A 288,358-nucleotide genomic window follows, 5' to 3' on the forward strand; every position below is an offset into this window, starting at 1 on the left:
CAGCACCTGTAGTAATGGGAGGGTTACACTATTACAGCAGTTCTCAACCACCAACATGTGCTGCATTTTGCACTAACTGTAGTTTCCAAGTTGTCTAGTTTCCAAGTTGTCTTCAAAGACAGGCCCGAGTAGGGCACATTTCAGTAATCTAGTTGGGAATAATGACAGGAGTTGCCATTGCTGAGGCTACAACTGTCACAACAGCTGAAGCTGGGCAAGGTCCCACTCACCACCAACCATGTATTCCATTGCTGCTATAGCAGTAGCTGTGGGTCCATTATGACTTTCAGACATGGATCTGCTTCTTCAAGAAGAGTGCAGCCTCACTCAGAGAACCTAGAGTTCTGGATAAATATCAACTCAAATTTGCTGGGATTCAGTTTCAACGTATTGCATTCTATCTGGATTCTGACAGCCTCCAGATAGAAGACAAAATTACCACTGCATCTCCTGCCTGGCCTGGGGATAAGTACCATCTACACATTAATGAAAACTCACCCTGAACCAGTGGGTGATTTCCCCCAGTGGCACCATATAGATGCTAAATAACAACAGGGAGAGTGCCAAGCCCTGCAGCATTCCACAGTGCAGATGTGGGCTCAAACATTCCTCCCCCAGTCATATCAAACGAAACCACCAACTCAGGAAGGAGTGGAAGCCCTGCAACCACAGAATCTCCTGCTCCTGTTCTTCCAACAGTCTAGACCAAAGTTTTTCTTTTTCTTTTAAATAAAGTTTATTAAAAGGTTTTACAAAGATTTTAAAAACTATAGAAACGAAGAAATAAAAAAAGATTATAAAAGGGTAAGAGAAAAAAGTGAAAAAATAAAAAAGACATCTAAAGAGGCGACTTCAGATCTTCTCTGCAGCACTTACAAACATAGCAATTACGATCTCCACCCTCCCCTGTTGCACATCATAGTTCCCTTCTACCCATAAACAAATCTTTGAAATCAATAAATCCCAAAATCAGCAGTTCATTTTTATCCATTTTCAATAAAAAAGCCTATAAAGGATTAGATCATCACCGGTTGAGAAGAATACTATGATCAATGGTATCAAGTGCCACTGAAACCTAAAATGACCAGGACAGCCCTTTGCGTTCTGATGGGGGTCATCCATAAGTGACCAATGTAGTTTCTAAATTTTGACTCCCAGTGACCCAGAAAATAAATTTCTTCCAAAATCCTTAAATGTTTTTTAAGAAAGGAAGGTTGGAGACTAGACAGGTGTATTTTGGATCCCTTTCAGTTACACACAGAATGTCAGATGTAACTTCATTCCTAACAAAAGTCCTTCAAGCTTTTACTTAATTATTGCTATCAAAGAAAAGCCAATGCCTACATTTAGAAGGTGCTCCTTACTCTTTAGCTGAAATCTGCTTCTATATCATTTTCATCCATTAGTTGCATTCTTGCCTTCTGGTTCAATATAGACAAACTCCTTTAACAACCTTCAAAAGTTAAAGGTTAAATACAATACTATCTGAATTAAAGTTTAAAAGTGAAATCCAATACTACTGAATTACGAGTCATGAATAATGAGATTAGGTTTTGCACTATACCAAACTATATCAATTTCCCTGCACTATTTCCAGTTTCATAATGTCCTTGACAAACTGGTTTTTCCATGCTTTTTGTGATGCTCAGTATAAACCTGTCCTGCTGCAACCTAAATCTTTTTGCTTCTCACTCCATAAAAACCCCTCTCTCATTTCAACCAAATCCGTTGACGTTCAGATCTCCCCATACTCAGCCATCAGGGAATGACTGGAGATAGCAGGTTGGGGAGAGTTGTCGCCATTTATTTATTTATTTATTATTCAAATTTCTATTACAGCCCATCTCCCCCCACGCACGACACCCTGCAGGAACAAGAATGCTTTCTTCGTATCGGCCCCTACAGCACCGCGGAGCCGACTCTGGCGATAGATGCAGAGGCGGAGGACAGTGGAAACGTATCACCAGCTTCACCCCTGTTACCCTGGTCCTCTTGCTTCTTTACGCCCACCCACGATACTCAACCGCAAGGCCTAGCCAGGACCAGCAGCAAGCAAAGTATTCGCTGTTGGCGCTGTTCCCGGAGAAGTTTGGCTTCCGCGCCAACACCAGCCCGCGTGAATCTTTAATCCAAACAGGGGAAGTCCCACAGAAGGGCTGGTGTTTAACTTGCGCGATACTGGCGGTGGCAAGATTGCTTGGCTAATGCTACCCATCCTCACCTTTTCGAAACAGACATCCGGTTTAAGAATGCTAACAAACTTAAGCCTGGTTATCGGTCGAGATTCATTCCGGTGGCAGACAAACATGCACTTGCAAAACTGAGGGTAATACCACCCCCCGCTTCCCACCCCCCTTCATCTTTTGTTTTGGATAGCTGCTGCCAGAGAAAGAAACCCGAGACCCAGGGAGCCTGCAGCTGTTCGCTGCCTCTGGTCTTTAAAGACCCAGGGGCGATGCAACTCACGTGGATTGCGCAAATGTACACCGATAGCCGGGAACCCGAGCACAAAATTACGCAAGGACTCGAGCAGAGGCCTCAGCTGAATACAAATCCCGGCATGCCAAGCGGATTCCTCGGTCGCTATTGGTCGCTGCCTCCCCTCCCTCTCGACTCACGTTACTCTAGCCGGCTATTTCAGCTCAGGCCCGGGCTTGGGAGGTTGTGGGGTGGTGGCTTAGTTCAGTCAGGATCTATGGCAGCGGTGTCAGTTGTCAGGGTAGCTCAGCGCGGGCGCCGGGGCTTGCTCCTCCGAGGGGCCTTCCGAGTCCAGCCGAGCAGGGGCTGTCGGTCCGGGGCACCGGCGAGGCAGCAGCAGCAGCAGCACGCGGTGGAATTGCCCTCTGAGCAGGTGAGGCGGACGAGCAGAGAGGAAGGACTTGCCTTCCAAACGGTCCGGGCGAGTGGCCAGCGCTGCCTTTCTAAGCCCATGCACTCGGCTGGAAGCCTTGCTGAGTCGCGGGTTGCTCCTCTGGGGTGTGACATGGGAATACCTTTGACCCTAAAGCGCGCAAATTACCTAATCCTGGGACAGCGGTATATTCCGAAAGCGGATCAAGTGGGGAGGAATTTGGCTGGATTCCCACAACACGCCGAGTCACCGTGTGGGTTTGCTTCTTTCTGAGTTAGCGGGTTGTGTGAACGAGGGCTGTAGCTGGGCTCCAAAAATGCGGACAAGCATTAAATGGCAGCAAAGAGGGCAGGGAAACCGTGACCTCTTTGCAGTCCAGATATAGTAGCTCTAGTGTGAACCGTGGTAACTGCAATTATTCAAGAAATGGTAGTTAAGCGAACAGTGGCATAATATGGTATGAATATTAAATTATTACACTTGTATGCCACCCAACTCTCAACAACTCAACTTGTATGCTGCCCAACTCTCAACTGCTCTGGGTGGCTCACCACAATGAAACAAATTGTTGTTGTTTATTCGTTCAGTCGCTTCTGACTCTTCATGACTTCATGGACCAGGCCACGCCAGAGCTTTCTGTCAGTCGTCAACTCCCCCAGGGAGGAGTCCGTCACCTCTAGAATATCATCCATCCATCTTGCCCTTGGTCGCCCCCTCTTCCTTTTGCCTTCCACTTTCCCTAGCATCATCATCTTCTCCAATATCAATAAAACATAAAAGATAAACCGTGGCAAGCATGATGAAGCACGGGATTTCACTCTCCCTTGCCAAAGGCCTGGGATAAGAGCCAGTCTTCACGGGTCTTCTAAACAACAGCAGGGTGGAGGCCATCTGGATCTTGGAGGGAACCTCGTTTTAGAGGGCAGGCACTCTAAAACAAGTGCTTTCAGAGAAAAGGAGTGCTTTCAGGGTCCTGAGAGATGTCATTGTTGGAACCCGGAGTGCACCAACCCTGCAGTATGGAATTGGCCAGGCAGATGTTATGAGAGACAGGTGGTCCCTCAAGGAACCAGACCCTATATCACGTATACCAGAATATACCATGCTTTTTCACCTAGAAACATTACTCCTAATTCTACAATGGGGGGGGGGCGGTGAGAGTACCTTTTTTAAAAAGTAGTCTTCACTTGCATAGGAGTGCTTTCTTCTTACTCTATATAAGCCAAGTCTTGGCACGCAGAATGGATTCAGAACTAAAATCCCTGTGAATTAGCAAAAGCATGTAAAAGAAGAATTTGAGGATTATCAAAACCAAGTACTTACATGATATCATTTGCCTAGGTGGTACTTAATGCAAAAGTTCTGTATGAAATGTGAGGACGTACATTTCCTGAGGCTAGGGTTGCCACTTTGTATAGGTTAAAATATAGAAAACAACTGAAACAAAAAAAAAAATCTGCCAACGTAATTTTATCATTCTTGTGATTAAAACTAACTTGATTCCCTTTGCAATTCTCCTAATTGCCAACCAGTTGAAATTAGATAAGAATTGAAACCAAATACTTCTCAAGGGTAGTGGGTTGAAAAAGGCTACTCAGAATAGCATATTTAACTATTTGAATAATATTAAAAATGATTTATCAGGCACAGTAAATTTGATTTTTTTTCCCTTGAGATCTTCTGTGATGGTAATTGCAGCTAAGGTTTTGGGCTGAAGTAGTAAATGTGCTGAATGAACTGTAATATTTGTATTTTTTTTTAAATTGGCATTAAGTTGATCTCAACTTCTCATATTTTGGCCTGAAGGTAAGTGTCATGTTCGCCGTTTCAATGTCTTTGATACATCGTAACGTTTCGCATGTCATTAGCTGGATGCGTGTTTCATCTTTCTTGGGAGGATGGGAGTATTTATCTTTTGGCTTTGCTCTGGAATGTATTTGCATTATCTACTGCGTTCAAGGTTACTTTCCCAGGCTAGCAGCTCTGACGATTGCTAGCACCTGTGCCGGGCGGGGCTGTTACGAGGGAGGCGGGATACGTTTGCACCAAGGGTTTAAGTTTGTATTTGGCGCGCTTTTGCTCATTCTCAGCTTTCTCTGTATTTGTCCTAAGTTCCTAAATAAATCAGATTTCATATAGCAGCCTCTTGTGAGTCTGAGTATTTGGGCTGGGGCAATCATTACATAAAGCTGAGAATCTAAGATCCCAACTCCGCTGGCCCCTGTCCAGGAAAAGACAAGTTGTCTAACCCTGTGAGGGAGAGCGCCAGCGATGACCGAACCCGACATCATGATGATGGAAGAAGGGGAGCCGGACCCGACCGTGAAGCGACCCAACCGACCGTCCCAAGTGGGGGAGCTGTCAGCCATCCTAGAAGAGGCGAGCTCCGAGTCGGAGGGTGAAGCCGGGGGCATGAAAACTGCCCCGGAGACTACCGTAACCACCCCGGGTGAGCTGGTCACCTGGGATGAGACCCAAGGGGATGTCTCGGTGGCGGGGGGTCCATCCTGGAGGCAGAGGTACCCCTTATCCCCCACAGTGGTTCAGGTGCAGCCCAAAGAAGGCTCCCCCACCCCGGATCACATCCGGGTGCTGGAGTCAAAAATGGACTCGTTGGAAACCATACTGAAGCAGCTGAGTCTAGACGTGACCTCGTTGAGAGAAAGGCTCAAGCCAACGGCATTCGACCCCTTCGTCCCATGGGCAGTCTCCGGAGCGGACGCGCGAGGGGGACCAGACGGTCCAGATGGAAATAGCATCATCGCCTGTGCGGCCGCCCCCGGGCCCTGCACCGCCACTAGCCCGGGAAGCGCAAACCCCTGTAGCCCCGGTGGTGGGGCGCAGCCCGGTGGGGGGCGGGATGAGAGACTTCCCTGTCAAGTTTGATGGGGATCCGACCAAACTCTCATTTTTCCTGACGAATGCTAAAGCCTACATGGAGGAATGGGGGTCGCTTTTTCAATCGGAAAAGGCAAAGATCATCACCATTGCCACCAAACTGAAAGGGAGGGTGGCAGACTGGTATGTCCAGATGTGCCAGTCGGAAGCGCCTGAACTGGAGAAATTCAACGAGTTCCTCTGGGCGTTGAGGCAACACTTTGAGGATCCCCTGGCGAAAGAGAGGGCAAAGCGAGCTCTGAAAGAACTTAAGCAGGGGTCAAGATCCGTGGCTGATTACGCGCTAGAGTTCAAAGCGCTTGCTGGGAAGGTGGATGACTGGTCCCAAGCCACCATCATCGAGTTATTCAAGGATGGCCTGAACACAGAGGTGCTGCGCTGGTCCTTGGGGAGAGACGACCCCTACACGCTGTACGAGTGGATCCAGCTTGCGGGAAGGGCTGAGCATGCCCATGAGATCTTCGCCCATCGAAGGACCGCCAAATCGGGGCGGGAGGCGAAGCCCAGTCGCCCACCGAGCACCGGGGGGCGACCCGGGCAACGACCCTGGGACGAGGAGCGAGAGAAGCGGTATGCAAAAGGCCAGTGTCTGCGATGTGGTAAGGAGGGGCATCGAGTGGCGGCGTGCCCGAAGGCAAAGGGAGAGGAACGGCTCGGCAAGCCGCCGACGAAGTCCCCTGCCCTGCCGAGGAAGCAGAAAGCCACGGTGGCTGAAAGTGAGGGAGATGACGTGATGTTCTACGAGGATGAGGGTGAGCCCGAACTACTGCAGCCAGCGGGAAACGCCAGCCACCTGCTTTAAAGGGCGCCGCAGGGCAGGTGGTGGAAGAAGGGCGCGAGCCTTCATCGGTGAGTGGCAGTTACCGCATTCTCACGGTGAAGTTGAAGTTGGGCTCCTGATCCAAGACTGTAGAAGTATGGGCCATGATTGATTCGGGGTGTTCCCGGTGTCTAATGCACCCCGATGTGGTAGCGGCTCTGGAGCTACCTACTTTCCCTTTACAGCGACCCATCGCCTTTACACAGCTGGATGGGTCCATGGCAGGGGGTAAACCGGTCACCCATTTCACAGGGCGGGTAGCCTTACAGCTGGGCAACCATCGGGAAGGTTTGTCTTTTGTCGTGGCTCCAGTAGGGGGTCCCCTGGTGGTGTTGGGGGTGCCCTGGTTGGTTCAGCAAAATCCCCAAATAAACTGGGTCTACCGGACTATCACGTTTAGGGATGGGTTTTACCAAGCGACAGAAGGGAAGGGTACCCCAGAGGAGATGGTGGGGGTTGCGGCAGCTGCGACTCCGCATTGCCCGGCCCCTCCTCTGGAAGGCTTGCCGCCGGAGTACCGGATGTTTGCTGATGTGTTTGGCGAAAAGGAAGCGGATCAATTGCCCCCTCATCGTAAAACGGATTGTGCCATTGAGCTGGTGCCCAACACCCAATTGCCCAAGCCAAAGATTTATTCCATGACGCAAAAGGAACTGACTCTCTTGAGAGACTTTGTGGACAAAAATTTGGCGCGCGGATTCATTGAGCCAGCGAATTCACCGGTGGGGGCGCCGGTTCTTTTCCGCCCAAAAAAGGATGGGACATTGAGACTTTGTACCGATTTCCGCGGATTAAATGCCGTCTCAATTTCCAATAAATATCCCCTGCCATTGATCAAGGACGTGTTGTCACATCTGGCTAAGGGAAAAATCTTCTCTAAACTCGATTTAAGAGAAGCCTATTATCGTGTACGAATCAAGGAGGGCGATGAGTGGAAAACTGCCTTCAATTGCCCGTTGGGTGCATTCCAGTATAAGGTGTTACCTTTTGGTCTGGCTGGGGCCCCTGGGGTATTTATGCAATTGATCAATGAAGTACTGCATGAGCATCTGTTTAAGGGGGTATTGGTGTATTTGGATGATGTATTGATTTATACTGAAACCATGGAAGAGCATGTCTCTCTGGTGAAAAGGGTGCTGAGTAAACTCAGATCAGCAGAATTGTATGCCAAACTGTCTAAATGTGCATTTCACCAGACACAAATTGACTATTTGGGGTATAGAATTTCAGATAAAGGCATTGAAATGGACCCTGCTAAGGTGCAAGCTATCATGGACTGGGAAAGTCCCCGCACCCGCAGGCAACTTCAAAGTTTCCTGGGGTTCAGTAACTACTACAGATTATTCATAAGGGGATTCGCTGAAATTGCCTTGCCACTAACCAAATTGCTCCGAACCAAGGGTTTGGGAGACACTCGAAGAGTAAAGAATCCAGGGGCGCTGTTGCGCTGGACGCCTGCTTGTCAAACGGCGTTTGAGCGGCTCAAGGCAGCTTTTATCAAAGAGCCCATTTTGCAACACCCCGATCCCTCGAAACCTTTTGTGGTTCAGGCTGATGCCTCCGATTATTCCATTGGGGCATTGTTGATGCAACAAGACGGGACAGGATGCCTCAAGCCATGTGCCTACCTGTCCCGCAAATTCTCCGAGACTGAGCGGCGTTGGCATGTATGGGAGAAAGAGGCATTCGCAGTAAAAGCCGCGTTAGAAGCTTGGCGGCATCTGTTAGAGGGGGCGAATCATCCCTTTGAGGTGTGGACTGACCATAAAAATTTGGAGGCTCTTAGCACCCCTCGAAAACTGAGCCCAAAACAAGTCCGTTGGGCTCAATTTTTTAATCGGTTCAACTTTCAATTGAAGTTTATTCCGGGGAAAAAGAATTTCCTGGCTGATGCATTGTCAAGGCAACCTCAGGACTCTGGGGCAGCGCCAGAAGTGGTTAGCACCCTGTGGACGGCGCCCCAATTAGGTATGCAGGCTGTGATGCGTAGCCAAACGCGCGCGCAGCAGCCACCCGCTGCAGACGCCGCCCAGCCGAGCGCTTTGTCAATTCCTTCCCAGTTGCAACAAAAGTTTCTAAAAGAGCTGAAAACAGATACTTGGCTGCTGGCAAATAAAGACAATGTTACTTTTGCCCAAGGCTTCGCTTGGAAATCTGACCGCCTCTACGTCCCTGAAAGCCTAAGAAAAGAGGTGTTGTTACGTTCACACGATGACAAACTAGCGGGTCACTTCGGGTTTGTGAAAACCCTACACCTCGTTCGGAGGCAGTTCTGGTGGCCCACATTACGCAAAGATGTCAAGGACTATATTGCCTCCTGCACTGTTTGTGCAATGTCTAAGCGCAAGGGGGGGAAGCCTCAGGGGCTGCTGCAGCCGGTGGCTGCCCCATCTTGCCCCTGGGATGAAATTTCCATGGACTTTATTGTTGAATTACCACCCAGTCAACGCAAGACTGTCATTTGGGTGGTCAAAGACTATTTCTCAAAACAAGCCCACTTCATTCCTTGCGTGTCCATTCCGTCGGCACGTCAATTGGCTCGCCTCTTTCTGGTACACGTGTACAGATTACACGGATGTCCATCCCGCTTGATTTCGGACAGGGGCACACAATTTACTTCGCAATTTTGGCGGGCGTTCCTCAAACTCTTAGGAACGAAGCAAGCCCTGTCCACGGCGTGGCATCCACAGACGGACGGGGCCACAGAGGCTTTAAATTCTACTCTGGAGCAGTATCTTCGAGCTTTTGTGAATTACCAACAGGACAACTGGGTAGACCTCCTCCCTTTTGCAGAAGTGGCTTACAACAATGCGGTTCATCAAAGCACCGGTCAAACCCCTTTTCGTGTTGCCCAAGGCAGAGACTTTGTACCTATCCCGGATTTACCGCAACCTCCAGGCGGCTCAACCACCCCGGGTGATTGGGCAACGCAACTAGCAGACTCCTGGCCAGTGATTCAAAAGGCATTAGTTGATGCACAATTGGATTACAAACATTATGCTGATCGGAAGCGTGCCCTTCAGCCGGCGTTTCAAGTCGGAGACTCGGTTTACCTTTCCACTAAGTTCATTAAGTCCTCACAACCGTCTAAGAAACTGGCTCCTAAATTTGTGGGTCCTTTCCCCATTACCGCTCAAATTAACCCTGTGACTTTTAAACTTGACTTGCCTCATAATCTCAAACGCTTACACCCTGTTTTTCATTGCAGTTTGCTCAAACCGACTATTCGTTCTGACCGCTGGCATCACCAACCTCCACCTCCAACCCCCATCATGATTGATGGTCAGCAACACTTTGAAGTTAAAGAAATTTTAGATTCTAGATGCCTTCGCAATACTCTGCAATACTTAGTTCGCTGGAAGCATTTCCCTCATCCGGAGTGGGTCGCTGCACCAGATGTGGCTTCTCCTGTCCTAGTGGCCCGTTTCCACTCTGCTTATCCCACTAAGCCGGGTCCCTAGGTGTATTTTTGGGGAGGCGGTATGTCATGTTCGCCGTTTCAATGTCTTTGATACATCGTAATGTTTCGCATGTCATTAGCTGGATGCGTGTTTCATCTTTCTTGGGAGGATGGGAGTATTTATCTTTTGGCTTTGCTCTGGAATGTATTTGCATTATCTACTGCGTTCAAGGTTACTTTCCCAGGCTAGCAGCTCTGATGATTGCTAGCACCTGTGCCGGGCGGGGCTGTTACGAGGGAGGCGGGATACGTTTGCACCAAGGGTTTAAGTTTGTATTTGGCGCGCTTTTGCTCATTCTCAGCTTTCTCTGTATTTGTCCTAAGTTCCTAAATAAATCAGATTTCATATAGCAGCCTCTTGTGAGTCTGAGTATTTGGGCTGGGGCAATCATTACAGTAAGATGGTATCTCTCTGAAGTAATTGTACAAGGGTGCTGATGCATAATTATTTCTAATCCTCCCAGAACCTTTCACTGAAGCATTCAGGGTTAAACAGTGTGTACATTTCCTTGGAACAAGTTGGAAGTTTGGATTTCAGGTCCCATGTCCAAACAAAATAAAATCAATTGTAGGTCAAAGCAGGACTGTCCACAGCAAACTTCAGTGACACAGCAATTTGTACACAGGGATATCATAACACTGTAGTATCCTAACCTCTGATGCAAACTTTCAAAGAAACTTTTTAGGTGAACTATGACAGAAAAATTCAGCTCTGCATAGTTCAGCTTCTAACATGCGTCATGTGCTAGTATAAATTAAGGATGTGCGGAGGTAATTAAAGGAGGTGAAAGTTAAGCATTTAGCATGGCTACAGTTTAAAACCTACAAGCTGTTGCAGACTTTATACTTATGTGCAGAATATGGGAAATCAGACAATATCAATCTATTTCCTAAGTATAATTGAGATTTGATGAAATGGGGCTCATGAAATGCTGTGATGGAAGGCTACAACTTATTCAGAAAAGAATTGATGTATTATATGTGAAAATCTATACCAAAAAATAAATGGAGAAATTTTAAGAATTGAACTAGTTATAGTTTCTCAGATCATCAAAAATTTGTAGATATGAGGGATTGGTGCCTCAGCTAACCTTGGCTCCTCTTTAAAAGAGACACACCTGTTTATCACTTGGATGGGAGACCACCAGAAAATCTCAGGACATTAGGCTAAACTGTAATTTTTTTTAAAAATCCCAGAAGGTGGTTCCAAAATGCTGTCAAAAAACTAAATGGATAGGTCAATGAATTCACTAGGAGTTGTGCATGACTCAATAAACTTTTTATTTAATATGTCTTGGGAGGCCATCTTCTCCAACCATGGAATGCTTGTTATTTTTCTGACATGTCTTTCAAGAATGAAGGACAAATGAATGGATTTACTAATCATCAATTTATTTATTTATTTATTGGAAGAATGGTAATTGAGAAGTGGCAATGCATTGCTAGAATTCAAATACAAATATCAGCAGTTAGAAAATGAAATATGCAAGTTTAGGACTCCAGGTACTTGTCTTGGGCACTGTAATCATGAAAAGGTTTCTGGATATGTAGAAAATAAGCATTTATCAATGTATATGATGCTCAATCCCCCCAAAGGTTCTAAGCAGCTTACAAATAATACAAAGGGTTAAATAAAAACAATGAAAAAATAAAAACCGTAAGACATAACAAAATTCAAACAGCCACAAAACCTTTATAATCACACTAAGGGAAAAAAATCATAGTAGCACCAATCACTGACTGCAAGATGAGAATGCACCATGCTATCAACTCCCAAATGCTTTCTGTAACAGCCAGGTCTTGGCAGCTTTCCTAAGTGCCAATAGGGTTGGTGCTGATCTGACCTTAGGTAGAGCATTGGTCCAAAGGAGAGGGCAGCGAGAGGAAAGGCATTTCTTCATGGTCCCTGATGATAGCAGTCCTTCAAGGATGGGTGTATTAGAATACAAACTCTAGAAACCGCAGCTAGCATGACCTATGGATTGAAGGTGCAAAGGAGGAACAGAGAGTGGCAATTGCTTTAATTTCCTGCCTATGCCTTTCTAAGGGCTCTGGCTGACCATTATTGGGTTTGGTCAAGGGTGTGCAGTGACTTTGGTGCCTTATGCGACCCCCAGAGTTTTTCCAAAGTTGCTCATGACTTTTGCTTTTTAACATGACAGAATAGGACAGTTATTAAATGAGGATGCTCAAATTAACTGTACATAAATTGAACTTAAATTTAGTTTTTCTTCTGGTTCTATCCTGCTCAGCTTTTAGAGTGCATGCATCTGAATGCCATTCAAACACTAAATGTGGCCACTGACTCTCAGACTAGAAGATCTTCAAGAGGTACAACTACATGATTATAATACTCATCTGTATAGTTTTAACAAGGTTGTTAAATCTTCCTGAATTATAGACTCAAGTGCATTAACTTCATAAATTCCATTACATGTGAGAAGTAAATGTCTGCATTTAAATCTTGATGGAAACTTCCTAGGGTTTAGGGGAGGGGAGGGCAGAGGAGTGATTCTCATATGAAATCTCAAAAGAATATTGATAAGAGGAACATATTGGAGATAGAACTTCATTCTAAAGATCTTAGCCTCTCCTGAAGAAAGAATTCCAGTGGTAGCTGATTCTGCTTGACATAGTTAGACATCTTAACTCTCTCTTCCCCCTGCATACATGCATACATATATAGATACATACTCATGTCACTTGTTAGAACATCATGAACCTAAGAGTACTTTGAATTGACAAATAGTTGTATATTATAGGTATATTTAGTTGTCTTGCCTTAGGGCCAGACAATTATTTTTATCCCATAATTTCTTGGATTATTTTTCTCTGTGATGTTGGTCTGTATTTAGTGCTGGTGAAAAGACGAAGATACTCAATGGTTCAGAATAAACAATAGTCCAGAAGACTATTAGATTTTACAAGTCCAAAAAACCTAGAGCGCACCTCAAGTATATGGCCTGTGTTAGATCTTGCCACTTGGACTTTATTTTTTACTCCTATTTTTATAGTTATTTATTAATGGTATTTATGTTTTTATATATTGCATTTGTATTTTGTATTTATTGTTTTAATTGATTACTTCCATTGTAAACCGCCAAGAGTCCCTCTGGTGGGAGGAGATGGGCGGTGACAAATTTGATTGATAAATAAATAAATAAATAAATAAAATGCCTGGGAGCAGAGAGTGGTCTAGTCTGATGAACCTTGTTAAGGCAATCCAAAGAATTGGAGCAGCCAGCTACAAGATCCTCACTTGTGTTTTCACCAGACATACCTCCTAAAGATTTTAATGCCTAGATAATAAAGATATATTTAAGCAATTCATGCCTTACTTTGCTCTACCAGTTCTTGTGTTGATACTGACAATCTGGGTTATCATGTAGAATGCTATGGCTTTTAGAATGCAAAGGAGCAGGCAAATACATTGGGCACTCCAAACTGAGTTACGTGCCTTCATTTAATTATATTCCCCATCCCTTCCCATTTCTACATTCAATAGAATCAAAACATTTTCAGTGAAATCTCAAAAGTGAAAAATAACTTTATTTGTAACACAGGCAATTGCAGTCCCAAGAAGAACACGCTTCTTATCTGAACATGCTGCCCCTTTTTCTGCTTTCCTGACTGATAGCTTTGGACGCCACCATAACTACTTGAGAATCTCCCTAACTGAGAAATGCAACCTCAGATGTAAGTCTACTCTCAATAGAAGTTCAGTTATAAAATGCAAAGTTTTGTTCTTATAACATCTTATTAGTCGACGTATGTTTAGCAACATATATGTTCAACTAATATGTTGAGAGCCAGTTTGGTCTAGTGGCTAAGGCAACAGCCTAGAAACCAGGAGACTGTGAGTTCTAGTCCTGCCTTAGGCGTGAAAGCCGGCTGGGTGACCTTGGACCAGTCACACTCTCTCAGCCCAACTCACCTCACAGGGTTGTTGTTGTGGGGAAAGTAGGAAAAGGAATGGGTATTAGGTATGTTCACTGCCTTGAGTTATTTATAAAAATAATAAATAGTAAATAAATAAAATTAAATAAACTGTTGTAAAGACTTGTTTGTGCAATGCCACACACTGCAACCCCAAAAGTGCATTTGTTTCATTGGTGCTGTTTCACATGCTAATGGAAGCTGTCTGGGCCAATGTCTCATAGACCAAGTTGCCATTCCTTTCCTGCAGATTTAATTAGATTGTGAAACTAGAAACAAAGATACTGAATGCAATAAATGAGCAATTATGTCAAAACATATTCTAGTCCAACTTGTTTGGACAATACATCTTCTTTCCCCTGGAGCAGTTGGGAACCTGAAAGATTATCACTTCCATTACTAAACCAAAACATAAGCTGGATTTGAATAAGTGTTGGCACTTTTAGGAATTGTCTCCTTCTCTTCTGTTTTGGTTATGGAACACAGAAAAGTATGTAGATAACAAGAACAGCACCTTAAAGACTACTTTTTATCACATAAACGTCTTGGAACTACAGTCCAATTTGTCAGAAGCACGTAATGAAGTTACTGCAGTGTTTCCCAACCTGGGCGCCCTACAGAAGGGCTACAGTTAAGGTCCCAGCATTCTCAGCCGTGGCCATGCTTCCTGTAGAATCCAGGGAGCTGAAGCCTCCACATCTCAAGACCCTCCAGGAGCTAGTTTCCTCCTGGGACTGTAGCATTTAATGTGGCCTATAGCATATGGAGATGTGTGGGTGATTTTTCATTCATAGTCACATCTCTGTGGTTTCTTACAGATCATGGGAAAGGAAAGTACATTAAGAAGAGTGGGAAAGCAAAATATTGTAACCTTACTTGGAAATTAAGTTTGCTTCTCATAAGGTAATTGGGAAACAGACATGTCTTAAAACTCTTGACTGCATGTTTCAGGTCAGTATTGTATGCCAGAGGAAGGAGTTCAGCTAACTCCCAAATCCGAGTTGTTGAGCACCCAGGAAATCATCACTCTTGCCAAACTCTTTGTGAAAGAAGGTGTGGACAAGATCCGTTTGACCGGAGGAGAGCCCCTCATCCGGCCTGATGTGGTGGACATCATAGGTATGCTTGTTATAGATACTTTATGTCACACTGTGGGAGATTGTTACAGGTAGTACTTTGAGAATTCAATTAGATCTGTAGGTTTGCCTGCTGTACAAGAACACTTGATAGCCAAGATCAGTGTGCATCTTATGATCCCTGGAATACCATGTATACTTGCAGATAAGCTAAGAATTTTAGGTGTCAAAATGCACCTAAAAAATCAGGTTTGGCTTATCTGTGAGTATACACCATAATACTTTTTAAAAGTACCTTTATTTCCTGTATATACTTGCAGATAATCCCATCTGCAGATAAGCAGACCCTTGAATTTTTAACCAAAATACTATGAAAATTGTGGGTTGGCTTATCTACAGGTGGCGCATTTTTCATGGTAGTTTGGTTAAAAAATTGGAGGGTTGACTTATCTGCAGATGGGTTTATACATGAGTATATACAGTATATTGATACCTTCATCTTGATTATAGGTGGTGGTTCAAATAAGGCATTTCTTAAAATCTGCAGATCACCAAATTTAGAGAAGTAGGTACAGATTTCCATAATTACATGTAGGATGCCCCAAATCTTATAATATTATATATGTAAGTGCCATGTTATTTTTTTCTCCTCCCTGTACTGTTTACCTGTCCTTACACTTTAATACAGTTTTCTCTCTTGCTAATCCTTTGTCACCACTGCATTTTCTCAGCTCAGCTGCGCAAGTTAGAAGGGTTGAAAACCATCTCTGTCACAACCAATGGGATCAATTTAGCCAGACTCTTACCCCGGCTGAAGGAGGCTGGCCTGGATGCCATTAATATCAGCTTGGACACATTGGTGCCAGCTAAATTTGAATTCATTGTCCGTCGAAAAGGTATATTGAAGTCTTCTATAATAGCATGTTGATTTTTTTTCTTTCATTGTGCCGTATATGGAACTTACTGTATGATATGGAATGAAGAGCTCAGAACTAGTGAGAGAGCAAATATGCTAGCTGATCATTTGATCTCAAATTTGGAAGTTTTTTTTTTTTTTCATTACTACTCAGCATGTAGGGATGAATATGCATTATTTAAGCATGGAGTTAAAGGAAGGACAGGAAGCTCTGGCGTGGGCTGGTCCATAAAGTCATGAAGAGTCAGAAGCGACTAGACAAATAAACAACAACAAAGCATGGGGTTACTCTTTCTTATATGGCATCAATTTAATATATTGGTGTGTATTTATATTTTTAATAGAGGTATGAGGTAATTAGTGTTGTATTAGAGGTAATACAACACTTCTGATTTTATTCCAAAAAGGTACTTCAGAGTATACAAGGGCATGATCATAGCACCTACCTGCAGCTCTTTAAAACAGCTGCACCTTGTCCTATTTTCGGCTATGTGTGGAATATGCTCATTTATTTTTCATACCCAGAGCAGCACTATATAGAACAGGACTTCTCAAATGTCATGGTATCATGACCACCTAAAACAATAAATGAATTTGTGCAATATCCTCCACCCTCCATGAATAATAGTAATAATTTTGGGGAATTGGATTGGAGAAAAAAGAAAAGTAAGATTGCCACTTTTAATATATACATTTTAATCTATATATAAAGTGAAATAACAATAGAACCTAAAAACTTTTAAAGATGAAACTGTTTCACTGGAAATGCACCCAAAATGTAAAACATTTTAATGGGAAGAATGAGTTTACTTTTGCATAATTCCTGAAATCTGAATTTTATCTTCAAGACAGCACTCTTGTATCTTGTTCTGAATTTAGCTTTGGTCAATATTTGTTCTTTATAGCAACAACTGTAGAAAACCCTGACTTACATGAACAGGACGTTCCATATGGAATCGCTGTTTTCATAACCTCCTTGCTTAAACTCATGGTACACATTTTGTACATTAATCCAAATTTCAGAAAGTGATTGTCAGGAATTTTATTTTCAAAGAACCATCAGAAGAAGCATCAGCGAATGTCCTCGCTAGCAGCAAGCGTACCGGCTATCAGTTTAGCATCCATTAAAATAAATACATATACTAATCTTGACTAATGTGTCCACTTCTGCAAACACTCCAAAGAATAAGACATACCACTACAATGCTGTGTTGGTAGAGACATAGAATTGTTTCTGAGAGAAACTGAACCCAACTATTCTGTTACATGATCAAAAAAGTGTCAGTACTCTTTATGAATGAAAATTCTTCCTGATCATTCACTGAGTGGTTTAAGAGGCTCCCATTATCCTGGAGAGCCAGTCTGGTGTAGTGGTTAAGACACCAGGCTAGAGACCGGGAGATCTAGTCCCATTTTAGGCACGAAGCCAGCTGCGTGACCTTGGGCCAGCCACTGTCTCTCAACCCTAAGGAGCCAGTTTGGTCTAGTGGTTAAGGTGCTGGGCTAGAAACCAGGAGTCTGTGGGTTCTAGTCCTGCCTTAGGCATGAAAGCCGGCTGGGTGACCTTGGGCCAGTCCCTCTCTCTCAGGCCAACTCACCTCACAGGGTTGATGTTGTGGGGAAAATAGGAGGAGGAAGGAGTATTAGGTCTGTTTGCCGCCTTGAGTTATTTATAAAAATGATAAAGGTGGGATAAAAATTGATTGAATGAATGAATGCAAACCAGTTCCAAAATCTTGCCATGAAAACTGCAGGGACTTGTCCAGGCAGTCACCAGGAGTCAACACTGATGTGAAAGCACATACACACATACATTTTAGTGGAGCTCCCCCTTTCTCATGGTGGTCATAATTCAGATGACTTATTCTTAGTATACAGATTTATACAATTATATCAACTATTGTTTGGTACAGTTCAACATTATGACCAATGTTGAACTGTAAGCCTCCTTTAAAAGGCAAATGTTTCTACTTTTTTTTAATAACAGCACAGAATATATTGACCAGATTCACACACAACAGAAAGCCTTAAGTATTTGCTTTCTTTTGGTTTAGCATAATAAACCATAATTAAAAATCTTGCAGTGCTACCTAAAATAGGGATTAGAAATCTCGAGCTCCTCAGAGAATATAGGATTGATTGATTGATTGATTATTTCTGACCGTTAGTCATGTTCAGTAAGATTAATAAAGAACATCAAGAACATCCATTTCAAACTTTAGGCCAGGCTCAGCAATAAACCTCCACTGTTCCAGATTGGCTATTCTTTTCCCAGGCTGTTGTACATTTGTACAGTAGTTCTGCCTGGTCTGAAAAGTGTGCTGGATTCTGCCTGTTTCCCATTTCAACCCTTACAGTCTACAGGGGTATAGGGGTCATAACTCCATCGCACCAGTGAGAGTATCTAAATTTAAAAGTTTATTGTATGAACTCTAATAGTGCAAGGGACGTGGTGGTGCTGCAGGTTAAACCGCTGAGCTGCTGAGCTTGCCAATTGGAAGGTCGGTGGTTCAAATCCACGTGACGGGGTGAGCTCCCGTTGCTAGTCCCAGCTCCTGCCAACCTAGCAGTTCGAAACATGCAAATGTGAGTAGATTAATAGGTACCGCTTCAGCAGGCACGTAACGGCATTCTGTTTAGTCATGCCAGCCACATGACCACGGAAGTGTCTACGCACAAACCCGGCTCTTCGGCTTTGAAATGGAGATGAGCACCGCCCCCTAGAGTCAGACACGACTGGACTTAATGTCAAGGGAAACCTTTACCTTTACCTAATAGCGCACTCTTGCTGAGATTTCAGTAGCATGAGGATTGCGCTCAATTAAATGCATCAATTAAATGTTGTTGTTTATTGGTTTAGTCACTTCCGACTCTTCGTGACTTCATGGACCAGCCCACGCCAGAGCTTCCTGTCGGTCATCAACACCCCCAGCTCCCCCAGGGATGAGTCCATCACCTCTAGAATATCATCCATCCATCTTGCCCTTGGTCGGCCCCTCTTCCTTTTGCCTTCCACTCTCCCTAGCATCAGCATCTTCTCCAGGGTGTCCTGTCTTCTCATTATGTGGCCAAAGTAGTTCAGTTTTGCCTTTAATATCATTCCCTCAAGTGAGTAGTCTGGCTTTATTTCCTGGAGGATGGACTGGTTTGATCTTCTTGAAGTCCAAGGCACTCTCACAATTTTCCTCCAACACCACAGTTCAAAAGCATCGATCTTCCTTCTCTCAGCCTTCCTTATGGTCCAGCTCTCGCAGCCATATGTTACTACGGGGAACACCATTGCTTTAACTATGTGGACCTTTGTTGTCAGTGTGATGTCTCTGCTCTTGACTATTTTATCAAGATTTGTCATTGCTCTTCTCCCAAGGATTAAGCGTCTTCTGATTTCCTGACTGCAGTCAGCATCTGCAGTAATCTTTGCACCTAGAAATACAAAGTCTTTCACTGCCTCTACATTTTCTCCCTCTATTTGCCAGTTATCAATCAAGCTGGTTGCCATAATCTTGGTTTTTTTGAGGTTTAGCTGCAAGCCAGCTTTTGCACTTCAATTAAATGTACTAGACTCTAATAAAATTCCATCATTGAGTATCAGGTGGGATGTTATTATTAGACATTAAATCATAGGTCTCAGTTGGTTTTAAATTCTAATGAATTACTTTAACAGTTGATTAATTAAATTAAATTAAATTTTATTGATTAAAGGTTGATTACTAAATAAATACATTCTAATTTAGAAATAGTAAAGCCATATATTTTAGATGTTAGACTATTTTCTGACCCAAATGGTTTATTTGAAGCAGTTTAATTGTTTTTAAAAATACATATACCACTTCTTTCCTCAGCCACATAAGCAAGTTTCAGCTGGCAGTGAAATAAATTCAGATAGATTCTCATTGCCACTGGAACTCTCTGTGTTTCACTTCCAGTTAATATTAAAGGTGTACATTTTAGGAACAAAAATAGCTTTGTTTTGGGGATGATGCTAGATCAGTAGGTCATAAAAAACTCCCATACAAATATACACTTACAATTTCAATTCTTTTAAGAATGAGCAAGTTTGATAACTCTGTAAGATCGCCAGAATTTCAGAACATCAGAATAATCTATGCTGATACAATTTTATAGAAAAATAAAATAGCTTTGCTACCACCACTGTTCCCGTAAAGGGATATTTCCCCCCCCCTAAATATCAGATAGCACTTCTTACATTTAACTAATGTTTACATATATTATTTGTGACAACATCTAACCTCACAGGATGAGGTTTATATTGGACAGTTTCTTCATTCACCTTTCTGTTGTGCAGAAAGCCATGCTGGCTTGTTAATCTAGCAGCCACAGCTCCAAGTCATTTGGATGATGCTGGGTTGAGGCAGCTGGATCAAGGGCACACTCTTGCCTTTGAGTTCTACTCTCTGTTGCAGCTCTTCTCCCTGGAAAGATTGGCTACTTCTTCACGTAGACAACTTGTGAGCATCTTTGCTGGCATAGCTCCTAATTGGTAGCTTTGGGATATTTCAAGGAGAGCTGGAGAAATGTGTTGCCTATAGTTTTTTACTTCCTTTAGAATAATTTGACTGGTTGCTTCCCCTTCCCTTTATGACCAAACATATAAGTTACAGCAGCCGTTCTGTCAGCTGAGGAACTGACCTGACATAGGTAAGGAAGAGTTCAGATTTTCAGAAACAAGTAACACAATTGTATTAGTGCATCTGGTAAAATAAAGGTATCTTGTACATAGGTATCTTTGAAGGCATTCAAAGGTTAAACTGAATTGTTGGTGATTACTGTGATTATGGGGTGGGGTGGCTTTATAATTTGTAAACGTTTCCAGTAAAAGCAACAGAAAAATGGATATGTAAAATGCAGCACTGCATGTAAATGTGACATCTTAAGACACAGATTGTCTTCTGTCTCATTGAGCAGTAATAAGATTCAGTTACGCTGTATAAAATGTTGGAAAATGCCTTTCCTCCCACTTTTGTAAGAGTACAAATGGTGCTGCCAAAGTGTGGGGCTGGAGATGGGGCTGGAATATTTAGTTGTGAATTAATATGCACAGTGCACACAGTTTATGTGGAAGATAATTAAAGGAGAGTTAATGTACATTCTGTTTTCAAGTACAAGTCTTAAACGTTTTTAAACTTTGCACGTTTCTCTTTGTGAAAGCATCCTTTGCTTTTTGCTAATAATCTTACTGATGACAGGCAGCATAGAGACAAGATAAATATTGCTTAACAGAATCAATTATATGGACTCCAAAATTGAAAGCAAACATTTGAGACCATGTTAATAATCCCAGTTTGGAATGGCTGTAATCTGTTCATTGTAGGGGAAATGCCCATCTGCAGCCACTAGGTGGCGATACAATGTCAGTTAAAACCAATGGAGGCATAGGAAGAAAAAACAGCCAATAAACTTTAATCAGCTCAAGATGTTTGCACATTTCCCTCTGTGTTATATTTAATTGTTTCTAAATATGGATTGTGCTACATATGAGAATCTCTGAATACGTGGAGGAACCTTATCCTTGCATATTTAAATATTTAAATATATTTGATTATATATCAAATTTTAGAAAACTTTATTGCAGGAAGATAAAGCTTTGAATGAATCCAGCAGGATTGTCTGCAACTGCACTACAGTGCAGTCAGTTCAGAGTGATGCCTGGGGAAGTTTATAGAGTAACTAATGTTTCAGACTGTTCATCGTTGCTAGTCAAGGAACTAAATCTGATCCTGTAAAATGAGAGGGCATTAAGTAAGTTGACTCCAAACCATTAACCTTGTTTCAGCAAGCAGTGCTCGTTCAACAAAGCGTTGATGATGATCATGAGCTTAAAAAGGGAATTAAATAAATTAATGAAAGCAGAAACATCCATCAGTGGCTACTTTTGGTGGTATATATACTACTTCCAGAACAGCACAGTTCTAAAATACATGTATTGCATATTTATTTATGTATGTATGTACTGTATTTATTTATTTCTCAAATTTGTGTGCTGCCCAACTCCCAGTGATTCAGAGCTTAGTATTCATTGCTTGTATATTCAGTATTTATTGCTTAGGCTTCTGGGCCACTTCAGTCATAACCAACTCTACGTAGCAAATATTCCACTTTTGCAACAAAGCTTAACACAACATGCAACGGTATTAATAATCAATGTCCTAATGCATGACTGAAACAATCTCCTGTATAAATAGTCACCACTGTAGGGGCCATTTCCATTCCAATCCCTGCATGCTTTCTTGATACCATTCCTGAACTCCAGAAAGGTGGAACCACTCTAATCTCAAGTGGAATGCTGTTCCATATGAGAAGGGAGCACCAGAGAAGGCCTGGATTCAAGGCTTCTGGCAGTGACGTTCTCTCAGAGTAGGGATTTGGATGGACAGATACTGCTGGGAATAGGCAGTCCTAAAGCAGGCAGGTATCGTGGTGTATGGGCTCCCTGTTGCCACTATAGAAACATTAGATAGGTGTTTGGTTTGATATCAGCAACTTTCCTTATATGTACTTAGTCCTTTATATGTGCCGGGTACGTTTATCCTAGAACAGTATTGATGCTTCTTTTGGTTAGTATTTTCTTGATTCTAAAACATTGCCTGATATTCCTAAAGTTGCACAGAAGTCCTTTCCAATTTCCTTCCAAGTCTTTCTGTAAGCAGGATGGATTTCTGACAATAACTCTAGAGTTTTCACTGTACGTTATGCACCCAGATGTCTTGTTTAGTCTGCAAACTTATTTTATTAGAGTAAACGTTGCAGCTGAAGTCAGAGGTTTTCAGAGAAGCAGGATAAAGAAATAACAAACAAGTTTTGACATCAAACAATTAAGGTAGTCCGTGTTATTTAATCCTCATGACTTTTGCCTGCCCATCCCACTCTTCTTTCATGGAATAACAGTGTATTTTTCTTCCCCAAATATTTGGGATTACATAAAGTATATTCCTCTTGAGTAAACATCTCTTATATGAACTTGACCGAAGAGATGGTGAAATAGAAAATTTGTGAAAAGACTTGATTTGGGTTTCCCTGTACAATTGAAAATACACTCAGCACAATGTTATGCAGGTCTAAAGCCCATTGTGACTGTACTCCTATATAAAAGTATTTAGAATTGTTATTTAAGCACAATCTGTCACAATATTTCATTTGTTTTATATAGAAAGAGAAGCTTTACTTAAATGTGTTTGACTGAATCATGAGTTCAACTTTAAAAGAATGCAGGAATAGATTTACAGTATTGGTATTAGATTCAGTATATGTGTATTTATAAAACTTTTTGTTCAACTTTTTCTAAATATTTACACTGATATTTTAGGATTCCACAAGGTAATGGAAGGAATTCACAAAGCTCTTGACCTTGGATATAATCCTGTTAAGGTGAGAATATTCCTTATTAGTAATCTTGAACTACATGGTGTTTATTCATTCTATTACATAAATGTGCAAGTGTAGTTTTGGCATACTTATTTCACATCTTGTATGTTCTATTTTCTATGTTCTATTATTTATTAAATAAATAAATGCAGTGCTGTCACTTATTTGTTTCTTGTCTCACCACTCTGGAATAAAAAATGGTGAAGAATAGATGTCTCCAGGTATTGCTGATTAGGAATTATGGAAAATTACATGTCACCCAAGACATATGGAGATCATCAGGTTGGGAAGGCTGGTGCCTCAGTCCCAATAATTAGTTTATGAAATAATTTCCCAATACACAAAGTTTTTTTTATTATACTTTAAAGGAAAAGTAGGGAATAATTGTCTGTTCAATAATAACAGACAGCACAATATCTAGATGGGCACATTGTGCTGTCATCCCGATGAAATGACCCTGCGTCCCTTGGGCTCATTCATTCACTTTATTTTTAGGTGAACTGTGTGGTTATGAGAGGACTCAATGAAGATGAGCTGCTGGATTTTGTTTCTCTTACAGAAAAGCAGCCCCTGGATGTGCGCTTTATAGAATACATGCCTTTTGATGGTGAGTTATTGAGATTACACTTGGCTTCAAAGACTGAGTAAATGGGAAAGTGGGCAGTTTCCCATTCCTATGGAAGATGGTGATGGAAAATCAACTTAGAGCATATTTCAGCTGTCTTCAGCTTCTGTTGTCCCTTGGAAAAGGGACATTTACAAGGTGAAAGTATCGGCATTGCTGGTGTTTTTCTTTTAATTAACGTTGCATGTCTCTGATCTGACAGTTTCACTGTAACAAAACACAACTAGTTTATTCCAGGTATTCCTACATTTATACCTTAAGTTTAATTAATAATACTATTACTGATATGCTGCACAAATCACATTGAAAAACAAAAGGAATTGCAGTGGAATCGGATTTTCACAGACTTCTGCTCCTTCCACTGCCAGCCACTGCTTCTTATCTGCCTGCCGTTGCATCTTAACTGTTCTCTAGCCACTTAGCACTCTGTTGCTCCTGATGAAAATGTTGCTATAGTTAAAAACATGTCTTTTGTATTATAGACTTAAACCCCTCCCACAGTCATTACCAGCCTTATTTGAACAGTGACATTTGTGCCCCTTTTACTTTAGGCAACAAGTGGAACTTCAAGAAAATGGTGAGCTACAAGGAAATGCTGGATACAATCAAACAAAGATGGCCAGACTTGAGAAAGTTGCCCTGCGAAGAAGCCTCTAGCACTGCCAAGGTGGTTATTAGCATGATCAAAGGATCACTAACCAGAGAGAGCTTCTTGGTCAGCTGCTTCAGTGCTAGCTTGATTGGCTATCAGGAAAGGAGAGAGATGATAAGGGTTCTGTTGTCCTGGTAGAGCCTCCCTGTGCACTTTTGACAATTATGCTAATTGTGGTATTGGCTAGATGCTGTGCCTATCACAGTAGCATAGCTGTAGTTGATTAAAAAAGGGAAAGAAGTGTTAGAAGGAAGTGTTGTTGGAGATAACAAGTATACATCTGTCAAGATGAATTTTACCAGGGAAGTAAAGGGAACTACAGCTGTATTGCTGTGATAGGAATTTTTTTAATGGCACCTTTCTTATCTAGATACGAAAATCATAAGATTAAACATACACATTACATGTTCACACGATAGATATATTTCATGACTCTGTCTGGCCATAGGGAATGCCCCCCCTTTTTTAAAATATTGTATTATTTAATTGTATACCACAATACATACTGCAGTGGTAAAAAGAACCCCGGGTTAGAAATAAAAATAATAATAGAAAAGAAAGAGAGAACATACATGCACGCGTACACAGAGAAGTAACCAAACTTATTGGGACTAGAAATAGTGCTTTGTAAGCTGTTATTGCCTCAGTTTCCAGAGTAAGTTTATGCATAATTACCTTCATAGACTTACACTTATCCCATGACAATTACCTTCATAGGTAATTGCCATGGGATAAGTGTCTGGTGTTAATCTACTTACTACACAAAAAGTATTCTGTGCTTGCTTTTTATGTAGATTATGCATGAGGTATAGTGTCTGGGAACTTTGGTCACTTTGCAGTTGTATCCATGACAACTGCTGTTGTGTTTATAATATAAATGTGTTCCATAACACATGTGATTTGTACATGATTTGCATAATGTTTTTTACAGAAAAGTATGCACCACATAATTTTAAAATAGCCTTCATCTAAACACATATCATTAAAATGTCATGGGTTTTTCCATGTTGCATGGAAGACGTTTGTAGAAACAAGTTTAACAGGAAATTGTTAGTAAGAAGATAAGAATCCTTGTAATGCTAGTGTCTGCTCTATCATAAATGTCCTTACATATTGAAGGAATAGTTCAACCCCAGATTCAAGAATTTGTTTCCAGTATAGTATTGATCCCATGCCTATTTCTGTTGGTGACTTCTAACCTAATGATGGCATTCCCTTCTGTAAAATCATTTACAGAATTTCTTGCCAGTGTCCTACACTTTCCCCATAACATACCTAATTCACTGCTATTAGGGGTATGCAAAATTATTTGAACTGTACTGAATTTGAAACACTCAATTTTCAAGAGTGAAACAGCTATTTTGAGTGTAAAATGGGTTTTGAGCTTGAGGTATTTCTAAAATACTCAGAACTAGCCAATTTCATCACTGTCTGATTGTATTTAGGCACGCTGGGGTTGCCCTCTGCTGCCACAGGTGAAAACAACTATTAGATTGGTCCACCCTATGGGCTTTCAGAGGGAGCTTGGGGTCTTTCCTGAGGATCTGATGGGTGGTTTGATGGAACCATCGATCACTTTCTGGAATGAATATGTGTCAAAGGAGTTGGACTGGATTGCTCCTATGTAGCTTCTCACTGAGCATCAATCCCAGGGAACTCCTTGGTTCTCTGAGGAACTTTGGGAGGTGAAATGCCAGAAGAGATGCCAAAAGTACTATTGGAAGAAGATATAGAGTGACTCCAACTGAGCATGAGTAAAAACACATATTAGAGATTGCATCATGGTGATAAGGTTAGCACTCTTACTTCAACTGCAGATAGCTGTTCAGAGAATCTCTTTAAGGGGCCTTGTTCCTTGCTAGGCAGGGATGAGCCGCAGGATAATTTGGAGGGCTGCATCTGGTGGATAAGGTTACTTGGAGTTGCTTGGAGCTGTACTCCAACTGTGCAGGTCCTACTGAGGTGACAGAAGCAAGGTCTTACAGTTTGAGCCAGTAATTGCTGAGGATCCTCAAGTCTGCTAACCCAATTGCCTGTTTATTGGGGGCTACTCCTGGCTGGTTAAAGCCACTTGGGAGATGAAGTATGGTTGAATCCATGCAGTAATACTTGCTTTGCTGAGAGAGAGGGTGGTACAGCTTGCCTTGAAGGAGGTGATGCTTTACCTACTCCTCAAGAAGCCTTTGCTGGACTGGACAGGCTTGGACAATTGTCATCCAGTTTCCAACCTTCCCTTCTTGGAGAAGATTCTTGAGAAAGTGGTCATGCTACAGCTTCAGAGAGCCCTGGAGAATACAGATTATCTAGAATCTTTTATGCACGGTTTTATACTGGGACATAGTACTGAGATGGCATTGGTCACACTTGTCTCTGACTTTTGTTAGAGCTGGGAGAGAGGTAGTGCAACCATCATGGTTCTCTTTGATATCTCAGCATCTTTCAGTACTATCAACCATGATATTCTTCAGGACACCTATGGAGATTAGGAGTGGTAGATACAGTGTTCCAGTAGTTCTCTTCTTTGTGGTTGGGTCCAGTCTGCCTGTCCTGTACATTACAGCAGATTTGGTATGTTCTGGGCCCCACTGACTAAATAGTGTCACCTGATGGGACCAGGAAGTGGGCCTTCTTTGTCATAGCACCTGCCTTCTAGAATATCCCGAGATTTGTATGGACCCCACTCTGACTTTATTCAGATGAACCCTCAAAATCTGACTCTTCCCCCAGGATGTCAGCTAGAGTGGGTGGCAGACCTCTTGTAGTGACAATTAGTTTGTCAGAATTGGAGTTAATTCTTCCAGACATCTGCTTTTTGTATTGTTTGCAGTTTATTGTTTTAAATTTATCTATATGCTACCCAGAGTAATGATGGAGTCAGGCAGCCTATAAATTTAAGTAATGTATTTAATAAATAAATTTCACATTGGAAACAGCTGTTTTGTGCTTGAGGCAAAGTGTTTTGAATTTGAAAGAATTTGAATTCAAAATATTTTGCACACCCAAATTTCTGTCTTTACTATTAGGAATAAAGTAGAAATGATGTGATTTAACTTCACTTCCATATTTTTTTCCATTTTTCTTCCATGCATGGCTTTTAACAGGCATATAAGGTACCGCATTTTCAGGGGCAAGTCAGCTTCATCACTTCCATGTCAGAGCATTTCTGTGGATCCTGCAATCGACTGAGGATCACAGCTGACGGGAACTTGAAGGTAGCCCTGCTGCTTTGTCTGTTTGATCATGGAACCAATTACCCAGGGAAATAGTAGCCTTCACTGGATGTTTTCAGGCAAAAGCTGCCCACCCATCTGTCAGGAATGCTTTAATTTGGACTCCTGTACTAAGCAAGGGGGTGGACTAGTGGCCGAAACAGCTCAACTTGGTGAATATATGGCTATTTATTTGACATGGACAGAGCTCATAAAGAGTTGGCATTGCATTCAGAACAGGTTTAAACACTCTTGGATAAATACTTCCTAAACAGAAGTAGTAAATTATACAACAATTCCTGTTCTGTTTACTACTTGAAGCAAAAGGTGTTTTTGCTGTTCCTGAAATTTTGTTTTTCCTTTCTTCTCTAATGCAGTGTATTCAAATATGAAAACTAGTGGGAAGTCAGCATGTTTTAGTCTTTTATGTGAAAATGTCTTGTAAGGGACAATTGGCAAACTTTTCCAAACCAGGAGTCATGGGGTAGGGACCTTAAGAAGGCTTGTGCTGTCCCCCATTTCCCTAATGCCCAGCTCCATCACAGAGCTTGTGTGCTCTCTTAAATCAGACACGTGGGGTACAGACCAAGTAGTGGGATGGGAGGAGAGAGCTGGGAGAGGATGATCAATCTCTCCTGTCGCATCAAAAGTTGTTGCTTGTAATTAGTTCAGACTTGAAGTTCCAATTCTCACAATTGGTGACAGCAAACATTGTATTAATATCTGTTGACACTAAGTTGGAAAAGTTCATTAGCTTAAATGACTTACAGAGCTTGATGTTAACGTCTTTGAAATATGCAAGCCAGTACTTTGGGTCATGCTAGGACAGCCTTGAACTAAAGCACCAGCAGGTGGCAACACTTAGCTGATCTTTGCTGATCTCAGAAAGACAAAGCAAAATTGGATGTAGTAACTGGACAGGAGACCATCAGGAAATCCTGGTGCTGTAGGCTAGACTGAGACATTTACAAAAAAAAAAAAAAGCCAGAAAGAGGCAGTGGCAAGCCACTTCTGCTTTATTTCCAAGAAAAATACAAGGACATGCTGCAAGGAGTCAAGAATCTTTCCCCAACAGCCTTAGGTGACATGAAGCAGCATGCAGTAAGTAAGTGGAGTATTGGGGAATGATAACATATTCTATTCTTAGTCTGAACTTAATCATAGAAAACTAGCAGGCTGCCAGTAGAGGCAAAGAGTAACACGGTTCTTTATCTTCCTTCTGCCAATTCACAAAAGAAAGCTAGCAGTCTGTACAGGTGGGAGCCAGCTAATAACATCTGTTATTTAAATTTACAGTGCTGGACCATTTACTGAACTAGGGCTTTTCGGTTACCTAATAGCCAGGTTGTTGTTGTTGTTTGTATACTTCCATAGCTGCCAGGGACTCCCAATGGTTTACAAAAAAACAGTGATTAAAACATCCATTGCACAATTAAGAATTATACAGTTAAAATATCAGTGGTAAAAATTAGGAATTTAAAATTACATACCTAATCCTAGAAACTTGATGGAGCTATCATCATCCAAGGCAACAAAAAGATACAATACACTAAATCTCCCTGCTGGGCATGAAACTCATGGCTCTAGTGGAGAAATGCCATTGGGTTTTGCCACAGGTACATTTGTCTCAAATGTACAGCCTCCAAAGCCGTCTTTGCCATTCTGGTAACCTTCAGGTGCATTGTGTCTATAGCTCCCAGGCTGTAAAGGTGATGGGGGAGAGATGTACTTTCAGACTTGCAAGATTCTGTTAATGTAACCTTATAATTGAGTCCCTTTTGGGAGATGGGCAGTGATAAATTTGACAAATAAATAATAAAGTAGAATTAGTTCATCTGGGTGTGCTTCTTGTCTGGACAACCTTCCAAGGCTGACACCTACTGTTATCTCTGGTAGTCTGGAGTGGAATGGAAGTCTTACCTAAAATTGGCCTCTTGTCTTCAGTGAGAAGTGCTGCTGTATGGCTGCTTTCCACCTTCAGATGAGGTGGGAGTTGCCTGGTTGCCTCTTCAAGATAATGACGATGAAGGCTGGCATCTTGTACAGTCATTGCCAATTAATGTAAGTTGCAAAGCTTTGTTGGAGCAGCCAGCCTTTTCTTTTGAAAGATAATCTGGAATTAAAAAGTTTTGAGGGTTTTATTAACTTTTCTGTAGGGCTTCACCCACATAAATTGATGCAGAGTGCTGTTACATCATCCTATCAGCTCATCTTCTATTCCCATTTCAGGTCTGCCTTTTTGGAAGTTCAGAAGTGTCCTTGCGGGATCACTTACGATTTAATGCCTCAGAAGAGGAGTTGATTCAGATTATTGGAGCAGCTGTTGGCAGGAAAAAGAAACAACATGCAGGTATACCATCTTGTGGGGTTTTACTTTTTCTCCAAGGTCCATAGCTTGAGCTGGACCCACAGTTTAAGAGTAAGCGCAAAAGTCCTAAAGCGAAATCAAATGTTATGATTTAAGGATTTGTAAAATGCTTCCAAATCAAAATCGATCAAGCCCCAAACATCCCAGCTCTTGAATTCAAACAGGTTATTCTAACCTTACTGGTAGAGTTCCAGTTCTGTTCTGATTCATCCAGAAAGTGTCCCAGGCTCAAAACAGAGTTATTTTGATCCCAGAAGACTTCTGGAGAGGTCTGAACAAAACCGGCACACTCAGTAGCAACAGAAAAGCTGTTTCGTGCTTGAAACATTTTAAATTCAAAAGAATTTGCACCCTACTATGACGGTTCTGCTGTTCTTTATGCTGACAAGAATCAGGAAGTATTGATTTCCATTCCTTGCAATCTTCTTATGTTCTCCAAATATGTTACCCAGTTTGTTCAGAGTTCATTTTAAGGATGTGTATGGGACAGAAGGGAGGAAAGGAGCCACAAACACTGGCCCTGCCAACTTTGACATGATGTTACTGAAGTCCTGGGCTGTCTAAAAATCTAAACAGAGTTTTGCCCCTAGCCACCAAAACCTTTCCTGCCATTGTTTTACAGCCTGAGTCCTTTGATTACATGTCATAATTGGTATTTTACTTTTGGGTTAAGTCCTTCAAAGTATGTTACAGGCTGCTGTTTTTCATTTCTCGTGTGAATTGTTTTCATAGCCTGGTTTTGCTTTGTTCAAGTTACATTTCTGTTTCCCCATTCATAAATACCACTTCAAGAGATGATTGCTTAATACTTAGAATGCCAGCATCCATACCATCATCAGCATTTTTTTTTCATTATTTCCATTGATATGAAATCCGGCAGTATTAGTAATTTTTGTATGTTCGTTACTTTCTTCCCAGGGATGTTCAACATTTCCCAAATGAAGAACAGGCCAATGATCCTCATTGGTGGGTGACCAATCAGTACGTAAGAAGTACTTAAGTTATGCAAGATGGTTCATGACCATTAAACAAAGACTAAACATTTGATCTTCTAAATAAGAAGTAGAAATGTGTGCACATTTTCTTTTTAAAAACATTTGAGGAATCTCTCTTGGGGCATGCACATCAAACTAATGCTGGATATGCATCTTGCTAATCCAGCAATGTGGAAGTTTCTGAGCTTCTATTCTCCAGTCTGTAGGTGAGAATTTTATTATGTAGATGTTCCTTGTTCTCTCTGTACTTAAAGCCACTTGAAGACCTGGTGTATTGCCAGAATTAGAAGGTTGGGATATAGATAATTTGGGAAATGGGAACAATTAACTACTAGCACTTCCACAGCATGGGAGAACCATGTGGTAAACCATACATTTGGAGGCTTGCCTGTAATTGAATAAGACGTTTGTGGGGGAGAGGAAAGGAAACTAGATGTAAAGACAGGATCCTTCCAGCTGGTTTTGGAATGGGAAGCTGGCTGCCTACACACAGCTATGTAGCTGGGACTTAAATTAAGTCTGGTAAGCCCATGCATTCTGCACCTTGGGAAAAGTGACCACTGGCTTTCTCTCTACAAACAGCACAATCTTTGTGACCAGGGTAGAACCAGCTTTGTTGTGATTCACAAACTAGTGCAGGAACGTATAGAACAACTCAGGCAGCTTCCCAATCTAGTTTCAAGCCAATTGCAAAGTTCCATGAAGCCAGCTCTCATGTGAATCAGTAGGGCATAGATAGAAAGTCCAAGTCATGGTCCAAGAGAGGGTTGCAGTGAATGCTATGGAAAGAACGAATTACTCCGTTCTCCCTCTCTTGCTTTTCTTGAATGCTTCAGCGGGTTTTTTTTTTTTAAAAAAAATACAGTCTAATCTCAGTGTTTTCTTTTGACATGCTCCTTCACATAGACTCATTGGTAGTGTGGAAGGGTTGACAGATTGCAGAAACAAAGAGGTTGCATTTAAGACTTCTATGGAATAAGGCATCAGTGCAAAAAACATTCTAAAAGCCAGCTGAAAACTGAATTATAGTCTGAAACTCCGTGTGGACTTAATCTAGTTGCCATTTGTCTTCATCTGCTTTCATGCAGTCAAAAGCACGTAGTCTGTTTATGGAAGCAGTGTCTCCTGCCAGTCTTGGTATGGATCTTGCTTCTCATACTATTAAAGTAGTAAACCTTCACCATTACATTGCCACAAATTTCCCTCTAGTTATCTAATGGTAGGAAAGCAAAGCATTGGCACTCATTTAATAAGGATGTGCTGTCGGGATTACACCTCTGCAATTCTCACTCAAAGGCCATGTTGGCCAGGAATTTTGGGAACTGCAGTCCCAACACTTTGGGAGAATGCCGGGTTTTGCTTAACTTAAAGTTTACCCCCAGATCTGCAGAGGAAGACAGACTTTCACTGAATATGTTATAGGGTGTTTGTGGCAAGCATCAAACATCTGTGGTCTCTGATAGAATGCATGGGGAATCTCAGGTGCACAAAAAGAGACCAAGAGGGCGTGTTTCAGAAATTGCTTTGAGTTCAGCAGACAGAAATGTTGTGCAGGAATGCTGTGTTGCTTTTCAAAGCATCCCACTATGAATGCAGCTGAAAACTACATAGGATCTTAGAGATCAGTAGAATCAATTAAAAACATACTCTGATATAATAGGGATGAATAATATCCACAATACCCTGGCATCTATAAAACCTCAAAATTAAATATACTTTTGAATTAAATTAAAATGGCTAAAATCTCACATGCTTTCCAAATCTCATGATAGTTCATGGTCTCACTTGAAAACTTGGGGATGAGATTACCAAAATCTCACATGATTTCAATCACAGAGAGAGACGGATCAAGACCCACTTCCACGCCACAGCGCACAGCAATCATGTCATTTTGTCCCACGGCTGTCAAAAAGATTATTAAGCCCCTGTGGTATAAGGAGCAGCCAGATCTAAATAAGTTCAGTTCTAAGCAACTACTGGAATGTGAGAACTTTTTCCTATTATGCAGCTCTTCTTCTACCCACCCATTTAAGGTAACCAATGAGACTTTCCATGGACGATTTGAAGGTGTGCGTGGATGATTGTTGTGTACTGGTGCACTCTCACTTCTTCCAGCATTAATGTTGCCCAATTAGGAACTAAAATGGAAATTAAAGCTGTCAGCTTTCCAGATTAATGTAGGGTTTGTTCCTTTCAATTGGTTCTTAGGGCTGGGAGAAGAAGTCCCCAAAGCCTACATGGGGTTTGTTGTCCAGTATCTCTGGAGCAGCTAGCTACACAAATCCACAGTGTGAAGATAATGGAGAGAAAGTAGACTTGCTAAATTCTGATCTGTCAGAGAGTATAATGTTCCCAGATGGGCACCACATTGTTGAACTGGGCAAGGAGAAAAAAAGTGACATGCACAGCAGAGACTTAATAGGCTGCACTGATTCCAGACAATGGTTTTGTCTGTCTTTGATCAGGGTAGGCTAATGTGCCCCCTCTGCCTTAGCTCCAGCAATTGACAGTTGTAAGAAAGGTTCCTGCATCCCAAAAAGGAGAACCACAGCCGTGAATGGGTGAGAGATAGAGCACTCCTGTGTTTCTGAAGAAGAAAGACATTCTGCTGCATCATAAACAAACCTTGGCACCCTTAAGAAGTCATCTGAAAGTTATGGCAGATGTGTGCATTGAGCAGCATTGTTTCTTTCTTAGTCTCTTAGCTACTGGAAATAAAATAGAATTGCTAGGGGGACACCCCCCTCCCAAATAAAAGTCTCACTGCAAACCAAAAGAGGGGGGGCACCAAAACTTTGTGAAGGTACAAATCATTAAAGAGAGATTTGGCTACCTCTTTACACCTCCCTTTCCTTTTTCCTCTCTTGTATATAAAAAGCCTGGCTTCCATTATGTTTAATAGTCTCCTTTTAACTTGGTCCTTGGCACTGGGCTCTAGCATGGCCACAGCCAAGGGATTAATGAGCGGGGGCTGATTCCCAGTAGACTTGGAACTGAAACTGGCCCAAACCAAGATAACCCAGATCAAGGAGGGAATATGAGCTCTTGGCAGAGCTGTGCCAGGCATGACATGCCTCTTGTTAACATGGCCAGAGCTGGCAACTGCACCGAACTGCTTTAGCTTCAGGGTCTGAGAATGTGAAAGTAGTATAATCTACTCTGGAAGTTCTGGCTGTATCTCACAACCAGGAGGTCACAACTTGGTGTATCCATACTGTAAAGGCTCACAGTGTCAGGATAAACATTACCGTACTTACTTCAGACTTGATTTAATGAAATACAGTTTTGAGTCTGGCAATACGACCCACTCTTACACTTCCAGAGGGGGTCGGGGATGGAAGTGAGTGTTTGGGTGGACCAGAGTGCATCTTTTATAACGATTGCATCCGTAATGATGATATATAGAGCCTGCACAATTTTGTATATTCAGTGGGCCTTTTTAGTTTTTAAAGTCAAACTTACCTCAAGAGCAGAACACCCCTCCCCACTGTATGGGGCACAAGCCATTTTTGAAAGTCAGGAGACTTGGCCTTTTGATCATAGATGTAACCAGTTGAGAGGGACTTCAAAATTCATTTAGTTTAACTCCCACCTCAGTGAAGGGGATATATGTAAGTAAAATATCCCTGACAGATGACCACTTTAAGCTTTTGTTTAAAAACCACTAGGAAAGGAAGGCAGTTTGTTCAACTGTTGAGTAGCTCTTTACTATTAGTAAATGTCTTAATATTTAGCCAAAATCTGCTTCTTTTTAACTTCCCATTATTCTTAGTACTGTCCTCAAGAACAGTGTGGTAGTATCGTATATGTCTGCTGTAATTTCAGCTATTTAAAAGCTGTTCTCATGTTTCCCTTAATTTTCTGTTCTCTAGGCTATACATATCTCCCTCTTTCAGCCATTCTTTATATGTCATTTCCTGTTGGGTAATATCTGGGTGTACTTTTAGAATCTCTATAATCTATAGCCATAGAGTTCTAGCCTATCTGTGCAGGGAATTTTTAGTTCGGGGGGATTCTGTGGTCATTAATGACTCTGAAGTTGCTTTCTAGGGATTGTACAGAAATGTTTCAAATTAGAAATGCTCCATTGTTTTGAGTTCAAAGGTGCTTGTTCCAACCATCCAGGAACTCAAAATTATTCCAAAATGGACAGAATAATCCATCTTGAACTTGGAACAGGATGTTTTAATTTGAAATATTAAGCACACCCTCTACTGCTTTCTAATTAATTAATACATCTCAGATACTTCTGATAGATTCCACTACTTTCATTTTTAAAGGGCAAGTTAATACTGCTCAGGATTACAGAGGAAGGATTTGGGTGGTGGGGAATAGTATGTCCTCTCAGATTCTAAATCAATAAGAGATTGGGTTTTGTGTGGGCAGAAAGGGAACAGACTCGTCACTCTAATTTCTGTATTTTGTTTTTATGGTTGTATAGTTTATGATTTTATAGTTAGTAGTTTTATTGTTGTGAGCCACCCAGAGCTGTGTTTAAGATGGGCAGCCATACAAATATTTTAAATAAATAATCATTGCTACATATGATTGAGCCCTGTCTTCTGATTTTCAATTAGAGTAGAGGATAAGCTGCAAGCTTTTTAGAATGGCTTCAGAAGCCCTAATTCCATCAAGACATAGATCGGCATCTGTATAATTCCTATCCTTGATTGCTTATATGGTTTGAGTTTCTGGAATAGGTGGAATTCTGGAATTGGATCACTGTTGCCTTTGGCAGTTACTATCATTGGATCTATAAACTGGACACATCCATTGCCAGCTTTGCCTTTCATGTTCTTTGGATTATTCCCATGTTGTGTGTATACAAATTGCATTTGAAGTACCCAAGATTTTTCAAATGCAGATTGCCATGTATTATGGAGAGTTGTTATTCAAGAATCAGTGTCAAGTCCTGTCCAAGCCCAGAATTAACATAGTCATTTAAATTGTGGGCAGCTACTTTCTAATAACTGATAAGAATCCTGGAAAATTTAAGAAAAGTTCCTTATTGAGAAGGGTATGTATGTGTTTATTTTTCTCGCTGTGCTTTACAGGAATTTGTAGAACTCTGCATAAAATCAACAGTAGTTTTTCTCTTCTAACAAGCTAAACATCAACTTTTGTTTTTGTTTCCCCAGAGGCAACATCAAGGTCATTCCCACTGCTCCAAGATGCCCTGCAGGACCAAGCAAATTTGAATGATTGGGGCCTCAGACAAGGCCACTGCCTGACTCTGAAAGAAAGTTTATCCAAACAGATGGGGAAAAAGTTTAAAACAAATTTGTTTACAGGATTCCATGCCTTGCCAGGATCTTGCTCAGCACGACAGCTTGCATCAAGGATTCCACAAGCTCAGCTCAGTAGCAACTGCTTTCTCCAGAAAAGTTTGAGCTCCAACTTGAATGAAAAGTGCCTTTGGACAGGATCTCCTCTCTCCAAGCAGGCTTCCGGTGTGATTGGAGACATTCATTCTGGGATGGTAAGCCAAGCCCAGAAGAGTTGGAGATCTCTTTCTACTTCCAAATTTTTTGCTGCCTCTGATTGTTTAACCCACATTGACCGAGAAGGCCGGGCATCAATGGTAGATATTGGAGGAAAGCCAGACTCCGAAAGGATTGCAGTGGCTTGTGCTGTGGTCCGTTTGGGTGTGAAGGCATTTAATTTGGTGCAGCAGAACCAAATAAAAAAAGGTGACGTGCTGGCAGTGGCCCAGATAGCCGGAATCCAGGGAGCCAAGCTGACAAGCCAGCTCATTCCACTGTGCCATAATGTCCCACTGAGTCTGGTTGAGGTTGGTCTTACTCTGGATGCAGAAAAACATGCCATTGTCATTCGGGCTCTGTGCCGCACCCATGGAAAAACTGGGGTGGAGATGGAAGCTTTGATGGCTGCCAGTCTTGCTGCTTTGACAGTGTATGATATGTGCAAAGCAGTGAGCCATGACATAATCATTGAAGATGTAAAACTCCTCAGCAAGCAAGGAGGCCAGAGGGGTGACTTTAAGCGAGACTGATTCCAAACTTAAAGTTTTTAATCAAGAGATCAACACATTATGCTCTGGGTACAACTTTAGCCACATCATCTTCAGAATTAGGAACCAGGATTCTGACCGTTAACCCTGATAAATCATAACCTGAGTTATTTGTCTTGTTTTGGCTGTATAACATAGGCTAAGGACTACTCTTTTGCCTGCCTTCTTCCATGTAGCAACTGGCCTTTTTGCCTGTAGGTTCTAAGTGCTCACACTGCTACAATTTGTAGTAGTTGCTAAGGGTACTTGAGGTTAGCACTTTATTCTGATTTTGTGCAAGGTTACGGTCTTCAGTATTCACAGTATTCCATCTCCTTTCAATTGCACTAAAGTATTCACACAGCAGGATTTCAGCATGAATCTCCTGTTTAAGAATATTCAGACCCAGAATTCTCAGATGAATTACGATTTTAATACCATATGGTATCCTAACACTGGAAAATATGAACTGTGAGTCACCTTGATCACTCCCTATGTAGACCAAAGATGATTTTGAATAGTGAGAATAGTTTCAATTTGTCTTTAAAAATGGAAGGTAAATATTTGTTGGTTGGAAATAGTTGCAAACTAGTCTCCATACTGTCAAAAATATAGGTTCCCAATAGTGCTAAGCACAATTCCTTGCACAATTAACCTTGTTTTCTGGCAGAAAATGTATGTCTTTTTTTTTTGCCTTTGAGTCAGACTTGACTCCTGATGACTACACAGACTAGTCCATGCAGTTTTCTAGGCAACATTTTTGGAAGCGGTTTACCATTGCTTACTTCCTAGGGCTAGCTATTACTTAATTTTCTTCTAATCTTCCAGATTATTTTTTGGAAATCATCTTCTTTCATCTAAATTATTTTTCAAAGCTCATAGACTTCTTTCTGTTCCCTAAGGGGAAAAAAGATGACATTTTCTGTAAGAATACCAAGTACTGAAATCACCACAATAACTTTCTACAAACAATTATCTATCCTATCCATAGTGACTCAGTGGGCCCCACTGTATGGAAGGGAAGTGTTCTCAAAACTCCTATCGGTCTTCGTACCCTGACCCTGCCTCCTGCTCTTGGAATAGTGGCTTATTAGTTCCAGCTACCATCTATCATTTAGGAAAGAACTGCATCTTCCTGCCTAATCCCAGTGTGTAGGAGAGAGAAGGTTCCTGTCAATCCTGTCACTTCCTGACAATCACTAGGTAAAAGTGAAAAAAAAAATACTGCTCCGTCTTGGAGAGAGAGAGAGTAGAAACATGTGACTAAGAGTGTCAGCTCTCCTTTGGAGATAAACCAATCATACAAGATACAGACAAAATTAAACATTATTTTTAAAAAGAAAGACAACATTGCAGAAAAACGTTTAGCTTTAAATATTGAATACAAGTGATCTATGTTGGAAAAGATAAATTACAGTTGTTTATTCGTTTAGTTGCTTCCGACCCATCGTGACTTCATGGACCAGCCCACGCCAGAGCTTCCTGTCGGTCGTCAACACCCCCAGCTCCCCCAGGGACGAGTCCGTCACCTCTAGAATATCATCCATCCACCTTGCCCTTGGTCAGCCCCTCTTCCTTTTGCCTTCCACTCTCCCTAGCATCAGCATCTTCTCCAGGGTGTCCTGTCTTCTCATTATGTGGCCAAAGTATTTCACTTGTGCCTTTAATATCATTCCCTCAAGTGAGCAGTCTGGATTTATTTCCTGGAGGATGGACTGGTTTGATCTTCTTGCAGTCCAAGGCACTCTCAGAATTTTCCTCCAACCCCACAGTTCCAAAGCATCGATCTTCCTTCTCTCAGCCTTCCTTATGGTCCAGCTCTCGCAGCCATATTTTACTACAGGGAATACCATTGCTTTAACTATGCGGTTATGCGGACCTTTGTTGTCAGTGTGATGTCTCTGCTCTTAATTATTTTATGGAGATTTGTCATTGCTCTTGTCCCAAGGATTAAACGTCTTCTGATTTCCTGACTGCAGTCAGCATCTGCAGTAATCTTTGACCTAGAAATACAAAGTCTTTCACTGCTTCTACATTTTCTCCCTCTATTTGCCAGTTATCAATCAAGCTGGCTGCCATAAACTTGGATTTTTGAGGTTTAGCTGCAAGCCAGCTTTTGCACTTTCTTCTTTCACCTTCATCATAAGGCTCCTCAGTTCCTCTTTGCTTTCAGCCATCAAAGTGGTATCTTCTGCATATCTGAGATTGTTAATGTTTCCTCCAGCGATTTTAACTCCAGCCTTGGATTCCTCAAGCCCAGCATGTCTCATGATGTGTTCTGCATACAGGTTGAATAGGTAGGGTGAGAGTATACAGCCCTGCCGTACTCCTTTCCCAATTTTAAACCAGTCCGTTGTTCCGTGGTCTGTTCTTACTGTTGCTACTTGGTCGTTATACAGATTCTTCAGGAGGCAGACAAGATGACTTGGTATCCCCATACCACTAAGAACTTGCCACAATTTGTTATGGTCCACACAGTCAAAGGCTTTAGAATAGTCAATAAAACAGAAATAGATGTTTTCTGAAACTCCCTGGCTTTTTCCATGATCCAGCGGATATTGGCAATTTGGTCCCTAGTTCCTCTGCCTTTTCTAAACCCAGCTTGCACATCTGGCAATTCTCGCTCCATGAATTGCTGAAGTCTACCTTGCAGGATCTTGAGCATTACTTTACTGGCATGTGAAATGAGTGCCACTGTTCGATAGTTTGAACATTCTTTAGTGTTTCCCTTTTTTGGTATGGGGATATAAGTTGATTTTTTCCAATCTGATGGCCATTCTTGTGTTTTCCAAATTTGCTGGCATATAGCATGCATTACCTTGACAGCATCATCTTGCAAGATTTTGAACAGTTCAGCTGGGATGCCGTCGTCTCCTGCTGCCTTGTTATTAGCAATGCTTCTTAAGGCCCATTCAACCTCACTCTTCAGGATGTCTGGCTCTAGCTCACTGACCACACCGTCAAAGCTATCCCCGATATTGTTATCCTTCCTATAGAGGTCTTCCGTATATTCTTGCCACCTTTTCTTGATCTCTCCTTCTTCTGATAGGTCCTTGCCATCTTTGTTTTTGATCATACCCATTTTGGCCTGGAATTTGCCTCCAATGTTTCTAATTTTCTGGAAGAGGTCTCTTGTCCTTCCTATTCTATTGTCTTCTTCCACTTCTGCGCATTGCTTGTTTAAAAAGAATTCCTTATCTCTTCTGGCTAACCTCTGGAATTTTGCATTTAATTGGGCATATCTCCCCCTATCACTGTTGCTTTTTGCTTTCCTTCTTTCTTGGGCTACTTCTAGTGTTTCAGCAGACAGCCATTTTGCCTTCTTGGTTTTCTCTTTCTTTGGGATGTATTTTGTTGCCGCCTCCTGAACAATGTTGCGAACTTCTGTCCAGAGTTCTTCTGGGACCCTATCTACTAAGTCCAGTCCCTTAAATCTATTCTTCACCTCCACTGCATATTCCTTAGGAATATTAGTGAGCTCATATCCAGCTGATCTGTGGGTCTTCCCTAATCTCTTTAGTCTGATCCTAAATTGTGCAAGAAGAAGTTTGTGATTGGAACTACAGTCAGCTCCAGGTCTTGTTTTTACCAACTGTATAGATGTCCGCCACCTTTGGCTGCAAAGGATGTAGTCAATCTGATTTCGGTGTTGTCCATCTGGTGAAGTCCATGTATAAAGCCGTCTCTTAGGTTGTTGGAAGAGAGTGTTTGTTATGCAGAGTGAGGTGTCTTGGCAAAATTCTATCAGCCTATGTCCTGCTTTGTTTTGTTCTCCCAGGCCATGCTTACCTGTAATTCCAGGTGTCATTTGACTGCCCACCTTAGTGTTCCAGTCTCCCGTGATGAAAATAACATCTCTTTTTGGCGTGTTGTCCAGTAGGTGCTGCGAATCCTCATAGAACTGCTCTACTTCAGCTTCTTCAGCATCTGTGGTTGGGGCATATATTTGGATTACTGTGATGTTAGATGGCTTGCCCTGAATTCGAACTGAGATCATTCTATCATTTTTTGGATTGTATCCAAGCACTGCTTTAGCGGCTCTACTATTAATTATGAAGGCTACTCCATTTCTTCTGTGGTCCTCTTGTCCACAGTAGTAGATCTGGTGGTCATTTGATGTGAAGTGGCCCATTCCAGTCCATTTCAGTTCACTGACGCCCAAAATGTCTATCTTTAATCTTGACATCTCACTAATAACCACATCCAATTTGCCCTGGCTCATAGATCTTACGTTCCAGGTTCCAATGGCGTGTTGATCCTTAGATCATCGGATTCGCCGTTCACCACCAGCACCGTCGGCCTCTAGCTGTCTTTTCGGCTTTGAGCTAGCTGCGCCATCACGTCTGGGGCTAGTTGAACTCATCCTCTGTTCCTTCCCAGTAGCATTTTGACCATCTTCCAACCTGGGGGTCTCATCTTCCGATGGTATACCGACATATCTCTGGTTGTACTGATCCATTTAGTTTTCATGGCAAGAATACTGGGGTGGGTTGCCATTGCCTTCCTCAGGGATCGCATTTAGTCTGACCTCTCTGTCATGACCTTCCCGTCTTGGGTGGCCCTTCACGGTTTAGCTCATGGCATCATTGAGGTGCTCAAGCTCCAGCACCACAACAAGGTAACAATCCTTTGCTGAAGTAAATTACAGAGTTGCTCTAATACAAAAATCCAGCAACTACAAAAGAAGGGAATAAGGAAAGGATCCAATGGAACATATAAAAGTAAATGTATAGATTCCAGTGGGTAATAAGATGGCCTGCTGAAATAAGGTTAAACTGGTTTTAAAAGGTCAACAGCACAAGTTTCCTGAAAGATTGGTTTGAAATGAGAGAGAAATACAATATCCTTAAACTATGCAGGGACATAAAAAGGATTGCAACATAAATAATACAGGTTAAACTTTGCACAGTTATAAGTAAGCATTATTAAACTTTTCTAGAGAATAGACTGCTTGAATCAGATTCCCTTTTTGGAAATTCCTTTCTTCCAGGAAATTTCCCTTTAATTAGAGGCTGGAGGAAAACGTTGGTAGTTCTATTACCTCCACCTCAGCACATCATCTTCCTTTCTTTTTTCCTGGAGTTCTTCCTGCAGTTTTCCCAAAGTACAAAGCCACCACCACCTCCTGGAGCAAAAGGGTCTAGGGCAAATCTCCCTTTTGCTTATGTGCAGAAGCTCATGCCCAAGAGAAAATGTGCCCTGGGTATGTCTAAGCCTGATGGGCATGAGGGGCTGGGAAACTCTGAATGTCAGACTTTGATGCCTTCCTTTTGTAACACAATAAATAAATCACCCACCCACCCATCCTAAACTTCTGGATGTTCAAGCCCATTGTATCCTTCACATTCACATTAACATTGAAGTGGGTGTAATTCTTAGTAAGTAATGCACTGGGATTGAAACAAGTAGGACAAAGTATCTTCACTAAGTTTCTTACCACAAGATGCATTTTTATTTTCTAGTCCATTTTTTCCTGCCTAGGAAACTTTCAGGTGCAAGAGCCTTTAGAGACTAACCAAAGTATTTTAATTCTGAGCATTGTTGCTTTAAAACTCATTAATAGCATTTTAAAGGAAAGTGATATTTTTTCCTACTCTCCTACATATGCTGTGCTTGAGGGTCACTTTTGCTAACACTTCTCCAAGCCCTCCCCCCACTGTATGTGCTCAGCGTGCATTTGCATAGCGAATATTCCTTCAAGTAAACAGAAAAAGAACTTACAGCTTTTCTGGACTACAGTATCTGAATGAGAGACCAGGGTTGATAGAATATTGAAAAAACAGTGGCACCAAAAGACAGTTCTGCATAACCCTACTGAATGTTGGAATTTCTCAGATTAAATGACCCTTAACATTACAGGTGACTTTCAAGCAGGTTTTTTTTCATGTAACTTATAAATCAAAGGAAGCAGGTGGTGGTCAATTGTTGTTCGTGCTATACAGTAATTTATTATCAGGTATTAAATCAAAATCAAATTTAAAACAAATCAAATGCTGCACATGAGGTGATACTTGGAACCTAACCATTTTCAGCCAGATGTGATAAAACCTGCTCCGTGCATGAGCAGCCTGGGCAAAAGCTTGCTTGTTCATCTGCTCTAATGCGTTGCACTTCAATCAAGTCCAAAAGACGATCACAAAGAAACAGGGTCTACGTTTTACTTACTGTGCTTAAAAGATAATAATTAGAAAGCGACTCCTTTCCATGTTTTTTTATAAATCGGAATAATTATCACAATTCCCCACTCTTGGAATTGAGGGGAATGCTTTATAAAGGTAAATAGGCCCAGAGTGGCATCCACCACTCTATCCTGGTCTTCATTGCTTCGGCTGGGATAAAAATCAGTGCCTGGTGCTTGGTCGAGGGTAGAAGGTGTATGGGAGAATTCTCCCACTGGTAATGTGGCTTAGTAACTGTCATATAAACAAATCCAAGGGCGGACTGCTCTGTCTGCTCTAAAGAGATGGGGTTCTCTCCAGTACACCAAAAGTGCATAGCACCTTTGCTATGTTAATGTGAATGTGAAGGATACAATGGGATTTCCAGGAGGAAATCCAGAATGTAACAACTTTGAATTACCTTTAAATAGGTTTCATATTTGGAAGCATAGTTGCCTGTTGCCTTTTTTTTTCTTAATAAATCTAATCCAAGGTCAGAGAAAATTTTACCTTCACTGTTCATCTCCAGTGCTGATTGCCACTGGAGAGATTGGATAGTACAGGTAGTCCTCAAGTTATGACCATTTTGCATCAGGAGAACGGAGTATGCTGTTTGGAGTACAGCACAAACAGCCTCAGGAAGAAGGCCTGGCATGGCCAGCAGCTGCCTCGTGTAGGGCCAGGCCAGGCGCACCTTGTTAGCAGTGGGAGGAAGACAGCTAAGGTCAGCTGGGGTGGCACTCCTTGGCGGTCGCAGCCCTGGGGCTGAAGTTGAGGCCTGAGGGCAATGGCAGCCAGCTGAGACTGCTAAAGGCCCTGGGCCTACTTCAGCCCCAGCACCACCATTGCTGCTGAAGAGTACCACTGTGCAGGGCAGCCAAAAGGGCAGAGATGGAGGGGAGGTAGGTGGGTGGAGTTCAAGAGGAGGCAGTCCCTTACCAAGGTTCAGGGCTGGGAGAGACCAAGCTGGGAATGGCTTGTATTGGGGTGGATCCCCACCTAATGATCGGTGAGATTCGGTTAACAGTGGCAACAGAGAGTGCTGGGATTGCCATTGCTAAGCAATGCGGTCACATGAAGTTTTGCCTAATGACTGCATTGCTTAGTGATGAAAATTCCAGTCCCAATTACTGTTGTAACTCGAGGACTACCTATAATACGCTGTGTCAGCCTTCCCAGATAGACCAGACAGGAAACACAACCAGATGAGCTAATTCTACTTTACTGTAAAGCTACATTAACAGAATCTTGCAAGTGTCAAAGTACAAATCTCCTGACATCTCTTTTACAGCCTGATAAGTTAGGGAGGTTCCTTTCTGAGTTTCTTTCTCTGCCCATTATGCAGCTGCAGGCTATGCCCTTTCCAATCTGTTCATTCCTTACACAGCATGTCTTCCTCCTGTCTCCCAAGGTCATTCCCACATATCATTACACAATGTCAGAAGTTTTTAAATGGAGCCAATTAGTTGACAGTTCGGCAGCAATCTCAAGATTGAGAGTTGGCTCCCCATCCTGCTCTTTGGCATATAATTTAGAAACATGGTCTTTCTATACAGCTGTGAAGATGGGACAGTCTTGACGTGTCTAATCTCATGGAAAGACCATCTGGTGAGCATTCACCAGAGTAAGGAAGGATTCTCTCTACAACAGAAATTAATCCCAAATGCATTGGTTGCCTTGTTTCTGATTATTAAAAGGTTTATAAGATTTCTTTTGCTGCAGCAACTCAGATGTCATGATGGACATTGGTTCAGTTCAATTTGATATTTCTGAAAGGCCTTAAAAAAGCCCCCCCCCCTTTTTTTTTTTCTATTTCAGAAATCATAGTCAAACGGTTGGTTATGTCTTCACACACACTTCTGTCAGTTTCTTGATTTGGAAGTCATCAACAGAGGACATAGGTGGGGGAGAACCATTTAAAATGAACATATTCTAGTCCGAAATGACACCTCTTCCTGGTTTCCTTCCCTTTTGATTTTTAGAGTGTATTGCAAATGCCTTACAAAAGAAAGCAAACTTTAGGGAAGAATGCCCCAAGTTTGGGAAAAAGAATGAAAAAGGTACAGCCCATGGGGACTGGAAATAGGGGAAAAGTTTGCAGGATGCAGTTTGCTTTTTCTTGCACCTAGACTTTTCAAGCTATTTCCAAATAAAAACAGTTACAATAGGTGTCCCCCTCTCCGCAATAGTTCATGTAGTTCATATTTACACCAAACAGCATTCCAGGATTAAATTCTCCTTAAGTTTATCTGTTCTAATGTGTGTAAATATAAAATCAGTTACGTTACTTAGTAAGAGCAACAGTTCAAGTTTATTCTTGACAAGAGGGCCTTAATCTCACGCTGATTGCTGTGGTTGCCCCTTGTTTCTTCAACTGCAGGGGTTAGTTACATGACGCCATTTGATGGAGCCTCCTGACCACCAACAGACTTTTTTGTAAATGAACATAATTTGAGAGATGCATGTGCTTCTGTGATATCTCACAATATTTTGGTTAGTTAAAATACTTTGTTTTAAAATTAATATTCATATTTTGGCCCTTAGGACATCATATAAAATGGTTCCTGCAACCTCAAAAGATTGCTGACCCCAGCTGTTGATGTCTCTTTACAGTTGCTCCTTTTAATGCATGTTTCTGTGCATCTGGGTAATTTTCGCTGTAAGATTTTAGCTTTAATCTGAATGTGACCGTGATTTTTTTTAATTTGTTCAAATTTCAGTTCTGTGTGAGCACAGAAAACAAAATGGTTATAGGCAAAGACCCAATGTATATTCCATGTTATTCCATCTGTCTTTATGAATTGAATGAAGCAAGTGATGATTTGCCCTTATCACAGAAGTGAAATGAATCATTGCTGCTTCACGCTCCATTTTTCCTACATGTTCTGTATATGGTGGGAAGTAATAACCCATTTTTTCTATAAGTGCACTTGATAACAAGCATAGGGAAATGTGTAAGTATGAAGCAGATCATTAGATTTTGGTTCCTTCCTGTGGTGCCAGAGAATGTCAAGTGTCCTGAGATCACTGAATCTTTTAGAAGTCTCTGATGACATGAGAAATTGTTCTGCACACATTCCTGTGATATGAATGAGATAAACAAGAATGCAACTGTTCGAAAGATGTTTTACATGGTTCCTCTGCAGCAGTACCATATTCCAGCATTGCAGAAAGATAGTCTGCCTTAAGAGTGTCCAGGCACTGTTAAAATCTTAATACATTTACCTTGAGTTGCTTGATTATTGTACTTTCAGTCATTAAGTCTGTAATTCAAGGTAAGCAGCACAGGAGAGTGGATACTGAAACCAAAAATGTATCTTTTCTGGAGTTTGGTTTTTCATTCATAAATGTGGTGACATAATGTCTTCTAAAAGGGCTTCAGAATTAACTTTATTTTATTAGAAGAAAGCTCAGAATTTAAATTGATTCCATATACATTGTGTTGGCTTCTGAAAGATCTGTGCACTAAGTGATAACAGGGTATTTAGGCTTGTTTTAAAAAATTATAAATTGCTGGGTGAATAGATTAGATTTCCTTCTTGTGGTTTGGGGAAGGTAGTCCTAATTCCTATTTGTCTTGCTTATTCAAACAGAGTTGTTAAAGATACATTTTGATGTTTTCATTAAATGTCGGTATAATAATTCTTGGATCTACGCACAAACTGGTATGGTTTCTAGGTAATGGAAAGTTTATACATATTTGCTGAGGTTGTACTGAGGATGTTCTATTTTAAAAAAAAATAAACAACACTTACAAACAGTTGAAGGGTACGTGGATTTATTTATTAGAATATGCACTTTTTGCAGACAAGGGGTACATGCAGGAATGGTGGAGAATTCTCAGGTTTCACAATATTCCAATTTGCTGAATAAAATCAGGCAAAATATTAATTGAAGGGAGTTAATGATGTGGGGTATGAAAAATGAACTAATGATTGGTGAGTTAAAATATTTGAGGTTAGAGGAGATAATGTCAGAGGAAGTTTGTTTTACAAGTAAAAAAGTAACTGCTTTTGGAATAAAAGAAGACCCCAAGAGCCAGAGAAGAAGAAACAGCAAAGTGCAGTTCTATTTGTATAAGATATTTAAAAATGTCTATCCTTTTGGACGCTTATTTTAGGAAACAGGAAGTGTGTTAGTGTATTTTAGGGAATGGGAAAGGCATTGATAAATCTGTATTTAACTAATTACAGCAAGAGGAATGGCCTAAAAAATCTTTTCAGTGAAATCAAAATTGTAATATTACAAAATCTATAAATACTTTCATTTGGCTTTGTTCTATATGCATGTAAATTACTTGGGAATCTATTTTTCCCTGTTCTACTGCTGGTGCTAATATATCAGAGGAGGAGGAACAACAGAAAGAGAACCACCACCACCATACCGTGTCCACAAGATGACATGGATCGGGGTGTTAAAATTCCAAGGTTTCCTAAAAAACCATGAGATGGAAACTTTTAAACTGATGTTAGTATTGTTGATGGAACACTAGGACAGCTTCTAGAAGGTTTTTTAAAGAAGATACAGGCATTTCTCTCTGCTACTATTGATTCAAAGCTAGAAGGAGGCCTACTGCTTCCTTGTGTCTTTTGTATAGTGGTTATCTTTTTAAAACTTGGGGAAACAAGGGTTCTGCTTCTGCTACTACAATAGCTATTTCATCCCCCTTTACAGAACTCTGGGTTGGTGTCATTTGCTTTAGAAAAACAAATGCCTTCCCCTCAAGAGTTAAGCTTTAATAATCTCTGCTTCTGCAGCCAAGTCATGGTACTGAAGAGAAATATTATATCTGTGTGTGGCATTGACTGCTGGCGGAAATCAGTGCTGGAAGGAAAATTGTAGGGCATCCTTCACAGAATCTAAGTAATAAACAGTTGAGTAGAGGTGATAACTCTTGCTACCCACAAAGTCTCATGTCTCCTATTGTGGCTGGCAATTCAAGAGACACTCCATATTGTCCAAATTTAATTCCACTTGTGGTCAGTGGAAAACGCAAAATGCTGCCAGAGCCTCCATGCTTTGGGGTTCACAGAGAATTCATGCAAAGCTCAGTTACTCTTATTAGCAGAAAATGCCAGAGCCAGGGCAAAGCATACAATGGTTCTAGTCTGGTGTGGTGGGTGAAGCCAGTAGTAGAAAGATTGAGCTAAAAATGGGATGAATTAGCTGTGAAGATCTAGTGGTTAAGGTAATGGGCTAGAAACCAGGAGACAGAGAGTTCTAGTCCTGCCTGAGGCATGAAAGCCGGCTGGGTGACCTTGGGCCAGTCTCCCTCTCTCAGCCCAACTCACCTCACAGGGTGGTGGTTGTGGGGAAAAGAGGAGGAGGAAGGAGTATTAGCTATGTTCGCTGCCTTGAGTTATTGATAAAAATAATAAAGGTGAGATAGAAAATAAATATTTAAAAATCCAGGAAAAAATATCCCATATGTTCAATTCCAGCAAGGTGGAATGACTCTGAGTTTGGAAGATAATTGTGTTTGGGGTTTTTTTTGCTCTGGATGGGGTCATACTCCCCTGTACAGAAGAGTGCATAATCTAAGAGTCATCCTAGGTCCCAGCTGCTGACTGAGGAGCAGATGACAGCTGTGTTCAGGAGGGCCAATGCACCATTCATTCATTCATTCATTCATTCATATTTGTATAACCACCCATCTCACAAGAGAGTGACAATTCCATCTTGTGTGCCAGTTGCATCTAATTCTGGCTTGGGAAGCACTTCTCACAGTCACACATGCTCTAATCACCTCTCAGTCAGACTGTTGCCATACACTCTACATGGGGCTGCCCTTGAATTCCACTTAGAAGCTACAGCTGGTCCAGAATGCACTGGCTTGAGTATTTATAGGCATGCTTCACACATGTAACACCACTACTTTGAGAGCTCCACTGGTAACCAGTTAGCTTCTTGATAAAATCCAACACGCTGTTTGTCATCTTTAAAGCCCTACCTCTCTCAGGACCAGAGTATTGCTAAGACCACTTACTCCCAAGGGCATCTGCCTATCCAATAAGATCTCGAAGGGAGGGCTTCCTCTGTGCCCCCACACCTAGGGAACCCCACACCTAGAGCTTTCTTTGTAACTGCCCCCTTTACTGGACAGCATTTCCCCTCAACTCAGATTGTCCCCATTAAGTCAGGCCTGTTTGACAAGACATTTGGGGTGGTTATGAGCACACATATCTAAAGCAGGTTTGTATTTTCTTCGTTTAGATTATTGCTTCTGGTGTGGTATTAAATAAGTGGATTTATTTTGTTACAGTTTTTGGTTTTGATCTCTGTTACTGTAATTGAGAGTGCAAGCTGCTTAGAGTTGTATATGACTGAAGCAGCATCTAAGCCTTAGTAAGAAATTGAGTAAGTAAAGACAAGATCAGTTTAGAATGCTGCCAACTCCTCTTATCAACGGGGTCCGTAGCATGCCCCCTCTGCATGATCAGGTGGGGCGGGCTGATGATACAGGGAAGAGGTGGTCCCTCAGGTAACCCGGTCCCATGCCATGTAGGGATTTAAAGGTGATAACCAACACCTTGAATTGGGCCTGGAAGCAAACTGGTATCCAATGCAGCTCACGTAGCAAAGGTGTTATGTGCGCCCTTCTAGGGGTGCCGAAAATAGCCCGCACAGCCGCATTCTGGACCAGCTGAAGCTTCTGGATACTCTTCAAGAGTAGCCCCATGTAGAGCACATTGCAGTAGTCTATATGGGAGATAACAAGGGCATGAGTGACTGTCCGAAGGGCTTCCCGATCCAGGAAATGGCGTAACTGGTGCACAACATGAAGCTGTGCAAAGGCCCTTCTGGCCACGGCTGTTACCTGCTCTTCGAGCAGGAGTCGTGAGTCCAGGAGAACCCCCAGATTACGCACTGAGTCTGTCTGGGGCAGTGCAACCCCATCCAGAACTACAGATGACAAAGTCCCGGATACGGAAGAACCCTTAATCCACAGCCACTCCGTCTTCCCAAAATTCTTACTGGCAACTTGCCCTAATCTTACTCCACAAGGTTGGAGAAGGCTGTTCTTCAGCATATTAATTCCCTTATCTGAGGGTGGTTCTTTCGAAACACAGTCCTGATTGAGCATACTTTTTCTTCAAGCTTATCTCTTCCCCACCCTCCCAATGCATTTTGGGGACTGTTGCATTAACTGAAAGTGTCAATCTACCCTATATGCAATAACGTTGTTGTGAAATGAAAAACAAATAACAAATAAGTTTAGTGAATATTATTAGAGTTTATTGCTTAAATATATTTGGCTCCACTAACAAAATAACTCATTGAAATAAACAGGGGCAACATCTTTTTTTTTCTTTTTTAGTATTACATTATATTCTTACAAAAGGTGCAGATAAAAAGGATTCTACAAGGTTTGTACATTTAATTCAGGTATAGAATTAAGTTGACCAACAAATGAGGAGACACCACAGCATTAGAGGAGTGTGACTTGATATCCACACAAAGAATAAGGAGCCCTTTACTGGTTGTGGATGGGGACACTCCAAAGACAGATATTTAAGGCAGATCAGTTCACTTCTAAAAGGGTGGGATTCTTCCACTTATTCCTGTGCTCACAGAGGAGAGAAGAATGGTACCCTCTGTAGCCACTTTCAAACATGAACTATTAAGTAAGCCAAAATCACTCACTTGGATAAGAATCCATCTCAAGTGCTTGATCTAATCTTACATCCTTGCCTGGAACAGGGACAAGAGGAGAGGGAAAGAAATTGCATATTTTGAAGATGTTTCTTCAAAAGTTTTTTTTAAAAAGGTAGGGAAAGGGGCTGCCACTTTGCTAATTCCTTCCCAGTTTGGCTTTGAGGCTTAAACATCACCAAGACACTGGTCTGTTGCAAGTGTCCTTTATGCGGGACTAACATTGCCTCACACTTTGGATCTGATTGGCAATCCATTTGTGGGCGTCATACACTACGGAAACAGAATATAAGCCATTCCGAGCAAAGAAACTTGCCTTTCTGGAGATGCATGGCCCACTTGTGGTATAAGTATAAAAGGGAACATGCCCAGCCCTTGTCTGCTCTGTCCACGGAGTACCAAGACATCACTCAGTTTGCTCATAATGCCCTGGTGCAGTCTCAATAGTCATGGCTGCAACGTGGTGTACAGACACACACAAAAGCAAACTAAAACATGGCAAAATAAATAGGTTTACAGGTTTCCCTTAAAAACATTCCTAAAACTGTATTTTAATTAAAACTTAAAAAAAAATTAAACAAGACTGCATACATCATGTACATAACAGAACTGTACAAACGCTCTCCTTTCTCTTCAAACCTCACAGGATATAAAATTCCCAGCTGCAATTTGGGTTTCACCCTGGAAAGCAAAAGCAGAGCTACAGAAAACAGCTGTCTGGCTTTGAGATCCCCCAGGATGACATCCTTCCACCCTTTTACTCTGTCTCAGATGCAGCACTAGTGACCATATTTCCAAAGGACATGGAAATATCTTAGTAATGAGAAGTACCTCTTTAAGTCACACTGCTACAGCTATTTAGGGTGAGGGAGACTTAAACTGCCTTTATTATTCCTTAAAGAACTTGGAATGCTTTGCATGGCTGGTACGTTGCTCTTTAAAAAAAAAAGAAAACGCTGCATTGGATCACAATAGATGAATTGGGGTCAGATCTGACAAGCAGAGTGGGCTTACTAGCCAGAATTGGTAACTTACTTCTATCACTGCTATTCAGCAATGCATTCAAAAGCACCCATTTCTGCTAGAAGTGCATCTTCCAGTAATTATTTTCCTACACTGCAGGCATCCTATATGATTTGCACTTTGAACAACCCTAACTCCCTTTCTCATTTAATTTTTTAAACATTTAACCCTTGGACTGCAGTAGATGTAGCCCCCTTAGAAACAGCCAGATTGCATAAATAGTCGAGAGAATGTGGAGGAGAAAGGACAAACCTAACACCAAAAAGCCTGAGAAAGGGATCTAGGCTCTGGGAATATAAATGTATCATTGTGTGAAAATTGTCTGATTCATATCAAACAGGATCTCCACAAAAGGCTTAATCTTGTTCTTGGGCCACCCCAATTAAGTCAGGCAATATAACATTTAAAAGGTTAGCCCAACTTTGTTTGGCCTCTACAGCTTGGCTTCTTAGGCAGAAAGCGACTGCTGTCCTATCTGACAGTCAAATGAGCTGCTGTGAGAACTTTAGCAAGATGTGGGAAAGCAAAAAAGGCACTTGGCATCTCCTCTTTTGCTTAGGACACCACGGGAGCCATCACATTTGAACTTGCTCTGGATGTTTTGATGTAGGAACTGTTCCCCCTCAGCCCTGTGTGGGTATTTTTTCAGAGTGAACGTTCTCAGGTTCCTTCTTGAGAGAGAATAAACTGAGCATAACATGTTACAGCTGTTGTCTACATTAACACAGAAGCCAAGGTCCGGTCCGCCTTCTGACTCCTGGGGGAGGGGGAGAAAACTGGATGAAGAAACAGACTTCTCCGCTTCAAGTTGCATGTGGCACATGCACACAGTTCAAGCATATGCATGCAGTACATCTGTGCAATTCGAGTGGACTCCTATAGGCCCCGGTTGCTGACCTTGCAGTGCAGAGTTTCTCTACTGGGGGTACCCTTTAATGAACTGCCAAATATCAACAAAGAAGGAAAAACACAACAGAGCCTGGCTGAAGAACCTCCAACAATGTACAGTAAAAAAATGGATTTAAGTGGATGCAGGTCTGCTGTTGCAATTTTATTTTATTTATTTATTTTCAATCCATCCATGCTATTCTTCTAGGCCTCAAGCACCCACGAGATGGCATCTTTCTGTGATTCACAAATGTCAGCAATAGCTTCACTCAGCTGAAGAAAATCCCCGGGCATCTAGGAGACAAGGGCCAATGGTCCACACCACTTATCTTCACAAGAGGAAGAGAGGCTGTGCATTGGGGCAGGGTGTGGGGGTAAATAAACTCCAATGTTATCAATAGGTCTCACCTCTGAGAAAACCTGGTTTGAAATAGAATCCTTCTCTTTTTCTTTTCTAACTCCTATTTTGGATCATGGAATTCAGCTCCAGCTTTTTTTTCTTTTCTTTTTTTAAATCTCTGACAATCTGAAATAGATGTTAGAGGTCGTGGGAAGTTGCTGCTAAATTCCATCAACTGTTCATGGGAGTTGACATTTCCCAAGTAAAGGAATGACTCAAAATATGGTGAGCCCTTGTTACAAATGAAATGATTGTTATCGTAAGTGTAATTCTATTTTATATTATTTTTAGATATGCACCACAGAACCTATACTAAACTGGCCTGGACTGCAAGATACTGCAATGAAAAGGATTTTCTTTCTGCAAGGTACAGAATTGAAATCACTGAGCCTTACAAATCTCTGATCCAGACGGCTGCAGATTTTACAGGATAGGTGAAAAGATACTCCAGGACTTTTATCTTGTGGAACCAATGATAGAAATACTAGTAATTAAAAAAAAATCAGGCATTACATAGCAGAGGTTGGGGACAAAAATCAAATTTCTGACTCTTTCCAACTATTGCAGGAACTTTCTTGATGGCCTTATTTCAGAAAAAAAAGCCCATTTGTTTATCTGAACACAGAATCTCCCTGTTCCTGCTCCAAGTGCCTCCAATTGGCACTCTCCTCAGTCTCCTGCAGGGTCCACTAGTCCTGATAGGCACCCTAGCTGAAAGGAAGGAGATTTCTAATATTACCCAAGGTATTACAGGGCACAGTATTTTTCTTAAGTGTCTTCCAGACATCAGGATTACTTGCCCACCATCTAAATTGGGGGATGCCTGTGTCAGGAATGGCCACCTGAGAAGGTCATGCTTACCCAAACCTGTAGTCAAGCCTATCTTCTCTTTATCCTGGTTCCTTACTGAAGTAACAATGGAGACCATGGCTACATTATTAGCACACTTACATAAGCATGGATCAGATTATACTTTATGGGAAAGAATGAAGTATAGTCACAGATGAAGATTTTGAACAGGAGTACATCTTGTATGTGGTATGTAATCTCTATAAGGTATTTGGGAGTACTGAGTGATATAACTCAATGTTTACTGTTTTGAAGAATGCGTAATCTTGAGATTTGGGGGTTACAGCAAGGAAAATGGGCTTGCCTCTTCCTATGGCATGTACTGCTTCAGTCTCCCTTGGATGGCACAGTGCAACATACAGTACATGGCGTAATGCTACATCTATACCAAAGGGAGCAGCCAGAAGCTTGATGTAGCATTCACATTTTTCTTTAACATTTCTAGCTGGTCATCCTGGAGAATCCCAAAAATACAACCCCGTAAATCTTCAGTAAGATTTAGGACCAAATCAGTCAGGGAAGGAGAGGAGGGGAGGGGAATTGGGTCAGTTTGTCGTGCGATGAAGGATCATCTTCTAAATCAGTGTTTCTTAAACTTTTTTCTCTCAGGACCCCTTCCCACTTTTAAAAATTATGGAGGACCCCAAAAGAGCTTCTGTTTGTATGGGTTATGTTTATCCAAATCTACCATATTACAAATTTGCATTGCTGCTGCTACCACTTTTCACAATTGTTTGATGGGATTTTAATATTGTATTATTTTTCAACATAGCCTGGCAAATAATTTTGATTTTGCAGACCCCTGAGAGGACCACACTTCAAGAAACACTGCTCTAAACAATATTTCCAAAAAAAGAAGCCCTACAACAGAGATTTTATGTAGAGGCAAATTATCTTCCCTATGCATGTAATGCAAAAATGCGGTATTCTGGAATGTCATGAACAGGGAAATTCAGAACCAGGGCACACAAAAATAAGGTAATTATTTTCAAAGATTTGAGCACTTTTGTTTAGGGTTTCCAACATTCAGCCCGATATTTATCAGGGAATCATGCAATATTGCTTATAGAAGTCTGGTTAGACAGTGCTTGAGAGAGAGGAATTTTCTACTTTAGAGAAATAAACTTGAATCTACACAGCTTTTTCATATCAATAAAAGCAAGTAATCAATGTGATAATTGGAGCATTTTTTATAATCCCTGGAATTCTATGGACTTTGCACTCACATAAAAGCTTTTTCAGAAGTCATCTTAAACTTTGCCTCCATGTTTCTCACACTCAAGCTTACGCCATCTCTTTTCCTGAGGTCCAGTTGAGAACTGATGAATAACTGCTCAATTCATAAGGTTAAAAAAAAACTTCCTATACTGCATAGTTCTATTAATGTACAACCATGTAAAAACAATGAAACAGGAAAGTATTATTTGGCTCTCTCTATATGCATGTTTCTGTTTTGGCTGTGCATGTCCGACAATTTATTATTACATGATAAACTACTTGTTTATTTGTTTATTGCCATTGCAAGAGTTGTTTTCAAATGCACTGAGTAATCAATCTTTGGGTCTGCCATATATTTTAATTCTTTCTTTATCAATTCCTTCATTCAAATCCTTGAATGTTCCAGTCATCTACTGATGCATTGTGCTATTTTTACAATAACGTAACATTGTAAAGATGTTGTTGTTGGAACGGTTGTAGTTTCCAAGAAGGCCAGTCTATTAGAATGAAAAACTTCCATCCCAGTTGAGTCATGGCTTCCAATAAATGACAGGATTCTCCTTTTCAACTATCAGACAAACCATTTGTGTATTTTTTTAGTTCCTGTATCTTATTAGTTCAAATAATCCATGTTACTGTGCTATCAAAATAATGCAGTTTTACAAATGGATATACTGCTATGCCCCAAACCCTTTCCTACCGCATTGCTTAGCAATGATAACTGATCAGGTTCAGGTTAATGATGATCACTGTTAGAGTATGGTTCCTCCTATTTTCTCACAACTTGGTATAAAGACTCAGCACACTTCCAAACGTTCAAGTGATTAGTGGAAAAAAGTGAGTTTCCCAAACATTTTATGCATCTCAGACACAGAGCAGCTCTAGCTACTTCCTCTGACGCAACGTCACTTGCTTGGCATAGACCACTAAATACCTTCAGACCAATGTTCTGTATCTCACAGTCAACGGCCTTTTGGAAATCCAGTGGAAGAACAGAACTGCAACTCTCTAATACCACTCACTAATTCACTCCTGAAGGCAAGTCAAACCAAGAATGGCAGGAGAATTCAGAACCATCCTGAGACTGTCTTGCATTTTCTCAGCAAGTTGGAGATTTTTTTTTTAAATGTGTACACTTTGGCACATGATCCCCCCACCCACCCCAAGTAACTGGTGCAAAAAGCCCCCAAGATTTCTGTTCCATCAAAAGGGCCCACGTGAAGTTGTAGTGGAAGCAAGAAGCAATTCCATCAATCAAAAGGAAGGTTTTGGAGACAAATCCTTTGGGCACTAGAGAGGCACTTTTACCACCATTCCAGTTTATGTCAGTATGGAAGTGAGCAAGAGAGGAAATAGGTTCATCCTGGGAAAAAAGCCATTGGCACTAGTTACGCTTCCTGAAGAGAGATTTCAGACAGTCTCACCACCTTGTTTGACTCTTGGTTGCAGCAGTTATCACGGTTTTGCCATTTTCTACAATCTGCACATCATCCATATTTAATAATTGAGCTTCGTTACTGCTCGTTCCCGGCTTGTCTCCAGATTTTGGTTCCCTGAACGCTTACGGTTACGTTTGAGCTTCGATAAGTCTTTGTCAAAAACTTCACCTGATCTCAGTGCTGACACAAGATCATCAAACTCTCCTCCTCCTTCCTCAGAGACACTGCCAGCCTTTGCTTTCTTCTGACGCCGCTCTTTCTCTCTCTGTTCTTTAAGCTGTAAAGAAATACATACAGATTTAATAGATATACTGTAGATTTAATATTGTGGCCAGCTGGGAAATGCACTAATAAAGGCAATGAACAAAGCTAATTAATAATAATTTTAAAAGACATTCTTAAGTAGCTGTTTGTTGGGGCCTCATCCTAGATTCAGCTACTCATTGGGATAATTCAAAACTTCAACAATACAAGAAACTAAATATAACTTCTCGGGGATCACCTAAAAAGCTACCTAGTCCAGCATCCCGTTTCTAACAGTAGCTAGCCAGATATATCTAAAGATGATAGCTGTCTTATGTTCTTTGTGTCCTTTGTTTGGATTTTATGGAGTTTTTTTTTTTCCCTTTCCCCTGCTGTTCTAAGAATCGTGCTATTTATTTATGTAAAACATTTTTAACCTGTTCTTCCACTGAAGAAGCTCCCAGAGTGACTTACAAAGAACAGGAATAAGACAGACTTTGCTCCCTGGGGTTTACAGTCCTAAACTTAACTTTTAGCTGCTTTTTCTGTTTGTTAGCCACCCTGTGGGTTTTGTAAATAAATCTAAGTAACACTGGATTCATAACATTACATTCAGAACGTGGGGCATCTTTAAATGATGGGCCTGGAATGAAAGTATGCAAAAAGTGGAACTGGAAAAAGACCTTTGGTAAAAATGACTTAGCCTGCAAACCACATCTGTATCAACAACTGTTTCATTAAAGCCAGCAAGACAACTCTGGATTGAATATAAACAATTTGTGAATTATTCTGGAAACTACTTAAAAGATCCTGTGAGGTGAAGTGATTAGGCTGCCAAACTAAGTCCACAGGTATCTAGATTTGTATCTCCTTTCAGACTCATCTGGAGCATTTTTTTCTAACTTATCTCATGCACATGCTGGGGAGATAAAGGAATGGATCCTGAACACAAACCGAATGCTAGAACAATCAGTAATCAGAAGTGCAACTCTCTAGTAACAATATATTAGACATTCTGATGCCAGAAATAATGTGCAGTACATACAAGTTTAAAGATGTAGTTGAAGGAGAAATCAAATAGGAAGTTATGAACCACAGAAATAGAATTCAGTATCTTTTGGCAAAGAATAATTTTAATCATAATGATACTATTATAACAAAGTAATAATTATGGAAGCATTTTCCATATTTCCCATTACAAAATGCTGAATCCTTCCTGAGAACCTTTTCTCTGCCGACTTCTAAGTTCTTAAGAAAGAGAAACTTGTATTTTCCCTACTATCTGCAGGATAACCTTAGGTGGGCAAACATTCCCTAAATGAAATGTCTAAAAGATGCATGGACCCAGAGCACTCCGGACAAAAGTTAGGCTGGAGAAATGTGCAGTACTTAAAGAAGGTAACACATAGAAGAAGCCAAGAGAAGCCATGATGAAAGCCAGCTTGTGAACTGGCATATGCACACATACACTGAGAGATAATACATCCTTTTGTTCACACTGCCCTTAACTTCCCAAGACATTCTGGAAGTCATTTTTCTGGAAAAACAAACCCTATTTTTTATTCCAACTTTTGAGTCCTCACCATAACTTCCATGCGTGCCCTGCGCTCCTCCTCTTCTTTCTTCTTCCTCATATTCTCCAGATCTTGCTTAGCTTCTGTAAATGATTGCAGGAAGGTGTCAAAGATGCCAAAAAATTCATCTGGCTGCATCCTTCCCTCACTCTCTCCAAAATGCTTCAGTGCTTTGGCATACTGTTGAAGAAAGGAAGAAAAAATTCTGGCAATTAGAACTGGAAGGAAAAGAATAAATGTGTATTAAGAAAAAATAGTATCGTCTGCTAGCGGAAGTGTTCAATAGCATACAGACTATAAATTTTGTATTTTGTTTCTCTCTTGCAGACTCTTTCAAAATTTAAAAACCAAGCACCTGAAATCCTTCGTAATCAACAAGGATAAATGAGAAATTTGTTCCATCCAAATTGTTATGTGGATTTATTATATCCTCAGTCTTGGAACTGACCAAAGATTGGAATGTACCTGTTCATCAAACTCTGCACTTTTCTAAATTTTGTGATACACTAGCAACTTAAAAATATTCCCTAGAAGTATTCTACCCATTTACATTGGGTAAAACCATATACAAAAGCTTGCATTTTTAATGTGCATTTTTCCTAGATTAGGGAAAACTGCATAGGAAAATGCATACCTTAAGAAAAGCTTCCAGAAAAAAAAGTTCATACTTCACAAAGCTGAGATGTTAAGCATTATCAAATGGACAAATCTGCATACACCTAGACTGCTGTGGAGCAGCTCGGGGCCTTACTTAGCAGGACACATAAATAATTCAGAACTGGTAGTAATACCACTTTTTAATGCATTAGACAAAAAGTGGAGGCACCACAAGGAATGGGTTTAATCTGCTATAAGAAATCTTGAAGCAATTAATCATGAGGATTTAGCAGTTTTGTTAATTTCTGTTTTCTGCCATATTCACACAAAATGATGAAACAGAATGCCAGAGAATCCTGGTTTGTTATGCATACTTTCCAATTATTCCTGTTTGTTCTTCTAGTGGGTGAGCAGCTAGACAAACCAGAAACTCTCTGGCAACAAAAGCCTCAAAATTAATTCCTAGTCAATTGCTCCATATACGCAAAGGATCATAAATTCTGGCTTGATGGAAAACTGACAACCCAGGACTGTCCATTCAGATACCATTTATTTTTGCTGAGCTCCTAGCTGTCTTGGCTGATCTTACAGGGAAGGAGTGACAGGGCAGCATGATGCAGACCAGTGAGCACAACTCTTTTCTCTTTCTGACATGCATAGAACCCACAAAGATACAACCACATCAACATCATCAATGGAAATTGGTGAGGAATTTAGCAGCTTAGGTATCATCCCACTTTGGGATTGCTTTTAAAATGAAACATTTTAATCTCAATGAGGAAACAGTGGAGGTGGTGGCCAACACAGGTTGTATCTGAATTTTCTCCGAACGCTTTCCCTTCCAGATACAAACCTACAAAGCCATTATGGAATTTTTGTAATTCAGCCACAGCCCAGATCTAAATCTCAAAACCAAAATATAATCTTATGCCTCACACCAACAGTCATTAACAAACAGCCATATTGTTTTGTCTGTTTGATAGGAATAGTAAACCTATGAAAGAATGAAGGCTGTTAGAGTTTGGATGGGAAACAACAGGCTTCAGTTTTTATAATTTCTAAAGAAAAATTAGATTTATTACCATTATAAATCAGTGGTTATTCAAGCAATATTTAAAAATGAAACCTCAATTAAGGCACAGTTTACTCAGTGAGTAATTTAGCAGCACTATTTTTGAAGAAATGCTACTAAATGGGTGATTACTCATGGATAATATATACCTTTAGATCTTTAACAGTTTGAATGTTGACCTCTGCCTGGCACTGAGGCTATAGAAATGAGGTGTTCAGTGATCTTCCAATGTAAGCTGAGAAAGAAAGCCCCATCTCACAAATTCTATTAGATCTTCAATGGCTTCTATGACAAAATCACCCACTGGCAGGTTCTGCCAACGCTGGGGTTAGTGACCCTGTTCTTCCTACTGCAGTGCAATTCTGTAGCTCAGAAGGCCTGCTAAATTCTGGTCCCCCTTTTTTGTCAATTCACTTCTGTTAACCCTACCAATCCAAAAAGAGTTTCTCTGTTGTTCAGGTCTGGATACAATAATAGAGTCTTTCTGCATGCATGGCCCTTGGTTCCTCTCCTTGCTGTTCCATATCTTGTTGTCTGATTCTTTCTCTACAGCGATTTCATTTTCCCCAGTACACAGTAAAAACACTTTGGGAATTACTAAGATGGCCATCAAACCCTGACCCTAAATTGTATAGCTGGGTAATGTGGATGACATGCCCCTTTACTTTGTAACCCAAGAGATATAAATGTATTTTTGTTAAAATAAATATTTTTTTTCTCCAAGCTATCACTCCTTCATCTTATGACATAATAGGCCTGTAGAGTTCAGTGCCAGCAACCCTCCTACCACCAAACTTTCCAGTGAATTCCTCTTTTTGCCAAAGCAAATAGTTTAGACAGTTGTTCATTTTGTAAAGTTGTTTCAACTGAGGTAGAAAGAGGAACAGCAGCACTCAATTGCTGCTACTCCTGCCAATGAAATTAAGCAGCTACAGAAATGCCATTAGGAAAGGAAGTTTTTTAAAAAATGGGGGAAGAGGTCTTCTCAAACCAGAAAGAAAACGCAATTATGGAAAATGTGCCAGAGTGCAGAACTGTTACTTGAAGTGGTAAAGAAAAATGATGACAAAATTTAAAGAAACTTTATTGAGTTGAAAAATATATTAATTGCAAGAATTTGGTTATTTTTTTAAGTCCATTCCTTCCCATATTTCTTCTTACTTTAGGTATCTATCTATCTATCTATCTATCTATCTATCTATCTATCTATCTATCTATCTATCTATCTATGTTGTAGAGGATTATTTCAGTCCTTTTGGTTCTCTCAATTTAATGGCTATTGCAAGCAGAATACTTCCCAGAATGCATGAATTCAGCTGCCTTGGAGCATGCACTGGAAAATCCAAGAGGAAGGCAACAGTTTCATCTAGCAGTTGTGCACTGATTGGGTTCTTTTGTCAAAACTGTTTTGACATACTGTATGCTCAGATCAGGAGTCAGTGCTCATTGACCATATCACAGTAACGATGTTATGCCAAAGGTGGACTGAAATTTGCACATTAAAGAAATGTAAATTGGTTGCATAATAACACAATCACACCAAAGCTGCCTGATGATCTGAGATCTTACAGTTCTACCCCATGTTCTAATCACACTGCTTTGGCTATGTACCTTAGCTTTCAGTTGAAGAGAAGGGATTTGTCACTAAGTAGTACTACTTGGAAAGGGAGCTGGGGGCACATGGACAAGCAGGATTAACAGCTGCACAGAGTTTCCAAATGTGTACAGCTGAACATGCCCAGAATCCCTTCTCAGACCTTCATGCTCAACCCACAGAAGGTGTGGGGGAAAAGAGCCAATGTGTAAGACTATGAAGGGCTGGGGCTTATGTGCAAAAGTTGGCTACCTTGTTTAGTTTTAGTCCTGAGTAGGGGGAGCTAATCTGTAGTTGGTCTGCAGATAACTGAGAGATTTCAATGTGCCCCAAGAACAAGGCAATTTTTCCATCCCAGTTTTAAACCAAATTTTCAAAAATATACTACCCTACCATTTAGGCCTTGGCATTTATTTTGCCAGATCCACATACAGAAAGAGATGTAATTCCACTCGTAATGCTTCTTTATTAGCCCAATGACCAAGCTTTGTGTTAAGTGCCGTTTCCACTGATAAAATCACATCTGTTGTGAGTGTTCTACAGTATATAGTTTGACTTCCATCTTTATTGGCTAGTTGCAAATGTTTCAGTGGCAGAGATAATGCTCACGCATTCACAAACAGAGACTCCACTGGGACTGGAAGAGATCAGGGCCCAGAGAAATACATCTGGATTGGTATAACATCCACCTAATATTCTGAAAATGGAGAGGAAAAAGAAAAAGTTAAAAATAAACTAGTCCTAAGAACTAGCCTAGATTCTGTTAGAGATAGAAAATTCCAGTTCCTGGGTCCAAAGGCAGCTCAGTGTTTCAGGAGGAGTAAAAGCTGTGCACTCTTCCAAAGAAGCTCAAAATAAGCTCCTTCAAGAACAGTAAATGTGTGCATGCTACTAAAAAGCATTAGGGAGTAAGAGATGATTGGACATGTTATAGTAATTAGTATTAAACATCTCTTATTGAGAGCATTATGCTGGCAAATCTGTACTCAACCACTTCCAGGAATGAATGGCTTTGCTGTGCAGATACTTTTTAATCAGCTTAGCAGAAACAGGAACTTGATTTTCCTTCCCTAGTATGATTGAATTCTATTTTGGATTAAAATAACTCTCTACTTTCTTAATCTATACAACTCCAGAAAACAAACTGCACAATGTGTTGGAAAGACTGATAGCAAGGGGAAAGACTTTATGTTGAATCAACACCAATAAATAGAAAACCTTTACATGGTATTTTATGATTTGTTATGAGAAATGGGTCTTAACATCCATAAAACTACTGTACTATGAGGCACAATCCTTAGTGTGTCAAAGAAATGTATTTCTCCCCTCTTCTATGGACAATATTAAAGGTCTATATAAAGTTCAAAACAGAGTGATGGTTCCTGCATCATAGGAAAATGAAGTACAGAGACCAAGTTCTCCAGGTGTAGTTAGGAGTAAAAAACAGTCTGTATCTCCATCTGTGATATGCTAAAAAGAAACAGATACAAAACTGCAGGTCATGGCTCAATAGTGGATCCCAAGGCAGTTGAAATCTGGCTAGGGAGATTTCTAGCTTAAGGATGATCTCTTTCTTCCCAGTTACCTTGGAAACTCAATTCAGTCAACAGGTAACATTCCCACGAAAGCCAGGCCTTTTCCAGAGACTGTACATTTTGGCTTCTGTCCTTCACTATTCCTTTTGGCTTGTCAGTTATATATTTCACTGCTGCAGGCTACCCAGTCCAGAAAGAAACAGAAGTTTAAAAAGCAAGAAGAAAGGTCCTGTTAATGAAGAGAAACCAGATAAAAAGTGAAGGGTCTGGGAAGCAACGTCCTACATAACACTAGGGTTCAAGTTAATACTGTATTAGCCCAGAGCTCCAAGGCAGACTTTTGACAGCTTGAAATAACAGGCTTGTTTTTTTAAGATAAAAGACAATTCTGAGTACAGCCAGATGAAATACAATGCGTATTTCATTTTTATAACATTTCTATTTCCTCATTTTCAAATGAAGAGTCTCTTTCCTGTTTGTACTGACCTTGTGATTGTTACACTGAGAGGCAAACTGTGTCAAAAACAGACCCACTGGAGAAGAGACAGCTATGACATAACTTTCTGAAACAACAGAGAGGGAGAAAGATTCTGTCCTGTCCCAGAATACAACATAACAGGACTGGATTTAGCAGCTGGCTAATCATGCTGCATTGGTAATTCAAACTGGGGGCCATGTACAGTAGCAGCAGCATCTGAGAGCACAACTGGGTGGACCACTGGTTTACTTGAAATTGCCCAGAGTCTGGAACGTTCATCTCATGGTGGGAGGATACAGTCATGGTTCAGGGGTATGTAAACCAAGCTTGAAACCTATCACTTTAATGGAACAAACCACCTTATGAGAACAGAAGCAAAGAAGCAGTAGACAGTGAAGAACTGACATCTGTGTATGCTACTGGCATTAACAGACTTGTTGCCCTCCTTTATTTTGTTTTCAGAATCATTTGTCTTATTTGTCTGTTTCTTCTTTGTTCTCTTTTCCATCTGAGATGTGTCTTCTTAGACTTAGCATAACCCAACCCTTGCTACATAAATACAAATCCTGTCTGCATATCTTGTCCTGATTCTCATTCTTCTCTTACGTGCTTTGTGGCTGACAAAATGTATTGCTCACATGGGTGGTAGGTCTTTTTGAGGGGAATCCTTGGTTGATGAATAGCCCAGACTATGTCTATCTCCTCCCTCCCAAGATAAAGGTATCTCTACCAAGAATTGCATCTAGGCACAGGAATCTAAGAACAACAATTAAAGCTGGCTGGTCCTATTAACCCGCAGTACTTCCCTTAAAGGAGCGGGAAATGCTTCCAATTTCAGCCACCGCTGAACTGTGGTAGGATTACAATGGCTTGGAAGGAGTTTCCGGCAGTAAGAAAGGATGAGGTGGCCTAAATTCTGATCTGAGGTGAGAAAAGGCTAGCCCCCACAGGAACTGGGGCAAAATTAGGGTTGCCAGGCTATTATACTAACACTGTAACTTATGAAGAAAGACTTCTGAATTGTAAGCTTGAGGGTAGGAATTATTGTGTTTTTACTTTTCTTTAAGCTACACTGGATACTTCTCAGACTAAAAAACAGAGTGTAAATGATGTAAATCAACGTATCAATCCGTAATAAGCTAAATCTAGATAAGAGCCACACATCAAATGACACATACCAAGAATAACAGGACAGAGAATAGATGGCCAATACTTCTTATTTGTACCTGTTTGATCTGTGATGGTGCAGTCTGAAGGAATCATGCTACACTGTGAGACAATTAGGGGTCTTCAGACTGGGACTGAAATTGTTTCCTGTATCACTTGCCAAGAACAGGACATTTCACACGTTACAAACAATACTCTTCCCCTCTGCTCTAATATATAAAGCGACCAACATCATACTAAACATCACAAAATGAAATAACTGAATAATACTAATAGGGTTCCCATCTTTTTTTTAAAGCTGCTAACATAAACAAGAAAAAAGGAACGGTACACTTACTTTGTTTAACAGCGGTTATGACATTAGCAAAGAAGGAAAGATTTGCCATTCTTACACCTTATTTACATTATGATTTGTTCTTCAAGCATTTTCATGCCTTTGTAACTTTTCTTTCTAGGTTTCCTCCTCACCCTAGGGACTTAAGGGCATTGTGCCAACTTCTAGTCAGGAGCAAATAATAGTCTATTCTCTCGGTTACATTAAAAGCTGCCTTTGGGGACATGATATGCAAGAGTTCAGAAGGAAGGGTCCTGTTTTGATTGGGGTAATATGCTAGGAAGTTGGCATTTGTTCCTGCTTTCCTTGGAATGAGAACAATACAGATCACACCAATAATTTATATATCACATATCCTTTACTTTTAATCCTTTATTTACTCATCAGATGCAGCCTAAAACAGGCTTATTTGGATATTCTGGTTACATATTGGCTAGTCGGACCAGCACCACCACTCCCTGAGGAGTGGAGAAGACTTAGACAAGGAAAGTGTAAATGGAGTATGTATTTAGGTTGAAGTATGACAGCAGAACCCTTTTTAAAAACTTAGCGTATAACTGAACTTCATCACCAGAAGTGTTTTGTTTGTTTGTTACAAATGGTAACATTTCATTCACGTGTGTGTTTGATGAAATCAACATTTTAGATCAATATTGCACAGCAGGAGTCTGAAACTCTGCATTACTGTAACTCCCCCAAGAATAAATAAAACTAGATTTAATTGGGGTTAAGGTTGGGCAAGAAATAAATGTATAACTTATTTTTAACCATTACATATTAATCCATATGTCAAGTAAAACAATGACAGAACCGTAGTTTTATAAAATAAAAATGTTTCATTGGAAATAAGCACACCCCCCCCAAAAAAAAGTCCAATAAAATTTAAAACCATTTTTTTAAAAAAACTGGAAGGTAAGAGTTTGCTCATTTTTGCATAATTCCTGAAATCTTAGTTTTTATTTCAGACAGCCACACTCATTCAACAAAGTCAGGAGAAAAAAAAAGAAAAGGATGCTTTCATGCCTTATATTAGTTTCTCTTAAACTGCTCTTAAAATGCTGGAGCTTATAAAACACCGGCAGGCTGTAAGATGTTCCTGGCATTATTTCTCCCTTTTCAGTTGCACTGAGATAACAGTCACATCCCACTGTATTTCCCTTACCACCTGATACTTGAGTCCTTTAAATCCCTCCCTCTAGTCTTGCAATTTCATCCTCACTATACTAAGGCATTTCCCCCCCCACCCCCTTATCATGAGGCAAAGTGTTAAAAAAAAAGTAGACTCAGGCTTCGTGCAGGGCTCTGGAATTGTCACATTACTTTGCAGTCAACCTCTTGCAAGGAAGGCACTGCCTGGTGACCCTCCATTCACTCTCTTATGAACCCCTTTGGAGGTCACAATCCACATTTCTAGAAATGCTATGGATTTTCCTGGTGAGAAATAATACTGTACTTTAGCAACCACAGCAAAGTTTACATTTTAAGTCAACTTTCAGTGAAGCTGCCTGTTACTTATCAATTCTGTTCTTTATATAGCATGAAACCACTTAAAAGGGCAATTCCACTTCAAATATGATGGCCTATACATTATAGCTGTATTTTATTTCTCTTTGGTTGTGCTCTAGGCGTATATAGCAGTGTTCACAAGATATTCTTCAGACCATCACTCTGAAGAGCTTCTACTTTGATTTGTCCCAATTTGGAGGTCACACAGTTCAGTTCAGGGCTGAATCCAAAGCATCACCAGACAATCCACATTCTCAGTGACTGTCATTAGAAATGGACAAGGAGAATAGGAAAAGACTTGTGTTTAATGTCTTGAAAAGAGATGTTTGTGAAACTGAAAGTCCAGCTTAAGTAATTCCACGGCCTAGTGAAAAACTGATGTATGTACTATGTACCATCCCTTTAAAAGGAAAACACCAGAGTCCTTCTATAGGCATTACCCTGTGTTATGAGTTACTGAACCATGAAATACTGATTTTTTAAAAGTCATTTTAGAAGTATTTCTTACCTTATCCCTTGCATCATTCAGAAGGTCTTCCAGCTCAGAAAAACTAAAACTGGCTACTGTGATAAAGTCGCTCATGACTGGGACAAACCTATCACCTGGTTCCCGCATACGTCTCTTCTGATAATCTAGCTCCTAAGGAAAGAGAAAGATTGGAACAGCTAACTGGTAGGTAACAAGAGAGGCAACACTTTTTCTAAGTCACCACTTAGAGGTTGGAAGAAACACCGAAAAATGGTGACTGAACCCATTTTAAACATCATTGCCATATCCAAACCAAGTCAATGTGGTTTAACTAGAGTTATTGCAAACCACAATCGGCTAGGTTCACGCATCACACCAAACCAGAAGTGGATTCATTTTGTATGATTGGAAACTTCTTTCTTTTGCCTCAGAAGCTGCAGAGGCACGTCCTGTGATGCAGTGAATTTCTCAACAGCAGGATTAAACCGTTTTGTTCCTTTAAGGAGGCTTCCAGGTAGTCTTAAGGACAGTAATGGGTGTGTTCTGCACCACAGAAATTTAGTGCATCCATTTCCACCTGAAGTTTGTATTTGTAACCAAAAAAATTGCATCACTGAAGATCAGCCATCTTGCCACCACAAATGTTCAGTCTCCTGCAAGTTATGGGTTGCCTGTACTTGCAACTAAATCATAAACTGTGATCTGCAATCCATACTGGATAGATTTACATGAGATGCTAAGCCAAAATTAAGCAAATCACATTTCAGCTTAGCATGATGCATGATGGCAATGAAAAAGGTCTGGGAAGACTCAAGCCAAGAATGATCAGGATATCACCAGAAAAGCTACCAACAACCTTAGACCATTACATTATACCTATGATTATAAGGTAATGGCAAATCCTAATTTATCCTCTGCTAACAATCAATCGCAAAATAAATCATTTGGAAGGGATAAGGATAACACTTAAGGGGTAACTTCTGGAACACCAGAAAGCTTGCTACCATGCAATATAGTTTTACTTTTCTTTCCAATTTTAACAATATAAAAGGCCCTATCCTAATATGATTTAGGATGTCTGAATCTTTCTAAAAAACTTGCAAATGTTCTGAATGACCTCAGGAGGTCAGTCAAGGACAATTTCAAATGGAGTTTGCTATCTGCTTCCTTTCAAGGCTGTTGCTTCCCAGCAAAGTTTAGTAAGCTTACCATGCAAGTTCTAACCTCTGCATAGCCTTCACTCACTTAGAACAGAATACTGATTCTCTACCCCCCACCATCAAATTAGAATAATAATTCATTAGATTTTGGTTAACTTTTCTTATTATGAGATTACAGTTGCTGCTCTTGTTACATTTTTTTCGCATCAAAATGAAGGTTTTGAGAAAAACTTTTTGCCAGAGGGACTTTTTGCTTAGGACTCTGTTGTGAATCTGGAAATTGTGCTCACAATTCAAGTTTGACACAGTTTGACTGCAGACTAAGGGAGAACTGGATTGAACCTCACTCAATCTCATCCATCCCCCAGAGTTTTATTTACCCCACAAGATTTTAAGGCGATCTCTTTGTGTATGGTCCTTGAGAAAATAGAACAGAGATTTATATAGAAGCATAAAAATCTTACCATATTTAGGGCAGGAAATTGAGAAAATTGTGGAACAAAGAGGAAGCTGCCTTATAACTTTAACAACTTCGTTCATCTAACTCACTACTGCCTACCTTGATTAACAATGGTTATGGATATTAAGACATATGCCCATCCCACTTCGACCAAGAGATCCTGGAGTTTGGATTTGGATCCATCTGCACCTCTTTAACCAAGCAACAGGACTTCCTCCCCCAATGTTACAACAGTATTTTGTTAGGTATCTTTATTTGTATGTATGTATGTATGTATGTATGTATGTAAGTATCTTTGCCTCTTTTTCCTATTCCCCTGTTCTTTTCTAAGCTGAGGCAGCAAACTCCTTTGACAACCCATAAACACTGATGGTTTTTTTTTACAATAATGGCTTATTTACTGCTTTCAGTTTTAACTAGAATAAGCACCTTTGGAGGGCACTGTTTAGGACATTGTTTACTCTATACTTTGCTTTGAGGAAAAATTTAAGAAATCAACGTTATAGAGAGTGCCCAAGTTAAGATGTGTGTTTAAAAATCTTGCTTTCTACTGTTAGTCTGAAAGTTTTACAGCAAAGCCAGTCCCATAAAAGTTAAAATGCCATTGGCAAAAGAGCTGATGCCTTGGCAGCAGTCCTCATAAAGAGCAGTGAGGGTTTACAGCTTTCCATTTTGATTTACTTTGCCTTGCTGGCTGTAGTCTGTGAAGTTTCTCAAAGCTCAGCTCACATCTCATTTTTAAATGGTGCTGCCAACCCTGGGAAGCGACGGATTACAAAGTGCCTCTGTGAGCAGCTGACTGTGAACCTATTTTTAGTCTGATGTTTGTAAGAAGGGGCCTTGAAGAACCCTCCCCACTGTCAGTGCCAGGACTGTGGCGAGAACATGTTGGAATGTAGTCAACAGTTGCACCTTTTTTTCTCTTTTCCTGTCGTCTCCTCCCAACAACAGCCTTCTATTGTTGTTACAGTGCTACATTTTTACATATCCCTCCCCGCAAAGTGAAATGAATAAGCTACACAGGGAGATGCTGGCTGCCAAGTTTTAAAATAATAATAAAGTGATATGGGAGGGAAAGGAACTGGTGCATGAATGGGGAAAAAGCACTTGGCCAAGAAGAGGAAGGAGAAGGTACCGCAAGGACATTGGGCAAGTTGAGAGCAAGTGGTTTACTGCTCAAGAATTGCATCCTGCAATCTCTTGCTTTCACAAAGCAGCCATCACGGAGTTACTGGGACACACAGGGCTTTCTTATCAAGCTAAAAATTCTGCCTGTTCTAGAAGATGGGGTCTGGCAAAGTGAACTTGTCAGGCAGTACACCGAGTGTTTGAGAACTACCTTCTCAGGCTTAGCAAGGAAACTGACCAAGTGTTTGCCACTGCTTGAATCCCTATGAAATTTGGCTTTAAAATTATATTAAAACACACATTGAGGATTGATGCATGTGTCTCCCATACACATACCTTTTCTGAGGACTTATGAGTCAAGGGGAGATCTAATCTGTAGCATGAAGAACAGCAACAGGGCAAAGGGTGTTACTTAAACTTGGCAGTAGAATTTGGAGTGGATTCCCAAATTTACTCTGAATGTATGTTACAAAGAAGGCTGGATGTGTCTAACAGGGACTAAAGATGGTTGGATAATCTGTGATACTGTAGGTTTTTCACCCTTCAGGAGCAGCAAGGAATTGATGCCACTTCCAGCATACCAAAAAGCTAGCACAATCAAGGGACTCCTCTCACCTAGACGAGTCCTTACTTGTATGGTCAAAAAATTGCTAAATATCTTTTTGTCTAACAATAAGGACCGAAATGACCACTTGCAGGTAAACAGAAGAGCAGCAAATAAAAACGAAAATGATTTAATTCAATCAGCTGAGATCTTGCAGATTAATCTACTAGAGAAGGGAGTGAAAACAAGGGAGTGTCATAATTTTCCCATCTACCCACTCTTCCTAAATGACCTCATGTGGGAGCATGGTATTTACAGGTCTAAGGGGGAAAAGTGCTATTCTGTGCCTGGAATATATCCTATGTCTACTAACACAAGCACTACCAATGGCTAGTTCACCCATTATATGGTGACTAGGTATATGTTACAATCCTGTGTTAAAACCATTCCTTGTAAATGAAACATGCAGTAAACATATAGTAAAGCTTGGCATTAACATCTCACTATTCTCCAGAGGGCTGCGCCAACTCTCTTAAGGAAATGACTGAAAACAGTCCTAGTGTTTGCAAACAAGTATCTCAGTAAGAGAAAACAGATGAAATGATATGCCTCTAAAATGCTCTTGCTTGCTGCGAATATTTAATCTTAGGAGGATGTTTGATATTGCAGACTAATTCAGCTGTCCCAAGTCACAGGTGGGAGGCAAAGACAGCCTAAGGAAGGCCACACAGAAAGCCCATGACAGAGATAAGGTGAGAAAGGAGATGTTACTGGCTCTAGCTCCTATCCCCGGTTCACCCATCTGCAATACCCTGAGGAATCCTGGTATGACTAAGTCTTTCTGCTTCCAAAAGCTGGTTGGCTCCATTCCTTACGAGTTCCGTGTGATTCTGCAGACATTACCCCAAAGCCTATAAAACTAAAGCAGAAAATAGAAGGACTATTCAAAGTCTGAGCTACTCCCTAAAAGACAGGCTTGCAATATTCCAAGGCCTTATTTTTTAAAACAAGCTATAAAGGATTTTTTTTTCCATTCAATTTGCATGCAAGAATTAGAGAAAGGCCAGAAATGGAGTGAAATGCCATGGCTCATTCATAAAACAGTATTTGCACGCAGAAAGGGAGGCAAAAGACTCCTGCCTTACAACCTGAATAAATGCCAGTAATCTCTGGACTGATCTTAGACAGCTCCCTACAATCTATGCATCTACTGTATATCACATACAAGGTTTGGTTAGGACATTAAAAGGGCAGAGGGCATTCTAGGGGAAAAAAAGAATCATGCTTAAAGGCTTTGAGTAGGATGCAGCTGTGTTTACTGCCTAATGTAACAACTAGTTTAAAACTATACAGTAATCTTCCCTGGTTGCGGGGCCCTCTAGGGATGTTGGACTTCAGTAATTCCCACCTGGAGAATTAAAGATCAAGGCATCTGGAGAGCACTGGGTTGGGGAAGGTTGTTATAGCATTGTGGCTGTCTCCTTTCAGGCTTGCTCTGCCCGTTCCCTCCCTATTTGGGAATCATTCTGGCAGGTAATAAATGCCTTAATACTTAGGCTACACCCCACCTGAGTAGACCTATCTACAGAGGCCACATCTAACACCTGCTCAGAGACTAAAAGTCTCTGAAAGAAGAAAAAAGTATTCAACATTTGAATTAACACTGTTTGTCAAACTCCCATTCCCCTGCTCTCAGCCCCAGATCAAACAAACTTCCCTGCACATCTGTTAATATCGTCACACCGGCTTTTACAAGAGACATTGGGTGTGTGTGGGGGGGTGATGGTCTCAGAGAAACAGGCTTTGCTTGACAAAGAAAGAAAAGCTCCTTCTTCTCTCACCAAAACACCCTCTGCTCCAGATCCCTGGTGGGACATTTTTAAAAGAGTGTGTTTCGAAATTATGACATACTTACAGCTTCAACAGCTTTCAACCCAGTCTTTATGTTATTAACTTCCTTCTCCAACTCCACTAGGCTGCAAGGAGACAGAGAGAGAGAGTGGCTTAAAACAAAAGTGCAGTGTTACAGGAGAAGTAGAGGAACTGCTGAAGTACAGAAGACGATCGGTCCTTCCAGTCTAATATTTTTCCCCCAGCACCAGCCACACAGCAGATGCTAAGAGAACAGAGGAAGGTGTCCATTCTGCTGTTCACTGGCTTTTAAGAGAAAGTTTCAGACTTTAGACTCTTCAAAAGTTTGCAATTTGGCCTCAGGGTATCTGCAATAGAGGAGGCAGGCTACCAGAGCTGTGAACACAACTAAGCCTTTTCATCTGACCAGCTTAAACGAAGTGCAGGAGTCCTTGTTTGCTATTAGCTGGTGTTCTTATGTTTACTAAGCAGATTCTATTTTGATGAGTTTCTAAAAATAAAAATAGCTATGTTGCCAGTCACTCTAAGCATCTATTGTGGAAAGGCATGATAGAAACGTTATTCATTAATTGCTAATTGCTTAAAACACAAAAGAAGGTAGCTCCAGGAGATCCATCTGACTCAGATCATAAACATTACTTATACCAACAATTAACTATTTTTAGGGCTATGCATGCTCTGAAAATGATTTAGAAGAGATGTTTCTAAATGCACAGGATAGGCACAGCATCTCTTTAAACAGCTTTTCAGCCTTCTGTGTGAGTCTAAAAAGAGACACAGCTGCTTTAAAGGACAACTCATTAAAGCTGCTGCCACCTTATTTAACTGTTTAAAGCAGATGCTCTCAGAGAAAGTAACATTCAACTATCTCTGGATTGAGGCTAGATAGCATGGACATACTGCAAATGTTTTCATCAGCTTTACAGTTCCCCACTGTTTCTAGCCCCTACTTCAAGTATTGATTTTATCTTTACTTTCCTCCATGACTTAAAATCAAAATAATTATGTGTTCCATTTAGGATTAACTGACCAAGATAGGCTAAATTGGTTAAACCATCCACTTTGGGGTCAGATTTCAGTATGGCAAATGTTTGTTCTGGGGATGAATGGAACTTACACTGACTCTTAGAATGGAAGCCCTGTGGGAGAAACTTTTCATCTTTAAAGAGTCCAGCACTGTTGTTAGTATATGTTAGATTTTTGAATGGAAAAATAAGTAGATAAAATAACAACAGAAGATACTGTTGGTCATCCCATAAAGTTTAGAAAGTAAATACAACAAGATTCAGTACCAACTATAGATATTTTCCCCCAGACAAGTCCTGCTTGGACTTAATTCTGGCTACTATTTAATCTCCCCCATAGATCTACTGAAGTGATTATTTTTCCCCAACAGGAACTAAAGCAGAATTGTTTTTCATCCTTAGTCTACCTATGCACCTACTGGACCTTAATATATTTTTGTGATAGGTGAAAACCTTTTGATTTTTTCCTGGTTTAAATGTACTTCATCTGGGTTATGTTACACTTCTCCTTTATGTTTGTTAACTTAATACATTTTGATCATTAAATCTTTTTCTAGAAGTAGAAGGGCTACAATTTAGCATACAAAATGAAATCAAATTAATGCATTGAATACAATCACTGTATATCAGATACCTAATTGAATGCATGAGCTAAAACCCAAACTGCATGTGTAATATGCACTATTCAAAACATCAGCATCTTCAAAATAAGTCAATGAGGAAATAGTACAGTTCTCTACATGTTCTTTAGCCCCTCTGAAATCACTAGAATTTATTGACCTTCAAATCTTTAAGATTTACTTTCAGATACAGTTGTATAGAGCCACAGTGTGAATCAAACAGCCTCTTCAAATCAGTGAAAAAGGATTACTGGAACAGAAACTTACAAAATTTAAGATATTTCTTACTAACTTGACTGATTGCTGTTTTTTAAAAAAAAATCAAAAAAAATCCTGACTTTCAGTTTTATCAATGGTCATATATTTTCTGTTTTTTTCTACAGAATCCAAGTGATCAAAAACTATTATAAGCACAATTAGAAAGTTATTATGTGAACCCTCTGATATTATTATAAGAGCTTGGTTCTTCTTTTATTCATAATTCTACAATATTTTGAGCATTAAAGATTACAAGACATATTAAAAATACATTGAGATAGAAGTACAATTTTGATCCTTATTCACATGACAAACTTATACTTTGGGACATTCCCACATTAAAAAAGGCAAGTAAAATGCACTCTCTCTCTTTCTTTGGGGTTCATGGGCTAATAAGAATATTAATACTTATTGAATATTTAATTATTAAATATTAAAAATATAAATTAATTTATTGCCAATCAAGTTTTTACGGCCCATCTAGTCTTGGGCTATCATCCTAGGCCACTTCCTGTTTAGAATCAAATACTCTGAAACAGAGTATTTATTCTCAGTAATACTCAAGAGCATTTTTGACGGATAACTATGATATCTGCTTCCATATATCCCCTTTACTTAGAATGCTGATCTATAAATTATAAACACATCTCAACATAATTATTCATCAAGAGACTGCCATTACCCAGCTGTATCACCACTTACTTGACTTTTGCTGCTTCTGGAAGATATTGCAGTTCAGACTGTATGTCAAGGATATCTAGGTAATTCTTTTCAAAGATCATAATCAAGTAATGTAATAATGTAATATTTCTAAGAAAAAAACAGGAAAGAATGAGACTGGAAGCAAGATCATAAGGGTTATTTATTTATTTATTTTATTGATCAAATTTAGCCATCGCCCATCTCCCCCAAAATTACCATGCTATATCTGAAAAGCTTAAAATGAAATCAGACTCTTATTATCAGCATATGTATTTTTAAAATAAAATTGCTGTAATTTTCTCTCTCCTAACAGCTACCTCCCCAGGCCTACTCAGGCTGAGTAGTCCTCAGTCTAAAGAGTTCCAGTATATTTCAGCTCTGATTGCCATTTTATTGTTTTGATAGGTAGGTATTGTTTCTTTTTGTATTTGTTGGCTTGATTCCTCTTCCTTTTTTGGATACCACCCAGACTCACTTTATCTGAGTTGGGCAGCCATGTAAATGCTTTTATTAATTGAATTTAATATTTTACAAAGCCCATCTTTTCCCTTACAGTAAGAGTGAGGAATGTTTTGTCCTTCAGATGCATAGTACAGTATGATGACTGCCAGCACCCTTCACATTCTGAGATTTCAACAACATCTGGTGGACTAGATGTTCCCCACCTCTGCCCTGAAGGCTCAAATGATTATTTGCAAATGACTCAACACTGAACAAAAGTCTCCCAGCAAAACATCCCAGGCTTCCAAGAAGGCTACTCAATGACTACCTTGTTTTGTTTGTGTATGTATTTCCCAAACAAAGAGTCTTCCATTTGCCCAGGTCCCTGAGACATTATTTTTCATCTGGGGATGGAAGTGCCTATCTTATGAGCCCCATTCTTCAACTGTGAAAGTGGGACAGCATGTCTACAATTTGGAAGGGCAGGGAAGAGGTGCTGACAATCTGGATTAGAAAAATTAACATTCCTAATAGCCATCTAGAGAAGCTCACCGCCCTCCCTTCTTTTAAAGTAACTTTTTTTTTATGCTACAGAAAAACAACAGGTTCACTCCTACTGATATAGAAGGATGGCACATATATTTATGGATGCCCTCAGAATGAAAAACAAAGCATTCTCTTTCTAACGACCAAAGGTCATTGGATAGAAGGACTGTGGAATAAAACAGTTACAGAAATCAAGTACAGTCAGTAGTTTCTTGCAGCAGCAAAGACAGTTTCAAAAGAAAGTGCTGGCTACTGACTATACAGAGATAAATAATCCACCTCTTAGATTTTAAAGATTTATCATTCCCTGAAGATGAGTTGGGTTTTTTTTTTTTACTCCCATGTGTGCGCTAAAAAACTTCAGCTCAAAATTGTTCACATACCACCAATAATTTTAGCCTTGCAGAGATTTTTCTTTCAGCTTTAAAAACATTGCTGCCTTTTACTTCTTCAGTCTGGAGTAACTGTTGTTATTTTCAAGACTGGCAGAATTATCCTTTTGTGCAAGGCTATTTTCTCTGTTTCAAGCTTGAACCAAAATGAATTATGTAGAATGCCACCTCTTTTGATGTCAAAACTTTCCAGATGCACATGCTTACGTATGATGTACAAAATTAATAAGCTGTCTTTTAATTGTTTTTATATTATGAAAACTCCCTTGAGAATTTTTAGCAAAGTACAGTGTAGAATACTTATCATTAGTAAGTGAACCTACTTATCTATGCTAGATTTGGTGTCCGCAATTTTATTCAGGCTGGAAACCTTAAAGCCATATGCATTTCCTCTTTGTCCCTTGTTCATGTAATTGCCAAAGGCCAACACAACCTCCAACAGCTGCTTCAGGCGCTTGCTGCGGATGAGCTCTCTGGAGGCCAGGAGAATAGCTGAAAGAGACAAGAGGTACCCTTAGACTGACATACTGGAATGATGATTGTTTGAAAGGGGCGATGTGGGGGTGGGATCTCTCTAACTATGTGTATTACATTTTTCTAAACCCAAAGCTCCTCTCTCACTTTTCAACATAGGAAGTGCAATACTGTGTGGAAATATACCACTGAACATGTTTATTTGGGAGGTTCTAGTTTTGCAGAAAAGCTTCTGGGTTATGCAAGAATGTTACCAAAGAGATTTTGCATTACAAATCAGAATGCATAGAGCAGAAGGGGGAATCCGCACTCCCTGCCTGCTCCATCACCAACCCCCTCGCTAATACTAGGAAATGAGATTGTTGAGGAAGGAAGGGTTGGGACAAGCTTTCCTCTGCAGTAATCTTGATGCATCCCCAGGCCTGTTGTGCTCCATCCAGCCCACCAAAGAGCTGGGATCCTGCCAAAGAGGCAGAAAACTGAGGCTGCTCAATTTGGAACACAAATCACAGTGGCATCAATTTTCTTTTGCTTAAGCTTGCACAGAATGCTTCACTGCACAGTGTCCCTTGGGCAGGATGACACCCTCTGACACATGAAATGTGTTACTGTTTGTAAAGAATATAACTTACCTTCCACTTTTGGCTTAGCTTCAGCAAGCCTCTCTGGAAACTTCTTCTTAAAGAATAATGCTTGAAGTCTTTGTTGGTAGTGGTCAATCCTGGAAAGAAGGGAGCAAGAGATTTAAGCTGCATTTCAATATGTCTTTCAGCAAAACAGAATACCTGTAAGATCAATCCACTTTTATTCATAATCTGTTTTATTACTAGAGCAACTGAAATCCATGAATATGAGAAAAAAATGTTATCAGCTGCTTCGCTTGGTGACAAGGTCTTGCTAAAAAGGGTCAATCCTTAATCTCATAACAGTCATGCATTTCTATTCCCCTGAAGAACAAGGTATTGAGACATCGAATACGGGGGAAAAAGAGAAGGAAGAAGCTTCCAGTTCAATAAAAGAAATATTTGCCTAGTACATTTCCAGTATTTTATACGGGCCACTCTTAGGGCCTAACTAACTTGAGCCTCAAGCTTCCAATTCCATTGCACAACGGAGCAAGTCATACAAGGACAGAGCCTGTTACTTAAATACATTATAACATTCATTATATCATTTAAATAGAAAAGGCAGGTGATTGAATTTCATTGACAAATAAAGATACTTAATAAGAGAAGTTTTAAACTACAATGATATTATTTGAAATATTGTGTTGTATCAGCCTTCTCCAACCTGGTATTCTCAATGTATTAGGGTAACTTCCATAATTGCAAGTTAGCAAGGTCGTGATGTCTAGGAATTATGAGGGCTGTACTCTTATATATAATTTACATTGCAATATTCCCTCCCTTTCTTTCTTCTTCTCATTCTCCATCACATGCAAACAGACCTAAGTGTGTGTGTGTGTGTGTGTATATATGCACCTGCTCATTTCATAGAGGAAACGATCTGCTCGTGCCATTCGGTCAATCTCATGCTTATGTTCTTCCAACAGGTCAACATCACTCTTCTCCGGAACAAACTTTAGTAGCTGGAACCGCAAGGGTGTTTTATTTAAAAAAAACAACAATACGCACAACATGAAGCAACCAACGAGGCAAAGAGATAGAAAGCACATACATGAGCTAAAAGATTCATCTGAGAGAAAGTGCTGCTCCGAATCCTGATATAATAGTATTTTTGAAGCAATGCAGCTGCAGCTATCAAAATAACCTTCCTGAAACTTTTGGTTGATTCTTTGTCTTCCCACTGTGACTTTGTTATATACTTTGTAATTCCATGTAGGATTTCTCACTTCCAGCCACTATTTGCTGTGTATGTTGTTGATACTTAATAAAGAACTTCTTTGACAAATAAGGCCGTTCAGAGTGCAGCACTGTAAATAAAGCACTAAAAGCGTTGGTCCCGTTCCTCCTCCAGTACAAAGTTCTGTCTATTCTCCCCTCTATCCCCTCCAGGACATTTCTAAAATGACTGCTTCAGAAAGATAATGAACAATGTCTATATGACTAGATACATAGGGTGCTCCATCCATGCATTTATGGGTTGAACTCAAATCACAGTTCATTCATTCAGCAACAGATTTTTGACCTATCTAGTAGGACTAATGCTTTGGCCTGACGCATCCAGTTGCCGCAACTACCGGAGTCAACTGCCAGCAAAATATGCTGGAAGATCAGCCTGGTTTATTTGCTTGTTTACCAATTCATTAATTATCCTAAGAAGTAGCTTAAGTGTTACTGGGCCATAGATGAGGTCATGGTAATGAAAGAAGTCCTAGCTGCCACCCAAAAGTGAAAAACTGTGAACAGGTAAATACAAGTTAATTAAAATTAACCATCTCTGGCCTCAGACCTTGGCAACGGAAATTAAAAAAACCCAGTATCACTGGGAAGTAGCTGAACTTCAATCCATTAGAAAGTGTAACATGTGCCCCACTTCTTAAACATACTATATGTATTAGCCAGCCGCTAAATCCAAGAATGTCCCCATCATCCCTAATTATTGCTTTGTTAAAGGTACACACACACACACACACACACACACACGGCTGTGCATTGTTTTGGATTTTAAAAGATGCTTCGGAGCATGGGGGCACATAGCACCTGTTAGCAACTCCTTAAAGCAGTTCAGCTGCCCTTCAGGACTTGCACGTGATCCTGGGAAAAGACCAGTTAGGTCTAAAGAGCTGCCGACAGGTGCAATGTTCATGCCTCAGTGTGCTCTGAAGCACCGTTTTCCTTTCAAATTCAAAGCACTCTCCATTCCTCATACAAATAATCCTGTCTCATGAATATACTCCATGCGATAAATGTGTGACACTTCAAGTCACTTTCTGATTTAAAAGGTTTTATACCCATTCTCTAATTGTCCTTGGAATACCCAAGGCATTTCAGTAGAACCCAAGGGATTCTTTAGTAGTAAATAGTGGTACATTTAAAACAGCACAGTGTTTTAAGTGGTCAAGACTGCAACAGCAAATTAACAGGAGAGATGAAATACATATGAATGCATTCCCCCAGACAAGACATCTGAGGAATGGAAAGGGAATAAGAATAACTAGTGTTTTTTAAAAAAAAATATCCTGCCTTTATTATTTTTATAAATAACTCAAGGCGGCAAACGTACCTAATACTCCTTCCTCCTCTTTCCCCCACAACAACAACCCTGTGAGGTGAGTTGGGCTGAGAGAGATGAACTGGCCCAAGATCACCCAGCCGGCTTTTATGCCTAAGGCAGAACTAGAACTCAGTCTCCTGGTTCCCTTAACCACTAGACCAACTCCCATTGCCTTAACCACTAGACCAAACTGGCTCAAAATGGTGTTGCTGTAGAAGATCCAGTTTCAAGTTCACCTTCACTATGGAAGCTCACTAAATGGTTTGAGTCAGCCTTTCAACCCAACATTTCACAAGGTGGTTATGGGAAAAATATGAGGAGGGGTCTAATATCCTTACCCTTGCTCAAACTTATAACCTTATATCATGCTCCATGGACTTGGGCACCCTCCAGATATGTGTGCTTTGAGAATCCCAGAATTTTTAATAATATGCACAAATTTGGAGAGCATCCAGCTTGAAGAAGGATGCATTATACCATCTGGAAATACATGTCCCAGACTATTGGTCCCTTATTGCTGTATGATGTCAACTTAATTGTCAAACTTGTCTTCCCTATATATGTATGTGAGAAGGAGAGTATTCCAGTCATGGACTCACATCTGCAGAATATTATGATCCCTGAGGTCAGAGAAGTTGGTTATCTTCATAATATATTAACGCCAATTTCAGCAAGATGAACTAATTTTTTAAAAACTCTAGTTGCCCAGAATGATATTCACTGGCTAGCAAAATATTGAAGAATTATATGAAAAAACACAGCTAGAGGTACAACACTGAATTTTGTCCAGTGATTAAAGTGTTTATTATTTATTTTTATTTTATTTATATCCCGCCTTTATTATTTTTATAAATACCTCAAGGTAGCGAATATACCTAATACTCCTTCCTCCTCCTACTTTCCCCACAACAACAACCCTGTCAGGTGGGTTGGGCTGAGAGAGAGTGACTGGCCCAAGGTCACCCAGCCGGCTTTCATGCCTAAGGCGGGACTAGAACTCTCAGTCTCCTGGTTCCTAGCCCGTTGCCTTAACCACTAGACCACATTTGCAAAAGTTAGAAAGAATGTATTTTAAAATGCTCCCCAGTAAGAACACAGTCTTGTCTAATGAGTTTGCTGCTGTTGTGAAATACCAATTGTGACCCCCAGGCTTCTACACACCATATTATTCCTCCTGCCTTCTTTCCTTCTCCCAGATTTTAAGAATTTTTCTCCCTATATTTTTCATCTTCAGCATCCATAACTCTTCTATCACAACACAGAGACATTAGTAACAATCTACCTGACACCCTTATTATACTCCTCAACCAATGATGAGGCACTGAGGAACTTCGGAGGAAACAATCTGAAAGTAATCTGACCATCGTGCTGGCAAACTTGTTTATACAAGTGGCTTGCTGAGAAGAGGAAGCTAATGAGAAGCGGAAGGCACTCTCCTTTTACCCCTGAAGTATGTTAGTGGCAAAGTCTTTTCACCTGCTCCAACATATCTTTTGCCAAGTCTTCTTCTTCATCCATTTTCAAAATTGCCTGCCGAATTTCTTCATTAGAGAGCTTCAACCTGTAACAACATCATAATGCTCTGTTACTTTGCTCACAGAACTCGTTTGGACAAATATGAAACTTCAGTGAGGATCTGTTGCAAGAACTTCCTTTATATCCACAGACATAAGAACAAATGAAAGCTCACAAATAAGATTGCTAAAGCAAGACGACTGATAATGGCGACATTAATGGCAACCCGTTAGTGGTAACTCAGGGTATATTATGCTCTTTGAACAAGACCTGCTCAGCAGAATGCCTTTCCATTAATGACTTGTCATGCAGAAAAGCCTTCAGCCAGGATTCTCTTCAAAAAACTTTTACACTTGTGCAATTGACCAGGGAAGAGAAGCATAACTCACAATTATGGAAAATTCTACAGACTGATTTCTAGCATACTATAGAGGAAGGGGACGGGGACGGGGAGGGGGAGGGAGGAAATTGTGGTAAATAACTGTGAAGATGAAACTTTCTAGTATATTTTACAGCATTTGACATCAGTATTTTGACATCTGATATAGTTTAGAAAGAGTGTATACATGTAAACGCTTTTGGAGAGGGAAAAATACTTAGCTTTGTTGTAGTTGTTAATTTATATTTATTACACCATAAAATAATATCAAACAATACAACATTCACAGTATAAAAAAATAAACTCATATCCCATAACACAGTGTATTACATAACAAATCAAAACCAAAACAATTACAGTGCGAAGTAAAAAGACATTACAATGAAGAACTGGCAATTAGAATTGGGCCTTTATATTTAAAGCATAACTTTCCGCCCTTAGCTCTCTTCTCTCCAAGTATTCAAAAATAAAATAAGGAACTTATTTAGCTGATTAAGCGCTTAGAGCTTACTAAATTTGAAGAGCAGAATCTCAACGGGAAGTACCTGTCTTATTGAGGGCATCTAGCACTGGATTCTAATTATGTAATTGTGCATTAAAGGTCAGCATTTAAGTGGAGCTTTTCTATTACTCTTATTTGTCATGACCCATCATTTTCAAATAAACACACAGAATTCATATTTAATGGATAATAGTTCCTCTTTGTGTATGGAAACAGATAATACTCATCCTTCCAACTGGCATCAGTTTAAGCAAAGAAGCCAAAAGCTGAAGAGGCCATGAAGAACGAATTAGCCTTTTACTTCCCAAAAGAAGTTTCCTCTAACTCAGATTTCAGAACCACAAAGGAAGAAATTTGCACTGCTCTTGGACAGGGGAACTGGATCTATGGCCTCACCAAGTTTTTAATGTCCAAGTACGACAGTTTGGCACTTTTCTAATGGTCTGATTATTTTGAAGCATAATTTAAAATGCTCAAAGGAGATGGTGTTAAATCCAAGAAATGCATATGCAGCTGCCTTTGCCCAGCAACTAATAAGGAAACATCTGGCTCGGGTGACACGTCCCTCTCTCACAGGGAACTGCAGGGCCCCATGTTGAGAGACAATGCAGTGAGGCTACTGGAAAGACTGTACAAAGCCTGCGGTGCATCTGAATGATCACTGCAGATACTATTAAACTGCACTCTAGGCTAGCTAGACCAGCAAGCAATTGCTTACAAAACAGTCTCATTACAGTCAGCAATCCACATGACCACAAATGTGCTATTCACACACAGCTAGAAACTAGACAAGCAACTGGGCCAAAGGGTTGTTAATCAAGTATTCTCATTGTTGTTGTTGTTTTTCCAAAACTTCTGACTAACCATGCAGTGGATCTTAAAATAGCCAACAGTAACATAAAGCAGATGTGCTAAGCTTTAAGCAAAAACAGGTGAACCGATTGAACGGAAACCTAAAGCAGATCCCTAAAATCTTTCCACTCGGCGCAGAAGGAAGATGACTACTTGAAGTAGGAGAGTTTTGTTGCAATGCAGACACCACATTAAAATGTGATTATGGCCAGAAGAGACATACTAAATAAGTCATATCTCATTGCTGGATATGTATCATCAGTAATTTTCATACCGGTCTTATAAGAGCCAAATCTAAATTTCTCCCACTGGCATAAAAAACGACAAACCCCAGACTGCATGCATAATTTAAGCACTGCCAGGTCTGTTTTATATTTGTTTACAAAAAAACCACACAGACTATAGTGGAATGATAACTAAGCTAAGCAATTCTACTGACATGTGAAGACTGAACAGAACTGAGTACAATTGCAATGGACACTTTTGCCTTTTGAGTGCAGAGAGAGCTTTTGGCAAGACACACATGGTCCCCAAGGACAAAGATTGGGAAAGGCAGGGAGGCTTACCTATCTAGATCAGAGGATATGGCTGCAATCACAGTCCTATTTGGGCGTAAGCTCTACTTGTAATCCAAGGCTGCTAAGAGTGGGAAGGGAGAAAATCTATGTTATTACTGCTTCCTACATTGCCTTTCCCACTGGCTCCCCTTTTCCTTCCCAGTACAAGGATTTGTAGGATGATTCTAAGGGTATTGAGTTGAGCAAGAATTTAGAATCTCTCTTTAGACCTTTGTGCTTTATGAGAAACATTCAAGAGCACTGGGGCATTCTTTGAACATAAATGACACAGAATATGTGTAACATTGAGAACTAGTACTTGCATCTGGTTGCATTTTTTTTTCCCTCCATGTTTATCATGTCACGTAGACTGTGACCCTTCTGGAAGAAGCTATCTGTCTGGTCTTTCAGTTTCAGTACAGCACTTTAAAAAGAGGACCAGAATGTCTTTTTAAAGTCAGTTTCAGTCAGCTTCCTTCAGGAAAACAGCTCAAACTGTGTTTTCCAATTACAACACTTTAATGGTATAGTAACTTTACAGTGAAGATAATGTATCCCAATCACATGCAGCTTGGCACAGAAAGTCGGTGTGGTGAACACTGTGAGTTTCTCATTTTTTAACAAAGAAAAAATATCTTATGAAATTGCTGAGATACAATTATTTAAACATTTTTAATTTGCATTGCAAAAAACTATTTGAGAAATCCTGTCTAGTTTGTGTATAACCACAGCATACTTTCAAAATACATGAAAATTACAGGGGTCTAACTCTCAATTAATACTCAAGAAGTATGATGTTTTGCTGGATTTGTGCATCGTAACATATACAATATAGTATCCATGTTACCATGTTAGGCTAAAAAATGCCCCACAACTAAACAGAATTAAGGGCCAGTCATCCATAACCATATACTGTATTGTTGCAATCCTAAGCTATGTTGGAATGTGGTTCACAGTAATAAGATATCTCCCAAACCAATTATGTTAATTTATTTGGTTATATTCCAAACAGTTGAAGTTCTTGTTTGAACTTTTGTATAAATAAAGATAAGACACACAGTACCAGATGGACTCTTCAGAAGCACATTGGCCAAACAGAAGCAGCAGCTTACTTAAAGTTGTAAATTGAAGGCAGGAGAGTGGCCTTTCCCGGTTGTCCTACAACTCACGCCTGCTCATATTCCAGTGCTAACTCCATAAAAGTTTTTCATAGCTGAGCTACAATATTTCTGACCATTAACCTCAGCTGTATTTGTTCCTAAAGACTGGCACATTGGAAGGAGCGATACTTGTTCTCACATAGGAATAAGGAGATCCAAAGCACTGAGAAAGAATTAAGGTACACAATAATCAAATCACTTCTAACATGACCCATACCACTTTTCTTGATCTTCATTTCTCACATAATTGTCTTTATAATCCAGTCATCATTGCACTCTCAAGGAAATCTCTCAAGGAAGTTATTTATTGCTTGGTGAGAGAAGGGATAATGAAAAGAAAAGCTCTTACTCTGAATCTACTGGGCAAAACTGTTGCATTTTTTCATCTTCTTTTAGAGGCAGATTCTTTCACTTTTCTCTGTAAGGATGGCCATTGGCTCATTTTATTCTAACACCCAATTTAAGTGAAAAGGCTCACCATTCTTCAACTTCCTTGCCCTTAGAAAGAAAAAAGTAATGCTTTATCTTAAATCCCACATCCAAAGGTCTACCTTTTTAAAGCTTTGCTTATCTCTCAGAGAGAAAGTTTTCTCACAATTTAGTGCTTCCAGATACAGTATGTTTGAAATATATATTAGGTTCAGTAATGTAATGTAATGTAATGTAATGTAACGTAACGTAACGTAACGTATTAGATTTGTTGTGGCCACCCACAACAAATGGAGAAGATGATTCTAGATGTTACCAACATGTACAATGTAATTGGGACTGATCATAACAAAGACATGAAAAACTGTAATACATAAACACAACTTTCCATGAAAATTCCTCTGTAAGATGACATGGATATCATATATATAAGAGGCAAAAAGCTCTGGAAAGTGGAGCAATTTCAATGCAGAAGAGGAATTCTGCATATTAAGGGAGATCCTCTGCCTTCCTTACATGATGGGGAGTGGATTTTATAGTCTAATAGCCAATATTCTGCCATTTATAGTCCACCACATCTGGAAGACTCCAGGTTAATGAAGGTATCATCTCTTTTTCAGAACTATCAACAGGATAGTTTCACAAACCCACCATGACCTTAAAAATAGAACTACACATACCAAAAAAATTAAATTAAAAAAAAAATGATGAGATGCAGTTTTCCAGAATCCATACCATTCAGTTACTTAGGACAGAAGAGTAACTGAAATTAAGTCTAAAATTAGAAGGAAAGATAATAGTCTAGCCTGACAAATTCAGACCTTTCCCCATTTTCAGGTATTTTGAAAAAAGGATCAAAATCAAAGTTCCAAATATTTTGAGAGTCATCTTCTAAAATTTATTTTTGATGAGAGAGCATTTTGTTTTCCATTAACCACTTCCAACTACAGCTAATAAAAAGACATTAAAATATTGGGAAAATAATATATGAACACTGGCAAACCATGTCCTAGCACTAAGAATGGGATATTTTAGGTGCTAATCCCTGAAGGCTATAGGTTACAATAGACACAACAAAATGCACATATAGCTAGAAAAAGAGCATTCAAAAGTGAAAGGGACAAAAAAAATATTGTCTACTATTTCTAATTACTTTCTTGACACCTGCATTATTTCTTTCTTTTGTAGTCCATACATTGAATGTATAAATATGCACACACAAACAAAATAAATGCCAGTTTGCTTATTGTAATCTCCAGGCATCATAATTTCTATCCATTCCCATAAATCACTTTGAACTCCAAAGGAAAACTGGGCAAAGAAACCAAATGGCCAATTTAATGCATTCCTTACGCTCCCAATTCGATATAGCTCAGTTAATCTTACAGAGAGACACAGAATTATAACTGAAGTTGACAGATTGCAGAAAGGGGATCACTGTCCATGGGGCAAGTAAATGAATCATATCTCAATTATTCAACAAAACCTTCACTATTTTCTTCTGTTAAATATTTCCTGTTTCAGACTACTTATGAATGACTAAGCAGAGAGTCAGGGGGATAAGAATATAGGCACTGAGAAGAGAGACAAAATGGCATTGAGGATTCCAAGGGACCTTTTAAAGGGAAAATTCACTGGTATTTTGTTTTCTCAGGCTATAGGAAAAAAAAACAGAAGAAAACCCCAGATACAGACAAAATAGCAATAGCCTAGGCTAGGATATTAATAGTTTAACATCTAACCATGTGGGAAGGGGAAGGGCCTACTTGGTAAGGAGGAAAATATTGTTAACTTTTTAAAGCTGGGTAGGCTGGGTGTTTTTCAAACATATTGCTTAAAGGTGTTGTTCAATCCATTGTGCTTTTAAAACATATATCCTACCTTTAACTAGTATACTTACCTTAGAAACATCTCTCTTGTCCCCTTTCTTTCTGGTACTATCAATGATATTAACAGAAATAATATGAAAAAATACTGGAAGAAAAACCCTATTTATATTTAATTTTCACAGAAATAGTATGAAAAAATATTGTAAGAAAAACCCTATTCTCCCCAAATCTGAAAAGATGCTATTTCAGTGCTACATTTGAGAATGCACAGCCTCCTCTTCTTCAAAACGGAACAATTAATTTTCAGAACAATGCAAAAATAGGAAGGGAGGGCACATCACTGTTAATAGTGGGTAGAAAAGGGTAATTCCGCCAGATTCCCAAGCTAGTGCTTTTGGATGTGATGGACTTAAGTCACGACTGATAGTCAAACTAACTGAGGAGCTATGGAAAATTAAGTCCATCAATGTAAATCCAGTACATTTGAAATGCACTAGGTCAGGCACTAAACAATGGATGGCTATAATCCTTTTTATGAAGTATTCCAGTAATTGCTAGTGGAATGATGAACAGACAATTTGTCTGCAATCGATATACAAGTTTAGGAAAAATCATTTTGGGTATTCTACAACTGCATCAAGGACATGCATAATGTTATTTAAGAATTATTTGGGAAAAGTCCCAGAAAATATCAGCAAAATGTTCTAAATCCTCATCAAGGGGCTCTATACCTAAATACTGCAAATGCAACCAACTATAGCTAAAACCCATGCCCAAATTTTAGATAGAGCACTGGTGGGATATTATATGAAGGAAGATATCAAGCCTATACAAAAACAATTTCTAAGATCCATACTGGCAGCTCCAAGGTGCATCTCCAGCACAGTTCTATGGCTTAAGACAGGAAAGTCCAAATAGATAGGCATGATGGTTAGTTCTAACATATTGGCTGAAGGTCAGTTTTCCCTAGTGGCCTGGTTCTGCTAATTTTGAAGGATGACCACCCCTCACCATGGATATTAGCAGTGAATCTGGTTTTGACCTGGCAAAATAAGACAGTCCTTCAAAGGCTGAATAATACTGAATACCAAAATGAAGTTAGCACCCTTTCCCAGAACAGCAGAGTCCTGACAGCAAAAGGCACATGGCAATCTGCAAGCTATTTATACATGTTAACCCTCCCTAGGTTACAGAAGGTGTTTTAGAGGGCTAGTCACAATGTGCTCCCATTGGCTTTATTACAGGGCAAATTCACCAAAATCCCACTAACAAAACACACCTGCCCATATGACTCTGGGGAAACAGAAACCGTTCAACGTGTATTGTTTCACTGCAATTTTTACAGGGATCTGTGCAAGGAATACGTACTAGCACTGTTGCAACACCCCTTAGGAAGGACATAAGTATATTACACTAATCCTCTTTCAGACTCAAATCTTGCTAATACCAACATGGGAGCTAAATTTTGTGTGGCTGCAGTGAAAACGCAGCGACAGCTAGTTCAAATTCGTCAGTCTGGACTTGTATCACTAAGTTGGGCAATTTATTAATTTTATATTTTGGGTTTTTTTTCTTTTTTAATATGCTGATCATTGATCACAATAATGTTTGATTTGTTTGATTTGAACCAACTATGGAGGAAACAGGACAAGTCAGAAACAATTCTGGAATTAGAGATTATTAAGGTGTTATTCCTTTGGCCCTAATAACTTGCATTAAGCAAAAGGGTTTGGGGGCAGGGAGCACATGCTTGTTAATATTGCTGATGTCTGACAAGTACAGACTTCATTGCTGTATCTGGTAGCCTTGTTTGATGCCAAGCCAAAGTCAAACCTTGTTTGATTTACCTTCTAGCCTTTAGATACCCTTATGACTGCTAAAAAAAACCCCGGCATGTCTGTTTGAAGAGTAAACCCGAGCACACAGCTTACTGACAGAAATTTTAGACACAATAGCTCCACACGGAATACTTGATTTAATCAAAGAATGCACTGTGCATCGACTGAAGGTAAGACTATGAATCTGAGTATAAGTCTAAATAATTAAAGAAAGCTGGGGGGACTCTCATCTTGGATGTCTACTCCCTTAAGCAATAGCATTCACCTCCAGGCAACATACTTTGTATATGCAGTGCTGACCTTCCTCAGCTTTTTAGTTTTGTTTTATTCCCTGAAATAAAGAAAAACCAGTTGTGGAAAAGGCTAAAACTGAGTAGGATATCTTGGCTTGCTTCAGATTTAAAGTCTATTGTTTGAATTCATCCAGAAATTCTATGCACATTCCATCCTAAAATACTGGACAAATTAGCCATCACAGGATTTGAAGTTGGTGGTATTTGAAATCTATGAGGGACAGTCCATGATCTTTGTCTTCAGTTTTGGTTTGGCATATGAAATGAATCAAACTGCAGTGGTTTATAAACCAAGGTTGATGGATCAGCATATTATGTTAACCCAATCAACTGTAGTTTATTCAATAAAACATGTTTATATATACCATGGCAGCATAATATATGAACCCAGCCACTGAGTCTGTCTTAAAAATATATAATTGTCTTCTATTATGTTCTGAATTGCACATTCCATATCAAATATGATATCAGCTTCATCTAACACAGAAGTAAAACAACTTGTGGCACTTGAGATGTTTTAAATAACTTCCACCATCCATCACCACGGGTCAAACTGAATGTCATTCCTAGTGGCAAATTCCAGGGGACAAAGTGCCTGACTTTTCTAATACAGTAACCCCTCACTTGCTCCTGAGATTGGGATCACAATAACCTTGCAAACAGAAATTTTGAAAAAAATGAGAGAACAACTAGGAGACGGCTTCAAAAAATTAAAAAAAAAACAACTTCTGGATAATTGGAAATCAAGCAAAATGCTTTGTGCAACTGTTCCATCTTTTTTGCCTTGATAGTTTTTTTTTTGTATGCGTGCTAAATTTTAAATAAAATATTTTGTTTACAAAAATATGCACCTTGTATCTTAAGTATGTCAGTAAGTTGCTTGTACCCTAGTTCATGGGTTAGAGATAACAGAATGTTGGTTTGCATGGTAGTCTCTTACAGATTGCAGATTGCACGGTGTAGCAGAGGCATGTGTGGGGTAAAACTAAGCTTTGGTTGATTTTATGACATGTTGGCTGAAACGGTACTCCCTTTATTGTACTGTCTTTACTGAAAGGAGGGAATGCTGCTTTTGGCACAGATGTAACTTGGGCTGGTAATCTCTCTTAATAAAAAGTGTTATGTGAAAACCTTGATTGATCAAGGCCATGATGGGCAGTGGAGGTCAATATCCATTAGGTGATGAACATGAATATGAAAGACTATGACTTGAAACATAAAGAGGAATAAAGGCTAAAAAGCATGACTAAGCAAATGGAAATTAGTAAGAAAATAGCTATGTTCTATAAAACTAAGAATTGTGTTCTTGTTGAATGCATGCATTCATATTGATGAATACGCTTAGGGAAGGGAAACTATAGTTCAGTTATGTATGAAAGGGCTAAAATGTATGTGAGAAAGTATAAACTAGTGTCGTTTAGAATGCTGTAGGTGCATAAGAAAGTAGAAATCCATAGGTTGGTGATAGTTGCATACAGTATTATGCTCCAGCAAATGGTGAGAATAGAAGATCCAATAGCAAAGAAATATATGAAGGAAGAGTGAATGGGGGGGAGGAAAACAAAGACTGAGAAATCTGTGGTTGGATGGAGATCCTAAAAGAGAGGTGGGAAGTTTAAAGAACAAAAAATAATGTATGAAACAGTATATGGAGATGCTGGAAGCTTACAATTTGCATTTTGCACAATACTGCTTGCAAAAGTTGCTTTCCCAGAGCATGTATGTATATAAGCAGGCACTGTTCTTTGAACATCTCTCCTAGTTTTTATTAAAAATATTTTCAAGTCCAGAAGCATAGAAACAAGAGTTTTATTAGACAATCACACTGCCTCAATTTTTTTTTTAAAATTGTATGGCATAGCAGTTTGGTGTTCATGGTGATTTTTTTTTTCTTGCTGGGAAATCCTTGTTAGGTCCAGCAGCCAGATGTGTAGACTATTTAGCCATGACAAGTCAAGTTGCCCGAGGTGCACCACGAGGAGGCTAGTCTACATTGCACCGAGTTGGGCTGAGAGAAAGTGACTGGCCCAAGGTCACCCAGCCAGCTTCCATGCCTAAGGCAGGACTAGAACTCACAGACTCCTGCTTTCTAGCCCAGAACCTTAACCACTAGACCAAACTGCCTCAGTCATGGAACTTAAGTGAAAAACTACATAGTCTTAAGATCTATGAATGATACAAGGTGATTATGTTTTTCCTTCTTCCATCTCCTTCTATCTTTTTTCTTTTCATTGATAAAAATATTTTAAGAAGTAAAAGATGGAATAACCCACACTTTGTCTTTAAATGGTCATGCTAAGAGACCTCCATCTGGAACCATTTTTGTGTATTCATTCATAAGAGCAACTTGAGTTCCTAGTTCAAGAGCTCTTAATCCTATTATTTCTCAGGTGACAAAATAAAATAGCACTACACATGCTTGAATATGGCTTTTCTTGGCATCAAATATTTGATGCCTATGTACCTATAAAGATGAATGCAGCTTGAAAATATGTTATTACTTCCATCAGTTATTTAGCACTGTTTTCCCCACCCCACAATACATCTCCCATAACTTTCTGTAAAAACCAGAAAAGACAGTAAACAAGCAATTCAGCTAAACAGCAAAGGGGCAGCTGCTTACAAACAAATGCCAAAAATATCAGTGCAGCATTTCTTTGCACACTGCCTTGTTCATGAGCAAATAAAGCATTTACTTCCAATCATTCTTACTCAATTCTGCAAAGAATAATGAGGTCACATGAAGGAAACGCTCATTGAGAAGAACAAAACAGAAAGTAATGCATGAAACATACCAAACCACTAGAAAGAATTAATTCTTTTTTAATATCACAAACAGAAGACTGAAAGTATTGGCTTAAAAGTAGTTTATGCAAGCCATATAGTTGGAAAATATAAGCAATATTTCTAAGAAGCTGTCTGATAAGTGGGGATATAAAATCCTATAAATCAATATTTAGATCTAAAAAATTCTTGTTAACATCCAAAGCATACAAACTGCCAAGTTATGTAAACCACTGCTTGCATTTATACCACAAATTAGTTTAAATCCCAAGTTGATGCATTTGTATCCATGTGAAAGACAGAACTGATCTGATCGAAGTTGACATTGGAGAGAAACTTAAGCATCTTTCACTTCTCAAGAACGTTTCAGAGACAGCTTCCTGTCTAACATGTGTGGGATAGCAGCAGTCAAATGGGTATTCTACTTGCATCCTTTCTGTATACCAACAAACTGAAATTCCAAGCAAATGCAGGATAAAGTAGACTTACTTGGAAAGGAGGATGACACAATTTTGTGCTCTCCGGCCATCAATCACAGAAAGCTCTTTAACCTTTCGACTGGATAGGTATAGGTCTTCAGTTGATCCCATTTCCTTCTACAAATAGTTTAAAAAACATGAAATCATCTCTATCTTTTTTCTTGTTCCCATTTTTCAGTCAATGCAATACAGAGAAGGAACACTAGATGGGCAATGCATCATATCCAAAGTAACCAATCTGTGAAGAAATCCACCCAAGATGTAAGATTGCAATGCTATAAAAACAAAACTTAAAAGAAGAATAAGAAAATGTATAAACATGTTTTCTTTCCTTGCTTATCATGTTTCCTTGCAAATCCAGATATAAGTGCATACAGACAGCAGGATATGTGCAAGCATGCATGCATATGTAAGTGCATCAGGTCCTTATGTTATTGCCTTCACTATAAACTGGATTGCTTGAACACTTAATTATGTGTAGAACACATACTGTATACACACACAGTCACATGCATTACAACACATTATATAAACTTGTATCCAAATAAGTAAAGCATGTTCAAAAAGCAGCAACAATGCCGTAAAGAGATACCACAGGGATTGAATCAGCACCTGGGAAGTAAAATAACTCTTGACTTTATGGATGGGATTGAGATTCAGAAGAGGATCCTGATGGAGAAGTAAGGTGAAGCATGTTTTGCTGATGTCGCTTTCCCCTGCAGCTGCTCCTTAAAAGTTTCTCTTGAGTTGAGTCCAATTTCTAGTGACTGCAAAGGATGCAGCCTTGTAGTCTTCTTGGTGACAATGCAGAATTATTTGCTATTGCCTGCTTCCAAGATGTTTTTCAACTTCCCAGTCTAGGATACAGACTTGGGATTCCATGGTGCTCTCCCATGTAAGAACTAACCATGTTTGACCCTGATGGCTTTCTTTTTTTCTCAGTTCCTCTCTATTACATGGTTTAAAAAAAAATCCCTAGGAGAGGATCTAATATCAATCAGGAATTTCCACCCTGGGCTCTATTTGAATGTTTATTGTTTCTTGGTAGACACAGTATTCTTGGTACTGTTAGCTAACTCTTAAAAGATTTACTCTTTTAATCTTTTTACTGTAAGAAGGAATGTAAGCCACTCAGTGTCACATTGGAATGGGGTAGCATATAGAACCCAATAAATAAATAAATAAATACACAAATAAAATTCCTAAAACTTCATACTGTTCCAGAAGATCCTCAGTTTAGTGAAGCAGATATTCTAAGAACTGAGAAGCTGAAAGAGGAAGAACCAGTAAAAGTCACCTCCCCCTTCTATTCATGAGGACATATGTGACATAGCTCAATTCAAAAGATGCTCCCTTTAGCAACTGAAACTCAGGATCCTTCCTTTAATAAATAAAACTAACAGAATTATTTACAAGAGGAGAGTAAAGCCTATCCTTCTGTCTCATAAACAAAAGTAACAGCTGCATCTCCGGCATCTCCCGCTTGTTCATGTGGGTTTGGATACACAAAAGCAGATTGGATTTTGACTCCTCTCTCTCCAAATTCATGCAAGAGAACCCTTACTACCTTTCTCTTAAACACAGAAACGCCTATACATGTGCAGATAAAAGGTAAGGCTTACTCATGCAGTAAACAAAGTGGGTTATGAAGTTACAACTGGATCTCGTAATCTAAACTGGAAAAGAAATCAGCAAAGTCAGGAAGGGGACAGGCAGTAATACTCACCGGCTTACAGGAGGAAGAAGGATTAGTTAGCAGGTCCTACTCAGGCAACAGTTGAAGGTAATAGAGAAGGAAACATGCCAACAGTTAGCCACAGCAATAAAAAGGTACAGAGTTTACCAAAGCAATAATATTTGGTCTTCCAATGAAGCATTGGTTAACATGACATTGTATTAAAATAATCGAAGAAGTAATGCATCATAGTTTGTTCTCCTTTCTGCAGTCACAAAAGCAGGGGATACCACTGAATTGTACAGAGTTTAACACCTTTTCTATACAGATTCTAAGGAAAATAGTTAAACAGGATTTTATAGGCAATAATAAGGTCTCTCAGTACTTTTCTGGCAATTATGTAAGTGATGTTATAAATAATGAACTGGCAGTTTGAACATCCTAAAAGAATCAGTGAGGGACCTTGAAATAAAGTTCTATTCCTGTTTAACACTGCCTTCTCAGTATATAACAAACAGCAAATACTTTTGTATGGAGTGAAGAACAGACTCTTTGTCTTTTCCAAGAAAGATGAAGTCGTTTACAGGAAAAGAAACTAGGGGACCAAATACAATATCATATTAACTGCAGCAAGAAAAAGAAATGTCTCATTCATGCTCATGCATGCAACCTTACTCTCCCCACTGCTTCTCTGGGATTTGCTTTGACATCTGGGTTGGCTTCATTTGGCTGAAGTTTAAAGCCCAGAGTAAACAGTGATTGACCAGAATAGAACTGGCCTGTTTGGACAAGCAAACCTCATTTTGATCATATCTTAAACTTGCAGAACCATGCTCCAGCCCCATTCCACTTCCTGTGACAGGACAGGAAGTCTTCAATTAACCATACTTTCCATCCAAATCTGTAAACTTTGGTTACGAGGATGGGAACACATCAGGAACACAATCTCAATTTGGTTTAAAATCTTAGCCTGGCCCAAACTTCGTTATTACGGTTTTCTGGTTGATATGAAGTGCTAAGAGATTATTTGTTACTGAATGGGAACCAAAGTTTACATGTTGATTCAGAAGTAGCCAACTCACGTTCATGTACTTTTTGGCAGTAAAAATGAATCTGAATCTTTTAGGGGTCCTGAAAATTAAATGGTTCCCTTCCAAAGGGGAATTGAAAGGTGTTGGAATCAGGTCAGTTTTTCTGGACTAACTTGTTAAAGCCTTTCAATAGTTCTGTGTAGTGTGGCATTAGTTTATATTACTGGAGAAGAAAATCTGAAGCTGCAGCCCAGCTTCATGTGAATAGCTATCATGGGCTATCATATGAATAGCAGGCAACTGGAAGAAACCATCTTTTCAGAATATATTTTAATATCTAAGAAAGAATCTGGAAAAGGAGGAAAAAGAAAGTTAAAGTCCCACTGATCTATCCAGTTGAGTCTCATTTGTGAGAGGAAGACAGTATGAGGGTGATCTGCTTTCCAAGACAAGGAGAAAAAAAATCCTGAATAGCTCCTGTTAAAAGTATGCCACCGTTAGCGTTAAAGTATCCATTATACTCTATTATTTGAAAGAAAAGTAAAGAAAACGAAGTAAGCCAAATACAAAGCTCAGCCAATCAAAATTTATTATGCAAGATCTATTTGCTCAGAAGAAACTGTATTACAAAATGAGAAAAAAGAAACAGAATTAACATCATGAAACAAGAAGGGGGAAAAAAAAGACTAAAAAGAGTCCACTGGAGCTGGGTGGCTAATAAATTCAAAAAACTAAACTAAACTAAACTAACCTCCCATCATATAACAACTGCAACCACAAATCAGATTGGAAATCTCAAGAACTGCATTTTTCCACTAATGGCAGACACTATGGCAAACAAAATGTAAAGCAAAAGTAATTATAACATAGTTCACCTCCAAGATTGGTATCAAAAACTGACATCCTGAGGCACCTGTTGAGACCCCATTAAAACTGTCTACTTCCTGTCCAGCATTCTCATCAGCACTAGGTATCTTGGTCAAGCCACTATTTGATGTCTCACAGTGCCTCAGAATGATGCTTTATTGATGACCTTGCAGGAAACAGCACCCAGTGCTGTGGCACACCATTTCCAGCCCTCAACACCAGGTAAGCTAAGGGTCCACCAAGAAAAGAGGGGACCATCCAGAAGGCTCTGTACCTGGTGTAACTCAAACCTGGAGCCAATCTGTTTATCCTGAAAGCACCATATCTATGAAAAGACAGCTCCTGCTGCTTGCTCCTCTCCGTTGGTGCACCAATTACCGAAACTATTTCTATAGAGGAACACAGGGAATTCAGAACTTGGGATGAGGGGAACAGCATGGAAATGCCTTACCTGATGTCTTTGATAGGCTGAGAACATTTTTTCAAAATCTTCCAAATCCAGCATCTTGAAAGCTCGTATGTCATCAATTTCATGCCAGATTGTACCATGTATCTTTTCCTGAAATTCAAAAAGATGCATATAGCCATGGTTAGTCCTACATTCTATTGAATCATGTGAGTTGAAACTACACTTTTCACATATCTATCATTGCTCCACCTCTGACCCCAAATACACTCAAAGGTCAAATGCTGTTAAAGGTAATATTTAGAGCTCCTTCCTTCATTTCTTCTTTTCATATTTGACACTTTATTAAATTATATTTGAGATGCTTTGGATAAAATAGATTTTACTGTAAAGACACTGGTTGTTTTTTATGCAAAAGAACCAGAAACATCTGAAGATTAAAAAACCCCACTGTTTAAGGAAGAAAAAAAAAGAGAAAATTGAGGAGGAGGAGGAGGAGGAGGAGGAGGTGGAAGAGGAGGACTGCACAGCACATGGTGTCTTGCAGTCCACACTGGCTAAAAATAGGACTCTGATAGCTCCTGGACTGAAGCTCACAAAAGGCATTCATGTAACAAAGTGAATTAGCACTTCACTATTAAACTAATTAAGAACAGCCTCCATCTCCCACTCACTCTTATTAAAAGAAGCCAGAGAAAAATGTATTATTCTGAGAAGCTAAAACAGTTAGGAACAACTCAATGGTCAGAACATGATTAAAAGAAGAAGCAACTTTTGGAGAAAATCCAGGACAAAAAATAAAAACAAAACCAAAACAGCCATGCCTTTGGACTTTCCTGAAGTCACTTATTGGCTTACAAAGAGGTATTATATTACAAAGCAAGTTTCCATTGAGAACTGCAAAGTTTTCTGTTTTGTCTCTATTAAATTCACTCAGAGCTGTTAGAGTGTTATGGCCTGTCTAGCCCATAATTTTCTATAGGACATAAAAACCAGAATACGGAAAATGACCCTGGGACACATTTTACCCTGCACATCTTTATAAGGAGCATGGGAAGCCACTGGTAGAGGCTACTACAGTCAAAAATATAGTCCAGAGACTGTCTAAAAAATGGAACCCAAGGAAATCCCATTATTAAAGCTGACTAAATTTACCACATGAAAACAGCGGTATCAAAAGTAAAACCTCAGAAAATCCACTTTCCCATTAAGACACAATGGTTATATTCCCTTTTCTTTATTCTTCATCTTGATTGGTCACTGTTTCCATTGCCCAAATTTGTTCTGACGTTGTTTTTCCTATCTTATACCATGGTAGGAGAGCTTTGCAACAGTCTGTCCAAGCAATTCCTTCTTTTTTCTTTTTGTCTGGGACTTACAGCTGAATCAGCTACACCACACCTCCAGCTACAAAAAGAGAAGTTTTCTGGACCTGGATGCGGGTGCATCATGAGGAGATGTTCTGTTCATGCGCACTGGAGAGGGGGCAAGGAGATTACTGCAAGCAGGCACTGTGGAATGAGTTGAGCAAACAGAAGATGCCCAGGACAAAACTGGCTGGAGGCCTGGAGTCATCTGCAAAGGGTGACTGGAGGGGCCAAAGAAATGGGAGCTTTTTCAGAAGCACGAGCAGCAGAAAATTGTGAGCAGCAACAGAGCCAAGAGGTGAGAGCAGCTGCAGAGCCAGGCAGCTATGCCAACCTCTGCAACAGTGACAATAGTTTCCAGCACTGATAGCAAACTGTCCCCCTCCCAGTCAGAAATGGAGAGATGCCAAAGTCTCAGCAACAATTCAGGCCAGAGGCAACAGATGCCTGGCTGAAAAGCCTAGAAAATGCCAACCAGCAACCAAGCAGCCAAATTTGGGATGGCTGAAAGGTAGCCAGAAGTCAGGCTGAGGAAAAAATAACCTTTTCCCCCACACACACACTATAAATGGGACACCAGCAAAGGGCAGGGTTAACTAAGCCAGGGTCATTAAGACAGGTGTAGGGAGAGGAAGGAAATAAAATGATAGATATTGATATAAGAAACATACAGGAAGTAGGCATAGCTATAGCTACTCATAGAATAAGATATGTAGGATGTGGAAAGAAGATACAGAGAAGTTTAGAGCGTGTGTGTGTGTGTGTGTGTATGTAGGTAGTCCTTGGGTCACGATAGCAACTGGGACTGAATTGCCATTGCTAAGTGATGCAGTCATAAAGTGTGATGTCACTTGACTGCATCACTTAGTGACAGCAGTTCCAGCAGTCCCACATGCTGTTGTTAAGAGACGACTGCATGGGTTGTTAAGTGAGGACCTTACATGACTGCAACTTTTGACTTCCTGCCAGCTTCCCCATTGACTTTGTGGGAAGCTGGCAGGGAACATCGGAAATCGTGATAACACAACTGCGGCTTGCTGTGATGTCATAATTGTGAGCCAGGTGCCAAGTGGATGGATTGCGATTACATGACCACAGGGACGCTGCAACGGTTAGAGCTCCAAGGACCCATCATAAGTCCCCTTTGTTCAGCACCATTGCAAGGTTGAACAGTCATTGAACAAGTTGTGGTAAGCCGAGGAACGTGTCATGAGTAAGGATGGAGAGCAGGGGGCTCCCACCCAGACTGTCAAGCGCATGCGTAGCACTGAGGAACTGTTCAGCCATTCACAGATCGGGACCGCCTTAACCTTTGGGGTTTATATGGCGGGGTTTTCCCACGCTTCCTCAGTTTGTTAGGATTCTTGTTAAGTACTACTAATAAATATTAGAGACCAAGTCATTGTCTCAGTGTATTTCCTGGTAATCCGGACAGAACGTGTGTGTGTGTGTGTGTGTGTGTGAGAGAGAGAGAGAGAGAGAGAGTATTCATTCATTCTAAGAGCCACTGAAATGTATAAAAAACCTGGAAATAAGTGGATATACCTTCAATGTTTTTGAAAAGAAATGCTGTACTATAAATTCTGTGGTAAACAATTCTTGAACTGTACCAGTTTATAGTGTAAGTGAGGGATCATATGACTGAAAGTTTTATCCATCACCTTCCCACAGAAAGAAAGTTTACAAGTCAAGTAGAATTCTAGCCTTCTGTTCCTATGTTAACTCTGTATATGCATGAAATATTGTTCAACGGAAACAAGAACAATTTTGCATAATCAATCAGAGATTCTTGAAAAGCATCAATTTAAATACATTGTCCTAAATGTCAGATGAAGGAAAATCAACCTGGATTCTAGCTTTATTAAAGATTTGAGTGGGTTGACTTCAGGTGTGGGTTTTTTTTCCCTTGAGGTAAGGTAAAAATTGCTGGATGGTTCAAGCCATAGCCAAATAGCAAATGCTTCTGCATTGTTGGATCTATTTGCTGCATAACAAACATCACAAAGTTTACCACACATCTTCATTCCTTTCTACTGCCCTTAAAAAGGTATTTACTGACATGTGCCACAGCTGAACAATAACATCTTCTCCTCTGGCACCTGACACAGGTAAATATCTGCTAAGAAGCAACTAGGTCCTCTGAAATATGTGCTCAGTCCAGGAATTTGTAGTTAATACTAAACCAAAACTCAAAAGAATACATCACATAAAAATCTACTTTTGAATTCCCAAAGAGCATTCTTTTCAAGTTCCTAATTTAGGAGGTTACGGGTTGTTGCTATTAGAAAACTGTGAGTCAGAAATCTGTGGCTCAGCCTACCTTCCATCCATCCAATTTGAATATTTCTATATCATGTACTGTATATAGAGAGCCAGTTTGGTGTAATGGTTAAGGCGCCAGGCCAGAAACTGGGTGACACGAGTTCTAGTTCTGCCTTAGGCATAAAGACAGGTGGGTGACCTTGGGCCAGTCACTCTCTCCCAGCTCCAGAAAACAGCCAATGGCAAATCACTTCCAAAATCTTGCCAAGAAAACTGCAGGGACTTGACCAGGCACTCGCCAGGAGTCAACACTGACTCGAAGGCACACACAAACGTATCATGTATATAGACTGAGAAACAAAGAACCATTACCAGATACAATGGCACTGATAACTCAAGGTTATTCAGTTTATTATACACTTTCTCTAAATCAACACAGGTTCAATAAACTTCCTTTCTAATAATATTTCTCAATGAACTGCTTAACAGCAAAATGTAGTCTGCATAGCCACTGCCCAGCATCAATCCATACCGGCACTTCTCTGATTTTGTTCCTTCTACCCTTTTAATCAGGAGTCTGGTAGCACCTTTTCCAACTAACAAATTCCATTAAAAGGCATGAGCTTTCATGAGCTGCAGTTCTCTTCCATCAGTTGCACAGAATTGCTAGACTCCCTTGCATTTACTCTTGCTATCCTTCCCTTTCCGCAGGGAAGAAGTAACAGCATTCTTCCAATCAACAAGCACATACGCAGTTTTCACGTATTAAATGAGTTGCCCAGCAACTCCCTAAGAAAGCCACATCCATATTTTAATATTTCTTTAGTTACATTATCTATACCTGCAGTCTTATAATTCAGAATGTTGACCATTCCCAAACTCATTAATCGCTCTTCCACGTTTACAATTCACTAGAGCTTAACATGCACCTATCACTAACCTAAAGATTCTTATTTTCACACACACCCACAGCAAGCTCAGTCACATCAGTTGATACTGACATACGTTTTAGCTTTTGCATTCACAATGCAATCTATACCTTCATTTTCCTGCATGTATTTATCAACTTCACAAGACAAACCACATTTATTCAATTCTATTTTATCCTTCTCGCTTTTAGTTTCTTTGACATACAACATAATTTCTTTTTTAATTTCATTTGTTAATTTATACTCTTTATCATTGACTCCTTTTACATTCCAAGACACAGTCTAACATTAGGCATGATCATGCAATGGGCTCACTTGTGGGCCTATCTCTGCCACCCTTTGTGGTTTTGATCAACTAAAACATTGATATAACACTTTTTTGGTTAAATTGAGAAGGTGTATATTATGTTACCAGTCTTTGGTATAAACCCATGCCAAAGGACATTATTGGTAAGTTTTGATAAATTCTAGTAGTCCACTTTTAGCTCAGGTATGCTCCCACTATTTCATGTAAGCTAGGAACTCTAGTCTGGATACCATCTTGCAAGCCAACGCACTGTTGCCCACATTTTACCAACTAGAAGGCATAAGCAGTGCACAGACATATACTCAGGATGTGGCACAGTTACACACACTCAGCATAAGCCATATGAAAAATAGCCTAAACTACCAAATTTGCAAACTATTACTGAAGTCCCACCCTAGTTTGATAGCCATTACATGAATGATGGCAAACTCACTCATATCTTTCCTCCCCAAACTCAAACTCTTCCTGCATGCCCCAAAATTGTATTTTTATTCACTCTCTAACCCCTGTTTATTAGTACAGCTGTCTCCATTATTAACCAGAGGGAAGGATAAGCCTTTGGTCATTGTAAACTAAACAGAAACACCTGTGTCTCTCATTGTTCAGTGTGCGTGGCATGTGTGTCTTCGTGTATGTGCATATTGCTGTCTCTTTCCCCCAAAATACCAACTCCTGAAAATAAAACTAACTCTCATGGTCTCCCATAGCCCCACGTGGCTCTGAAAGACAAGAACAGGCGGAGCAGCAGATATTTCACTTCATCTGATTTGAAAAGAAAAGGAGAGTAAGCAAGAAGAGAGGGAGCACATTCTTGTGGCATTCCAAAGGTCCCAGGACACTTATTCCACATGCCTGAGCTGAGCGCCGAGTGACTTGGGAATCTTAAAAAGAGCATGGATTTCTAGGCAGCTACCCAAATTCAACACAGATACTATTCTATCTGCATTTTTTAATGACCAAAGAAAAATAGGGGTGGCAGAGATTAGGAGGTGGGAGCAGTTGCAGAGTTGGATGGAAACAAATGTGCTATGCAAAAGGTAGTCTGGATCCTCCTCTAGAAGGCAGGGCTACACTGACTGGTAACCAGAAGAGGGTGATTGTGCTCATACATGATTATGCAATGAGTAAGTTGTTCAGAGCACTGCATGTCCTTTAGAAATAGCCTCTGTAAGTATTCTAGCCTGAGGGCTGTCTCAAACTTTTCCACATGCTTTTCACTGCCGCCAATCCTGTCCCCCACCCTCACTCCATCCATCTCTGTGGAAGCTGCAGAGCTAAAAGCTTCCTTCCAAAGAGGTTTGCTCCAAAACATGCTACACACCAGTTCCAGCAGACCGTGGGTATATATAAATACCATGGCATTTGCATATGTTTGGATAAACACATGATAAACTTTTAAATGTTAACACTTCCACATGCAATGTGGAAAGAATGTTTTTCCTAGAGTTTGATATGGGGGAGGGAGGAAAAGTTAAATAAGAATTGACTGAAGAACATATTTGGAAATGTCAGCGTGCTTTCTCTGCTAAAATGTTTAAATTACAAAGTTGCAATATTAGAAGCTTTACAGTGGGTTTGGAAACACAGTTTTGTAATGAAATTTAATTACAAAATTCTTCTAACTTCAAAACTTATAGGCCCTACTATCAAAACCTATCTTAAGATGCTGGATGTAAATGTACATACATACATACATACATACATACAGCATATTAAGATAGGCTTTGATAGTAAGGCCTAGAAGTTTTGAAGTGGAATTCAAAATCATTCATTATATAACTACATAGAATTCTAGATGAGTATCAGTTTTGCACCTAAAAGTAGAGTCTTTTGACATAACTACTTCAGCACAATATTCTTCAACATTTCAATCTTCTCCAACATTTCAATCATTAGCAAGATAAACAAAAATAGACTTCCTGAACCTTACCTCACTCAATTTGGCCCAGTTGAAGGATTTCAGTGGATGAGATGGCTGTGGGATTGATTTTTTCTTTAAGCTAACCTCACTGTTGCTAAAAGTGGTGGTGGAAGAAACTGGAGGCATACTGACGTTGAAGAATGGAGGTGCTCCAGGTGGGGGTGGAGGTCCAACTGGAGGTGGTGGTGGAGCTGGAGGAGGAAGAGAGCTGGAGAAAGGAAGAGGTGGTGGTGGCGGTGGCAAAATCTCTGATGATCGTAAAGAAGACAAAGCAAATGGTCCCCCAGGTGGTAGTTGAGGAGGGAGTGGGAACGTACTATTGTTCCCCTGCTGAAAAAAAGAATGCTTTATTTCATTTCTTTCAGTAAAGAAATATTAGTTTTTATTGTAGTACCAAAAATACAGTAACCCTCACCAAACATCATAAGAGTCCATATTAGGGATTACCTTGTGGTGATAAAGGTGGCAAAATGTCAATATTTACCCACCCTTATTGTATCCACTGATAGCTGTCCCTTTTTAAGGCAACTCAGTCCCTGCCAGGTAGGGATGGGACACTGGATCATCTTCAGGGCCTCTGTGAGGAATATTTTGGCTATTTTATGAATTAAGTTGCCCTGATCCACACTGAGTTGGATTCCAGCTGAGAAAGTCCAGCCAAGGTGCCAGGAGCACAGTCTGTGTCTGAGTCAAGGATACTTGAAGAAGTGGACAGGGTTCTCTGTACTGTTGGTTCAGCTATCTGTTTGCTAGACCCTGGTCCTTACTGTCTCGTTAAGGTATCCAGAGAGGTGACATGTAGTTGAGTCCATGTAGTGGTGTCAGCAGCCTTGAATGAAGCTATGGCCCACCTCCTCTTCTAGAGGCTCTCCCTGGATCCAATTATTTTAGACAACTATTCTGTCCCCAGCCATCACTTTTTAGGAAAGGTTGTTGAGAAGGTGGTCAGGCTGCAGTTACAGAGGACATTGGAAGAAATGGATTATCCAGACCTGTTCCATTTGGGGTTTAGGCCAGGATTCAGTACAGAGACAGCCTTGGTCATGTTTGTTGATGACCTATGGCAGTGCTGGGATTGGAGTGGTGCATTGATACTGCTGACATTATCCTTCTAGGCTGACTTCTGACTCCAGAGGCTGGGAATTGGAGGGACTGTATTATGCTCGTCCTTTTCCTTCCTTCATAGATTTCATTTGGTGTTGCAGGGGAGAGGTTGCTCTCCTGACCCCTCATTTATGGGGTGCCACAGGGCTTGACACTCTCTCCTCTCTTGTTTACCATCAACATTAAATCATTGGGTGAGGTCATCCACTGGTTTGGAGTCTGGTATTATCAGTGTACTGATAATACTTAATTACAGTGTATCTTTCAACCCCAGACCAGCCATGCAAGGATTTTGAAGCCCTGTCCCAGTGCCTGGAGGCTGTGCAGGCCTGGATAAGTAGAAAGCAACTCAAGCTCAATCCTAAAAAGACCAAGTGACTGTTGCTGATGGGACTTTCTGGGGATTTTCCATCTTTACTCCTGAATGGGGTTGCATTTTCTCATTCAGGAGTGGTGCTCAATCTGGGGAGTTCTCTTGCATTCAAAGCTCCTGCTCGAAAAGCAGGTAGAAGTTGTGGCCCAGAAGGCCTTTGCACAGATCCATCTGGTGTGCCAGTTGTGCCCCTTCCTGGATTGGACAGCCCTCCAATCAGTCACTCATGTCCTTGTCACTTCATGGCTTGACAAATGCAATGCAATCTACACAGGGCTGCCTTTAAAGAAAACTCAGAAGCTCCCACCATTCCAGAATGCAGTGGCATGAACAGTGATGGGCTTGCCCCAATGTATCTGTGTGACACCTCTGCTTCATGAGCTGCACAGGTTTGCCAGTGTGCTGCTGGGTTTAATTCAAGGTGCTGGTTATTACCTGTAAAACCCTAAATGGCATAGGGCCCAGTTATTTGAGCAAGCACCTATCTCCCTTGGTTTCTGCTCAGAGGTAAAATCCAACAGAGAGGGCACACTCCACCCCCTCAATTAAATAGTGACATTTTTCAAGACCCAGATAGCACACCTTCTCTATAGCGGTACTTGCCCTCTGGAATGAAGTCCCCCCCTTAGATCTTGATGACTCCCACCCTGATGACATTCTGGAAAGCCTTGAAAACTTGGCCGTTCTCCCAGGTACTGGAGCAGGGTGGATTGGAACCCCATCTGAGATGTTGTCTGGATTGATGTGTTGTCTGGATTGCTATCTTGTAACTATCTTAAATTTCTTTTTGGATTTATTTTTTCTATCTACTCACTGTTTTTTATGTTGTTCTTTATTTTATGAGCCACCCAGAGTCAATTGGAACCAGGAGGCATTAAAATTGAATTAATATAATATAATATAATATAATATAATATAATATAATATAATATAATATAATATAATATAATATAAGATAAGATAAGATAAGATAAGATAAGATAAGATAAGATAAGATAAGATATAAGATATAAGATATAAGATATAAGATATAAGATATAAGATATAAGATATGATATGATATGATATGATATTGTACCATGTGGAAAACACGACTGCCATAATGAACTTCAATGAATTCTAGTATAGCTACTTTCGTCTTTTCTTGCCACTAAAATAGTCTGGAGACTCAAAATGTTGTAGACACTTTCTACTAATTAAAACATTATGATATACAATACTGGACTCACCCAGAGCAAATGAAATAAAGTGGAAGCAATGAAAAAGAATGAACTGAAAACACTGGCTATATAAGTATTGATTCCATATACATTGCTTTCTCCAAAGAAAACTTCAAGCCCTACATTTCTGTTCAGGGATTAGGGAAAGAGAAAAAAAAAGCCCCATATCCTACCGAAAATTCATTCAGCTGACCGACGAGGTCACTCATTTGATCCCGAGTTTGGCGAAGCTCCAGAGATTCTCTCTGCAGCTTGTCCTTCATTTTATTCAGTGTCTTCATCATTTCATCTTTCTCTTGGGTCTTTATGTCACATTCCCTTTCCTTCTTCTCTAGCCTGCTCATCAGTTCAACATGTTCTACAAACAGTAGAGGGAAAACTAGATTATCTCAAGCAACCGAAATATAAAATAAATGCAGAGAACCTAAACTATAAAGTGACAGGGGGAGAAAAGAATTTCATTAAAATTAGGGATGGTGGATTCATATAGATGTACAAAAAAAACCTTTAGACTGAAAATCAGCAGTTTTTTTTATGAGAATGGCACTCAAAGAAGGAAGAACAGACTAATGTCTGTGGCACCCCATAAATGGGGCCAGGCTACCTAAGGGACTGTCTCATCCCTATAACATCAACCCGTCCCACCCGATCATGCAGAGAGGGCATGTTGCGGACCCCGTCTGTAAGAGAATTTCATCTGGCGGGGTCCAGGAGATGGGCCTTCTCTGCAGTGGCACCCGCCCTGTGGAACATTCTACCCCCCGAGGTGAGGCAGGCCCCTTCATTCCCGACCTTCCGGAGGGGCTTGAAGACCTGGTTTTGCCGCCTCGCCTGGGATGGGAAGGGCAATAGTTCTTCCTGGGGGTGGCTGGTGATGTAGAGTTCTCCCGACGGAATGGAAATCTCCCACTTGGATTTTATATTTATATTTTTATTATTTTAACATTGTTGATTTTATGATGTCAGGTTTTAAGGTGAATTTTATTGTAAACCACCCAGAGTCCCCCTTTTAGGGGGAGATTGGCGGTGATAGAAATGTGAATAAATAAATAAATAAATAAATAAATAAATAAATAAATAAATAAATAATGTTTAAAGACACTATCAGCTCCTCACTATCCATAAATTGGAAACACAGGAATATATGTTCCCCAAGCATTGTCCTTTTCTCCATGTCCTGAAGATACATGCCTAAATTCCATTTCTTCTACTCTGAAATGACTGCATACCTTTCCGGAATTTCTCTGCTTGATCTCGCCACTGTTTCACTTCATTTTCATTTACCAACCTGAATGGAGATAAAGCCAGATCACCTGAAACCCATTCCAAAGAATTTAAATACAAATATTCCTAGAAGAATAGGAACATATCTAATAACATAATAAGCTTATTTCTAATAAGATTCTTGTTACTGCTGTTAGCCTTTTAGCTAAAATTAACCTCCTGTTGCAAAATGTCATTGATAATGCAAATTTTACTGGACAAAATGTAGACATTGTTTTGACTAATCTTATAGATGAAACATTATATACAAAGGGGTCCTTATCTTAAACTTATTGCATGAATAAAATCTAGTGCCAGTTTTCATATTTCTTACATCTTAATGATGTTCTTGACATTGAAGTTTTCCAAAGGAGATACATCTGGATCATCCCCTCGTTCATCCTGAAGAACAATTTGTTGCAATATCCTGTCTAAAAGTTGCCATTGATGAAAAGTTCCCCCATTTCTTTTATCTGCAATTACAAACACTAGTAAGAAAAATTGGGGCTCTAGTCACAGGATACTGAAAGCAATTTCTTTGAATATTATAAATGAGCACATCTAAAAATATATTTATAAGTAGCCCTCTTTTAGCGACAACTAGGACCACCAACTTGGTCATTAACTGAAGTGGTTGCTAAATGAAACCATGACCTTACTTCAGCTTTTCTTTGCTTTTCAGACCTAAAAAAGTCATAAACGTGAGGATTGGTTGCAAAGTTACTTTTTCATCACCGTTGTAACTGCAAATGGTCACTAAATGAGGCAGTTGCTAAACAAGGACTACCTGTATAGATAAATCCTAAATTCTTCAACTTACTTAACCTTTGGATCTTTTTTTTAACCTATCTCTGTGATGTGACCATCATAATCAACATGTGGTATAGTGGTTAAAGATTTGGAATTGGATTAGAGAGAAGCCTAGGATTAGTCCTCAATTCAATCATCGAGTGATTTTTGGACCAGTCATTATTTTTCAGCCTAACCTTATCTCATAGGGTTGTTGTGAAGATAAAATGACAGGAAAAATTGATTTTCCAGAGGAAATGTAAAATAAAAAAATAAAATACTTAAATATAAATAAATGCATTTCTACTTTTTACCTGCTGTGCTTTTTTTTATTACTTCCAAAGGAAATTTTACAGAAAGATATTCAAGTTATCCCAAAGCATGAGTATCTATGTAGCCAATAAGTCCCACTTTACAGAGAATGGGCTTTTACTTACCCAAGGAATTTAATTGAAAAGTTGAAAGAAGGGAACAACAGAGGAAGAATCTCAGACATGAAAAACAGAGCCTGCTAAACTATTCCCTCTTGTCTAAGTCCTTTTTTAAATTAAAAATAAACTATTGCACACTTCTCTTCTTGGCCCCAGGATTATGGATCATAGGCTTGAATATTTGGAATAGTCCCTCAGTGACCAAATAAGATCAACTAACTCCTTCAAGTTGCCATTTTCACTGTGCCTTAAAGGAATTTTTGAATTTTTGTCCAATCTACCTTCACCTGAACTCTGGCAAGGCTTGCCTATCTCCCACCCCCCCTCTCACCCCCAACTATTTTTGTGAGCAGTTTTATTAGGTGTGATGCTTTGGCTCTTGCCCAACTTTGTTAATTAAACCACAGAGATGCTGTTATACATGCAGCCTCTGCTTGCCAATATTATTATGCATTTTCCATTTCAAACAGTTTGAAGAGATTTATATTACGTTAGGGCAGATGTTTTGATTCTGTCTAGATGTTTGGGAATTCATAATCTCAAACCATTGATTATCCTAGCTTTGGCCGACAGGAGCTGAAATCCAAAGCATTAGATCTGGCACCAGATTCCTTACTTCTGATGGAGCAGTGAACAGCTAGATGGAAGGATTACCCCACAGAGGAAAAGCAGCACAGAAGGAAACAGCTGAGTAGCCCCTTCCTTTTTTACAACATCTGCAAATTCAACTTCTACCACAGGTGCTAAGCCCAATATTACTATTCCTACAGCTGGGCGACCATGGACTCTCTCCATACAGCTGTGCTTTGGGTAAAGTACATGTTGTTTATTTGTTTAGTCGCTTCCGACTCTTCGTGACTTCATGGACCAGCCCACGCCAGAGCTTCCTGTCGGTCGTCAACACCCCCAGCTCCCCCAGGGACGAGTCCGTCACCTCTTGAATATCATCCATCCATCTTGCCCTTGGTTGGCCCCTCTTCCTTTTGCCTTCCACTCTCCCTAGCATCAGCACCTTCTCCAGGGTGTCCTGTCTTCTCATTGTGTGGCCAAAGTATTTCAGTTTTGCCTTTAGGTAAAGTACATACTACAGGATAAAATACTCCAATCATGCAGAGCTCCCAACATGAAGGTATCTAACACAATCAACTAAATATCTAACTTTAGACACACAAACATGGGAGGTCAAAGAGTGGAGCTAGTAGACCCAGGATGAACTATGCATTTGTGTGTTAAGCCCGAACTTTAACGGGAGCTGCAAAAGGTCAGTAACCATACGTTTGCTCTTAGCACCTTCAGTTAAATATGATCCTAGAGAAATCAATGGCTAGCTCTGAATGAAAACAAATTATCTCTAGTTATTGCTACATTGTTTATGATTCCCAAATTTGTACGATATGCTTCAGAGAAATTGCTAATTTGATTTTCTAATTAGGGCTTGAGAACCTTTTACTTGTCAGTTCCCATGAGGTGCCAATAAAATGAAGTATTTTCTATGAATTTCCCATAGTATAACAAATACAGTGCTCATCTGGACAGTGTTTTGTTTTTCATCATGATTCTGTGTTAATTAAAGGTGGAACCTGTATCTCAGACCCTGAACACAAACGTTCTTTCTTGTTTCTTTAAAAAGAAAAAAGAAAATCTAATAATTTAATCAAGATGGACTTTATTTCCAGATGGACTTCATCCAACTTTTCTCTTTTTTTTTATTGCTTGTTAAGCAAGAAGTGGCTGCTTCATGTTTGGGAGATCTTAAGTGGAAACAGGAAAACATGCTGTGGGAAAGCCAGCTGTCTGCAGGCAAAAGCTCTGCAGTGAGCTAACATATCCCTACCTTCCTTTTACTTGTATGGAAATGGTGAGTCTCAGAGGTAACTCATACTGTACAGTCAGAGTACGAGGGCAATCAGCTTCCCAGAAGATGAAAACTGCCTAATGAATTAATTTTCAATGCTGAAAAAGAGTAACAGGTCATATCCTTTTTCTTCCATTCCTGGATACAGTTGGGTGGTACTAGTATCTCCTCTCTGGACCTCTGAAATAAAAGATTGTGGGTTCTATCCAGGGGACCTGAGAATGGAGAATCACATTACTTCACTATGCACCACCACTCCATACTAAAGATAGGATATGTTGATTTATTATAAAACCTTTGATTATGCTTGATCTTGCATATATTTCATTGTGTAAGTTTAAGGGTCTTTCTATCTAAAATGCATACCAAAGTACCTGCTATGATTGTTTTGGGAATAATGAGATATCAGAATGCCTTGTATCTAGCCCCAATGATCAGGAAAAAGAAAGGTAAAGGCACAATTGTTTGGTTGAAGGAATATGCTCTACCCATATTTTAATAAATTGGTCTATTTTTACAGGTCTGAAAATGCTGCTAATTGTTCCATTATATTAAGAGACCAATTATTTTTTTCTACTTAGACAAAAGACAAAATTCACCTAAGGAAGTCTAGAGATTTTGGTTGCTCTTATGGCAAGATAATAAAAAACTGGAGGACAATTCTGAGCAGACTATAGGAATGTGGATTTTCCCCTTGTTATGTATCGCTATTTAAATTATGTATAGTTCTCCTAAGCCTCACAAATTCTACCAAAACCTTTATCTTTCCTGCTTTTGGGAGAGAAAAGTAACACACAGCAGTGAATACCAGAATACTTTTGTAATATATTAATTTACCTTGCTTTCCCCAAAACACTATGATTGGGGAACCTTGCTAAAAATATATCCCTCCTCTCTCTTCCCACCTAACTCTCCACTGCACCTAGCTTTCCCACTCTTTTCCTACTCTTACAGGGAAAGCTAAAGAAGATACACTGTCTGCTTTCTTGTGTCTTAACCCATATCCGAATAATTAAAGAAATTTAATGAAGCTTCAGGTTTAGATTCAGCTTTTTACCACTCCAGAGAAACTGCTATATTTGAATATCTCTTGAATCTGTCCAGATCAGCTTCATTTTAGGATTCAGACAAACCTGAAGTATATTCCTACTACAAGGAATTGGAGTGCTGCTGGCTTAAGAAAAAAAGGGGGGCATCTCCATATCAATTTCTATTTTGCTCCAGTAAGAGGACTCATTCTATGTTGTAATGGCATAAAGTTCTATGTTGTATCACAATAATGATATTACAGTCCATACTTAAACACTCAACATAGTAACACTCCAGCACACTGTATTATGAAACTTGAAGGGGGTATATTTTTGGCACCAGCTTCATGGATCATTAGTTCCACCAGGGCACCTAATCAGCCACCCACACCCCAGCTAATCTTCCTAGATAACACAGAACTTTCACTTTAGTTGTGAGAAGAAATAATATACTCACAAGGCATTTGTAAGCAGTGCTGGAGTACAGACAGTAAATGTGGGTAAGCATCTGTGTGCTTCAACCTCTTCTTGATCAACTCAAACATCTGCGAGGCGCTCTTTGTGTCAATATGTACCTGCAGCAGAATAAAAAGAATAACAAGAAAGGTAAAGAAAAATTAATAATAAAAATATTATCATGAGGCACATTTTAGACAAAGTAACTAAATCATGCAACACCTAAACTTCATAGTGTAAATAGGTGAACAGAGTAAGGTGAAACTATATTACTCTGTGGAAAACAAACTGTCAACATCTATAATTGTCAAGAAACAGGAAGCTGAAACCCAATCTCTTGCTCATGCCTTGCATTTGCAGCATCATGGGATGTCTGTATATCAGAATAAGATGCCACATTTTGAACAGAAAATAATGTTTTGGAATACTTCTGAAACTGAATTCAGCTATTGGAGAGCTTGTCCATTACAAGATCCATGCTAGTTAGAATGCTACTCAATTTGGCTGAACAGCGGGATGCCTGCTTAATGGTGGATCCATTCACATCTACAAGATTACTACCAGAAGGAGAAAGAGTACCTTACTACATCATATGGTAATTACAACAAACCATCACAATTTATCTTTATTTTTGTTAAGATCAGAATTACCTAACCTAAAATGAGCCAATAATAAACATTAAGAAGGGATGCGCAAAATTCATCACTCTGGGAATGAAACAACCCAGAGAATTGTGGAACTTTCCATTCCCCTCTGGACCATGCCATTCCACAAGTGGTTTGGTGATTTCTAGAAGTATATTTTCCAAACCAGAAGTGGCATGAAGTGTTGTGGACAAAATAGGTTCAATATACTCCAGAGTAAAGCAGAGCTCCTGGATTAACAATTTTTTTCACATCTCTAATATTAAGCATGCATCCACTACTTTTGCTACTAAAAACTGAACAAATGTTTGGGAAAATATCCATATGCAACAGAATGTTACAAACCAAGAACTGAATCTATTGTGGATGAAATAAGAAATCTGTCATGTTAAGTAGGCTTCTGAAAAAACATACTATAACATCATCAGTGGTTTCCTTTTTTTCATCCCCTCAGAATAGGTGACATTCATGTGGCCTTGCTCATAAATTTATTTTAGAACAGCCTTCCCTAACTTTTGTTTAGAAACCCTAGTAAATTTTTAGCTAGGCTGTCTAGGGGTGAGAGAAGTTGCAGGCCAAAATATATGGAGGGCACCACACCAGAAAAGATTGCTTTCTACAGTGAGGCTTCCCTGACTTCCTGTTTTGCTATCTTTTATTGGATCATGAAACTTTTCAGTTTAGGCAGATTTTTGTCTTGATAAACTATCTGGTAACTTCTATGTTATGCTCTATTACTGTTATTGTTATTTGCAGATCTATCCCTGTTTTGATGTATTAACATTTTACCACAGATTACAGCTGGCGCTGAATGTTGTTTGCCTCTACATTTGTCTGGCAGTCTGTCTACCTATCGGTCAATTCATATAATAAAAATATGCTTAAAGCTACATGGCAGGATGACACCAGGAAGAAGTAGCTTCTACAACACTGCAGTAGATGGGAACTAGTACTTATGGAAACACATTCATATATATATATATGTAGGGTGTTCATATGTTCATGCATGATCTGATTTATATTTCTCATCATATTAAGTCATTGTAATCTATAATGAGACTTGTGAATCTAGAATGGCTTGGGAAGCCAAACTCCTAGAAGCTTGGGAATATGGTTCTTACTATTTTGCCTTATTCAATTCCTTTAGCCAAAATAACTTTAGGACATGTTCTAGCCTATTTAGAAAAGAAGCAGTAAGTGCAATCATGTGAACAATTCCAGTGTAGTGCAGTGCAGTGTGGCTTTGATCTATTGACTACTTGTTTTGATCTTGCAGGCTTCAAATTAAAAAAAAAAAAGGTCTCCCTGGAGGACTAAAGGGCTAAGCTGGAGCAGGTGCTTGTTTCAAAGAGTGAGGAGCTGTCCACTGGGACCCTGAGATTCATGGTGCTGAATCCAGCACTAGACCTAAAGCCCCTTAAAATGTCAATGGACAGAACTTGGGGGTATCAAGTCAAAGCTGTGTGAAATTGGAACAGCAAACATACAAACACCTAAATTGTAGGAACATGTTTTATCCCACAAAAAGCCATTTTAGATGGTCAAAACCTAAGAGCAAAGATAGAAACAGAACTTTACAATATAAAAATGACAGATAATATAAAATACAATACAATATAATGACTTCATAGAAAAATATAAAAATGAGTTTGCTCACTTAGGGAATAAAGGCCACTGAATTGGCTCAGAGTCCTTTTCTAGTACAGTTTTCTTTGCCTCTATTTTAGAACAGAGGCAAAGAAAACTGTACTAGAAAAGGACTCTGAGCTAATTCAGTGGCCTTTATTCCCTAAGTGAGCAAAGCATGTTAAGCAATCCAGACAACCAAACTACTGACAACCAATAAATACTTCTAAGAACCAAACTACAAATGCATGGATGAACAACAATCAGACTGAGGCATTTTAAGCCATCACTGCCATCACAGTCCAGTTAAATGACAGACTCCTGACATGGTCTGAATTAGCTTAGTGACCAGTTAACTTACCATTTTTTCATTCTTTTTTATATTTTCTGTTCTATATATAAGAAAGAGAACATCTCATTTTTCTTTAGTTATGTGAAAACCATGTCCTTGTCTCACAGAAAAATCAGGTGGACTTATAGTAGTAGTTAAGGCAAGTCAACACTTCTTAGCAGCAAAAATCTTTCTAGGGGAACACCCACCATTTCAAACCTCTTTGCCAGTTCCACGTCATCTTCATTTCGAACCATCTCAAAGAAATCTAAGTGCCTAGAGGAAAAATAAACCATCTTCATCATCTATGTCTTATTCATAATGACATCAACTCAGCAGAAATTTATTTTCCAAATTTGATACATGCCTTTAATTCAATGTGGACTGATGAATCTACATTCAAATATCATTTTCACAACACAGTGAAAAGTGAAACCAGATCAATGTGCTTATTTAGATTGAAGCACAAAGCAGACAATGTCCTGAAAAACTGAAACTGTTGTTTGAACCACAGAATAGGACCAACTGAGAGACAACTTAAAAGGAATAAAGAAATAATCAACTAAGAATTAAACTACATGAAATATTAAATATGTAGCATGCAGGTTTATTTATTCCCAGAGAGAACTATAATGAAGACCACTACGTGTTAATTGGGAAGTCTCAATTCTTCCTTATTATTTGCAAAATTCCTCCCAATTTTTTTAAGTCTCCAGCTCTTTTTTTAAAAAACCCAGGTTGGAAGAAGAAGAGTAAAGATTACTGTTTTCCAGCCTATGTCTCACATAAGCTCCTGCATATTTTCACAGGTTTCAAAGGAAAAAAAAAGCAATGGCCCCTATATATTTAAATCATATAGCTCACTTTATTTTTCTTATAAAATCAGTTTCCAGCTTTCATGATAACTATAATAAACATCAAGTGAGAATATAAAATATGACTCAAACATAAAATATACCAGGACAACAAGAAACACAGCAGCACTGATTCAATTAAAAGCCTGGATGAACAAGTCAGGTTTCCGCTGTCAACCAAAGGTTTACAAGACTTCATACCAACAATAACTGAACCAATAAGTAATTCTATAGTCAAAGCATCTGCATTAAGAACACAATTTTTGGAGTTGCATTATAAAGTCTTGGCAAATGCGCCATCAAAACATCAGCCTTCCCTATTAGACCTTAAACTGTAGGCTGGCCTCCAGGAAGAAGACACTCCAAAAGCTCTGTGCGTCCTAAGTTAAGTCAGACTCAGTGCAATATTTATGCAAGCATTTTAAACTTGGCTGAGTAGCAAACTTTGGAACCACTGAAATATGTTTACAGTAGGTTGCTCCCTTCAATAGTCTAGTTGCAATATTCTGTACCAATTGCAGCTTCCAGGCCAACTGAAAGGCAATCCTGTTCAAAGCACATTGCAATAGTTAGTTCTAAAGAGGGTGCTTCAGACAGTTTAATGTCCATGTATGCAGTGTGTATATTCACTGAGATCCCAGGCATTTAATAAGCCTCCATATTTAGCAGGACAGAGTCTGTTGGCATCCAAACCATACTGGTCCCCCAACTAGCAGTACAATATATTGGTAAAATATCAGCTACATTATGCTAGCTGTATAATCCACGCTGTTAGTATTGTTGGCATTTCCTTGATTGTTTTGCAAGGACCAAGCCACTAAGTTACTATGGTAACAAATCACTCTGGCAGAGTGAGAAGGTCAGACTTAAGTATCCTCAGTTTTGGGGGTGAAAAGGCTTGACCATATAAGGTAAAGCTCCTGATTTGCCTAGAGGAAGCTTGCCTGGACTAGTTTCAGTTTCCTTCCTATCTGCCTTCCTCCCAGTCCTCTCTGAGTGCATGTGAATACAAAAGCTTGTAAATATGTTTTTGTGCTTTCTGTAAATACATTTATTTTTATAGAAATGCCTGGTGTGTTTTTCTGATCTCTTGGGCCAAAAGCTTTCCAGCACTCTGCCACAAGTATCAACTGTGAGGTGCCAGAACACATACTGTACATTACCTGATCTGGAATAAACACACACACACATTTAAATGGACACGATAGTTATCCTATATTAAGTTGAGGATACTATTACAAGTTAGAAGGCTATGCTGTATTTATCATTACAACATAGTCTTGTTCCCCACATTTCTCCCTCTGTGCAAGCTTCACCTGTCCAATGTTGCATTTTCATGTCCTCTGAGCTTGTCAATAACAGGTTGAATACCCAGCATGAGAAATTCATATCGTAGGTGCAATCGGAATTCCAAGTTGTCCTAAAGGAAAACAAAAAGAAAAAAAAGCCCTCAAGGTTTAATTCCTGAAATGAGAGGAAAATATAGCTTAGAGAACTTAGAGCAGAATTCATTACACTGCAAAATTCTGCTAGCAATTTTCAGTATGACAGAGAGCAAAAGAAAGTCAGCACATGCACTCACCTCCCCAGTACCTGCATTCAGTACAGCATTAATAAAGGACATGATGGCGGTTTTGAGGTTCACTTCATCACGGTATCTCCCCATGCTTCGGTCTAGCTCATTGAGTAGAGACTGTAAAGCAAGAGGAGTGACAGGGTAATGCAATTAATTACAGTTCTTTCCCCACAATACACACAGCACAAGATATCAGCCACAGATGTTTAAAACAGAACTGATTAAGACTGAGAAAAGCTTACAAATGTAAGACTTTTGGTTCAATCTAAGGTCTGCTTTCTAATAAAAGGAAACACAAAACACTACAATTTAACAGAGCAGTATAAAAGCAATCAGTGATAGTTAAAACAGCCAAAATATCAGGCAAGTGTGCCTGAACCATTGTATAGAATTGCAGAAAGATTGTACATGCCTGAAGAGACTGGCAGCTCCTGCTGCAGATAGACTTGATCAAATCAGGGGAAATGTATATTATTACAACTGAGATTAAAATACTTCATTGCTACCTCTGTCAGCTGAAACTGACTGGCTTAGCAACATTAGTGGGGACTACAATAAAAAGTGGCTTTGGTAGGGGATTCTGTGTTCCTCTACATGTAGTTGAACCAGATGTAGTGGCTAGACCTGATGGGGTTTGAAGGTAATAATGTTTACAAATTCTTCTGCCCTACTCTATCGACTTGCTAGAATTGTCATGAATGGCACATGGCTAGGAAATGCAAATCACTCACAGGGCAGAGTTGGGTATGTTCAAAACTGGGTATTCCAATAATTCCTTTCCAAGTGTTAAACAGAGACAGCGATGGTAGAGGTGATTGCCTGCCAATATTCCAGAGCAGAGATGGCTGTGACAATGCCACCTTTTTGGAAGAGGCATTTAGGGCTACAAAAAGGGGTTTGAGGGCTGCATGCAGCTCTGGGCTGCAAGTTCTCTACCCCTGTTCTAGATAACAAAGAATCCAATGTTAATTACACCTCTTCTTCCAAACAATGTGTCCTCAATATTCAAGAAAAGGAGAATAAACTATGTCTGGAAGGGACATAGACAACCACCTTTAAAAAAAACTAGGTAAAAACAAACAAACTCCATAGGGAGAAATGTGTTGTTCTGGGTTTCCTCTAATCTGCTGTTGTTGGATTTTATTTTTATTTTTTTAAGATGTTTCAGCGAGGATTCTTGGTCAGTATTAATTGGAAGAATCAGATTAGGTACCTGGCATATTAAGTAAAATCTTTTCCATATTTATCCTTCTGCCAGCTTTATCAGGCTCCAGCATCTTTTTCAATCTACAAATGAAGAAAGCTGCAAGGTGGAATCTAGAAGTCTCACTTCCATCTTTAATATCTTACAGCTTTCCAAGACCTCCGAGCCAGGATATAGAGTGGCTGATTTTGGTTAGTGAAAACTATCTTCAAACCAAAGTTTAAGTAAGCTTCCTTTCAATAACCATACTTACCATAGTTAAGATTAATCACATTTTAGGATTCAGATGTTACACTCAACTGTTTTAAGGATGGTGGTAAGACTACCTTCCATTGCTGTTAGAATACACCTTGCATTGTTGGGCCACTATAAGAAATTAGAAAGCCTTCAAGAATCCCATCTTGCCAAATTCTGTTTTCTCCATTACAGAGCTGGAAATCAGTGGACTAAACTTTTGTCACCCATTTTACAAATGTATTCCCTACCATCTTTGGGAGGACTCAGAACTTGGAATAGAGGAAATATTAGAGATTGGCTTTTTGAAAGGGATGCTAATAAAGACGCAATTGCGGTACAATCATCCAAATTTTCATCCTGGTACCATCATTATAAAAATCATAGAAGTCTCTCCCAGTACCTGGTTAACATAACCAGTGTGTCACTGAAAAGCGCTTTAACATCGCCTGCAGACCATGCCCTCCGCATATCTCGAAGGGAGGTTTCGTAAGCTCCCTGTTGAACAATGCCTCTGTCCTTGTGGTGCTGGTCAAGTGGAGGATGTTATCCATTATGTCCTCCACTGCCCCATTTACAATAAGATCAGGGCCAAATTATTAATGGCAGATGAACTCAGGGGCTCTGATGTTGAAAAACTGATTTATCTTCTTGCAGACATGTTTCCAACTGTTAGCAACCAAGTTGCTGCTTTTGCTCTGCTCTCATTTAAACTTAGGAAGATATTTAAGTTCTTAGTTGTAGCTCTGGCTCTGTTTTGTTGTAGTCTTTTTTTATATTTAAAGCTTCCTTTATTATTTTATTTTATAATTTCATCATTTCATTGTTTTAATGTTATTATATTTTACTGTATTTTATTGCATTCTTATGTTATGACCTGTGGTTACAACAATAAACTTCACTACTACTACATTCAACTGTGCTTAGATCAACATGAAAGTATAAAGTTCTATGAATATTCTCATAACCATGCTGTAGCAGGAGTAGAGGAGAGCAAGGAAGAAGTTAAACTCATTCTCATGTTACAAAAAATGCATCCAGTAAACCATTTCTAGAATTAACCATGTGGGGGGTGGGTTGTACCTTCAAGTCAGTTTTTTGACTCCTGGCGACTGCCTGGACAAGTCCCTGAGTTTGCTTGGCAAGGGTTTTTGGAAGTGGTTTGCCATTGTCTCCTTCCTAGGGCTGAGAGAGAGGGACTGGCCCAAGGTCACCCAGCTGGTTTTGTGCCTAAGGCAGGACTAGAAAGTCTTTCAGTTTCTAGCCTGGTGCCTTAACCACTACCAACCTAGTAACCTACTAATCAAACTAGCTCTAAACCACAGTTTATAATATGGCTATAAAGCTCAATGATAGTTGCAAATGAGAGGCTGAGGGGGTATGGTACAAACTTCATACTAAGCTATAGTTTACTGTTATGTCCAAATACACCTGAGCAACTTTTGAACCAGACACTGCCAACATGCATATTTACTCTTAAATAGTACACCACATGTAACAGTAAACTTTCATGAAACTCTGGCCAAAACTGACAAGGAAATCTGGCACTTGAGCCATAGGTCTAGGAATGATCAAATTTCTCTTCCTTCTTGTTGTAGAAGCTTGTTCTGCATCCATTTAACCTTAATTCTAGTTTAACTGATAGAATTTATAAAATTAACCTTGGAATTAAAGTCTGCTTTATGGCTTCAGTTTATTCCTTTCTCTGTCATATATATTTATTACTTGTTGGATTTACAGTATTTACAGCACCTCTGTTCTTTCAAAAGCTTATAGATACTTGACATTGGAGTGCACTGATACGATAGTGGGAGAAAAAAAGCCATTTTTTGCATACTGAAAAGCAGCATATAAAACAATCCCAATGCAGCCACAAACTTGCTTTTTTGTAGGGTTTTTGTTAATGCAGATCAAAGACACAGTGGAAGAAAATTAACAAACAAAAATGAATGGGAAGAGCTATGGTAAACCAGGTATATGTGTAGAAGTGTATACAAAATCTGAAAAGAAAACCCAAGCAATACCAGGTCACCCAAAATTCCAAAAACCAAAGGAGAAATTTAAATTCTAAGACATCCTGAAACATCCTTAGCAAAGGCAGTAAACAACAAGTTTGCACAATGGGATATGCTTCTAGAACAATAGGTTAAGATTTATCTACTTCCCAAAAAATTAACAGATGAGCCCTGGATCATTACCATTCAGGATTTAACTGAGTTGTTCTGGCCATAATGAACTGTCCTCACTTGAAACACAATACACTTCACCTCACACAGCTGTAAGCTTTCACCTCTGAGCCTCTTCCATGTATTGTGGAAATTATTTTGATATTCCTCTGTAGGCAACCAAGAACAAGACAGAGCTGGGTCTTCACTACAGTCTGAAACTAAGCAACGGTCATCAACCAATTTTAATATTTTGCCATTTGCTACAACCAATTCTTTAAATCATCATTCCTTTTCTCCCTTATTTTCTTCTTTTCCCTTTTTCCCATCAAAGAAGAAAACATTACCTCAAACACTGATTAAACAGTGTAATTAAAACTGATGAATCAGCTAAGTTTCTGGACCTGTTTCTGTTTCTGTTTCTGCTAACTTGTTAGCCTAAGTTCCAATTCAGGAGATGTTGTCCTTGTGAAATTACATCAGCAAGGAGATGACAGCTCAAATCTTCTCTTTTGCACCACTTATTTTATTTAAGTTATTAGAAAACTATGCATATTTTTTATTTGTCCAGACAGACTTTATTATTAAGTATGAATGTGAAAAATGTATCATTAACATGCAAATGGGTATGATATTAAATAGCAATTACAGTATGGGTTGAAAAATACTTTATTATTATGAACTGTGCAAGATCAGTAAGTTAATTATTGATCATGACAAGAGACTATGAGCAGTCTTGTGGTTGCCAATTTTGGAATTACATTCTCTGCAACTGAAATGAATTGAGCTTATAGTAGCTATTAACAGAATGAGCATATATTTCCATTCCATCTTCTATTTTGGTAGCAGATTTTGGCTGCACGTTATCTTTCAAAACACTGTAGCGTTTGAATGTACTAACATAGTAAAATAGCTGAAAGGTAGAAGTCAACCTATCGTCACTCTGTGAGCTTCATGGTCAAGGGGGATTTGAACCTGGGCCTCCTTGAACCTAGTTCAACATTTAACCACTAACCACACTTTCTCATTTAACCTCTTCAGTAACTTTAAGTCTGTTAATTCACAATCCTCAAAATTCTTCAGAACTAATTCAGAATCTTCAGAGCTACCTAACGGGTTAAGAATGGCAGACAGCCGCCCTAAAATACTTTCCTCTACTCAGGACTTGCTTCATGTTTTCTTTGTTCTGACATATCCTGAGTTCTAGAAATGTAAGTCTTTGTTTGAAACTGTGGAAGTGTTCTTGTCTTTCTGTGGATTTTTCTTGACCCTACTGCATCTCCTTGTCTTGACACTCAGCACAAGACTGACTTTAAGTTCACTTAGCTGCCAAGGTTATTTCTCATTATCTCATTTGATTTTGGCATTTCATCTGGATCTAGAGCCATCATCCTTTCTTCCATAAGATATGTTGCTGCCACTTTTATATAAAAGCAATGGTTCCCAGCCTTTTCTTTTACACAGAGCACTACGTCATCAAAAGCATTTGCAGATTACCATGTAAACAGAGCACTTTGGAAACAGCACCTTTGAGCCTTCCCAAATAGCATCTGCTATTTTAAATTTGAAAATAGCCAAAATCATAAGATCACCAAATCTGTTCAGATGCCCAATGGGTGGTGGTAGTCAAGCTGAGAATCTAGAGTCCATACAATACTGTTTAAGATTTTAGGCCAGATGTAATTAACTGAATAGCTTTATTTTTTAATTTATTTATTCTTTTCTTCCACTTGATCTCCCCATCATCCCTTGCTGCATTAGATCACTGTGGGTTTGATTTGGTTTGGTTTGATGTGGCTATACCTGTGTTGTGTGAATCAAGCTACTGTGGTTTGTAAACATGGCTATAACTTAATGTATGGTATATCTCAGTCAATTCTATTCAATGACAGTGGTTAAGCAAATCAATTTTGCTAGTTGTCTGTGAGTTATCTTTTTTGCTGTTTCTGGACAGCATTCTTGGACTGTGCCTAAACAGCATGAAGTATTTGATTCCATTTAAATTTAGACTGAAAAGCTGAGACTGCAGAGCAAGGATAGGTGATATGGTACCCTCCAGATGTTTTATATTTCAATTTCCATCAATTCAAGCCAACATGGGAGTTGTATTCAAAAACATCTGGAGATTATCTATCCAACTCTGGAGGGTAGCCTATGCGCTATTATCCTTTTAATGCTCTGCAATCAACCTTGAAGTGAGATATTTCCTGTTTATTTTATTTTAAAAAATTGATAGCTTACCATCCAGGGGATCACAGGGCTTACGATCTAACTGTTGGCTTTTCCCCCAGAGTAGGCCTTAGTTTTAGCAGATCAGTCCATATGCCGGGGGTGTTCATACTATCTTATTTTTCCCCTTGCAATGGAAGTGAGTTCTTCTTGTCCTTCTGTGTGTATGCAGACATATAGGGAAATAATGATACATGCTTTTCAAAATCAGAAGCATTAGCTAAGCTCTTTGTTCCCTTCTATTTGTGCATGTGACTGACTGCTTGAGCTAGCTATTCTATATTATAACCTATAATAGACAATAAAGTCTATATTATTAAGACTTTGAGGATAATTTGTGCTAATCATTCTTCAAGTTAGAAGAATAATACTTCGATGAAAACAATATTGCAAAAATCAGTTGTGCATAAGCCACACATCAATGAATAAGTCCCCATTCTGGCATCTGGCCTGGCCTGTACACATATATGAATTTACATACATATGTAAAAAGAGGATGTCTGGCCATGTTGGCTGGAGCAGAAGAGAATTACTGCCAATGAACCAGATTGGAGGAGGATGCTGTATAGTCTCTTGTCATGTTCACTTTATTCATCTAGGAAGGCAAAGAGTTTCAAATGTTTCCTCTGTGGAATTACTAACCCACAATTTCCTCTTCAATCAGAGACCAACAAAGCCAAAAGAAATTCCTTCTACTCAGTGTCTTCATTGCTTTGTTATTTTGGCTGAGAAGGTTTTTCATCATTAATTTTTACTATTCGGGAAGAATGTTAATAACACTTTTGCTGCCGGTGCCAAATAGCCACTTGTAAAACACCAGGGCTGATGTTTGAGGCTGAATGGCAATATCAAAGGAAAGATGCAGGGAAACATATGATGACTGGCTGGAATTAGCTTAAATCAGCAAGCTTCAAACGCTGTGGAATATTCCATTCTCTGGGCAAATCTAAATGATATTGCTTAGATGACAGGAGGCATTTCCTCTTAAAATGTTAACAGGGAGTTGAAGGATTTCCAGATATTTGCATAGCCTTGATTGCAAATATCACATTAAAAATTAGAGGTATCAATTATACATTCCTTAACAATGATACTGTCTCTACAATATACATAAGGCATGATTGCTAGAGCTGAACAAAAATTGTTGTGAAGACATTGTTTTGATAAAATTTCTATATGTTTCTGATAAAATTTCTGTATATTTCATAGCTCACCCCTTATCCAGAAAACTATGACAGGGCTACAGTTCCTCACAATCCTTGCCCCATACTTTGGGTAAGAAGTTCATCCAAACCTCAAAACATTCTTAGATAATTGATTTAGAGCACTATCATATCACACTTTTGGGGATGACTAAGTGGTTTTTTCCTGAAATAACTGCTGGATTTTAATCACAGAAATCTGACAACCATTAGCACATGAATATTCATAATAACAGAAACAGCCAAGCTGGATTTAACTTTGAATCGGTTATGTTAACATCGGCACTCTTGACACCGAGCTCAAAGAGAGGCAGAAGACTTGAAGTTACCTTGGACAAGTTTAACTTTAGTCTGTTGAAAATAACTTTGCAGAAAGAAAGGATGATATTCAGGCACAGACATCAGAAAAACAAACGAACAAAATAGAACCATGTCCTTACTGGGATTAAAAAAAAAACAAGCAAAGATTCATCCTTAATTCCTTTTACAGTATACCTGTATATACGCACATTCTACATAGTAATGGCTGATAGGATGTTAATTCCCTAAAGGTTCATAAAATATTCTGCAAACAATAAACAATAACTTGTCAAAAGTATAGCCGCATACATACAGTAAAACCTACGCTATTCCATACTCATTAATTATTTATTTTCCAAGTTATTTTTACTCAGTTTTAAACTTTTAGAGAGAGAGATTAGGACAGTGAGTTTCTAGTTTTAGTTCTTCATTTCACTGTTTTCAAAGGATTATTTATACAATGTTCTAGGAGCAAGTTCCCATATCAACATATCTAAAACAAAGTACCTGACTCAGAGATTACTTTTACATACATATACATTGGTATATCACAAACAGACATATTCAGTATTTGAATCTGCAGTAGGAAAGTTGCTTTGGATCTGGTGTGAGCACAGTTCCTGTACCCGTCAGTGGCTCCTTAAATAAGTCCAGGAAAATAGATACCTGAGTTAAGGAAGTGACAGAGCAATGATGCATGGTCTAATTCAGTGTTTCTCAACCTTGGCTACTTTAAGATGTCTGGACTTCAACTCCCAGAATTCCCCAGCCAGCATGGGAGCTGAAGTCCAGACATCTTAAAGTAGCCAAGGGTGAGAAACACTGGTCTAATTCCTTATGGCCTCCTTAACTCAAATGTGTATATCTTCCCGGGATCATACAGAAGCCCAGGAAAAGTCAAAGCTTCTTTAAGGAGACACTGGCAACTACAGCGAGTTCACCAACCTGGATCCAAATCACCCTTCCTGCTTTGAATCCAAGTATTGCACACCCCTCACTGCAGAATTCTAATCACAGCATTAAGATTCAGTTTTCTGAGTACCATGAAGGTTTTTCCAAAGCTGAAGCTATATTATGCTCAATGTCCAACATTCAGGCCACCAGGCACCTTATGAATTGCTCTGTTACTTCATATCCATATTTGGTTCACATACTTGGGTACTTATTGCAGTCCAAGTATCCTTCCTAAGCAATTAGAACTACATATAGGTATACCTGGGAAAAGCTGCATTTCTTCATTATTTGGTAATGCTAGTAACATTAGTGCAAAGAGAAATGTTAGAACAAATGCAGTCAGCAGGACGACCACAGGCTCCCTGCCCTGCCTGATTATTATTTTTGAGATTATTTCAGTCAGTCAGTAAATACTTGGAAGTTGGTATGTTGCAAAATTTCTGGCATCACTTTTGTTTACCAAAATGCCTCTTGGCCCCATTTTTATTCTATGAAAAGACAAAAATGGTACACAGCTGCCTATCTGTTCAGAAAAGATAAAAAGTAAATTGGAGTAAAGAGTCTAGAGGGGAGGCTGAAGAGAAGCTTCACTAGTTGCTTTTTTTCCCCCTGAAAAATCCCCCTGATGCATCATTGGCCATTTTATGACATTTTATGAGGCTTCTCTGCCTGCTAAACTCTGAAAAGTTCTAGCTTCGCACACCAGACCAAAATTCTCTCACACACAGTGAGAAATAATTATCTGATTTCATAAACTAGGTGAAATGGCTCTCTTGAGTAGTAAAATTAAGATATGGAGGGTTATTTAACAATAATGCAAATATGAGCCTAGGTTTGGTCAGTAACTATTACTTGAACACATTTCAAGTAGGCATGCCCTATTTTAGTTGATCAGGAAAACAATAATGCCCACCCTGCTTTATGCAGAGAACCAACTCTATAGGTCACCTTGCTCAATGCATCGTTTTACCTGGAATCTTGTCCTCTCTGCTGCATAGACCTGGTAATGAAGCATGGCCTGCAGAACCTTTTTGTGACCTCCTGGCACTAAGCAAACAGCCCCAAGGATCTCCAGCACAGCAATCTTGGTTTTGATGTTCTCAGTCCGTAAGCTCTGAGAAATTATATTGATGCTTTCCGGGTGGGCTAGAACATGGGCTCGTCCTTGGGAGTTGTTCATCAGAGCCTTGATGCATCCTATAACGGATGTGTGTATACGGCTTTCAGAGGTTTCATAGTCCATGCTCTTCAAAAAGTTCAGCAAGCAGCTCAGGCCATCCAGCTCAATAAATCGTATTACGAATCTGTCCAGAGATAGCAAAGAAAGAGGCAGTTAAGGCACTTTGCATAAAGGGTGTCAGATTAATGAAACAACCAAATTGCCTCTTCTCCTAATTTCAGAAGTCCTTGGGAAACTCTAACGTGTACGCAGCTGAGGATCTGGACAAATACTTTTACAGAGGCAGATGTGTATGTAGGAATGAAATTTGTTCAGTGTCCACTGCTTTCTGCTACAAAGAGAAATTGCATTATGGATCCAACATCTCACTTTTAAATGATTTGAAATAAAAAATAATTTGAAAAAGCAACTACTCACTTGACCTAAACAAAACGATTTCCACAAGGATAGATGTTTGAGCAATACTTGCTGTCCCATGCCCAAGGCCATTTTTCCTTATTAACAGCATGTGCCTTTTGCCTGCATTTTTTCTTATCCAAGCATCTTCTTTCAATGCCAGAAAATAACTAACATACTGTCCTCAGTGTCAGACAGTTCTTTGGTTAAAATATTGATCCCTGATGAAAACAAATAATGGAAACTCAAGTCCAACAGACTATCTGATTTTGTGTTTCTTTACTGAAGCATGAAAATCAGGGAATGCCCAGTATATAGTATATAAAGTTTTAGTTTTCTGCCAGCAGAAAATGGAAGTTAAAAACATGTACTGAGTTTAAACTGCAGATCATCTATTAAAATAGATAAAATACGATTTGCCCACTATCTACATATTATTACATTTTCCTTATTTATGAGGGTATTAAACTTATAAAGTCACCACTGGCTGAAAAATGCTCTTTAGAATACGCTTCTTTTCAAACAAAGAATGATTATATCCCCAACAGTCAAGCCCAAGGGGAAAATCTGCATTTAGATCTTTCTTTTAGACTAGCTAGTACTCACTGAGATTTCAGTTAGAAATATGGCTATTGGAGTCATGAAAAGAATACTGTGTTGAAAATTATATAAACAGTTATCTATGAATTTAGCTTAGGAGTTTAAAATAGGCATTTCTCAAACTATACTATGTATCTAATAAAGTGGAAAAATATCTCAACAAAATCAGTCTAGTACTCATAAATAATCTACCCGTAGGACATACAGAGAAGTAACAAAAAACTACTTATTGTCACTTAAAATACCTACCTAGAAACAATGCACCATCATTTATTCAAATGTACTGGCTTCTCATTTGTTTCCAGGTACAATTCAAATACATTCAAGATTGACAGGTAGTGGCAGTGCACTGCTTGGGTCAAATGATACTGTAAAAGTCAGAGGATCCACTGACCCACAAAACAGCCCTCTTAACACTTCCACATTATATTAAAATAGTATTTTTAATGGGCCAAACCCTGCGAGAAGGCCATATCTCAAGAATTTCCCAATTTATTCTTATATCTTAGATATAACATGCAGGAATGCTGAAACCCTATGACATCTTGGACAATTTGGGAGGGAGGGAGAAGCCTGAAGCACCATATGCAGTAATACACAGAACCTGAAAAGGTAGGACCATGTTGTTTGAAGGACCACTTTCTCCAAAATGAATCTGCCTGTATATCAAGATTACCCTTGCAGGTTCTCAGTCTCTTGTAAATTCCAGCCTTGCCTGAGAGAAATTTTTGGATAGTTGTATAAATATTTTACAATTCTTCTCAGGGAAATGCATTTCATTTGCTCACCAACAATCTTCCAGAAGCTGGTGGCAACCTATTTTTAGGAAGGCCTTTAGTTGTAATCCTCTTTACTGCTTTTATCGTATGCTATTTTTGTCATATGCTATTGAAAGATGTTCATTTGCTACTATTTTCCCCCTTCCTGCTATTTTGTGTTTTGTATTTCTATAGTTTAAAATAATGTTTTACTGTGACTTGTTGTGAGCCCCCTAAAACTCTGTGGAAAACATATATACATATTCTCATAAATACTTATAAAAACATAAATAGTATATTTAACAGTTCCCTATGCAAGAAATTTTGCATCTCACCCTGCAACAAATGGAACCTTTAATAATCTTTGTTCCTCCAGCATTTCATTTCTTTCTACTCCACTGTTTGCAAAGTGTAATCTTCTCCTGTATCATTTTAATACTATATATATTTAAGCACATGGATAGCCACGAAGCCTAATATCATGATACTTGCTACTGATGCAGAGGTGGCTATACCACGGATGGAACTGAATGGCTGAGCTCCTACTGTATTTGTCACCTTCCCAGCCTTAAGGCAACGGCTACTTGAAGGAGATGCTTCATTGTACTTCACGAAGGCAAGGCATGGCCACCTCATACAGACCTATGAGCAAGGAGTTACTTAATCTGGGAAAGGATGCATTCACAGAATCTCAACTGAAAGTTTCTGCAACACATAGTCAAGAAACAGTTTGAGCAGTAATTTCTTGTTGGTATAGTCTAGAGCTAAATTTGTGGTTTGTTGTTGTTGTTTATTCGTTCAGTCGCTTCCGACTCTTCATGATTTCATGGACCAGCCCACGACAGAGCTTCCTGTCGGTCGTCAACACCACCAGCTCCCCCAGGGACGAGTCCGTCACCTCTAGAATATCATCCATCCACCTTGCCCTTGGTCGGCCCCTCTTTCTTTTGCCCTCCACTCTCCCTAGCATCAGCATCTTCTCCAGGGTGTCCTGTCTTCTCATTATGTGGCCAAAGTATTTCAGTTTTGCCTTTAATATCATTCCCTCAAGTGAGCAGTCTGGCTTAATTTCCTGGAGGATGGACTGGTTTGATCTTCTTGCAGTCCAAGGCACTCTCAGAATTTTCCTCCAACACCACAGTTCAAAAGCATCTATCTTCCTTCTCTCAGCCTTCCTTATGGTCCAGCTCTCACAGCCATATGTTACTATGGGGAACACCATTGCTTTAACTATGCGGACCTTTGTTGTCAGTGTGATGTCTCTGCTCTTAACTATTTTATCGAGATTGGTCATTGCTCTTCTCCCAAGAATTACGCGTCTTCTGATTTCCTGACTGCAGTCAGCATCTGCAGTAATCTTCGCACCTAGAAATACAAAGTCTTTCACTGCTTCTACATTTTCTCCCTCTATTTGCCAGTTTTCAATCAAGCTGGTTGCCATAATCTTGGTTTTTTTGAGGTTTAGCTGCAAGCCAGCTTTTGCACTTTCTTCTTTCACCTTCATCATAAGGCTCCTCAGTTCCTCTTCGCTTTCAGCCATCAAAGTGGTATCATCTGCATATCTGAGATTGTTAATGTTTCTTCCAGCAATTTTAACTCCAGCCTTGGATTCCTCAAGCCCAGCATGTTGCATGATGTGTTCTGCATACAAGTTGAATGGGTAGGGTGAGAGTATACAGCCCTGCCGTACTCCTTTCCCAATCTTAAACCAGTCCGTTGTTCCGTGGTCTGTTCTTACTGTTGCTGCTTGGTCGTTATACAGATTCTTCAGGAAGCAGACAAGTTGACTTGGTATCCCCATACCACTAAGAACTTGCCACAATTTGTTATGGTCCACACAGTCAAAGGCTTTAGAATAGTCAATAAAATAGAAATAGATGTTTTTCTGAAACTCCCTGGCCTTTTCCATTATCCATCAGATATTGGCAATTTGGTCCCTAGTTCCTCTGCCTTTTCTAAACCCAGCTTGTACATCTGGCAATTCTCGCTCCATGAATTGCTGAAGTCTACCTTGCAGGATCTTGAGCATTACCTTACTGGCATGTGAAATGAGTGCCACTGTTCGATAGTTTGAACATTCTTTAGTGTTTCCCTTTTTTGGTATGGGGATATAAGTTGATTTTTTCCAATCTGATGGCCATTCTTGTGTTTTCCAAATCTGCTGGCATATCGCATGCATTACCTTGACCGCATCATCTCACAAGATTTTGAACAGTTCAGCTGGGATGCCATCGTCTCCTGCTGCCTTGTTATTAGCAATGCTTCTTAAGGCCCATTCAACCTCACTCTTCAGGATGTCTGGCTCTAGCTCACTGACCACACCATCAAAGCTATCCCCGATATTGTTATCCTTCCTATACAGGTCTTCTGTATATTCTTGTCACCTTTTCTTGATCTCTTCTTCTTCTGTTAGGTCCTTGCCATCTTTGTTTTTGATCATACCCATTTTTGCCTGGAATTTACCTCCAATGTTTCTAATTTTCTGGAAGAGGTCTCTTGTTCTTCCTATTCTATTGTCTTCTTCCACTTCTGCGCATTGCTTGTTTAAAAATAATTCCTTATCTCTTCTGGCTAACCTCTGGAATTTTGCATTTAATTGGGCATATCTCCCCCTATCACTGTTGCCTTTTGCTTTCCTTCTTTCTTGGGCTACTTCTAGTGTCTCAGCAGACAGCCATTTTGCCTTCTTGGTTTTCTCTTTCTTTGGGATGTATTTTGTTGTCGCCTCCTGAACAATGTTGCAGACTTCTGTCCATAGTTCTTCCGGGACCCTATCTACTAAGTCCAATCCCTTAAATCTATTCTTCATGTCCACTGCATATTCCTTAGGAATATTAGTGAACTCATATCTAGCTGATCTGTGGGTCTTCCCTAATCTCTTTAGTCTGATCCTAAATTGTGCAAGAAGTAGTTCATGATCGGAACTACAGTCAGCTCCAGGTCTTGTTTTTACCGACTGTATAGATGTCCGCCACCTTTGGCTGCAAAGGATGTAGTCAATCTGATTTCGGTGTTGTCCATCTGGTGAAGTCCATGTATAAAGCTGTGTCTTAGGTTGCTGGAAGAGGGTGTTTGTTATGCAGAGTGAGTTGTCTTGGCAAAATTCTATCAGCCTGTGTCCTGCTTCGTTTTGTTCTCTCAGGCCATGCTTACCTGTAATTCCAGGTGTCATTTGACTGCCCACCTTAGCATTCCAGTCTCCCGTGATGAAAATAACATCTCTTTTAGGCGTGTCGTTCAGTAGGTGCTGCAGATCCTCATAGAACTGCTCTACTTCAGCTTCTTCAGCATCTGTGGTTGGGGTGTATATTTGGATCACTGTGATGTTAGATGGCTTGCCCTGAATTCAAATTGAGATCATTCTATCGTTTTTTGGATTGTATCCAAGCACTGCTTTAGCCACTTTACTATTAATTATGAAGGCTACTCCATTTCTTCTGTGGTCCTCTTGTCCACAGTAGTAGATCTGGTGGTCATTTGATGTGAAGTGGCCCATTCCAGTCCATTTCAGTTCACTGACGCCCAAAATGTCTATTTTTAATCATGACATCTCACCAATAACCACATCCAATTTGCCCTGGCTCATAGATCTTACATTCCAGGTTCCAATGGTGTGTTGATCCTTAGAACATCGGATTTGCCGTTCACCACCAGCACCGTCAGCCGCTAGCCGTCCTTTCGGCTTTGAGCTAGCTGCATCATCACGTCTGGGGCTAGTTGAACTCATCCTCTGTTCCTCCCCAGTAGCATTTTGACCATCTTCCGACCTGGGGGTCTCATCTTCCGATGGTATACCGACATATCTCTGGTTGTACTGATCCATTTAGTTTTCACGGCAAGAATACTGGGGTGGGTTGCCATTACCTTCCCCAGGGATTGCATTTAGTCTGACCTCTCTGTCATGACCTTCCCGTCTTGGGTGGCCCTTCACAGTTTAGCTCATGGCATCATTGAGGTGCTCAAGCTCCAGCACCACATCAAGGTAATGATCCTTTGAAGAATTTGAAGAATTTGTGGTACAGGATGTAAAAACGGAAGATTTTATAGCATTTAAGATGACAAAAATTAAAACTCAGCAAATGTTCCTTGTTAGAATCAAATTTGTGCAACTGAGGACAAATCCTCTATTGCCTAAAGTAGTCTTTAGCCTTGGAATAAATAAAATATATAAATGAATTCTGAAAAAGATGAGACTGAGAGATACATTTCAAATGGCCACCAGCAGAACAAAACAATTCAAATGTAAGATTGAACCAACACGATTTTCATGGAACAACCATTCCTGGCATGACTGTGCAAACATGCTTCATATATTCGGAGTTTTGAAATTTGGCACAAATCATGTGACTCGCAATATCACATTACTTTGCAGTACTTCTTTAAGAGAAGACCATAAAACAATATTGTTTATAAATTTTACTTGAGCTTCCAGTGCTCATGCACAAAATATACCAAATAATAGGAATACTGCATCTGGGATAAGTATATTTTATTCCAACAGGGGAATTAAAGAAACTGTAAAATTTGAGGCAGATTCCTTAAGTGGCTTATCATCTTTCTTTTTAGTAACTTTATCTCACTGGTTGAAGGTTTGGAGAAAACCAAAACCTTACAGAGTATCAAGGGGTTCAGTTTGAGGTTTGGTGGCTGTTCAAGCCTGAACTTTAAAATTGGTCTGTGCGAACAAAGCTTAAGAGCAAAAACATACCACAAACGGTTAGACAGAAAATGCATTAAATGGCCAGGATATGCAAATCACTTTGGGGAAGAACAGGATTTTTTCTAACCTTCATTGACATAAGCAATGAAAGAGCATGAAGATGGCAATGTTTTTGCTTGCCTATTGTTTATTCTGGCTTTCAAGTTCCAGGATTATATTTCTCATTTCCAGAAAAGGTAACTGTTTCTTTGTGTGACTTAAACACAGCCTTGGCATTTCAGTAACATTTTCATCTTAACGTTTTTATGCTGTCTTTCACCTATGGATGGGTTTTCAATTGAGGAAAGACATCATTGAATGCTCTCCAGGGAGGAGAAAAGCCTGTTGGAAGAGAACTAACACAGCAGAGAGAAAGTTATGATAGAACAATTTTCTTTCCTATCTAGTAAAGCTTTCAAAAGGGCCCACGCTTCAACACCCTGAGCAAAGCATTCCTTCAAAACTGCTTTGCAGAGCCACATTCCTGCCTGCTTCAAAGGAGAGAACAAAGCAGCAGTGACATTTGGTGCTACCTTCTGGGGTCTCATCCAGGGAACCTGCAGTCCTCCAAATCCCAACATTCCCAGGCAACATGCCCAGTTGGGAGTTATTGTTTCTGCAATTCCTGGAAGGCCACATATTCCCCACCCTAGAATGCATTTGTGTTCCTATTTTTCATCTAGGAAACCATAAGAGTTTGATTGACTGCAGATCTTAGCTTGGGTATTTCTATATATTACAATTATTCTACATGCTCTAAAAACTAGCTGCATTTGCAGATTGTGCCAGGCCATCATACAGATTTTTTTCATTTTTCTCTGACTATTGGAATTTGAATACTGGTGCTCCTAGTTCAGCAAATGACACCTATGGTTGAGTCAAATTGACATAAATGTGCAAGGAAGTTAAATTTATGTTTAGTTTATATTAAATCATACTTAGTTTTTGCCCTAGCCCTATCTACTTCTTGGAATGTGGTCACTGACACACTATTCACGGTACAAATGAAGCCCTTGTCCAAAAAAATTTGTGCGTATCCTGCTACAGAATAATGCAAATCCACTGGTGTCACTTTAGTACTCTGCTACACTTTGATACTATTTTTAAAGATGAGGTCACAGAGAAGAAATTCTATAAATCAATAAAATGTGAGGTCTTTTTTTTTTTTCAAAGAATACATGTAAGACTTCTAAATTATTTGGGAGGGGCAGGTGAATGTCCCTTCATACAAAAAGTCCTGTACACGGAGAACTAACATGTCAAGGAAGAGATTCTAATATAGCATTTTCCCTGACATCTTGATTTTCTATGGGCAAGGAAAAAGAAACTCATTCATATGGAATGTCCAGTTATGAGACATCCCAATCTGCAGGCTGAAGTTATTTAACCCAGAAGCAGGCTTCATTTAGAAAAACACCTGCTTTGTCATATGCTACTGAAAGATGTTCATTTGGACACAAGACTTAAAGGTGCCCTACAGCAGCATTTCTGTGGGTTTAATTCATACCAATTCTGGGGAAAAGAAAGGTCATAATTGTCCTGCACACCCTGAACCTAACTGGCAGCTGCTTTTCCCTTCCATTTTCACTTCAGAAATCATGATCAATGGTCATGTTCACCATTGAAAAATTCTGGTCTTCTGTCCCACCTGAAATATGCATTGAAATAGGTTCCATCAACCAGAGGTCATCAGAAGAATACTAAGACAAAGCCGTTCTAAAATAAAAGACACATTTTCCAGTGATTTTATTTTAATAAGCTAAATAGTGGAAGTATTTCTTGGCTAAAAGAAAAAAAAAGTTTTCTTGATGCCTTTCCATTTTGTTCACTCTTTAACAAAGGTCTGCTGATGTCCAGCTAAGTTTTGCTTATTCCACTCAAAACCTTTTTGTTTTCCACAGCATCCTGCCTTGCCAAGGTAACCGATGACTAACAGAAGCGGCAGTACAAATTTTCCATATGTTTCTAAGCCTGATATTTTTATAATCATAGTTGCTTATGGTTACAACCAACTCACAAGGAAATCTTCACTTTCTTCCAATCCTTTCCTTAATTTTTTTGTCAGCTCCTCCTTAAGCAGTGTGATTGAGTGCTTTGTTATTCCTGAACTGGGTCTAATTGCTAAAGTTCAGTTGTGCCAGACTTGGAGATATGTACAACTGCTACTATCAAAAATCAACTTTATTATAAAAATCTATATTTCATACCAAAATATTCATTTACTTCAGGGGAAGAAATTTTAGCCCAATTTGGACCTCACACGCTTCTCAGAAGGGAAAAAAAATAGTCATTCTATTAATGTGGTGCCTCCTTGGCCATGCAGCCTCCATCTGAAAAAACAGTGGGATTTCACTGAATACTCAGGAGAATCCCTCCAGTACAAATGATGCAGCTTTTTTATTTGTTTTTCTAATGTGGCCAGCTACATACATGCCCAAGGTTTTTCTCACTTTATTGACACCATTGCATGAAATAAAAAATGAACAAGTGCAATCAACAGTTATGGGCGATCTACCCTGACGAGCAGCAAAGTCTCTTGCAGAACTGTGTTGTTCTACCTCAAGGCAGAACAAGGCACCAAGGCAAAGCCAATCTGGCCCATTCTTACTGAGCCAATTGTGGGTGGTGTAACCTTTCCATTCAGCATGGCACTGCTTTATTTAACTAATTTTCATTGGATCTCTGATGAAGCAAACTGACCTTTGAAGATCTACACAGCCCTAGTGTCAGGAACAGCTCTGGACCTTATGTAGAAACAGCTCGGAAATATTTGGTGAAAGTTCAAAATTCAGCAGCTAAGTCACTTCAAAGACTTGTGTGAGATATACAGGAAGTTTACCTCCTCCCTATGTTTTAACTTTTCTACCACTGATGTCCAAGGGTGATCTTGGAAACAGGAGAGATACTGCAGATGTGTTTAATATATTGTGATTATTTCTGAGCTCACAAATGAGGTGTCTTAAGTGCAAAGTTTGACTTCTCTTTGGCAAAGTATGATACAAACCTAATTACAACAGAGTTAGCTAGCAAGCTACATAAACACTTCATAACGTTAATTTTAATTCAGGGATTGTGGGTGAGTATGTGCTGTAAACATATTCAGTTTAGCAAGACATTATTCAAATATGAACACTAAGGCAGGTTTATTGCTACCCCAGATTCTGCCAGAGGTGTGACTATATGGCTTTTGAACTGGCACTACAAAACAGCAACCATCCTTCTTTGGTTCCAAGACCAGTATCTTGAAGGGCTTTCTACCGAAGAACATTGGATAGAGCCACAAAACCCTCTATTTTCCATTAAAGACTGAACTGGCTTAAGTATCAGGTGCTGGCATGTAGTCAATCTGGCAATATGCAAACTGAGTCCCTGGAATCAGTTGAGCCATGGAACTTAACTTGAAATTTGGCTTGAGGATTGCTAAAAAAAGAAAAAAGAAAGAAATGGATAAGCCCTCAGGGCTGCAGCCAGCAATTTAAGAGCAAAGACTTTATGTGACAGTTTGTGGCTGCTGCTGACACTCATTATAGCTGTTATAAACAAAGGAAATAAATGCCTGCTGTCAGGGGTCTCTAGCCAAAGTAATGCTGGGCCTATCTGGAAAAAATTCAAAATGAACTCCCAGAGATTTCAGGAAGAAAGCCTGTCCTATTAGTAATGTCCGTCCTGGCATGATGGAAAAGGATGATAGGAAATTATACATAGTATACACACTGCATACATTTTAGCATGACAAGTGGAAAAATTGTCCTCGCTATCCACTGCATGTTATGGAATACCTAATAGGGACAAAAGAAGTTGATGAAGCTGATTAATCAATAACTTGCAATATGATTATGTTTTTAACTGAAGGCTACAACTTATCTTACATCAGCAACAGAAATAAACATGATTGGTCACTCTCTCTGAGACTTCTCATCCCTGGGACACAGAAAGTTTCTATCATGGCAGTACTAGACCAAATTTAACAGCATTTTTTTTATTTGTCTACACATCCCTGTGCAACTCCAGTGAATAATGCAGAAAGCCAAAAGCAGATTACCTAATATTTTATGCTTAACAATTCAGGATACTACCAGATGAGATTTATCCTGTGCAATAAGTGTGCATAGCCTGCACAAATGGAGTTTAACATGAGTTCAACTTCAATTTACAAACTTCCCATGTTGCCCCTCCGTTTTTCTCATTTGATTTTCCTTTCCTCCTCTCTTCCCTGCCTCTTCCCAAAACCCCCCAGATGGATGGATGGATGGACTGATAGACAGATACCTGCATTTGCCAAACTGGAAATAACAAGCCAAGGATCAGTGACAAATCATTTTCAATGTTGGTTGGTATATATTAGAAACTCAACATTTCACAAGTGGTAGTCACAAAGTTTTGGAATCCTGAAAGGCATAAGGCCCAGCTGACTTTGACAAGAGATTTAAGCAGTGCGGGGAAAGAAGATGTATAGGGTTAATGTAAGAAAGGATCAAGTAGATTGTTGGAAAAGCAGAAGAATTTGTGAGTGAAAAAAACTAGAGAGAGGAAAAAAGAGTTTCAGTAGGTGAATATATTCAGTATGGTTCGGGCAGAAAGTGACAAAGAAGATCTAAATTTAGAAAGGGAAATGTGTATAATCTGAGCAACACTTACATATACTTAAAGAAAGAAGGTTGTTTAGATAGACACTACTCCCCAAGCTTGTTCTAAAACTTTATACCAAGAGAAAATAAAATGTATCCTCAATTAGCCTGCTGTTCTCTACCTGATATGCTTGAGAACATGTGAAGGGATTATCCTGTACCTTATATTTTTTTTCCATGATAGGCAGTCCTAATCCAAGAAGCATCTGCTGAATGGAAGCAAAATGTATGAAATACCTCATGGGCTGAGTTCGCAGAGCTGTTTTCAAGTCTTCAACTATTTTATTCCTCATTTCTGTTTCTTCTTCATCAAAAGCATATAGTGTCTGCATCTGTTTGGATGAGACAGAGTTATGAATACAGCACTGGATAAAAGATAAAATTACTGAGCAATTCAAGATTAATCAAGCATTATTTGCCCAATTAAGTTGGAGAAACTATTTGGATGCTGTCAAGAAAACAAAACCTTTAGCAATAGAGCTGAAAGAAAAGATTCTGTGTAATTTAAGCCAAATTCCTAAGCACAGCTACTACCTAGGAAGCCCCATTGAATCTGAAAGAATCTGGATTTGAATAGACATGATTATAATTTCTTTGTACACATTCTTTTTCACCTTCAGTTCATTCTGAATAACCATATGACAAAAAAAGCTAAGAAACACCAGTGTTCCCAGACATTTACAGCAGCATGTTCTACAATGCAAACTTTTCATGTAAAGTTTTCTATTAAAATTTCTCTTTCACTCATGCACCTTTTTACCGTACTCCTTTTCCCCCAAATTTCCCATCTCACGTTGTGTTTGCAACTTATAGAATCACAGAGTTGGATATGCCAACACAAGTCTAATCTTCTGGATAGTCAGTCAGTGAAGCAATTTGACCATTGTACTGCATGCTACACAGCTGGCAGAGTGATGTGGAATAAACGCTGCGACTGATCCCTGCGCAGTCAAATTCACTCCACTAAGCCAAGCAAGTTACTGTCTCTCTTAACAAAGAGAACTAGGACTGCCTATCATAGAAAGAATGTAAAAATGTTAAATAGAGTGTTAAAACCAATTAGCAAGAAAAAAGTTAAATGTCAAAAATGTTTTAAAAAACCAATCTCAGTGGCAGGCTTTTCATAAAATAAAGGGGATCTTAATCATACTTTCTTCTATTATGTAATGTTTCTTCTTCTCTCGGCTCATCACAAGTACCCTCCGCCCTTTGCAAAGACAAGTTACAGTGAAGTTTTATTTTTCTTTAGAATTACTGTTAGTGAACTCCTAAGGATTCTATTAAAATGAAATTTAAATATTGCAAAACCAATCACCCCAATACTCCTAGAGATGGGTATTACAGACAACCTCTCTCCAGTAGTGGCTGCCATTAAGCAACTAATCTTATTCGTCCCAGGTTTTGCTTTTGAGATTTATCCATAAAGATGGAGGAACCATGTATCCACAGTATCAAATAACTTAGGGCTAATTTTAAAATTACATTTTAAAAAGGAGCAAAAATCCTCATCCAGTGACTCTGACACCTGAACAAGGAAAGTGGAAACATCTGACATAATTCTTATATGAATTTCCTATATGTTAATCTACATGCATTGCCTGTTCTTTGTCCCAACTGTTTATAGAAGTGAGTTGAACTGAAAGTTATCCAAAGTGGAGTTAGGTGTGCTGAAAGATGTATTTTCTTTTCTGCTCCATCAAGCTGTTATGGTCCAAGTAAATTATTTCTAAATTATGAAATTTAAATGTGTAACAGCTGTCCTGTTGGCCTTTGACACATACATCATATGTTCAGGATAGTCACGGTTCTAAAGAGTAGCTTCAGTCATTCATTTGCAAACCTTTCTACAATGTGAATATATCTTTGAGTACAAGTACTGACAAGTTTCCAAAAGCAACATAGTGGTGCAAAAGTAACTTTTCTTTCCCCCCCATAAAGCAGGAAAGGAGCTTGCATTATTAAGTTCAGGCTACTGAAGACAGAAAGAAGAATGCCTGAATGGTTCACCATTTTATATTGCTGAAAGAGGAAGAAAGATGGCAAGAATAATGATTTTCATATGTTTATAAGTACCCAGAAATACAAAGATTCATTCCACCAAATATTTCATATACTTCAGAACAAGATGAGAGAAGAGATTCCCAAGAACTACCAAAATATGCCTATCTTCCTTGCCTCTCACTGTATCAGGCAAAGGCACGAACTACTTATTTGTTCTACAGTCTGAAAGTGATTAGGACAGCCCCTGAATGGCTAGGGAAGAGGGTGAGATCATAGGATCACAGATCCAAAGCTAGATACGTTGACGTGGCAGGGTACCTGCAGATAGCCAGATAGTTTGAAGTTTTGAATTATATCAAATATTAGTGAAGTAATTTAAAAAAAAGTTAAGAAAGAAAGAAAGAAAGAAAGAAAGAAGCCTACTGCTTTTGCCCTCTTTAGAAGAATACAGAAGGGTAGAAATAAGTTTATTTCCTAGCTAGCCACTGACTGATCAGCCCCTTCATTTTGCATTTCTCTCCACAAATTTAAGAGCTGAGAGCTGGAGTGGAAAAATGCTGACTGGGAGCCATATGCTCCTCCTTTCTGATCCCCTCTCTCCAAGTAAGACCAACCTCTGGGATTTTTTTTTTTGCATGTTTTACATAATTTAGGAGATTTAAAGGGCAAAACAATAGTCTAAAGCCCTCATGCCTTAGAATTCCTGACCAACACATTTTTGGAGTACCATCCTTGACATGCCACAGAAAGCCTGGTGCAATGCTTGAATTAGCAGAAGTTGCACACCACCAGCTTAAAGACTTTCTGACTATTTACAATTTAAGAAAATGTAGAAAGGTAGGGAGGCTGGATTATTCCTGAGAATCAGGCCCTCCAACAGCACTGGGGTGGAGGAACTGATCAAGCAAAGTTAGAATGTTCAAGTCAACAATATCTAGAGGGCAAAGAGGCTACTTACTGCTGCCATGGAGTTGATGCGATCAATATAATAATCTGGCCAGCTTGTAGCAAGTTTGTTAGGATCTTCTTGTTCCTGAAACAGAAGATAAAGCAAAATAACATAGTAAAAAATTAACAGTCAATTCCATTTGCCTGGATGTCTTTTGCAGTGTCATCTCAAAGCATCTTGTGACTTAAACAAAATGCTAATAATATCCACACTCTACCTTTCTTAGAATCAACATTTTAAACCCTTAGTTTTTCCTCCCAAATGCCACCACCAGCTCTGCTCTTCTAGTTTCCATTTTCTCTCCCTGCATATTCACAGGCTTATCACGTATAAAATAAACAGCCATTGTGGCCATAATATCCCAGCCAAAAAACAAACTTTAAGAATAATAGCAATATATGATTTATCAAGATGAAGTTGTTCTCTGTGCCCAACTGATAACTCAATTCCTGTTGTTTTCTGGAGATTATTGCCCATTCTCACCCCAGATAAGAAGATGACTTGTGGTGGTGGGCATCATTTGGCCAAGTGAACATCGCCCCACTGGGATCTTCACTCAGTGGGCCTTCAGTCTTCATCTTCACATATTGTAAGAACAGAATATACCATTAGACCCTTAAGAGCTCACTTTTCAGAGGAAGTAGGTAAAACAAGTCTAGAGAGGATCATATCAGAAATCCTTTCATCCTGCTGGGACAACTGTTCCCAAGTTCTGAACAACACCTGCCTAAAGGATCTGTCCAAGGTCCTGAGAGACCCTAATATACTATACTTTGCTTTATCTAATTCCACACAATTAGACTGATGCATTTCCCCAAATGGCTTCCAGTGGGATATTTTTGCCAAGTTAGGTCAAGATACCTCGTTTTGATGATGCTGAAGGAAAAAATTGTCCCACAGCCTTATTTACTACCACCTCATTTAGTTTTAGGTCTCCTGTATTTGCAAACATTTTAATTGTGGTATATAACAAGCAACACATATTAAGTAACAAATTCTATTTTCACTATCCTGATCATTTTTAAATAGGATACCTTATAAGCCACAGTCCTCTCTGGAATGACCTTCATTTAACAAACAGAAATTAGATTGTCAGTGTCTTGCTGTACTCAAATAACGATAAGATTACTCTCTAAAAATACTGTGCTACTTATCAAAATATACTGTGTGTTTTCTAGTGAACTAAGGACAGGAGGGTGAGGCTGTTATGTACAAAACAGTGTGAAGCTATTCTTTTTTATAATATGAACTTCAGCTCATAAGCTTGGCTTCTTACAAGGACATGTTATGGCAAGAGGCTCCCCACTGACAGTTGCTGGTGTAACTTCAAAAAGTAGCTGCAAATGGCTGTGCTTCAGGTTGCCCCATTTAGCCCTTAACTTTATTCCAGCCAAAAAGAAATCTGCAGCTTTCTGGTAGCATTGGGGCATCTCACTGTTTTCCAGAAACTGAGTCAAGATAGTATCTAGACATAAATAAATTGTGGTCAAAAGCATGACTTCAAGCCTGCATTTGGGGAAAGAAAAAGAATCATCCAATTTTTTTGAATCGTAATTCTATTCTTGATGGAGTGGACTGAGGCTTGACTATATTTTCACAAAACTGAAAATCAAGCTATTTTCTTGTTGCATTGAGCATACACAGTGTATACATTTTGGAGAAGCAGTAATACAATTTAAGTCTAGATGTTTCAATTCAATACTATCTGCCATTACAAAATGCCACGGGAAAAGCGGCAAATATGAACGTTAGAGAACAGCTACTGGTGTACAACGTTCCTTCATTGTTTTGCTTACCCACTAAACCCTGGCAAATCAGTGATTCAGGATCACTGCCTCCACTAGGACTAACCATTCTTGCTGTACCATTCAGACATCAGTTCCTGCCTGCCTCAATTCTGTGTTTTGCATAACAGCACCATGGTGCCATGCAAAGCAAGACAGATTCTATGCCAGCAAAGAAAAAGTTTTAACATGAACTGGAAATATTATCAATCAATAAAATTCAAAATGTATTGAAGCACTGAATAGTACACAAAGGGAGAATTGTTAAAAAGATTTTCCAGAATAAATCTGTTGACTTGAGTCAATCACTTTTTCACTCATACTTCAACTAAAACAGCTGTCCAATCTAGAGGTAAAGAAAAAGGACTTTACTTTTTAAAATATGTTTTACCTATAATTTACACTTGACTTGTCACATACATTTCTCTGTATCTACTTTTTGACTATAGTAAGGGCTAAACATCAGGAACTAAAGTAATCAAGACCATTTTTTTTGCTAAGTGGTAAAAAGATTGCCACGCCAGCCTTTGTTCAGGTAAACTCAGAGGGCGAGGGCAGATTTAAAAACTCAGCATTCAGGTGAATTCTTCTGCATCAAACAGAAGAAACCCCCCACCTTTTTTTTTCTGCATCAACAGTGAGACAACAGACGTTTGAGATAATACACACACACACACACTGTGTGTATAAGTTTGTACACACACACACACACACAGGAACACTTTCGGAATGGCTCAAAATGACTCAAAACAACAAGACGCTTGATGAACAAATGTCAGGTTGTCAACAATTGTCTGATGAGGCCCACAAACTATTGTCTCTAGGGAAACGGGACTGTTTTAATTCAAAACTAAGGATTCTTAGTAAGTTTAAGAAGGAAAATCTTATGTCAGATGGCTGCAAGACAACTTAGTATGGGTGAAAAAATTATTTCACGTTCCAGAAGATACTGAGGGAACATATGGGTCCCCCCTGCCCCCCCAAAGCCACATAGGCATTAATACATGGAAAAAATTACCCAACTGTATAAGCAGACTAAGTAAGAAAGAAAACATTAGAAAGAAATTCACTTTAAATTCCAAGTAGATAGGATAAATATTAAAATTTAACAAGTGATGTCAATCTGTGGTGCTTTGTAAGCAGCTGTCTCATTCATTACTGTTGTGACAATATTTAACCATTATGAGAGCCATGTTCAGATTCCATACAGTAGCCTTGTAGTCAGCATATACTGTATAGAACAGAAGGAAACTATTTTCAGAGGACACCATTCTACTGTAGTGTAGAAAGTAGAACTAGCTAAACTACTTCACATCAAAACCAAAATTCCTGAAATATTAAGGGAAAAATAAACCTACTTAAAAAAAAACTTACATAAACATTACCTGTTAAAAATTCAGTCAATAGAAGTTGTCCATGATTCTTTCAAGTCCCAAAACACCACCAACACCACGCAAAAAAACTGAATGTAAGGCAATTATTTGTTTGGCAAAGCCTCCAATATCAAAGAAGCCCTCTTATGTCTGCACCCTGAGAAGGAGAATTGAGGTACCACTCCTATAGGGAGCACATCCAAAGTTGGTTGAAGTCACAGCCCCCATAGGGCTCACTAATTGGAGAACAATGTTGGTTCTCACTCTTGTTACGGAGCACCTAAAGCATAAGCGAATGTGGCAATGGTAGGAAATTGACTCCTCTAGTGGTATCTATCATCATCCCGATTAACTGAATAATCTATGAGAGAAAAAAATGAAGACTTCTCATAATTGCCCCATGATAGGCCAAGTTACTGCAAGACCAGAAAGACTTGACCTGTATGATAAAATAGCTTGTCACAAGAATGAGCAACTAGGAGCCAGTTATCTAAATAAGGAAACAAAATGATACCTTAGAGGCAGAAGAGTGCAATTACAGGTGCCATACATTTAGAAAAGAATCTTGGGGCTGTTAAACTTCAAGGTATACAGTCATTACAGCAAAAATGCAGAAGGATTTACAAAGCCTTGCCATTTTGTCCTGTGAAGCAGAGGCAAGAGAGCAGAAGGAAAAGCTGTTTCTTCTAACAACAAGGAAACATTGGGAGTTGTCTGGGCAAAGAGGAGAAAGTGACAGGGATTAAGAGAAAGCAAAAGATAAATAAGTGAAGAAAGGGAATGAAAGGCAATAGAGTAAAGAAGGTGGCCATTTGCCCTACCACTGATACTACTGATGGTAAAGTGACACACTAAATCAGGACTGGGCGGTATCTGAGACACTGCAAACACAGAGGTATTGTAAGGGAAGGAGAGGTTGAGACTCATTACACTTCCCCTCCCACTATGAGGAAATGGTTCGGACACTAAGGTACTGTATGTGTGACACTGTGTTTATTACAGAACAATGGCTTATTCAGTTCATCTATAACCTATCAGGCATCAAAATTAGTTGCTGTTATTGTTGTTGCCATTATTCTATCAAGCCTTTTAAAGAACCAATAATTCAGGATGCTGTTTGGATCGAGGACTTGTAAAACTTGGTATATGAAAGCCAGGATAGCCTCATGATTAAATTCTAGCCAGGAAAAATTAATCTCGATCCTATATTCATCCCTTGTGGAACCCTGGATATAAGAAAATAGCTGTCTCCGAATGAAACCTTCCAAAGCAGCCTTTTTCAACTTTTTGACCCTGGAGGAACCCTTGAAACATTTTTCAGCCCTCGGGGAACCCCTGCACATTCAGGCTCAAATACAGGCCACAAGTTACAAAATTATTGTATTCGCTTCATGGGTAGGCCTGTATATATACACTGACAGTGTTCTTAAACTAAAAATAAAAAATGAAACTTACCTATTTAATGTGAAGTTGCCTGAATTTGAAATATTTTTTTAAATAAATCGTGATCTCCCAGGGAACCCCTAGTGACCTCTTGTGGAACCCTAGGGGTCCACAGAACCCTAGTTGAGAAACCCTGTTCCAAAATAATCAAATTCCTTAGATAATGCCCCCTCCTGGCTATTTTATTGAATTCACAAACAATTACCAGAGGGCAAATCAATGAGACCTTAAATACCAGTACAGATCATTGCTTTTTACCTGTTCACTTGTTAAAAAGATGCTTGAAAGTAATATGTCCGTACGTTTAAAAGCAGGAATCCATTTCATTTATTTGGAAAATTAACATTTAGAGAAGAGTATAAAACCATGCCGTGAGAAAAGACAAGCTTCTATTGGAAGAATACTTTTTTAAAAAAGGACTTGTTTGAAAAATGTCCGTTTGAATTTTATAGTGAACCAATATTTAATTGGTGTATCGCTGGGCCCTGTTCTTTGAGAGCTGGTTTAGCATTAAAAATAAAAAAGAAACCATCACCTCAGATCAATGAAATGCAACACATTCCCCCAAAAAGGAAAAAAAAGGAAAAAGGGAGGATGGTTGCTTTGTGCTGTGACTGATTGTACTTCTGCTGACTGGTGTTCTTTGATTAATGTGCAAAATATGTATAGTTTCCCCACAGGACACAAATATACATTTATAACTGGAACTGGAACAAATTCAAGATTTTTCAGATTACTCACACACCCACCCTCTAAGGCAATCAAGCCACAAGAGGTTTCAATTTGAAATTTGAAACAGGACAGACCACAGGGACCAAGTTACTCAGGAGGCAGATGTGGTTGAGAAGTACTGTTTCCCATAATGCATGATTTGCACTTCCAAAGTATTGTTAGACTCTCATGGAAGTTCTGCTTTCCCAAGCTCTCTAGAGGAGAAAAGACACCCACTGGGATTAACGTCTAGATCTGTCCTTCAAGAAACAGTCAGGGAATGTGTGTGAATTCCTACTGAGTTATTCGGCAGAAGAAAGCAGGTATCATTGATAAACAGACTAATGGCTTGATGAGCTTTGAGAAATAGTTCTCTCCAGCGGAAAGAATTGGAGAGCTTGACTGATTTTGTCGGTAAGAGCATTTAAAAAAATAATAATTCTACAGCAGAGTTACCGATCTTCTGTGAAAAGATCATCAGACTATATATATTGTGTTCTCTTTTTTCAGGCTCCCTTTTATATATTTATATATGTTTCAGCAGGAGAAGAAAGGCTTAAGAAAGCCGACTGACCTTCTAGCAAACCATACTATGCCAGAAAACAGGATCTCTGATATGTTTATTTACTAGAAGGATGTATCTGACTCAGGGAAGCCCAAATTCTAAGGCACAGCAGGTCAATTTGTAGTGCAAGTTCATTTACTTTGGGGTCAGCAAGCAACACATGAATCCACTCTACTCCAAGTCTGGGCTACTTCAAACCTCTGGTCCTAACCTGTTTTTCGCAACTCCTATGAGTTACTAACCTTTTATTTATAATAGTGGAGAGGAGCATATAAGTGATTAGACCATGATTGTTGCTCTGATCCAAGTGCAAGCAAGACTGTGTGTTAAAAGAGAGCTCCTTGGTTATGCTACTAACTCTGTGATCTCACTTCACTATGACCCAGTCTCCCACACTGAACATTTTTTTATTTCTGTTAGTAAGTTGTCTTGAACTAGAAGCAGCTGGTATGTTTTATGGAAAAGAAGGGCAAAAGCATCCTTATACTTCCACCACAGTTGCTGACAATTGGCTCCACTACATTATTGTTCTTAATAAACACCTATCTATCTATCTATCTATCTACCTACCTACCTACCTACCTACCTATCTATCATTCCTCTACCGCCCATCTCATACACAATGACTCTGGGCGGCTAATCTACTATTTTGCCTATTATTTCTAGTTAATTCACCTAGGTAAAGGTAAAGGTTTCCCTTGACATTAAGTCCAGTCGTGTCTGACTCTAGGGGGCGGTGCTCATCTCCGTTTCAAAGCCGAAGAGCCGGCATTTGTCCGTAGACAGTTCTGTGGTCATGTGGCCGGCATGACTACACGGAACGCCGTTACCTGCCTGCTGAAGCGGTACCTATTAATCTACTCACATTTGCATGTTTTCGAACTGCTAGGTTGGCAGGAGCTGGGACTAGCAACGGGAGCTCACCCTGTCACACGAATTCGAACCGCCGACCTTCCCATCAGCAAGCTCAGCAGCTCAGCAGTTTAACCTGCAGCGCCACCACGTCCCTATAATTCACCTACCTACACAAAATATATTGTCACTTTAAATTTTATTTTCTCTGTGCTAAAGCAATAAATCTAGAAGCACTTTAAAAAATAACCAGATTTTAAATGGGGACAGCTAAAAAATTATTTCACTGCGCTGTGAAATTTGGAATTAACTATTTTGCATAGAACTCTAGAATATCAGCAGATTCAATTATATACTGCTGAACAACAACAACAAATAATGCGGGGACAATAAACATTCAGTTTAAGGGATCTCAGTTTAGCAGACTTCAAGTGCAACAGACAAAATCCGCTCACATCTTTCTGGCATATGCAAAATCCTGCCCACCATTTTACACATGTGTAAAATGCATAAAACCTCATCCCCATTTTTTAATGTTTGCATAAAATACATAAAATCCACATGTGTAAAATCAAATTTAATGGATATTCTGCTTTAATGGACACCCTTTCCTTCTATCTAGCATGCTTTGCCTCTATCTAGCATTGATTGCTGTAACACGCTCTACATGGGGCTGCCCTTGAAAAGCATCTGGAAGCTTCAGCTGGTACAAAATGGGATGGCATGGGCAGTTATGTGTGCCCCTAGATCAGCACATGTTATGCCTCTGCTCCATGAGCTCCATTGATTACCAGTGTGCTTCTGGTTTCAATTCAAGGTGCTGGTAATGACCTATAAAGCCCAACATAGCATGGGGCCAGATTATTTGAGGGACTGCCTCTCCCCAGTCACATGTACCCATCCCATCAGGTCCAGCAGGAAAGGCATGTTGTGGATCCCATCCATGAAGGAACGTCATCTGACAGGGCCCAGGAGGAGAGCCTTTTCTGCCGCAGCACCTTCCCTTTGGAATATTGTTCCCCCGAGGCAGATTAGCCCCAACCTTGCTGGCCTTATGGAAGGGCCTGAAGACATGGCTTTGCCATCTGGCCTGGGGATCTGGGAACATGGGTATGGAGCCTGCAAATCGGCTGTACTGCTAGGAAAACTGAGTGTGCTCTCCTGCATTTTTAAAAATGATTTGTAATGGTTTTTATTGTTTTTTTTAATGGTTTTTGTTGTTATGTTCTTGGTTATTTTGCTGTGTGTGTGTTTTAACTTTGTACATTGCTCAGAGTCATGAATGTGAGACAGGCAGCTATATAAATTTACCAAATAAATAAATAAATAAATCTGTCCATTAAATTTAGGGTTTACTGTTTTTGAATATTTTAAAAGTTAGACTATTGAGGAATGATGTTCTCCAAACAGGGCCGCAACGGTGGGGGGGGGGGGGCAAGCAGGGCATGTGCCCTGGGCACAGCGCTGGGGGGGGTGTGCCAAAATAAGTCCTGGGGAGCGCCAAAATGGGCGCACAATCCATGTTTGCCCCGGGTGACACAGACCCTAGTTGTGGGCCTGTCTCCAAATCCCCCTCTAGATCCAGCATCAAATCAGATTAGATTACCTCCAGAGTGTATTCCATCAGATGGCTACTACAAATCATTTGCCAAGTTATATTAAACGTTATTTAAACATTGTGTAATATTATAATCTGGAAATAATAATTGACTGATTATGTGCCATCAAATCAGTGTTGCCTCTTGCCAACCATACATACAGACTTTCTCCAGAATGGTCTCCTAATCTGGTTCTTCAGGTCTTCCAACAATGCACACAGAACAAGAAACAAGCTCCAAATGAAACAGCTGCATCCCTAATCTTCTGTTAGATTATTTCCTCTGACAGGAATGCTCAAAACAATGCTACTCAAAACTGACCTTAACATAAAACTCCTGGAACACAAATTTGTTTCCAGCTTGGAACACTCAAAATGGCCACTTTAAGCTCTAACACTGACTTTAATGTAGACTGCCCCTTTCTGATGTCTTCAAGATACTGGACTATTTATGAATGCAAAAGAGAGATGGGGAGATGGTGGGGTGGGCTTGTAGAGGAAAAGAACAGAGTATGAATTGCTCTATTATGAAGCTTTCCCACAAGTATGAGAGAGTAGACAGGCCAAAAATTCCTTCAGGTCACTTTTGGGTATATCAGTTTTCTCCAAAATACAGTAGTGATATATAAAATACAACCCACAGTTATCTTAATGGCACCTCAAAATTCTTCTTGTCACATTTTCAGAGCATGTGGGTTGAAAGTGTTATGCATTTTTAAACATTCTGCATATATCTGAGTACACATGCACATACAAATCTGCACATGTACAGCCCAATTCCTATATTACTTAATCATAATTCTGTTTCAAATAAATTATTCTACAAGACAGTCTAAGTATCTCTTTGATTTGCTTTTTAATTGGGTCCACCTATCAGCCAACTTGCCCAGCATTTCAGATGTGGAGAAAACTAAAATCTGGGTGTATTGTGTGAAATTTGACCACCAAGGTCATATTTTCTTAAACCCAAGCATTTTCAGAGACCTCAGACTGTGATTTAAATAAACTGTGTAATTGCAGTGTTTAAAACAAGCTTAAACTTTACAATAACTATATCGGGTGCAGACTCTTATGTAGGTTTCTGGATAAAATCCCATTTTAGGAAAGTTTAAACTATTGCAAGCTTAGACTGCATATTTAAAATTGAAAAGTTTTCTCATACTAGAGAGCAAAAAGCAGATAAGCACCCCTTCAAATACTATGCAAGAATCACATCAAGGCTAATGCATCTTACAGCAGTTGAATGCTTCAGAAAGCCAATACACCACTGTTTCTGTAACTCCAAAACACATAGCCACATGCGCACAAGCATAGACACTAATCTTTCATAAATTCATCTATATATGGGTTTCTGAGAAGTATGGCCCATTCCGGGCTTTAAAATACATAAATTTAAATTCTCGAGTATTTTGTACACACGTGGTTTCCTGTGCCAAAAACAACTGCAGCATAATACATATGTCTGTTCCATGGAAAATACAGAAATTCCTTTAGAGGTTCCTCCCTACACTTTCTCTCATAATTAGTAGAGTATTTTATGTGAGCAATCTTCATACAGTAAATAAACTTAAAGGCAAAGAGAATATTTTGGACAACTGAGTACTACCTGCGAATTATATTAGGCTCACTGGACTTCTAGTCCAGGATGATCTTGGATTCTTTTAGTAATAATATAAAACTTTATATAATAGCTTAATTTACAAATATTTCAACTACATGAATGTGGTTTATTTCAGTATCTTATTTCTTAAAAATGTGTTTATGAAATTGAGAGCAACAAGATACTGAAAATGCAACTACATCAGTTCCTTTCATCCCTGCAAGTTATATCCCACTTATTTTTATTCTTTACATATAAGGTTTATATAGTTGTCAAAGTCATATATCTTCTACTCATTCAGAGCTTGCATAATGGAGATGAGCATTCCAGGTAGACCTTCTAGCATGTGGAAGAGAAAGCTGACCTTGAATTAATCTCTCCATTTTTGTACTTCAGAATATAGAGAGAGTTTTTGTGTGTTTGTTTACATGTGGAGAAGTATTAAGCTATTTTGCAGAGTCTATTCACAGACACATGGAGTTCTCTAGTGAAGAATAGAGAAGGCAAGGAGGGAAGGAGGTTTTATAGATGACTAAGCTCGCCACTTCCTGTTGGCATCCCTGTCTGATGCCCTTTTCTTTGGAATAAACTAGCTGATGGAATCTCTGGCCACTCATTACAGCATCTGGGCTTCCACTATAAGTCAGGGCTTGCTTCAACTTGCCTGGTCCACTGTCTCACATGATGAGGTTGCATCTTGGCAATCTTGCCAAAGTAGGCTACCTCTTTAGAAACACTCCTCCCCTATGTTTATATAGTTGTACGGATGGGAGATCAACAATCACTGGAGGACAAAAATTGTCTTCTCCCTCTTGGGCTTGAGCCGGAGGAATGTGCCTGGAGGAGAGGACAGCAGGAAACAACTTGAGAGTGAACACAGAGGTAATGACTAGCTGTAGTCTGGCCAAGGAAGTTGGATGGCAGAGGAACAAGATTTCCCTCCCCTTTAAATGCCAGCTTGATTGCTGGTAAGACATCATTCATCCAGATGTTTATTTTTCAGTTAGTTGAGGTTAGAAGTGGGGAGTTTCCTTCTTCCAATTCCATTTATCAGGTTATTCCATAGTGCAGCATGCTAGTCTTGAGGGCAGGAATATGATGTAGCAATAATCTACAACAGCTCTGTTTTGCTAGTGAGATGCTGCATTCAACCATCTACCAATTTGGGGTACATGCTGCTCCCAAGACAGTATAGAACTGTATAGTTTGCCATGCTGCCTAGTAATATTCCATCCAAAGTTATCCAGAAAAATTTCAGAGGTGCCATCAGACTACCCAGGCTCCTTTTCTTAAGAGGTATCAATATTCACATAAAGTTCTCTGAGTCAGAGGTGGCTGAAGGATTTGCGTCTACCATGGCAACCACAAACCTCCTTCAATTAGTATTTGTGTGATGGAATGTGTTTCTGAGGGGGAAGGTGAGGTTATGGAGATCAAAGGTGAGGAAGGAGGGGGTGTCTTCCAGGGGGAAAAGCACACTCACGGTGTAGAAGACCTTGGGTGCCTGGCCAAGAAGGTCAGGCAGGACCTGCCTTATAGTTTCTGTAGTTTTTCCCTTAGAACCTGCTAGTTTTGCTCAATCTGGCAAAATTCTGGTTGTATGGCCGAAACAATAAAGAGTTTCTAGAGCTTCATTCCTGGCTCAGCGTAGTTTCTTTGCCTTAACCCTGACAATTTGCCTCTGTATAAGCAACAGAATATATCTTAGGTTGGGAGTAGGTAGTGGTGTTGGTGACTATGATTGGCAAATCTCTGTGTAACTCCACTGCCTTGGCAGATTTATCCTCTGTATGAACATCCGCAATTCTGAGGAACTAGTTAAAATGCCAAGCACCTGATGGATCTAAATGCTTTTCTAAATCCAGAAAGTTTTTCTGCTTCCTCTATTGCTAAAACTGTTGAAGGCCTGGCTGATGTGTGGAATATTGAAATACTGTGGTCTGGAGAGGAAATATTATTGCTGTTAATTCTCTCCTCTCTTTCACATAAGCCAGTCAAGCTCTTGGTTTAACAGGGGAGTAAGGGAAATCAATTAGAAGGTATGACAGTCAGTTTTTGGGGCAAAAATGGGGGACATCTCAGGGTGAAACAGATAAAGCACAAACCAATATGCATTTGGAACAATATTTTCTGGTGGTAGAAGCAGTGAGGAGGGCATATTTCCCAGCCTCCATTGTGCCTATGAGGAATAGACTGCTTTTAACAACTGTTTGACACCTCTTCCACCACAATACCAGTGAGTTATTCTGAACAAGTTGAAGGTTGATTGCAGGTGAAATTACAAAAAACACTGAAGAAAAATCATCTGCCCTGTCCAGCAACTGCCACTGGTTACTCCAAGCATAGGCACAGAGAACACAAAATATAAATGGCACCTTGTCTATCAGGCAGTTTACGCTGTCAGTTTGAAACAATTATTAAATTATCCTTGTAACTGTCATCTAAAATGTTCACTCCTTAGAACCGTTAAAAAAAATCACCTATAATCACACTAGGAGTCACACCAGAATGGCTGCTTCTGGTAGCAGCTGAAGGAACAGCATCATTTGAGGGGATTATACTAAGCATGCCCAAGGGAAGACAGCAACATTAATGTGGGAAGCAACTTTTTCTCAGCTGTTCCAATATTATTAATTATTAATCTGCTTGAGAGCAGCAGATTAAGCAGCCTTTAACTTGATTTAACTGAGCATCTTTTTAAAAAATCTTTCAGCTTTGAGACACTGAAGCCAACCATGTTTGGAACGTATTCTTGAAGAAGACTTCTCCAAAATACTAAGAGGAATTAGTCATGACTGTACATTTTGGACATCTGTAAGGCTTCTTTAAAAAAAAAATAAAAATAAAGGAAGAAATAAGGAAATTACAGATATTCATTGCCTTTCCCATGATTAAAAAAAGGGAAGAAATTCTTCAGGTTTAAAAAATAAACATATAATTTCAAGGGCCTGAACCTCAGTGACCTCCATTCTTAAGATAAATAAATGATCCAGCATTACATAACGGAAACTGTGAGTTAAGCTGAGAAAGTTGGAGAGAACAAGAGAAAAAGCAGAACTTTCATCCCTTCAGCTGTTCCCCAGGAAAGAGTTGACATGTCAGAGTTTTATCTAAGAATGGATATTCTCCTCTGGAATGTTAGCAGTTTAATGGAATTCTGAGGAGTTCAAATCATTTCCCCCTTGATGTCATCACATACGGAGTGAAAAATTGATGAAAACCTTCTTATAAAAATATGGGACATCTTCTATCTATTTGTAAAGGAGGTCAGGAGAGTAGTGCTTCTGTTTCTGAGAAATGGTGAGATGCAATTTCAGCATAATAATTACATTTCATAAAATGACTTGAAAATTACGAATGAGACACAAGGAGTTTTGAGTTTTAGGGTATCTGAATTCTGGTACAAACAAAATCATACCAAATAACAGATTTAGTTCTAACAACTAAATAACCTGCTTATTTTTCCAATAACCCCCCATCCAGGTTTTCCCTTCTGCCCTAGATCTTCAGTTTTCAAAAACTTAAGAGTCTTATTCCTTCTTTTTTTCTTTTTGTGATCTTCCTTTTTCAGACAGAAGAAAGACTTCTACATCTTTAACAGATTTCACCCTTTTCCTTCCCTAGCCTTATGCCAAGGGAAGCACAGTTGAGAAAGTTCTTTGTTCTGTATCTACTCCTCCCCAGCTAATGAATGGGTCAGAAGCTAGGAGCATATATGTCTTCTTACTTCTACAAAATGGTAATGTAGTGTTCACATAACAAGTATTCTATTTATAATGTGATGCAAGGCATCTTAAGAGTCTTTTTCAAAAAGTGATCACCATCTCCAGCATCAGCATGCTGCTCAAAAGCAGGGGCCCAGACACCTCTGCAAAGGATGAGACATCATGACATACTGTTCCTACTGGAACAGTGAAAACCCACAAAACTGAATGGCCATTAAGGTGAAAGAATGACTGCGCCCCTAGGTACACTGAGTGGCAGTCAAATGGAAATAGATTCTAATGCAATTCATTTATCTGCTGTCTGCTTTTTACCCGGACTAAACAATGGCTTCCTTGGTTCTAATATTTTTATTTGGAGGCAAGCTCATCCATCCAGTCAGATTTTCTGGGTTTAGTAACTATTCAGTGGTTTTGTCAAGTATTTGTGAGAGCAGCAGAGAGAGACATTAAGTGGCACTACTGCAAGCCAGAGGAGATACCAGAATAAAATCAGTGATAAGGTGATTTTTCTAAAGATACAACCAAGTCTGCATATACAGAATTAGGAAATACTCAGCAACTACAGAAGAGAGGACATAGAGGAGGATAGGCTGATTTGCTGTTTCCAAAACCCATGAGTGAACATCTTTATAGGTCTCCAAATGAAAGGAACACCAGAGACATTTTTTTCTAAATCAATGAATTTTATGAAAGTTCAAAGGCTCTTAAAAATTAAAAACTTCTATCATCCACCATATCATAGGTTTGCAGTAACACATTTGGCAGGGTTGGTAACAATAAATATTGGAATTCATAACTCTGAATGCAATAGAATGTCACAGAATAGTAGCAGCCAATATTTTATACAGTCTTGGAATGCAGACTACAGAAAAGCTACTTGCACAAAAGATTGATCCCTTGATAAATAGACTGCGAATAGAGAACTCGAATGCATTGCCAAAGTCAATGAGAGATTCCGCTTAAGTACTTTTTAAAGTAACAAAGTTTAAAACCAAATAATGAAGACAACATCCTAATTTATTGGATATTCACATTTTGCACAACACTATGCAAGCATAATGGGAAACATGGCTCCTCTCACTAAGGGCACACAATCCAAAACAGAAACTGAATTAAAAATCTCCAGCCACCCTCCCCCCCACACTCATGCTGAGAGAACAGATGACGTGACCTTCTTTGGTGCATTTTGTCTTTAAATGAGACCAGATGACAATGCAGTGAAGGTTTTCCTTTGGAAGTCTCCCTGGGAAAGGTATTTTAAAAAGAAATGTTGAAGAGAGGGAACACTGGGTTTTAAGTTACTCCTTACAGAAACAGTAGCATAACTATTTGCTAATACCTGAAGCACAGGATCAACAAAGTTCCTGACCCTTCTTCAAATCTCAGCAATGTTACCAATCTTAGCAAGGCAGAGAAAGGCAACATTTTGCTGGTATTTCAGTCTGAAGACTCATAAGTAATGGAAGGCTGTCAGAGATCCAAAGTTATCAGGCTCACTAATCTACCTCAGAGAAATGTTGGGCCCAAAAGACAAGCTGCAATACTGGGATGTTCCCATCCATCCATACAGTATACTTGTTTGTTCTCTTTCTTCAGAGGAAGGAAGAAAATATATTGAAAAAGAAGACAATTCAATCCCATCAGCCAGTGCCTAGCTTGTTAGGACCTATGCTCTGATGAGATATGGGCCACTGCAAAGCAGTCAGATTGAGGTCTGCTCAAAATTAAGGCCAGTTGATAGGGTCAACAGCTTCCAGTGGGTCAGATATTTTCTGTAGTCTCCTGTTTCAGACTGAAACTAATGAGAGTGAGCAAGCTTACATATTCCCCCATGGGAAGGGTAGAACTCCTTTCATATTAAAATAGCATGTTGAGAATAAATCAGGGCAGAATCCTTTGTGCAGGAGTGTCATATCTTGAAATTGGATATTATTCACACATTACTTTTTACATTAAGACCCCTGACTGCAAGGCTTCCTAGCACATGGATTCAAGATATCATGATTCTTAGCTATGTGAATGCTGAGTCTGTCTACCAAATTCAATATTAACTGGGGGGGGGGGGTCTGTTATATACTGTATATAAATATGTTTATGTATTAATTATATTGTGCTTGCAATACAGCTTCTTCAAGCACTAGCAGCAGTACCTGACCAGCCCCAAATGGTGTATGCTTCACCAGCTTTAACACAGTCACATAATGGTTGTATCTTACAGTTGAAAATCAACACAGAGCAACTTAAAACCATGACATCCAGGCTATGTTGCAGTAAGAGGCTTTGAGTACCAGAAAGCTCATTTGTTCCAATCTCCTACTTGCAAGGTATCCTTTCATCACAGGACTGTCAGGCTTTACCCCACAGGCAAGAAAGAACTACTTAGGCAAGCTCACAAGAATTCCAAGAACTATAGATAAGCAATCATTCCTGAAGAAAATGGGAACCTATAGCCAAGAATTTCAGCAATTTTTTCTGATTCAAGAACAAGACCATTGTACAGAAACAATGTTCAAACTTTCTTGTATTTCCCTTTCCTCCCCACTGTAGATAAGAGACTATATGATCCTCTCCTTTAGGTGGGTTGGACTGTCTGCATCTGCCCTTGGTTCTTATAATTGTCAGATTTGCTATCAAGTTTATTTTTTCACAGACTGTATGGGAACTAACTTTCACAAGGAAATATAGTCCCAAAAACCTAGAAAACGTCACATTGGCAAACGTGCTTGGCTAGGAGTTAAGCAACACCATTGCCTTGCAAAAGTGGAACAGGTGAAAGCAAGGATGAGACCTTGTACCTATGAGCTGTTTCACAAATGTCTAGTAACAGCAGGAATAATATAACTGAAGGAATCTGCTAGAGCATTGCTGGGCAATGTGAATATCTTGTGAGAAATATTAGTTAGAACTAAATCTGCCCCTAAGATCATTTAAGAAGTAAGTGGTGGATTGATCTTCCCAGCATCTAAAGTCCCTCTGAGCATACAGGAAGGAAAGATAACTATGTGTAGGTAAATATGCCTCAATATAAACAGCAATTGCATTAAGTATAGAAAACTGAAAAACATCAAAGGAAAAAACACTTTGTCATACAGTTCAAGCCACACTTTATATACAATATTTATCACATAATTTGATTACAGGACTGATTACCTTCTTTTTGCTGCAATAGATCTGCCATTTCTTCTCTGGTGGGAGTGCAAACATCGCCTCTCTATTCTTATCTGTGAGATCCAATTCATCCTGGAGATGGCAAGTAAAAAAACAACGTGTGAACAGCCAATTTTTTTCAGAACCTTTTTGTGACCACCTTTGTGACCTCAGTTAAGTATCTGGAGTTTTTTAATTTTTTCAAATAATTGCTCTTGTAAAATATCCTCTATTATATTTCAGTGAACTAAATGAAATGTCCATTGTCATCTTCAACACAGAGACTTTCTTCCCATACATATGACACGCACAATCAATTTTCTTCCCTTCATCTAAGGAAGAAGAAAAAAAAACCTTGCAGGCTCCTATTCGAAGCCCTGCCAGAAAACTCTTAAATTACCTTGTTAATTAGATCTTGGCACAGTTCACTTTTGTAAAGAGGTAAGTCTCTCATGACAGCCTCTATGTGAATGTTCTCCCCACATTTTTAAAATTTCAAATATGCATTTGGCCCAAAAAGTTTGCCTTCCCCAGTATATATTCATATACAGAAACATAGACTGGCAGTTTCAGAGTCTATTAGGGTCTAGGATTTAGATGCCCATTTTGCTTGGTCAGTTAACAAGTAGTGAAAATTAAAATTTAATAACTGCACAGAACTACCTCTCTCTAGAACCAGCTTTAATCAGTGTTTCCAACAGAAGAGAATAACTGAACTGTGGAGTCCTTGGTGCTCTCTGAGCTTGATTGTTTGCTTACAAATGTTTCATTACCCAACTAGGTAACATCATCAGTGCCAATCAGTGCGGGATTTGCTCCCTGTTTATATACAGTAGCTTGCCTTGCCAGTTTTGGTGGGGGGTGTGGTTTCCTCCTTGGTAGTTCCTTGATTAGGGGATTGTTTTCTGCTTGATTGTTTGCCTGGTGTTAATCCCTGCTTATCTGGGTGTGGGCTGCTGGAGAGGATGGGTTTACATTTCCCAGACTCCTCCAATAATATTCTCCGAAACATTGAAATACTGTAGGCGAATTATATGCCAGATTTTTTTTTTACATACCATCTGTTAACTGCTATACTGTATCATGTAGAAATAGAAAGCTGTACTATATAACAGGGAATGTTTATTACTGAAAAAAAAACCCTCCTTAATTGTCCCCCTTTTTTAAATTTCATATAAAACATCTTAGTTTCTCTGTTTTTGGAAGGGAAAAATTAAATAAGAGGAACTCTTTAAACTGAGAAGGAAGCCAAAATTAAAGTGACTTCTGAGGTATTGAAGTCAGCTTTATCCCAAACTTGGGACAATGCTTCTTTAAGACTTGGAACACTTTTTGGAGTCAATAACTTGTGAAAACAATGAACTAAAATTGCATATTGAGCTTGGTAGCAGCTGTTGACAGATTTAAAGGCCCACAGAGAATTCAGCTACAGAAAGGTAAAAAAAGAAAGACAAACTGTTACAAGGCTAGGTCATTGCCAACAGCCCAAGATAGGAGAAGCCAGGGGACTCCAGGGTGATGATGGTGGTGGAGGTGGCAGCAAAGATATTTCAGATATATATACATATACTGTATGTGCAGGAAGTCTGCAAGCCATGTGGAAATGTTTAGTGTGAGTTTCCAAACAAGAGGGCAGCCAAGCAAGGCAAGGCATTTTATCTTCGCAATACAAAATTAGAAATGCTTGGGCCAGGAGTACATTCTTGGAGAGATGGAAGAGAGAAAGAAGTTGCACATCACAACTTCAAGATGAAGAACCTGCAAGAGGTCAAGTGGGAGAAAGGAATACAGGGTCACTTGTATTTGTGGTGTTGGGAAGACTAAATCTGGCAAAAGTCCTGCATGGATCCACAAGCACAAGCTGGGCTGCCTCAGCAAAATTCTTTACCAAGGCACCACTGCTTGAGGGAAGTAACAAACTGAGAACGTGTTTACTTGGCAATGATCAGTTAAGTGGATTATATTCCCACATCACAAAAACATCTAAGAAACTGTGCATGGCAATGTCAATAGGAATTCAGCTAAGGAACATCAGGTGTAAGTTGAGAACTTTCAGAACTGCCCAGCCTTTAGTAAGAGATGGGGGGGAGAGGGGTTGTAAGTGATTAGCCCACAAACTACCAGTCCAACCATTCTCATTCTGCAGCTTCCAAGATAATTCTGTTGATGAGTCATACAAGTTCATTCTGCTAAAGGAAAATAATATTTGGTCTTAATTTAATGGTTTATATAGAACTTGCCTAATAAATCATGCCTAAGCAAGGAAATAAATGAGGTAGACAAACTGGAGAGGAAAGAAAAATGAGTCCACCATTCTTCATCATTTTTGGGAAATGAGAAAATCTTAAGAGAGATGGTTACTAATGGCCTCAATATTTAAGATTTAATGTTTAACTGATGCTGCCATTGTAGTTATCACCAAGGCTGCTGTTGCCTCAGCAAATGGCAGTGAGTACCTGACTGGTCTTGCCTGGGCTTAGAAGCTAAGCAGGGTCAGGCTTAGTAAGGACTTGGATGGGAGGATTCCAGGAAATACCAGGGCTGCAGGTGGTCCAGGAAATAAAAATGTATGCCAGAATAAGGGAACAGCAAACCTTTTCTGTACCACTGCTACAAAAGCTGCATGGATGTGTCCATAAAGTCTCTAGGATTGAACCTGAAGAATACTTTATTCATCCCTCCATCATATTTAAATAGCCACCCATCTCACAAAATGTATTGTTACATTTGGTTATGTATGGTTTGAATCTGTATTTTGCTAATTTGTAAGCTAGTTTAGTAGCACATCCTGAAAGGCAACATATACTTTTGAAAAATAATAATAGAGCTGAGAATAAATAGGAAAATAACCAGAGGTATAAGCAACAGGGACACCAGTTTGTCTTTCACATTGGAGAAAACATAGAGTCACATTAAAAGGTGAAGCATTCCCACAACTAATATATAAAGATAAATGATATTTTGCATTTGTCTGAATTTTATAAGGTAGTTCTTCAATCAAAACATGATTGCAACATTGCATCTATTAAGGGAAAATCTACATAGAAATTGAATATCAAATATTAATATATGATATACATTAATATGCTATACACTGTATTAGCAATGATTGCTTGCAACAATGTGCACATTAGGAGAAATGCACATAAAATGGCCTATGAATCACCTTGCAGAAATAGGACAGAACAGCTTTTAAGATTAGGAAAGAATACAGACCAAGGGAAGTTGAAATTGAACAATTTATCCATCCTCATTTGTGCTCCACGCTGTTTATTTAAGACACAATCCTATACTTATGATCTATCAACTGAAAGCCATCAACACATATCATCAGTCTATAAACTGCACACCGGATAGCTATAATTCAGATGAAAGCACCAAGCTGTGTAAACTCTCTTTTTTCGGTTCTCTGTTGTGCTTGTAAGAGAAAAGCCTCGACAGGAAATTATGAAGGGGAGAGGGCACTTTGCAGAGACCAACTGAGTAATGCAGCAGACACAGTAACTTAAGTCCACTGCTAACCTTGAAGCCTAACCATGGCTCCAAAGACAAACACACAACATCATTCTTCACTCTAACAACTGCTGTGGCAATTTTCCAATCATATGTTAATTCTTCTTGAGTAGAAGATTGAATCCAGAGGAATCAGCTGCTTGACTCTCAAAAAAGTACTTCAAGATGTAAAAGCTGATATAATGTTGATTAAAAAAACATTTGCTAAGCTGACCTCAGGGAGAAGATTAAATAAAGGTCCTCCAGTTAATGTTCCTAACATTCTATCTCATTTTCAATTACCTTATTCCACTGTGTGTTATTTACTGAGAAGGACATGGCTGGTGGAAAAAATGTTTCCAATCCAGATTTTGAAATTAGATTGGCAAGATAGCCTGGATTCAAAATGGCTGAAAAACTTATGAGAATCAAAGCAGGAGTATCAGCAGGCCAGAAACATAAAAAGGTATTTGAGTTTCTTAAAAACTTTCCTCCCCTATGAAAAATGTTTCTATTTTTGTACCTTAATCTCAGGATTCTTTCCAATTTTTTCAGGGTTGTGTGTGTGTGTGAGTGCTCCTTCATGGTTGCAAATTGCCAGAGGATGCTATTATGTTTTGCTATGGTTTTCTTCTCTACCCTACAGCTTCCCTGGTTGCACTTACTATTCGGTCTGAGATTAGACTGACTGACTGACTGGAGTTTCTCTTGACTTCTTCTTTTGGATTTTACTCAAGAGTAAGAGGTTAGGGAGGCCACAGACTACTAGAGAGAAGCTGAATTAGCACTGAATTACTTGACTAGGCTATGAATCAATTATAAAGCAGTAATATAACATTACTCAATAAGCCCCTTCCCCTTACATTCAAAGTGTAAAAAGAAGGAGACTAGTAGATTTGAAAAACGGATTGCTTGACAAACCTGAAATGAGATAACCATGCAGAGTTTAAGAAGTACGACACTGATAAATCACATGTTGTCCTTTGCCTTCTGCTTCAGATCTCTTGAATGTAGCCATGGATGGCCTAGAAGCAACTTATTTCACCATTTTCTAATGAGAGACAATTCTGTCATGAGCTTCAAGGAAATCATCTAACATGCTTTTCTAAATATCCTAGATAGGGCATAGCAAGGTCTCTTCCAAGCTTGACAAGGCCTGGCATTTACTAAAGCTTCTGCATTGTCACTATGTACACTTAGCAAAAGACACTAAAGACATTCAGGAATGGTAAAAGTATGTTCAGAACCGTAATTCTCATCTTGACTGAATTATCGTAGCTCACAGGTGGTAGCACTGGGCTAAGCACTGGGTCAGCCTTGTTCAGTACTTCCCACAAATACCAAGGCAATAGACTAGACTGGGAAATCAAACAAAGATCCTGGAAGAAGATAAAGGTAAACAACTTCCATATTGTTCCCAAGAAACTATATGGGTAGTCTATGAAGTCCTCAGGAATCAAGCTTAACTCAAAGGAGACTTTACATTTTTTAATGATGGTAACTTGTATGGTGTATGTACTTATAAGGTGTAGCAGTTAAGGCATCAGGCTAGAAACCAGGAGACTCTGAGTTCTACGCCTGCCTTAGGCCCAAAGCCAGCTGGGTGACCTTGGGCCAGACACACACTCTCAGCCCATTTCTGAAAAACCTTGCCAAGAAAACTTCATGGACTTGTCCAGGCAGTAGCCAGGAGTCAACACTGACTCGAAGACATGCACACACATGGACACCCCTTGTATGAGGTTCCAAAAATTCACATGGGAGAATAAATTCAACTAAAATTTATTTTATTTAAAAGGGAAGAGTTAATTACTTGGCTGTTGACTGTTACTATATCACTACTAACCAAGATACTGTTTCAGAACCAGTTATTTTCATCTGCTACTCCATGTAATGTTCAGTCAACAGGCTTGTGTGGCTGGGGTAAGGCATCTTAAAGCTATAGCATTCAATGCCACAAAAAGCATAAGTACAAAACAACTTGCTCTTTGAAAATATTCATTTCAAAATGCAAGTCACTTTAAAAGGAATAGCAACTATAGAGTTCTGAGTCTGGGATTTATGCAACAGTTTCTAATCAGCCTCTAATCAGAGCTTTTCCTTTTCTATAGAAAGAAGAAATAAAATCCAACATGGATTATGCTCAGAACAGTGTAATCCCTGTTGCTTAAAAGGATGGTGCTATGCCCTTTGCTCAAATCTTAACACACCCAATATTCTAATTTTAGCCACATTTTTGTGATTTTTGGCTTCCCCCTCCTCCAGATCAACAGCTGTTTTCAAAACCCTGAAAACTCAAGGGCTAAGAGCTTGGAGAAACTGCTTCTCATATAAACAGTTTCTATTTCACTTTGGGAACAGTAACCCATATTGTATTTATGAGTTATGTGGATTCCTGCTTGTTCCTAGGTTTTATATTTATAGGTACTTTTGACAAAGCTCCAGCTATAAGATGTTGCTTACAGGACCGGTTATTGTACTTTTAATGAATGGTTTTTATAATAGCATGGTCATTTTCTGGAGCCATTTTCTGGTTCCTGTACCAAAATTCAAATTTTTATATTCTGTTTGAGACTAAGCTGGTTTCAGCTCGCAAATTTCTCTAGTTTTGCTCAAAATGTCCAAACTTCTACTCAAAATACAATGTTGCTGTCCTTCAGTCTGAGTAGTAAACCATCTAGCCAAAGTTTCTCAATTTCAGGGAGACTCTACTGAATTATGTAGATCAAAACTACAATTCTCCTCTTCATTCTTTCTTCCAAATAATTCTGACATGGCAAATACAAGCTTTCACTATGTGAGAAAATATACACAATCTCCACCCAACATGAGATTTTCTCACAGCAAAGAAGAACATACATATTGGATCACAATTCTGGAAACTAGCTAAAATTGAGTTGTTCCAGAGGGCCTACAGTAATAAATGACACCTAGGTTGGATTATTGCTGTACAGATTTACCATCAAGTTTTATTATATTTAAATGAAATCATGGTAGCTGCTGCCTGCAACTTGTACTTGTTTCTGTGGCAATGGAAAATTATTCCTGATTGCCTTCCCTTGGCACTCTTTTAGGTACATAAACAATAATATGTTTTCCCCAGCCATCTTTTCTCCAAGTTGAACATCTGAATTTCTTCAGCTTGATGTCATAATGCATGTCCTCAAGTCCCTGTATTATCTTTGTCACCTTCCTCTGATCTTACCCTAATCTGTCAATACCTTTTTGGAAATGAGATGCCCAGATTCATACACTGGTGTGATATCATCTGTGCAGAGTAGAGGGGATAAGGACTCCACAGATCTGCTCAGCTTGATGTTCATACTCAAGTCCTTCTCTGATATAGTGCTTTCAGGAATCCCACATCTTGTACCTATGCCCTATAGTTTCTCTCGCTAAATGTAATACCTTATATTTCTCCCTGCTGGAGGACTTCTTGTTCCTCTCCGCCCAATCTTTCAACTTGTCCAGATTATACTGCAACCATGTTCTGTAATTCTGGATGTTGGCCTGACCTAATTTTGTGTCATTGGCAAATATGATAAGCAGCCCATCAATCCTATTACCCAGGTTATTAATAAAAATATTGAATAATACCAGTCTGAGAGATTTCTGAGAGACCCCACTGGCTAATGCTGTTCAATTTGAGGTAGATACATCAATGCTCTGAATGCAGTTAGCCAGCCAGTTGCAGACCCACCTTAATGTTGTGCCATCTAAATCATACTTCAACAACTTGTCAATGAGAATGTCATTTGGAACCCTGCCAGAAGCTTTGCTAAAAGGGTAGATTATATCCACAGGGTTCTCCTTGTTCACTAAAATAGTTATCTTGTCAAAGAACGAGACAACATGATCTATTTTTGACAGAGTCATCCTGACTCTTAGCAATAATGGCACTGTCCTCAAGATGCCTACAAATGGCCTTTGTTATAAGAACATAAGCAGTGTCCTGCTGGACTGCCTTGGCTCATCTAGTCCAGCAGTACATACTCACAGTGGCCAACCAACTGCACAAGGAGGCCTACTCGTCTACCAGCAGGTGGCCTTCACAGTCACACTACCATCAAGTCTAATAGCCATTGATCCCCATGACTTTCATGAATTGGTCATGGGGTCCAAACCCTTTTTTGAAGCCAGCACCACATCTTGTGGTAGCAAATTCCAATGTTTGATTATGTATAGCATAAAAAATACTTGCTTTCATCTGTTCTGATTCTTCCAGGATTCAATTTGATTGGCTGACCTCTGGTTCTAGTATTTTGGGAAGGGGAAAATAGCTTTTCCTTGTTTACTTTATCCACACCATGCATAATTTTGCACACCTGCTCTAGATCCACTATATTCCTTTTGAGCTGCAGCGACCAGAACTGCACACAATTTCCCAGATGTGGTTGCACCATTGATCTATAAGGGCATTATAATATTGGCGTATCTATTTTCTTATTATCGCTAACAAACTGTTGCCTTTTTTATAGTGGATGCACTGTGTTGACACCTTCACTGAACTGTTTACCAAGGTCTCTTTCCTTATCAGACACTACTAGCTCTGATCTCATTAGTCTGTATGAGTAGTTAGGATTTTTGGCACCTTTAGGATTTTTGAAATACTTTACATTTTATCTACTCTAACATCTTTCCAGGAACCAATGCTAGCTTACTAGTATCCTCTTTCTCTCCTTTCTTGAAGAGGGGGACCATATTTATTCTTCTCCAGTCCTCTGGCATCTCCCCAGTCCTTTATGACTCCTTCAAGAAAATGACATAGGTCCAGAGCTCTTCCACCAGTTCTTTTAGTATTCTAGATTGTATTTCAACAGGGCCTAGGGACTTGAAGGCATTCAAATTAGCAAAAAGACCCTTTACCACATTCTTACTGACCTACACTGTTCCCTGTTGTATTTGTTCCCAGTCGGTGCTACTTAATTCACTATTTCCTTTGGATGCAAAGACAGAGGCAAAATAGGAATTGAGTTCCTCCGCTTTCTCTTGGTCATCTGTTAAGATCTCACTATGTGGACGAAGGAGCAAAGCTACCATTTTTGTCTTCCTGTTGCTGTTAACATATCTGAATAAACACTTCTTGCTGGATTTTGCCTGTCTTGCTAGTCTTAGCTCATTTTCGGCCTTTGCCTTCCTGACCTTATTCCTATGTTTCTGAGCTGAAACTGTACAGACTTCTTTCACCATTAGCCCTTCCTTCTACTTCCAATAAGAATCTGTCCTTAGTCCCAGCTCCTTCACAAGCTGCCTATTCAACCATGTTGGCTCCTTTAGATGTCTCCTAGTTTTCTTTCTCACTACACTAGTGAGACTACACTATCCTTAATTCCCTTTCAAGATACCTCAGCTGGCTACAACAACTTTGTCCTTTGGGTTTTCTCCCCATAGCATCTTTCATACTATTTTTCTAAGAAGATTATTTACTAGTTAATTTTGATGGAGTGCTAGTATCTGATGCATATACAGTGGCTCTGGTCAGAGTTCAAATAATTTCCACAGTCCACAGAAGCATGGCAAAAAGCCAGTATGAGGTAACTGAAACCCCATAGTTCTCACCACAATATGAAACTACTACATGAGCCAAGTCTAAGATATGAGCAATGTCAGTGTTAGGGACACAACTATTGTTATTTTATACATAAAATCTTCTAGATATTACACTGGCAAAATTATTATTGTGCTTAATTATCATTCCTGGTGTTACTGTGTGGTGGCTCAGTTGGGGCTACAGCTGGTCTATTTAGAATGCCAACGGTAGATTTTCTCCTATTCCTCCCCATACAGATTAGCTTTTTCACAGAAGCCACTGCAGAAGCAAGAGATTTTAGGTAAAGTTAGGTACATCCATAAAGGGAAGAAGAACCCAACAGTAAGGAACACCACTAGCTACCTGATACAATGGTCAAGTATGCAGAGAATTAACATGTCCTAAAGGCTTTTCCCCCACTTTATTTATACAGTTTTCTCTACTCCACCTTCATTGCAAACAAAGGTTGGCATCCCCTTTATACAGATGCTATCCCTCTATGTACTTTATAATGAAATAAGAACACTTTTTTCTTCTATGAGTAAACTATAGGAAATATAAAGATTGTGCCACAAGAACCTGTTACTTGAATATATTTATTCAGAAGACTTATTTACCATATTGTTTTACCACCAGCTGCCAAATATGGGCCTGATGGGAATGCTCTGATAGGAGTTTTTCTTTCTTTTCTGATGTCTTAAATGTTTTTCTGTCTTTAAGCCCCCTATCATTTCTCAGTCGTACATTCTCAATCAGACTAGCTGGCTTCATACTTCAGACTTGGCCACAGTATGATCCACTTGGTTTTGATTTATTGTGATATGTAAACCCAGTCACTGCAGTTATAAACCATGGCTTATGGTTGGTGGTTTAGCTTCATGTACAGATCAACCCACTGAGTTTTTTTTATAAACTCTTGTTAAAACAAACAATGGCTTAATTCAATGTCACTACATCTGACTGAGTTAATTAATTACCACCCAGCTCCCAAGAAGTTTACAATTATAAAGTTAAGAACACATATCAGTGAGAAAGCCCAAAGCAATGAAGAGTTCTATACTTAAATAACAACCTGCATAAAAACAGCAGCCTAAAACAGTCACCATAAAATCTCATGTAACAGAGCTAAAAATAAAACTTTTTAGTTGTTTTTATGCATTGTTAGCTGCCCAGAGTTGCTATGGAGAGAAGGCCGGCCTTACAAATCAAATAAATAAATAAATAAGCAAACAAACTAACTGACTCCCAACACTTATTTAAACAAAACTGTTTTCACAAGTTCTGAATGGTAATAAGCAGAATGCCAGGTGTACCTCCAGAGACAAGATGCTTGACAACATGGAGGCCAATTCAGAAAGGGAATATGTAGGGACAGGATCATATTACTAGGTATGTTCGTGGCCTTGAGTTATATACTGTATAAAAAGCGGTGGGATAAAAATCTAATAATCTAATAATAATAAGTATTCTCTCTCTACATATTCTCATGGGCTGGGCAGATTCTACTTGGAGGAGATGGTCTCTGGTGCTAAGCCATGTAGGGCTTTATAGATTCAAACCAGCACTTCAAATTAGAAACTATTGGCAACAAATTGAGTGACAGGAGAATTTAAAAAATATTTTTATTTATTTTATTTTTATTTTTCAAACTTCTATTTTAAAATATTTTAAAAATATTCTAAAATACATATTTTAAAGTGGACCCACGGAAGTAACACTACAGGTGTTGAACATCTCGTAGACAAACAGAATTCCAATTTCAAAGGATTATCAGACAGTTAACCCCAAATGCTTGGTTCTGGGATTCCATTTGTTCTCCAGCATGAGAACAGAAAGTAGCATTATGTAAAACTAACTACTAACAAACTTCTATATAGGACAGCAGACATTCGACCTATCATAAAGACAGATCATGTCAAGTCTGACCTGAATTTTTCAACACTTTCTAAATATGCCTCTCCCAACATCCAGCTCCACCACAACTAGAGTAAAGTCATACCTTGAACAAGTCATCTGCCCTGTAATTTATAGGCAGCCTTGGAGTTAATGAATACAGACTAAAGTAAGGTCTTACATCTTTAGCCTGCAAGGAAGAACAGAAACGGGGGAATACAATACAAAAGAAAATTATCAACATTGCACTCTGATCCTTAAGATCCAATTCAGTTTAACTGTTAAAGTGTTAACAAGTGACTTGAGTAAGACCACATGGCAAGCGAACTATACCATTCAGCAGATGCATCTTTGAATTTGTAACAAACTCAGAAGAGTTTTATGCTTCTATGCCAGCTTCATCTGCAATAAATGGACTGGAGGATTTATTTTGTGACAAGGAATATAGCATCTTTGAGTAGTGGATTCTACTACTCAGTTTGGCTCTAACATGCCATATAACATGCCTTCTATGTTACATTTTCAGCCTTTGAAACTGATTGAGATCCCTGAAACATTTATTGGTACCATAGTATTTGTTGCTGTCATAATCCAGAGGAAGACAAAATATAGACTATTCTATTCAGGGAAGAACTTTCAATATCTTCTTCCATGTAACTCCTACCATGGAATGCACCATCATCTTTGCGCCCAGAAGATAAGCTCTGAGAAGGGGAAGAGTTTGTCACCATAAACTTTCAGAAGGTAATGGATAGAGGAACAGAATTCTTAACGAAAAGGATAAAGTGTTGTATTAGCCCAGGTCAGATTTTAGCTGTCCTTAACTGCAGTTAGAATTGGGCATAAATGGCCTTTTCAACTTTTCTGCCAAATTTCTAGGCAAATAAATTGCCTGATTTTTTTCCCCAGATGAAGCAGAAACTCTCCAAACACTGGGGGGGAGGGGGGGAGAAATTCTCCAACTATTCCAAACACTCAACAGGAACAAGACTTTTTTTTTTACAGTGTCTTCCTTTTAGATTTCATTAACCCACAGAAAGCAAGGGGAGATCAAAGTCCATTGAAGATACGGTTGCATAATGAATGACAGGCTATTCCTGTCCACTTGCAAATAAAAAAATCTATGTAGAACATGATGGTTGCATTAAAGCCTTCTGGAATAATGCAAGACAAGGGAGTAACTCAGGTACAGAAATCTTCACCATGGTTTATTAAACAAGCATTCATTAAGCAAGACAAGAAACATTCCTGGACTGAGAAACTATGGCTTAAGAAAATTACAGTCAAAGCGCTAAAAAACAACACATGAAGGAAAGAGGAAAGAGGGGAAATATGTGGGAATATTGTACATTTGCAACGCAACACATATTTGAACTGTTAGTAGTCTGCCTATGAAAACTACACTTAAGTCCCTACACCATAGCTGGATTTTATTTTTCATATTTCTCCCCTCCTAATGGTCTTAAGAAGGAGCCGTCAATCTCTTTGAATTTGGGAGAGTTACAGATTTTACTTCACCAAACTTCTGGGCAGTAGGTCCCATTCATCACAGCAGCTTGACTAGGAAACTTATTCCCCACACCACAAGAAGCTGGCAGAAGAGACACTTGCAAGTTGAAAGGCTAGGCTGCACATTACTAAAGAAGTAAAAAAAAGCACGTACTGTACAGTTATTACTTTTGAAATGTGGATTATCCTAGAAGCATCTTGGAAGGCTATACAATTCCACACTCTGCAAGAAATATCCACAAACATAATGAGGATTCTAACCATCCCAATTTCTGATAACCCTTCTTGTAGCTGGCTCTAAATATGAGAGACAGCACCATTTCAGCTTGTTAGGTACAGCCACCTTTGTCCCAGGAAATATTTCCTGGTCAGTTGCTGTCATGTCAAACTCATCACATATGTGAAATAGGATTTTTTTTAACCAACACTGAGATAAATCTAGACAGCACTTAATTTAGATCCTTCCAAACTCTTCTCAGTCCTTTCTAACTTTACCACTTAAAAACAGTGTTGTCAGCAAAAGTGGCTTCTTCACTGCTCATCTCTCACTCCTACTCATATATGAATAGATTTAGAAAGCAACTTCCTCTTGCAATCATTGAAGTAACCTACAATTTACATCCTTCCATTGCAGGGGTTGGCAAATGGGTGGCCTCCATTGGCTTTTAGAACTCCAAATCCCATCAGCTCTTGTCAGCATGGCAAATGGAAAGAAGTTGTAATCTAAGACATCTGATGGGCAGGAGGTGGCCTGGTCCTTTGCAACCCTTCCAGTTTTTCACTATCTGCTTCTTAATGTTTAATCACTAATTAATCTCTCCCCAGTTATGTAATTGCTAACTTTTTCAGAAAGCTTTGTTTGGGTGGAAAACCTTCTGTAGGCCAAGTAGACACCATATGCATCCTGAAGCAAGTGGTTTTCAAAAATATATTTTTCCTCACAAATTCATATTATGGTCCTTCAAATATTGTTGAAGTTGGTGGTCATCTTTAACATCTTATGGTTGTTGTCTATAGCTCTGAGTTAGACCAGGGGTTTTCAAACTTTTTCCAGATGCAGAACATGCTTAAAAAGGGGATTTCATTTGATAATGTTAAATACAAAAGTACAGAAGTTTAAGTGTATTTGTACTCATTTCATCATCACCACACTTTTCTTAATGGAGTTTCTTAGAAGTCTCTCTCTGTATACTACCAGATAGATGGGCAGTTTTCTAAGTTTGGGAACAAAGAGAAAATTTACTTTTTTCCTGGCTTAATCTTTTCCTTAATAGTATTATTGTTATTATTTCATATATTCCAAGGCTGATGTTTGGCAACGAATACACATTAGAAGACTAAGCCATGGTGAATTCTAGCTTGGAGGCAATTTTAGTGCTGGCTATAAATGCAACGTTCTTGCCAGCAACACACCCACCCTTCTGTTCCAACTTCCTTTTCTCTTCTTTTTTTCTGCACTAATCACCTGCTTTTTTTGGAGGTAATCCTGTGAGGTTTTCATCTCTCTTGAAACATCTTTCATGCTTCAAATATTCAAGCAGAGAGTATTATCAGGGGTCAGTCTGGCTGTAGGTATGGACGAATAGTTAGAAAGGAGTTGGAACATTTATTTATTTATCTGAGCACAAGCAGAGTTTCCTTTTTCCTATGAACGAAGGAAATTTCTAACTAGTTTTACTAAGAAAACCAGTATCTCCTTTCTCCATATGAAATAATTTCCTCACAAGGATGAGATGCATTTAGAAGACTCTCTGGACCCAGTTTAGATTTACTGGATTTATGTGCTGCAGCTACGGCCTAGAGTGCTTTGGCTGATGCAATAAGTGCATTCCATCCTTGAGAAAGTAGCTTTAGCCAAGTTCACACATTCTTTTGGCCTCATCTAAGCTGAATTGCTGCATTAAGCTCTGTGCAAAGCTCTCTTTGTTCAAAAACTGTAATTGCCTAGAAACTGGTAGGCACAGTAAATCTGGTCTTCTCCGTAAGGGGGCTTCAGAACTCTTTCCTCCAGGAGCTGAATGTGGCCTCTTTTCACTATTGTTTTCTGTCAAAAATATTATGAGAGTTAAGCTGCCCCCAACACTTAGTTGTGCAGATTTCCTGCTACCTTAAATCAACCAATCTAGTCAGCGAAGCAGAAGAAGTCTTGGATGGAGTTATGCTGTGCCCAAAGAATCTTCTGTGCTCATGGAGAAGGAAGGATGGTGGCAGCAGCCCAAAATGCTGTTTTTTCCAGCTTAGGACTGCAATGCATACACCCACAGCCATCCCTAGCTTCAAGTAAAGGTGACTTCTATCTTGGATTGACTCATGATGACCACATGGATACAACCATGCATTTTTCTTGACAGCAGTATGAAAATGAGTACCACTGCCTTTTTCTGGGATTTTTTGTTTTAACTTTCCAGTCCAGGTTATAGTCATGGATTTTCTTCATGGTCTCTCATCTGAACCCTGATCAGCTTTCTACCCTATGCACTAATTACTTCCAAACTAGATTGCTATAATGCAGTGTACATGAATCTGCTTCTAAAAACACTTAAGAAAATTAGCTCTTTAAAAAGTGGCTGCCTGGTGTTGCTATGAGGAAAAACATATGCTGCCAATTATCTAGACCAGCTCCAAAGTTAGCACAATCCAACATTTCACATTGGTTGAAGAAGTTCTACCATCTAACCCTTTCTGCCTCCATCTTTTCCAGATAGTGCCACAAAATTTAGGAATGAAGAAGTAGACTGTCTGCCTTTAAAGGCTGTTGATTATTTTTAGTTCAAACCTCGCAACTAGGCTCCAGACCCCAAAGGAGAGCTTTTCTGACATATTCAGCAACAGAACATCCTTACATGCTACTGTATTCATCATCCAGCTCAACTTTTCTGATGTCAGAACTAGTGATAAATTTGGAGAACATGGAATGAAGCCTAGTTTGCTGGATTCAACAGAAGCCTTTTGATTATCTGTCTACTGGTCTATCTGTCCGTCTCTCAGAACAACATTAGTTGGTTCAGCAGAAACCCCGCATACCCAGTCTTCATTTTCCTTTTCCCCTGCCCTTCTCCTGCCCTTATTTTCTCTACTCCTTCCCTCCTTGTTTTCCAGTGTCAGAGTCACTCAGATGGACCACTATCAGGAAAGCTAGGTGTGGGAAAGGTTAAAAGAGAGCTGCTACTTTTCCGGCTTCCCACCCAGATTATTTTCCTCTTTAATGTACCTTTTCTATTCAGCTGTTAAGCTCTGATGCACTTAGAAGGGAATATGGCAATTTGGACTTCAGCTTCAGCCAAAGCACAAAGGCACACATCTTTCTGATTGCTTCCTGCTCCACACAAAAGTCGGCTGTCTCATGCCACGAATGTTGGCCAGGAAAGACAATAATCTCACTACAGCAGGAGCCCTGGGCCAAAAGCAGGCCGCATTTCCAAGGCAGAGTGTTGGTGTCACCCTCACACTTCCTCAGCAGTTCTCTCCCCTTCCATGCTTCCTATTTCCCAAATGACATTGCTGAGCAGACCTCTGGCTCCAGGACCCAGACTTGGCTAACCTTGAATTCTCTTTAACAACATGATGTAAAAGCACCAGCAGAAGCAAGGGAGGCTGCCTCATGAGAATTACTAAAAGGGCCAATCTATACATCACAGGTCATTTGCCGGATCAACAGCAAGGTACACAGATGCTCAGGTTTTGATCCAAAGCTCATACAGTATATGATCCTGTAATTTCATATACTTGGCTGGGGAAAACAATTACCATTAAACTCCTAGTAGAAAAAAAAAAGGTGCATTACAGCTTCCCCTCATATTCAGGCAATATGTAAAGTTCATTGTGTGTACAAAGTACACAAAGTAAGACTCACTAAAATCAAATGGGAATTTAGTTCTGAGTAAACAAGCAACATGCTGAAAGTTAACTGTCCATCTTGTCTGCTCAGCTTTTGTCTTTGTTGAAATCTGCCTTGTCTCCTTTAGCACATATGAATTACAGCTTGGCTACAGGGAAGCATTCCTTTGTCCACAAACACTGCAGAAACCTGCCAAAAACAGGGGTACAAACAGGAAATTAGAAGGCCCCAAATTCAGTTTACCCCTGAAATGATTGCATAGGTTGATGGCCACTATAAAGCATGCATTTGCTTCCCACCCCACATACTACAGATGAATGAGGCAACTAGCTTGAACCACAAGTCCTTAAAAATGCAAAGACCTGCACTCAAATAGTCAGAATGGCACTTCTTTAAGTTAACACATAAGTCTCTTCGTTCAGCGCTGTCCTAAGTTCGAACAGTCACTGAATGAATGGTCGTTAACTGAGAACTACCTGTATATAGGGGAACTTTGAAATAAACCTAAGTTTCTTTAACTGAGTACAGGTTCACCTCTAACCCATTTGCTTCCCTCTTTGATGATCCTCTTTTCTCTTCCCCTAAAAAGGTAAGGTTGTAGAAAGTGGTGGAGGTCAACGAATTGCTTCCCTAACAGAAAATCTGTTTTCCTGTTTGAATAGCCTGGAATATTTCAGGATCCTGCTGCAATTTACACCTCTTCCCCAAAGTGCTGTCTGTGAGTGTGTGTGTATAGAAGCTGTAGGAAGAGACACAAGAGAAAAGGGGACTAAGCTTGCAAAAAAGGAGAATATGGAACTAGGGGTGAGTAGGTTTGGTGAACATTCTTTCTGAGTACTCAGTTAAAGAAACAGGTTTATTTCAAAGTTCCCCTATATACAGGTAGATCTCAGTTAACTATCATTCATTCAGCGACCATTCAAACTTATGACAGCACTGAACGAGGAGACTTATGGCTGGTCCTCCAAGATGCAGCCGTCGCAGTGTCCCCACAGTCACGTGATCACAATTTGGGCGCTTGGCAACCAGCTCGCAAGTATGATGGTCGCAGCATCCCACAGCCACATAATTGCCATTTGCAACCCTCACTGCCAGCTTCTAACAAGCAAAGTCAATGAGAAAACCAACAGGAGGTCACAAATGGTGATCACGTGATGTCGTGCCTAACAACCATGCAGGATTCATCTAACAACCACAACTGAAAATGCCAGAGCTGCCATCATAAGTTGGCATGGTCACGTGACATTGTGCCTTACGACTGCGTCACTTAGTGATGGAGTTCCCAGCCCCAATTACTGTTGTTAACCTGTATTTCATCCTGTCCAATGCACCATATTCCAACTTTCACATGCAGAGAGCTTTAAAAATGCAACAGAATTTAAAAGTAAGTTATGAATTTGCCCCTTCAACTAAAATATGATATTATATGATCTATCACTTTATCGCCTCATTCTGTGTAAAGTGATAATTAGCAGTATATTTCTGAGTCTAAAATACAGTGAGTGGGCCAACAGGAACCTTTTTCAATTGCTAACATATTTTTTTATTGATTTTGTTGGACCATTTGCAGCCAAGCATGGTACTCTGGAATCATACCTGCAGCCACCTGAGCAAAGACCTATCTGAGTGATAAAGCCAAACTGGCAAAGCTGATCATCTCATCTTTTCCATCCCCTTTCCAGGGGAAAAATCCACACCACCAACATGATTAAGTCACTGAGATGAAATCTTGTGCTCCAGAGAGTCAGAATCACAATTGTTTACTTGCGGTATGCTGCTTCAAAAGTCTGCCTCAGATGTAACCAGAGAATAGTTACGCAACTGAGTGGGACCGTCATTCATATCACTCAGACTCTTCAGTGACTAAGATCTGCTTTAGTAGGGAACTGATGGCTTTCTGCCAAATCTGCGTACTTTCACATTACTATTTGCTCAACAATTAGAGGAAGTAGACTTATTGTTCAGCAGCGAACAAGGGTAATTAACTTATTACATGGGGATAACTTAACAAAACACCATTCTTGGTGCTTCTTTCCATCAACCAGTCACACAAGGTTTTTATTATGGAAATAAATAATTTCAGATTAATTAAATAACAATTTCTTCCTGTGTTTGAGAAGAATGAGAGAGAAGGGGAAATCACCAGATTCTCGAATGCAATAGGTTGTATGACTGGCTTGCCACTAAAGGAACAGCAACTGCAACCAACAAGAATTATTCCTTCCCCCAGCTGCCTCAAGCCCATCTGTTTCAGAGCTTTGGAGGAACCCTCTGGTGTAGATTTGAGGGACCTGGATGGGAAGTTTCTGATTGGATGGAAATGGATTTGCATTTTACTGGATCCAGCCCTGTGTAAACAACTGAATAAATATCCTGAGAACTGGATGTGCAACTCCTTGTACAACATGAATCAAGGCAAATTGTAACAGAAAACCATTAATAAGACCAATCTAAAAAGGAGTGACTTAAAATGACCACTCTAAATGACCTAAAAATGGAATGGCTGCGACTTAATTCAGCATTTGACAAATTTGCCAGTCACCAACATTTTTATATTGCAGAGGCAAGCAATCTGTTGCCCTTCAGATACCATGGACTATAATTCTAGAGTTGCTTGCCAGCTGGGGATAAAAAAAAATGACATTCAAACTTTCTGTAAGGCACCAGGAAGCTTGTCCCTGATGCACAGCATCTGATCCCTTATCTAACAGTGACCTATTGCTTGGTAGCACACTGCTAAGCATCTGAACTGCTTATGTGGTGAGAATTCTGTGGGGACTCTAAACCAGGATGGCCATTACCAGCATGATTAAACATGTATAAAGTGCTCCATATTTCTGAAAAAGATTCACGTGGCTCAGATCCTTGTGGAAGTTTCAGGAGCCCTTGCCACCAATGATAGCTGATCATTCAGGAAAAACTGAGCTTCAAACTGGATGACTACACATCTTTACACAATCTTGCAAATAAAGCAACATAATGAGTAAGTAATTTTATGTATATCTCCCTACCACCACTATCATCATTCCAGAAAAGACACAGTGGCATGTAATTGAACCTATGACAATCATCATTTGGTTTTTGCATAGCCACACATTTTTATAGTTAGCTATTGCATCAAATATTTTTGAAGCACTTCCTACATGCACAAAAGGTAAGAATGGATAGAAGGCATTTTAATTTGTACTTCATGCAGATCAGTTTAACTCAGCTGGACAGAATGGCCTAGGAATATATGTTCTATACACATCCTCCATAAATTTATCCAATCCCTTTCAAAAGTTCTTCAAGTCAGTGGCATCATTACAGCTTGTGGTAGATTCTAGATTATCACGATGTGAAGGATTACTTTTTTTGCATATTTTCTAAATCGTCCAACCGACTTGACTGGATGGCCTATTTTATCATTTGTATTTATTTATTTGGATTTTATCCAGCTCCTGGAATTGATTTATTGTCTGACAGACACAGATTGACAGATATAAAACAGTAGTAGAATAAGGGGTGGGGGAAGTATGCTAAGAATTTAGAGGCTTTAAAACAACTTTTAAAAAGTTGCTTAAGGATATCCACAACCCTTGCCACGTGACCAATGTGAGATGATGACAGAATAAAGGCAGGAATTCAGCTACCACTAAAATCAGAACAGAGGCTACCTAACTTCATTCTTATGCTACATAATGCTTGTTATATATGTGATTTGCACAGAGTTAAGGGACTGTCATATTCTCAAAAATCCTTTGGACATTGTGTTCCCTTTTGGAACTTACAGTAAATGGCATATTCTTCATCATCATCATCATCATCATCATCATCATCATCATCATCATCGTTGTTGTATTGTTATCCTGCCTTTTTTTATATTTGGTCAACTCCAGGCAGTGAACATAACTAATCCTCTTGCCTCCTATTTTCCCACAGCAACAACCCTGTGAGGTGAGTTGGGCAGAGAGAGAGTGGCTGGTCCAAAGTCACCCAGCTGGCTTTCATGCCCAAAGCAGGACTAGAACTCACAGTCTCCTGGCTTCTCAGCTAGCAACTTAAACGCTACACCAAACTGGCTGTATATACACAAGCTGTATGTGTATGTACACATGGGAGAACTTTCATAAAAATATGAGTTGATATCAGAGCTGGAGTCAAACCCACAACTGGCAGGATCTGAAGATAACAATAATGCTTCATCTGTACATCATGTAAGTTACCCAGAGATTCCCAAAAGTGGAACAGGATTATAAAACATGATAAATAAAATTCTAACCTTCTCTTTTTAGTTCTGTGTCATTCTGCAATCACAGTAATTATAATACAAATCACTGAAGAGTGGGAGGTCTGCAAGCATGTTTAAAGCTTTTGTATAAATTACACAGCAGGTTGCAAAAGTAAAAGAAGCCCATTTTACTTACAGTAACAACCTGTTCAACAAGAGAGACAACGAAAATAAAGAGCTGAGGAAAATACTTCTCAGTCATGATGAATTCCTGACAAACTAATTATGGTTGACGGATGCCTCACTTTATGAGGGATTTATTATATACCTGTACCCCAATGTTGTATATATATTTTTTAAAAAGCCTTCTAATGAAAGTAAAATGCTGTAAACAGAATCGAGCTGTAATGTAGTAGATCCCATAGTCTATAATTAGATTTTATCATTTATTATTGCTATTGTCATGACACCCTTTCCCCAGAAGGTTTATTTGCATTTCTATGTTGACTTCTGACTGACAATACTCTCATCTAACAGCTCAAATCTGCAATATTTGTACTTTACTTTCATGTTTCAATCTATAAGGGAAATGTTTGATTTAATCTGTGAAATCTGCAATATCAAAGGATGCTATAAACCAAATTGTTGCCACCTATTATATTATATTCCAGAAGGCCTTGGAAAAATCCAAATCAGAATTCCATAGAACAATGGCAATTTATCTTCAGCAAAGGATCGTTACCTTGTCATGATGCTGGAGCTTGAGCACCTCAGTGATGCCATGAGCTAAACTGTGAAGGGCCACCCAAGACGGGAAGGTTATGACAGAGAGGTCAGACTAAATGCGATCCCAGGGGAAGGTAATGGCAACCCACCCCAATATTCTTGCCATGAAAACTAAATGGATCAGTAAAACCAGAGATATGTTGGTATACCATCGGAAGATGAGACTCCCAGGTCAGAAGATGGTCAAAATGCTACTGGGGAGGAACAGAGGATGAGTTCAACTAGCCCCAGATGTGATGACGCAGCTAGCCCAAAGCCGAAAGGACAGCTAGCGGCCGATGGTTCTGGTAGTGAACGGCAAATCCGATGTTCTAAGGATCAACACACCATTGGAACCTGGAATGTAAGATCTATGAGCCAGGGCAAATTGGATGTGGTTATTGGTGAGATGCCAAGATTAAAGATAGACATTTTGGGCATCAGTGAACTGAAATGGACTGGAATGGGCCACTTCACATCAGATGACCACCAGATCTACTACTGTGGACAAGAGGAACACAGAAGAAATGGAGTAGCCTTCATAATTAATAGTAAAGTGGCTAAAGCAGTGCTTGGATACAATCCAAAAAACGATAGAATGATCTCAATTTGAATTCAGGGCAAGCCATCTAACATCACAGTGATCCAAATATATGCCCCAATCACAGATGTTGAAGAAGCTGAAGTAGATCAGTTCTATGAGGATCTGCAGCACCTACTGGACAATATGCCTAAAAGAGACGTTATTTTCATCACAGGAGACTGGAATGCTAAGGTGAGCAGTCAGATGACACCTGGAATTGCAGGTAAGCATGGCCTGGGAGAACAAAACAAAGCAGGACATAGGCTGATAGAATTTTGCCAAGATAACTCACTCTGCATAACAAACACTCTCTTCCAAAAACCTAAGAGACGGCTTCATACATGGACTTCACCAGATGGACAACACCGAAATCAGATTGACTACATCCTTTGCAGCCAAAGGTGGCGGACATCTGTACAGTCGGTAAAAACAAGACCGCATTGTTAAAGCAATGGTATTCCCAGTAGTAACATAAGGCTGCGAGAGCTGGACCATAAGGAAGGCTGAGAGAAGGAAGATAGATGCTTTGGAACTGTGGTGCTGGAGGAAAATTCTGAGAGTGCCTTGGACTGCAAGAAGATCAAACCAGTCCATACTCCTGGAAATAAAGCCAGACTGCTCACTTGAGGGAATGATATTAAAGGCAAAACTGAAATACTGTCATGAGTACTGATGGCGAGCAGGAGGGGGCCTCGATCCAGGGGGGGAAATGCATGCATAGTACTGAGGAATTAAGCAGCCATTCAAAGAGACACAGATAAGACCCGCCTTAATGTTTGGGGTTTATCTGTCTGGGTTTTCCCATGCTTCTTCAGTTTGTTAGGATTCTGTCTTGTGTAGCAGTAATAAACACTAGAGACCTACTCCTCGTCTCAGCATGATTCCTGACCGTTAGGACAAATACTTTGGCCACATAATGAGAAGACAGGACACCCTGGAGAAGATGCTGATGCTAGGGAGAGTGAAAGGCAAAAGGAAGAGGGGCCGACCAAGGGCAAGGTGGATGGATGATATTCTAGAGGTGACGGAGTCATCCTTGGGGGAGCTGGGGGTGGTGACGACCGACAGGAAGCTCTGGCATGGTCTGGTCCATGAAGTCATGAAGAGTCGGAAGTGACTAAATGAATAAACAGCAACATGGCAATTTATAACACCTTGAAAGTTTAGGGAAAAGAGGTGGGGAGCAAATCTTCCAGATTCTCCTATTTCCTCTTCAGTCAATAAATCTGCACAAAGAAAAATATATGCTCTCAGAACAGCCCACACTGCCAGCAGACATACAACCAGCTTGGCACATTTTTCACAGACCACCAACTGCAAAAGCACTTCATTACAAGCAATGTAACTCATGCCAGAGAAAAATGGGGAGCTAGCCAAGACACACTAGAATTATGGCCTTGGGCCAGATTCACAACTGATGGGGTACAGATTCACTCTGCCAGCATCCTCTAAAGTATAGGGAGGCCTCTGCATTATTCCAACAATGCCAGAAGAAAGAGAGACAACACTAATTCAAGAAGTTCCTTTCCATCTGACAGCCTATCTTAAGACAAGGCCTAGATAGGCACAGTTCTCAAGATAAACTAATTCAGTTATAAAGCATTCTCTGAATGCTGACTTTCCTCTTTCCTAAAGGAATCTCAAAACATCGTTCAACAGAGTCTGGTTAATGTAGGAGAGTTTATGACCCAGTTTATAAGAGCAGAGCCTTATCCAAGTGCTCAGAATAATTTTAATTATTATTACCCTTATTCTTTATTTCTAGGCTTGCTTTCAGCTGATCGTATAAAGACAGCACACACAATGAACTATCATTAAACTATAAACACAATTAACAAAGATTACTAAGAATTCTTATATACTCCTGAAGTCATCAAGCATACTGGACAGAAGTTGTACTAGGTCTAAGTAAGATGTCAAATTCTATACAAAGTCGACTGCTGGGTTTGAGACAGGTGTTTTAGCCAAAGCTAGCAGTAGCTAACCAGACAATCCAATCCTCATCTGTTATTAGGGTATAAAAGAAGGTAACTGTGATCAGACATCAAGCAAAGAGTCAATATAATGCATAATAGGAGAGGTAAGTTTACCAAGAAACAAGATGACAAAAGAAAATTTCTCAAAGATCAGAGGGAAAACTAGACAATTTTATTAATTTATTTGTCAAATTTATATGACCACTCATCTCACATGGAGCAGCAGTATGTTTGCACGTAAGTACAGAAAAGGTCTCCAATGGTTTAATTTTCCATCAATGATCTGTTGCCTCTAAATTGCACATAAGAAGCAGGTAAGTGGCAAAAATTTAGGAGACCATTCTATCCAGGGAAGGCGAAATAAATAAGTTCCATGCAAGACCAGAGCCTCTGTATGATGACTGGGAAAGGTGAAAGGTCCCCTGTGCGAGCACAGAGTCATGTCTGACCCTTTGGGGGGATGCTGCTTTCGCGACATTTTCTTGGCAGACTGCAGCGGGGTGGTTTGCCATTGCCTTCCCCAGTCGTCACCTACTCCAGCAAGCTGAGTACTCATTTTACCAACCTCAGAAGGATGGAAGGCTGAGTCGACCTGAGCCAGCTGCCCGAGAATCCAGCTTCTGCTGGGATCGAACTTGGGTCGTGGGGAGAGTTTCAGTTGCAGTACTGCCACTTACCACTCTGCGCCACATGAGTATGCTGACTAAACAATGCTAAATTCTAGACAAACTCCTAAAGGTTTGTCAAGAACATCTAGAACTAGGTTGGTATCTGAACGTCTAATCAAGAAAGTCTGGAGTTTTTTCCTCGGGCTGCAGAAAGAAAACTAATCACACTATGAGCCCATCATCCATCAAAGCGTGTTTTTTAAAGTGGTGCCAAAAATTGGGAGAGAATTAAAATGATAAAATCAAGGAGGCGGGAGGTGGGAGAAAGCAAGTCAACCAATGACTCACTGCAGAAGTAGCCAAGATGTTTCCCAGGAAAGCAGGTGAAGCATCCAAGGATAATTAATATTTACTGAGCTGATGACAAGAAAGTCAGCCTGTTTTTGTTAAGACTGCATTTTATTCACCCCCTTTTTTTTTAAGAAAAAAGAAAGGTAGAGCTCTGGCCCATATTTTGATGCTTAATGTGATGCTAAGCTCATGGCTTGTACAAATATCAGTGGAATCAAATGCAGCAGCATTGTATTATACTTTCTACAAAGCAAATGGCAAATATCAAAGGCCAAACTGTAGCCTTTATTACAGATACTCTTTGTTTAACATCCACTCGTTCAGTGACTGTTCAAAGTTACAATGGTGCTAAATGAGGGGTATTTATGACCAGTCCTCATAGTTGCGGCCATCACAGCATCCCTGCGGTCACATGATTGCGATTCAGGGACTTGGTAACCAGCTCACAATTATGATGTCACAGCATCCTGCGGTCATGTGATCACAATTTGAGACCTTCACTGCCGGCTTCCAACAAGCAAAGCCAATGGGGAAGCCAGAAGAAGGTCACAAATGATGACCATGTGACTGTGGGATACTGCAACCATGCAGGATTCACCTAACAATGGCAACTGGGACTGCTGGAACTGCTCTGGTAAGACAGTGCAGTCACATGACATCACCCCTTAAAACTGTGTTGCTTAGCAACAGAGTTCCCAGTTCCAATTACCATTGGTAAGCAAGGACCGCCTGTACAGTTAAGGGCTGCTGCAAAATTAGTGGCTGACTATCAAAATGCTCTTTTGGGTATGCTGATCTTGTAACACACCATCGCACAACAGTGGGTTGCAGAGTAGAATTGCTAATAAATTGTACACAACTTGTTCAAACATTTCCAGGTCACTGATTTACACTATTTCACTTTCAGATTGAATTTCTCTCACTCAATTAAAACCTCAGCTCAACCAATCAATACAAATGCAGCCTGCCTGCTGTCAATGTGTTCAAAGCAGAAGCCTAGAAGGCAGATTCTGCAACCTATAATCCTAGTTTCTATTCCAGACTACCACTGTCATAAACCCTTCGGCCTTTTTTCCATTTACATTCAGTCGAGATTACAATAGTCATTTCATATGACGTTTTCTCCCCTGAAAAATAGAGGAACAAAAAACCACGTAGAGAACTTCAGGCGTGGGATAAATGTGTTTATTTTTCCACAAATTGAAGGGTCAGCAAATAATTCCATATTACCAGTGCTACTGTGAATCTGAATGACTAACAATCATCAGATTCATAAGTTAGACTAAATTAGGTCTGGATGATTGCCACTCCTGTCTATATGAAGTGAGTCACCTGTGTCACTTGCATATACTTTTACCTCTAATGCCATTCAATTTCCATATTCCTCTCCCAAGAGACACCCAGAGGGTGCTGAGAGCTGGGATTTTCTTTTAAGTTTTAACTCAGGGATTTTAACACAGATACTCAAGATAAAGTTTTGAGACATCTCCTCTCAGAAAACTAAACGTACTTACCACAAGCTCAGAGAACCTTGCATTCAGTTCTTCTGCTGGTGGGATTGGCACTGAGAACTCCAAGAACTGCAGAGGGTTATTGTCCTTGAGGTTGATTTCAGGCAAGTCACTCCGCCCAAAGCAGCAAAGAAACCCCAAAGCATGACGACTCCGTTTTCGGGGAGCCATAGTCATTGTGATGTGGGATGCTATCTAGCAGTCATGATCTGCAAAGAAGGGAGAAGAAACATCACAAAAAACTCAAATAAATTTCCATGAATGGAAAACTTTGTTTGAGATAATTACAGTATCTAAGCAAGCTTTTGAAAAAATGGGGATGAACGAGGTACAGGCAACATTAAACAATAAATGACTAATAACCACTGTCTTGCAAGATTTCCGCTGTGATATCTTAGTGGAAAACACAAGCCACTAACTAAACAGCTTTCAGCCTTTCCAATCAATTCTAGTTTTGTTTGCTTTCTTACTTGTTTAAGCCAGAACAGTTTTATTCATTTGGGACAGAGAAATAACTGCATGATCTATGCGCCACAATTGGGTACAAGTTAGAAAAAGTATACGATTTAGTCAAAAGATACCCAGAGGTAATACAACATACTGCAGAAGAGATGCTCGGAACACCTTTGGAGGAAGACTGACTCTGATCAAACACAAGACAGACACAATATCTGGAATTACATTATAGTAATAAGAGTGGGAAAATGTTATTTCACTGCCCTTATTGCATCTGCTGATGGCTGTTTGGTGTCCCTGCTTAGATTGACTCATTCTTTGTTGGGGTGGGATGAGCACAGGAATATCTACAGGGTCAATGTAACGAATGTTCTCGCTATCTGGCAGAAAGTTGCTCAGTGTTGGACTCCAACTGGAGAGATCTGGTTGAGATTCTTGGGACACAGCCTTGTGGGGTTACCTGTATCAGGTTTGAGCCTGTGACACCTGATGGAGTAGATACAGTCCTTCAGAATATGAGCCTGGTCACCTGTTTATTAGATCCAGATCTTTCCTGGGTTAAGGCTGTCCAGGAGGTGACTTGTGGTTAGGTCCATGTGGTAGTGTCAGCTTTTTTGAGAGAGGAAGTAGTTCCTTTGATCTTGAAGGAGGCAGTGGTGCACCCCCTCAAGAAGCCACAGATGAACCAACAATTCTAGACAATTACTGTCACATCTCCAGCCTTCCCTTTTGGGGGAAGGTGGTTAGGCAGCAACTCTAGAGGATCCTGGAAGAAATGGATTACCTGGATCCATTTCAGGACAGGGTACAGTACAGAGACAGCTCTGATCACATTTGTCAATCTGACAGAGCCAGGATGGAGACGGTGCATCCATTCTAGTGCTTCCTGATCTCTCAGCAACTTTTAATAGCATTGTTCATGGTTTCCTGCGAAGGGGACTTACGGGGGGGTGGGGTGTACCATGTTGTGATGGTTCTCCTCCTTCCTTTATAGTTGGTCCCAGTTGGTGTTGATGGGGGAAGAGACTGAGCCTGTTGGCCCCTCATTCATGGGGTGTCTCAGGGCTCAACACTCTCTTTTGCTTAACGTATATACATATGTTATATGAATATAGTATATGAATAGTATATGAAACTAATGGGTGAGACTATCTGTTGGTTTGGAGTGAGGTATAATCAGTATGTTAATGATATCCAACTGTATATCTCTATCCCGGGCCAACCAAGCAATACCATCTGGTCCTGTCCCAATGTCTGGAGACTAGGCCTGGATAGGGAGGAACAAACTCAGGCTCAATCCTGACAAGACTGAGTGGATGTGAATATTTGGGGATCCCAGTTCTAGGGACTTTCCAGAATTAGTCTTGAGTGGGATTGCACATTGAAGACTGGTATGCAATCTGGGGGTTCCCTTAAACTTACAACTCCTGCTTAAGAGCAGGTAGCAGTTGTGGCCAAGAGGGCCTTTACACAGATTCATCTAATGCACCAGTTATGCTTGTTCCTGGATTGGGAGGCCTCTCAGACAGTCAATCATGTTATAATCACCTCACAAATGGACTACTGCAATGCATTCCATATGGGGCTGCCACTGAAAGCCACTCAGAAACTACAGCTGGTCCAGACTATGGTGGCATAGGCAGTGATGCGCATACCACACACTACCCATGTGAGGCCGCTGCTCCATCAGCTGCACTGGCTACTAGTTGGCTTCTGCGTGAAATTCAAGATGCTGGTTATCATCTATACAATCCTTCATGGCACTGCACCTAGGTATTTGTAGGACTATTTCTGATTGTTTCTTGGCTATTCGCCCAGAGTTTTGGGGCAGAGTGGTGGTTGAGCCTTTGTAGGATGTTTTGTTGTTATACAGAGTTTGCCTTCTGGACACTTATGATCTGTTTCTTTTTTGCTGTTCTTCTTTTAATATAAGCTGCCCAGAAGCATTTGGAGTTGGGCAGTCTCTAAATTGTATTAAATAAACTATTGAAAATTAAGCCCCAAAAGTGAAACTGTGAATGGACCAAAAACAATCTATATAAATTAATCATATTTGTAAAGCCACTGCAAAAGAGCTAATATAGGGAGAAGATACAATGAACTAAAGCCACAATTATTCAGGATCTTTTGAGTGATTACCAATGGGTGAAATCCCTGTAACAATAAGCAATGGCTTATTCCACTATATACCTCCTCAGTCACCGTTCCAAAATACTGGAAACTTGACCTTCTGATTTCAGTTAAACTCAAAAATATTTTGTTTTGCACTGCGTGCAACCCTATGCTATAGAGAAACTTAACAAGGAACAGTTGAAACAAGCCGGTGGACATGTTTGAAACTCAGCAATGTTATATAGATTTAAAAGCTAACGGCTTAGTGCTGGACTCCAGCTGTCAAGCTGAACTGCAAGCCGCAGAGCTTATTTGTCAGTGAAAATCACTGCTGTTTCAGCGGTTTCCCAGAATTTAATTTTGGTAAAATATAGAAAGGTACAAGTAACTGGTTTACCCAAAGTAGTAGAGTTGGCATTTGTTTCCATGCCTACAATAAGCACCTCCAGAAGTTCAAGTAGGTAGCCCAAACTTTCACTAATACATCAAATAAATTAACTTAAGCCAACCAATGTCATCTGCAAAGTACTTATTAATTCCTAACTCCTCTCATTCCTAAAGACAAGAGCCCTATGGAATTTCATTCAAACACAGTAGAACTACATCAACTGGCAGTCTCCATTAACATGGCCAAGGTAGCAAATGCTAAGAATTATAGTTCCCTAGCATTTGGGGTGCTATAGGTTTTCCTCCCTGCCTTCGACTTTACTACTTGCCCTTGACAGTAGAACACAAGTAATTAGCAGAAATTAATGCTTAGTCTAGTCACAGTCTATAATACTTAGCAGCAAGATGTTGCTTAAGCTACATATTGTTGAGTAAACTGGCCACCAGTTAATCAATACTCTGCAGTACTTCTGAGTAGACCAACAGTTTTATATGAGTCTAATGGCTAAAACTTGCAGGCTGGGTGGACAGCATAACCATCTAACATATTCCTTCCAATTTACATTCTGATAGCAACTCTGTGCTAGAAAGGTTTCTTGAGTGAAGAGAAAAAAGGGAAGGGAAAAAGAGGAGGAAATGCTTGGATCTTAGCACACAACACAGACTGTGAGCCATACATCCAAACAGGAAGTCTCCTGCCAGGAGTCTGAAAGGAAGGATCTGTGCAGTCCACAAGATCCTGCATATTTTGTCCTTTTAAGGGACTAGTTGTCTAGCAGCTTGGAGGTTTATTTGTGTTATTCCCCCCCCCCCCAAGTTTTTCATCCTCTTCATTTAATCTGCAGAATAAACTACAGAATAAATAATTAAAGTTGTCTTTCAAAATACTGGCTTCTCTAAGCACCAGGGAAGAAGGGAGGAAGATGGCAGGTGAATAGAATCCCTCAGTGCTACATCAACAGCAATACTGCTGAGTTTTGTCAGGCAGGCTGCTGTAACTGGTTCACTTTAATCCGCCGTAAGACACACTGTGTTGTTTATCTGCCTGAACAAGGCTGCCTTGTGCCCTTGTGAAGACCAAGTACATGCCCTAGAAACATTACCTTTACAATGGTAGCTATAGAACTAAGTCACCACATCAAATAAGCTGCGCTCAGGGATGTCCAAATATGCCAGCTCTTTAAAAAACAAGAAAATCAAAATATCATTGTTTGGTTCCTGATGTTTCTTCTTAATCCGTTTTATGCTTCCTTTCCGTATCAGTGAAAATTTGCTGAATGATTTAACAGAAACAAAGAATCCAAGCATCTAACTTCCTTGGATATTTGCATGAAGGAAGAGTTGGGGTCCACAGAATTAGCAGTGAGTTTTAAGGCCATTCTTATGAATGCAAAAGATTTTGAGTGGGATCATGCACCCCCAAGCAGCCCCACAAAAGCAAACGATCATGCTTTTGTTATTACTATGTAACAGCAGAACACATACAATTGAAGAGGAAAAAAATGAAATCAAAATGAACAGCAAGCAATTGGCTTTGCACATTTTGCATTTTTTCCATTTGAGGGGAAAAATGGATCTATACCTTGCTTCCTGAGAAGTTTTGGTTCTTTTTTTACATTAATGAAGCACTTGCTAACAAACACTAGCTAATAGGTTCAATCTTTCCCAAGCTGATGTTCTCAAAGTATTTCAAGACTACAAGTCCCAAAATTCCCAGCCAGCAAAACCATTTGCTACAGCTAAGAGTTAAGGGAGTTGTTCAAACATTTATGAGAGCACCACATTGGGGAAGGCTGCTCTGCCCCAACATATAGATGAGTATCCTTCAATCTGATTAATGCTCACTAACCTTGCATAAAGTTGTTTTTTTCCCTCATCCAATAGTAACACCAACCTCTTCATTAATTTTATTTCACTTCACTTAATTCAAGGCATCAACATGGGAGCATATTACAAGAAGATATTCTGCTTTGCTTTAATTTGGATTCCTGCATAAAACAGAAGCTTGGACTTGACAGCCTATGTGCCCTCCTTCCAGCTCTATTATACTATGCTTTCTGCTGTTACTGTGATTAACTACGTGTGCAAACAGCACCATGGTCAGTACCTCAGGTGAACAAACTATATACATGGTACTATCCATTGGAAGCATGCATAGGACTCCAAGGAAGAATTATAGAGTTGGAAGGGCCCGTTCAAGCCACCCAGTTCAACTTCCTGTTCAATGGAGGCATGCAAATTAAACCATCCCAGACACAATGGCTGTCTAGCTTCTACTTAAAATATCCAACAAAAGGGAAAGGACATCACCTCTCTGGATAATTGGATCCACTACTGAACCACTCTTACTTTTAAGAAGTTTTGTCTTACTTTTGACTGAAATCTAACTTCCTGTAATTTCAGTCCATTAAACCATATCCTGCACTTAGAATAAAAGAGGATAAGTCTTGATCTTCTTCTGTGTGATACCCTTTCAGATATTTAGAAAGTGCTATTACATCCCCCCCTCTGTAACCGTTTCTCAAAACTATACCTATACAGCCCTTCATTCACTTCATAGGACTTAGCTTCTAGTCCCTTTGTTGCTCTTCTCTGAATTATTCCAATTTTTCTGACTCCTCCTAAAATGTGTTACCCAAGATGACACAGTATTTGAGCAGGCCTTGACCAAAGCAGAAAAAAGTGGGAAAATTATTTTCCATAATGTACATTCTGTTGATGCAGCCTAAAACTGATTTCCCTATTTTGCAACTAGAAGACTCTCACATTTGCTGAACAGATGAACAGATCCTCCTCAGTGGGCAAGCGAGTGGCTTATTGATCAAGTAAGTACAATAGTACATAAAACCATTCAGATATGGTGCACTGCTTGATATTTCACCTGGACAGTGTTCAGACCAAGCTTCAAGAGTTACACAGAGTGATTTGAGAAATTTCCTAGCTGAGAATCTCAAAACTCCAACAGTATTTCTACAATCTGAAATCAGTGCCAAGGGAAAGTAAATAAACATACTTTTTCATTAAGTGTCACAAGCAACTACAGAAAAAGTTATGGCTGTCCAATCTCCTCCTTGCTGTTTGGTAGTAAGAAGGCCCTAGCAACCTGCTTTTAAAGGGCAAAGGGTCATTTACAGCAGGCAAACTAGTAAATCAAAGCCCAAATCTACTTACACTGCCAGTCCTGTATAGTGACTGGTGCATGATATCCTGAACAGCTGCATTTACAAAGCCTCACACTCATTTCCATGCTTAAATCAAAGGCAACAGGATGGCCATGGGAAAACCCTGTTAAATAGGTTTCTTGCAGCTATTCAATTCTATTTCAATACTTTTCTGACCAGGTGTTGGAGAAAATCTACAGATGACACACAAGCACTGCAGTTATCCAACAGCAAAGCAGTAAAAGGTTTACTGTACTCTTCTCCATTATAAAATCTATATTTAGAAGCTGTAAAATTTTCCAGCATCCAGCCCACCACCATGCTTGGAGTCAGCATTCTCTATGAAGGGAAAATTCTAACCTCTTGACTGTTGCAGAGCATAGGCACATAAGTGTGTCTGGAGGTTTTAAAAATAGAAACCACTGATGAAATCACAGGGTGACGAACGCTACTGAAAATTTATAAACACAGTCTGTGTAGGTTGCAGCATTCATAATTCATAGTTCCCCAAACCCCTAAAGTTTGATAGTTACGTGCAAATGGTTAAGTCTATATACTGTATGAGTTAGTGAGAGAAAGAGAAGAGTGGGAAGACAACATTAGCCATGGATCCTAAAAGCTTAAATTAGAAATAATGAGCACATTAGATTTTACAAATGCTTGTGCTTTTGCAGGGAGAAATATTGTAACCTGATTGTACTGCTGCTTAGCCTGATCAAAGTTCAAAAAGTGAACTTTGAAACTAGGGTTAATTCACTGAAGGAAAGGGAGTCCATTTGTAAGCAAGAGAGGAAGGTGGGTGATGTTCAGAACAACAATTTAAAATTATTTCAAAGATCAGGATGTTAGCTTAAAAAGTTAGAGAAAGAGCATGCAGCATTTTTTTCCTTTTCAGCAATCTGTATTACATATTCATTTCATGAGAATTCCCCCTAATCTCATTAAGGAAAATCAAAATCGGCCACCTTTGTATGATTAGTCCAGCAGACTTCTGTCATCCAACTGCTGCCTGCAAAGATGCTGTGACTTAGCTCAGAACATCTTTAGTGCCCCATTGCTCAAGTAAAACACGTTTGGCCTTGATGGAACAAGGTAGTGTATTAATACACCAGACAAGATGTGACAATGGCCATCAGCTCACATTATCCTAATCAAGTTGGAGAAAGCTCTCTGTAATTACATTGATTTTATCTACTTCACTAGCTCCTAATTAATTTCTGGAACAGATTCAAGCCCTCATGACTTGAGGCCACAGTAGCTTAAGTAACATTTCTTCCTCCACAATCCTAAAAATTGTAGGAGGTCCTGCTCTGAGGAATCTTGCCTGTTAAGATAAGGCAGGTGGTTACTTACCAGCAGGCCTTTTTATTGAGGAATCTCCTTAATGTCTTTATTGCACACTGGATGACAGGCAAAAACATTCTTAATCACTCGGGACTTTTAATCTTTATATTTTTATGCCATGTTGCATTTTAAGTAATTTTATCTCTGTGGCACTGTTAAATCTCTAGCAAAGCCAGTTCTAGCCTTTGCTGCTTTTAGATGACTGCAATTGTTAATGTATTTGTTTATTGTATTGTTGATTTGATTTATATGGATTTTATCTGTATTCCTCTGGGGCTACAATTAAGTTCAGAGGAAGTCTACATGGAATTAAAAATGTAGTGACAGAGGGCAGTGGACTCCCTCATGTCTTCTCATTGGCCACTGTGGAAAAACAGAATGCTGGATTTGTCAAGGAGCTTATTTTAATGTGAAAAAAAATCATTAAAATGTTTGGCCTAATTGACTTAAATCTTCCCAAAATGTGCATGTTGAAAGCTAATGCTGAATGATGGTTAGGCTATTCTCTTAGAACTGCAAAACTCCACTCATTATCCTTCAGTTTAGGGTTGTTGCAAGAATAAAATGAGTATGAATATGGATATATATTCCAATGTCAGAATTCTGATCTTGAAACAGGGTACTCCAAGACTGCCCAAAGTGGTCCAACTTTGAAATGGGCAATTCTGACCGCAAAATATTTTGCACACCTCTAATACATGCAGTTTCCTTTTGACAGCCTTCCTGTCAACCTTCTCTCAGTATCCTCTATCTTTTGCATATCATGCATTTTTTCAAGAATGCATTTATTGCCCTAAGTCAGGATAACAATTAGGGACATGTATTCTAGGAATGCCTGTACAAATTTCTGGACAAGAGGACCAGATGATAAAGTACTGCTATATTTTGATTGTGGGGGATATTCTATATTGTTCACAGCTGAAAAAAAAATTAAAATACAGTATGTAATTTGTGAAAATTAATATTGACAAAAAATTACCCTATTATTTAAAATTTCCTGTCAGGATAGTAAACATTGTTCAACAGGGAGGGATTTGTTCAGAAACAAAAAAGTAGAGCTGTCATATTTTATATCTCTAGGAAATTGTGTACCAAGATAACCATGGGGAATTCCCTCCAGAAAACTTTTGTTTATCTTATACCCAGGCTTCTTCTGAACTGTGTTTGGCTTTGCAATTCTGGTATTTTCTACAAATATGCAGCAATTCCTTGTAATGCCTTGATCTATCATTTCCACTGTTCCTCAGCCTGTTATTTCCCATCCAGCTAAGTCAATAGGCTGGTCCAGGTCAGGGAGTTGAGTCTGGATTTCTGCCAGAGACCTTAATTATAACAACGTCCTCTTCCTCTGACAGGGCGTACGTGTTCATTTCAAAGCCACTTGGCCTGGTAGCCAAACACATCTAATTTAATGTAGTTGTTTCTCCCCTTCCACAGCAAGTTTTATCAGAAAATGTAAACACATATTACATTATTCTGTATGCCCACTAATATTGACTGACATTTGCTTTACTTCCCCACCCCTCCCAATGGAATGGACAAAATCAGGCTTACAAAACAGTAATCCTGGGTTAATCATTCCTACAAATAATTAGTTCCCAAGTTCCCATAGCAGCAATTATGCAAATGATGTTCAACCTGTTGTCCCCTTCACAGCCTAATTAAAAGAGTACATGGGGTATGTGTATCACATCTCTGTACCTGTCGCCAAAAATATGCAGTTTCCTTCCCACACAAGGCCAGAGGCAAAGAACACAATGAGAGTGGGATTCACCAATCTGATTGGACATCTGCATCTAGGGTTTCTTTGCCTGACACAGCCACATTGACATGGAGGTTGGGGTGGGACTTGGAGACATCAAATGATGGGACTTTGTATCACCAAAACTTCAGAACCCTTTGAGCAAATAATGGATATGGCTACTTGGGTGTTTGGGCCAATTTAGCTACTCTCCAAACACTCCTGAGTTTCCCATTTTGAAATGAAGCATATAACTATTCTCTAGTTCAGAAATACAAGAGATATTACATTTGTATGCCTTCCCTTTTGTTGCCTCCTGTTCAAAAATGAAGCATCCAAAATGTACTCTTGTCATCAGAAAGCCATTTAGGAAATGATTTTGTTTGTAAATAGACATACTACTACTATTTGTGTCTATTCTCAGAAGCCAACCACCCCCATGAATAGCTGTCCCCCCTCTCATCCCAGGCCAGGTGGCATAGCCATATTTTTACTTCCTTCCAAAAGGCTGGGAAAGTGGGGCCCTGTCTTACCCCCGGGGGTAGCTTGTTCCAAAGGGCAGGTGCTATGGCAGAGAAAGCCCTTTTCCTGGACCCTGCCAGTCAGCAATCCCTCATGGACAAGGTCCGCAACATGACCTCTCTGCCTGACTGGGTGGGACAGGTCGGTGTAATGGGGGTGAGGTGGTCCTTCAGGTAGCCTGGACCCATGCCATGTAGAGCTTTAAAGGTGATAACCAACACCTTGAACTGGATCCAGAAGCAAACTGGCACCCAATACAGCTTGCATTGCAACGGTGTTATATGTGTCCTCCTAGGAGCTCCTAAAACTGTTTGTGCAGCCACATTTTGCGCCAGCTGTAGCTTCCAGATACTCTTCAAGGGTAGCCCCATGTAGAGCACATTGCAGTAGTCTATGTGGGAGATAACCAGGGCATGAGTGACCATTCGAACATCTAATGTCACTCACACATGTAGGCAATATTATAGGCATTTAATTGGAAACTTGCTTAGAGACAGGATCTGAAAAATTGTGAGAAACACAGAAATAGAAACTTTTGTCAAAGAGGACTATGGATCCCAATTAAGGGTCAAAGCCTTATCCCATCTCCAATATTAAAATCACACTTCAAGAGTACGTTTGTTAAAATATTATAATACTTGGGCAAGGGGAACACTAATGATTAACAGATTTATCACAGCACAAAGTTTTATTGTTGCTCAAACTTTCACAGAGTAAGCATTACATCATCAGATGCACGAAAAACTTGCTTTGGAGGCAGGTACTGGTGGAGACAAGGTGTACATTATCTAAAATTACTAAAAAAATAAAGAAATGTAATTTCTTGAGTATAAAACTGTATTACATTTTAGTGTACTTTTCTACCTATTACCTTCAAACTGCAAACTAAATGAAAGATTCTTATCTTTCTCATTTGCTCCATTATGCTATGAAGAGTTGTATTTTTTTAGAAAAGTATGTTAGTTGTACACAATACCCAGGCTGAAACTCAGTACAATTGCACCCCTCAATAACATGGTTGTAGCAGGTATAGAAGAGCAGTATACGTTGAATGTAAAGTCCATTTACATAATGGCTGGATATGGATAGTTTCATGCTTTAGGAGGGAAAGGAATTTATGAGAGGTTTTTCATGACCACATGTACAGATCCATTAATTTAAAGAGCAGACACCTATTGCATATGAATATTGCTCTCCCTGCAGGGTCTCTATGAGAAGAATGGGAAAAAAAGTCAAGGAATGCCACGATTTTTACAACAGACATGAAAAGACATCTATGGGAGCTTGGGGAATTAAGGTAAGACACCAAGACGTTACGAAGTTACTGGTTTACCCCTTACATACCTTGAAACAGGAAGAACAGATAAAAGTAATATATGTAGAAATAGGTTTATGGCACAGGAAGAGACAGGCAAGATCCAAACTAGTTATTCTCTAGGCAAAGATCCATGCTTAGTGGGAATCTGTTGCTAGCCAGTCGTGAAGAACCTACAGCTGCCTGTGGGATTATGCGGGGAGGCTGAGAAGAAGACTACTCTTTTTTTAGCCCTGCTACAGAGACTAGCACACTATCAGAAACCAGAAGATTCCAGTTCTAGTCCCAGGTATATCAATCATTACCAATAATATCAAAAACAGTTAAAGCTTCCTCTGAGCAAAGCTTAACCCCTAGTGATAACATAGATATACTATAACCATACTCTTTTCTTGGCAAAAGTATGGAAGTGGTTTGCTACTGGCTTCTTCCAAGATGTTTTCTAACTTACCAATGTAGTCTACAATCCTGAGAGTCTCCTATTCATATCCTGACCAGTCGTACCCCACTTAGCTTCCAGGTCCAGGAAACGTTAGCTGAAGCTACTACTTGCTGCTTCAAGATAAAGGATGTGGTTTGGTTGGTTTAGCTCTTGAGAAAGTTCTATTGATGTTCAGACTTTGGATGGAAAAGTAATTGCATCTTTACCCTCCTCCTCCTACAGAGAGATAATATTAAGTGGGTTAGCTATTCCTACAGCTATTTATAAGTTATGGGTTGATTGCTGTTAGTTGACCCTTATGTGACAAGCTATGAACAGAATCACATTTACTTCTTCAGCATTTCAGGGGTTAGTGCTGAGGGCAGTCCAAAAGCATGTTCTTAAGAAAAATCATCAATACAAGCTTTCCACTTACCACAAATGAATTTAATAGCTAGGGTACTTGGGAATTTCCGGGACTCCCAGTGTGGAATCAACTTTGCATTCCCACTGGAAATCAAACTGTTATGGAAAGGTTAAGCACAGTATTTCACTGTACTTTTTTTATTTTCATTCTGTATTTTGGACACAGGATAATGTGGGTTTAATGACTCTGGAACCTCAGTACTACGCAAACAGATCTGGACTCTGAGCCAGCAATTTAGCATCAGTGTTGAACTTTTAACCTAAAAAGTCTTGATGAAGAATTGCTAGCTGGCAGGAGTCCTATCTGATAAGAGCTGTATATGTATTTCTGCATAACATCCAGATTAAAAAAGTGTTATTTTCTGGGCAAATTAATTTGCAGGCAGCAAGTCATGGGAGCCCTCATATGTATCTAGAAGTGAAAGCTACTTCATTCAGTGAGATTTCCAAGAAAATACATGCAGGAATAACCTTATACCTCTTGTCTATATGCCAATACACTGTTAGATTTTCTTCTGTATGTCTAGCAAACTCAGATAATGCATATAAGAACAGGGCTATCACCCTTATAATCCACTGGAGGACTTGTCAAAACATGTTTTGTTAGAATACATAAAGCCTCTTCCTTGGCATCTCCCCTTTTCAACCTTTGATATCCTTTACCATTTTGAAGCACCCAGAACTTACAGTGTGGATCAGGAAATCATCACTGATGTTTTACAATTGTATTGGTTCATACTGAGGAACCCTTCCTTATTATGAATGTTGGTTCCTGCACCATTTTCCAGGTGCTCAGAGCATCTTTACAGAAATAACTGGTCATTTTTTCTCCCTTACAGTATTTTATTATAAGGATAAAAAGTAACAATATTTCTTAAAATTATATTTAAAAATCAGGTAAAGGTGATTTGAGTTTGAACTGATGTCCACAAAAAGCACAAATTACATCACAAAGTAAAATGTTGAAGATGTACAACCACTGCAGACATTTAAGTAGAAGCCGATATTCTGTTGTTGTCTAACTATTTGGTTTCTTCACTGCCTGTATTTTAAAAGCAGTGGCTTCCCCCACTTCTCAGTTGCCAGGAATACAGATATGGGAAATATCAGTCTGCCAGCCAGCTCTCAATCTGAAATCCATTTTAAAACCCAAAGAACTTTCACTAACATTACCTTCTGCTCATAATCCCAATTTTGGCACCCTCTAGGTGTGAGGGCTTTAATTCCCAGAATTCTTAGCAATAGTCATGCTGGAGGGAGATTTCTGGGAGTTGAAGTCCATATTATCTAGATGGTGCCTTGGTTCTGGATGGCTGCTCTACAGATTTTGTCAGATTGTGATGCACAACCTAAGTTGTTGTGTTAAAAGGAAGCAAACCAAAGCCCCAGATGAACAGGATGGGGAAGAGGGCAGGATGAGTTGTCCCTCCTAGCTAAGGAATTATGATAGTTCTCTGTAATAACAGAGAAGCTGTAATGGGCTGTGAGAACAACCTTGGGAGTCAGGAGGAAGAGCTGCAGCCTAGACAGGGCTGCAACTGGCAGGAGGCAAGTTGGGCATGTGCCCTGGGTGCCATGCTGGGGGGGCACCAAAATGAGCACTGGGGGGTGCCAAAATGGGCATGGAATCCATGTTTGCCCCGTGTTGCCCAGGAAAGTAAAGGCAGGGGAGGGGGAAAGCACTTTCAGACTTGAAAGAGCCAGTTACTGTAACTTTACAATGAAGGTAGTATTAGTAACCATGGTTTTGGTTTCCTGTCTGGTGTCAGATCCCCAGATCAAAGGTTTCACAGAAACCCTTACCAGGGCATCTCCCATCATTTCATTCTCTCAGGTTGCCAGATGGGAGGGGGTGTGAAGTTGGAGTGTAAAGAGGTTTATTATGGGTATGGAACACATCAAGGACACGGAGTTGAGATATGCCAGGAGTACCATCTGGATGGGAGGGGGAGTGACATGCTTCATGGGAAAGGGGACTAACGAAGGGGATGTAGTTTTAAATTAGGTTTGAGCGGGAAATCTTTATTCGCAGCTTGCCTTCTGTACCGTTCATTACGCTTCATTAAAACAGTTTAAAGAGATCCAGCCTCTTGACTGTGTATGTGCGAATGCTCAAATGATTAGGTGCTGACATCTGGACTATCTTGAAGGGCTGACAGAAGCCACCCTGGGTGATGCTTGACAAAGACTTCTCTCTAATCCTTGATAGTTCTTACTCAAATAAAGCAAGTTGTTGAAATCAGAACAGGTAATTTGTAGGAGTGAGGTTACAAACTTTTTGAACACAGAGAAGCCTCTGGGAAGCAAAGGGAAGATCAACTCTCTGGCTAGCAAGCTCCCGGGATTGTCAATGGTCCTTCCTGGTGTGGAGGGAAACCCAACATCAACTAGACTGTGGTACAAATCAGAACATTACTGCAAGCCAATATTCATATATTGTAGGCAAGAAAACCTCAGAGGGAATGCTCTCCTTACTTTATAAAAATCAGTGTACAAACAATTCTGTGACAAGGAAACATGTTTGGCAAAAGTCCCCCAAATTTCCAGTAACGTATGTACATAGTGTGTTTCTAGCATAGCCTTTTCTGCTTCCACTTCTTCTGAATACCGCCTAAGCTTTATGAAGCACAGGATAGGAGCAGTTACCCTATTTAGCTCTCACCCCACCTGACTTAAAAAGCTGTATGGCAGACTGGAAATTTCTTTAAAAACAACATACTGGAAAAATGCAAATGCAACTCATTTCTACATTATTGTCAAGAAAAATATATGGGCATATTGAAGAAGATTCTTGGAGCTAAGTTTGATTTGCAGGAATTGTAACTTTTGATATACCGTATTTCAGGACTCAGTACTTAAGCATCAACGGAGAGATTCCTATCAAAAGCAGATAACCTACGGGTGCTTTTGTGTGGCGTGCCCATATTAGTTCAGCACTTCACAGCACCAAATGCTGAGTATGTTTGGCCTTCTTCCTGCAGTCAGTGCTGCTTCACACACTGTGCATAGTGCACAGAGGACGACTACAACCAAAGATTTCCCTCAAGGCATAGCAACAAAAGAATCAATGCAAAACATATGATGATTCACTGATAAACAAGGAAACAAAGGTAAGCCAACTCTCAAACTTCAGCTAATCCAGGATACACTTTACTTCCCCAAGTCAGAAAGACAAATGAGCAGTACAGGAAAGTATGTGTATAGTTAAGATATGCAGTTTTCCTGTTCAGTGGAAAATAAGTATTATTAAACATCCAATAAGTTAGGGGGCTTTTAAACAATGATTTTTATCTGTGGTTAATTAATGGCTTTTTAAATATTGCTATGCCACGTCAGCTGTCATGTGTGAGTTTATTAAGTGGTCAGGATAGAAGTAATGCAAATAAATTTTGCAGAGAAAAAAAATATCGCATTTGATTTCTAATGCTCAAACATCTAAAAAAAGTTTCATGTGAAAATTCCAAGAAGATTAACAACCTAATTGTAATAATAGGGGCAAATTTAACCATGGGGTTTTGTCGCATCGGCAGGGAGGCCCCATAAGAAAGAGCCGACCAGAAACTGCAGAGCGGTAATGACATGCTGTTGGGCTTTGCTCCAATAGCTTTGCAGCTGATGAATATTAGAGGAGGCATCAGATAAGCTTACTACATGATTTAATAACTACATCAGTTCAACAGCCATGTCAGCAGATGTCCAGCCTAGTAAATCTACTTATTGCTTCTAAAAGGTCAGCAGCAGCTGAATGAGACAGCAAATGGAGGAATGTGACAAAGATGTAGAAGACTGGATGATTTAAAAACAGAATATGATTCAAGCAATGGTTCAGAATAATTCGAGAACCTTAAAAATCATCTAGTCAAACCCTGCCAATTCCCTAAATCCACTGCTACAGCATTACTGAAGGGTGGCCAGTTGTCACTTAAAAACCTGTGACAAAGGAACATTCACAATGTATGAGACAAACTGTTCTAACACTCAACAACTCATATCTCCAGGGAGCCCTACTGAAAGTAGAGGGAGTTCTATCCATCGAATTCTGCTCCTCAAGAAGCAGAAACATGGAAAGTTCCAGGTGGTTAAACTGCTCCCTGCTTCTTCCAACAACAATAAAGTAATGGCCACTTAACAAAGCTTTGCAAAAAGAATTTTACTTCTCTTTTCTAATTTCAGTTCTTGAGGTAGAGCAATTAAATTGAGCCAGATTAGATTATCTCCCTTGTTCCAACTTTTAGCTGAAGAGTGAGTATGAATGTCTGTTGTGTTTAAACCTACTGATTTGGGGCCTTTCTTCTGGAGCAATAAAAATCAAATTTGTCCTGCCATAATATCTTCATATCACTTCCCAAGTATCTACTTTCTAAGGCAAACACAGCCAACTCCTTCAACAGTTCCTAATGTGCAATAGTAGAAACCTTTGGTTCAGACTATACAACATATCCATAATTTGACAGAATGGATTATATCTGACCACAGCAAAGCTTGCTGCATTGCCGCTGCTACTGAAACTATTGAAATGGCAAACTATAAGCAGGCAAATCCAGTTCTAGTTGCAACTCTCTAAAAGTCCATGGCTTTATGTGCCAGTGACCTGGTTGAGACACCATGTTAAGCCACAGTGACTTTAATAAAACTAAGCAGAATCTGACCATAGTACACTTTTTAAGCTAATTCATTTTATACAATAAATCATTAGCAAGGTCATCAGGAGCACCTTTTAAGATTTTTGTTTATTATAATTTGAGTCCTTTAAAATTAGGCACCTGTAGAAGACAGAATGCCATGAAGACAATGGCATTATGGTTTCTACTATTGCACATTAGTATACATACTAGTATACATACTACACACATACTACTATAAAGGTTTCTACTATTGCACCTTAGTATACATACATACATCCATCAATGCACTGAGTCATTTCAAAACTGAGACACAGTCCCTCAGCATTATTAAAATGTCCCCCCAAAACACTTAACGTTATTTTGCTTCCCTGTCAGCCACATGGGTTTTCCAAGTAGTCTCCACTGACAAAAAATTATTAAGAGGTCACAGATGACAACCAATTTCATTTTCAGCATCCAGTCCTCATCTCCTCTAATACATTAATCTTGAGTTTAAATAGAGTTAGGAAAACAGTTGAACAGGAAAAAGGACACTGGAATGCCTTTAGAGGCCTGATAAAAGGTCTTTTAATCTGGGGCCTCAGAACTCTTTCGGGTCCAAGATTTGAAACCAGATGTATCCAGTATTAATGTCCAACACCCAACAAGAATAGCAAAAAGAGTACCACCCTCCCAGGCATGCTGTCTTTGATGTCCAAGAACACTGCATTCGGCAACGTGCTTAATTTATTGCATGAGAAACAAGAAATGGAAGCAATTTCCTGCTTAGAGACGTTTACCTTCCCAAATATTTAATAGTTTGTGTAAGACAGACTGAGTCAACAAATACTATGCAAAAGGAAACAACAAAAAGCTAGTATTCTATATTGTCATGACTTCTTCTTTTCTGTAACCTACTAATGAAAGACCAACACTGTTCACCATTGCAAAGCACACTTTGCTCTAATTCAACTCTGATTGGAAAAATGTATTAACTGTAATGCTCTGACAACTATAGGGTTTGTTTTTAATAAGTGCTTTAATAAGTGCTTAAGTGTAGATTAATACAGCCTGCTGTTCTCCATAACCCAATGGTTCTGGCTTGGGAATTAATCAAGTAGCAAAACGTAAGGTGAATTAAGGTTCTCAGAAGCTTAACCCTTGAAATTGCTTTGAGCGTCAGGAATCTCTTCTGGAATATAAGCCCAATGGAAAATGCATTTCATCTGAGCATGAAGATGATACAGTTCTCTCTCCTTTCAAATTATAAGGGATACTTCCAAGGCACTATTCTTTCTATACCCCAGTTCACAGATATTCTTTATTTTTATTTATTTTATTTATTATTCAAATTTTGTTACCGCCCATCTCCCCCAAAAGAGGGGCTCTGGGCGGTTCTGTACAGATACATTCTTATGTATCTGTAGTAGATTTTGACCACCAATCCTTTTAAATCCAAATACTTTTTGCCTTAACAAAAACATAGCCATTCAGAATTCTTAAATATTCCCTATGTTTCAAAATCAGCATCCCATAGGCATCCTGTTTAGATTTTGTAGCAATGTAGTAGAATAAACACTGTAAAGTTGAAATGTTTCATCTGCAAGATTCAAATTACAGAAGCCTAGGCAATCCTTATTTCTTATTTTCTTCCTACCTTTCTCTTCCTTTTTTTTTTTTTTGCAAGACATCAATAATGTATCATTCTCTTAAATTCTACAAGAAGAAACTGGTTGCATATTCAATTGTTTCTGTTCCATGTATGAAAAAGTAGACAAATCAGCATTAGCTACTTTCTACACTCATACACTCAACTGACTGCACTTGGTTTTTTTTTAAAAAAACTTTATTAGAGTTTCAAAATACAGATAAAATATGAAGTATAGGAAAGACTGATGAAAGACCTAAAAGAAAAAAGGCAAACTAAAAAAGTGCAGAATTAGGAAGAAATACAAAGAACGTGACTTCTGACCTTCTCCAACACAGATATGAACACAAATATTTAATACATTAATCTCTTACTCTAAACCAAACCTTGATAAACGTTATTTCTATAAGCAATAACAATTTACTCATCAAAGCCCAAAATCAAAACTTTTTTTCAGATGCAAATAGTCCAAAGGCAGTTTACACATAGAAACAAATCCAGTCATAGTGTTTTCTCTTATCAATGCTGTCAGTTTTGTCATTTCCGCCAATTCCGGTAATTTCATTTGCACTTGTTTTCCTGATTTTACTAGCCATGGCTTAGATATGCCTACAAAAGCACGAAGACTACATTGAATAAGATTTTTTTTCCTTCTTACTTCAAACCCTCCATTTTTGGCTATTTAACCGAAATGAAGGAAGTTGTCCCAATGGGGTACTACGTCACTGTAGGACAATGTAAAACATTTCATATGCAGCAAGGATAATATAAGTAACTACAGGTTTTGCAGTCTGCTGTCTGTAATGTGGATTCCATACGAACATATGGGGGAAGAGATCAGTGCAGCAGCGTCATTATAGCTTTGCATTTAGGGGTTGAGTGAATGTTCAAGCTGTGCTCGAACAGGCTCTGTATCTGACATCTAGAACTCTTCATTTTGCATACAGAATGATTATGCAAATATAACAGCTATTAAGAATTAATAGTATGCATAAAGGATTCCTTCATCATGCCACATACTTTAAACATATCCAAACAAGACTGGGGAGTCAGTCCGTGAAGATGCCATTTAAGCTACTTTTTTTATTGAATGTAAAGGCCAAATCTGAATAACCACGACCCCTACAAAATACAGTGCATCTCCTGAATGAGACTTGGGGCACTTAGCCTTAGATTTATTCAGGAGTCCCACCATGCTAAATCAGGCTTGCTCCCTATTAAGTGCATTTATTTAATACTGTAGTCTAATCTATTTTTATCATATTTACCTTTGTTACATTTGAAAAGGATAGTATGCAGAGTTATTTGCTTTAATTTTTTTCTCTCTGCCTTTAAGATCTTCATCTCAGTGGCAAACAATATGGATAATAGCAACTTACTACACTTTCATCCGGAAGACTTCTAAATAAGCTCTGCCCAGCTACAGTATAAGACTATCACTTAAGATTCTCCTATTATGCTGAGAAGTGATCGTGTACCGAAATTCATGGATATCCAGCACCAGCTATTGGCTAACTTTTACCACTGTAATGTTTATGGTAGCATGCCAACCTCTCTCTCAAAGGTATATGCAATTCCAGTCTTCTCACTTGATTCATGCCTAGCATGTCACAGGTTTTTTGTACAAAAGCATATTTTCATTCATCATCCTGCGTCTCTGCCAGAATTATGTCACCACAAACCATTTGGCACAGCAGTACAACAATAAAGCTTTTTGCACCCTTAATGTGCCGAGTGACTGAAATGTTGGGATGTGTTAATTTTTACAACAGAAAATAGTGTTATTGCTATCACTATTACTGCTAATACAGGAAATCCCACAGTGTTTTATACTGAAGTTGGGAGTATAGTCTAGTTACATGTTAATAAGAAGCATTCAGGCCTCATATATTAAATATGCCTTTCTGAGTAATTTGTTATTTTATTCTGCTTTGTAATTTTCTTTGCTTCAAATAGTGGAGGAAATGCCACCATGGTGCCACATACTTGTAACCAAAGCTTTGGAGAAGCTCAGAGGTACTGGAATTTCTACTTTCAGATGGGAAAGTAATTGTGTCAAAAAAAACTGCAGGAAAAATTAGATGCAACATTCATGTTCATCCAAGCCCTTCCACCGAATGGCAGCACAGGCATTTCTGGCATCTTGCCTGTGGGCTGGGTTTTCTCTAATCTGTCATTTAATAGCACGTGCTGCATGAGGAAGAGTAAAAAAAGATACAGTAACTCAAATGCTCTCTTGCTATGGGAAAATGTCACTTCCACTTGACCTAAAGCATGTCTCACACTTTGATACCCAGAATGATGATTATAAGTGCATGCCACAGATGTTTGTGATCTGTGGAGAGCGTGTATTTTAGGTTTTTCAATCCCCATTGCGATTTGCTCTGCGACTGGCTATAATCAGCATCAGTCAAATGTTTTTAGACAGCTGTCCCAATCTGGTGCCTATCAGATGGGTTAGACTACAATTGCCACTGGAGAAATGTAGTCTAATACTCTTAGAGGGCATGAGATGGGGTGGGGGAGACAGCTTTAAGAAAATGGCAATGAAATGAACAGATAAAGTAAATCAAAGTGCAGCAGAAGACAGCTGCTCAACCTTACCCACCCACCCCCCAAAAAAACCTGCTCTCAGGAGTTGCAGGCAGGGGCTACATTTGCCCTCCCAAGGGCACCAAAGGACGTTTTTAGAATCAAATCTGGAGCTATGCACAGCCCTAACAGAAAACGAAGGTATCTGCTTTGATGTGAAAAGTCACGCCTCCAATCTAAGAAACTCTTGGAAATGTAGTGTGGAAGTCTGAAAGTGTCATGAGTAAGGATGGCGAGCAGGGGGCTCCCACCCAGACTGTCAAGCGCATGCGTAGCACTGAGGAACTGTTCAGCCATTCCAAGAGACACAGATCGGGACCGCCTTAACCCTTGGGGTTTATATGGCTGGGTTTTCCCACGCTTCCTCAGTTTGTTAGGATTCTTGTTAAGTACTACTAATAAATATTAGAGACCAAGTCATTATCTCAGTGTGTTTCCTGGTAATCAGGACAGAAAGGTCTACCATAATAACAAGTCCTCAAAAGTAAAGATGTAGATTGAGTCTTCATCAAACAAGAGTCACATTCAAGGGAGATGGGAGGCCATATAAATTCAATAAATAAATATAGCCTAAGTGACAGCACTCTACAACATACCCTGCCCAGTATTCATTGCCTTAATACTTGGTGCTTTTTACAAATACTGAAAAAAATTCCTTTTTTGTTGTTTATTCGTTCAGTCGCTTCCGACTCTTCGTGACTTCATGGACCAGCCCACGCCAGAGCTTCCTGTCGGTCGTCAACACCCCCAGCTCCCCCAGGGACGAGTCCGTCACCTCTAGAATATCATCCATCCACCTTGCCCCTGGTCGGCCCCTCTTCCTTTTGCCTTCCACTCTCCCTAGCATCAGCATCTTCTCCAGAGTGTCCTGCCTTCCCATTATGTGGCCAAAGTATTTCAGTTTTGCCTTTAATATCATTCTCTCAAGTGAGCAGTCTGGCTTTATTTCCTGGAGGATCGACTGGAGTGCAGTCCAAGGCACTCTCAGAATTTTCCTCCAACACCACAGTTCCAAAGCATCGATCTTCCTTCTCTCAGCCTTCCTTATGGTCCAGCTCTCGCAGCCATATGTTACTACGGGGAACACCATTGCTTTAACTATGCGGACCTTTGTTGTCAGTGTGATGTCTCTGCCCTTAACTATTTTATCGAGATTTGTCATTGCTCTCCTTCCAAGGATTAAACGTCTTCTAATTTCCTGGCTGCAGTCAGCGTCTGCAGTAATCTTTGTGCCTAGAACTGCCCAGAGTCCCTCTCTTGGGGGAGACGGGCGGTAATTAAATTTGAATAATAAATAAATAAATACAAAGTCTGTCACCGCCTCTACATTTTCTCCCTCTATTTGCCAGTTATCAATCAAGCTGATTGCCATAATCTTGGTTTGTTTATTTTTTTGAGGTTTAGCTGCAAGCCAGCTTTTGCACTTTCTTCTTTCACCTTCATCATAAGGCTCCTCAGTTCCTCTTCGCTTTCAGCCATCAAAGTGGTATCACCTGCATATCTGAGACTGTTAATGTTTCTTCCAGAGATTTTAACTCCAGCCTTGGATTCCTCAAGCCCAGCATGTCGCATGATGTGTTCTGCGTACATGGTCTGTTCTTACTGTTGCTACTTGGTCATTATACAGATTCCTCAGGAGGCAGACAAGATGACTTGGTATCTCCATACCACTAAGAACTTGCCACAATTTGTTACAGTCCACACAGTCAAAGGCTTTAGAATAGTCAATAAAACAGAAATAAATGTTTTTCTGAAACTCCCTGGCTTTTTCCATTATCCAGTGGATATTGGCAATTTGGTCCCTAGTTCCTCTGCCTTTTCTAAACCCAGCTCAACAATAACAAGGCAAGGTCCATGTTAGAATATTAAAAGAAAGGGCAGAGATCTTGTATGAAACTCTGCCGGTACAGATACCACTTAGTAACTGATTCAACTGACAAGCATAATTTTTTATAAATACATAGAAAACCAGACATGAAATAACTGGTTAATAGCTCCCTAATCATAATAGCTTCCTTTGCTACATATTTTTCCTTTCTACCCAGTGGCTTCTGTCTTTTATCTAGTTTTCCTAATTGAGGTGGGGAAGGAAGAACCCTAAACCAAGCTGGCAAATGCACATCACTGGGCCCCAAACACACAAGCCTTCTTTCTTGAGCTCCTTAAGACAAGAGTTTTCAGCAGATCACCCACGGAACTGCTCCCCCAGTTCCTGGTCTTTTGGAAAAATTGCTACAAAAAATAGGTATCTCTCTGCCCAAAGCCAGTTAAACGATTGCAATTAAAATTAGCCAGGAAGAAGATTTTGCATCATCTGTGCTTTAGTGGGCAAGCAAGAAAAAAAAAGGGGGGGGATTATGTAAGATTCCTGTCCAACAGAGACTGAAATGAAGTTAAAGTTTTTTTCTCCTGTGATAAAGGCACGAGCAAAATTCATCTTAAAATGTTCAACCCTCCTAGATTAGAAAGTATTTCATAAACCTAACAAATGATCTCTCTTTCACATCTAAGAACTATGACCTAGATTTTGAGGGAAAAAACCAGCCCATAAATTAAAATATTGGAAATGGGAATTGGAAAGCTGGTTCACATCTCAGCTTTGGCACAATGGATGTTAGTTATCACATATTTTGTTTGACACATGGTGATTATGGTAATGATGTGGTTAAAGATTCCCCTGTCAATCAACTGGAGCAGTTCCATATGAGGGAAAAAATACTGGGGAGGTATTTATTGATGAGAATTGGTGCACTTTCCCACATTCCTCTTTTTGATGCCAGATGAAATCTACAGCCCTCAGAAACCATGCAGATTCTTTGTTACTAAGGAAATATAAAATTTCCTTAGTAACAAAGCACCTCTCAAAGAGAAGAGTCCAAACACACGGACTTCCAAGCAGGTTACATTGCCCAGAGAAGGACAAAATCACCAATCTCCCACGTAAGGTTTGAAACTTCCACCATCTGTGAATGAGTGCGTGACCTTGATTACAAGTGCCCAGTCGCCAAACTCATATATGAACTAAGTTAAAAATAGCAGTGCATACTTGTCACCTTAGTAACTTCTAGATACTCTGCCAGTTAAAGGATTCTCTGACAAACCTTGCTTCCGAGGAAGAAGGTGAAAATATGGATAATATCTAACCAGGTTATATTTTTATATTTCATTAATCTTACCAGAGTAGAGTAGAACTTGAACTTCCAACCTTTTCACTCACTACCAAGGAGCTGCTGAACTTGAAAGCAATATCTGTTAAATTAGGGTGGTGGTGCTTCTCAATTTAGGGGTGATTTTGAGATGGAACACTCTTTCAAGGGCAGAAGCAAAAACACAGTTTTTGCAAGTAAGCATCTGACAGACAGCTTTTAAATGAAAATAACAATTACCTTTGTTTGTGCCATTCTAAAGAAAGACAGCAGAAAATATCACCATGATGCAAGGCCTCCAGAGATGAGCGGGATTAATTTGGAGACTATGTGTAGTCTGTTTCTGTACAGTACAAGCAAGTTTCTATGCTAGCACCCTCCCTCTTCCCATGGGAACACAACTGAACAATTCTACCTCAAAAAAGTCACAGCTTTAGAAAAAGATCCTGTTCTCCAAAATACTAAATACCATTTCCAGAAAGGCACAACAAACATGTCCAAATGCATTGTCTTGAGAAAAACTAAAGAGAGGTAGCTGGGAGACAGGAAAGGAGGGAAATTACTTGGTAGGGAAGAAAGGAGAAAGAACACCTGGAAGACAGATTGCTCAGAGATGGAAGCAAGATAGAAACTGGAAAGAGCCATATGGTTTTGATGAGGTAGTTTTCAGGAGAAGCAGACAGCTAAGCAACATGGAGCCAGATGTGAGAGCTAAGCTCAGCTTCTCTGGAACTAGAAGTGAGGGAGGGTACAACTCTGAGTTAAGAAAATCTTCAGGGAGAGCAAGACTCGCTGAGGAACCAGAGAGGAGGAACCAAAGACTCCAGGTCAGCGTTTCTCAGAGGTTGCTAGGGGTTCTGCAAGGGATTTTGACTGAAAAACACTACAAATAGTTTTTCAACTTCGCACACTGCACAATGCAAGTGCTTTCAGTGGTGGGAATTTTTACACACTGTGACTCAGCTGCCAGCCTGCTGCTTTGTTGTAAATGTTGTAAAATGTGGGCTATGTTGCTTAGAAGTAAATTGTAATGCGTAGTTTTCATATTTTTTTGTTATTTTTATGCAGGGTTTCCCTGAAACCTGAATGTTATTTCAAGGATTCTTCCAGGGCCAAAAGTTTGAGAAAGGCTGCTCCAGGTGGACAGAGTCGATTGTCTGGGGCCTGTGTTAAGAGCAGACCAAAGTGTTTCTGGGCTGGAAGTGAGAGAAGATGCAGAATTGCGATCCAGAAACTTTTAGGGCAGTGTTTCTCAACCTTGGCAAGTTTAAGATGGGTGAACTTCAACTCCCTTGCTGGCTGGGGAATTCTGGGAGTTGAAGTCCACCCATCTTAAACTTGCCAAAGTTGAGAAACACTGCTCTAGGGAGTCAGCAGGAATAAACAGAAAGTGCTCCTAAAGTTTTGATTGAAGGTGGCAATCAAGAACTAGCTAAGCAGAAAAGAGAAGAAATCCCTTCTCTCAGAGGTAAAGTAAAAATGGTACACCAGGATCTGTGTTCAGATTACTCTGTCTTTGAATAAGCTAGTCTGCTTTATGGATTCTGATATTTGGAAAATGTCTGCTAACGGTTTCAAGTAATGTGTCTGTTTTCTGTATCAGAAGTTTTATTGCCTTTTGCACTAACTCAGGCCTTACACGTTTTTTACCATCTTAAGCTGGTTGAGACCAGATCCCACCCACCAGCTCTCTGCCAGTCCTCCCATAGCATTCAGTGGCAGATTGATGTTTGAGACAATATAGTGTGCAGCTCGGAATGCATTATTCCATCCAGATGTAGAGTGACTCCTTGAGCATTAGGCGAGCCAAACTAAAAGTAAGTTTTCCTTATTTTTAATAAAATGTATTTTTAAATCACATGATTTATGCTTTTGTGTCATCTCAAAGTGAGAATGACTGCTGTTCTCCGTCCACACGTCTCAAAGCTTCTAGAGCCAGGAGGTGACACTACAGGTTGGATTTTCTATGACGGTGATGATCACCATGACGTCCAATTTACAGGCATGCTGCTCAGGCTGTGAGTTCCATTTCTCTCATAAGCGAGTGTTAAGGAAGAGGTGTCTGTTCAACATATTGCCTCCTTCCAAGAAGATGGGCAATGGCAGCTGGAAAATGCTATGTACCCTATTCTGCTGGTCTATGACTGTAATAAGGATTTGATTTGACTGCGTCCCCTATAACCAGAAGCTGTGCAGTGCACCTGGGCAGAAAGGTTCAGCTAGGAAGGTCAAGATCCCTCCCATGATCCATGCATACTGTGCCTCTCCTCCTGCCATTTATTGCAACATTAATACAACTCTTAAAACAGAGTTTTAAAAATGCATTCTTTAAAATATTTCAACACATAAAACATCAATTCATTATAGAACCAAATTAAATAGCAGTCCCAGATGCTCACATAGAGCCCAAGTAAAGACAATAATGGGAACATAAAGCACATCACAACTGGAGTACAGGACTCTGAAGAGCTAGTACCACCACTATTTCACTGCTGTGTATATTTTTGGGGGTTTACTGTTAATCTCTGCATTAGAATTGTATATATTAAATCTGAACCATGTGCTTTTCCAATCTATGAGATTATCAGGTGGTACAAAAAAATAGTGAAAATGGAAATATACATATACACACAGAGACATACACACATGATTTTTGGATATGAAGGGTTTTCCTGTTCTTCACAACTTGCATCAGAAAATTACACATATGCAGGTCTTGTGCTCTTTATTGCATGCTATATTGTGAAACGACGAAATTTTCATATCTCCTCTACAGGAAACTGCATAATCGCTTTATGTATCTGAAGTACCGGATGATGTTCTCATTTCTGCTGCACAGCTTAGGTACCAACTCAAGAGAAAAGTAACATATATACATATGCTGGTACCCTTGTTCAAGGTGGCCTGGGTCTAGAAAACCTTCTGCAGGGCTGCTGGGAGGAATCCTCAAGGCATCTGATGGATAAAGTGACTCAGATCCACTCTGAGCTGGACTCTGGCTATGCAGATCTTAGGGAGTTGATGAGGGCATGGCCTATCTGTGTTATCTGGGAGAAGTTCGAGTCTGTTCATCCTGAGGAAATGGAGAGAGAATTGTAAGCTCAGGCATCTATATATTAGATCTATGTCTCTCCTAACTGGTTAAGGATGCCCAGGAGGTGATGCGTGATTAGGTCCAGTCAGTGTTTAATTCATCCTTGAGTGGGAGGATGATCATGTCTGTACTTAAGGAGACAATGATCCACCCCCTGCTCAAGCAACCATCACTGGGCCCAATGATACTGGATAATGTTCATCCATCTTGGGGAAGGTGGTAGAGAAGGCATTCAGGCTGCAGCTTCAGAGGGCCCTGGAGGAAATAGATTTCCCTTTTCAGTCAGTATTCAAGGCTGGGGTCTAGTTCTGAGATGGTATGTGTGGATGACCTTTGAAAGGTTCAGATAGTTTTCAGTACCATTGATCATGGTATCCAATTTGACCAATTCAAGGAAATAAGACTGGAGGGCATGGTGTTGTGGTGGATCTCCTCCTTCTTCCAAGGCCAGCTCCAGTCAATGGTGGGTGGGGAAGGGGGGAGATCAAGCCCTAGGCTCCTGCTTTGTGGGATCTCTCAGGTCTCTACCCTCTCCCCACTCCTATTTAATATCTACATGAAACTGCTCGGTGAGGTCAGCCACTGGCATGAGTTAAGGCATCATTAATATGCTAATAATACTCAGTTGTACATTTCTGCCCCTGGTCAGTCAAGTGATGCTGCCAAGGTTCCTTCTCAGTATCTGGAAGCTGTGTGGGTCTGGATGAGGAACAGGCTTAGCCTCAATATAAGTAAGACTGAGTGGATGTGGGTTTTAGGGTCTCTTAGTACTTGGAACTTTCCATCTTTAGCTCTGGATGGGGTGGCACTCTCCCAAGCAAAACCGGTATGCAATTTGGAAGTCCTCCTAGACTCTCAGATCCTACTTGAGGAGCAGGTGACAGCTGTGGCCAGGAGGCCCTTTGCATCAAATTAACATTGTGCCAACTCTGGGCAAGGGTGTTGAGTGAGTCTGAATCTGAGAGATTTTTTACAGAGATGAAAGTTAATCCTCAAAGTTGCTACATTTTTTGTCTTGAAGTGATGCTTTTATCTTACTTTTTAAATTTGTTTGAAGCTGCCCAGAATCATTTTGGCTTGGGTGGCCATATAAAATGAATAAATACATATATAAATAGTCAAATCTAGCTCAGTAAACCTGTATTTCATGAGTAAGGAGGAAATTTTGATTTCCACTGTGTCTGAGGTCACAGTTGAAAAATGGCACCTAAATCAAGACATCAGAGAGGACCCTAAGGCAAAACAGTAGGAATAGGAGCATTAAGATTTGGTAGTAATAAGCAAAATAGGTAAGTAAGACTTTGAGGCAAAACACTAGTAAGTAGGAGTAGTTTTACCATAGCACCATAATTCATCTCACTTTTTATTACCGTTGTTGTTACTAGTATCACTGTCATTATCACACTGTTATTAAACTTCAATATCTTTTATTACTCTTAATCCATCATATTGTCATATTTTATATTAAAATATTATGTTATATTACACAACATTTTAATGCTAATATTATTTATATTGTATTTTTGCAGTTTTTACACAGATTTTAGTGTTGGTGGTATTTATAGTTCTACATTATTTTTGCTGGTCAATGACCAATAACAAAGATTTTGATTTGATCTGAAAATGGTGAATGCCAGATGATTGCGACATATCCTAAGTCCATTCATTTATTTTTTGTCACTCTCTCAGTTCTGTCAACCTCATAGGTGATTACAGTGGTGAAAAATTGGAGGACAGAGTTCTATCAAAGTACACCACCTTGAGGTTCTGAAAGAAGGGCAGGATATAAATCTAAGAAATAAATAAATAGTAAAACATGTTCAAAATATAGCTTATAAACTGAAGATTTTCCACCACCCTGGACTGAATGTTTAATTGTTTGTAAGATTTACTAGCGGTAATCTTAACAACCTAGTTAAATTTTAGATACAAATGTGTGTAACAAAAATGTTCCTAACACTTAACACTTTCCCTACTAACTCTTTCTCCATGACAAGTCCTCACAGCCCATTTTACTTCTATACAGGGTTCTACATTACAGTTATCTTCACAGCATTTTTAATACAGTTTCACCATCTGACTGTATCTTTATCTGACTACCCTGCTCAAAAAGCTTTGTATGAAAGCACAATAAATACTGTAATCAAATTAAAACATCTGGAGCCAATCAAAGGGAAAACGATTAGCGGCAATTTGCAATAGGGAAACAACTAACAGGGAGGGGTTGGATGCATCAACCCCCATCTCTCTTCCACTGAAAATCACCGCACACAGTCACAAAGCTGGTTTTCATTTTTTTAAAAAAAGCCACACTTAAGTGAAATATTTCATAGTATTCATTGCAGATGGGCATTCTGAAATTCTATTTTATCGTAATTGGTTTTAGTTAAAATTATTTATATTTAATATGGAATTAATATATTTGTATTTTTGTTTATTATAATTAATGTTATAATTATACCATGCATAAAAAGTATTTTTCATTTCTGAACTGCCTTGAGAAGTTCACATGGTTTTGAAAGCTGGCTAAGAAATGGATTAAATAAATTTAATTTATGGCATTTTACGGAACATGAGCGGACAAGTCTTATGAATGAAACCACCCTGCTGGAGCCAATCAGAAGGCCAGCTAACCCAGTATTTTGCTTCTAAAAGTCATGTCTAATAGCTTTGAAAAGCTGCTGAAAAGCAGAAAATTAAAAAATAAGAAGGTCCCTCCTCTGTGGAATATACTACTGAAATTCAAGATCTTAGATGGAGAGGTAAAACATACGGCGGGACTCTCAACTTCTCCACATGGATCCTTTATGGAACTCTGCACATAGTACTAAGATCTGCAAAGGGGGTCATCAGCAGATTAACTCATGTTCAAACATTCTTCAACTGGGAATTTTAATCAGTCAGCTTGTACATTCATTTTGCAAAAGCTGCTTATGAAACCTCGGCAAAATTTCACCCACACCGTACAAAGGTCCTTAGAAGTGCTTCTACAATTTGGGGCCCTGGAATAAGTCTTGAAAACACACTCTTAATCCCCATGCAGTTAATCTTCCCATGTACAGCTGAAAGCGTACAAATGCACAAAGCGTACATTAGCAGAGGGGAATGAGATGGAGACAGGGATAGGAGAATGCCTTTTTATTTATAGCCCCTCAAAACAAAACTCATCAGTGGAAACATTCTGAAATCATCATCATCAAGTTTTTGTAAGAGCCCTAAAAAACTATTCTAAATGAAATACATGAACAAAACCAGATGCCTACCCACAAGCTCAAAATCTAAGCATCTGTTCAAGTTCACTGACGGCAGATACCAGACTCTTCTCATTCTACGAACTTCCAAGGAAGGATAATCTAGAAATTCTCCAGGTGGGTGGTTTCTTTTGAATCTTACACTTAGCTAAATATCAGTTAAACTGGGTCTGTCATCCTCAGAAGATATTATTCTTTCCCAATGTTCTTTCAGACTAGAGTTTTTTCAAACTTGGCATCTTTATGATGTGTGGACTTTAAATCCCAGAATTCCCCTGCTAGCATGCTATACTACTTTCAGGAGTAGATACCACATTGTTGTTGGAGTTTGTAGTCCCAGAATTTTACTGACTCTTACCAATTTCCCATTGGACTGAGTTTTTGAAGAAAAATACATCTCATCTTTTCTGAAAATTCCCTAATGTACCTTTCCCACCTTGGAACCCGACAGATATGCTAGAACATAATTCCAGTTCTGGGAGCTGTAATCCAACTCATATTTTCAGTTTAAAGGAAAGCCCAGTTTATGGAAATGGAAGTCATTAAAAACAGCAAAAAGGTCAGAAGGAAGATTAATAATAATCACAATATTGAAATGATTCAGACATTGAGGATGTCCTCTGTGCCCTCCCTGTGGATATCGTTAATCTCACTGATATACTACATTCTATATCACACTCCAAGAGCATCAAAACTATGATAGAAAAAATTGGGAGGCCCTTATCTGCATTTTATTCTAATCCAAAATACCTTATTTTGATTCATTCCTGACTCTCCTGTGAGCAGAGACAGACGTACTCAGTAAGGAAAGACCAATGCTTCAACAAGAGTCCAACACCAACCTTGGTTCCACAGGGCACGGTTGAAACAATTCTTGTGTTTGCATGCTGGTTGCAGATTCCAGTTTAATACTGTTTGGGCAATTAGAAATTCACTTCAGAAATGAGAGGAATGCGCGAGGGCTTGAGACAGAGCTGTACTTCCTGTTGCTGTTCATTCGTTTAGTCACTTCCGACTCATCGTGACTTCATGGACCAGCCCACGCCAGAGCTTCCTGTCGGTCGTCAACACCCCCATCTCCCCCAGGGACGAGTCCGTCACCTCTAGAATATCATCCATCCATCTTGCCCTTGGTCGGCCCCTCTTCCTTTTGCCTTCCACTTTCCCTAGGATCAGCATCTTCTCCAGGGTGTCCTGTCTTCTCATTATGTGGCCAAAGTATTTCAGTTTTGCCTTTAATATCGTTCCCTCAAGTGAGCAGTCTGGCTTTATTTCCTGGAGGATGGACTGGTTTGATCTTCTTGCAGTCCAAGGCACTCTCAGAACTTTCCTCCAACACCACAGTTCCAAAGCATCTATCTTTCTTCGCTCAGCCTTCCTTATGGTCCAGCTCTCGCAGCCATATGTTACTATGGGGAACCCCATTGCTTTAACTATGCGGACCTTTGTTGTCAGTGTGATGTCTCTGCCCTTAACTATTTTATCGAGATTTGTCATTGCTCTCCTTCCAAGGATTAAACGTCTTCTGATTTCCTGGCTGCAGTCAGCGTCTGCAGTAATCTTTGCACCTAGAAATACAAAGTCTTTCACTGCCTCTATGTTTTCTCCCTCTATTTGCCAGTTATCAATCAAGCTGGTTGCCATAATCCTGCACTTCCTACTCATGTGACTCACCATATTCATCCCATCGAGCATGTTTGTGAAAGGTTTATTGGGTAGCAGCAGCTGGGTCAGGCTTTGTTTCATTAAGGCTCCAGGCTAGAAACCAGGAGACCGAGAGTTCTAGTCCCGCCTTAGGCATGAAAGCCGGCTGGGTGACCTTGGGCCAGTCACTCTCTCTCAGCCCAACTCACCTCACAGGGTTGCTGTTGTGGGGAAAAGAGGAGGAGGAAGGAGTGTTACGTATGTTCACCACCTTGAGTTATTTATAAAAATAATAAAGGCAGGATAGAACATACATACATACATACATACATAAATAAATAATCTGCCCACCAGTCTGAGCCTCATTAATAAAAGGACCTCTGCATGTTCACAGTCTTCTATCACTAAGAAACAATGCTCAGAAAGCATATCAGATGTACACTGACCCTAAATATATACACATTTTCTCTCTGTGGAGCTCTGCTGCAGCAGTTGCCCAGCTCTGATGTAGACTCATGCCTTTCAACCCCAACTTGTCCACTGTAATCCCATTGCCATAGCAACCCTTTCCTGCAACACCACACAGGAGCCATCCAAGGGAGGCCCAATGCCAATGTGAGCAAATAGGCTAAGGAATCCCCTCTTAGTTTCCGGCAGACTATTAGCCAAAGCAGCTCAATTTCCACACTGGAGCTTTGCCCTGTTATTAAAAATAATGTGAATGCACACAACTTGTACCTTTGGCTCCAGCCATTAATACATGCTCTTTGAGTTCAGTCATTTAGTCAACTGTGAGTCCACCTAACAATGCTATCACCCAGCCCATATTTTCCAATCTGATGCAGCCTTAATAATGTAGGAATCAGACCTAAAATTCTAGAGCTAAGGTAAGCAGCAGAAAAATCACTGTACTTAAAACAGGCATGTAAGGCAGTATGTTCACCTACAGTGCATGCTGGGATTTAATTTTCTGACTATTATTCTTTTGCTAAAACATGTTTCATGCTCTAGGATAAGCTGCCTACCTCCACTAACTAAGATGTAAAGAATATATTCAGAAATTTTCCATATTAATAGGGGAAAACGTAAAGACTCCTTTCAGTCAAACATAACTCCCAATAATTTCACAGACACATTTATAGATGGTTATTTTGGCAGCAATATAGTAATAGTTTGCTATTGCTTTGTTTTAGGATGTTTCTTTGATTTCCCAGTCCAGTGTTTAGTCCTGGAATTTCCTAGTGGGCTCCTGTCCAGGTACTAACCAAGTCCAGGGTTAGCCAAGATCCTTAGATGCTGCTATCTGCGCTGTCTTCAGTAGATGAACATCATTTTAAAGACCATCAACTCATTGTCTCTTGTACCTCAGGCTCCCAACCTTTGCTATGATTTTTTTCCCTCAAAACATTGTCCTATTTTTTTCATTGTCCTCCTTACTTAATCACCACATCAGTGTGCCTCCATTCATCATACTAGAACAAATGTGTCCTGGACTCATCCTCAATACCCTATCACAAACTTATTATTCTTCAGTTGGTCTGCATAACAAAATCCTCTGCATTGAGGATCATGACATCCCTTACATTCTGCATATAAAAAGCAGAGGATTGGTACAACTACACCAATAGACAAAACGCTAACATTATTGGGGGGTAAAGGAAAGAGTATTCTGCTTTTTAAAAAGACATCTGGCTTTGGGCTCTGCTAAAAGGATAGGAGGGGACACCATCCTTTGACATCCCTTGGTGGTTTTGTACTACTCTACCAGTGGCTCTATTGCCCAGCTCTGCTCCTGGTTTGGCAAGGGCTTCCATGTTGATTGCCCCCCAGACATGCAGCAATGCCAGAAAGAAAAGAAGGGAATAACACTGGAAACCAGAGAAGGGTTAAAGAAACCACAGGTAAGAACGCTGTAAAAATGCCAAGAGAATATGGTCTCTCAAGAAATGTTCTGGATTAACTTCATAATAAAGTTTTGCAAGAGAATGAGTGATTACAGGAGATTACAGTTTCTGCATTGTTAACTCACTGCAAATGTTGGGAATACTCTGCTCCTTGTAACCATATAAAGTCAAATGGAATTGTTCGGCCAGCCAGGCGTTTAAATATATGCATTTGCATGACTTTGCTTTATAAAATTGTCTAAAAAGGCGGGTGGGGGGGAGAGGAGGGAAGGAAGAAATCACAGAGCAAACAGCTTCCTGGCAGAATTTCTTTCTTTTTAAATAGTTTAAATTTTATGCAACAAAGACCATTATGGCCTCATTAACAGAAGTTTGAAGACTTTGAGTTAGCAATTAAAATGCCCACAATTGTTTATGGAAAGGGGATGCAAGAATTGAAAACCTGCACCAAAATTTGCAGCGAATCAGCCGCAGGTCAGAACAATACGGAACGTAGGCCTAACACTTTTTTTACATATACAATTTTTATTGAAGACATTTTCAACAAAATAAAAGCAATACCAATATTAGAAAAGAATCAAAGAAAATAAAAAAGAAAGTGAATAAGAAAAAAACAGAAAAAGAAAAGATTATAAAGAAGTGGCTTCTGATCTTTTTGACAGCAGTTATGTAGCCAGTTTGGTCTAGTGGTTAAGGCACCAGGCTAGAAACCAGGAGACTGAGAGTTCTAGTCCCGCCTGAGGCATGACAGCCAGCTGGGTGACTTTGAGCCAGTCACTCTCTCTCAGCCCAACTCACCTCACGGGGTTGTTGTTGTGCGGAAAAGAGGAGGATGAAGGAGTATTAGGTATGTTTGCCACCTTGAGTTGTTTGTAAAAATAATAAAGGTGGGATAACAAATAAAATAAAAAGTATTAAGAGTAATATTATATTTATATATTGCTGTTTTAATCAATTATTTTTATTGTAAACCACCCAGAGTCCCTTGATGGGAGGAGATGGGCAGGGACAAATTAAATAAATAAATAAAAATATTCCATGGCTCTTTTCTAGCTATCTGTCCATTAATCCCAATAAGAAAAGTTCTGGTTTCAGCTGAATCTTAGTCTTTGAAATTCCTTGTATCAGTGTACGTATTAGAACCGAAAATTTTCTGGCTTTTTTACAAGTCCATCAGGCCAACGCAGGCCTAACACTGAAGCAAAGATGCTCACTGACTGCTCAGTCTACAAGGAGGAAGAGGAGGAGTTACCTGACAAGATGATGTTTATCCTTGAGAAACAAAATAGAGTGGACAGGCTCACAGATAACATATGGCTATGCAAGTTCTTTGAAGAAAGTGCTCTGCCACACAAGGGAACATGTATGAGGCTCATTAAAGCAGCTGTGCTTTTTTTTCCAGGCTCCCACAGCTGCTTCCCACATGTGGAAACAGCTGAAGCAGCTGTGGAAGCTCAGAAAAAGACACAACCACCTGAATTATATGTAAAGAAATGCTTCATACAGACTCCCATGCATTCAGATGTTTCTCTTTGAAAGATTTGCACAGCCCAGTGCTAAATCACAGTGCTTTTGTTGTTGTTATTTAGTTTAGTTTAGTTTTTTTCCCACAAAGGAAAAGAAAACTTCATCGGAAATACCCTGAGTGCAGTTCTTGCATTAACTGTGAGGTAGCTAGGGTCTTCTCTTTTAACACACAACCTTCTCTGTCATCTGCAGCCACCCACCTTTCTACATCTGAATTCCACCCCAGGGGAAGTCCTCCCATGCTTTGTTTTCTGTCTGAGAAGGGAACACAGCCAGAAAGACTAGAGACTGATGGGGAGAAGTGTAAGGGAAACTTATATACCAGCATCCTCCACAGCCTTGCAAAAATACCATCAAAAGACATTCTAAACTAGTGTTTCTCAACCTCAACAACTTCAAGATGCGTGGACCTAAACTCCCAGAATTCCCCAGCCAGCGATGCTGAGGTTGCGAACTCCGCTCTAAACCATCCTGAGAATCAAGCAGTAAAACAGCTATTCTACAGCTGACAAAAACATTTAGGAAACAGGAAGGCACATTTTGATTTGGTAGTAATTTAGAACATTTGAGGTGTACACTTTTAAAAAAAAGGTGAGATGGCTTACAGGCAGGGTAGAGAGAAATGTTGAAGTCCTTGGCAGGTTTGCAATGATGGAGCTTTAATTATAACTTCCTTAAGTCTCTCTCCCTACTCTCTCTACAGTTCTGCTCTGGAGCCCAAATTCCCATCAGCAAGAGCTTACAAACTTCTTGAATAATTCATAACGTCTGCACCTGTGAGATTTTACATCTTGCAGTCTACAAAATAGAAATGTTACCACTCCGATTGATGGAAGGCACCAAAACCAAGCGGGACTCATCAGTTAATTCATATCAGGAAACAGTAAATACTTCATGGGATATATAAAGGGAAAAGATGCTTTAAAAGATGTTTTTGAAGTTTGGGACTGTCAGACTTGAGATGGGAGTTATCCACTCATTTTTCTTCACTATAAATAGCAGCCATCTACAGAATTCAATCCAAAAGAAAATATGAAGCACCAGCGATCGGAGACTGCAATGTAGATATTTACCAAGTGAAAAATTACTGTTTTTCCCTCTCTTGGCTACTTGTGATACAAGAATGACAGAAGTCCTTAGGAATGTGAGCTATTGGATGAAACCAATAAATTTCTCTAGGTCATACCCTCAAAGTTTACATTTGGCTCCTTAGCATAGTCTAATCAAAAGGAAATAATAGGTTGCATTATACACACATTGTATTGTACAGCTGTATTTGCAAATCAGTGAAAAATCATACATATTTTAATGTGTTTTGATTATCTGAAGATCCGTCTCCCATCACCAGGAAAGAATTTAATAGGCTTAAACGGCTCCTATTCCTGTACTGTTTTTTCTGACCTGCTTAGGCCGAGGCAAGGAAAAAAAAAAGGGAACTGACAAGGCCCATCAATCTTCATTATATGTAATTCAGAGAGCAAGAATTCAGGGAAGCCAGCATACCATCCCAGATTTGCCCTTTCATCAATGCACTGACATCACCAGCTTGCATATACCTCACTTTGGAGAACAGAGATCCAGTTTTATCTGTTGGACGCATATTTCATTTTTTTTTCTTTGGGAGCTCACCCAGCAACTTCCCCAGTAATTTGTTTCCCGTAACAACAATCCTGTGGGTCATGTTGGGCTGACAGAGAGTGACCGGCCCCACATCTCCCAGGGAACTTCTACAGCTGAGGGTGAATCAACGTGGCCCTCCGGACCCTACTTCAGTGCTTTTACCCATGCTACCACACAGTCTATCCTTAGAACTTACTCAACATACCACAGCTTGGCATACTGTATGCCTATAATATGTTTACAACACTGAGAGTTATTGACAAAAGCTACAAGAAGAGCAACATTTAGAGAAGTATAGTGATTGAACAGAAATACTTCCTCAGTTAAGTATCTTTCCAATTCAGCCAGATGGCGGATACTTAAATGCCAACGGATATTGTCCCATAAACTAAAGAGAATGGGGACCAGCGACTAAGGCCACAAGAACCTGACATGAAGCCCTGCTCCATATTTCATCCTGCTACCTTCTTGAGGGTTCTTACAAACATAGATATGGTCATCTGGGTTACTCTTCACACATCCAGAGCCTCTTTGTTTTTCCCATTATAGGCACAGCATCAAAACTCCTGGGTTGCTGTTTTGATGCACAAGAAACTACGTGCAGGAACCAAATGAACTAAAAACAATTCTAAGAACCAGGACAAGCAGAGTTTATCATCCAGCTCCATCATTAAAGCACGCATTCCATTCAGCTACCCCATATGGCCCATAGTAAAATATGCAGTTCCTGGCAATACTTGTTTCATATCCCCAGTTCGTATTCACGTTATCCTTTAAAAGCAAATGGCCAAGTCTCACAGGCAATTTTGTGCAGAACAGAAATCCAACTCAGCCGGGACATCACTGCATTGGCACATTCCATTCTAGGCTGGAATGACCAATAGGGGGAGAGGGGAGAGATGCAAGAAGAAGAAACACATAAACAGAATATGCGCAATGGTACCTGATGCTACGTCACTCCAGCCATATTTAGGGAACCAAAGCAAAGAGAGATGACTTTGCTGCATTTGCAATCCTCTTTCACAAAAGAATGCCTCTGCATATTAAGCCAGATACACAAATGCCCAAGCTTTCTCTGCCAGCACTTCAGCATGCGTGGTGTTAGGCATGGCATGCCTAACAATAATCACTAAAAAGTCACAGAAGCAAAACTCTAGTGCAGTTTTTTTCAAAGGCACAGAGTAGAGTTAGAGTTAACCACAGACTGCACAGAAACTATATCTGGGCAAGTCTTCTCCAGTGTTATTCCTGGTTTGAACTAGCCACAGTTGTCATGTCTGAACCAGGAATTGTGGTTACTTTAATCTACACTATATTAAAAGGCAGATCTAAAAAAACTTGATTTGATTTGTGTCTTTTAACAAACTATGCTTTAAGGTAATAATATCCTTGTGAGACAAAATCAACCGCAATTTATTTAAAACTAGAAGTGATTTCCAATAGCTTCCTTGCAGCCATTCCATAGGAGAAGTGGGGAGTGACAGCATTTAAGCATAATTTCTTTTCATTCATGGGTATAGGTAGCAGCCTTGGCTGATCTGCAAAATGCTAAGATGAATCAGACCAAGTTAACACATGGACAGGAGACCATGAGGAAATCCCCAGGCTTCAGATTATGCAGACTAGACTGGAAAGTTTTTTAAAAAACAGTCTGGAAAAGGAAATGGCAAACCATTTCAGCACCATTACCAAGGAAACTACATAAATATGATCAGGTAATTCACCAGGAATTGAATTCAGTTTGAGGAAAAGTGTGGGTCCGCATAAAATCCTAACAGATTTAATCTGTGCAGAAGGACAAGATACTCTCACATCGACCATCTCAGAACACTGTAAAGGCCAACTACCATCTCCTAACATAACGGCATGCCAGCAACTGTGGCTAAAGGTTACCTCAGGGGTATGCAGTCTGAAGCCATAGGGCTGCACATCTCAATTACTGGCTGGGTTGGCTAGGAATCTGGGGAATTGCAACCCCAACACAATGAAGGAAGCATGCTTGAGGAAAGCTTCACACACACAGGATCACAAAAAATACTCTGCAGTCAACAGCAAGACCCGTAAACCTGTCACAAGCCACAGAGGAAGGACAGAGCTTGATGCCCTGAGACCCAAGGAAACTCTGCAGTTTCTTGAGGAATGTGGCTCCAGGATTTGGAAGGCATTTCCCCCTGCAAGTCTTTCATTTCATAGAAATACTGGCCCTCAGTATAGATATGTGGTTGCAGACCAATCTAGAACCTGACTTTTTATTCACTTTCTACAGCAGAAAGCCATCAAAACACACTTATCCCATAAAACCTAGGGAAGCATATAAATGCCTACTGGTGGGGCGAACATTCTCCAAGAGAAATCTTGGGACATCCATGATCTCATGAACTCCAATGGATCTAAACCACAGTGAGGTCATTTGTTAACTGTGGAAGAAGACAGCCTTTGGTTGGCTTTCATCCAGTTTGCCTCTGCTGTACTAATAACTTGGAACAACATTTGAAATTCATGATGCAAGCCAGTCACTTTGTGATAAAAACAGAAGAGGTTTATGTACACTTCATTGCATATGACAGTATTAACTGCAGTTTCAAAGCAACCCTGTGGGTCTTGGATGGCTCCCCTTGTATTCGTGAGCTATTGGCTGCAAAGGCTGGAATCCTAAAGAGCCTTTTTCCTGTATAACTCTTCTTCTTTCACTGGCAGACAATTACATTTTTGTAAGTATCCAATAAAAATAAGGCAACAGAGGTCATCTATTAAAATGAAGAATTAGAAACTATAGCCACAAACTTTCTGCTGGTTGAAAGCCACTTGCGATGAAGAATCATAAAATAAATCTGAATTGAAGTACATTGTGCCCCGATCATGTGCTTACTTTTTTAGAAAATGATGCTTCAGAGATGTCTCCCTGCTCTTACAGTCGGGCCAAGATGTACTCACAACCCTGAGCTAAATCAGGGTACTTTGCAAGGACACGACAGAAGTAGAAATGCTGATCTCTATTTTTTTCCAGCAGGAAATGAATGTAACATAATTAGCTTGTGGCGTTTGTTATTATAAGACACAGGGATCATGACTAACTTGATTAAAGAGGACTGGATAAATTCATGGAGGGCAGATCTACAAGGGGTATGAAGACTCAGTGTTACCTCTGGGATGAGGGCAGAATCCCTCTAAGTAGCAGTTGCAGAGGAACAATGATAGGAGAGGGCTCTGCCTCCATCTCCCGCTGGTGAGTATCTGGTCAGCCACTGTGATAAACGAAACACTGGCCTGATGGAACAAGACTATTCTGGGGCATCTAATGTAACAGCAGAGACAAGGTTTGTTCTATCATTAGGCAGGAGGTAGTGGCCTCGGGCTGCAGATGCTGGAGAGAGAGACTAGCGGCAAAATGTTGAGAAGGGCAGAGCTGTGTGTGCTCAGTGGCCTCCTGACTTACATTCAGACAAATAACTTGATGCTCTGAAAACAATGGTCCACTGCAAATCAGTATCCTGTCTCCAGGATCTAAATCAGATTGGAATGCAAATGCTGTCAGCTCCTATGGGAGGAATGACAGTGCATTTTTGTACCTTGCCTTAGGCAGCAATGGAAAATCACTATTAAATCAGAGACCTAAATGCCAGGAAGAAGAATGTCTTTGTATGGATTCAAAAAATAAACAGTATGGCACCCAGGCGAGCCTCCTTAAAGAAAGCTTGTACTTGGGGGGGCAACAGACTTGGAATGAGAAATAGCTCTGAAGATATTCTAAGCCAGACCCCAAGATGTGTTCTTGGTCCCCAAGGAGAAGAGAATTGTAAAGATGCTGACATCTCAAGATGTTCTGGAAGGTTCATGTGCAAGAAGAGAAGTATGGGGGAGCAATGGCTCTCAGGGTCAGAAAGGATGTGGAACCAAGCCTAAATTTCCAGGTATATATACAGTACAACATTTCCTATGGGCAATCTCTGCACCACACAAAAAATTTGGTGCAACTGTTTGTGATTATATCTAACAATCCCAATTAATTACCAACAGTTCTATTTTGGACTAACAGATATTTCCAAACCATGTTCAAGGAATATCTCCACTTCTCTCTCTCTCTCTCTCTCTCTCTCACACACACACACACACTCACACACACACGTATATACATTTTGTTGCAAGAACTGAGGAGGAGGAAAAGAAAAAGAGTAATAATAACAATACCCAACTTTATCTAGATCATTACTTAAGTAGGCAACTTTTCCAATTATGCTGAGCCTAAAGGACTGCCAAGGATGCAGGCAATGGAGCACAGAGCAGGAGGGTGGGGGAAATAACCAGGAGTAAGGCTATTTTTAAGCTCATCTTTTCCTATCTGTCATTTATAACTACTCTCTAATGAATGACAACTCTGGATGAGTCTCAGAGAAAGAATAGATATGAAGACCACAGAGTCTCATATTCCATATTAGCTCTGATGTTGTTCTGATGTAAGTGACCATCATAAGCCATTCTGACTAATAGCCAGCCCTGGAAGAATTAAGGGGAATTAGTAGGGTGAAAAGAAAATCCCACTCAGGGGCTTACACTACTTAAAAGAACCGGTCTATTAGAAATTATATTCAAAAGAAGAGGAAAATAACAGCATGGCCCACACTGATGGAAAAGGCATTCGGTCTGTGGTTAAAGGGGCCCATTCATCATCTTGTCTTTGGGACAAGAGATGAACACCACAAGATAATAGTCCTATCATTAAATGCATACCTGATCGTAACTGGTACTGATTATCTTGCAACACCAAGTTTCCCAGAAGAATTGTAGGCTTTCACATGGTAGTATTTGCAAATACATGGTAGTGCCTGTTATTTCTGAATATTCAGCCTTTCTCATCCTGGGACCAAAGGCTATTCTGGCTGGGACTTAAGAAACTGAAGTTCAGTGCATTCAGAGAGGGAGAATGCTTACTAAGCGTTTATATGCCTGCTCTTCAGGGCAGGCCTCCCCTATCAGTAGAGACAGATGCCATCAACAATATACAGATTTTTATATAACTAACTTTTATGGCTTCTTGGAAATTTTTATTTATTTATTTATTTGAATTTATTAGCTGCCCAACTCCAATGGACTCTTGACAGGAAATGGGAATTCTTCATAAAGCACTCCTTCAACCCTTGTCTCTTATAACAATGCAGCACATTAGCTATCCTATTTAGCAAGTTCTCAGCAAGAACCTACATAAGACTGAACTTTACTATATTATTGTATAGCATTACTAAAATATTAAGTCTTCCCTGTTAGATCAAGCTCTTGCATATTTTGAATGAGAGACACACAGCAGTACTGCTATACAAAGGCTAGAAAGCTGAAAAAACTGGAAAGCAAGGGAAGTATACCGTGCTGTGATAATAATGGGCATTTTGATGATGATGATGATGATGATACAGTGAACATCTTCCTTCTTCTATTACAAGCAAGTCCCAGTTCCCTGCTGAGTATCAACAGAATGCAAAAGAAGTTAGTTTTATCCCTCAAAAACAGGCATACAGAAGAAATCCAGAGAATCATTACCCTCTCTCCTTCATCACATTTTGAAAACTTCAACATGCTGATGAAAATCAGCTCTGCCTGATTTCCTTGATTGCGTCTAGATAGAACATCTTTCTCTCAACAATGTGGCTTAGAACAGATGGGCTTACACTCCACTCAGATCGGGAGATGCAGGAACAAAACGCAGCGATCATAACAATGGTTGGATTCACGCTAGATCTAGGATTTTGGGCCCCCTGGGCAGAACACTCCTGCAGAGTAGAAGATACCAGCCAAGAGTTTCTTTTCCCAGTATCTCACTCTTTTTGCAAAATGGAAAGGTAGCACCGACAAGGATGGAGACCTGGTTAATCTCTAGCTGCCATTCTCTGCAGCCAGCCCAGCTACATGGTAAACCCTTACTGTCCATCCTACATGCTGTAAAAAATGAACTGTCCAAAACCCTAGCAAGAAGAAAAGAAAAGAAAAACAGAAACAAAGCCTACCAATCTTTCTATCACCGTGCCTGGAGTGGAAGAGCCACTCCTGGGGCTGGTTGGTTCCTTAGTCCTGCCGGGACCGGTTCTGGTCCCCTTTGGGTGGAATTAGATCTGCCATCACTTGGATTTTATTATATTTTATATGTATATTTATTGATATTACTCTGATTTTATTGTATTTTATACTGTTTTATTGTGAACCGCCCAGGCTCCCCCGAGTGGGGGAGATGGGCGGTAATATAAACATGACAAGTAAACAAACAAACAAACAAATAAATAAAAGTTCTTCCACAGCAGTCAGTGACTATGCTCAGATCACAACAACAGACCACCAGCAGCTGCTCTGAAGGGCCATCTAAAAATCTGTAGTTCATGTAAAATGCTACTGTACTTCATGATATACACTTCCAGATTTTGGGGGATATTTGCAAACTCTCAGGCTCCGTACTGACCCCTTCCTCTCTCCACCCCACCCCACTCTCATTGAGCTCTGCTGCGTCTCATCTCAGCTGACAGAAGAACCAACTTTCCTCCTCTCCAAACTTTGGTTCTGTATTTCATTACCCAGTGGGACATACACGATGGGGCAAAGGTTTTCACTTTGCCTGGGATTCTGCTAGAAGATACTGTGTTTTATTTCTGGCATCGGCAGATCCAAGTGAACAGATCAGTTAAATGCTCAAATGTAAAAACTCTCTTTCAATCAAATATGCCAAGCCGCTCCCAGCAGTTCCGTAATGAAAGGATCACACTAGCAACGTCAGGCTTAAAGGGGAAAAGATCCTCCGTAAGTTTCTTGTAGTTCAAGTTGATCCAAGTCCTTCTGTTTCTGAGCTTGGAGAAAAGGAAGACCTAAACTAGAGCAGACAAAAAGACAAAAGCTATGCAGGCATAATAAATCTCAGGGAAAGGAAAATGAAAGTTCACCTGACCATAGCGAGCTTCAAGTGCTATTCCTTTCCATCTCTGGGCTCGTTCATGCCCTGAGACAGTTTTTGTGAATTTGAACAATTTGCATGGATTTCCTTGCAGCAGGAAAACGCCACATTTCTTCACGGGACAAATATGAAAACTCTGCCTCTCCTGTGATTAGGGGAAAAAGGAGAGCTGCAATAATCATTCACCATATTGAGACCAAAAAAGCAGTGCCTGGACATTTTTGCCTAGATCCTGTAATAGAAAATACTGAGGGGTTTGCCTAGCTTCTAGATCACATTAGCAGAATGCAGCAACCTAACTAGATAGAGTTATCTATGGATAGCTCTCAACCTGGTCAGTTTCCCTGGAAAAACAGTTAGAACCCAGTTCACTTTGGCTACCTATTACTTATTCATTTATTCTTTCTGGTTTTATTTTTTTTGATTCCGGTTCAGGAGCTCAAAGCAGGGTACATAATATTTCCTCTGCCCATTTTCCTCCACAACCACAATCCTAACCTGTGAAGGAGGTTAGGCTGAGAGAGAGGGACAGACCAGCCCAAACTCACTCACTGAGCTTCCATACTGAGGATGAACCAGAAGCTGGGTCTCCACAGTCCTAGCCCATCCTTTCACCCAGCCAGTCCTACCCTGGCTCTCCATATCCACCACCACACCAGATTAAAACCTGACTCCCAGTGGTATACACAGAATAGGAAAGATTAAAATACCACACAAAATTAATACACACATAGATAGGCACCCACAAGATCCACAGGTAACCCCCAAGTGCTTGCTCAAACAAGACACCCTTACCTACTGTAATTTGCATGAGGCTAACAGGGAGAGAGCTAGAGGCACCCCCAAGGGGGCCACAACAAAGAACTGCCTACAGGCCTGTCTCCCCTAGCATTCATGCAGGGATGGGACCTTGCACATTCCCCTTCTACACACACATCTGAACTGCTTTCCTCTGGGTGTGTGTATAAAAAGATGTGAGCCAGGCTTACCTCCTAGATGAGTGTTTCTCAACCTTGACAGCTTGCGGGCTGGGGAATTCTGGGAGTTGAAGTCCACACGTCTTCAAGTTGCCAAGGTTGAGAAACACTGTCCTAGGTTAACTCATTACACAAAAGAAAAAGAAAAATGCTTTTGGCAATTTACGGATCCTTATAAAACCACCAGAGGCCTGGGCATGAGGAGGGGAAAGCTCTTGACAGGTTAGGGTTACCATTTCGTTACAACCATGAATCATGGGTGAGCTTGTGCAACAAAGAAGATTCTTTGCAATGTTGCTTCCATTGTGTTCCAGAGAAAGTGCCATTGCCCACTGCAGAAGACAGACTTCCTATGCAAAAACTCCTAGGATCAATATCTAGCCACTCAGGAGAGAACTGGGCGACAGCTGACAGCTGGCTGCATGGTGATGGATAATGGGAACTGAAGTTCAGTAACATATCCAGGGCTACAGACTTCCCAATTCTGACCTAGGGAGCACATGCAGCCTCTTTTTGCCTATCAATTAGTCAGCAACCACGATCTTTTCTTTAACAGTAGAGAGCATCTGACATTTTGCCAAATTTCCAGAAGTAATTTTGCTCAGTGAACAGGTCTATGGTTTGCATGCAAAAGATTCCAATTTCAGTACCCACATCTGCACTTAGGATTGGGGAACATCTCCTCCTAAATCCCTGAAAAATCACTAGCCCTTAAATAAAAGGATAAATGAGCCAATTTGGTATAAAACAGTTTATTTGTATTATTTTACTCTAGGGCTTCATAGCAATTTTTTGGTACTTGTCATCCACTCCTTCTGAAACCTCACTTTACAACATGTAGGAGCACAGTGCTTATGTGCTCATGGTAGTAACTGTGTGGCAACTTCTACAAACTACACTTAAATCTGGAGATCTTTTGCCCAGCTCTCCCTTACTTTGCATATAGATTGCATCAATGCGTCTAATCAAACCTCAAATCAGCAGGAACAGCATAATAAGGAGTTAAACATTCCCAGCTCCAAGGAATGAAATGTGGATTTTTGTCCTTACAAAAAACATATTCATTTTTATCTCAAAGTAACTGAAACAAGATTGCTGAGTAACATCAATCCTCTAGAAATCAATTGAGTTTTGTTCAGAGCTCTATAACCATCTTTGCACTCCAAAAATTAAAACTACAGAGGATTCCTTACTGATTTCTTGGTGGTGCAGGATGATTGCCAAAAGAGGTCAAATAAAGATCCAGGAGTTTCAATCCAACTCCTACAGAAACAGTGCTAGCTCTGTCCTGCCTACACAGTTCTCAGAATTCTTTAATCAGCCACTTTTACAACCCTGTCTCCATCATTCATAATTTTGTTAAAAAAAGATTTCCTCATTGGGAAAAATATTGTCATTGTTTTTTAAACATATAGTGTATACACACACATGCAACCAACACATTGAAAATTTCACATAACCATAGCGGGAGCACAATGAGCTGTGAACACTAAGGGGTATGATAACTAAGCCACTTCATACCTCAAACTCTTGCACATGAAGTCCAAACTACGTAGCTTTAAAAAGGGAAAAAAATATATCAGTATATTGTCTGATGAACCTCAGTTGGGGCTAGGCAAGCAAAAGTTTAATGTTGCATATGACAGATGAGAAAAATACATGGAAAAACTGGGAAGTGATGTTCTATACACCATATTAGTTCAATTCCTTTTGAATTCATAGAGCTGAATAGAACCCAGCAGTGAGACAGATGTTCTCTGTTGAGAGACTATTATAGAGGGTAAAGAGAGATGGTGAGGAAATCAGAAATCTACAAGTATGGAAGGAACAGGTCAGATCACAGAGTTAGGTTTGGGCCAGGACAGCAAAGTGTGGCGAGGATATAAACCCACAAGATTTACTACAGGTAGTCCTCATTTAGTGACCACAATTGGGACCAGCAACTCAGTCACTAAGTGAAACTGCAACTGTGCTTGTGATCTTACTTCAGCTTTCCTTTGCTTTACAGACCTGCAAAGGATGTAAATGAGAGGATTGGTTGCGAAGTTACTTTTTCATCACCATCGTAACTGCAAATGGTTGCTAAATGAGGCAGATGCTAAACGACAACTACCTGTATCCACTTTTTACTTCTAATAGCAACTGCAGAAGAGGAACAAGGCACTCTGTGCCTCCTCTACCAACCAGCTTCATTTCTATTGAGAGGCAGCTTCTGCCGCTTCATTCTCAACACAGACATAACTACAGCAGTAACACCTCCCCTCCTCTGATAATTCCACTCAGGTCCATGCAATGCCAAGCAAATGACTTTAGGGCTTAGCATGTTGTGTGAACCCAGCCTCTGTGGCTTATTCATGAACCTTTGCCAAGTAAAGCATAGTTTTCCTTCTTGCTACTGGCAACAAGGTGAGCAGTAAAATGCAAGGCTGCAATATGATGAAGCTATGGTGATTATGGAAGGGGTCTGCAAGAAAGAAAAAAAGATGTAAAGAAAAATGTGAAAGAAAGTTGAGACAGCAACATTCGGTGAACAGAGGTTTCTTTTTTAAGCAGCGAGGGAGGGAAAGTTAGTTCTCTTAACAAGTTTCCATAGCTGGAAAACAAGATATCTACTCCTACCATATATAAACAGAATAGAAAGCTACAAGCCTCACATTTGTGTTCAGAAGCATTTATATCTGACAACTTCTCCAAAGACTTTAAAGAACCAGATCTATCCTGGATCACATCACAGCATAACAGTTCACTGTTTTCAGAGGCTGGAAGAGTAAGGACATGAAATCAAGTCTGTACAGTAAATTTCCACGCACACCATGTATCTGTCCTCATACCTAGTCCATCTACATGCATCTAAGCCAGACAAATACAGATTTATAGCCACAACAATATTTAGCCAACCACTGCCTTATATAATACTTAGGGTGAGATGAGGACATTTGTTGCATCTCATAACTCCACTTACTGTATTGCCTGTTGTATTGGATTTTTCTACCACTCTATTTTGCCTATTTTGTCCAGCAATACAGCTTATTAAAACTTTCTTGCTTTTGAAATAGGGAAGATACATGAAGGGCAAAGTTTTCACTCATGTTGATACTTACTAGAATGCACAGCAGGAAGTAAAGAGAGAGAAAGAGATGAATAAAACCTCAAGTACATTTGTAAATGCAGAGCATGTTCCTAAAAGAGTACTGTATTATGCACAAAATATCAAAAATTACATTGAATTAATTGGGGACCCAGCACATCCAGGGTTAGTGGAAGGCAGTAGGCACTAGGGATCAGAATGACAGCAGGAGAGTGCGGGTTTCTCCAGCCTTTGACTAAAGCTTGTGGGATTTTCAAGTTCTTGGTAATTATAGATATGAAACTGTAGCACATAAGCTATTTCAAATAAATTAAGCATAAGGGTGCAGTTTTACAATTTAGAGGAGAGTCCCTGCTCCCACTTTTCATACACATTTTCTTTATACTGGGAATTGTATTCTCAGCTTGCAATAAGGATTTGGCACAGTCAATCAAGTCCAAGCTCACGTTACTGGTATTATCAAGTTACTATAAAAATGCTTTGCTTCTCTAGCAGCCGATAAAATTGATCCTTCTAAATTTTTTCCATCAAAAGCTCACTCACAGGCTTAGAGTTTCCAGTTCATGCTCTCTGGGCACTTTCTAGGCTTTAGCCAGAAATACATTTAATAAAACTGGAAGAGAAACAACTTCTTTTTTCTTTTCCTCTCAGCTGTACTTGCAAGACTCTGGCACCAGAGTTTCTTTGAGGAAGGGCAGTAGGGCAAGGGCTGAAATATACTGTAGTATAAACTGCTTCTACCAGGGTTTCCAAAGTTTATTGTTTTAATTAGCTGAAAATGATAACACAAGAGCAGTACCATTTGGTGAGCATTCCAGTTTCATCAATTGCTGGAAAACTTTCACTCCGAAAGCTGAAGTTACAGTACTTTCAGCAGATTTCAAAATAAACACAGCCATATGATCAGGCTGCCAAATAGCCAGATCTAGGTAAAGTTACCAGCCACAGAGCTCTGCACATCGGCACACCCACTAAATTTCGCTACATGGCATCCACATTGTATATTTGAAAAGCCACAAAATGCCAGGTTCAAGCCATGGGTATGACACCAGTAAGATATTCATCAAGCTAAAAGCAATTTCTTCCAGCCTGTCCTTAGTCTACCTTCTTCTGCCTGGATACTGCATTAGGCACATAAAAATCCACATGCAAGATCATTTAGAAGCTGGACAAGCTTTCAACCACCTACACTTTTCAGGACTGCCAAATACCAAACGGGGGACTCCAGAGAGAAAGGTCAAAAAATGGGACAAGGCTGCATGATGAACAGTCCTGGAGCAGAAGCCCGCATCTTTTAGGCCTCCTTTACAAGTCAGCAGTTCTGCTGCAGCCGATCAAATAACAGCACTAAACAGAGCACTGCACTAGGAAAGGCAAGTTTGAGCTTTAAAAGGTCATAGCCTTCCATTTCCACTGAAGAGCCAAGGCAGTACGGCCAGTTTTGTCTGGGTTTGTTTTGTGCCTTGGAGTGAGTGCTGTCTCCTGGCGACCGCCAGGACAAGTCCCTGCAGTTTTCTTGGCAAGGTTTCAGAAGTGGTTTGCCACTGCCTCCTTCCTAGGGCTGAGAGAGAGGGACTGGCCCAAGGTCACCCAGCTGGCTTCGTGCCTAAGACAGGACTAGAACTCACAGTCTCCTGGTTTCTAGGCTGGTGCCTTAACCACTGCACCAAACTGGCTCCTGTTACAGCTGTCTTCAAGCTTGTTAACCGAATTGCCCTAAATAGCATAGTATAGCATAAACTTTATTATGGACTTAGACCAGCCTTTACGTATAAAATGCATAAAACTTGTCTAAAATTTCCCACATTTCATTAAATAACAATAAAAGGAAAAAAGTTAGGGTTGGGGGTTAAAGGTAACATTAAACCCCAAAGGGATTTGTGGGAGATGTACAGCTTTGTCTCTGCTGCCTCATTCTTTTCTCAGCCAGATAGAATTGGGCTACACCGTGAGTAACAGCGTTCTTACAGTCTGCCAGAAGAAAAGAGGTACATGAATCACCATCTCGGGGATTCTTTTATGAAGGGCCTTCATATCACAAAAGAATTTGCAATGCAGCAGGACGTGTCACACATCTTCTATGGCCTGGGGAGCCACCTGGGCAATGGCCTTCATGGAAAGGAATCTTTTGAAGTTTACCATCCCCAACTGCTGAGAGCAGTGCATCAAACTTAGCTAGGGCAAAGGCATTGTTAATGATTGGCAATAACCCAAGACTTACATTGCCTTGCTGCCATCCCATGTCAACAATCCTCTCCTTCAATATCTGTTTTGCTTCATCGTATCCCATTTTCTGTATTGTCTTGCTAGATAAGCCATACGAGGACCAATTTTCCTCTAGCACATTTCTTCCCCATTGGAAGTTGTTTACAGGGATATCAGACCATCGAGGTCCCTCAATGGTTCATCAGAACTAAAAGAGGAAGAGGAGTTAGGCAAATTGGCTTCTGTCACATCCCTCTTTTGGCACAAATATCCCCTGGAATTCAGTTTGTTAGGAAACCATCACACACACGCACAAAGTTGGGGAAACACTCAAAATGTAAGATTTTGCCTCATGTTCAGGGTTCAGCTGATGATCACATTCAGAGAACACAAAAAATTCCCCTTCCCTTATCTAACCAGTCTAGTGATCCTAACTCCTGACTAAATCCAGACATGATGCTAAGCCATGGCTTGTTCAGTTATGACTTATACAATTTTTAAAAAATTACTTATTTTATTGTAAACCGCCCAGAGTCCCCCATTGGGGGAGATGGGCAGTGATATAAATTTAATAAATAAAAAAATAAAATAAAATTAATCATAATTGCTTGGGTTTGCAGAACAGACTAAATCATACACAACTGCAGTGTTTACACAACAAAATAAATCAAAACAAATCATGTATTATGTGAACCCAGCCACTTAGATTTCCTCTATCTTCAACCTTATTATTCTATTAAACTATTCCTTGAAGTACACAAACACTGCTGCAAAAACATCTTCCTCTCTTCTAATCTACTTCATAACAATCTGAGCTCTACTATAATAACCTTCCATTCTGCATGTTCATAAAGGTTTTGTCTTTTCATTACACCAATTTCCCCACTTTCTACACTCTAGTACCTGACAGATCACTAATATTGTGCATGTTTCCAAAATCAACTGCTCAGATTGAGAGGACAAAACACCAGTGTAACAAGTAGGTAAAACTGGAATTTAAAATGTTTTCTTCCTTTAGGCTTTGGCAGCATCAAAGCCCTCCTTTCCATAACTGAACTCATTATATTATGGTCTGGACAGATCATATTTAGAGTTTCATGGTAACACCTTTAGACAAGGTTCCCCCCGCTCCAGCCCATCCATATAATTATGGAGAGAAATTCAGCAGACTTTGCTTCCATTATAGATTTATCAGCTTGGAGCTGGATGTAATGCTAAACTGTGTTTAATCAAAAGTGGAAGCTTTTGTTAAGTTCCCCTTAACAGTCACATTGGATAGGAGAGAAGGAGAGAGAGAGAGAGGGAGAGGGAGAGGGAGAGAGTGTACAGTACACACGTCAGAAGTTCACTGCAGCTCTTCCTTCTAGCACTATACCGGGTAATTTAGCGATACTTGCTCACTCGCCCAATGGATGAATTCACACTACAGTTTATGCCAATGGGCTGTGTCAAAAGGAACACATCCTGTTGATGAGTTAACAGCAATCAGGCAGTGGCAGTAATTTCTGCATGGCTCGTGGTGCTAAGAGCACCAGCTCTTCTAGAAACTTAACTCCAGAAGTGGTCTTAGAAATCTTAAGATGCCTTTCCCTTGACTGGTTCAGAATTGCCCAAGAGATTAATGTCCAACACGCATTCATTTGGAGAGTCTGGAATACTTTGAGAAGGAGGATGCTCGGTAGATTACAGCAATAGAGGAGAAAGTCTCCACTGACCCCCATCCTTCACATTTATTACCAAGATGATTTATTAGCTATGATAAGAAAAAGCAATAGGCAATGCGTCTTTATATTTTTGTCAGTATAGCAAAATAAACTGTGGCATGCATAAAGCCTGGCCTATGTTGTATAAGAAATACTTAAGAAACAGATAATGCAAACTTCCACTTGCATTCTTAAAATATGGTTTGTGCAAAGATTAAGGCTGCTGAACAAATCTTACGAAAGCAAATACAGCAAATATAAACATGTTTTCAAGACAAAACCAAACCATTTTAAAAAGTGCCGTTCCTGCCTTGCAGAACACAATAGAAAACCCAAGAATGTAAAAATTGGCCATTGCTATCCTATACGATCTAAGGGTACCCTGTTAATGTAATCTTTTTGTGCCGTATCAGAATATACATTGTGCATAGAAAGTGCAAAAACAGCCACTGAGTCCAATCTGGGACTCAATGCAGGAATCCAAGTCAAAATACCCCTAAAAGAAGCTTCCCAGCCTCATATGAAACATATCTAGTAAATGGGAGCCCATCACCAACTAGGAAATTGGATCTATTGCTGGACTGTTCTTACTGTTAAGACGAAAATCCTTAGCATTCAAATGCACTGTGCCACTGAATAGAGGCACTACATTTTAAAATGGCATATTTTATAAATCCTGAGAGTTAATTTCTTTTAACTTTCATATTTTGCATAATCCATCTTTCCTTTCCCCAATCTGGTGCTCTCCAGATGTTTGAGAATCCCAATTTCCAGACATTCAGGAAAACTTTGCGTAATACATCATCTCTGCCAGGGAAGAGAAGAACGCTATCATACTTAAAACATAGAAAGCATTTGTCTTCTTTGTCGTCATTCTCTATTGCCAGTCTTCCAGCAGTCACCCCAAATACCTGGGTGCACAAAGATCTTACTTTGGAGCAAGGTGGTCTTAGCTTGAATAAGGTACCACTTCACAGTATCTTTCATTTTATTTATTCCACAAATCAGTGGAACAATCACAGCTTATTTCCTTTATGCCCCACAGACCTCAACTGGCCATTAATATTCCAGAATACCTCTGCTGCCAATGTTGTCTATCACTGAAAATGGAAGAGGGGGGGGAGAGAAAGGGAAAAATCCCAGTGCATGCATCTACATAGGCCAAATTCAGTGTTGCATGAGCAGCAATCTAGAACAGCCTTTCTCAACTTTTTGACCCCTTGAAATATTTTTCAGCTGGAGCTATATTCCCACAGAATGGAAAATCAACTGCAGACAGTAGAGACAGAAAATCAGAGGAAAGGGAGGAAGCAGTATCCTGACAGACAACATGAAGGTTGGCAGTTCTGAAGAGGGGCATTCAACCCTGCAACAATTATGGACAATTATATGATAAAGAAGTTGAGAAAATGTTGTGCTTCCCTGAAGTCTTCAAGCCTGGATATTAATATCAACCCCCAGACCTGACGAAAAAAGGGGAAAAGAAAATAACAGTTCTGGCCTTGGGCATCCTGTTGCTTAACGTTCAACCCAAGGAACAATTCTAAGTAAAAGATTGCTCCCATTTTAGTTGCTCACAATAAACAACGATTAATTCTGGATTCTATCCTGGGGGGCAGTCCTTTTACTGAACGAATTCCCCAAACTGTTACGCTTAGGAACTAAGCACAATCACCACACCTTCTTAACGTTTTGGAACAAATCCAAATCAATAGTTTAACAACATACAAAGCCATTATTATATATGGAATGATAATTATAGATGATCTTCCAGTAATACTGTGAAATACTTCTTGTACAGCTGTCATAATAAAGAACAAGAAAAAAAAAAACAGAGTTCCTAATGCTACGATCACATTCGACAGAGCAGTAGCGCTTCCTCACGCGTTTTATCAGCGTAATCATCAGCTCAAGATCATTCATAGCTCGCCTGGTCACCCCGCTCTACTACCAGCTCAGCGCAACCGAATTATTCGACTCGCCAAGTCTTACCCAGTTGCCCGGCGTTTTACACCCGATGATCCCCCAGCGTCGCAGCGACGTCCCCTGCCGTTCCACGCCGGAACGGCACAGGCTGCTTCACGCGCTCCGGTCAGCCTATTCCAATAGCTGGCGACGAAGCGGATTTAGAAATCTCAACTTCACGTATTAAAGCCCCCGCCTTTTACTTAGGAGCGTCTCCGTTTCCCAAAGAAATATCCAATTATAACCCGAGGCGCAATGCAACATTTAAAAGCCAGGTAAACAATCAGTCGAAGCAAAGTTATTTTTAGCCTGCAGTCCTGCGAACACGTACGGTACCTGAGAATGAACCTCACCCGACGCAATACGATTGACTTTTGAGTGCCTAGAATTATGCGGTGAACAATCCCCTTCTCGCGCTTGAATTATCTGCAGTCCATTGCACAAAACGGTTCCCCCTCCCGCAGCGAGCTTGTCGCCGTTCCCCGCACCAGCCCTTCCTTCGCTCGCTCGCTCGCTCGCTGCTCGTTTCTCAACCCCGCTGCAAAGAGTTAACGTGGAAAGGGGATTTTTAGAAGGAGTATACAATGTCAAGAAGCTTCCTTCCCGTCGCAGTTCGTGTTTGGTCAGCTGTCCTGCTTAGGAGAAGCTAAAACGAGCTTGCAGAGAATTTTGAACAAATGAAGTAAAGGCCCAGGAAAGGCATTCGCCTCACTTACCAAGCTCCTCCATACGGGGTGCCGGGATGGGGTGGGCGGGAGGCTTTATCTATCTATCTTCTGGCTGGCTGATCTTCGTTGTCCAGCCAAGGGCTTCCGACCTGCCATCCCCTGTCAGCAGTTCCACGCCCTCCGCAAACCTCCCCGCTGGATTTCGCACCAGCGGGCAAACGCGAGACGCAGGGAGGCGGGCGGTGTGGACGCGCGCCGATGCGCCCTTCGAGGATCGGAGAGGGACTGTTTCCCGCTGCCAGCCAGCGACCAGTTTACAAGCACCGCAAGCGGAGCTAGGCGGCAGGGCTCGCCTTCGGCGCTACTGTGCTACCCTTTCTTAAAGGGACCAGCCCCAGTTCCACCCGCAGGAAAGGCAGCAGCCACGCTTCGTCGCTGTCAGCGAGGCTCCCGAATTCGGGCGCTGTTGGAAGAAGGAGCCTCGACGCTCTTTACTGAAAACGGTTCTGGGTGGGAGCCAAGTTATTCCAGCCGCCACAGCAACACGAGGGGCCTTTTCTCGCTGCTGATTGAATCGCTCCCTACTTACCCTCCGGCCCCCAAGTCAAGTGCTGTATCATGCAGTTGGGACATTTGTGGTCTTTATCGCTGATTCGATTCCTGCCCCCGTTCCCAGGCCCTGCGGCCACCTGCCTTCCCTGCCAGAGACTGGCTGCGGGAGATTTGCAGATGCACCGACCTTGACGTTGTCTTTGAACGGCATGGGAGTCGGGGAGAAAACCCCTACGGTACTTTGAAACCGGCGTAGCTAAAAAAGATTAGGCCACTTGTGGGCTGGGGAAGAGATGGAAGTAATGACACGTGGACATGGCTGAAACCAGGGCATTTATTGGTGTCATGGTTAGATGCAAGTGGGGAAGAGGGGGCCTTTGCTTACAGCCCATGAATTTTAGGACCATTCCTCTTACAACTCTAATAATCCCATCTGTTAGGTGCCAAGGTTGCAGAAGACAAGTAAAGGGAGATACCAGTGTGTAGACCAGTGTTTCTCAATCTTGGCAACTGGAAGATGTGTGGACTTCAACTCCCAGAATTCCCCAGCCAGCATGGGTGTTGAAGTCCACACATCTTCCAGTTGCCAAGGTTGAGAAACACTGGTGTAGATTTACTGCTGTAGATATGTGGAGCAGTTTTTCCCAGTCATCCAAAGACATCATTGCTACAGGCTTGGTGAGATGACCCAGATGTGGAAAGTCACAGAATTTTGACTTTAAATGGGCCCTTTGAGAACAGGGCTGAGATCTTTATTTTGCAGCATGTCTCATATGCTTTTGACAATTACAGGGCAGGCAGAAATGGACCATATCCTGTTTCTCTGTAAAATAATAAGAATATGTATAATTGTTCAATTTATGTTTGTAGAGAATGAGCCCATTGCTCAAGTAGATCACCTGTTTTATAAATACAGGGTTTTTTTAAGGTACACCTTTAAAAAACATTTGGGGTAACAGAACATCTACCTGACATGGAAAGCTGCTGTCAGACCTGGTTCATGCATCACACTAAACTAAGATTTATTCAACCAAGATTTATTGAATAAATGACAACTGGTTCTGTTTGTATATATTAAGAAACCATAGTTTACAAACTTCTGGGTTCAGTCAACATGCTAAGACAAAACTGAGCAAACTACATTATGACTTAGCACAATCCATTAATCCAGTGTGTAAATGCGTGAATCCAATGTGTAAATTGTGTAAGTGATAATGGCTATGTTTGCCAGATACACTAGACTAAAAAGCTTGTTCATAAAGCTTGGTTCATGAGTGTCTGCTGCCATTTTATTCCCCACCACGTGCAGTTCTTCAGCCAAGCTTTGTGGCTTACCCTATTGTTCAGAACTGAAACAGTCACCAGTCTGGGTATCTGGAAGCCAGAACATTTGTGAAGAAAGGTGAAAGGTCCCCTGTGCGAGCACCGAGTCATGTCTGACCCTTTGGGGGGACGCTGCTTTCGCAACGTTTTCTTGGCAGACTATAGCGGGGTGATTTGCCATTGCCTTCCCCACTCGTCACCATCCCCAGCAAGCTGGGGACTCATTTTACTGACCTTGGAAGGATGGAAGCCTGAGTTGACCTGAGTCGGCTACCCAAGAACCCAGCTTCCACTGTGATCAAATTCGGGTCCAAAAAGTAAGTCATAAAGTCATTTTTAATGCTCTTCTGTCTTGTAAAAAAAAGAGTCTCTCTAAAAAGAACATTATGTATTTAAAATCAGTGCAGATTTTTAATGCCATTCTACTCTAAGTAGAGCAGATCATACAATTTAAAAGGGAGAGAAATTTTAAAAAATCAACAAGAAGAAAGCACTTTTGCATCCATTTCTCCTTCTAGCAAATAAAAACTATTCAACCCAAAAAATTCTAGGGCATATGGGCAAAGCCCAGAGAAGTTAGTGGAGAGAATTCATACTAATGTGTTCTTTAGCTTACAACATACTCTCTAGAATAACATAGCTGGAAGTGAGAGGCCTCAGAGGCCCTTAGTTGCAGACACACAAATACCTCCTTCCTGGAAGTTGAGAGGGTTAGCACAAGGAATTTTTTCTCATTTTCTGCAACCCCAGCAGGTCAACTGCTGGAAAAAAAGGAGGAAGAAAGTATCTTGCTCTCCAGCAGGTGAGTTTCTGCTAGTGTTTGGAGCAAGAAGGGAGGAGGTCCTCCTGCTTAACATCCAAAACTGACTCTCTAACTGCAGATCAAGGCAAAGCAATCTACAGATTGACCCCATTCTTAAGATCAGTGGTTGAAAACCTCTAGCCTAGATGAATGCCCAGCTAACCACAGGGAAGGTACATCTTGGCAAGAGAAGTGGCAATGCTGCCAACCACAATACACAGGCATTCTTCTGTGCTAGTGCTTCTCTGCACAGCCACGGTTCCCTAGTATATTTCTATGGTAGAATTATCTACAGTGATGTAGCAGGAACCTGATGAAAATAAACCTATGGTTTAGATGTGTGAATGGATTATCTCAATTATCAATGCTCTTCAGATTATTAGACATACAGCATATACATACTGGCATCAGTTTTGCTTGATGAATCAATTACTTGGCTTTATATAAATTTGCATATGCATATAATATTGAATGCAGATGCAGTTTCCTCTGTAGGATGTGTCTGTGTAACCTATTAAGCATCTTGTATAAGAAAAAAATAGGATGAGTGAGATGCTTTTTTACAAGAGTATTTATTTGCCCTTCAGTGCAAACTTCATTGAAAAATATGTGTGATAAATTGGGATTTTTTTGAACTAGTCATTTTTATATTGACCAGTGGAAGTTCCTTCCCTAAGCCAAATGGGCCAAGCCCTCCCAGGAGGAATAAATGAATAAATATTAAATTCCATCAAATGAATTTTATAAAGGCTTCCATGTGACTTAAATAACTGTGATCTCATCCTTATTTGTTTTATTTATTTTCTATCCCGCCTTTATTATTTTTACAAATAACTCAAGACGGCGAACATACCTAATACTCCTCCCTCCTATTTTCCCCACAACAACAACCCTGTGAGGTGAGTTGGGCTGAGGGAGAGTGACTGGCCCAAGGTCACCCAGCCAGCTTTCATGCCTAAGGTGGGACTAGAACTCCCAGTCTCCTGGTTTCTAGCCCATTGCCTTAACCACTCATTACTAAACTCTGGCTGGCGGAGGACAGAACAAGCAAATCTCAAGACAATCTTCTTAATACAGAGTGAGCCAGTCTGTTACCATGGCCACCTTTGAGCAGAAAAGTACCACAGAAACTGGTGAGTCAGCAAATTTTCCATCACTAGAAATTTTCTGCGAAAGAAATGTTCAGCCAAACACGTACAGCACAGTGGTGGGGCAAGTAGTCTAGGATAGGGCTGGCCTTTGTCCACAATGGTTCTCTGGTGGGTTAACTTTCACCTGAGAGGGCTGGGCCATATAGGCAAATTTTCTCTCCCATTTCATTTTGATTCTAGACAGAATAGGAGGCTCTAGGGCAGTGTTTCTCAACCTTGGCAACTTTAAGATGTGTGGACTTGAAGTCCACATATCTTAAAAGTTGCCAAGATTGAGAAACGCTACCGTAGGGGCTGGAATTGAAGATAAACTAGGTCTAAGCTTGTTGACCTTTATTTCCCATTTGTGTTCTAGTTACTGTTCCCATCTCTGGCTGCAAATATTCCTGCAGGAGTGCTTCCCCCAAAGCTTTTCTTAATATTAACCAGGAGAAGGGAAACAGGAATTACAACCCAAATTTCTACATACACTCGCCTGTAGAGGCATGCTTTTACAATTAACCTAGATAGTAGTGGAATGAAAACAGTGGTGCTTTCTTTAGGGGAGGAAAAGTCATAAGCACCTTACATCAGTTCCAGACAGACCTAGCTGGAAAAGCTGCAGGTTTGATTACTGGGACCTCAACACTTGATCAGCCTTGACCTAGTTAACACTACCTGTCTGGTTCCGACATCTCAAGAAGTCTTCTCAGAATCCCTTCTTCTGGCAAGGTTCATAGGACTTAGATGACTTAGACTTAGCCTTCTCTGTAGTAGCCCCCATATTATGAAATACGTTATCTTCAGAAGTTCAGAAGGTGCTTTTCTTTCTTTTAGGTAGGAAGATACAGGGGAAGCCTTCCTTTTCCAATGAGCTTTCAGGAAGTTTCTCCCTATATGTATGTTTTTGTTGTATCTTTAGTTACTATTTTGTTATTTTTATGTCTTTGGTATGTTTCTACAGATTGAGGTGGGGACATGATGAAATGGAGACCTCTGCACATCCAGCACTATTTTATGGATTTGATAAGAAGTCTAGATACTGTGATGGAACATTTGAAAACAGCAACTCTGTTCAAAGGAACATCCAAAACTATTCAAAGAGAACTTCTAGATGCACAGTCAGAGTTACAAAAGCAGATTTTGTGTAGTCCCAGCTATGTTGTCTTTGAAAAATAAATGATATAACACGATGATTTTAATAAAAAGGCAATGGAAAAATTTGCCCATCTGAGAGAAAAAGTTCTTCATAAATGAAGATTGACCTGCTTAAGAATTAGGGGCAGTTAGGGTAGGAACTTCAAAGATATGGCTGCTTAGTCATATCTTCAAAGAATAACTGCAAAAAATGAGAAGTAGATATAGTAAAGTATCCATGTTTTTATATTTTTCTGTAATATAGGAGACACTCTGTCTCTGAGAAATACAAAAGCTGGTGTTCCGCATAGGGCAAAATATTTATACATTTTGGATGTGTGTAAACTCCCTTTCCCCCAAATATGTGTTGTACTGGTATAAAGAAATCCAATTTAGCTCCACCAACTTCAAACTTTGCTAGTTTCCACACATATTGACTAATCTAATCTACATGCTTCTAGGGTATATTCAGACATTTTTTTAATAATATGGAAAAACCAAGATTGCAGCAAGACAAGCTTACTCTGAGGACTGTCTATGTAGTTTTCTTGCCAGCAACGTCCAAATAGTTTGCCATTGCCTTCTTCTAAGATGTTTTCAACTTCCCAGTCTAACCTATAGTCCTAGTATCCCATCCAAATACAAACCAGGTCTGACTCCTCTTAGCTTTTCAAAATTAGCTAAGTGCTGCTCCTTGCTGTGGACAGTAATATAGAAACATTTCCCCATTTTCCCCCTCAAATTGTCTACACACAATGCTTTGGACCCTGCACAAATCCAAGTATGGGTCCTCCCTATTATTAATTAAAATAGTCTGATTTTTTTCAGACTTCTGCACAAGCCTGTGAAAAAAATGTTGCTGCTTTATGAGTCATATTACCCTTCATGAATAGACTCCTTGAAGCAGTAATCTCTTTTTTTTCCTTAGGTTAACGCAGAAGCTTGAGAAAAATTGGATTGCTTTAAAAATAGCAGAGAGGTGCTATGTTCCCATGAGGTCTGAAACCCTTCTTCCAAATTATGTTGGAGGCACACAGACCCCTAATAATTAACATCATTACATCTGCTGCTGCTGCTGTTCCCTCCTGTACTGAAATAGATCAGTCCATTTCTGCCTTTTAACATATCTTCATCTCTTGCTGTGAATAAAGGTGAGAAAAAAGGTAGAGACTTCACTAGGGGATCCAAAAATGTTGTGGCATGGGAAGAATCAGCAAGTAGTGCTCCTTGGGCCAAATCTGCCTCTTTGAGTGGTTACATTTGTTCATCAAGGTTACATTTGTTCATCAAGGCAAAAAAAGAAAGGAGCACCTGCTATTTGGAAGGAGACATGGGATTCTGACTGGCACACAGAGTGCCCCCCCCAGCAAAACCATCGCTGACAAGGACAAAACAAAGTTACTTAGCTCCCTTCCAGTTAACTATCTACAGATGTTACAGAAACCACAGTAAACATGGTTTCAAAATATTTACAAATAGGGTTAAGTGTTCTCAGAACTTCTGGACCTTCATTGTGCATAGAATGAAGTACTTACAGATGTCCTTGAAGAACAAGGCATGAGAAGAACATGAGCATCCATCAGCCCTTGCCAGTATGACCCATGATGAGAGATGATGGGAGTGACAGCCCAGCAACATCTGAAGGACCTTTCATTACCCACCCCTGAAAAGTATGTAAGATTAATTAACACAAATAAAGCTTTCTGTCATTATACTGTGCATGTAAACACAATCCATACTTCATGGTCTCTAATTTTGCATACTATGCCTACTGTTCATAAATTCTGAGCTTTAAAAATGTTTCAATAATTCCTTTGCAAATCAAATTTTATGATTCAGAAAGAGAAGTATTCAGAAGCTCCAAAATGGACCTACAAATATCCCAGTGGATAGTCATGTCTCTAATTATAAGAAGATGGATAAAAAACATGCAACAGGAGAGCATTTTCTAAATGTGAGATTATGCCATAAAAGGAAGTTGTTTTCTGCATTGTGCTCTGCCTCTGTATCAGCCTTGGCTAATCTAAATCGTTTCTTAGATCAGTTGTCAAAACAAAGGAATCTGTGTATTGTTAAGCTAAGGACAAAGGTGTCAATTGTGTACAGAGTTTCTGTGCCAGGCTGCTTGTTTCCCCTGACAAAGAGGTTAAACAAGCACATATAGATTGAGAGTGGACAATAAGCAGTGCCCAGCTTTGTTATTAGAAATTGTAAATATCTCTTACATCTGACCCAGTATAGCTACATCTTAATCGACGCTCAGAGATAAAACAGGGAAACCCTGACTTTGCTAAAGTCAAAGAAACTTGACTTCAGAATTATGCCCAACTTCATCGTAGCCGTTTGGTTTCTGATCTTGTTTCACATTAGTCATGGAGTGATAGGGACTCTCCTAAGTCTCTTCTTTGGGGCACACTTGCTCCAAAGAGCAAGTCACACTCTCCCCAGTGTGTTTTTGTATGGATAGTGTGCGAGGGAGAGGTGGAAGGTGGTGGGACAACAAAAAATGGGGTAGGCTGGCAGAGAAAGATGTGCATATATACTGTACATAATCATTAAAAATAATAATATTCAAGGAGGCTGTGGCCAGAGCTTAAATTCAATTGAGGACAAAATCAGCCAAGCACTGTTTGGAAAATATTAGCCTTAACAAACTAATAAAAGACTGGGAAGGGTTTAAGATTAGAATTTCCACAGTACTACTGTAAGATAATGCTGATGTGTGGGGAGATAAAAACACCAATTTCCACTTTGACATATTGATATTACCATTGCTTGGCATGGCAATGTTTATGGGATAAGTTTTATCCCTCAAGCATCTTTGTTTGAAGTCTTAATTATTTCATATAATACTTAAAAATTGTTGGGCTTGACCCAAAAGTCTGGGGAAACAATTCCTTCTAGAAATTTAAGCTAATGCCTAGGTTCTAATGCATGTGGCCATTTGGTTTATTCACATTATAACTATACTTTTGTTTGGCCTAGTGGTTAAGGCACCAGGCTAGAAACCAGGAGACCGAGAGTTCTAGTCCCGCCTTAGGCTTGAAAGCCAGCTGGGTGACCTTGGGCCAGTCAGTCTCTCTCAGCCCAACTCACCTCACGGGGTTGTTGTTGTGGGGAAAATAGGAGGAGGCAGGACTATTAGGTATGTTCGCTACCTTGAGGTATTTATAAAAATAATAAAGGCAGGATAGAAAACAACAAATAAAAATATAAATACTTAGCAACAAGTTCTCGGAGAACTTTTTATCTCATGTCACAGTGCCATAAGGTTATGATATGCCAAAGCCACCCAGGGAATTTCATGGCTCAGTAGAAATTTGAATCACATTCAAACCCCAAACTACTATCCCAGCAGTGGGGAAAGCTGTGGCCTGTCTGACTAAATGTCCTATTTCTAGAGTGATTAGCTTGCCCTCACTCCTTGATTAACAGTTGTGATTGTTGTTGCTTTCCACTTAAAACCAGTAGGGTTTTTATTAAAAAAAAATTCACCAGACGTTCCATATTGCAAGGTCTTCTAGTACCCCAGGACATTACTGAATAAAACTACCAACACAGCAGAATGTTCCTTATTATTGAAATCTGGACAGAGCAAGCAATTCCACTTCCAATTCTGGCTGAGGATTGCTTCCTCTTTCCCAATCAGTTTTCATTCATTTCCAACATATCTGTTTTCATTTAGCAAGTTATTTCCAAATCTCCTTATTTTAGGAGTTGGCAGCTGAACTGAAGTAAGAAGAAGATTGGAAAGAACCATTCAAGATAACAGCAGGGGAAATGTTCGTGTACTTGTATTTGCTGTTCAGCTTGGGTACTAGGAAGGTGGAAGACATCAAATGAGGCAAAGGATGTCTTCTGCACACACCCCCACCCAAAATCCAAGAGTACAGTACTCAAGACTGGTCACATTACTGAGGTACTGAAGCAGATCGTTTTTCAAATGTTCTCTTTCCTGGCTGTAAAACTGTAAAATGAATACAGGAAGTAACTATCCATTTGTTGCCTTTTAATAACATCCTGATTCAGCTGCTTGAGGTGGCAGCTTCACTCTGTCTAATGATAGGGGTGTCCCTCTGTGGACACAACAAAGTAGGAAGTTTTTAAAACAAACATTCTCTTTTCACCAGCCCAGATGGGAAATGGAGAAAGGGTGGCTTTCTCTTGTTAGTCAAAGCCTACACACACACACACACGTATGGCTTTGAAATCATATGTATGTCATATGGATACTACTACTTTACCATCCCAAGATACAGAAAATGTCTTAAGCTAGTTTGGGGCAGTTGATTTCCTAAAGAATGCTTGGCTCTACTCACAGGGATTCCTCTAGATTTAGGATTCTTGGACATACGACAGATGTCTGAAGGAATAGAGCACTTTGCTTTCACAACAAGGAATGCTGAAGGCAGAACTACTGGCTACCCAGAAACACTAGGTACAGAGCACTTTTGGTGAGAATTGGCATAGAGGAAAGACGTGAAGCCCTCCCATCTGACTACTTTTTCTCTCTTTCAGTCAGCTCACCCAACAAATTTGTTTCCTGCTTTTCTCACCACCAGACTCCAAATCTGAAGGAAGCTCCAGCAGGAAAATGTAGTAGGACTGGGCATACTTCAGTAATGATTCAGAAGTACTTCAGATCTCATCCAAGTCCAAGCATTGCACCTCTCAGCTATTCATTAAAGCAGCCTGACTTTTTTTGGGAAAAAGATGCTGTTGCTGCTGCTTTAAATAATCAGTCCATTAAAGTGAATTATGACTCTTAAAGTAGTGGCAAGTTTTTCTCAGGCTCATGTGGAATCCTAAAAAAGATGGCTGCTGTAATGAATGGCAGAGAAATGCTGTGTTCATGGGAAATCCAAAGCAATTCTTCTGGGCCATTTTCAAAATGTGCATTACAAAAAGAAGGGATTGTTTTTGGAGTGGGGTGTGCTTTGCATGAAAAATTGCTAAGTCCTGGAAAGATTAATCCTCCCTAGTACCTGCCAGTCCTTCTTGCAAATACCGTTGTTAAATTCAGGTTAACCTCAAGGTAGGTGTCTAGGAAACATATATGTTAATCATTTGTTTATTATAATGATGTGCACTCTGCCCTAACCATTGCCTAGTGCCAGTGTGAACCTAGCCAATTTCTGAGGCAATGAGACTGCACATCCCTAGTCTAGACCTTCACCAATCCTTTTTACTACCTATTGTCCGTATTCATACAGTATGCTAAGCCCTGGTTTGCTTTACTATGGTTTGCTGAATAAATTGGCTGGGTTCCAGCAACATGCTTTTCCATAGATGGTATTTGGGTTTACACAATTATGCTTAGCCCACTATATGAACCCTCAACTTTGAGGCCAAAGTCCCTATTACTAGAGAAATGGGGAGTAGAAGAGGATGTGCCATAGGACCAAAGGAAATAGGAAACAGCATACTATCCCATTGAATCAGAGGATCTTAATTTTGGGCTCAGTCATCTGGAACCTTCACTGAAATAAATGGAAATGGTCTGAGAGCACAGTTTTGGGATGTCAAAAATAATTGGAACAAGTCCTGCTGGATTGCATTTGTCAAGATAATTCGAGTGCACTGGTAACCGGCACTGTTCATACTTTTAAAGCAGAGTGTGCAATTTTTCTCTTAGGCAAGAGCCACCCTTGTCCTCTGAATATCATGCAAGGGGCAATGTTCCAAAATCAACAGGTCAGAGCCAGGTCAACAACTAGTTGATTTGATTTCATTTACATTTAATTATATTAAATATAGTTAATACGCTTACTCATACAAAGGGAGAGAAATCACTTAATAATTCATCCCCTCTATCAGATTATTATTTTCAAGTCCATGAGGACTCAAGGCTGCGCACTTCTGCTTTAGAGAATTCCAGGCAACACGGCGATACACAAGTAGCACATTACCATTTAAGGTTCCAGAAAAATATCTGGCCATGGCATCTTCCACCACCTTTCATTCCATTTCCCCATCTGTCCCACCCCCAGCCCCATCTAGATATTTTAAGGCACCACCTGTCATAAATATTATCAGTTAATATTTCAGGTATATTTCCTACTTTTATTTCGTTTTCTTTCTCTCTATGCTCATTAAGATATCTGATACAGAATTACTATTAATATACATGAGGATTCCACAGATTTTCTATGACATTAATTCATTTTTTTGAATTCCAGATCCCTTCTATTGCATATCTTTCTAGACTAACATTTTTTACCAAGTATACACAGGTGAAATTCCAATTTTACTGGACACAATATATTTCTCTGTTAATCTTATCTCAAGTTTCATGTCCTCCCTGCAGAGAGATAGAATTTGGATGTCCATCTATGTTTTGACAATTTGTGGGGCATAACAAGGTAAGTAAATAAAACCTACTCTTATTTCCAACACCTTGTCTTTATCCCATGTTATTTCTACTTAGCTTTGATGTTGTAAAGCCTTCTGGTAAAGATTTTTCCTTGTGCAAATAATCCAGAAATCTCCAGCAGAGATAATTTCCTAAGATACTTTATACAGCCAACAGATAGATCTCAGAACTGACCTGTGCAATTGCAGCAAATCTTATTTTCCATTCTTTAGAGCTTTTACATGCAGTTCATCAAAAATATAGGTCATGCCCATCATGGAGTGGCTGACAAGTTTTTATGGCAGCTGGGATGTTTTGATGAAGAAATAAATGCATATACAATAGGCATCAATTCTTAATTGTTTCACTATATCATTTAATGCAACTAATCCCTTGCATATTAATGCATGAATAGGGTAGAAGGGGTCACATAGAACAATTTCCCTTGTTTTTTAAATTATTTAGTTATGGACCTGAACAAAGCTGGATGGGTATTAGATTTAGATTTCTACATGTGATCAGGAATGTTGCCTGTTGGTAGATTGTGTGATTCCCCTTTCTCTGATTCCTATGGGACTTTAAAATATTCACCCAAATGCTGCCATTTTTGATGCCTATTAGACTTACTGTATTATCCCCATGATCTCTTAAGGAGCTTCCAGGCTCTTACAGTTCCCTCTTGCAATTTCCAAAGTCTGATCTTGCTTGCTCTGGCTGGATCCTGAGCTGCTTTATATCCCTTCCCCGTCTTGTTCTGCCTCTAATCTGGACCTGATGTTGCAAAACCTGCATTTCTGGTCCACTCTTCACCTGCTTGCCAGCCTATGTTTGCCTGCTGGGTTTGGTCCAATCTTCTCCCAATTTACTTTCTCAAAGCCACTCCTATTGCTGCCAGGAGTACAGTATATGGAGATTCAGTTTGGAGATTCACTTCAAAGGCAATGGAATTCCAAATCAAATTGACTGATCTGAAACACTGAATTGAATCAAATGTTCCAAATCAGTTTGGATTATTTGGACAACTGTACATGCACAGAAACTTTTTTCCCATCAACTCCGAAGTCCAAATCAGATGGTATATCTGAACTGAATCTACAATTTACATTGGAACCTGGATGATTTGCGCACACAACTCTGAGTATTCTGCAATTTTTCCATTCGTTGTTTGTGGAACATTTTTCTACTCTGTGTTTTATTTCCAGATATCCATTATCCCATCCATACTGGCATGACAGGATGTGCCTATGTTTAGAGATGCTTATCCTACCCACTTCAGCCTCTCTTCCTTCCTCTCTTCCCTTGGCACCAATGTAATTATGATCCAGCACCCAGCTGTTTTATGCTGCCGCCTACACATTTTGCTTTTTTGTATTTGAATCGCAAACTTTCAAAACTACAACATACCACTATTTCTGATACAATCATAAGTAGGCATCACTTTTAAAAAAAGTTTTGTTGTTGTTTTTCCACTGGGATTCTGAAAGTATAAAATGCTCATTTATAGATCATTATAAATCACAAGCACTGTGGTTAGCATCTAACAACCCACAAGCAGAACTCTACTTGCATCACGAAAGATTTAACTTTTTTGCTTCTTCAGCAGTTCCCCAACAGACTCCCTCAAAAGCTCCTGAAGAGGGTTGAGAAATGCTCCTAGAGCAGATTTTAAGAGTACCAATAGAAGAGAATATCTGTAGCTCAGGGTTGAACTATGAAGTCCTTGGTGCTCTCTGAGCTTGGTTGTTGCTTGCAGACATTTCTTTGCCCGACTAGGCAACATCTTCAGTGCTAGAAGGGAGTGGTGTTTGCTCTATACAGTAGCTTGCCCTAATAGTGTGGGTGGGTGTATTGTTCTCTCCTTGGTAGTTCCTTGATTAGGCTGTGGTTTACTGCTTGATTGTTTGTCTGAATTGGTAGTCCCTTGATTTGGGTATTGTTTACTGCTTGATTGTTCATCTGGTGTTAATCCTGGTGTTAATCTTTGCTTATCTGGGTGTTGATTGCTGGCAAGGAGGTGTCTGGTCTTTTTGTTTCCTTTTTAGCTTTTTTGTTTGTCTCTTCTGAATGGTATGTAAATGTTTTTCTATGTGCCTGTTGATGGCTGATTTGTCTGAATGCTGAACTTCCAGGAATTCCCTAGAGTTTTTGGATTTAGCTTGGTCTAGGATGCTCATGGTTTCCCAGTTGAAACTACGGTTGAGTCTGTCCATGTGTTGTGAGATTAAGGAGTTTTCATCATGTCTCCTGACTGCCAGTTGGTGTTTGTGGATACGCTCTGCTAGTCTTCTGCCTGTCTGTCCTGCATAGTGGCTGCTACAATCGTTACACTGTATGTTGTAGATGATTCCTGTTTTTTCTTCTTGGGCTGCTGGGTCTTTTGGTTTACTTAAGATATGTTGGAGGACTTTAGTTGGTTTAGAGAAGACTTGGTAGAGAAGGCTTGCTAAGGGTCCAGATCTACCAACAAGGACCCCATGCTCAAACCTTCAACCCCTCTGCTTCTGCAACAGTCTACCGCCAGATATTTAGACCAACCCTCTCCCTATTACATTTTTGAAGAGCCATGGAAACATGACTCTTCAGAAAGGTATTTGGGGAATTATGAAAATTATGAACAGTGGCACATCAGAGTTGTGGTTGTCCTTAATGCTTGTTTATTTATAGCATTCATATGAGTGCCCAACCTAAACAATGTGACTCTGGGTGGAGTACAATAAACCATTAAGAATAGAAATCAAAAACATAATAAACAATAGTATTGTTATTTTAATTTTTTATTGTTACTTATAAGCTGCTTGGAAATGCAGCAGCATATAAAATTAAGTAAATAAACTTCTCAGATGCTTACAACCACAACAACTGCAGATTTTTGCTCATATTAAACTCCCTCTTCTAACTCCATGAATTAATCATTTTGAAACATCCATGTGCTTCTTGAGATTTGCACTTCTTATTCAATTTTTTTTCCCCAAATCTACAGTACTTCCATTCAGAGACAAAGTGCAAAAAGGGAGATAAAACATGGTCTACTAATTAAAGGATTATGGCATTATCTGGATACTCTATAAATCTGCAGTGATGAACTGTACCTTCTGCATATTAAAAGGTCCGTCAAGAAGCATCCTGCATTGACATCTTCTGCATGGTAACACCACCTCTGCAAAAACTTGGCTTCTATGCATACTGATGTCAACTGGTAGGCTGTTAGCCAAGCAAAAGGGTGCTGAGCAGAAACCTAAACAGAAGAACCAGAGGGCGAGGAGCTACAACTCTAAAGTGGAAAGAACTTTACAGCTCACCTCCAATAGCAATGAAGCTCAGCCCTCTTCCTGAAATGTATACCCGTGACTGGATAACTGTGAATCCTGATCTATTTGTGCAAATATTCTGCTGATCATCTCCCAGCATCCACTGCCAACTCTGGCTGTCCTTGACAGTCTGCTTTATAATGATATGCTTGATGCCGGCCTGCTAAGCTGCATGGCTTTGGCAGTATAATTTTGGCCTGGCTCAGTATATCTATTACTCCAGGATGACCAAGAATCACAGCTACAAATCATTTTCTCTTAGTGGGCTATTTTTTTTACTTTGAAAAGTAACCCAAACAATCAGGATCTGAGACATTCCCCAACTGGATTCCTAGGAAGAAAATATCATGGTGATCTCCTCCTTGACTCAGACTTTTTAAAATATATATATGTACTATGGAAAAAGGCAGTGAAAAAACTATCCCTTATGCCAGGTTTCCCAAAGCTGTTCCATTCCAGATGAGTTAAACCAACTTCCCAGGCAGCACAGGGATTCTGGGAGTTAATCTCCAATACATTGGAAGGGCCCTAACTTTGAAAAGACTGTTTTATATATTCTCCATGTAATTCTTTCACTCTGTATTGGAATATATGATTTCATGTTTCCAGTTCTGTTTACTCTATTCTATTTCTTTATCCTTCTGTTTTTTCAAACTTTTAATTTCTACACAGTGTTGTAATCTGTGTGGAGAACTTATCATAAATAATCAGTATTCAAAGGACTTGAAATAAGCATCATGTCTCTTGTCACTACATTCATATATCCACCATTCTTGAGAAATGGAACATTTTATTCATTTATCAAATTTATCAAATTGATAAATTTGATTGAGCAAATCAAACATCCATAGATCTATTTGATTGATTGATCAAAGCAAAGCAAAGCAAAGCAAAGCAAACATCCATAGATCTAGTATTATGACTTTGCATAAACTTTGTATACATACTTATGTCTATACCAGTGGAAATTTAGAAATAATATAATTCACATCATAGTAAGGAAGATTTTGGCTATATTACCTCTGTGACTGCTCAGTTGGGTATCCAAGTATAAATTTTGGATGTGCTACTTCAAGCCTTGATTCTTATTTTCAACTGGATTTAGACCAGTCCATATTTCAAAAAGAGGATGCTTTGAATTTGGGGAATTCCTCATTACACTCCTTCATATGGAGAACTGGCTACTGGGACCCACTTTGTGTTGAGCATCTGAGCTTCAATAAAGTAAAAATCAAGTCTATTTTCAGACCAGCTTGACTTCCAGTGGCTTTATGGATCCATCCAAGTAGAACTCAGCCAATAACTGGGTTCAAGCACCACACTACGTCAAAATGTGATTGTTTATAACTTTGCATATTTTGTCACACAGCCATTGTGGTACGGCTTGCTATATGGACATATAGCCAATTTGTTGTTTAGTCAATAAACCAAGTTTAAGATAACCATGGTTATAGATTTTGCTTTACTGGCCTTTATTTTCACTTTGGAAAGACTTAAGACTGTGAGGAGAAAATGACCATTTAAGAAACATGAAGAGAAATGTTAAATGTTATCCATCCTCCTCTGACAGCAGTGGCTTATTTATAGTTAAAAGTTAAGACGATGTCCTCACATGGCTATTGAAAATGAAAACAGTATGCAGTTTTGTTTTACTTTGCTTTTGTGCTTTTTGCAGTTAAAAATCTCCTGTGTTCCCTAAACACTTGTTATTGTAACCAGAGCCACATTTCACATTGCTAGAATTGGAGGTTATGTAAATTCCAATGATTTTAAAGGATAGGGCCTGCACACTCTGTATTTGGCCACAGACAAGTTGACACAAAGAGTTACAGACAACTCCTTGAGATGAGAAAGCTGCTTGAATAAACTAAAAACAGATGCATGTAATGATGCAAAACTCAGCCTATGCAGAACCAAATGTTTCTGGGAAGTCCAGGTAAGAATATTGATTGGCATCTCATTGCTTTTGTTTCTACAAAGGAGATTCAGGGGAAAACATCATTTCAAGTCTTTTAACTTTTAAATGAAAAGTTCTTTCATTATTTAAGAGATCAACTTACTATCAGTCTTGAGAGGTAGTCCAGGCAGGAAGCATGTCCAGATGAACTAATTCTACTTTCTTGTAAGGTTACATTAACAGAATTTTGCAAGTCTGAACGTACATCTCTCCTGTGTCACCTTTATAGCCCAAGAAACTAGGGAGGGTCCTTTCTGAGATGTTTGCCATGCCCACATTCCTGCTGTGGGCTAAGCTGCCTCTTATCCAACAATTCATCTGGCTGCAGCTCTTCCTGCTGTCTCCCAAGGTCATTCCCCCATACCATTACACTGACTGATTTAATTTGAATCTTGTTTTCAAATGTTTCAAATCCTCCCATCCCTATATAGTGACACCAGATATTGGATCATAGACCTTGTGCAAGTAAAGCATGCATTCCACATTAAGTTACAACCTTGCTGCTATTGAGCTTCAAAATGTTGGCCATCAGATCTTTTCTGAGGGCTAAAGACTCAGTATAGAGCAGAGTATAGAGCAGAGGAAGGCAATGTAGATGCTTTACACTTCAACTCCCATGAACCTCAAAAAGTATGGGCAATCGCAAGGCTGATAGGAACATTAATTCAAAGCATCTGTAAGTCATTGAATTGTCTTCGCTGGCCAAAGGAATCAATTGGTGGTTTGCAGTAGATATTTATTTTGAATTCATCATATTTGCTTAGACCTAGATGCTACAGTTATTACAGAATTCACAGACATATAGCTAGGATTCTTTTTGCCTTGTACAGCCTGAAGTCATGAATAAGCTTCTTGAAAAGCTGAGATTAAACATTTTCTTGATAGTTCTTTGTTCTCCCTTCATGGTTATTGAAAGCAATCTATCCTGGACTCACTGTTGGTATCAAGTTCTAGCTGGACACATCAACTTCCTCAGAAGAGAACCAAACCAAGGAACCTAGCAACCAAGAACCTATGAAGCTAAGACCTAGTACCACCAAGGAAAACCAGTTCTAGTTCTAATGTTCCTACTCCAGATATAGAGGACTTTGACCTAAAACTGGAACAAAATCCAATAGTATCTAAAGGAGAGGTGAGGGAGTGGGGTACAAACTGATGTCAACAGTGGTGCAGCACCCTAACTCTAAACTTGCCCCTTTTCTATATGCAACACAGCCTTACACACATGCCCCAATTGGGTGGAACTTCAGATTTGAGATTGTTAGCCCTTCAAGGTAGACCAGACTAGGAAACCAAAGTCATGGCAGTTTGGTCTAGTGGTAAAGGCTCCAGGCTAGAAAGCCGACTGGGTGACCTTGGGCCAGTCACTCTCTCTCAGCCCAACTCACCTCACAGGGTTGTTGTTGTGGGGAAAATAGGAGGAGGAAGGAGTATTAGGTATATTCTCCCCGCCTCGAGTTATCTGTAAAAATAATAAAGGCGGGATAGAAAATTTAAAACCCTAAAATTTTATTATAAGGTATAGTAACAGAATCTTCCAAGTCTGAATGTGCTTCCCCTCTCCCTCCCTTTATCTTCCCAAGAACTAGGGTGAGTCTTGTCTGAGATGCTTTCTCAGGTTAAAGTACTGGCCCAGACGCAGATTTCTTTTATCTGACTGTTGTCTTGGTTATGGCTCTTCCTCCTGTTCCTCTTCCTCCTCTTCCTTCTGCCCATTACATCAATGTTGCTTTGTAATTTTGAGAACTGACCTCTGATTTCTTCAGAGCAATAATTCTGTCTGCAAGCCAAAATTTCTGTTCACTGAAATTGGGAGGCCAATCCGTGAAAAATTCTGGGAGAACTTCTCTTTCCCCTGGAGAAATTTGAAGAAATCACGTACACCACTGCTGAGTCCAGAAATTTGGTGTGGATTTCTAAAAGGCACTTTGTTCTGCTTTGCTTCAGTTGCACGAGTTTGCTGCTTCTGTTGTTTTGACATGTAAGGACAATGCATCCAATTTTAATGAATTGAACGGTTGCTGATGACTTGGAGCAGATTTTGAACTGGCTGAATTCAAGCAAAATATTCACAGTGGCCCATAGTAACTTTGAACCTGAAGTTCACTGCATCTTTAAGATGACCTGGTTGAGAGGAAGACAGCCTACCCTGATTAACTGGCTATAAATTAATCACAGAAAACAATTTCTCATTTCTGGTTACAGAGGGCACTACCATCTGCAGCTGATAAATGAAATCTCATGATACCTCATCAGCATATGGAGCGTGCTAACCCAACACTAGGAGGGGATAAACCTAATCTGAGTTGGCTGCTATTTTAGATTATAGCCTCAGTGTTAACAATCACCTAAAGTACAGTCATGGCTGCTCTGCAAGAGCCATTATTATTATTATTATTATTATTATTATTATTATTATTAAACAGATTTATAAGGCTGCCCAACTCACACATGGTGACTCTGGGTGGCTTACAGATTTTTAAATGCCTATTCAGTCTTTGGTTTACATCACAGTAACTATGGCTTGTTCCATTTTGGTTTGTTAAACAAGGCAAGGACTGATTCACACAATGCTAACTTAAAAACATGGGTTATAATTGACTATAGCTAGATTTATATATTGTGCTAAACCAAAGCCAACACCATTGGTTGAATCATTGGATTTTAGGGTTCTATGACCTGCCTGTCAAAACACAGATTATGTCAATTTTCCTATTTGTGGAATGGGAAATAACTTAAAGGACAGTGTGAATGGACAGGACAGGAAGCATGGTTGAGCTCTCTTCTCTACCCACTTCTCCCTAACCATTTTCCATTGTTAGAAATGACTTTTGTCTGGGAAGCCCACCAATGAATAGCAGGAAGAGGAAGAAGTTAATTGGGAAAGGAAAGGTTCCTAGTGTGTCTACCACATGCCACACTTTAAATTCACACAATATAATAACCCACAGTGTGGTTTATTTGGCTTTGGCTTAGCATGTTGTAGGAACTGACCCATAGTTAATGGTTTGGTGTGTAGTCCAAACTCAGCTAATTATGGTTTCAATAAACCATGGTTATCTGAACCATAGAGTAATGCCATTTGAACATAGACAGTTTGGGCATACTAGGTTAGGATTGTCCCTACCTTCCTGTTGCCTTAGAGGAGATAGAGGCCTACAGGGAAAGAATATTTTCTGATCCATAATGCAGATATTTAAATTTTGCCCATAAGCTTATATTTCATGTAGGCTTTTCTTTATGCTGAGTTGATCCAGCTGAATTTCCTCTTGTTGCACATGAAAAGAAAAAACAACAACATAACAATTATATACATTTTTCAAGTATGTGCTGTAAGCTTCAGTTGTAAAAATGAAACTGTATCCGATTCCTTGCCTCAGAGAAGCTAAAAACTTTCTCATTCAGCTTTGTATAAACATTAGCCTGTCAGGGACTTGCAAGGCATAAAGACAATGATAAAAAAAAAAAAAAACTAGAAACATTTTTCTTCTTTCCAATCAAAATTTGGGGAGGAGGTCGGAAATGAAAGATAAATGTATGATAACTCCAGTTTGTTATAGAAACAAACATGCTGCTTGCTATAACATAAAATAGTAAAAGTTGGTAAAGTAGTAAAGGAAGCACTGGGGCTCTAAATACAATAACACCTGATTCACATAGTCCTGGAAACTGGTTAGGATGCATGTCATCTGCCTGTAAATCATCCTGGGACACAGTTGAAAGAGAAGGGAAAATGATATTGAGCAGAAACAAATGTCAGCTTCAAAGTCAGTGAACAGAAATGTTGGCTTGCAGACAGGATTATTGCTCTGAAGAAGTCAAATATGGAAAATACGAAAGTAAGCATAATATTCCTTCTTTGATGCCGGTATGCAACAGACCTCCTCTCTAACCCTCCAGACTCATGTTTACATCACCCTCTCTTTCCCCCATGTAGTCCAACATGCCCTCTCTCTTTGATCATTTTTCTCATTTGGGAGAAGCTCTCCTTCGTTCCTTTTTTTTTCCACTAAAAGGCTTTGAAGACAAGTAGGACTCTGTAAGACATAAGTACTTCTATCAAGTCCCACTAGCGAAGGAAGGACCAGAAGCACATTGAGCACTTAGTTTGTTACTTTCAACTACGGAACTGAAAAGATCAGTAGATCTTTATGGCTTGAGTACGTGCTCATGTTACTTTTCTCATCGCAAATTTACCCTGTGGCAATTTCATCATGATGGTTCTGCACAGTGAACTTCAACACACTTAACCATGGCTGGTTAAAAATGGCTATACTATTGGATAGGTTTGCATAATACCTGGTTTACAAACCATGGCTGGGTAAACAGAACCTAGTAGTCATTTGCTGTGTCTCCCAACAAATGTTGGGATAGTTCCTCTCTCAAGCATGGTCCTTCTGTGAAATTCTGACATACCTCTCTGACCTTTAGAAGATGCAAGAAGACATGAGAAGATATTGATCTAATTCTAACTAATAGGGAAGACTTTGCAGAGAATATAATGGAAATAGTGGGAGAAAATAACCATGTCGTGCTTCTGTAGAGATGTTCAGAATAAAAGAACAAAAAAGAATTAGTATAGCAGCTATTCAATGAAGAAGACAAGAGATAGCCAATAAAGTCTCACTCTTCTCTAAGAAAAAGGTCTGCCACTGGCCAGTAAAATAAGGTTGAAGGAGAAAGAGGAAATTTGATAGCATTCTTCAGGTATCTGAGGAGCATGACTTGATATCTGTTGTCCTAGAATGCAGGATGTGGAAAAGCTTTTTTTCCACATATAATGCCTTTACATTATAGGAAGGCAGACTCTGATGAATATTTTAAGAAAGCAGACTTCTTAACAGTAGAACCACGTACCCAGAAAGATGTTTGGTTCCCCATTATTAGTCATGTTCAAGTGGAAGATAGACAGCTGCCGTGGATGTTTTCATCTGGGCATCTGCACTGAGCAAGGGGTTGTACTGGATACCCTAAATTATTCTCTCTGATTCTGGGATTCTACTGCAATTGTCTTTCATTTCTTAAGGATTTTCACAGAAAAGAAAAAAAAATGACAGAAGATATTACAGAGAAAGAAGAAAATATGAGAAATGGAAGGTTATGATAGACCTTCAAAATTAAAACATTGTGGGAAAAAGGGTGAGCCTTCTCTGGAAATGCTGACTAGTTTGTGTACGCCTCACATGGAGGCAAAACATTGTGTACCAATACTTACTTTTTTGCTCAACCTTCTGAACTACAGACTGGGCAACTACTTAATCTGCCTAGGGTATACTACAACACTGTCCATGTGGCCAATTTATAGTTCAGGTTATTGAGCAAACCCAATCTGATTTCAATTCATTTCTAATTTATTGCAAACCCAGAAAATACAGTAAGCAGAATAATTATCTTCCAGCTAACTATGGATAAGCATTTCATGTGCTTATTCATACTCATCCAGTACTTACACAGTATTTCTTCCTCCTATTTTTATGGCTGCCCATCTGGCCAAAGAAACTCTGGGCGGTGAACAAACGACAAAAATTCCATTAAAACCAAAAAAGAAACCCAATAAAAATCTCAGTTCCCACTAATCACATACAGCCATGCCAGATGGCTTCCATAAGACTCAGCACCAGGATGACTATTATCAGAGACTTTAAAGAAAGAGATAATGCACATTCAGAGAAGACGTATTTGGACTGAATGATGCCTAAGGTGAAACTTCTTCTTCAAGGTAGTTTCTTTCTTGGAACAGCTGAAAGGGAGAATTGTTGCTTGCATGCTTCCTGGAAATCATGCAACTTATCACAGTTGGGAAAAGGGTGCTAAATTAAAGTGACCCTTCTACAAGGAGTTGGAAAACACCTTTTGTGGGTTTTCCCTTGTCCAACAATCTGAGACAGCGGTGTGCAGTATCTATAGTATGCTTGCATTGCAACTTCAACTTCTGCTTGGGATTGGGTTGGCCACTGTGATTATAACATCTTCCCTTCTGGTCTTGTGCTTCACTCAGTGTTGCCATAACACTAATAAAATTGTTTGCAGTTTTGCTCAGCAGCAAGTGGTTTGTTTCATGGGCTGCAACTATGGCTTTGTTGCTTTCATCTTTTCCTCTCCTTTAAATTATGCCTCTCTGGCTACGATGCCTGCCTTGTTTGTGTCTATCACAAAGGTAATTTGTTCTACATTTGCAAATGATCTATCATTAAAAACATTAGTGTTTGTATGTGAAAAAAATTGTTTGTTTATTTAGGAAATGTATACTCAGCCCTTCCAATATATTTGCCCTGTACAAGGCAGCTTGCAACGATTAAATACAAAACAATTCCATAAAAGACAAAAGGCAGCAGCATAAAAATGGAAACAGGCTCAGCAGATTAAAACATTCCGAAATGAAGGTCTACCACATAAAAATCATCTGCCTTGCAAAACAAACGTTTGCCAGAATAGGGAATTTTCAGGCAGGCTGAAGAAAAATAGGAAGAGAAAGGGCAGAAATGACCAGAGCTAGTCTGAAGTCTGGAAGTGGCTTTTGCAGTATGATTTCTGGCCAGAATGAAGGCAGCTGACCTCAAGAAGCCGGAAGGCCACTGAGATATCTTTTTAGCTGTATCCTGATCTTTGGTTGAGAAAACTTCACTGGAAGGTTTTGATAAGCTCCCCCCCCCCCCCCAAGAGCTTCAGCTTTAAGAAGTCAAGCTTTATTCTGGGTGATAGTCAACAAACTATATTCAGCCTGGTATCCTGTCTGGGAGAACTTTAGTTTCTTCCATTTCATTCTTTTTTTTTAAATTTATTGAGGTCTTAGACCAGTACAAGGATGATGCTCTGTGAAAGTATACATAATCTGTCTTAAAATGATAGCAATCTAGAATAAAATAAAATTAAAGGTTAAAATAAAGTTAAAATACATTTATAAAACTACCTAGCTAGCTAGCTAAACTCTATGGGTGCAATATAAGGTGCAGCCTATACTAGATGATAATATAGTCACTAAGATTATGTTAAATATGAGATGTAAAATGTAAATATTTTAAATTACAACTATGTTAGTATTTAAAAATATAAATGAATTACTGTTACATAAGGGACGTTACAAAAATTAGTCCATCAGGGCCTGACAAATCTTCATTGCTGCTGCGCAAAACCTGGCTACCTGCACTGTGACAATAGGCTTTTCCTCTATAAGCAGCATTTGAGTATAGTGTCAGATTCCTCCAATCAAAAGGTTCACAGAACCCCTTATCGGAGCATCTTTCATCACTTCCTTATCAATGGGGTAGACTCTCTGTCACCGGATGGGAGGGGGTGTTGAGTTGGAGTGTGAATTGCATTATTATGGCTACAGATTTATGATGGTTCACATCAAGGCCAGTCAGTAGAGATACGCCAGCAACACCACCTGGATGGAAAAGGGGGGTGACATACTTTCATGGGAAAGGAAGGCAATCAAGGGAATGTGGTTTTAAATGTATGTTTTAGTGGGAATTCTCCATTCTCAGCTTTACCTCTGTCCTAGTCATTTCGCTTCATTAAACAGTTAAAGGATCCTGGTCTCCTGACTGTCATTGTGTGAATGCTCGAATGGTCTAGTGCTGACATATAGTCTGAATCTGCATGACCAGGATATTTTCTAATCAGAGGTGAGATGAGTTCAGTTCGGAGATCTCTATAAAAGACACGGCAAAGGAGGACAGTCTGTGGTTTCCACCTCTCCGGAGTCACAAGGACAGAGCCTTACGGCCAATGGTACTTTTTAATATTTGCCATCCAGCACTGCAGAGGGGAGAGAGTGGCATCGAGCTTTCTGGTGGCTGGGTGTTTCGAGCTGTGTGAGATAACTGGCGGCAGTGACAATATATTTATTATGCTCTGGAGACAGGAAGGTTAGAACCTTCCCTAAATCTGCTTGCCGCTCTATATCCTTTATCCTTTGTTTCAGATCTTATTTTGCCTGATTGTATTCCATCTCAAGAACCAAGGATGGAGAATAGCTTAGCTTTAAAAGGTTAGAGTCAACGGCCTTAATTCATGTGGATTGAAAGTTATTCTGAAGAATGAGAGGTGCTAGGCATTTGGGGTATAAGTTGAGCTTTAGACAAAGGTTTAGACAGGGCCACAACTGGGGGTAGGGCAAGGGGGCATGTGCCCCGGGCGCTGCGCTGGGGGGCACCAAAATGAGCACTGGGGGGTGCCAAAATGAGCACATGGGGGCACCAAAATGGGTGCGGAATCCATGTTTGCCCCAGGTGACAGACCCTAGTTGCGGGCCTGGGTTTAGAGAGGCTAAACACACTCTTGACTCAACTTTTATCATGCCTGTTTCTAGGCATAGATGTGCATTTGAAACACATTGAGGCATCTGGAGCTCTGCTCTGATGAATTTAGATTGCACTCTGTCTAGAGATGTGAAACATGAGGTTGGGGGGCCAACTAGAGTCCCATAGAGAAGCTGAGCTAACAACTTGGCCTGAAAGAGTTTGAGTGTGGCTGGAATGTAAAATCCTCCCTTACAGCGGAAAAATTTTAAGATGGCGTTGGCAGATCTTTGTCCAGAGGCTTCAGCATATTCATAGGGGGCTCTCCTCGAGCTGGTGGCATGGATGACTATACCTACATACTTGAATCTGGTCATTTATTCTATTCTATGGCCACGAATACTCCATGAATGGAGTTTTGGACTATTGGCAAAAGCCATGATCTTAGTTTTCTGAGAGTTTATTTCCAGTTTATCGTTATCACAGTGCTGGGCCAGAATTTTCAAAGCTCTTTTAAGGCCTATAGATGTTTTGGGAAGAATTACAGCATCATCTGCATAGAGTAACAGGTCAATGCCACAGTCCCCTAGTTTAGGGGGATGGAAATCTGGATTGTTTAAGCAACTCACCATTTCATTGATATAAAGGTAGAAAAATAAGGGGGCCAGAATACAGCCCTGTTTCACCACCTTTTGAGCTTTAATCGGCTTAGAGAAAGACCCTTGCATGTTGCACCTGATCTTAAGGGTTGTATTGGTGTGTAGGGCATGGATTAAATGGAGAAGCCTGTGGTCAATTGATGTAGCTTCCAGCTTCTCCCATAGTCTGGTCCTAGATATCGAGCCAAAAGCTGCCTTAAATCTATAAAGGCAGTATACAGTGATGTTGTTTTATTGGTTGAATATTTTTCAATCAAATGCTGTAGGACCAAACATTGATCAATAGTCCCTCTACCTTCTCTGAAACCGGCCTGCTCTTCTGCTATCAGGTTTCCCTGATCCTCCATTTTTCATGGAGATGTTTGGCACAAAGTTTACTAATTATGTTTAACAGACTGATTGGCCTATAATATGCAGGATCATCTCTTTTACCCTTCTTAAAGATTGGGACTATAATTGCCAAGCCCCAGTCCTCAGGGACACACCCAGTAGTGTCAACGTAGGTGAAGAGCGATGCCAAGATTGAAGTCCACCACTCTATGTTATTCTTTAATAATTCTGGAGGAATAAAGTCAGCCCCCGGGGCCTTCCCCTTTCTGAGTTGGCCAATGAGAAACTTAATTTCAGACGCTGATACAGGGGGCCACTCAGGTAGGACTTCCTTCTTTTGCATTGCTATTTCATTCAAAGATTAAATTCACGTGCCTTGCTCCAGCATAATTTAAAGAATTATAGCATAGACTAAATGATGATTGGATGAGTTCACAGAACACATCATGCCATAAACTGTGATTTACAAAATACAGTGACCAAGCTGACAGTTATTTGTTTGTTCATTTACCATTCATTCAATAATATTTATAGCCTGCCCTAATCCAAACAGACTCTGGGTACCACAAATCAAGACCTTAAAAATCAGATCCAAATAATAAAAATCATCAATAAAAAATCTAACCCATCATAGGTACCTATCAGTTCAACTAACCTAAGGGTTAAATGCCCACTGGACCAACACAGCTTTGTTTAGTCTGTAAAATGCCAGTACCCATAGCTCCAGAGAGAAGGTGTTCATAAAATGGAAGATGCCTATAGCCTGGCCCCAACCCCATAAGTAATGGCTTAGTATGTTAAGTGAACAAGTTTAAAATTGTACTCTCCACACTATTAATTCATGTTTTTCTTAATCATGGGTTACTGATTTGCCCAGTTGCCTGAGTTTGCACAATACAGTAACAATAAACTAATTATTGGCTAGATACATGAAACTCATTGAGCTACAAACTTGCCAGCCATCCTTTAGTGTGTTGGGTTGTGCAAAATGAATGAAAGAGTAGTGATTTCTGCCCAGCAGGCTAGACTGGAAGCAATTAAACTGACATACAAGACTCCAGGAATGAGAAGTTTTATTGTAAGAGAAGCAAAGAAACCATTACAAAAGAATTCCAGTGACTGTTGTGCAACGAAACTATGTAAAGGCTTCATTCACACCCCGTCCTTGCTTCAGTGCCAAGATGGCCTGCTAACCATTTTTTGAGGACATGTCCTCTTAATAGAGCCTCCATCTCAGTGCCAAACTGCTTCTGAGGGAGGCTGAAGCCAGATCCAGGTGATCCAGCAGGGAAGTGGTGCTTTCCATCAGAAAACACAATGCAACTTCCTATGCAAACATTCCAGTTCACATAGAAGAAGAGCCTGATGGGGTGCAACATGCAAGATTCCAATTGGTCAGCTACAAAACCAGCACTCTCGTCAACCACCGGGCTCTGTAGTTCTCCTACCAGAGAGATCACCACTTGCCCATTACCAATGTTTTCTTTTGTTTTCTTCGGACCATGTGAGAAATAACTCTTATACGAACTGACTGAACGACGCTATAAATCAACAGTGTGGAAATGCTCAATAGCTTAAAGTGAAGAGACAAAACTCACTGAAAATATTTGATGCTATATAATAATCATAATAGTATAGATAATAAGGAGTAGTTGTCTGTGTATATCCCTTCCTACCTACCCTAGGTTTAAGGACCATATTTATATTTTTTTTATATTTGTATTTTATATGTATACTATAGTGATAGATAGATAGATAGATAGATAGATAGATAGATATTACATTGTATTTTTAATGATATGTTATTTTTATTATTGTAAGCCACCCAGAGTCATTGTGTGCGAGTTGGGTGGCCAAGAAGTTCAATAAATAAAATAAAATAAAATAAAATATCACACTAAGGAGTTATTGACTGCATTTCAAAGGAAGCTAAAAGAAACTATAAAACTTTATTGAAGTTTTATAGTAGTGGTAGATTTTAAGAGCCAAAAAGTTATATCTTTTTTGGTATATGTCATTCTTGCCATATCTGATGTGCCAGAAGTGGGATTTAAGAAGCCCAACCAGCCTGGGATACGACTGTGCAGCTTTCTGTATCAACTCTTCAGTTCCATTCAGAAACAAATGGGCCAACAACACCCAGTTACAGAATAAGTATAATGGGATGCCATGCACGACCATACCCTAATGTCACTGTTGCTACATTCTGAACCAAGTACTGAAGGTACTCCTTAAAAATATGTTAGTGGGATTAGACCACGGTGCCTTTGTTGCCTGTATGGAAATGTTTCCTTTTGTCATAATGGAAAATGTATCCATGGATATAGTAGTATGTGGAGGCATTTCATATGGCTGTAACTCTGTTTTACGTTGATCACAATACTCTATCAACCCAGAAGAACTGCAGTGCTTTCTCAGCTTGTGGTCACACATTCATCTATATAAACCTAATCTAAAAGAGTATATTTTGTCTTTGTTGTAGCCTCTACATAAGAATTTAACTACCATTTATTAAAATCGTCTTCCCCAACCTGATGCCCTCCAGATGTATTGGATTTCAAATCCTATCATCCTTTCATTGCATCTGGAGTAGATCAGATTGGGAAAAGCTGGATTGGTATGTTCAAGTACATTTGGACAGCTGGCTGAGGAGTATCTGCTACAGAATGGCACAAATTAATCATTCCCAGGCCTACCATGAGTCCTCCCATCTCTATTTAATTTTTCACTGGACAGCTGTTTATTGGTACCACTGTGCTACATCTGGGGAGGCTGCCTGTTACTGATGTATGCTGACTCATACAGAGCCATCATCACAACCTCCTGAAAAATGTACATGGCCAGCAATCAGCACCACCCTGATGTTGCCTATTCTCTCTCCCTCTTTTTAATTTTAATGTTGCCTAATTTAATCACTCACAAGCATATATGTCTAGGAATTGTTAATATCTTATCAGTAAATGGCTGGGGTTCCTCAACTTGGAAAAGCAATTAAAACTTAATTGCAGAATGCTGTTGGCAAAAATTAACAAAAGAAGAATGTTAATTGTGGGGCAAGGGAAGAATCCTTGAAAGTTAGCTTGATTGATTCCTGATGATGACCTGGACAGATCCATATAGTTTCCTTGGCAATAGTATGGAAATGTTTTGTAAATCTTCACTAAGGTCAGCATACACTGGGGACATTTATTTAACCACTAAAAATGATTGCATTCATATACTCCCAAATGCAACAGTTCCTCAGCTGCCTGCTCATTCAAGATTTCTCCTTTTAGTGGAGATCTGTTATAATCACAATCACCCTGTGAGAACTTCGCAGGAACCAACAACCTCAGAAAGAGGGATGTTTCCATCTGTCCATAAGGGCCTTCTACAATACAGTAGGGGAGAAGCTCAGTAATTTATCAGAAATAAGAGCTTTTTCTTCCGCTCTTACAAGGCTTTAAAGCGCCTACACTGGTATCAATTAATTCTTTTCTCCCTGACCGTCCCTATTAAAAGCTCTGGTATGGATGAAACCCACTTTTGTTCAGTTCCTAGTTACACCAAAACTGTTTTGTTGAACACCTTTTAATATTTTCTTGTTTACTTTATCCTTGTCATCCTTATTGTGAAGCAAAAAGTATGTCAGTTATTGGTGTGTTTATCTTGAATTTACTGATATTTTGAAAGGAGGTAGATGAATTATTAAAGGAGGTAGATGAATTATTTTCTGTCCATTCTATTTTTGGCTCTGTGTGTGTGTGTGTGTGTGTGTGTGTGTAGGATCTTCTCAAATTCTTTTTGGGTAAATAAGTAAATGAGTTTTGCTGCATGGAGTAGGAGCGAAGGAGTAAGATCTTTCTCTTCCTTTCTCCTTTCCTCCTCTTCCAGTAAGGCCAAGCTACAAGTGTGGTAGCATCACCTAACAAGAGTTTTGAGTTGAGCAGCAATGATAGATAGTTGTAGCAAAAACACTAGAGTCTTGCAGTACCTTGAAAGCTAACACCTTTCTTATGGTGTAAATTGTCATGGATCTATAATCTTTTCATCAAATGAATGTAACATGATCCCCAAGAATGGCCTATTCATACATTGGACTTACCCATGGATTATTTTAACCAAAGTTTATTGAATAAACTATACTAGCTTGGTTTACATATTATCCTAAACCACAAACCATGGTTCACAACAAAAGTTCAGAGATTGCATTAATGCAAAACCAAACCCCACTTTGTGTGAAGTATACTGTGTAAGCAACATACATCACATATATGAATTTAGGGGAGCAAACAGTAAATCAGTGTGCTCATAGTACCTACCTACACCTAAACCTAAGGTTGGAGTCTCTCACACAATGGTCACATCAAGCATAGATTACTGCAGGGTGCTCTTCTTAAGGTGACCCTTGAAGGTGGTCCAGAAATTGCAGCTAACCCAGCATGCTATAACATGGGTGGTGAAAGGCACTTCTCAAGTATGCCATATCAACCCCAGGTTGCAACAGTTCATCTGGTTGCTCTTTATTTTCTAAACCAAATTCAAAATATTCACTTTGGTTACAGGAATGGCTACTCCCGTACAGTGATTAGTCAGGTCTTGAACAATGCTTTTCTACAGGTCCCATCATGTATATTTTTAATATTGACAAAGAATGCTTTTTCTTTTGTAGGGCCTCTATTATGGAGCTAACTGCAACTGGATTTCAGTCTTAATTCCTCCTTATGACAGTTTAGGAATGGGCAGAAAATTCTTTTTGTCAAGGCTCTATAGAGAGTTTGTGCAGGGCTGTTGTTTTTTTAATGCTGATATTTGTGTAGCTATCCACAGCCATTTGGGAGATGGAAGCTTTAAAAAAAAATTGTAAATAAAATAACTAGAAAAATGAAACTAAAAAGAAACCAAATGTAGAAAGTATAAAAAGTAACAATTACCAATTGGTAGTGGCCATGTACAAAACTACTGAAATTAAACCAGACATTATTGCATCGATGAACTGATCCACAGATTTACTGTTTATCACATATTCACATAGATTGTGTATTATATCAAGCCTTAATGTGATTTAATTTGTTTTGACTTAGCTCGATATGTGTTCCTCAGTCATTTGTGTTTTGCACATCATGGTTTATGGTTTAGTATTATGTCTGAACCCCTCGTAATTAGAGATGACCCATATTAACCCCATATAAAATGTTAGTCTTAAGGGCTCTTTTTCTATTTTTCAAGGTAGTTGTAGTGAAGAAAAAACATAAGGACTTCATATTCCTTAAGCTCCTAGAAAAAGGATGCCAGGTATTTCAAGGGCCTTTATATTAAGGAAGCGAGTTGGGAAAATGAGTAATTGTGAAGAAGCAGTGATTTTAGACATACAAGGAAAGTATAAGACAAATCTACAAAATATTCCTGCTGATAAAATATAGAGGCTCCAGGGCTGTTTTTTTCTAGGTTTGGGAACATTTTGTTCTGAGCTTATTGGGTCATCTTTCCATATTACCAACCCAAGTTTAAAGTCATACTAATACAAGCTTTGAGAAATACATTTCCTACTCATCCTCTCATTCTTTGTGCCAAAATATGTCATGTTCTGATTTCTCAACAGTCAGAATATGTAGCTGCCCTAAGATGACTTTCCGTTCCTCTGGAATTCTCTGGAAGCTTCTGGAAGTCATCCATTAATCATGGTCAGCAGGTCAGCAGAACTGTGACACATCTGGAAGTTGTCTATGTGAGGCTAAGCAAATCCAGTGGGGTTTCACTCACTACTTAAATAGTAAAAAGGGTAATTAGAAAGACTGTGCAATGCACCTATGGTTCTACTACAGATCTATTCCCATTGAGGAAAAAAATACTTGACCCCTAATTGCAAAAGCTACAGATTCACACTCCAGAAATAATTCAGCTAATTTGGTGTGCAGGTACAGCCCCACCAAGGACAAATTTACACATGGCTTACTAAATGATTTCACTGGTTCTACAGAATCCAGTGATAAACAAGGAAGCTATTTGAAAACTCCCAAGATTAACCTGCAAACAAGTCAGCCCTGTGCTGTCAGTAAAGAACTTTGCCCAAATATTCTCTCTACTTTAAAACCTCTGCTTTGAAATAAGCATTGATGCTTGTGCCAAGGGGAGCTCTTGCTTCAAGAAGAGAATATTAAAGTGTTTCACACACTTACTCTAGGCAACTCAATGCCAGCAATTGCACAGAGTCCAAATACAGTTTCCAAATATAACATATATTGTCTTCTCTTTGCAATCAGGAAAAGAGTTGACTCAAAACCTAAATTTGCAAAATTTTTCAGTCTCCAGCCAACACAGAGGCAGACGTCACACGTTATACTGATTGGTTGGTTGCAACTAATGTTGTGTGGGTTAGCCAGTTGTAGCGTATTTGACAAGCCATCATTAACCCAAACATGGTTCTGTGCATTTTGTGCAATGTTTGAACTCAGCTACAAGAAAGATAGATGAAATTCAGTGCTTGTTTTCCATCACTAGAACATCTTCCATCACTGGAAGCAGACCTGGTCAGACTCCTGGTGCAGTTTTCTTGGCAGCATGACTTACTGTAAGTGATCTGATTGCCCCCTTCATGGTTTTTTCCCCCCAACTTCCTCACCTAAGCAACCGGCCTGAAATTCCCAGGAGGCCCCACATCAAAATATCACTCCGGGTTGACCCTGCTTAGCTTCTGAAACCAGTCAAAACTAGTTAAGGTTTGCAGAAGCTCTAGGGCTGTGCAGTTTCGGGAAGGTGCCTTGGAAGGTGTGGGAACATGAACCTGTCCGCAACTCATTAAAGCACCTGCATCTGTTTCCAGGATTGCACGACTGCAGCAAACATCTCCCTGCAGTAGCGGCACAATCCTGAACACAGATGCAGCAAGTCACGGAGGGCGCTGCATTCACATTCCCACATTCCACATCATTTTTTCCCATTCAAGTTCAAAGCTTTGCATAACTCCAGTGATCACTGTCACCTGCCGTTTCTTTTTAGGGGTTACCTTAGGGCTTCCCTGCTGTTTCCATTCATAAGCTAGGCAGTACTGATGTCAGCTTTTCCCTAACCTACAAAAGAGTATTCAGAAAGTAACTACAAGTTCTATCATTTTTCATTATTGCATTATGTTGCTTTTCCTCTAGGAGCCCAACAGTGCCATGATGTAAATGGGGCCAGTCACTATGTCTCAGCACAAAGTCATCCAGCAAGCTCCTCTGATGAACAGAGACTTGAACTTGAGCATTTATTTATGTATTTATCAATTTTGTCACTGCCCATCTCCTCCGAACGGAGGGACTCTGGGTGGTTTACAGCATAAAACGATAAGTATACAATAAAATTCCAATATCAAATATAGACTAAAACAATTTTTAAAATTTAAAAACTACCCAATATAGTATATAGTATCAGTTCAATATCTTAACCAGTACAGTATAACTGATAATATGCCAGAATTGCAGTGAAAAGTATCTGGGAAAAAATAGGTTCTGTGCCCAATGGCCTTTCGTACTACATTCTTTTTTCTATATTGCATCACGTTTTTGACTCCAGTATATCCAGTAGCTGCTCTGTATAGTTTGTCAGCAGATGTTCCACAGTTTGCGGTCTCAGCTATGCATAATGCATCTAATGCATCATAATGCATCTAACGAATCTTATGTTTTTTATTGGGGAGAAGCAAATTCATTTGAATAGAACAGCCACAAAGAGTACAGAAGTGACTTTTAGGGTTTTCCATTTGGTACCATCTTATTAGATTTTTGAATATTCATATTGTTACGGCTTTAGGACACTGTTCAAAAGGTTGCCAGAGAATGTGTTTCTTCTTGCAAATCATGAGCTACAATATCAGCTTCCACAAGTTGTACAATTGGAGTAGATGCCCCCTATGGCAACCAATGCCCCTTAAGACTGGCAGATGGGTGGCTAATGGTTATGGTTTTCATGCAGTAGTGCATGAATGAGACGGCTTTCTTCTCCCAAAGCCAAGGGACAAGAGCTAGAGGAGAATGTTGACCTTACTTTCTCTGCATGAAATCTTGTATAGAATTGAGTTTTCTTAGAAATGTGATGGGAACAAGAGATCTGCTGGGATGTTAATCCTATTAACGCATCATCTTATGCTCAGTCTGAACATGCATGTAAATATTACAGAAATGTCAGTCGCTAGTGAATTCCTTCCACAGATGCTGAAGATGTTGGGACCTTTGAAATATTTCACTAGGAAGTGGGATACATGCTTGAAGCACTAAGGCTAAATTCACATTTATAGCAAGTCATCATGCGGTTTGTTTCTGGTGAAATGTGTTATATCAACCCAGCCACTGTGGTTTATTGAACAAACTATAAGAAAACTATAGCTATGTGCTGGGCGTGAACCAAAAGGTCAGGAAATACTGAAAAACCCTAACACATTTTTGCCCAGAGTGCTCCATTTTGCCAGCTGTGACCCATTTTTCATTTCATAATGAGTCAAGTGACCTTCACAAAGCACCAGTCATAACAATCTTCTCATGTGTTGTATCAATTCCTTTTAATGCATTTGTGTTGAAAATTGATCTGTAGTAGTGTCTGAGAGCAATGTTGCAAGATGAGAATCTAACAAAATTGTATGAGAATAAATATTCTGCTGAAAAAAAGAGCACATGTTCTCATAAAACAGGGTACATCTAAATTGGTACTGGATGAGTGAGATCTGGTTTTAGATGACACAGTGCTAAGGGAGATACAGTCTCTTTTTTTTAGAAAAAAGCATTCCTATGTCTCTACTTTTATCTATTACCAATCTACTGTCCACTATGATACCAAGGTACACGATAGCATTCTCCACTGAACTTTTTCCTGGTCAACCACACCAGTGATGTAATAATAATACTAGTTATTTTGGTGGTGCTGAAAATGAGACCAAAAATAGACTAAATATCAGCCAGCTTTGTAGCTTTTTATTATGGAAAATACACTTGACAGCTAACAATACTCTAGGCCAGTTTGGAAAGTTTTTCCTTGAGGTCCTGCCAGCCTGGCTCAATTTGTCCCTTATAAGCAGTTCTTCTAGGAAAACTTGCTGTATACTTACTGGAAATAAACCCTACTCAGAAAGCAACACTCAATAGTTGCTGTGTTACTCTTCTGCAAATCCAGAGGTATTGATATCAGTGCCAGGCAAAAAGTTTAGACTACAGCACAAAAAGATAACCACAAGGACACAAACAATCATTTTCCTTTTCAGAAAGAGTTGGGGGCATACAAACACATAAGCCTTTGGACATCTGTCCACTAAAACATTAATTAGCCCGTTTCACTAGTCAGCATAAGCACCATTCCAAGCATCACTTAACATCAGTACAGGAACGGATTCCAACAACCATGTCTTTTGCAACAAATCAGTTCTGTTGACACAGCATTGTCTCACCTCCACCCAGGCCCACTCTCCCCTGTTCAGCAGCACATCCTCCACCACAAATAACAAATAAAAGCTGAAGCAACCTTGAAAGTGCTTCTTTGAAATTTGCTAGCCTATGTAGCATGATGGTGCAGAAAGAGTGCCGATGGAATGTTCTAAGGGCTCATGTCATCCAGCATTTCATGTCATCCAGTGTCTAGTAGCGCACTGGGACACTTGCAGGCGTGTCACTCTCCAGTATCTTTGCGACTGTCAAACCAGATATATTACTCCTGCTAGTAGCCACTGAATGCTGGTTGTCTGTGTATTTTTCTAGTGCTCTTTAGCTTAATTTTGGTGATGACGTGACCCGTCCATAGCATTTTCTTCTAACAATAAAGGAGTAAATGACCATTTGCTGCCTTCTGGAATGTCCCCCCCACCCCAGGGCTTTCCAGATTATTTCCCATCCAAGTACTAACTAGATGTAATCCTGCTTAGCTTTTCTAAGATCAGCCAAGGTTGGTACCCACCGTGACAGTCCCTTTTTAAAATTGTCTAAATTGGGAGCCATCACTACATATGAAGACAACCAATTCTTCGGCTTCATGATGGGGATGCACAAACAATACCATTCATCTGCCCCTATTTCTTCATTGTTTCCCAGTTCAGTCACTTTTAGCCAACCTTCCTCTGGGAGTCTTGTGGCTATACTCCTGTAGTCTTCCCAACAGCTAGGGCTGGGGATTTCAGGAATTGTAGTCCTAGCATACCTGGAGGGCACTGAGCAATCTTTTAAAAAATTGGACTAATGATTTTTAACAAAAGCACACAGCTAAGCAACCAAGATATACAGAAGATGGCATGGGAAGGGAGGAAACACAAGGAGGGAGTCGAAGATCAGTAGCTGTCCGTGTAAAAGCCAAAGGAAGGACACCATCAGAGCTGCCCAATCAAGAGACCTACTTTTCAGCACAATTACTCATATTATTCCCACATGCGGTTCTGCTTCTACACAATGAAGCTCAAGCCGGAACGTAATGATCAAATCCTTTTTCTTTTCCCCTCTAGGAATGAAATCAGACTACACTGCCTGCCCTGTTATTTCACTTTTTATCTCACTGGTCACAGGAACAACTGCAATAATCTAATGGAAAGGGCTATGAATGAATTAAGTGGCCATGTGCTATGAGGGAGCTGTGGCAAACAGTCGGTTTCTATTTTCCTTCTTAACCCATCTTAATGGCACTCTTCTATTGTGCAATCAAAGCATCTCTCTCAAGCCATCTGGATTCTAAACCTTTGACCAACAATTCATTTTGGTTGACCTAATGATAAGGTCTCTTGCCTATTATAACCCTCTCCATAAAAGATGGATTCGGTTTCTGTGATGTTGCGTTTCAGCCATGGTTTAAAGCCAACATGAAAATTAAATGGGACGAAAGAAATGGATTGGTGATGCCCTATACTTTCTTTTCGTTCCTTCATCTCTAGCAGTAGAAAATGTTACTTCACTAGCTTGAAGTTGCAGATCCTGAATCTCCTGGTTAGGAAGTCTAAATACCTACCTGTCAGAGAACCAGTAAGGTAACCCTCCCCACCTCGTCCACCCTCCCACTGAAGTCTGATGCAGCGCAACAAGAAATTTTCAAGCACAGCTAAGACACTAAGGAAACTGCCTTTGACTTCATTGAGCACTTGAGCGGCCTCTCAGATACACACACACACACACACAAGTTAGCCATGCGCCATTTAGAAACACTTCGGCTCCAACTAGGCTACTGCTGGTACACAACAGAGGATGGCTGCAAGGTCGAATTAAATGGTGAGGGATTAGGAATGGACCGCGTGCAGACAAGCCTGATCTAAGCTTTTCCCCGACTAGTCTAAGAGGAATAGAGTCCACTCAGACCTGTGCTTTACCTTTACCTCGTGGTGTATTCCGGCAACTTAGCCTGGGTACTGAACCATCATCTTCATCAAAATAGGCTGGTACGTCCATCATACCAAGCCACAAAACCCCGAACCGAGCTTAAGGCTGACCAAGCGTAGCACGATGCGCGAACGTATCTGCAAGGTCTTTACCTGTCCCGGCGAAGCATGTTGTGCGAACCAGGCCCTCGGCTCTCCTCCCTCTCTTTTAAACACCCCCCCACCTCCCACCCCCAAAGAACAACCCGACAGTCTCCTTGCTCCTGCGGGCAACCCTTCGAGAAATTCAACCCCAGAGCTCCAAATCAAAAGGCTGATTTCCCGTCTTGCACTGATTTAGAAACGGAAAGCTCACTCACTCTCCCGCCTTTCTCCCCCCCGCAGCCGGGAGGAGACTAAGCCGGCTGCTGCGCGAGCCACTCTCCCACCGCTCCCTCCGCAGTCCGAGTCCGTGCAGAGCCCGACCGCTTGCCCGGCTTTCCTCCCCCGCCGCCTTCTGAGGGGAACTGCCGCAGCTTTCCCTTTCCAAGCAGCCTCCCTCGCCAAGAGCCTGTGACGTCAGGACGCCTCAACAAGATGTTTATTTGCGGCTCGAGTGGCCAGAAATCGCTTTCCTCGGAAGGGCTCGGCTTGCCCCGCATTGGGAGGCGGGGCTTTCACGCTTTCGGGTGGAAAGCCTTTCCAAAGAATCGGGAGCGGCGGGTGGGGCAGGAGCGGACTCGGGCAAGCGGGATCCCCCAAGGGAAAGCCGCTGCTGCTCTCTTGCCCCTCGTGAAGCATTTCGCTACCATGCTCGGTAGCGTTCAGTGCGTTCGTCATCTGCATTGCGTGCCCCGGGCTGCTCCTACTGATTTTTAGAAGAGGGCGTCGGCAGCACATGGCGACCTAAGTTGCGGGAATGCCCTAGCGGCGCTCGGACATCTGAGGGGTTAAAGATGAATGAATAGATGCCTCCTATGGAAATTGTCCCACTGGATATCCACATCCACCTAGGAATTGAATATCCACTGGTTATTCACTTTCTGGGCATTCACTTTTTGCCTTTTGGAATCTGGACCCCCATCCACAGTTTCATTACTATTGTAAAGTGATTTCTATAGCCATTTCTCCATAGCCAAGTCCACGCATTATCCAGCCCTCCTTGTTTCAGCATGAAACTAGTGTAGACCTGATTTGCAGGTGCACCATTTGTTAAAAGCAAGCGGAATGGTCTTGGCTAGTAGAACTCTTACCCTTCTTCAGTTGGTCATCAGCCAGCAGGCAGACATACACCCACCACAGCATGCTGCAGAATGGGATGGGTCTGCTACTATTGCACAGTCCTACAAGTTAAGGTTGACTCCTCTGGGGTGTTTTGTCTGCTTACCACCCATACCCTATTTGGGTTTCTTCTTAGAAGTTAAAAGCATGAAAGATGGAGGAGAAATTAAGATGGCTTCCAGTCATAACTGTACGTCACCCACAATTTTTAAATTAAACCGCCCAGAGGCCTCCGACAGGAGGAGATGGGCAGGGATAAATTAGATTGATTGATTAAATAAATAAATAAATAAATAAACTGAGCAGCACCAAACAGATTCTAACTTGGGCAAAGAAGAGGGGAGACTTCAGAGCAAAAGCTCTAAGGAGCATAGGGAGGCAGTCAATGCCATGATTAAGCCAGCTAGATGTTTCAGAAGTGGAGAAATGAAATGGACCAGAGGCTGAGCAGCCTCTTCTCTTAATCTGGGAAAAGTGACTGAAACAGAGAACAACAGGGCAAATAATAAAGATCCACTTGGGATCCGCCATTGTCTTCAGGATTCTGCAATGAAAAAAAGTGTGCATACCAAAGGTAAAGACTTCCCACTGATGCCATTCCAGAATTTGCCCTCTTCTTTCGGAACAAAAATGCAGGGCATCTGCTGCCTCTCCTCCATCTGATTGGAACCAGGAGAGAAGTTTCAAAAATAGGGAGGGGACTGATGACAAGTATGAAAATAACTGAGGAAACAAAACAGTAGCTCAGAAGGAAAAGCCATGAAGAGAACTGACTGCTGTAGAAACTGGTTGCTTATAGCATTCTCTCTCAACACTTGCAAAACAACCTCTGATTAAATCCACAACACTCACTTGACCTTTCTTCTAAGGTAATGGCAATGCATTAGCAACTGCACACGCTATTTATTTATGTGACTATTATACTTTTTTAGTCATAGCCATCTGCAAGCACCCTGAAGGTGTGGCAGAACAGTTTCAGGTGATTGGGTGGGACCTTTTTTATTCCAGTACACAAAATAACAACACAAGGCTGTTTAACTTATGGGCTGTGAATAAGATAAAGCTAACTAGATCTGGTAGACAGAGCTCCTGAAGAACTATGGATGGAGGTTCGTAACATTGTACAGGAGGCAGCAACTAAAACCATCCCAAAGAAAAGGAAATACAAGAAAGCAAAGTGGCTGTCTGATGAGGCTTTACAAATAGCTGAGGAAAGAAGGAAAGCAAAAAGCAAGGGAGAAAGGGAGAGAGATAACCAACTTGAATGCAGGTTTCCAGAGAATAGCAAGGGGAGATAAGAAGGCCTTCTTAGATGAACAATGCAAAGAAATCAAGGAAAACAATAGACTGGGGAAGACTAGAGATCTCTTCAAGAAAATTGGAGATATCAAGGGAAAGTTCTGTGAAGAGATGGGCATGATAAGGGACAAAAAAGGCAGGGACCTAACAGAAGCAGAAGAGATTAAGAAGAGGTGGCAAGAATATACAGAAGAACTATACAAGAAAGATCTTAATGTCCCTGATAACCACAGTGGTGTGGTCACTGACCTTGAGCCAGAAATCCTAGAGAGTGAAGTCAAGCTGGCCTTAGGAAGCATTACTAACAACAAAGCTAGCGGAGATGACAGTATTCCAGCTGAGCTATCTAAAATCCTAAAAGATGATGCTGTTAAAGGGCTGCACTCAATATGCCAACAAATTTGGAAAAGTCAACAGTGGCCACAGGATTGGAAAAGGTCAGTTTACGCTCCAATTCCAAAGAAGAGCAATGCCAAAGAATGTTCAAACTACTGCACAATTGCGCTCATTTCACACGCAACAAGGTTATGCTCAAAATCCTACAAGCTAGGCTTCAGCAATATATGAACTGAGAACTACCAGAAGTACCAGCTGGGTTTCAAAGAGATCAAATTGCCAACATTCGCTGGATCATGGAGAAAGCAAAAGAGTTCCAGAAAAACATCTACTTCTGCTTCATTGACTATGCTAAAGCCTTTGACTGTGTGGATCACAACAAACTGTGGCAAATTCTTAAAGAGATGGGAATACCGGACCACCTTACCTGTCTCCTGAGAAACCTGTATGCAGGTCAGGAAGCAACAGTTAGAACTGGACATGGAACAACCGATTGGTTCAAAATTGGGAAAGGAGTACGACAAGGCTGTATTTTGTCACCCTGCTTATTTAACTTATATGCAGAGTACATCATGAGAAATGCCGGGCTGGATGAATCACAAGCCAGAATTAAGATTGCCGGGAGAAATATCAACCTCAGATATGCAGATGATACCACCCCAATGGCAGAAAGTGAAGAGGAACTAAAGAGCCTCTTGATGAGGGTGAAAGAGGAGAGTGCAAAAGCTGGCTTGAAACTCAGCACTAAAAAAACTAAGATCATGGCATCTGGTCCCATCACTTCCTGGCAAATAGAAGGGGAAGAAATGGAAGCAGTGACAGATTTTATTTTCTTGGGCTCCAAGATCATTGCAGATGGTGACTGTAGCCATGAAATTAAAAGACGCTTGCTCCTTGGAAGGAAAGCTATGGCAAACCTAGACAGCATATTAAAAAGCAGAGACATCACCTTGCTGACAAAAGTCCATATAATCAAAGCTATGGTTTTCCCAGTAGTGATGTATGGCTGTGAGAGTTGGACCATAAGGAAGGCTGAGCGCTGAAGAATTGAAGCTTTCGAACTGTGGTGCTGGAGAAGAATCTTAAGAGTCCCTTGGACTGCAAGGAGGTCAAATCAGTCAGTCCTACAGGAAATCAACCCTGTTCATTGGAAGGACAGATACGGAAGCTGAAGCTCAAATACTTTGGCCACCTAATGCGAAGAGGGGACTCACTGGAAAAGACCCTGATGCTAGGAAAGACTGAAGGCAAAAGGAGAAGGAGACGGCAGAGGATGAGATGGTGAGATAGCATCACCGATGCAATGAACATGAATTTGAGTAAACTCTGGGAGACAGTGGAGGACAGGAAGGCCTGGCATGCTATGGTCCATGGGGTCACGAAGAGTTGGACCTGACTTAATGACTGAGGAACAACAACAACCGTATGCAATCAAGGGGGAAGACTGGAATCATCAGGGCATTCTGGTAGGAAAACCATGTATGTCTGGCAAAAGAGTTGTTTGTATCAAGATGGGGGGTGAAGAAATGTGATTGATAAATAAATAAATAAATAAATAAATAAATAACTTGCAATCACCATATGGCAGCAAATAATGCTCTTTACTGTCCTCTAGGGGTTTAGATGTTTGCAGCCCATGCATGGAATGTCTAATTCTGGTGCACTGGAAACTTTAAATGGAGACAGGGATTACATTGTTTAACTACTGCACTGGTTCACATTATGCAGTTTTGTCCTGGATATTTCCCAAAAGTTTCTCCAACCCTAAAATCCAAAGCTTAAGAGACCCAGTTTGGTGTAGTGGTTAAGGCACCAGGCTGGAAACCAGGAGACCGTGAGTTCTAGTCCCGCCTTAGGTACAAAGCCAGCTGGGTGACCTTGGGCCAGTCCCCTTCTCTCAGCCCTAGGAAGGGGGCAATGGCAAACCATTCTGAAAACCCCACCAAGAAAACTGCAGGGACTTGTCCAGGCAGTTGCCAGGAGTCAACACTGACTCAAAGGCAATAACAGCAGCAACAACAACAAATCCAAAGCCGCTTGGCCTTGCTGGTGTTGAGTAGGGTCTGTTCTTCCCCAACCAGACCCTCACAAGCTTCAGATACTGAGACAGAACTCCCACAGCACTGCTTGGCCAGCCCAGTGTGAAGATGTACAACTGGGTATCTTCAGCATACTGATGATATCTCACCCATGCCATCTAATGATCTCACCCGGTGGCTTCATTTATTTTATTTTATTTTTGTTATAATAAGCACTTTGTTCAATTTCAATATACATAGTTGAAATACAATATAACAAATCATTTAGATGTTCAATAGGAGCGAGGAGAGCGTCGAGCGAGGAACCCCACAGAACAGGGGATGTGGGCTCGATCGTTCCCTGCCATGAACTCTGACTGAAACTTCCCCACAAAGGAAAAAGTGAGAACGGGAACCAGCGCTGTACTGTGCCTCCAACTCCCAACCTCTACCATATGACTAAAAGAAACTTGGAATCTGAATATACAGAAACAAGTAGATGATAATTCCTGGCCATCTCTATGGTAGTATGGAAGTTCCTTATCAACATCAGTGCAGGAAGTATATATGAAGCTCTTCCATCAGTGACATTAAACTCTGTTAAGAGCCTCATCTATATCTGATAAATATTCAGTGAATTGTTGGCAAGGCTGTAAACTGAACAGAACATTCTTTCATCTTTGGTGGGAATGGGTGAAGTTTCAGATTTTTGGAACACAGGTTTTTGACAAGGGAGTACATATACCTAAACAGAAAATGAGTTTTCTCCAAAAGTAGGTTTACTACATATTTTTGATGGTGAGAACAAAACAATGGTAAAATAAAAAACTCGTCAAATTTCTACTTTTAGCACCCTTTGAGGGGTGATGGGCAGTGGCAAAATGCGATAAATAAACAAGTAAGTATTGCTAAAACCATGAAAATATCTATACATCCTCTCATAACTAGCTGGTATGATAAATTCTGGTCTATAGCATTGCTTGAGAAAGTTTCCGATAAAACCCATTGTTTGACAGTGCAAGGTAGCAAATCATTCTTCTACAAGGAATGGTGGGATTTTATTGTTTATATAAGAGATAAGCATTCTGGTAACAGTCTGTACTAGAAATTATGGGCAAATTAAAATGTATCAGCATCATGTAAATTTCAAGTTTAATATTTTGATAACAATACTAAAAATGATATCAAACTGTTGTACTGGGGAAGGAGGAAAAAAACCCCAATTTCTGAATTCTTTCTTCACTGCAGCATTGAAAGTTACTTCACCTCCACCAAGTGCCTCGACAGAACACAGCTGCTGTATTCCTCAGCAAATCTGCAGCTAGAGTGCTGGGAAACCAGGCATAAGTCAGACCACGCGTGATGGAAAATAGTGCTGAGCTTTCCTGTCTCTGATTTCTTCCCAAAATATTAACCTCTCATTGTGCTAAACTATAGTTTACTGAACTCTGCTTTGATTGCTCACCATGCTAAGGTATAAACGGCAGTTTACATGCCATAATGGCTGGGCTTGTACATGTTCAGCAACATTAAGCAACCACAGGTTAGTTTAGTGTGATGCGTGGATCCAGATTCACAGCCTGCTGCTATCGTTTCAGACAGAGGTGCTGCTGTGACAGCAGAAGGGCAGGCTAGAGCATGTTGGCAGATTGCTAGGAAAGCCTTTGGCCCAGGAGAGATCAGAAAAGTCACACACCAGGCATTTCTATAAAAATAATTTTATTTACAGAAAGCAAAACATATTTAAAAGCTTCTGCATTCTTACAGGCTCTCAGTGAGAGCTGCTTAACTCTCTAAATGATTAGTTACCATAGTAACCTTAATCTGTAGTAGAAAACATTAACACTCCCCTTTTTATACTACAGAATAAGATGCAAACCAATTTGCTTTGTTAACCCTTTGTGTCTTGGTACAGCAAGAGGTTTGGTTAAAATATCAGCAATCACGTCTTTTGATTCACAATATTTCAACATTATTTCTCCTTTGCTTATCATATCTTTGATATATTGATATCTGATATCGATATGTTTTGTCCTATTTTTGCAGGCTTCAGATTTTGCCATAGCAATGCAAGCTTGATTATCCTCAGAAACAGTTATAGGCTGGTTCACTCCCATGCCTATGTCTTTTAACAAATGTTTAAACCATATAACCTCATTACAGGTTTGTGTTAGAGAATAAAACTCTGCTTCTGCAGTGGAAAGAGCAACAAGTGTTTGTTTTCTAGAATGCCAGCCTAAGCTAGATCCAGCAAATTGAATTAAAGTCCCAGAAGTGGATTTCCTGTCACTGACATCTGCTCCCCAGTCAGAATTGGCAAAAGCCTGCAATTTCTTGGTTCCAGAGGCATTTAGCTTCAGGCAATAATTCTTTGTTCCTTGCAAATACCTCATTAACCTCTTCAATGCTGCTTTTCCAGTAGATGTAGGCTTCTCTACCTGTCTACTTAAAATGGCCACAGAATTTGAGATATCTGGGCAAGAATAAATCATTCTCTCAATGTACAGTAAACTTCCAATTGCAGATCTATATTTCTCTGCCTCAGTTAATTGAGTTTCTCCTATATTCTTCTGAAAATCTGTTATCATTGGAGTAGAGACTGGTTTACAGTCTTGCATATTAAAATCCTCTAGGAGCTTTTGAATTTTACTATGTTGGTTTAACAGAAAGCTACCATCCTTCTCCCTGTGTATTTCCAAACCTAGGTAATTTGTTACAATTCCAAGGCTTTTTAATATGAAATGGCTTTTCATGCAGGCTTCAGAATCAAGCCTTTGTTTTTCTGTTGGTGTGAACAGCAGCACATCATCAACATAAATGCACAGATACATACAGCCTTGTTTGTCTTTCTTCATATATACACATGGATCTGCTTTTCCTTTTTCAAAACCAAAATTCTGCAGTTTTTCATCTAATTTTTGGTTCCAGGATCTAGCAGCTTGTTTTAACCCATAGATTGACTTCTGCAGTTCACAGACTAGATTCTCCCCTTTTTTCATAGCCAGGGGGTTGCTGCATGTGTAATTTGTGGTCTAAATCACCAAAGAGAAATGCAGTTTGAATGGCATAGTGGTGAACTGACATTCCTTTCAGTGCAGCAATTTTTAACAGTAATCTAATTGATTCACCTTTAGTAACTGGTGCAAAAGTCTTGTCAAAGTCTAAATCTTTCCTTTGAGTGAACCCTTTTGCAACTAACCCTGCTTTATATTTTTGGATTTTGCCATCAGCATCCCTTTTCAGTTTGAAAACCCACCTGCAACCTAGACAGCGTTCATTGGGAGGTAGATTTACCAGTTTCCATGTTTTATTTTCTTTCAAGGATGCTAACTCCTGTTGCATGGCAGAATGCCAATTTTGTGCAATCTCAGGTGGTAAAGCATTCACTTGTTCTAAAGACTCAGGTTCTGTGAATATGTGAAAAGCCTTTACTGTTTCAGCCTGAAAACGTGATGGAGGAACACCTTTATTACTCCTCTGAGATCTGCGAGGTAATACAGGGCTTAAATTTTGACTCCTCTCACTTTCCTGAGAAGCATCTGTCTCATCAGACAGATCTTCAGTTTGCTTTTCTGGTTTAATGTCCTCATCAGGCAAAAGATCACCATCAGCAAGTCCTTGCTGTTCTCTTGTGGTGGTCAGATCAACTGGAGAGCTAGAATTTAATCTCCCCCAGTTTTGTTCAGCAAAAGAAGTGCTTTTGCTAATTATTAATTTCTCTCCCATTATGAACCTGTAGCTCCTTTGGCTTTGTTCATAGCCAACAAAGATGGCTTTCTTTGTTGTGGGGCCTCCTTTCCTTCTCTGTTGTTTTGGAATATGAACCCAAGCAGTGCTACCAAACACTCTAAGATGGTTTACCTTTGGTTTCACACCATAAAACAAATGGAATGGAGTGTCCTGAATCACAGAGTTATACAATCTGTTTTGTACATAACAGGCAGTTGCCTCTCCCCAATACTTAAAAGATAAATGTGAATCTTCAAGCATGCATTCCATCGCATTTTGCAAGGTTCTGCCCTTTCTTTCAGCAACACTATTTTGCTGAGGGGCGTAAGGTTAGAAAGAATTTGTTCTATCCCCTTTTCCACTAGGAACCTTCTGAATTTGTGAGAAAGGTACTCTCCTCCCCTATCACATTGGAGTGCAGATACAGGCCTAGGGAATTTTCTATTTGCCCATGTCACAAAACTTAAATTTCTCAAATGCCTCATCTTTATGTTTTAAGATGTAGATAAATGTGTATCTTGAGAAATCATCAATGATGGTCATTGCATACCTTGCTTGTCCAAGACTTGGAGCAAAAGGACCAATAATGTCAGAGTGTACAATTTCCAAAGGTCTAGTTGTAACTCTGTCACTGTGCTTACTCACAAGAGCTTTTAGTGTTTTGCATTCTTTGCAAACTACACAGTCTAAGTATTTATCACAGGGTTTTATCTTTAGGTCAGCACACAGCTGTGGCATTTGTGCTATATACTTGAAATTAGCATGACCAAATCTCCTGTGCATCAGGTGTACACATTGGTCATGATATGGAGTGTTGCCAACTGCAGCCTTGCAGCTTGGCTTCCTTGCATTTTGCACAATGTACAAGGAGTCTTTTAATATACCAGTAGCACACAATTTTCCATTTTTACTATCTCACAACCATTTTTCTTAAATGTTATGACATACCCTGATGCAGCCAATTGTGCCACAGATAAAAGGTTTGATTGTAAATTTGGCACATACAACACACCTTTTACAGTTTCTCCCAAGCAGGATAAATACAAGTCACCTTGTCCCATTATTTTGGTCACAGACCCATCAGCCAAAGATACACTTTGTCTTTCAGTTTTAGACAGTGACACAAAAGAGCTTTTACAATTACATAAATGACAACTGCCCCCAGAATCTAACACCCATACATCAGAATTACCCTTCTCAGCAACCTGTGCAATTTGGGTTGTCTGAAGAGCCTTCTTCTGTGTTGCCCTTGTGTTCTTCTTCTCTGTCTTTCTACTCTTGGGTCTCATGGCACAGTCTCTTTGCAAATGTCCAGCTGAACCACAAGTGAAGCATCGCTGGCTGGCTAGCGCTGTGGCCTCAGCTTCCTTTCCCTTCTTTTCCCTTGTTTTCTGGTATTGCAGCTTTCCAGAAGAGATGGGGGGGATCTTTCCTCTCTCTTCTCCCATTCAGCGAGTAAGCGCTGTGTAACATATGATGGGGTGAGGTCTGCTTCAGGCATAGCCTCCAGGGTACAAATCAGAGTGTCCCACGTTTCGTTTAGTGAAGACAGGAGGATATAGGATTTTGTGAGAGGTATAAATTCCATTCCTCTCTTCTGCAACTCAACAAACAGCTGCTGAATATAATGCAGGTGCTCAGGAAGGCTATCTCCTTCTGCAAGGTAGGCTTTGTACAGCTTTTTTGTCAGGGTAACTTTACTCCCTGCTGTTGCCTTTATATACAAGTCTCTTAAAGCGTCCCAAAGTTGCTTTGTAGACCTCGCACGTGGACTAGCTGATCGTCCTCAATTCCCAGGATAATGGTGGCTCTAGCCTGCTCATCCTGTCTCAGCCATTCAGCACTGGAATTTGGGGGGGTTTGCTCACCGACTGGCAGCCAAAGATTCTCTCTGCGAAGATACATCTCCATCTTCAGGGCCCAATTCAAATAGTTGGTCTCTGATAGGCGCTCCAGAGGCATCGCTGAGGGCTGGGAGGTAGCCATGGCTTCTTCCTTCTTTTGCAAGTCACCTCAACTGGCTTCTTTGTCCTGTAGACCAGCAGTTGCTGGAAAATCTCCAGGCGGCTCCAAAGAAAATCTTCACAGGTCTTTGCTACCTGCCTTTAAATTGTGCATGAGGTGTGGAGCTGATCTCTCTATTCTCTCTGGGTTTTACTGGGCTTACTGGGCTGTTTATTGGGCCCATAACCTGTTGGCAGATTGCTAGGAAAGCCTTTGGCCCAGGAGAGATCAGAAAAGTCACACACCAGGCATTTCTATAAAAATAATTTTATTTACAGAAAGCAAAACATATTTAAAAGCTTCTGCATTCTTACAGGCTCTCAGTGAGAGCTGCTTAACTCTCTACATGCCTATACAGAAGGGAAACTGAAGCTAAAACAAGTCCAGGCAAGTTCTTCCCCCCAGGTGCAAAAATTAACATCTGAAAAGGAGACAATTAAATTAAACCTCTTCACCTGGCCAAAATGATTAGTTACCATAGTAACCTTAATCTGTAGTAGAAAACATTAACAGAGCAATCGTCTCCAATATCTATTGCAGGACTGCACTAGAGTACCTCCCCACCCACCCTATGAAGTACTGCACCAATCCAGTATTTCTCCAAGTGGGGGAGGGGCGCAATTCCCAGGGGAGTTGAAAGATGATGGATGGAGGGTTCCCAGAGTGCCTTCCACAGAAGTTATTTCAGACAACCTTAACAGTGTGATGAAAACATATACCAGATGCAAAGCAACATGAAGGATCTCATGCCCTGTATGAAGTCTCCTTTCACAGGAGGAGTACTTATGCATAAATGAAGAGGCTTATGTACAAAACTTTGACCTCTCCTCTGCAGAAGGAATTTTGACAGAAGGGGAAGGAGGAAAGGCTCTAAGAAGCAAAGTGGAAAAAATCACAAGGGAGGGATTTTCAAGTATCAATATTAGAAGAAAAAGAGATGGTCATAAATGTTATCTCAGTCTGGCCATGCTATGAGAGAAAGCACCAAAAGCAACTTACATCCTGCAGCGTTCTGCAAGCTGCAACATTTTAGAAGTTTAAGGAAAGTCGATTAAGGTAAGGAAACTCTCTCGTGCTCTTTTTCCCCTGACTTTGGTGAGGCTGGTTGCTTCAAATCGAAATTATTGTCCAAATTTCAGAATTACACAAAAGGATGCAAGCACATCCTTCTCATTAAATGTTTAGTTTCAATTTTACCGGGATTTTGGGGGGCAGATTTTCTTTTTTTTTTGCATATTTCTATGAAACTTACTTTATCAAGTTGTAAGGGTCTGTTACTGTTTTTAGTGGTGTCTGCAGGGGCAGGTCCGAAAAGTAAAAATGACAGTTGCCACTGGGCAATCAAAGCTCTACCTCTTTGTTTGTAACATCAACACACCTACAAAAAGGATGGCACTTCAGTTGCACAGTCATGACTGCCTTCTTGGCTTCTTTGATCCTCTTACAAATATTCCTGTCTGTTTTGACACAGACAATAGCATTTAATTACAGTATTTAAAAGTAATAGGTATATTTATCTCTTGCCCAACTCTAACCCTAATTAAATGATTACATTTATTTATGGGACACAACATTCATTTGGTGAGTCACAGTATGTGATTATAAGTGGGAATGACCTTGGGAGACAAGTGGAAGAGCTACAGACTAGATGCAGTCAGACATAAGGCAGGTGAGCCCACAGAAGGAATGTGGGTGCAGCAAATGTCCCAGAAGGGACCCTCCCTAGTTTCTTCCTGGACTGTAGAGGCGTGGGGAGGGGAGATATACTTTCAGACTTGCAGGCTTCTGTTAATGTAATCTTACAATAAAGTAGAGCTAGTACTTCTGGGTGTGTTTCTTGTCTGGACTACTACAAGGCTGACATCAGTCTTGCAAATCTGAAAGTACATCTCCCCTCCCTTTACCTTTACTCCCTTTACTAGGGAAGGTCCCTTCTGAGATATTTGCCATGCCCACATTCCTTCTGCAGGCTCAGCTGCCTTTTGTCTGACTGTTGTCTGGTCTGTGGCTCTTCCACCTGTCTCCCAAGGTCATTCCCACTTACCATGACATAGTATCACAACATTTGAGAATCCCTACAATAAACTATAATATGGTATGTTTATTGTGGGTATCCAGCCACTGAGGTTGATAAATCAGTTTTCTGACTGTCAGTTCCATTTATTTGAAACTAGTGTTATCTACAGGAGTGCCTCCTCACAATATCTCTCTGCATATTTTGCTTTTCAGAAGAAACTTTTCTCCCATTCTGCAAATGAGTATACACAAAATAGTGCCTTCTTGGTGGTGACATTCACAGTGGCTATCTCTGTCCCTCACACACCCAATTTATTTCTTCTCTTTGTTTTCAGATATAAGCAAAAACCTTGTTTAGATTCATATTTTGACAAAGGACTCAAAATAATTGATATATAATTTCTGCTGTTATTTTTGTGCTTTTGTAATTAATGATGGATGAAATGTTTACAATGCTTACAGTAGTAGT

The 288,358-nt window shown here is 39.9% G+C and overlaps 2 protein-coding genes across 8 annotated transcripts; one reads left to right on the plus strand and one right to left on the minus strand.

The window, feature by feature from the left end:
* Positions 1–2,650: 2,650 nt before the first annotated feature.
* Positions 2,651–47,117, plus strand: MOCS1 (molybdenum cofactor synthesis 1). Of its 4 annotated transcripts, none has more exons than XR_010068050.1 (12): positions 2,651–2,851; positions 13,593–13,725; positions 14,917–15,084; positions 15,773–15,937; positions 23,282–23,343; positions 23,836–23,947; positions 24,517–24,632; positions 27,719–27,829; positions 30,056–30,176; positions 31,113–31,160; positions 36,328–38,618; positions 41,850–47,117. XR_010068050.1 is itself a non-coding variant. In XM_063304742.1 (12 exons), exons 2-12 carry the CDS (start codon positions 12,322–12,324, stop codon positions 37,200–37,202), a joined length of 1,950 nt encoding a protein of 649 aa, XP_063160812.1. In that variant the 5' UTR covers positions 2,763–2,851; positions 9,778–12,321; the 3' UTR covers positions 37,203–47,117. The 4 variants fall into 4 exon arrangements, 3 of the variants coding, with proteins under 3 accessions (XP_063160802.1, XP_063160820.1, XP_063160812.1); XM_063304742.1 differs by adding an exon at positions 9,778–12,360 and having other exon boundaries at positions 2,763–2,851; positions 36,328–47,117; XM_063304732.1 differs by having other exon boundaries at positions 36,328–47,117.
* Positions 47,118–54,823: 7,706 nt separating this feature from the next.
* On the minus strand, positions 54,824–238,380 carry DAAM2 (dishevelled associated activator of morphogenesis 2). Of its 4 annotated transcripts, none has more exons than XM_063304775.1 (26): positions 238,187–238,380; positions 183,693–183,898; positions 157,427–157,516; positions 140,636–140,710; positions 137,914–138,008; positions 126,386–126,719; positions 117,134–117,244; positions 116,868–116,971; positions 114,907–114,973; positions 112,098–112,215; positions 107,872–108,010; positions 107,504–107,562; positions 106,448–106,632; positions 103,587–103,904; positions 96,837–96,944; positions 94,539–94,574; positions 92,823–92,929; positions 81,672–81,756; positions 78,500–78,606; positions 77,651–77,739; positions 76,868–77,036; positions 75,166–75,273; positions 72,604–72,664; positions 67,436–67,567; positions 58,654–58,824; positions 54,824–57,104 (listed from the first exon to the last, which is right to left on the minus strand). In XM_063304775.1, exons 2-26 carry the CDS (start codon positions 183,864–183,866, stop codon positions 56,886–56,888), a joined length of 3,261 nt encoding a protein of 1,086 aa, XP_063160845.1. In that variant the 5' UTR covers positions 183,867–183,898; positions 238,187–238,380; the 3' UTR covers positions 54,824–56,885. The 4 variants fall into 4 exon arrangements, with proteins under 4 accessions (XP_063160845.1, XP_063160831.1, XP_063160839.1 ...); XM_063304761.1 differs by having other exon boundaries at positions 103,587–103,907; XM_063304769.1 differs by lacking the exon at positions 238,187–238,380 and adding an exon at positions 187,748–187,826 and having other exon boundaries at positions 103,587–103,907.
* Positions 238,381–288,358: the final 49,978 nt, after the last annotated feature.

This window comes from Candoia aspera, chromosome 1 (genome assembly GCF_035149785.1).
Source record: "Candoia aspera isolate rCanAsp1 chromosome 1, rCanAsp1.hap2, whole genome shotgun sequence".
Classification (NCBI taxonomy): Eukaryota; Metazoa; Chordata; class Lepidosauria; order Squamata; family Boidae; genus Candoia; species Candoia aspera.

Excerpts from the sequence above, each read along its gene's own strand:
- MOCS1 (XM_063304732.1), top strand. The coding sequence starts at position 2,696 with ATGGCAGCGGTGTCAGTTGTCAGGGTAGCTCAGCGCGGGCGCCGGGGC. Across the intron at positions 23,344-23,835 it reads TTGGATATAATCCTGTTAAG|GTGAACTGTGTGGTTATGAG; the intron begins GTGAGAATATTC and ends CTTTATTTTTAG. Across the intron at positions 30,177-31,112 it reads GAAAAAGAAACAACATGCAG|GGATGTTCAACATTTCCCAA; the intron begins GTATACCATCTT and ends CTTTCTTCCCAG.
- DAAM2 (XM_063304761.1), bottom strand. The coding sequence starts at position 183,866 with ATGACTATGGCTCCCCGAAAACGGAGTCGTCATGCTTTGGGGTTTCTT. Across the intron at positions 116,972-117,133 it reads TGAATGCAGGTACTGGGGAG|GACAACTTGGAATTCCGATT; the intron begins GTGAGTGCATGT and ends GTTTTCCTTTAG. Across the intron at positions 77,037-77,650 it reads AGCTAAGCCAAAAGTGGAAG|CTATTCTCCTGGCCTCCAGA; the intron begins GTAAGTTATATT and ends TGTCTCTTTCAG.